The 288,358-nt window shown below is 42.2% G+C and overlaps 6 protein-coding genes and 1 non-coding gene across 12 annotated transcripts; 3 read left to right on the top strand and 4 right to left on the bottom strand.

Annotated features, from left to right (window-relative positions):
- Positions 1 to 3,383: 3,383 nt before the first annotated feature.
- LOC128059917 (olfactory receptor 2AT4) lies at positions 3,384 to 4,355 on the top strand. Its single transcript, XM_052652170.1, has one exon. It carries the CDS (start codon positions 3,384 to 3,386, stop codon positions 4,353 to 4,355), a length of 972 nt encoding a protein of 323 aa, XP_052508130.1.
- Positions 4,356 to 14,013: 9,658 nt separating this feature from the next.
- On the top strand, positions 14,014 to 14,979 carry LOC128060878 (olfactory receptor 2AT4-like). The gene is given in 1 exon segment (XM_052653238.1): positions 14,014 to 14,979. A coding segment is annotated over 1 exon segment (966 nt).
- Positions 14,980 to 57,489: 42,510 nt separating this feature from the next.
- Positions 57,490 to 72,059, bottom strand: NEU3 (neuraminidase 3). Its single transcript, XM_052652784.1, has 3 exons — positions 71,786 to 72,059; positions 67,343 to 67,554; positions 57,490 to 60,487 (listed from the first exon to the last, which is right to left on the bottom strand). The coding sequence occupies exons 1-3, from the start codon at positions 71,808 to 71,810 to the stop codon at positions 59,408 to 59,410; spliced, it is 1,317 nt and encodes a 438-aa protein (XP_052508744.1). The 5' UTR covers positions 71,811 to 72,059; the 3' UTR covers positions 57,490 to 59,407.
- A 15,374-nt stretch (positions 72,060 to 87,433) lies between these two features.
- On the bottom strand, positions 87,434 to 113,893 carry SPCS2 (signal peptidase complex subunit 2). Its single transcript, XM_052652825.1, has 5 exons — positions 113,763 to 113,893; positions 99,436 to 99,519; positions 98,678 to 98,838; positions 97,057 to 97,191; positions 87,434 to 88,203 (listed from the first exon to the last, which is right to left on the bottom strand). Exons 1-5 carry the CDS (start codon positions 113,874 to 113,876, stop codon positions 88,017 to 88,019), a joined length of 681 nt encoding a protein of 226 aa, XP_052508785.1. The 5' UTR covers positions 113,877 to 113,893; the 3' UTR covers positions 87,434 to 88,016.
- Positions 113,894 to 114,089: 196 nt separating this feature from the next.
- XRRA1 (X-ray radiation resistance associated 1) lies at positions 114,090 to 182,954 on the top strand. 6 transcript variants are annotated; one of them, XM_052652303.1, is made up of 20 exons: positions 114,130 to 114,242; positions 114,918 to 114,939; positions 121,232 to 121,299; positions 123,230 to 123,327; positions 129,220 to 129,404; positions 133,802 to 133,873; positions 135,143 to 135,215; positions 138,503 to 138,600; positions 144,914 to 145,047; positions 155,257 to 155,385; positions 156,140 to 156,357; positions 162,833 to 162,873; positions 165,851 to 165,976; positions 175,555 to 175,648; positions 176,423 to 176,538; positions 179,248 to 179,589; positions 180,148 to 180,346; positions 181,099 to 181,214; positions 181,416 to 181,521; positions 181,902 to 182,954. In XM_052652303.1, the coding sequence occupies exons 4-20, from the start codon at positions 123,234 to 123,236 to the stop codon at positions 182,153 to 182,155; spliced, it is 2,397 nt and encodes a 798-aa protein (XP_052508263.1). In that variant the 5' UTR covers positions 114,130 to 114,242; positions 114,918 to 114,939; positions 121,232 to 121,299; positions 123,230 to 123,233; the 3' UTR covers positions 182,156 to 182,954. The 6 variants fall into 6 exon arrangements, with proteins under 6 accessions (XP_052508258.1, XP_052508259.1, XP_052508261.1 ...); XM_052652298.1 differs by lacking the exon at positions 114,918 to 114,939 and having other exon boundaries at positions 114,090 to 114,242; XM_052652299.1 differs by having other exon boundaries at positions 114,090 to 114,939; positions 129,223 to 129,404.
- A 3,378-nt stretch (positions 182,955 to 186,332) lies between these two features.
- On the bottom strand, positions 186,333 to 279,279 carry RNF169 (ring finger protein 169). The gene is made up of 6 exons (XM_052652324.1): positions 278,778 to 279,279; positions 246,410 to 246,483; positions 220,457 to 220,603; positions 214,304 to 214,422; positions 191,506 to 191,605; positions 186,333 to 191,057 (listed from the first exon to the last, which is right to left on the bottom strand). Exons 1-6 carry the CDS (start codon positions 279,277 to 279,279, stop codon positions 189,873 to 189,875), a joined length of 2,127 nt encoding a protein of 708 aa, XP_052508284.1. The 3' UTR covers positions 186,333 to 189,872.
- LOC128061074 (small nucleolar RNA SNORA57) lies at positions 230,159 to 230,296 on the bottom strand. The gene has a single exon (XR_008200689.1). It is a non-coding gene; the product is annotated as a small nucleolar RNA SNORA57 (small nucleolar RNA).
- Positions 279,280 to 288,358: the final 9,079 nt, after the last annotated feature.

The following is a 288,358-nucleotide window of genomic DNA, read 5'->3' as shown; positions in this document are numbered from 1 at the left end:
GTGAGTCACAGAGGAGAGAACTGCAGTTCAGAGTGGGAAAGTGAAAGAGGCAGAGCGGGAATGGAAACCCAGGTCTTTCTAATTCCAGGTAATAAACCCAAACTCTATAATTCACACCTATTCTCCTTTTCTGTGGGAATAGCACCCGGTAGGGGAAATATGAGAGAATGGCATGGATTTTGGAGTTGTAGAGATGTACAATGACCCAATGACTATAAAGAATGAGGCATGCACCAGGAGCTTAATAAATGGGAGAACCTTACTCTCTCTTCTAGAGTCTTAGGCCAGGAGGCATTCAGCTCCTGCCAAATCCAGAGGGGACACTAAAAAGTGTGTATTGAGTTGAAGGAAATTATCTCTCCCCAGGTGTTCATTTTGCAGATGGGAAGGCTGAGGCCTCGAGGCCCAAAGTCACAGCAAGCAAGGGGCCAGGACTCTGGGCTTCCAGGCAGGGCTCAGTCTTTTGCCAGCAGGCTGGCTCCAGAACAACCTCTGCTCTCACCCCTCACCAGCCTTGAACAAATATCTGTTCTTCTTCAACCCTCAGTTTCTCCTTTGTTGAAGGGGCATAGCCACTCCCTGGCAAGATTTCATGATGGGAAGAGAAATGCATGGTGTGGGGTTGGACATTCAGTGATTGGGTTTTCTGTTCTCTGTCCCCTCCAGCACTGTAACTGGCTCAGAGATAATCTTGACCAAAGAAATGGTCTTCTAACAATGTTTAGTGTCCTTAAGTCCTGAAAACAACCCCCTGAAATATGTATTCAGAATAAAATTATTTAAACCACAAAATAAATGTAAAGGAGTCCAAAATTTTTCCAATTTTTGCTGTTTTTACATCAAATGATGCTTTTTAAAAATATCGAACACTGATATTTTTTCCTGTTGTCATCTAGCTGGCACCCTAAACACATGTTTTGTTGGTTTGTTGCATAGGCCCACTCTGCCAAGCAGAAGTTTAGGGAAGGAAAGTGTGTCAGTGCCTTTAGGATGAGCAAATAAACATCAACTTGTTGATCTGTCTTGTGGCCCCAAGTCAATGAGGCAGCCTGGGCTCATTGCTTAGTTATCCTGGACTCAAAGTGATAGTCCAGCCCTGTTAATGGTCTAATTCTGATTCTGTCATTCACTTACTGTGTGACCATGGGCAAATGACAGCCTGCTTCTAAGCCCCCCACCTTTTGTGTTCCCTGCTATATAAGAAAAAGTTAGACTAAGACTGTTTATTGCTAATGATCCTTTCATTCTAATTCTATGAGTGAGTAGCAAAACAAAGCCAGTTGGGAAACTGCATTCTGGCCCCTGCCTCTGGAACCCCAAGTTCCTAAGAAGGGTGATGGTGCTTCATTAAATAGAAAATCAGGCCTCGTTACAACCCTGGGCTCCCAGTCTGATGGAGCCACAAACACATAAAGAGACAGAGAAGACACAATCCAAGGTAATCATAGCGATGACCAAAAAAAGCACATAACAGTGAGAGCCAGGAAAGAGACCTCCAAGCCAGCTGAGATCAACAAAGACCTCTTGGAGGAGGGAATAGTGGAGCTTAGTTTGGAAAAAGAATGAAGCAAGAGCAAGGAGTTGCCATTTGATGATAGTCAGGAGAAATAAGGCTATAAGAAGATAAGCTTTAAATGGAGGCTAAGGGATCATCTCTCATGAAAAATCCTTAATGAATACTGGATGGGAGCTTGGACACTGGGTTTAAGCCCTACCTCTACAATGAATTGTCAGTTGACCTTAAGAAAACAGTTTCTGGACTTCAGACTCAGTATCTGTCTCCCCCACTTAATAGAAATGAGCCAGAGAAGGGAGAAGGAGTTGGACTTAATAGCTCTGAATTTTTGCCCCTCAAACCCCAACTCAGTTTAACGCGGTGACATTCAATCCAAAATTGACTTCTCTGAGCTCTTACAACGTGCAAGAAAATAAAGGTGATTTGCATCAACTTGTGTTTGAGAGAAAGCTGGTGATTGGCTTTGGGAGACTGGATCTGGTCAGCTGAGGGTTCACTCTTTTAAGGCACGGTGCAGGAGTTTTGCTTTTCTGCTTGGCTAATGGGGGATCAACATCTAGAACATTTTTTTTTTCTTTCAAGGAAGGCTTCACAACAGAGTGGCCTATTTCAGGTGTCTTTTACAAAGACATTTTACCAAATCATGTCGCCCTCCACACTTAAGAAACTTAAGAACAATTTGGAATTTAGGGGTGTTGTTGACTGTATCATCTTAGAAAAGGAGGCAGAAAGAGAAAATCATTGCCCAATTTCTCTCCACATGAAAACTTAAGTTCTAGATTCTCCAGAAGACATAACCTAGAATAAATAGATTTAGTCTGGCAGTCAGGGATCTGGGTTCTGGTCCTAGCTTTGCTGTGTAATCTTGGGCAAGCTCTTGCCCCTTCTGTCTACAAAGAAAAAAAAAAGAACACCTGGCTGGACATGTCTAGATTTGGGATTTTTATAATTCAGTGGCATGAAAGATATTTTATTAGAAGCAATATCAGGGATGGAGTAATCTCAGAGTCATATTCCCAGAGAAGAAAAGAGCTGGTGATTGTCAGTTCACTTTGAAGGTCCCTCCTCCCTGGAAATCCAGCTCATTGCATCCTTCTTGCACCTGTGTTTCTCCAGATTACTGAAAAATATGATATTTGCAATTCACCCCATTTTGCCTAATTGCTGCAGTGGAAGTGCTGGGCTAGCATGATCTATTATATTCTACACAGAAATGGAAGTACTGACACCTAGCTTAGAAGGAGGCAGGAAGAACCACCATTTGAGGCTTACAAGAGAAGAATAAGCTTGATAACTATGTGAGCAATAGCATGTTGCAAAGAACCTTGGAGAAAGCAGTCCTTCCAAAGCAACATGGTGGAACTTTGAGTGCAAAAGAGGCATGAGTTCAATGACTTGATTTAAGAGACCTGGCATCCCAAACTAGACACATAAAACCTAACATGAAGACTAGCAGAAATCTTTCCAGAGAGTTTTTCACAATCATAATTCAACAATCAAATGTTTGGATCTGACTATCCTAGTAAATGTAAAGTCCAAGAAGATAGGGACTTTGCCTGCCTTCTCCATTTTCATCACTGTGTCAGCTGAACATAGCATGTCTTTCATTTGGCAGGTTATTAGTTAATTAATAATTAGTTTGGCAAAAGAAAGAAGGTAGAAGTTTTGGGTTCATATGGTAGGAGTTAACACCACAACCTACTAGTCAGTCCTCAAGAGCTGGTTGTGATATTACCTTTATATTTTGACTAGAGTGTAAATATTGTAGATTTCCCATTCCATAATCCTTTGATTCTATTGTTTCCAGATATTCCAGTGTGCGGATGTTCCAGCTGCTCATCTCCCAGAAATCCAGCTCTGGCTCATTATGGAGGCCACAACCTGTAATGGATCAGTGGGTGGCTCACCAGTCTTCTACCTGGTGGGCATCCCCTCTCTGCCAGAGTCTCTCTTCCTCCCTGTGTTTTTTATTTTTCTCCTTTTCTACCTTCTCATCCTCACAGGTAATGCCCTGATCCTGGTGGCTGTGGTGATAGAGCCCAGCCTTCACAAGCCCATGTACTTCTTCCTGATCAACCTCTCAGCCCTGGACATCCTCTTCACCACAACCACTGTCCCCAAGATGCTGTCCCTATTCCTGTTTGGGGACCATTTTCTCAGCTTTTCTTCCTGCTTATTGCAGATGTACCTCTTCCAAAGCTTTACCTGCTCTGAAGCCTTCATCCTGGTTGTCATGGCCTATGACCGCTATGTGGCCATCTGCCGCCCATTGCATTACCCTGCGCTCATGACCCCGCAGACCAATGCTGCCCTGGCATCCAGTGCCTGGCTCACTGCCCTCCTTCTGCCCATCCCAGCAGTAGTGAAGACCTCCCAGATGGCATATGACAACATTGCTAGAATCTACCACTGCTTCTGTGATCATCTGGCTCTAGTTCAAGCCTCCTGCTCTGACACCAGCCCCCAGACCCTCATGGGCTTCTGCATCGCCATGGTGGTGTCCTTCCTGCCCCTTCTCCTGGTGCTTCTCTCCTATGCCCACATCCTGGCCTCAGTGCTTCGCATCAACTCCCAAGAAGGACGCTCCAAAGCCTTCTCCACCTGCAGCTCCCACCTCTTGGTGGTTGGCACCTACTACTCATCCATTGCCATAGCCTATGTGGCCTACAGGGCTGACCTGCCCCTCGACTTCCACATCATGGGCAACGTAGCATATGCTATTCTCACACCAATCCTCAATCCCCTCATTTACACTCTAAGAAACAAGGATGTCAAGGCAGCCATTACCAAAATCACACATCTTAAGACTCAGGCTGGAATAGGAGCCCTTGACCTTTAGATGCAGCTAATTCTGCTCTCTGGAGAAGGAAACGGCAACCCACTCCAGTGCTTTTGCCTGGAGAATCCACGGATGGAGGAGCCTGGTAGGCTACAGTCCATGGGGTTGCAAAGAGTCAGACACGACTGAGCGACTTTTTCAATTCTGCTCTCAGGATACCTAATAACAGTGCCCAGCACAGATTGTTGTTTAATTGCTAAGTCGTGTCCGACTCTTTGCAACACTATGGACTGTAGCCTGCCAGGCTCCTCTGTCCATGGGGTTTCCCTGGCAAGAATACTGAAGTGGGTTGCCATTTCCTTCTCTGAGGGATCTTCCCAACCCAGGGATCGAATCTGCATCTCCTGCATTGGCAGGCAAATTCTTTACTTCCGAGCCACCAGGGAAGACCCCAACACAGATAAGGAACTCAATAAATATTTTTGAGTAAATAAATCAGTAGATATAGAATGGCAAAAGAAAATTCTGTTGAGCAGTCAACTTCAACAGTGGTTGTCATATTTTGGTCCAGGGCTTTCCCCCGAGTGCAATGGAATAATGTTCATCTTTATATGATATCTTGCACTGTATAAGAATTTCACTTCTTCATAAGAAGCTTTTTCTTTAAAAAAAAAAAAAACCTGCATGGCAAAAAAATCTTTAAAAGCAAAGTCAAAAAACAAAAGACTTACATCACAGGGAAAGGGCAAATATACAAAATAGATAAAGAGTTCTGGAGAAGGAACTGGCAATCCACTCTAGTACCCTTGCCTGGAGAATCCCATGGACAGAGGAGCCTGGTGAGCTACAGTCCATGGAGGGTCACAAACAGTCAGTCATGACTGAGTGATAACATGTGTACATACTTCCTGAACTTATAGAAGAAAAATCTAACATACAAATATAAAAATGGGCAAAATATATGAAAAGATAGGTTACCAGAAAAATGCAGTGGTCTTTAAACAATGAAAAAGTATTTAGTCGACTGTATTAAAATAGTGTATAAAAAGAATACAAATTAAAACTACAGTGTGAATTTCCCTAGTGGTCCAGTGGTTAGGAATCTGCCTGCCAGTGCAGGGGATGTGGGTTTGAACCCTGGTCTGGGAAGATTTCAGATACTGCAGGGCAACTAAACCCATGTGCCACAACTACTGAGTCCACGTGCTGCCACAACTGAAGCCCGTGAGTTCTAGAGTCCACACTTCGCAACAAGAAAGCCACTGCAATAAGAAATTTCTGCACTGCAACCAGAGAGTATCTCCTCACTGCTCACCATGATTAGAGAAAGCCTGGCACAGCCAAAACAAAACAGTAAATAAAAAAATGTAAAACTACACTGAAATGCCATTTTCCACATAATCAGATTAGCAAAACAATATTTTGGCAATATGCATGTAGAAAATCAGAACCCTTGTAAATTACTTGTGAGAATGCAAATTGATAGAGCATTACTGTGATACCCACCAGAAGTATATATGCATTTACCCTTTGACCCAGAAATCTCATTTCTAGGAATCAATCTCAAAGATACGCTGGCAATAATTCATTAGGCTACTCATTCATCATTAGGGAACAGGTTGAAAAAAATTTTTTTAAGTATAATGCATCTATAAAAAGGAAGTGATAAGGCTGTATACTGATCTAGAATATGCTAATGGACTTTCCTGGTGGCTCAAATGGTAAAGAATCTGCCTGGAAAGCAGAAGACCCTGGGTTGGGAAGATCCCCTGGAGAAGGGCATGATAACCCACTGCAGTATTCATGCCTAGCAAATCCCATCGACGGAGGAGCCTGGCGGGCTATGGTCCCTATGGTCGCACCAAGTTGGACACAACTGGAGTGACTTTGCACACACGCACACAGAAGGATGAAACTTCTGAATTAATAAAGATGGTTACCTACAAGGAGAGAGAGGGAACAGAGTGGAGGGGACAGGAACGGAAACAAGACAAATGTACAATCTGACTTTAGATGTATATATAATTTTTATATAATTAAAAGAAATAAAAAAGAAAAAACACAATTCCCTCCTTTTTAAAACAAACAGAAACACTTGACCTTAGATGTCTATCAAATCAATGGCATGATCATTAGGAAAATTACTCCAAGAGTCATCGAAACAGTGCTTTGACTGTACATCCTAAGAGGGATATAAGAAAAATCATAATAGTTTAAATTACATTGAGATGTCTTTTAAAAAATATGTTACAGTTTTACTTAAGAGATTAGATTGAAATTAAATCATTCTATAATCATTTAAAACATTTCATTTTGAAATTATTTTATACTTACAAAAAGTTGCAAAGACAGTATAGAATTTCTAGTTAACCTTTCATCCAGCTTCCTCTAATTTTAACATCTTGTGAAACCATTCTGCATTCATCAGAACTAAGAAACTAACATGAATCTATATAACACATTATCACTCAAAGTCCATCTTTTACATTAGGGCCCACTCTTGGTATTATATATTATTTTTTGTATAGACATCCAGTTGTTCCAGCACCATTTTTTAAAGCCTATTCTTCATCATTAAATTGTCTTTGAACTTTTGTCAAATACCGAACTATAGTTGTGTCTATTTCTGGGCTCTGTTCTGTTCCATTGGTACATTTCTCTGTCTTTTTACTAACACCACGTCATCTTGATTACTGTAGCTTTACACTTAGTGTTGAAATTGGGTAGTGTGAATCCCCCAACTTTGTTTTTCTCTTTTAGAATTGTTTTGACTACTTTAGTTCCTTTGCTTTTTGATATAAATTTTGGAACTAACTTGCTGGGTTTTGATTGGGATTGTGCTGAATCTATGTGTTAAATTTGGGATACTTGACATTTTACCAATATTGAGTTCCAATTTAACAACATGGATATCTCTTCATTTAGCTAGATTTTCTTTGATTTTATTCATCAGTGTTTTGTAGTTTTTAGCCTATGGATTGTGCACATATTTTGTGGAAGAAAGAAAGTGAAAGTCGCTCAATCGTGTCCAACTCTTTGTGATCCAATGAACTATACAGTTCATGGAATTCTCTAGGCCAGAATACTGAAAGGGTAGCCTTTCCCTTCTCCAGGGGATTTTCCCTACCCAGGGATCCAACCCAGGTCTCCCGCATTGCAGGCGGATTCTTTACCAGCTGAGCTACCAGGAAGTCCAAGAATACTGGAGTGGGTAGCCTATCCCTTCTCCAGCGGATCTTCCCGATCCACTGCAGGCAGATTCTTTACCAACTGAGCTATGAGGGAAGCCCCACATATCTTGTTAGGTTTATATTTAAGTGCACTTTTTGTTAGTCTATTAATATGGTGGGCTTTTCATTGATTGGTTTTGAATGTTGAACAGATTCTTTATTCCTGGAATGAACTCCACTTGGTTATGATATATTGTCCTCTATAAATATTGCTAAGTTTGATTTTTTTTAATATTTTGTTTAGGATTTCTGCATGAGGGATACTGATCTGCAGTTTTCTATTAATTTCTTTGCCTAGTTTGATATTAGGTTAATATTGGCTGGCCTTATAAAATGAGTTGGAAAGTTCTCTCTCCTCTTCTATAATCTGGAAAACATTATGTAGAATTGGTATTTTTTTTCCTTAAATATTTAGTAGTATTTTCTTATGAAATGACCTGTGTCTGGAATTTCCTTTTAGGGAATTCTTTTTTCTACAAAATTAATTTCTTTACTAGATATAGAAGTGTGGGGTTCTTTGTATTTATTTTTGGCTGAATCTTTGTTGCTTTGCATGAGCTTTCTCTAATTGTGGAGCATGGGTTTCTCATTGTAGTGGCTTCTCTTGTTGCAGAGCACAGGCTCCAGGCACTCAGGCTTAATTGTTCAAGGCGTGTGGAATCTTCCCAAACCAGGGGTAGAATCATGTTCCCTGCCTTGGCAGGCGGATTCTTATCCACTGCACCACCAGGGAAGTCCTAGATAAAGAAGTTTTAAAATTATGCATTTATTCTTGAATGGGTTTTGGTAGTTTGTACCTCTCGAGGAATTTGTCCCTTTCATCCACATTATAAAATTTATAGACATAGCGTTGTTTGTAGCAGTCTTTCATTATCCTTTTAAAGTCTGTGATGTCTCTTCTTCCATTTTGAATGTTGCTAATTTGTGTCTTCAATTCTTCTTCTTGGTCAATCTGGCTATAGATGTATCAATTTTATCAACTTTTCAAAGAGTCAGATTTTAAACCTAAATGTCCCTCATGAAATAGCTAGAGGGAAGCTCAGGGAACTCAGTGCTGTATGATGACCTAGAGGAGTGGGTTGGAGGTGTGGGAGGGAGGCTCAAGAGGGAGGTGATAGATGTATAAATATAGCCGATTCACTTTGTGGTAGAGCAGAAACTAACACAACATTGTAAAGCAATTATACTCCAATTAAAAAAAAGAATCAGCCTTTAGTTTTATTGATTTTGCTCAGCAGTTTTTCTGTTTTCAGTTGTATTGATTCTTGCTATAATATTTATAATTTTCTTTAAGTACTTTGGGTTTAATTTTATATCCTTTTTCTAGTTTCTTAAAGTGAAAGATTAGATTGTTGATATGAGCCTTTTATTCTTTTCCAATATAAGTATTAAACTCTATAAATTTCCCTCTAGCTACTGCTTTCATAATTCCCTACAATTTTGAAATATTGTACTTCTCTCTCTTTTTTTTCAACTCAGAATGTGTTTTTTAATTTCCCTTGAGACTTCTTAAATTCTGGAGCACTTCCTCAGGCCCATCCACTTGAATAGGGCTTGATTCCGACCTCTGCCTCACCAGCATCACGTGGCTGCTAAGATCTTTCTGCAGCTCTGTAACCTCCCAGCTGCTATCTTCTTCTGGTTTCTCAAAGTCTTTTCCTATACGTGCACACCTGAGGAGCTGGTCCCTGACTTGAAGGGAATTTGTATAGATTTTGAAGTTCCTTCCCTGTAGTACTATCCTCCCCAGTATTTTGCCTTTTAATTTCCAGCCTTTTTGGTAATCCAAATTCCAATTTGTATCTCCTGTTTATTAGGACTTTATTTTTCTAATTGAGCTCTATTCTTCAGTCCTGTAAATTGGGAAATGCCCTCAGGTAAAAATCTGGGATCATGTGGAAATTACTTCATGAGCTTTCCTATTCTCAAGGATCACAATCCTTCAAGGTCTCTGAAGCCTTCAAACAATTGTTTTACATATTTTATCCAGCTTTTACAGTTGTTTTTGGCATGAGGTTTAGTTCCAAAGAAGGTACTCTGTCATAGGCAATACTTAGAAGTCCTCTTTGAGTTTTTGCACTATTGGTAGGAGAAACGCAGTGCAGACCCTAGGATTTTAGAGTGAACATTGTGGATAACTATTCTCCTTTTGAGAAACAGTTCCTAGCCCTAGTGCAGCTGAAAGCCTGACAAGAAACACTGAAGGACTATGGGTCCCAAGCTGACCCTTACAAACTGGGTATTAATTTGAACAAATGAAATATAAAACTGGATATGTACAAAAACATCCCACTGTCAAGTGGGAAGTCAGGTAATAAATATCATATTAGCTCAAGCAGATCTTGAAGGCACAAGACAGTTGTATGAGTGGGTGGCTCAGACTTCCAAGATGTACCATCTTGCAATATTGATACCTTCCCATCAGTTCTGACATGGGGCCTCATGGGAAATTCCCTGTAATCAACTCTCCCAAGAAGAAAGAAATCAGGCTTGATTTCACAAACAGTTCTTCACAGTATTCTGAGACTACTCAAACATGGACTGCTGCTACATTACAGCCCATTCAGGAAGGCCCCGAAGGATCAACAGGAAGATAAATCCTGTCAGTGGGCAGAACCTTTGCCATTGCCTCTTATCTTTCACCTGGTAGGTTCCTCTCACCTGGAAGGTAAAATGGAAAGAGGTTTGGATCTATACAAGTTTATAAGCAATGGCTACGTCTTTGCTGGTATATGAAGTAACTTAGAGCAAAGTAACAGGTTTGGTGAAGAGAAGATCTGGAGAGATTTAAGGCAATAGACTTCTGAGAAAGGCCTCAAACTGTGAAGATATTCTTGGCCCATGTGACAATTTACCAAAGGGAACTCATGGTGAAAAAACTCTCTGAAACCAGCAAAAATAGGTAAAATCAAATACACAAGATGACCCATTCATGAATATCAGTCAGACTCATAATGAGAACGAAGGTTACACCATTGGCATAAAGTTTGAGGCCCCTGAGAGCTGTTAATAATGTTCTAATCATTACCAGCAAAGCCTAGGGACAAATCCTACCTCACTCTTCATGTATGCTGTAGGTGATGCCAGGGAGTTTATTCCTGAGGGATGATGGGTCCTCAAGGGAGCACCATCTGGAAGAAAATAACCCCAGGAGGCCTACCTGAAAGCAGGGAACTGAGGGTTTAATAGGTCATGGATCAGCCTCTAACAAGTCTTCACATGGAGACACAATAGGATACACCAGTATGGACCGGCTTAATAGGTAAGCAGAACCAGGGATGGAGCATCCAGAGACAGGCAGGGAAAACCGGGGCAAGGAGACAGGGGCAGAGAAGCCAGGATGTATGAACTTGGGGCAGTGGTCAGGGAGACTGGTTGGGTGAGAACAAGAGGCAGGAGCACAGAATCCAGGTTGGCTGTGCGCACGTGGGTTGTGAGACCTTGAGCCACACGTTCTGACAGGGCCAGGCAAAGGAGGACTCTTACATGTGGGATTCAAACCACATCCTCATCAAATCATTTCCTCCCACAGGAAATCAAGGCTGACGGAGCAGTGACCATTGGAAACATGAGGGCACGCTGAGTGCTTACCTGTCCCAGGCTCTTGTGTAGTGTTGTCTAAACATTCCCTTTGCATTCTCTCCACAAGGGCACAACAATCCCGGAAGGTCACAAATGAGGGAAACGAGTTCAGACAGAGGAAAGTGACTTGCCCAAGGTCACACAACTGCAGGTATGAGCTGGGATGGGACTCCAGTCCTTTCTGACTCATAAGTGCATACTCTTGACCACTAAGGCCCGCAGGACAGAATGAAGGTAAAGCCCCTGGCTGGTCGCAGGTGCGCAGGAGAGGTGGGAGAGCCCTCACCCTCTTGCTTTGGGGTGTGGACCATGTGACATGACTCTGCCAGACATGGAATGAACACTCAGGAAAGGATTTTGAATTCCAATTGGATTGGAAACCCTTCAGAGATCTTCTCCTCTAAACCTCTCACTATACAGATGAGAAAACCAAGTCTCAGGGACCCAGAGTCACAGCAAGCAAGTAGCAGAGCTGGTCCAGGAGCCAAGACTCTTGGTTGCAAGGTGGAGTTCTTTAACAGCAGTCTGCTTCCTAACCACCTCTGCTCTCGCCGCTCGCTAATTGTGACCTTGAACAAGGGCCTGTCCTTCTCCAGTCCTTGGTCTCCCATTTGCTGAGGGGCGTAAACACTCCCTGAAAGGGCTGGATGAAAGAGGAGATGATGTCTATCAAGTGCAGCATCAGGTTGGACACTCAGTGACTGGGCTTTCTGTCCTTCCCTGTCCCCACCTGCACGTTGACTCTCTCGTAGACAGTCCCACCAGGGAGGACTTTCTGGGGCAAATTCTGTGCCCTGGGAAAGAGTACCCATTAGTCCCTAAAGCACACGATGGCATCACTCAGATGTAGTGTGTAATCTAAATAAAAATAAGAGCCCTAACCTGTAAAATAAATTTAAGAAATTTCAACCAAATTTGGATATTCCCTATGATGGGCTAGTTGAATGGTGCTTTGAAAGATAAAATGCAAAAGTACTTCATAAAGTACTTTTGGTGTCCCTGTTTGGCTGGTGTCCCACATGCCTATTGGATGGTCCAGTACCACCTGGCAATAAAAAGCCATGTCCCACCCCTCCACTGAGGTCTCAGCATCCCTCCTTCATCGTCTAAGCAGTGGGACAGAGGCGGGATGAGATGGGTAGCCAAGCTGATGGCCTTTTAGGGTCCCACTGGCCTCCCCTCTCAGCCTTTCTGTCCCTCAAATCCCCTGCTCTGCCTCACCCAGGACTGCAGACACGACTGCCTGTCTGAGAGTAAAAATGTCTGTGGCAGTGCAAAGCAGTTTCACTTTTTTTGCTAGGTCCTGGGGTCTGATTTTTGGAATATTATTTTAAAGGAAGATTTCCATTGCCAGATACTAGTTCTTAGTGCTTATCCTATAGCAACTCAAGATAAAAACTTGAATTATAAATTTGTCTGATATTATCAATGAAAAAGTGGAAAGGGAAACAGAAAACCTTGGTCTTAATATGTTCTCCTCTGTAAAGCTGAACTTCTGGATTCCCCAGGAGACATGGAGAGTAGAAGAGAGAGTCCTGTCCCAGGAATCAAAGACCTGAGTTCTGGGGATGACTCTGCATCCAGTGCCATTGGTACCTGGAAAAGTTCTCACCGTTTTTGTGCTCAGCCTCTTGCCTTCAGGAGGAAAACTGGTTAGATCTGAAAATTAAAAGTTTTTTCCAGCGTTTACATTGATGGTTTTATGCATAAGAGGTGTTTCGAGAGAGAGAGAAATTAGAGGTGACTCTAGGAAAAGTGTGGGGCCCTGCTCACAGAATCATCAGGATCAACATGGAATTGCCTGCAATGGGAACAGGGATTGCTTAGCCCAAGGGGTGAGTATCGAGTAGATGGCAAATCAGTATTTCTCTTAATTCAATCCCCCTAGATCTATGAACACACTTCCTCCTGATTCCTTCTTGGTCGGGGAAGGGGGGAGTTCTTTGGCCTTGGAGCAGCTATTACAGGCAAACCTCCAGTTCCTCTCCATCTAAAATGCTTCTCAAGCAATGATCAGGGACAGAGAAGCCCGGTGGAGAGAGGGTGTGCCAAACAGGAGTTTGAGCTGAGCTGCATGCCAGCAGAGGCAAGTTCAAGAGTAACACAGATATACTCCCTGGATTCCCTGTTGCTGCCCATTTGCAGGAGAATCCATGCTCAGTTCTGACTCCAGTCAGGAATGACTCTTTCCGCCAAAGGCATTTTCAGTATCACTCCCGTCACTGCAATGGGACAGAGCCCCACACCCAGAGACAGAAAAGGGAGTACTCACCTTAGAGACAGGCAAAACCGCTGCGCCAAGCAAACAAAGGAGAGGGAGCCATTCCTGGTCAATAATTGTGATGAGAAGATAGCATGTTGCTGTAACTGTTAGAGAAATCAGGCCTCCCTAGCAGTGTGGTGACAAAGATGTCACTTTTTTAAAATCTTAAAGCAATGCCAAATGAGAAAGGAGCTCAAGGACATGGTTTAAGAGACCCGATATCCCTGAAAGGATCATATGGGACATGGACAAGGGGACCAAAAGAGTTCTTTCACAACACTTGGCACAACTGAAATTAAATCATTATGTGATTCTTTGCTTAATGTCTTTCTCTACCGCTGAAATTTCTGCTCCATTATGTTAGAGACCTTCTTTGTTTTGTTCAACTTGTTATATATGCAGCATGTAACACTTGGTTTGGTATATTGTAGATAATTTTGCCACATTATTTTTTTAAAAGGAAAAGGGGAATTCTGAGAGAGGATGAAGACAGAGCCCATCATGTCTGTTCTAGTGTTGGTTGTAAATAAATGCGGTTACAGTATACAGTGTTCGCTCTGTAATTCATATTCCAGAATCACCGATTGTTCTGGTTTCCAAGTCCTCCCACCGCTCACTTCCTGGGCATCCAGCTTAAACCATCATGGAGACTATAGCCTGCAATGAATCAGAGGAGTCATGGACCATCTTCTACCTTATGGGCATCCCTTCTCTGCCAAAATCCCTCTTCCTTCCTATCTTCTTCATCTTTCTCCTTCTCTACCTACTCATCCTGGTGGGAAGCGCCCTGATCCTGGTGGCCGTGGTGATAGAGCCCAGCCTTCACAAGCCCATGTACTTCTTCCTGATCAACCTCTCAGCCCTGGACATCCTCTTCACCACAACCACTGTCCCCAAGATGCTGTCCTTATTCTTGCGTGGGGACCGCTGCCTCAGCTCCCCTGCCTGCTTCCTGCAGATGTACCTCTTCCACAGCTTCTCCTGCTCTGAAGCCTTCATCCTGGTGGTCATGGCCTATGACCGCTATGTGGCCATCTGCCGCCCGCTGCATTACCCTGCGCTCATGACCCCGCAGACCAGTGCTGCCCTGGCAGCCAGTGCCTGGCTCACCGCCCTCCTTCTGCCCATCCCAGCAGTGGTGCAGACCTCCCACATGGCTTTTGAAAACACCGCTCACATCTACCACTGCTTCTGTGACCACTTAGCTGTGGTCCAGGCCTCCTGCTCTGACACCAGCCCCCAGACCCTCATGGGCTTCTGCATCGCCATGGTGGTGTCCTTCCTGCCCCTTCTCCTGGTGCTTCTCTCCTATGCCCACATCCTGGCCTCAGTGCTTCGCATCAACTCCTGAGAAGGACGCTCCAAAGTCTTCTCCACCTGCAGCTCCCACCTCCTGGTGGTTGGCACCTACTACTCATCCATTGCCATAGCCTATGTGGCCTACAGGGCTGACCTGCCCCTTGACTTCCACATCATGGGCAACGTGGTGTATGCTATTCTCACACCTGTCCTCAACCCTCTCATCTATACGCTGAGGAACAAGGATGTCAAAGCAGCCATCACCAAAATGGCATGTCCCTGGAACCCAAATAATTCTGCAAAACCCTGATTGATAGTGAAATTTATTTTCTCACGAACACCAGTAACAATAGAGGTAAAATTGGATAATTCAGATAGCCAAAGAGTCAGAACAATAATTCTTAAAATACAGTCCTAGGTATTGTTCCATTGTAACAAAATAATGATTTTCTTGCCTTAATTCACAGACAAAACTGGTTGGGCTTTTCAATTTTTAAGCTGTGACTCCCAAATTTCACAAGATTTGTGTTCACATTTCCACTAATTCAAACAATTTTGATTCTCAGAGACTTAAATATTTGACTAGAAAGAAATTCAGTTTTTTCCCTGGTAGAGCTTCTAATATTTCTAAATGCCCCCAGGATGGCTGACACATAGTTATGAATCAGCCTTGCCCTTTTTGCTGGAGTAGTAACTTAGAAATCCTCTTCAATGAAAACGTCTGAAACTGCTACCATCTCAATTCTTGTTACCTGAAAATACACTGCCACTACCAATGTGTCAATACCAGTCATGCAGGAGATTTACCACTGGTGTCTAGGCCTTCATAGTGTCCTGAAAGTAGAGCATACCCTTCCTTGAGGTTACGCTTAGGCAAGAAGTATTCCTTAGCAAACCTGTACAGGCAAAGCATTGCAATTCTTTTAATTTTAAGCCATGCAACAGTTTTTCCATCCATAACAAGGAGAGCTGTTTTTTTCTCTTACTAGTAGCCTGTGGTGTCCAGGACCTGCACTCTTGCTCACAATACAAACGTAGGTATTCCTCTTAGCTCTAGAAGCCAGCCCTATCTCTTGATTCCCTTTCCCTATGCCAAATTTCCTCTTGAAGAATATTTTCCACCTATCACCTCACCTGCTAATTGGCACAGTCTCTCTTATCTCCCATTTTAAAAAAAGCTATTTTCAACTTTTGTGCATCAAATGACACCATCAGGAGAATAAAAAGACAATCCACAATGGGGAAAAATATTCATAAATTAAGGAATTAATATCCAAAATATATTAAGAACTCCTACCACTCAAAACAACAACAGCAACACCCAATTTAGAAAATGGGCAAAAGTTTTGAATAGACATTTCTCTGAAGGAGACATACAAATGTCAAATTAGCCCATGAAAAGATGTTTGACATTACCATCCGTCTGGCAAGTCAAAACCATAATGAGATAGCACTTCCTACCCATTAGGATGGATATTATCCAAAAATGGAAAATACCAAGTGTTAGAGAGAATGAGGAGCAATTGGAAAGCTTGAAAAAAAAAAAATGATGCAGCCACTGTGGAAAACAATATGATGGTTCCTCAAGAAGTTAAATATAGAATTAATGAATGATCCATCATCTCCACTTCTGGGTATATACCCAAAAGAATTGAAAGCAGAGTACTAAGAGACATTTGTTCACCTGTGTTCATAGCAACATTATTCACAGTAGCCAAAAGATGGAAACAACGCCAATGTCCATCAGCAGGTGAACAGATAAACATATACACCCTGTGGAATATAATTCAGCCTTAAAATGAATGAAATGCTGATACGTGCAACAACATGGACAAACCTTAATGAAGCTGTAAGTGAAATAAGCCAAGTACAAAGGGGTAAATATTGTGAGATTCCATTTACATGAGGCGCTTGTCATAGTCAAATCATGGAAACAGAAAGTGAAACAGTGGTTCCCGGGAGCTAGGGGTGAGTGGGGAAGGGAGAGTTACTGTTTTCTGCATGTGGAGTTCTGTCTGGGATGACGAAAGAGTTCTGGAAATGTACACTGGTGATGGTTGCACAACGTTGTGAATGGACTCAATACTACTTCACATACATTTAAAGATGGTTCAGATGGTAAGTTTTATGTTACATATGTGCACCACAATAAAAGATATTTTAACAAATAGTTTCAAATCAGACCACAGGTCACAAGTCCTTGAGTAGCCCAGGGGCTGGCTGCCATTTTGTCAGATCTCCACCTCTAGACCCACTGATCAGCTGTGGTCAGAGGAAGATATATGGAGTTCATCACATGGTTTGACATGAACACAAGAATTCATGGAGCAGTTTGCCTTAAAAAGTGGGGTGGGAAGGCATTTGTAACCTGGTACATTTAGGGGAATCATTGCCCTATCGGTGTCAGGCGGGTGTTGGGAGGTTGTGGAGATTTGGGTGAGACTGGGAAATTTCATCTCTCAAATATCTCTAGCCTGCCTCTACTCCTCTCCATCCCACTTCATTCACTCCGGTGCAGGTGTTACCACCGTCTCTCTCCTGAAGGAGCGCAATCATCTCTCCAACCGTCTCTCTGCCTCTGTGCCCACCCTCCACTTCATACCAGACCAGAATGGGCTTTCTGGCAGACAAATCTGGTCACCTTACCACCCTCAATAGAACTTAAAGGCTCTCTCTGCTCTGGCTCCTCCTAAATGACTTCTTTGACCTCACATCTCACCATTGCCTCTCTAAAAGGAGAGGCAATTCTGAATTTTTTTTCAGTTTGTCAAACACACCAACTCATTCTCATTCTCACCAATCAGTCACCCTTCTCTCTTCCTCTTTGTCTATTTCAACTGAAATCTTAGTCAGGCTTCTCCTGTAACATCACATTCTCGGAGGAGCCTGCCCGGGCACCTTGCCCTGAAAAGTGAGGTAGATGCCCTTTGTGTGTGCCCCCTTAGCACTCTATTACTCCCCCATCATAGTGTCAATGCTAGTTGCTCAGCTGTGTCTGACTCTTTGCGATCCCGTGGACTGTGGCTCACCAGACCCTACTGTCCATGGAATTCTCCAGGCAAGAATACTGGAGTGAGTTGCCATTTCCTTCTCCAGGGGAGCTTCCCAACCCAGGGATCAAACCCAGGTCTTCTGCATTGCAGGCAGATTTTTTACCACCTGAGCCACCAGGGAAGCCTCATCATGGCACTTTTAAATTTTTAACTTCTGAACCTTAGGAGAAAAGAGCTCTGAGCTCATGATACCTTTTAGTCTTTGTAGGCTCCTTGCTTGTTTTATCTTCCCCTTTACCTCCAAGCCCCCAGTTCCCACTCCACTCCCCTTTCTCACAATAAGTATGTCCATAAATATAAGCATATCTTTGAAAAGTAGGTAGTGTTGCTTATGTGCATGTATGTACAAGTTGAATTCACATAAAAAGAATTATGTTACACATCTCCATTTATTTCTTACGTTTTCATTTAGTGTCTCTGTTGCTATTTATAGATCTAGTTTCATTGGTTCTTACTGACATTCCATGATATGATTTCATCACATTTTACTTTTCTAGTGGAGGCCACCTAAATTACCTCTAACTCTTTGCTATCAGTGTGTCTTGATAAATGCCCTTGTGTATGTCCTTGTATGAATCCATGGAAGATTCTCCCTGAAAGACAGAACAAACACATTAGTCATGGTGTGCACAAACTTTAGCTAAACATAGTCCCTCTTCATTATTTGTAGATTCTGTGTTTGTAAATTCATTTACCTACTGAACCTAAAACCAGTACTGATGGCAGTTTCAGGGTCACTCAGGGACACACCCAGAGCAGCAAAATATCTGAGCCATCATGTGCATGTTTCAGTTGAGGTCTAATAAGAAAATACTCTACCCTCTTGTTTCAGCTCATATCATGATCAAGTGTCCTTCCCATGGTCTATTTTTGCCATGCTTTTAGCATTTTTGTGCTCTTTTGGTAATTTCCCTGTTTAAATTGGTACCCAAGCATGGTGCTCAAGTGGTGTCTAAGACTTCTAAGCATAAAAGTCTGTGATGTGCCTTATGGAGAAAACACATGTGTTATTAAGCTTCATTCAGGCATGGGTTATAGTGCTGTTGGCCATGAGTTCAAGGTTAATAAATCAATAGCGTATATACTAAATGGGGATTTTTAAATTAATTTTTACTGGAGTATAGTTGACTTACAATATTGTGTTAGTTTCCACTGTACAGCAAAATGAATCAGTTATACGTATACATGTTGTTGCTGTTGTTCAGTTGGTAAGTTGTATCCAACTCTCTTTGCAATCCCATGCCAGGCTTCCCTGTCCTTCACTATCTCCTGGAGTTTGCTCCAACTCATGTCTATTGAGTTAGTGTTGCTGTCTAATCATCTCATCCTCTGCCACCCTCTTCTCTTTTTGCCTTCCATCTTTCCCAGCATCAGGGTCTTTGCATCAGATGGCTAAAGTTATTGGAGCTTCAGCTTCAGCATAAGTCCTTCCAGTGAATATTCAGGGTTGATCTCCTTTAGGATTGACTGGTTTGATCTTTTTGCAGTCCAGTGGTCTCTCAAGAGTCTTCTCCAGCACCATAATTCGAGAGCATCAATTCTTCAGCATTCAGCCCTCTTTATGGTCCAATTCTCTTTGGTCCAACCCTCTTTATGGTGACTACTGGAAAAACCATAGCTTTGACTATACAGACCTTTGTGGGCAAAGTGATGTCTCTACTTTTTAATATGCTGTCTAGCTTTGTCATAGCTTTGCTTCCAAGGAGCAAGCATCTTTTAATTTTGTGGCTGCAGTCACACCATCTGCAGTGATTTTGGAGCCAAAGAAAATAAAATCTGTCACCGATTCCACTTTTTCCCCCTTTTATTTGCCAGGAAGTGATAGGACCGGATGCCCACATATACACACACGTATATCCACTCTTTTTAAGGTTATTCTCCCATATAGGTAATTACAGAGAGTATTGAGTCGAGCTCCCTGTGCCACACAGTAGAACCTTATTAGTTACCTATTATATGTATAATAGTGTGTATATGTCAATCAGAAATACCCATAAAACAAGTTACATATTTGATCACATCAGTTGGCAAAAATGTTGTGACCAGAGGCTCACAGGAAACTAATCTTGTACTCCTCCTAGAAGAATGACTACGTGTATTTGCAGCAACTCAATAGAACACAGCTACCACAAATGATGAGAACTGACTGTACTGAACGTACTTCAATATTGTTTCCTTGAATGGCTATGCCTTTTATACTCCCAGCAGTAATGGACTATAGATTATAGCTCCCATCTCCCCCACATCCTCACCAACATCCTCTTCCAACTCTCTAATTTTTTCCTTCTTTATCAGGCTAAAATGGTACCTCATTCTATTTCATTTGCATCTCTCTGATTACTAATGAAGCATCTCCTTGGTAGCAACTAGCATTTTCCCATATTGCTTATGAAAAAACTGCTTATTTTATTTAGATTTCCTGTATTATTTCATTGCTTTCAAGACTTTTGTATGTTTGCTCCTTGTCAACTTTAATATTACTGTCAACTTTAAATATTACAAGTATGTTTTTCAAGTTTGTAATCTACCCTGCCTGCATTGAGCAGAAATTCTTCATTTTGATATACTTCAATCCATCACATTTTTACCTTTTAATATGTGGAGTTTTAGCCTTTCCTTACCACAATATCACAGCTATTCCTCAATATTTTCTTTTACTAGCTTCCTAGTCTTTTTTTTTTATACTTTTACCTTGAATTCATGTGGAATTCTTCTTTAAGTTGTAAGGTAGGAATTCTGCTTTATTTTTCTTCATATTTGAAATCATATTTTCCATCAATCTCTTCCTCTCTCTCTCTTTTTTGGCCACGCCTTGGGGTGGGATCTTAGTTCCCCAACCAGGGATGAAACTTTTGCCCCCTGCAGTGGAACCACAAAGTCTTAATCACTAGACTGCCAGGGAAGTCCCACCAATTGCTCTTAAAAATCTTGTCTCTCCTCATTCTTTTATAGCCCTATATTTATCAAGTTCCCATACACTTTGTGTACTTCTGAGTTATTTATTTTGTTCTGTTGTCTACTTGCCTATTGGAATGTCAGTACCATGTTATGATACTATTATAGCTTTGTAGTATGTCTTTTTACATATCTGATTCAGGAAGCCCCTTCTCACCTTTCATATTTTTTTAAGTTGACTTACCTGTTTGAAGTTGACTTACCTGTAAATTTTGAAAGGTTTGTAAACTCCCTCAAAAATGCAGTGAAAATTTTTTGAGACTTCATTAGGCTACCACTCCCACTTATTTGATACAGCTCCCCATTTATTAAAATCTTTTTTGTCTTTATTTTAAACTTTTCAACAATCATGGTTATAATTTTTGACAGTATAAACTTCATCATTTGTGTTACTATTGTAAAAATCATTAAAAATTTTTTTTCTAGTTATTGCAGCCTGGATGGGAGGGGAGTTTGGGATAGAATGGATACAGTATATGGCTGAGTCCCTTTGCTGTCCACTTGAAACTATCACAACATTGTTAACTGGCTATACTCTAAAATAAAAAGTTTAAAAATTTTTTCTAGTTGTTATGCTAGAAAAAGACCTATTTATAGCTAATATAGAGTTCCCCAGTCACAACCCTTATCACACTGAATTATAATTCCCTTCCTATTGCCTGTATTTAGTCTCCATTAGATGCCAAGCTATGTGAGGACAGGCACTGCCTCTGCCTTTTCCATCTCTATATGCCTGGCATCTTTCGTAGGGCCTGGCACATAGTAGTCGCTTAATAAAGAACTCAGTCCTTGGCACATGGGGTCATTTGATGATCGTTTCCTCCCACTCTCTGAACAAAATCATGTTCGACCCCGCATTTTATAGATGGATATACTCACATCCAAAGAAAGAGAAGATGTGTTTCCCATGGAGTCAGCATAAATTAAAGAAAAAGCTGGAGTCAAAGCCCAGGTCTCCTGGCTGAGAGCCATTTCATTTCCTTTAAGTTGTCCCTGCTGATTAAATGCCGCTTGTCTTAATCATCTCATGGGAAGAAGAGATGGCAGATTCTCTAGTCAAGGTGGAAAACCAGAGGCAGAGGTCAGTTTTCCTTGAGAGAGTCAAAGGACCTGAAGGATGATTCCTGGTGACACAGAATCCCGAGCTGCTCCTTCCATTGTTCTCATCTCCATACCAGTAGGTCCCAGACTTTTGTGTGGGTTGAAATCACAGTGAGGGCTTGTTCAAACATAGGTTGTTTGGCCTCCTGCTCAGATTTTTAAAATTCAGTTTGTTCTAAATGGGGCTCAAGAACCTGCATTTCCAACACAAGCAGGCACACAGAAGGCACTCAATAAGCATGAGGTTTTAAAATACCGTCTTGCAAAACCAACAAGTTGATAACAGTGTCCATTACAACACTCAGCACTGCCCTATAACTTTCTCCTTAAATGCAGTGTGAGAAAAAAATGCTTCATTAAAAGTCAACTATTTCCTTTTCTTTTACCAGGCAATGAAATCCTACCTACCCAGATTCTTTTTTGCCTTGCCAGACAGGAACTCAGAGCCTCTTTCTCATCTTCTGTCCCTCTCTTGTTCAAGTGCCTGAAAATATCTGTTGCTCTTCTCCCTCCCTCTAGATTATTTTTTGTATTTTGTCCTATTTTACGTTGTCTTCAATTTCTAAAGCTGTCTCAAACCCTTCTTTTACATAGAATATAAATAACATATATGTATTATATACAAATGCATAGGTATCATTAAGAAGACATCTGCTTAAAACAAAATAATGACCACCAGAAAAGTTAAGGGCTAGGTACTTTTTTGTTTTATTCTCAGTAGATTTTCTTGGATAATCTCTAGTTTCAGGGGATTTTCCAACCCCCAAACTGCTTAATTTATGTGAAAAGTGGAGAAATGGCAATCAGAAACCTGAATAAAATGAAGAAAGTATTAGGGTAATAAAGGGTAATACAATCAGGCCCTAGATGGGCTTCCCAGGTGGTGCTAGTGGTAAAGAACTCGCCTGCCAATGCAGGAGACATAAGAGATGAGGGTTCAAATCTTGGGTTGGGAAAGATCCCCTAGAGGAGGGCATGGCAACCCATTCCAGTATTCTCGCCTGGAGAATCCCATGGACAGAGGAGCCTGGCGGGCCACAGTCCATGGGATCGCAAAGAGTCGGACACAACTAAAGAGACTTAGCACACATACACGCATCAGGCCCTAGACAGCGGTTGCTGTCATGGCATGTTCCAAGAGCCTGGTGCGATTCACTGGTATTTCCATATCTTACAGGAGGCCCCTTCCAGGGCTGGGATCTCCATTCCAGTTGCCAGTGGACTAGTATTCAGAGAAGACTTCATTGCCTCCAGAAGGCTCACAGGACTCCTGGGAAAAGGTCTGGCAAGGCGCTTGTTGCCCTCTTCTACTGGCTCACCTGCCCAGCTATTGGATCCGATTCATGTGAGTAGTCACCACTGGAAGCTTGTGCACACTGGCCCCAAGAAGAAGAGAAGCTGTCCCAAGAAGATGGGGTGGTAAGTGCTCAGGGTGCTGCAGGTACGTGTTCAAGGATGTGCAAGCGAGTGTGAGGTCACTGGGCAGGGTGCAGGGTAGGTTTAGGATCGGACATCCAGGACAGAAACTGAACTGCGGACTCTGAATCTAATGCTCACTGCCTGTCCCGGTGCCTCCTCATAAAGGCCTCAGACACCAGAGAAGGTTCTTCCCTGACTTTAATTCCTGACAGTTCAGAAGTCTTAGGGTCAAGTGACCTGTAGTCTGAACTCAGGCTTCCCTGATTCTGAAGACTTATGATTACACAGCCAATATTCTAACAGTAAGATTCAAATATCCTAATATTCTATTATCTTAAACCATTCTTTGAGTATAAGATGCTAACATTCTCAGATTCAGGGTCTATGGTTTTAGATTGTTAAATTTTAAAACAGAAACAAAGATTCCAAGGAAAACAGGATTAAAAATAGAAAATTCCATGATTTTAGAGATTGTAGATTCTTAGAGTCTGAAATGCCAAGATCTTTAGAATCTAATTCCCATTGACTTCAATTTCTTAAAAATTTTGAATTGAAAAGTGTAGAAATCTAGAATCTTAAGTTATGACTTTACACCCAACTACTGGTGGTACCTGAACAAATAAGTCAACTTTCCAGGCAACCTGCCAGGAGAAGCTTTGCACCTTCTGACATACTTTGTACCTTTTGCTCAAGGGCAAACCTAAACCAATGTCAAAGCTGCTGATCTGCTCAGTCACTTACTGGTAAGGCCAGATCGTGTATAGACTAAAAGTCTTCTCTGCCTTCAATTTCATCACTATGTTGCTGGAATGGACACCAATTACTTTTTATGTGCCCAGCATCTCTTCTTCTTAGAAACCGCAACTCCCAACTGCATGCAGTTCTGACAGAGTCATCAACCACACACAGCATAACCTTCCCCTCCTCATGGGCACATGACCCAGTCTGGCTAGAAAATTCCCATATCCCGAACACAGCAATCCTTCTACACATGAGCAGAAGCAACAACATATATTAATACAAGGAGAAAAAGAGTGCTGTGAGTGCTCATAAACCCCAGGTTATAAGCAGTAAGGACGGTGTATACACTGTGAGTGAAGTTTTGCTCCTGCGTGAATGAACCTAGAGTCTATTATACAGAGTGAAGTAAGTCAGAAACAGAAAAACCAGTATGGTATATTAACTCATGTATGTGGAATCTAGAAAACTGTTACAGATGAACCCATTTGCTGGGCAGAAATAGAGATGCAGATGTAGGGAACAGATGTGTGGACACAGGGTGGAATGAATCTGGAGACTGAGGTTGTTTTTTGTGTACTTCCATGTGTAAAACAGATCCAGATCCAGATTCTGCCATATCTAAAACAGTGGAAACCTACCTTCTAGTGCAGGGAGCCCAGCTTGGTGCTCTGTGGTGACCTAAATGGGTCACCACAAAGCTGATTCACTTCACTGTACAGCAGAAACGAACACAACATGGTAAAGCAACTTTATCACAATTATTTTTTAAAAATTTGCTCCTGACCAACTTTTCCATGAGGTGGAAAGAGTCGGGGTTGGCTTATTCATAGACACAGTAGCTACAGTGTTCAAGACCTGCCATATTTTTTGGAAGCCATGAAAATGTTTTAACTTCTTTTAAAATTAGAAGGAGAAAAGGAATATAATACAACCTGTATTATTTTCATCTTTATAATAATATAATTGCTAAATAAAATCTTTTATGTTTTGATGTAAAGGAACGAACTCAAAAAGCAAAAAAACCTGAGGATCCATTAAAGTTGTATGTGACTTTGGAAAGAATCTGTCTGAGAATGAAACCAGCATGGGAAAAATATCTCTGAGAGATGGAGCAAGGAGAGCAAAGTTATCACGTGAACCTCTGGATCAGCCATATCAGAAACACAACCATCCCCTTGGATCCCCAGTTAGGTGAACAATGGATTCTGCATTTTACTAAAGCTGATGAGTTGGATGCTTGTTATTTTGTTGGCTTCCCAGAAGCTTCCTATGTCTGTGGAATTCCCCAACTTCTCCCACTAGAAATGCCTTTACTTGCTTGCCAGCTTTCCTTGCAAGTAGAGCCCAGGCATGTGAACTAAATTCTCTGGCCCAACAGAGATTTTTGCGAGCTACCTATATCCATTAGTAAAATTATTTGCTGATTAAGCCAGCCACAGTTGGTTTCTGCTGTTTGCAAGTCTCTACAGGTACAGCTAGTTCAAGCTGGGCTTCTGTCCCTTGCAACAAAAGTGTTCGAACACACAGCAGAGCCCTCTCCTGCCCTTGCCTCTTCCTCAGGGGATTAAGTTGATCACTGGTGGTACTTTCCCAGCAGTCAAAGCTTACTCATTCCTGGAGAAAGAATGTGTCAGACTGAGCTCTAGTCAGGGAGGGACCACAGGGACCAGGAAAGCTATAGAGTGCAGTTTGAAAAGTCAGTGTGATTTCAGGACTCTCCCTTTTCTCCCGACTCCAGCCTCTTGGTTACCCAGGACCTTCCCTCTGATACCATTTTTAGGAGGTGGGGTATAAGAAAAAGCACTCTGTTACTTTCTCCCACCCCCAAGCACCACAAACACTGTCCCACAGAGAAGTGTAAGAGAGGTGCCTCTCCCTCTTTCCAATGCCTAAATGGAGAGAAAATAATGAATAGGGAAGGAAAAAAATTTTTTTTATCATATGGCAAGGCATGTGGGATGTTACTTCCTCAAACAGGGATTGAACCCATGACCCCTGAAGTAGAATCACAGTGTCTTAACTACTGGACCTCCAGGGAAGTCCCAGGAAGATAAAATTTTAATCTATTTAGTGTCCTTGGAGTAGAGAACCCAATGACTGGGACAGAAAGAGTATCCCAAGGACAACAGGAAAGTTCAATGAAATAAAGAACTAATTCTGAAGCACTAAACTGTCCAGCATATTTCAAGAAAACTTGGTGCAGGAAGATTGATACCTACATGTATCTTGATTAAGTTACAAAACTCTAAGGATAAAGGAAATATATTTTGAGCACTTAGGGAGAAAACATAATTCTTATATTTCTCCTCAGCATCATGCAATGTCCCAAGTAGTGGAAGGATGTTTCTGAAGTCATTCAAGCCCAAAGGCAACAGGCAAATATTTTGAGACATGAAGGAATTCAGGAAGTATGGTGTCTATGAGCTCTTCATTAAAAACCTACTTCATAAGGAAATCCAGACAACCAAGAGATGAGTCAAGTAAAGAATTCTGGAATAGAGAAGCGTGATAAAATGATAGCAGAGAGTACTAAATAATCCACTTAAACTAAGCAGAACTAAGACTCAAGAACTCTGGGGATTATAACTGCAAAATAGAAATTAATGTTATAAACCTTGGCAAACTAAAATTAATTACTGCCATTTCTGAGGATCCAAAGGAAGTACAAACAAGCGTTCAAAGTTGATTTCTTCTAAAACTGGAATGAGAAATTAAAAATGACTCCAATCTCTTAATGTTTTTTATAACCTTTTTGTTTTTTAATCATTGTGTTGTTTTTAGAAACTAATATCTCTTGATATAATATACATTTATCTGACCTTCATTGGTTTCTTCGGTTTCATTTCAGTTCCTTTTTCTTCTATCAAATTAAACTAAAATTTAACTATTTATTTATATGTGTATATATATATATTCAGATTATTTTCTACTATAGGTTATTATAAGATATTGAATATGAGAAGGAATAAATTAGGAGTATGGGATTAACAGATACAAACTACTATACATAAAAATAGATAAACAACAAGAATTTACTATATAGCACAGGGAATTATTTTTATTTTTAATGGGACTTGTATAATAATAAAAAATAAAAGAAGCTTCATTTTGAAAATTAATAAAGAGGTTCTGTCCCAGTTATTGAACTAGTAAAACTGCTGGCTTCCTCCCACAATCTCAAGGAACCAAAGAGGAAAAACATCAGGATGCTGAAAAAACTGTGATGTGATGGGGCCTTTTTAGAACTGGTATATTGGAGGCCAGAAGTTTTAGTTTGGGGCAGGAGGCAGCCTTGAAAGGTTGGAGGAGGAGAAAACAAAAGGGGAACTATTGGAGTTCTGCTTTGACTGCTTCCCCTTGTTGTCTTGGACAGAAAGTGCTTGCTCCCCATACCAGAAACAACTCAGAAGTCTGTTCCAAGTAGCCTCAGCAAAATCAGGGCAGTATAGAAGCACTTGTGAGGAACTGAGAAACAGAGGTGTGAATAACTGACTCAGGCATTTGCCTGGTCATTGTTCCTCTCCTCAAACACAAAACTAAGTAATTATAGTCTAATTACAATCTGACCTTAATACTGCTTCTGCCTGTGGGGAAAGGGGGTTACTTGACCTCCTGAGGACTGTCTTGTTGGGGAGGGAGGGATCGATCATGGTTTTCTGGAGGCTCAGCTGCTCTGTATATCCTAAGCTAGTTGGGACTGACCGACTTTGGGTCTGGCCTTCCTGATAGTGCTAAACCAATACCAACAGGGAAAAATGAAGTAGACTAAAATAACAAGGCATTTGAAGTGCACAACCTTTGAAAGGAAAAACAATATCCTGGGTAACATATTTCAACAATATCAGAAATATTGAAGAAGAAAGACCAGGAATTATAGTTAGCTTATTAAATATATGTATAATGACACAGTAAGAGGTTAGCAATGTATAACACAATCAAAGAAATAGAAAAGATCCATACAGAAATAGTAAAGATGATAAGTATAACAGTGGAAATAAAGAACACTATCTATGAAATTGGGTTTTCCTGGTGGCTCATTGGTAAAGAATCCATGTTCCCAAGAGGAGACACAGGTTCAGTTCCTGGGTTGGGAAGATCCCCTGGGGGAGGAAATGCCAACCCACTCCAATATTCTTGCCTGGGAAATCCCATGGGCGAAAGAGCCTGGCAGGCTACAGTCCATGGGGTGGCAAAAGTCAGACATGACTTAGCAACTAAAACAACAATCTATGAAGTTAACAAAAGAATAGATATAACTGAGAAACCATTAGGAAATTGGAGGACTACTTTGAAAAAATTGTCCAGAATTAGGAAGGAAAGAAAAAAGAGGAAAAAATATTCAATATTAGATATTTTTCCAAACCCACTTAGAGATATGGAGAATTTCAATAGGAAACTATGATAAAAAGCAGATAATAATTCTAAAATTGAAAAATACTGAAAAATATAACTGAAATTAAAATTCAATGGATAAGTTTTACAGCAAATTAGACTGCTGAATCAAAAAAAAAAAAAATGACCTGGAACATGTTGGAATAAAATATCCAGAATTAGGCATGAGGCAACAAAAGCATGATAAATACAGAAGAGTATAAGGGATTTATGGAAAGAAGAAAGAAAGTCTAACAGGGACCCCCAGAGGCAATGGAGGGAGATAATGAGGAAGAAGCAATATATGAAGATCTAATGACAAAGAATTTTTTAAAACTGACTGAAACCTACAAACCCTGACTGGGATAAACAAGTTTATCATAGTAAAGTTGTTAGAAACCAAAGTGAAAACTAAAGTGTCAGTTGCTCAGTTGTGTCTGACTCTGCAACCCCATGGACTGTAACCCAACAAGCTCCTCTGTCTAGGAATTCTCCAGAAAAGAATACTGAAGTAGGAAGCCATTCCCTTCTCCAGGGGAGCTTTCTGACCCATGATCAAACTTGGGTCTTCTGCATTGCAGGCAAATTCTTTACCATCTGAGCCACTATCAAAGACCAATACAAATTCTTAAAGCAGCCAGAGAAAAAAGACAAATTCCCTTCAAGGAAAGACCTTTATACACTGAGAATAGATTTTTCAACAGAAGCAATGGAAATAGAAGACAATGTAATAATATTTTCAAAGTGATGATAGAAAATAATTGTCAACCAAGAATTCTATACCCTAAAGTGAAAGTCTTCTTTAAAAATGAAAGACGTTTTCTGACAAACAAAAGCTAAAAGAATTCATCATCATCAAGTTCATAAAAAAGGATGTTTCATGAAAAAGGAAACCAAAGATGGGAAGAAACAGACAGAGTGAGATTACAGACCCACCCACTCTCACACACACACAATGTTACTTTAGCAACAACTGACTAACTTCATGGTCCTTATAACGACCATCTCAAATGCTAGAGATATTAAGCGAGTGCTAATTCAATATCCTATCCCAACTCACTACATGTGTTAAGACCTCTGCACGGGAAGTTCAATACACTATTAGGAGAAATTTAAAAGACCTAAATAAATAGAGGGATATGCTTAATGTTGTAAAAATGTCAAATTTTCCCAAACTGGTATATATGTACAATGAAATTTTAAGAAAAATCCAAGCAGAGTTTTGTGCATGTATGTGTGGAAATTAACAAACTGATTCTAAAATTTAAATGTAAGTGCAGAGAACCAAGAATAGAAGGGATAATCTTGAGCAGAAGGTGGAGAGGAGGATGAGGAGGAAAGAGAAAGAAGGACGTGGAAGAGAAATAGAAGAAGAATTCGAAGAAAGTGGAGGAGGATGTGGGGAGTGGGAGGAGAAGGGAAGTGGGCAAGGAGAAGTAGTTCATCCCTACTGTCTCAAATGAGGGAGATTTGAGTTGAGGAGAGTGAAGATTTGAAGTAGCAAATAGTGGAGTAGAGAATGGGAGTGTGAGCTGACACTAAGATTTCTGGGTGATGCTGAAGATCAGTTAAGATGGGTGAGGACTTGGGGTTAAAGAGACTCAAGTCCCCAACATCACAGAGTTTTCTGAAGAATTTTCTGGACATGTTGTTTCATCTGATTTCCACAACATGCCTGTGTGAGAGAGATTCTCTCCATTGTGTAAGTGAACCAAGCAGGGGGATGACCAACTTGCGTCTCACTGTGAGTGGTTGGGGGATCCCTCACCATAGAGCCTGTGGCCATGCTGGGTAACCAGGGTAGAGGGCCAGGATCATTTCACCTGGGAGTCCTCTGCAGAAGGCTGGACAGCTGAGCCAGTACATGGAGCTCGCTTGTATGATCAAGTCCCTGGCCCCGTCTTGGCCTCAACATCCCTATCTGGACAGATGGAGGGTGGGGTTCTATGGAATGAGTCTGTTGCTCTGGAACCTTATCTTCTGTCTATCCCCTCTCCATTCTGGGAGGGTGGCACAGAGCTCGGCCTGCATTTGGGGCTACGGAAAGGCCTCCTCAGAGAGGCAGCTCAGAACACGGGGCGGGGGATGGGTGGGTGGGGGGCGGGGGGGGGGGCGGGGGGGGGCGAGGAACTGGGGAGGGAAACACGCCTAGGCTTGGCTGGAGACCAGGGTTCCAGTTAGACTTTGTCCCAACTTTGCAATGTGTCCTAACCAAGTCCTTACCCTTCTCTGAGCCTCAGGACTCTGGAAGATGAGAGACTTGGACCAAGATGCCTTTAAAGACATCTGAATCTGACCCTCTGGGATGTTAAAAGTTGCTTATAGATTCAGGGATCTCAATATTCTTAAAAAGGGCTGCCTTCAATGGACTTTCTGAACCTTTCAATTCAATCAAATTCATAACATTTGTTCGTTCAATGAGCATTTAGGAAGAAAACACTATAAGCTAGGCACAGGAAACAGAGAGACAAACTAGACAGAATTCTGATCCTCACGGAGCCTGTATTCAAGTGAGAACACAGACAACAAAAAACAATTATAGTTTATATAGTGCTATTAATGAATAATAATAGCACTATAAATAAACAATCCCCAAAATACATAAATAAATAAAACATCAGATACAGGAGTGGCAGACCCAGCTACTAACGGTGACTTTAAGTAAGTCACTTTCTCATTATGGGCCTCATTTCTTTCTGTAGAAGAATAACAGCCCTGGGCTGGGGGAGGGGAAGAGTGCAGGGGGATTTTCTTGCTGCACGGACTGCCATGAGACTGAGAGAACCTGAGTCCCAGGAGGGCGCCACACCCATGACCCAGGTGAGAAGAGCGGACTCACCCTTGGGTCACGGGGGAAGGGGAGAGTGGATGGGGGAAGGGAGGAGGGACAGGAGAGAGAACCCTCAATCAATATCACCGAGCACTTGCTCTGGGCTGTGCACTGTGTCAGGGGATTTAGGTCTTATTTTTAAGTCTCACAACAAACCAGCCATGTGGGCATCTCTGCCCCCCTTTATAAAAGAGAAAAGTTTTGAGAGAGATGATATGACTTTATACAGTAGCAGAAAGAGGATTCAAGTTCAGTTTTCTCTGACTCCAAGTCCGATGCTGACTCAGGTATTAGAAAGATTTTAATGGGATACAAAGAAGTATAATCTTGAGCCGTATAATAGTGAGCCTTTGCATTCTTTGGAAATGGAAGGGAAGAGATATGTGAGGGCTGAGAGGTTAGGAGAATCTTCCTGGAGTCGGTGGGTTGTCAGCTAGGCCTTTTAATTGTAAGTAGGTTTGAGGCAAAGAGAGAACACGGGGCATTGGACTGAGACCTACTCACTGGCTCAAGGGAGGGGCACCTAAATTAGGTGGCTGGGGAGAGATGAGGCTGGAAATGGGGACTAGCCCCGTAGAGTCCAGGATGCCTCACTGTGGATTATGGTCTTGATTTCTTGGCATTCAGGAGCTGTAGGACGTGTACAAACAAGGGAGGGACATAGCACAGGAGTATAGAGTTGAAGACATGGGACCTAAGTGGTCACAGTTGCCACACTTACTCGTCATGTGACTCTAGACAGTTTACTTCATTTCTTTGAAGCTCCAGCACCTTGTCTATCACATACCTGACTTAAGAGTTGTGTTGTTCATTGCATCCTCAAGCACTTGGTCAAGGGTCCATCAAGTAGTGAGTATTCAATAGTTGCTCACTAAATTAATTAAGATTAAAAACTGCCTATCCCAAAGACCTAAATGTAAGAGCTAAAAGTATAAAACTCTTAGAACAAAACATAAAGGAAAAGTCCACGACACTGGATTTGGCAATGATTTTTGAATATGGCAACAGAAGAAAAAATTGGGCTATATCCAAATGAAAATCTTTTCTTCATCAGAGGGTACTATCCAAAGAAGTAAAGAGACAACCCCCAAAATGGGAGAAAAATATTTGCAAAGCTCGACTGTAACAACAACAACAAAAAAACTTCAAACAACCCAATTTAAAAATGGATATATTAAAATTTTTTATATTTAAAATCCAATTTAAATTAAAAAAATTTTTTTAAATTTAAAAAAGATTTGACAGACATCTCTCCAAAGAAGATATAAAATTGGCCTAAAGCCCATGAAACAATGCTCAATGTCACTAATTATTGTGTGCGTGCATGTGCACATGTGTACACATACTCAGGGAAATACAAATCAAAGAAGTACCAGTTCACCCATCAGAAAGCTACTATCAAAACAAACAAACAAAAACAAGTGTTGGCAAGGGTGTGGGAAAACTGGAACCCTTGTGCATTGCTGGTAGATCATGAACGAACCTAGGCTAGCCTAGGGCCTGGCCCCGAATGAGTGCTCGGTACAGGACAATGTTACGGAGGTGGGGGAAATACTATACTTCATATAGTACAACACTGAAGTTCTGTTCTTAGATGATGAAAACAGTTCTGCGATTATCTTCACACTTGCACTTCTCTTGTAAGTGATCAGGGTACCCCTGAGGTCTACTCTGCCCTCAGATCTCAGGACACAGGATGGATGGGCCTGCCTCAAGCACACATATACTCCTACCTCCCTTCTCCCCACCTCCCAAGCTTCCAGATGCTCTAATTGGCCTCCAGAGGGGGAACCAAATCTCACTGAAGGGCACTAATTAATTCCTCGAAATCCAGGTCCCCACATCCTCCTCTCACTCCACCCCAACTCCCCTGCTACTTGTTCCAGACAGGAAAGGAACTCTGCAGACTCCCCGAGGAAGGAGAGGCCTTGGGAGGGCGTCATGTGTGTGCTCTGTGCTGACTGTTGTAATGAGGTCCCAGGAGACCCTGCTGCACCAAGGCAGACCTGGAACTTGGAAAATGACTGCTGAGTACCTTCTCTGCCTCACCTGTTCTGGCTGACACCCATCCCCATCTTTGCCCACATTATGGGCACTTGTGTTCTCACCTGGCTTCCCCGTGGGCAGTTAATTTTGGTGTCTCTGTTCAAATTGCTCTAGCTGTCCCATGGTTCCGGAGGCATGGTCTGTGCCACTGCCCTGGCAGGGTGTCACTGCCGAAGTCTTGCCCTCACAGAGGCATTTCCATCACACACTTCTGCTCATCCTTCAAGCCCTGGGGCAAACAGTCCTCTGTAAATATTAGCCAAATGTCAGACAGGCCACCTCACCCTCCCTGGGGCACCCATGGTTTGTGGCTCCTGGCAGAGCTCTTAGAACTGCAGGCCTGGAAGCAGAGCTGGTCACTTGCATCTCACTCCTCCTGGCCAGACCCTAGGTCCACAGACAAGTAGAAGCCGAGGCAAGGAGGCCTCTGTCTCATTTCTGCTCTGCCATCTCCTTTACTCCAAAGTGATGCTCTGCATTGCATTCTTAGAAGTTTTTTTCAACAGATTCTATAGTGAAATGGAAAATAATATATAAAAATTTCCTGACTGCAGGACTCCTCTGAGCCTCCACTGTGTTCATGACCTTTGTGAATCTCTAAGATTACAATTCACATGTACCCAGTCCAATTGGGGGAAAGATCATTTTAGAGCTTTATCTTATACCTTATGCCCAAATAAACCCTAAGGGAGTTAAAGAAGGAAATATGAAAACTATAAAAACTAAAGGGAAATTAGTTCCAGACCATGGATTCTCCAAACCTGGGACTGAGACTAATTCACAGTGTTCTGTCATTAAATAATGAATAGAATGAACACAGGGTTTATGATATCACTGACAGACAAGCTATGCATGTACCTTGATTCTGCATCTTGAGTAGGCTGCTTCAGCTGTTAGATTGACACGCTTCCATTTTGACCATGTTCCTCCTATGAAATTACCCAGGAAACTAGTAACCTGACAATTGGAAAAGCTCCTGAATAGTGCCATCTAATTTGACATCACTTTGAGCCTGCATAAAATGGCCTTTTGTCCAAAGCAGTGACTTACCTATGGTGCTCTTTCTGGACTCTGTGCTCCTGCAGGGCAGTCTATGTCCATCCCTCTTCACTGAGTACAAGCCCTACTCAGCAGATGCTCCTCTCTGTCTCTGCAAAACTTTTTTGCAAGTCCCCGGCTCATCACCCCATGTCATGGCGTGGAATGTGGTATGCTGGGCAGGCTCCTGGCTGAGGATCTGGGGCCTTGAATTCCTAACATTCTGGGGCAACTGGGCAAATCCTACCCCACCCTGTACCTCAGTCAGGTAAAGTTCAGAGAACTGCACACCCTGACCAAACCAAACCAGCCATGAGGGTGTAAGCTCAACCAGTAGAAGCAACTGCCCCTCCATGAGTCCATTCTGCTAGGCTCTCTTACCCTGAGAGGTGGGATAAGCTGGCTGCCCCTCCTGCCCATGCCTCTGGAGTGGACTGTCCCTTTCACAGTCCTCCTCCAGCCCATGCCCTCACCCCGGACAGGAGGTGCAGGAGGAGCCCCAGCCCTGGCTCCACCCTGACTCGCCAGGCAGCCACCGTCCCCTCTGGACCTCGGTTTCTCCATCTATAAAGTGAGGGATTATAGGAGATCACCTCTGGGCCCCCTGTGGCTCAGACATTCTCTGGTTGTCAGCAGCAAGAGAAAGAACAGGCAGCATCATTCCCACCTGAGACTGTGGGGGCTCCACAGAGCAGGTATCCCAGGCAGTTTGGATCTCCAGAAGCTTCTAGAAGGGCTGGAGAAGGGGCCTGGGCACAACACTGACCCCACCCAGTGCTGCCTTCAGGGGCCCAGGGTCTCTGAGCAGCCAGTTTGGGAAGGTCCAGGCCTGGGGTTAGAGTTGACGAGAGGGTAGGGGGAAGGCCTTGGAGAACAGCTTGAGTAAAGGCATGGAAGAGGGGAGCGAGGCGTGCAGCTTGGGAGAGCAGACCACTGCAGGGCAGGAGGGCAAGGCGGGGCCCACTCACAGCAAGTCTTCCGTGCCAAGCCGAGGAGCTCAACTGAGCACAGCTGGGAGCTGAGGGAGGGTTCACCACAGGGAGGGGCAGGCATGGCCAGACTTACGCTTTAGGATGGTCACTGTGACTGGAGCGTGGGGAGGGGGTAGCAGAGGCTGGGAAACCAGTGAAGAGGCCACCTCACTGGTCTTGGAGGAAAAGATGGGCATCAAGATGAAAGCAGTGGACCTAATGGAGTGGGGGATGGATGGATGGGGACACTTGGAAGGGGGGCTGATGGAATGGCTCTGACTGGCTCTGGGCTTGGGGCCCCAAATTCCTCCCAAAGCATGAACAGAAATCTTCCCGGTGGGGAATCTGAAACCTGGAGACATCAAAGCCCTGGCCCAGGTCACAAGCAGCAGGAGGGTGGGGACATCGTTCCAGAACCCAGGTGTCTGGCAGCCAGCCCCAGGCCCTCTCCCACAGCAACACAAATTACAGAGGTGAAACCGGACTCTGCAGTCTCCTCGGGCCTCAGACACCAAGCCAGCCCCAGGCATGCGGAGCATCAGGGGCCAGAGCAGCTTCTTCATATTGGGCAGCATTTCAGCTTTTTTTTTTTTTTTTTGCCTTCCTACAACAGGGAGTCTTCCAGGGCTGATGCTTGAAGGCTGCCTATAGTCCCACTCGGTCTTTTACAAGGAGAAAGCACATAGCCCAGAGGCAAAGAGAACCACCTAAAGCCACACAGCAAGGTAGTAGCCCAGATCTTCCCAAATCCCAGAATAGCTCTCACATACCCTGGTAATAAAACCCAGAAGCCTGAAAGCCTGGGCCTGGAGAAGGAAGAATCTGACCCAAGATCATCAGAAGTGGATGGCAGAAGCAAGACCTCAGGCCCGGGTCAGATCCCTGGGGCCAGGGCGGCAGCCAACTAGCTGCTTGCCCCCGCTATGTGCTGCCTCCACGTCCTGTGAGGAAGTCTTTGCCCTGACTCCATCCCCAGCCGTCACGGTGCCCCCATCTGTCTTGCTGGGGCCGGTGTGGGGACGTCTCCAGGCTGCCTTCAATTATGAGCCAATAAATATGAAATGTGCTTGGCGAGGAGGGGCTGCTGGGGCTGCCAGTCCCACCCCTGCCGCTCTCCTGCCAACCTCTGCACTGAGGAAGATTGGATTTTGTGTTGTTCATTTTTTATCTCCAGTCCATGTCGGATGGGGATAGAGGGCATGGGCAGTGGATAATTTTTTCCTTCCCCCACAGTCGGGTGCAGCACTGAGATAGGGTGTGTGGTGGCCTTGGATAGCCTGCTGTCTTCCCAGGGGGAGATCCCCCATCCCAAGTGGTCAGCCCTGGGCTATTCTCTCTGCTGAGGCAAAATGACGTGCCTAGAAGAGCGAGCCCTGGGTAGGAAGACAAGGGACCTAGGTTCAAGCCTTGGCCTTGCTGCTGACCCATTCTGGGGCCTTGGGAAAGTCGCTGCAGATATTCTGTTTCTTCCTTCTCTACACCAAGCCCTGTGCTGGCAGACAGGGGCCACAAAGAAACCTCAGAACTGCTCCCTGCCCTCAAGGAGCTGGTAGTTGAACTCCAAATAAACAGACATCCATGGAGGGGTGGCAGACACTGGCAATGGTGTGAAGGATGAGGATCTGCCAGAAAGGAGGGAAGGGGGAGAAACAAGATGTTCAGGCAGAGGCAGAGGTGCCTGCTTGAATGAAACCCAGCAGAACACAGTGCTACTTAGAGACCCGTGAGAGTGGGTGAAGCAAAAGGTAGGTGGAACAGGGAAGAGATGAGTTTTAAGTAGGTAAGATCAGATTTGCATTTTAGAAAAAATCTCCCCAACAACTGTGAAAAGCAGATTTCAGAGGGGTGGTGATGGAGAATGAAGGCAGAGAGTTCAGTGAGGAGGCTGATGCAATGGTCCAGGAGAGAGAAGATGATGTCCTAGATTAGAGCAATAACAGAGAAGCCAGAAAAAATAATTACCATCATTATGATGAATACTGCCATTAAGTGTTACCATGGGACAAGCACAGCGCTAGGTATTCACATCATTGTTTCTAATCCTCACAATTCTCCAAAGTAGGCTATTATTCCCATTTTGTAGATAAGGAAATTAAGCCTTGGGTAAACTAAAAGAGAGTTGCCCGAAGTCACATAGCCGATAAGTAACAAAGACAGGATTTTGATCCAGGTCTGCCCAGCCCTAAAGGCCATGCTCTTTCTACTGTGTTCTACTTCCTAAAAAGGAAGGCACAGCTTCCAGAGAGGCTAAGAGTGCATAGAATCCATCTGATTTTTTGATTGTTTAGATGTGGAAAACTAAGGACAGAGAGATTTGAGAAAGATGTGCAGGTTTCTGGCCAAGGAAGCTGGGTGGATAGAGGGAGCGTGGGAGGAGCTGGTTTGGGCACAGTGGATGGGGTTTTAGCTCAGTTCAGTTCAGTCACTCAGTCGTGTCCGACTCTTTGTGACCCCATGGACCACAGCACACCAGGCCTCCCTGCCCATCACCAACCCCCAGAGTTTACCCAAACTCATGTCCATTGAGTCAGTGATGCCATTCAACCATCTCATCCTCTGTCATTGCCTTCTCCTTCTGCCTTCAATCTACCCCAGCATCAGGGTCTTTTCTAGTGAGTCAGTTCTTCACATCAGGTGGCCAAAGTACTGGAATTTCAGCTTCAGCATCAGTCCTTTCAATGAATATTCAGGACTGATCTCCTTTAGCACTGACTGGTTTGATCTCCTTGCAGTCCAACGAACTCTCAAGAGTATTCTCCAACACCACAGTTCAAAAGCATCAATTCCTCGGTGCTCAGCTTTCTTTATGGTCCAACTCTCACATCCATACATGACCACTGAAAAAACCATAGCCTTGACTAGATGGACCTTTGTTGACAAAGTAATGTCTCTGTTTTTTAATATGCTGTCTAGGTTGGTCATAACTCTTCTTTCAAGGAGTAAGCTTCTTTTAATTTCATGGCTGCAGTCACCATCTGCAGTGATTTTGGAGCCCAAAAATATTAAGTCAGCCACTGTATCCCCATCTTTTTGCCATGAAGTGATGGGACCGGATGCCATGATGTTAGTTTTCTGAAAGTTGAGCTTTAAGCTAACTTTTTCACTTTCCTCTTTCACTTTCATCAAGAGGCTCTTTTCTTCTTCTTCTTTTTCTGCCATAAGGGATGGGGTTTGGTGGTTGGATTAGAGGTCAGCTGGATATCTGGATGTGGAGTCAAGTTCTACCCAGGGGACAGAGATTTGGGAATTGTCGGCAAATAGATGGTCAGTTGTTTGAGTACGCTAGGTCATTATAGGGAATTGTATAGCAAACGGAAGATTGAGACTGGAACTTTGGAGAATTCCAACCCCTAGAGGATGAGCAGCAGGAGGACATATAGGGAATCAAAGTGGTACAATATGAGGTCAGCCCAGGAGCAACAGAATTACTTCAGGAAGGCAAAGAGTAAGTGACTCCTGATGTTGCCAACTAGTTAGTAAGGTGAAAGCTAAAACTGGGTTTAGGGAGCAACAGAGAGCAGACATTTTGAACCTTGCAAAGTAGTCTTCATGGGCACAGTGTTACCAAATGATAGGAGGGGCCTGTGCACATCTACCCTTGGTCCTGAGAGCATTTATTGACCCCTGGTACACTAGAGCATCCTAACCAACCTCTCCCAGAAATCCTGAGTCAGATGAGGAAAGTAGTGTTGTTAGGAAGGGAGACAGAGGAGATATGTGAACAGAAGAAAATAGAAGAATGAAGGAGTGAGAGAGAAAGGTTGAGAAATGCATGAAAACTGTTAGAGAAGTATGATAAATGAGAACCCCCCAAGAAGAAAAGGAGACTTTATTTTGATCCCACTTTCTAATAAAATCGTAGTTATTAAGGAAGAAGCCATAGCCCACTGTAGCTGAATGTTACATGAGGAAAGAGGAGAACTATGTGCTGCAAGGAAACTAGAAGAGTACAGATGTCAGTTGTTGCTGTTAAAGACATTTGGGCTGTTGCTTTACACCTGAGTGACATGTTGACTGGGTATAACATTATAGGGCATATGGACAGAAAAGCAAAACTCCAGCCGGATAGAACAGATTTTGACTCAAGGGTCATCATCAACTGGCTTGTACCAAAGTACTCAGTATTTACCTTTGCTCTTCTAATTTCGATGAAAAATTTGTTGGGGAACTATTACAACTGTAACATGTTTTGCCATTTATGTAGCTGATTTCATGTTTGACTGATAGGGTTTTTTAGGCTGTTGCTAGGGATAGTATTTTTTTTCCCCCTCTGGAAAAGTAGGGGTAAAATCTCCACATGCTTAGGGCAGTTTGATGGAGTGGGAGAGGTGGAAGCTAGTGTGACGAGGGATGAGGAAGTACAGACAGCAAGTGGAGAAACTCTTTCAAGAAAATGGGTTATGCCACTGTAATGAAGAAAGAAATAGGAGTAGCTATAGAGCAACATAGAATGGAAGATCTTTTTGAGACGGGAAAGTCACAAACACATTGAATGCTAAGGAGTCAGTGGAGAGAGAGCTTAAAGAGGGGAGGAGTGATTTATGGAATCAGTTCTTAGAGGAAGCGGGCAGAAAATGGGCTCCAGGACCTTGAACCAGAGGACGGACAGCTCTGTGGCCACTCTGCTATATAGCACAGTGGTTAAGCTCGAGGCCTATAGAGAGATGGTCTCGTTTGGAAGCATGCATCATCAGGATGGCTTGACTTTTTTCAAGTTATTTAACCTAAGGCAGAAGTGTCAGTTCCTTGTTTCCAGAATGGGGATACTAACAATTCCTGTCTGACAAAGTTACTGTGAAGATCAAGTGAGTTGCTACATGCCAAGTGCTTAGGACAATGCCGGGCACATATTACGAGCTTCACGAAAGAGAGCTGTTAGTGGTCAACACAAATTAGCTATTAGCTAACTCATTTTGTAAGATAGAGAGAAGTGGGGAGAGATGGGTGTGGCCTGTGGCAACTCTGCTTGGAAGGAAGGAAAGATGATAGAGCTCACAGCAGCAGCTCTGCTCTTGGGCTAAGGATTTGGAGTTAGACAGACTGGGTGTACCTCATCATACCAGCCAAACCTTGGTGTTTTCACCTGGATGGGGCTCCAACTCAAGAGGGATTGTGACGAATTCATAAGCACAGGGCCAGGCATTTGGAGGTGTTCAGGGAATGGTAACAGCTTACAGTGATCACCCTCCACCTTCCCAAGGCATAGACCTGGACAGGAGATCTGCTGAGAGGGAGAACAGAGTTGGGGTTGGAGCTTTATGTGCAAGGCTTGCTGGGGTGCAGGATGAGGAGTGCTGAATGCTGCAGAGGGTCTGGATCAAACAATCGCTTCATCCCAGGTCCAGCCTAACCAGCAGAGGAAGAGAGGCCAAGGAGGGCTGCAGGGGCCAGGGGGTCTGAGGCTAGAGGTCTCCAGGAAAGTGAAAGCAAAAGGAAGGGGCCAGGAGAAAGGTCTGTGGTGTGACAGGAGGATTTCTGAGTGTCATTCAGTCAAACTTCTGAGCACTTTCAGTACACCAGGTGCCAGGTGCAATACTTTAGACACCTGAGTGCATCAGACCGCCAGTGCTCATCCATTGGAAGCCTGTTGGCCCAGGCACCCATCCCTCCCACAGATCTAGGAGGGCCACATGACCTCAGATCACGTGCAGACCGTGGACAGTTCTGCAGTCATTGGCAAGGTTGGGCAGGACAGATGAGCAGGGACAGTCAGATCCCCTCTGTCATGCACATGAATTGTGAAGGGTAGGGAGAATCCAGTGGTAAGTGAAGATGGCAATGGAGCCCAGCGGGAGGGAACATGGAGTTGACTCTTAGCCTTGAGAGGTCACGTGGAAACAAAGGTCATGGGAAAGCAGGACCTCTGAGGAAGGAGAAGCTGTGGGCAGAGAGAGGGGTGGACTTAGCCTTAGGAGTAGTGGAGGGAAGGGAGGTGGGGAGAGGCATGATCCCCTAGGGGCTCTGTCCCTCCCAAGGTCTGGGTCTGATTCCAGGCCCCAGGGCTTTCTTCTCCAACTCCCCTTTTTCTGAATATGTTCAAGCATTTTTCTGTTCTTTGCAGCTAAAGAAATCCAAGTATCAATATACCCCCATTTTACAGATGGGAATACTAAAGTTGAGGTGGGAAATGACATTTGAAAGTCCATAATTGGCTGGCTAGGTGGCAGAGCTGGAATTAGGATCCAAGCAACTTCCTTCTCCAGAGCCCACTCCTTCTCCTTTCTTAGCCCCCAGGAAGCAGGGACCCATTCTCTTCATCCCTAGCTCTTATCCTCAGACCCTGTTGCTCCTTAAAGTCCAGAGTCCTGCTGAGCAGAGTCAGATGCCAGCAAGAGGCCTTCCTGGCTGAGAGGGATGGCTGCACTCAGGACTGATTGGCTCCCCAGTCTGCCTTCCCCTCAGGGCCTCTTCTTAGACTCCCTCAACCCCTCATCCCTTTCGAGGCTCCCCATCCCACTGGGGATCTTGGCATTCATGCAGAGAGCACCCGCAGTGACTGGGCATCAAACTTTAGGGCTCTAGGGAGAAGATGAAGGGGCTTGCAGGATACAGGCCGGGGGATAAGGGCCAGATCTGAGCAGTGGGATGAGAATAAGTTCCCCCAGAGTGGGTGCCAAGTCTATATAAGGCCCAGGAATCTCCTTAGAGCTTCACAATTTCCTAGCAAAGTCAACATCATTGTCCCCCTTTCACAGCTGGAGAAACTGAGGCTCAGAGATACGAAGTCCTTCCCAAGGCTACATAACCAAGTAAGAGACCAAGCTGGGATTTGCTCTCTGGCCTCCTGAGTCCAGGTCCAGGCACCTCCTGCATAGCTGCCTGTTTTCCCCAGAATCAGCTTCACCCAGGAAAGAGCTTTCCCCCTGCTCTGCTCTGGAACAGCTGTGGCTCTGGGTCTCAGTTGAGTGGGGAGGGGGCCACTGGATTTCTGAAGTTCCCCCGCCTGCTCTTTCAGTGGGCTACAGGCTCCACAGCCAGGCATCATCCAGGCCACTCCCCCTCCTCCCTAATAATTAATCTCCAGCCAACAGTCCCAGCTGCAGTGATTTCATCATCCAATTACTGGAGTTGCTGGCACAATAAATCTTGGTCACACAAATGCAGGCAAATCTGCAGCTATTTTCATGGCCATTACTGTGCATAGGACATTGGGACTCAGGTCATTTGCCTTTCTGACGCAGAGAGCTGCTCCCTCCCCTCCGCCCGCCCCCCCCCCCCCCCATCTTTCCTGTCAGCTTTCATTTCTCATTAGCGGCTACCCCTCCTCCTCCCCATCCCCTTCTAACCATCATCCCCCTAAGCATGCAATCTTCCTTCCCCTCTCCTATCCACAGTCAGTGGGGCCAAGTTTAGAAGACTGAGGGCATCCATCCTAGCCAGCAGTGATGAAAGGAACACAGAGCCGAATTCCAGGAAGGACTCAAAGGACTCCCTCCCAGTTCTTCTTGGCCACAGACAGGCATGGAAGGAGACCACAGCAATTCCCAAGCTCCACACAAAGAACACACAGGTTACAACAGGGGAGGAGGGGTCCATGGACCGCTCAGATGGCCTCAGATCACACAAGGGTGACACCATCCATAGAAGAGGTCATGCGTGGGGCCTCTGACAGAGTCAAAGGAAAACTCAACCATCATCTATGAATGAAGTCTTAGCAACAGAAGGGGCAGAGGGGAAAGAAAGCTGTTCCAAGAAAACCACACCCATCATCTCTCAACTGATGACAGTTGTGTAGGCCCACCAGTCTCAGACAGGAGTGAAGCAGATCTTTTGCTCATGTACACCCCAAACTCCCTCCTCTGGAAAGCCACCGCCCTTCTCAGGGCATGTGTTTTTCCCTGGGGAAACAGAGTTAATGAGTGATGCCTCAGGACAGTTTTGAAAGACTGGCCGAGACTGCTGCTGGGTCACCACCACCAGGCAGTGCTGTTTGAGTCCAGGTTGGCTGTGCTCAGCGGGGAGTTGGGGGAGATTGCCACCTGCTGGTCAGTGTTGGCAATGCCATGGAGCAACAGTCAAAATTCTGGTCTGGGCGTCCCAGGAGGAGATCCAGGCTTGACTTTAACTGTATGACCTTGGGCAAGTCACTGCCACCCTTTGAATCTCACTTGTTCTCATCTAAAATGTGGCATAATGATGCCAGCCTTGCAAGGTCATGGTGAGCATCAAACTAAGATGCGCTAATGTACTGACTTGGGCAGGCCACTCAGTAAAGGTTTGATATACCTGGATCTTGTCCTAACCAGACTCAGAGCAAGGGTCAGCCCCAGGAGACAGAATAGGAGGTGAGTGCCCCATATTCAGATGCAAGGCAAGCATATCCCAGGCCCAGTTCAACCTTTCTCAGGCATGGCAAGGAGGAGAGCCAGCTCTTGGCCCCAACATCCACCAGAGGAGCCAGGCATGGATTCCCCAGCCCAGAGCTCTCAGGCAGCCATGCTCAGGCCAGTCTCAGACACCCAAACCCAGGATTTCCCAGGACCACCTGTACTAATTAGAAACTGTTGTACCCTCTGGGCAGTGGCAGCCTGACGGGTCCATGGACTGGATTGCAGGCCCCATTTGCTTCTCAGAGAAGCACTTTTGTATGATACACCAAAAGCAGCAAGACTGCCCAGAGACAGCGTTTACTTGGGCTCCTGACCCTAAAACCCATCTGCCCCTAGCTGACAGGACCAGCCTCAGCTCCCCAGCAGGTATTGTAAGTATGTCTGCAGCTGCGGACCCTTTGTCAGGCCCCATCTGGCTCAGAGAGGTCTGATGAGGCTTCTGCCTTCCATCTCCAACTCCTGAAGCACTGGGCTACTCACTGGCCTGGAAGCAAACATGGAACCCTACCCCAAACCCTATCGTACCCTCCTGAGAGTTTGTCTTGCCGCTCACACTGTTCACTGAACCCAGCGTAGGTAAGGCGTGACTGGGGAAGCTGGAAAAAAACTCAAGAAGCTGTGGGGACTACAGACATCTTTATTCTCTCCAGGCAGCAGCAGCAGCTGCAGGGAGTCTTAAAACACTACTGATATACTAAGACAGACAAAAGTGGTCCATGGACAAGTGGGTGCACAGGCCCAGTTCTACCAAGGTCAGCAATTTCGTTGTTTACAGAACATAAGGTATGAGGCCGTGAGAGAGTGGGGCAAGAGAGCCTGACTGACGCCTGTTGTCAGTTAATTTCCTGACAATCCACCCCCGTCAGGGTCTTCTGTGCCACTGTTTACAAAGGCTCGGCCCTCTGCGGCTTTTTTCTGGCACACATCGCCGCCGCTTGCATCCACATTCCACAACAACAGTGAGGGCTACAACAAACCACTAGAGTGCAGGCTACACACCCAATACAGAGCAAAACCCAACGCCAGGCACTGGCCAGGCTGCCCACCACTCCTGCAGTCAGTCTCCAGTAAGGCATTGCAGGTCATGGGTTTCTCACATCCTGTGGCTCCACACAGAGCAGAACTGGGAACTCACGATAGACCACAGGGAGTGTACAAATGCACCTTTCAACACTGAAGCAGCTCCCTGTGGTCCTGGCCAGGTGACATGCACACGAGGGGACTATGTGCTTGTCACCCAGGGTACAACCGGAAAGTCCTGTTGCAGCCCCTGCCCCCATGGGGCTAGGAGAATTACCCACCGCATGTGGGGTGCCTTTATCTTCCATAGCCAAGTCCAGTCCACCGTCTGTCCTTGTGCAATCTCCGTTGGGACTGACAACAGGATATAACCATGGGTTCTGTAGCCAGGCTTTAGGAGAATATCTGTTGTTGCCGCCTGCAGTTGTATCGGTGCAGCAGCACGATGCAGAAGAGCCTCCACAGGGGCGACTCCACTCTTGCATGATTTTTCATTGAGAACCCATAAAGGCCCCCCATAGGCGTCAGGTCCACTCCTTCAATGAGTCAGGATCAATAGAGAAGTGTAAGCCTTGTTTTAACAAACCATTATATCACTCAGTCATACCCGCTGCCTCTGGGGGATCATCAGTCAGTCAGTTCAGTTCAGTCACTCAGTCGTGTCTGACTCTTTGCGACCCCATGGACTGCAGCACGCCAGGTTTCCCTGTCCATCACCAACTCCCGGAGCTTGCTCAAACTCATGTCCATCAAGTTGGTGATGCTATCCAACCATTTCATCCTCTGTCATCCCCTTCTCTTCCTGCTTTCAATCTTTCCCAGCATCAGTTCTTTTCCAGTGAGTCAGTTCTTCATATCAGGTGGCCAAAGTATTGCAGCTTTAGCTTCAGCATCAGTCCTTCCAATGAATATTCAGGACTGATTTCCTTTAGAATTGACTGGCTTGATCTCCTTTCAGTGCAAGGAACTCTCAGTCTTCTCCAACACAACAGCTCAAAAACATCAATTCTTCAGTCCTTAGCTTTCTTTATAGTCCGACTTTCACATCCATATAGGACTACTGGGAAAACCATGGCTTTGACTAGACGGACCTTTGCTTGTGGGTGATACGGGACATGAAATACCCCTTGAATTCCCAGCCTCTGTACCCAGACCTGGACTTCCTTTCTGGTGAAATGGGTACCCTGGCCACTCTCTATAATCAGAAGATGGCCATAGATGGCTTTCAGGTAGTCAAGTGCCTTAAGTGTACAGTGTTGGTACTTGTACAACAGCCTTGCATGGCCAGACAAACAGAAAACCTGTAGCTGTATCTATAGTTGTTAAAGTGAAGCTGGCATTCTCTGATAATGGCAGAGGCCCTACAAAGTCCATTTGCCATTGAGTCAAAGGAACTTTCCTGCTCACCACCTGTCCAGTGGTGGCTGCCAGCCTGTGGGGGTGAAGAGCTTCCAGGGCACATGTGGGACAATCATGGCAGGCACTTGCTATTTCTCTCCAAGAAATAGGAAGATCCCGCCCTTTGGCAATTGCTCACATGGTTTTTGTCCCTGCATGATGTAGGCATCAGTGTAGCCAAGCTGTTACCTCATTAGGTTGCACTTTTTAAAATCTGAGGATACAACCTTTACAGTACACTGTCTACATCATAGGACACAGCTCTTTACATCTGCAAAAGAATCAGAGATTAGTAGCACATCATCAATATAATGAAACAGTTTCACTGAGGCAGGGCAGTTCCATGCTTCTAAATCTCTTGCAACGAGCCCACGACAGATTGTTGGGCTATGCAGATATCCTTAGGGAAGGACCTGGAACGTCCAATGACACCCTTCCCAGGTGAATGCAAACTGGTCTTGACTCTCAGCAGCTATAGCTATTGGAGAAAAAAGCATTAGCTAAGCCCACCACATAGCGATAAGTGCCCAGCACTGTAGTTAACTGGTCCATCAAGTCGTGGATCAACGGCACAGCAGTATGCATAGGCGGTACCACTGTATTCAGGTCTCTGTAGACCACAGTCATCCACCAAGAGCCACCAGGCTTCCCTACAAGCCACACAGGGAGTTGAATGAGCTCTGTGCAGGACGTACAATGTCCACTTTTGCCAGCTCAGCAATGTGGCGCCTATTTCTTTGTGGCCACCTGATAGACAATATTGTCTGCCAACCACTGCCCTCCAGGGTTTCAGCAACACCTATGGGGGATGCTTTGCATATCCCCTCATGACTGGCTTCACAACACGCACTTGGAGATGGAATTCTTCCACAGATATCCACAACACAAGACCTTTCAAGACATCTATCCTCAAAATATATTCCAGAACTGGGGACATGTACACAGTGTACACTTACACAGGAAGTCACCCAATTTCCAATGGCAAGGACAGAGCCTTTACTTCAATGTTTTGGCCACCATAGCCCTCGATATATGCAATGTGGCCATTGAACTGTTCTCGTTTGCCATGTACCAGGCTGCATTCAGCACCAATGTCAACCATTACTCTCTGTACACTGGTCAGTGAAAAGTGAATTGTAAGTTCCACATGGGGTCTTTGGTCCCCACTTGGGCTCTCTGGGTGGGTACCTTGGCTTGAGCCCTATTCAGAACAGAACAGGGCATCAGCAGAGACATCTCCAGTTGGCATAAAGTCCTCTATCTGAACTCCCCGTACCTCTTGCTGTGGGTGCTTTTCACATTTAGTAAACTGCTGCTCCAGTTTCAGTTGCTTCCATAGCTCTAGGAATACACCATTAGGTTGCTTATCAATTTTATTTCTGTCAAGTCCTGCTGCTAGAGAATCAGCCCACATTTGCACCTGTGTCACCCAGGTGGGGCCTTTGCCAGCTCGGCTGCCCTTCGGGGTTTTCACAGTCCTAACCCCTTTAGCCTGCCAGTGCCCCTTTGTGTTTCTCAAACTAGCCAGATGGGGCACCCCACATAGGGTGTAAGTATAGCAGGCAGGGATCCAAAGGAGGTGGGCGAAGCATTGGTTAAACCAGCGTCTCACATACAGCCGGTAAAATGCTCATCATCCGGGCTCTGGGCATTTAGGTTAAACATCACCTGTCTCATGCCCCATTCTCTCACCACTTGGGTTAACTTTGCGTAAGTATGCTATTTACTCACGATATCCAGGAACTCTCCCGCTTTCATCCACACCGTGTAGATGGCAGCATTGATCCATTTCATCAGACTGTGTTAGATGAGGTGCACCCTGTATGAGTTGCCTGACATTCTGTAATCTCATAGTCTGAGACATCATAGTCCCCAAGGTCGTGCAGCTCTTGTTCTAGCATCAGTACCTGTTGCTCTAGTTCCTCTGCGCATCTCTGCAGTTTGCACACTTGCGCAGCATCACAGAGAGCCAAACACAGGCAATAAAATCCACCCCATAGTGTCAGCGGTAGTGTGCACCGCTTTATCCAGCAAGCAAAAGTTTGCCACTTGTAATGCCTTTACAATACTCTTTGTGCACTCGCGCAGCATCACAGAAAGCATTCTCCATGTTCACCTTCAAGGCAGTCAACAAAATCCACCCCATGGTGTCAGTGGCCATGCATGCTGCTTTATCCTGCAAGCGAGAGCTCACCACTTGTAAGGCTTTTTCAATACTCTGTGCGCTCACACAGCATCAGGAAGAGCATTCTCTATGTTTGCCTTCAGAGCAGTCAATAAAATCCACCTCACTATGTTAGCACCAGTGCACATATACTTTTTTACCTGGAAAGGGAGAGCTCACCGCCCAAATGTCTTTTCAATATTATCCGGGGACCCATTCACCGCCTCCCAGTCTTCCATCGAAGCCCACGCAAAGAGGACAATGGCCACCAGGTACCACATGCTCTGTGGTGGCCACTGGCTTCCTCCTTCCATTGGAGCCTCAGGCTCCCCTACTTGCTGGGTGAAGATATCTTTATTCTCTCCAGGCAGCAGCAGCAGCAGCTGCAGGGAGTCTTCAAAAACTACTGATATACTAAGACAGACAAGAGTGGTCCATGGCCAAGTGGGTGTGCAGGCCCAGTGCTATCAAGGTCAGCAATATCATTGTTTACAGAACATAAGGTATGAGGCCGTGAGAGAGTGGGGCAAGAGAGCCTGACTGACGCTGTGTTGTCAGTTAATTTCTCCACAGAGTTGTAAGAAAGTCATTACTCTTCTGCATAAGAGAATCTTCACATAAGGGATGGAAAGCGACTGAAGCCCAAGATTCAGCTTCCCTTTTAAGTCTTCTCACTGATTCCTGTTGCCACCACTGCCAGCTTTTGGGAGCCTGGCTTTCCACTTTCAAGGCTTCAGGTCAAATGTCTTAAACCAACAATTCTTCAGTATCAACAACCCAGTGAAAGCGAGGATGCAATGTTAGATCAGGCTTTAGGGAAGTAACAGCACAAAACATGGCATGAACCTGGCTTGCTGGAATGGCAAAGAAGGTGTTCCTCAGCTCTAGCCTGAGAGCCGCTTAATGGCACCTCCCTGAATCCAGGGTTCACTTTAATTTGAGCTACCAGGGATCATCCTCTGGATCACTTGGATGCCATGACATCTCAACCAAAGGCATGAGGTCAGGAAAGGCATGAGTGTCTTATCCTGCCTAAGCTCCCTCTTTGAGATCCCAATTTTGGAGAATCTCTATTTCTCTAAGTAATTGAAACTGGAATCGTCATTAATTCATTCAGTGAGTATTTATTGAGTACCTACTATGCTGGGGATAGAATCATATAAGGAATAAATGAGCATGGTACCTTCCACTCAAAGCTCATATCTGTCCATAGGACTTGGCCTTTACATGAAGTCAATGGCCTAGAACCACCATTCAGCTTCAGTAATACGAATGTGAGCTTTTAAGCCAGGCACGTAGAGTAGCAGATGGGTGCTGCTGCTTCCTGACCATTTTCCAATGTCTTGACCTCAAAGAAATCTGGATCTGAGGCCCCTGAGGAGAGGGAGTTAGCGAGTGGTTAACGGGAAAGACTAAGGAGGACATTTGCCTTATGGCCACAAACAGCGGGACCAGCAATGGCAGAACATGACAGTTCAGACCGATACAGGGTCGGATTGCTGTCTGGCTGATGGGTACTACGTGATCAGTAGCACTCAGTTCAGTTCAGTCCAGTGAAGTCACTCAGTCGTGTCCGACTCTTTGCGACCCCATGGACTGCAGCACACCAAGCTTCCCTATCACCAACACCCGGAGCTTGCTCAAACTCATGTCCACCAAGTTGGTGATTCCATGCAACCATCTCATCCTCTGTCCTCCCCTTCTCCTCCTGCCTTCAGTCTTTCCAACCATCAGGGTCTTTTCCAATGAATCAGATCTTTGCATCAAGTGGCCAAAGTATTGGAGTTTCAGCTTCAGCATCAGTTCTTCCAATGAATATTTAGGACTGATTTCCTTTAGGATTGACTGGTTGGATCTCCTTGCAGTCCAACGGCCTCTCAAGAGTCTTCTCCAACACCACAGTTCAAAAACATCAATTCTTTGACACTCAACTTTCTTTATAGTCCAAATCTCACATCCATACATGACTGCTCGAAAAACCATAGCTTTGACTAGATGGACCTTTGTTGGCAAAGTAATGTCTCTGCTTTTGAATATGCTGTTTAGGTTGGACATAGCTTTTCTTCTAAGGAGCAAGCGTCTTTTAATTTCATGGCTACAGTCACATATGCAGTGATTTTGGAGCCCCAAAAATTAGTCTGTCACTGTTTCCATTGTTTCCCCATCTATTTACCATAAAGTGATAGAACTGGATGACATGATCTTAGTTTTCTGAATGTTGAGCTTTAAGGCAACTTTTTCACTCTTCTCTTTCACTTTCATTAAGAGGCTCTTCAATTCTTTGCTTTCTGCCATAAGGGTGGTGTCATCTGCATATCTGAGGTTATTGATACATCTCCTGGCAATCTTGATTCCAGCTTGTGCTTCACCCAGACTGGCATTTCGCATGATGTACTCTACATATAAGTTAAATAAGCAGGGTGACAATATACAGCCTTGATGTACTCCTTGCCCAATTTGGAACCAGTCTGTTATTCCATGTCCAGTTCTAACTGTTGCTTCTTGACCTGCATACAGATTTCTCAGGAGGCAGGTCAGGTCTCCTGGTATTCCCATCTCTTAAAGAACTTTCCACAGTTTGTTGTGATCCACGCAGTCAAAGGCTTTGGTGTAGTCAATAAAGCAGATGTTTTTCTGGTACTCTCTTGCTTTTTCTATGATCCAGCAGATGTTGGCACTCTGATCTCTGGTTCCTCTGCCTTTTCTAAATACAGGTTGAACATGTGGAAGTTCATGGTTCATGTACTCTTGAAGCCTGGCTTGGAGAATTTTGAGCATTATTTGCTAGTGTGTGAGATGAGTGCAATCGTGCAGTGACACTGATAGTCTCAGTTTCCCACACCCATGGAGCTGGTGAGAGTGCGAGTATGAGATAGATAAGTAATAGATGAAGAGCTAAGTACTATAACACGGTGCTACTCGGGTGAAGAAATTATACTTAAGCTAACTGCCCAGGTTATTCAATGTTTACAAGGCTCAGTTTCCCTGCCTGTGGGTAGGAGACAATGTCTTGCCTCCCTGGTTGTTGTGAGGATGAGAGACCATGTATGGAGGTCCAACCACATTGTGCAATAAACTCACACCTGGCACTGTACAGCCCCAGGGACTGGTCTACAGCAGGGAAAGGCAGAGGCAGTATTGCTATCTCCAACTTTTGGTTCAATCAGAGACCTGCCCATAGGCCCCTGACTGCACTTGGCACTAAGTCAGCTTCACCTGCTATCAAGTTCTATGTTTAGTCATCAAGGGAACATATGCTCTCATTTCTGATTCTATTCCTAGTTGATGACAACAAAATCTATGTTTAGGATGACTCTGGGTCTTGGAAGGCAGCTGCTCTGAAAGTTGAGTGTACTGGAAAGTAATTTCCAGTTAGACCCAGGCTCCCAAGGAGAGAAACAAATGCACTTCTCCTGGTTGAAACAGAATACCTTTGGTTTGAGAGGCCACTCTAGACATCTTGTTACTACAGAGATCATCACCACCAGGCTCTCACTAGCTGCTTAATGCTCACCGTGTTCCAGGGACTTAAGAGGCACCATCTCTGCCTCACATTAACCTACAAGGTTAGCATCACCCACTGTTCTGCCTCTTATTTGCCATATGACAGCAATATAGGTTTAGAATCAGGTCTGACTTCATCACTTACAGGTGTGAGACACTGGACTGCATCATGTCATTGCTGAATTAAATGAAAACGTATATGTAACTAAAGGCACATAGCAGGTACTTTGTGTAACTCCCCTCACATCTTTCCTCTACTGTGCTATGCCTAATCCTATGGTGGGCACAGAGACCAGCAATGACTCAGACCAAGTCCCTTCCTACTTGAGGCTGAGATTTCCCTCTTCTCTATACAGACCGGGACATTCCTAAGTAAGGGAGCAAAAGTTTAGGGCAAAGTCAGAAAGAAGGGCAAAATTATGAGGCCTGTGGTTTGCTAAGGATGTGATGGTGATGAGGCAAGTTGGCCATCCAGCCTTAGAGTACCCTCCTCAGTGGGCCTCCCTTCCCCTCCCTTCCATCCATCACCCTCATTTTCAGCATTCTACTGTCCAGTGTTGCCAATGAAGAACAATGGAAAAAAGATTATCTCTTATTTACAGGAAATTGCACCATTTCCCAAACCCTTTTGAGGATTCACTACCTCATCACAGATCCACACAACTCTTAAGTGAGTGGCTGGGCTAGGAGTATGCTCCTGCTGCAGCTGAATAAAAGTGTCCCAGAGAGAGCCTGTGGCTGACACCAAAACACCCATCAAGTCGGTGTCAACTCAAAGACCCTGAACTCCAGACTCCTCCTAGTCAAGTTTTTTCTCCACTTATTCCAAAGTCTGAGTAAGGTACCCTTTCAGTAATACTGTTGATCAAACTTTGGCAGACTATATTGAAAGTTAATTTCTCATGGCTTGTTGTTCTGCTCCAGGGAAGGACTAACAGATTGTGGTACCAATTAATCAAATTCTCTGTGAGTATGGGTAGGCAGTCTTTCGGTTGCAAGCTGTATACATCTAACCCTAACTAGCTTAAAAAATAAAATAAAAATCAAACAACTTTTGGGGGTTATAGGTTCCTGTAACAGGAAGGACCCTAGTGGATATCATCAGGACTATTGCTGCCTGGCTCCGATTCTTTTAGTCTTCTGCCACACTGTCCACTGGCCAAGAAGGGGAAGGTGGCTGTCTATTTCCAAGCCTCCAACCTCCCAGTTCAGTGCTTCCAGTAGAAAGAGCTTATCTGAAATAGTATTTGTTTTCCTTTGGATCTGCTTTTTATTACTAAATCCCTAGGCAGGTAGGGGGAAAAAAATCTTATAGTAACTAAAACTCTAGAGAGGTTTGAAAGTTAGAATTCCCAAAAGGTGTAATAACAATATGGAACAAAATTAAAACCATGGCATCAGCTCTTTTGTGCTGTTTTGGTATAAGGATATGTTTTATACTGTTTGGATTTATGCTTTATCTACTATTTGAAATATCCAAAAAGGATCAGCCGTACTAAATTTGTAACTGGCATTTATGTTTAAGCCAGTTTAATCAAATTTGCCATTGTTTAAATATTCAAGAGGTTTTCAATGTGTTACTGAATAGGGTTTAATAAATTGAACACTAAAGTTTATACAGTAATGCATGTTCCTCTCAAGTCCAGAGGTCCTTCAGACATTAAGCAATCTAACAGAACACACAAAAATAAAACAGATCACCAGATTTTTCAAATGATTATATAAACAATTTTTATAATTCAATTTTAAGAAGTAAATTAGAAGTTCTCTGAACTTCATTTATTCTTTCATCTTTACATGACTATATGATGAAAGGCCCATTTTAAAGTTTTCCAACTATCAATTTAAGAAAGCAGATTGACACATAGAAATATCTGGTGAAATTCAGCCAGTGCAATGACCATTTCAATGAAACAAACAGTCAAGTAAAAATCATAAGTTAAAGCTGTTACCCCACTTCACAATATTTGTGGCCTCTCCAGCAGCAATTTGAGAATAACCTCAAGGTTACTTTCAAAATAGAAAAAGATGTGTAATTGCAGCATGGGGCTGGTATCAGACAGGGCTGGTTTGGTACACCCCAGTTCCTACACTTAATAGCTGGCATGTAATACACAAACAAACAGTTATATTAATCTCTGCCCTGCTTTCCTCAGCAGGTAACTATGTTCAAAGGACAATGTGTAAAAGTGCAAAGGATTATTATTAGTAAGGATTTCTGAAAGTAAAAGTTCTTACAGAACACAAGAAAGTGCCTCAAAATCCAGTTTTTGAGAGAAGTTGGCTACAAACTAGATAGATGTATTAGGATGATAATCACCTCAATACAACAAAAGTCAAAAACAGTAGCCCTCAGAATTAAGCTCTTTATTCATCTTCCTTGTTTCAAAGAGTCATGGCAGTTCTTACAGTACAGAGAGCATTCCTGGCAGGTGGTAACACGGAGCAAGGCACACTGGAAAACACTGAGCCCCAGAGTCTCCCTGGAGGAGTGACAGTTATAGAAAAGCCAATCGGGACAAAGGGGAAATGCCAGTGAAATAAGAACCCCAAGTCAAGGCTTGGCTTTAGACGGGCTGCGACATCCAGGTAGGAACATGCTCAAGCCAGAGAGCAGCTCATTCCAAGGAAGGGCTGACTGGCCTGGGTGCAGTCCCTACAGAGAAGATCCACTTAGGGAACGTGTTCAGCAAGCTGAGCACATCAGCCACAGAGGGACACAACATGCTCCTCCTGTGGGGAAACGTGCCCTAGCCTCTCAGTTAGCTCCAGAAGGCCAAGAGTCTTTGACTCCTTTATTCATTCAGCACAACTTTACTGCTGCCTACTCTGTGCCAGGCCCTGTGCTGGGTGCAGAGGACAAAGCAAGGTATCAGACACAGTCCTTACCATCAGGGAATTCAGAATATGCTAGCAATATCACAAAAATAAGTCATGACTCAAGGTAAAAAGGACGCAGAAAGGAAGCAGACAAACTTGGTTCTCAAGGCATTCACAGCCTGGCGGAGGCCTATGGGCAGCCTGTGCTAAGGACCAAAGAGAGGCACATGCCATGTGCTCTGGCAGTGCAGGAAGGATGACATGATAGCTGCTGGATGACACAGTGGGGAAAACTCACAGCTTCTTAGAAAAGACTGAACAGCCTGTTGGCCAAAGTGGAAGGAATGCGACCTACTGCCTTGGGCAGGAGGCTGTGCAGCTGTGGGCCGCCCTGCATGCGTCCCTCGGGCTACCCAACAGGAAGGGTGCAAGGTCGCTTATCTGTGGATGTGGCTGCATGATATCCTGTGGATATATGAGGGGAGACTGGTGACCAGGAGAAACAGGTCCAAATAACAAGGGCCCAAGGTAAAGGTTAGGGCTTCCCTTGTAGCTGAGATAGTCAACAATCTGCTTGCAAGGCAGGAGACCTGGGTTAGATCCCTGGGTCGGAAAGATCCCCTAGAGAAGGGAATGGCAAACCACTCCAGTATTCCTGCCTGGAGAATTCCATGGACAGAGGAGCCTTGTAGGTTATAGCCTATGGGGTCACAAAGAGTCAAACATGACTGAGCGACTAACACACACACACACAAAAGGTAAAGGTTAGGAGCCTAGAGTGAATAAACCAGGAGGCAGGGAGCATGAGCAGGACTGGCAGGCTGAGCAAGTGGGAGGCTGGTTTGGGTGTACACCAGAAGACAGAGGGGCCTTCTGCGCCTTCCTGCAGTCCCAGGGTGGGTCATCTGTGCGCGACGGGTCAATCCCGAGGGGCCAAGGATGGGGGAGGGCCTCTCAGGGCAAAGACCACAGCCTAGCCAGTCCTCTTCATGGCACCTAGTCTGCTTTTCTCTTTTCTTCACAGCTGCCTTCACCTGCTCTATCTTTCCCATTCTCCCAACCCAACTGTGGCTGAAATGGGTTCAGTTAGGAGACAGGTATCATGGTATAGGTCCCAGGGCCCTCAAGACCTTGGGTAACTGACACTACAGCTGTTTTGGATGGTCACCTGGCACAGAGACAAGCTTCAAGTTACAGGGTTGGGTTGGAACTTGCCTGCAGCTCAACCTGTGCAGGCCTCTTTCCTTCCCACACATTTTGTGCAACAGCTCTGGCCTGTTGTCATTTCTTCTTCACAGCAGCCACCACCTACACCATCTCTCCAGCCTGGGCTTCCTGTGGGTAGCCCTTTCTCCCCTTCCTAAAGGTGTCAGGACTCCTCCCTGCTGTGCTTTTCCCTCACAGCTGCCATCACCCCTCTGTTCTGCTCTCTAATCCTCATTGTGGATTACCTCTGTGCCCGACCCTCTCTTCCTGCTATTACTGAAATATGCTCAGACCCCCTTCACCTATTAAAGAGTGTCACTGCTAGTCGCCGAGGAGAAGCAAACCTGAAGCCAAGGGGAAGGAGAAAGGGGAGGGCACTTTAAAGATGGAGGAGACTTCCCATGAGGTCTGGGCATCTGGGGTCCACCCTGGCATGTGGCTGAGCTCCCTTCCTTGACTCCCTTCTTGGATGGTCCCAAAGAACCTCGTATTCTCATTTTCTCCATCCTTTAACTCTGGTTTTAGAACCTAGCCATCTTCTCTATTCCTATCAACTTGGGGGTATGGTGCTCAGGAAAGCTTTGGTGAACAAGGAGTTTCTACAGTCAGGAGGCGCTGCCCTTTCAATCCTCCCCTCCCCAGTTCCTCCCTGTACCGCTGACACTGCCCATTCTGAAATCGCAGCCCCTGCCACTTGCCAAAGCGACCGAGGTTTTCTCTGACAGCAGCTTCATATAGAGAAGAGAGGAGTGTTCATTATTTCAACCAACAACTGAAGGTCATACAGGCCAGGCTAAATGTAAACACCCTTTAGTAGGCAATGAGGAGCCACAAGCACTTTTCAAGCAGGGACTGGCAATTAGAAAGTACCTCGCATTATGCACAGGTACTCAATTATGGAAACATTTAGATAAATGTATAACTGAGTGAGTGAATGATCATAACTATGTATTAACTTCAGCAAATGTATGAGAGGTTAAGGGGATTTTTAAAAGCCCCTCTAAGCCCTGGGCTTAAGCCATATGCTAAAGTAGGTGAAGTTAATCTCTACTTTCATCCTATAGGACTCTGTCATCTGACTGGTACAACTGCATCCCCCAACTTTCTAGGCTGTGTTCCATGATGACAACTTACTCTCCAGGGTCATTACTCAGCACCAAATATATTTACCTGCTGCCTGTTTAAGGTATTATACTCCCAAAATAGGGACAAAAAAGGTATCTCTCATGATAGAGTATCTGTCACAGTAACAGGCTTATGGGGGAAATGATCTATAAAATAAGAGCAACCATCTGCTATCATCTGAGAACCAACAATGTCAAAGTTTGTCCCAAATCTATTAGATAAAGAAGCATCTCTACTTCACTAATAGTAGAGATGGTCCAAATGTCAGTAGGTCCGAACAAATACGTTTGATTCAGAGGTTTGTGAGTCCAGAGACCTTCTGAATGGTGACGACCATCTCCGTTAAAGAAGGCTGAGTGAAGACAACTTCCTGAGAAAAACAAACAGCAGCTTGGATAAGAGGGTCCAGCCCCGGTGGATCCAGGGTAATTCAAAGCAGGGACAGAGTCGGCGACTGATTTAGAGAGAGATAAGGAAAGAATGTTGTAGATAAGAAAATAGAGGAGAGAAAGAGGCTGATATTCCTTGGTTTACATAGAAAGCCAATAAAACCCCCAGACAAGGAGTTTACCCTGTTCACAGAGGCCACAGGTGCCCTCCTGGTCTCCAGAGGGAGTGAAGACGCAGAACGTCTTCCCGTTCAGGTCTTAGAAACCCAAGCAGATAAGTGATCGCAGGGAGCCTCTATGTTCCAAGGGATCAGCCTGAAAAAGAGAGGGAGAGGGAGAGAGAGAATGATTGACACGGGGAGACCAAGCTGCTTCGGTGAGCAAGGCCCCATAGCTTTATTTTCAAAAAGGACTTTTATACCTTTCCCACAAATGATGTTGTGTACATTATCTTCTGGCCTTGGAGGCCTGTGAAACATTTTAAGACCCTCTTTTGATAAAGGCTGCTCAACCAGAAAACTTATTTTCCCTTGAAGTGTTTTTTTCTTTATATTTCTAATCTATGTCAGCCTCAGAAAGTATCAAACAAAGTTACATTTCTCACTGAGCAAAGGTGCAGTAAGTTACAACGAAGAAAGAACCAATTAGCTCAAAAGTCTGATGTGGTTAGTTTCAAGGCTACTAGTTTGTTTTCTTACACTCCAACTATGTTAACTAACGCACTCCCAGGTGCACAGTGGATAAGAGATATGGGAACTTAGCAACAAGCATTGGCCCAATAATGAAATAATACACCAGCACTACTCTAATAACTTTTAACTCTTTGAAAGGCTTTATGTTTTAGGCTTCCCGTGCCTCTCACAGTTGGGGGCCTGTAAACAATCACATGCATAGTTGTAAAAGTCTGGGTAAGGCAAGTTAGAGAGCCATCAGAGGGGTTTGAGCTGAAACACTCTTTTTATATGCAGGAGACTGTTAACTGGAGCTCTAAATTAACTTTTTCCAGAGAAAGGTGGTCAGGGATAGCCCCTCTGTAATGCCAGAAAAATAGGTGGAAAGCATAATGCAATAAGGCAGGCAGACTCTGGTTTTGGGGGTAGATGCTCGAGAAAGCCCAGAGGGGGTTTCCTCAAGGCCTGATCTCGCCTTTGCGTTTTGTCAGGCCCCTTTCCTCATGACCTTTGCCACGGGCGGGATTCCCCACGCTAGCTCCCAGCACTTGGACAAGTTCTGGGGCAGATGACTCCAGGCACAATTAAAATACAATTAAAATAATGTCATCGGCAGCTACTATTACTCCCACTTAGAGCCCAACATCTATCAACTATCCCCCAGCTACATTTATTTTCTTGAATTTTATCCCTCTTCTAGCCCCCTAAACTGTGAACTCTGAGAGCAGCAATAGCGGGAAGTTTTGTCTGATGCTTTGAAGTCCTAAACCATGTTCATTTCTCATCAAGAACTATCCTAATAAGTGAACTTCATCTCTCATAGGAGTCATGCCATCAGAAACATTAAGTACCATTATTGAAGATCACTGACATTGAGCACCTCATTTTCTCCTTCAGACGTAATGCTTTCTGGACAAGGAAAGAAAGGTTGAGCAGAGCTCCAAAGCTGGAGAAGGTAAGTGACCTATAATTCTGCTGCTTGGCCCGATTCCTCTAGAACAATGAGTCTGTAGAGCTTCGTGCATGATCAGAAGGATGTAAGTGCTTTTGTTATTAAAAATAAAACAGTCCACCTACATCTTCCTTTGTGCTATGATACCTGCTTGTAACCTTATACTTGGATGAGTGGCAAGTCATTTGAAAAGCTGAGCCTGCCGACTTTTACTCTGAGATAAGAGTCCTACATACAGCCAGGACTTGCTTATCAGGGAGCATGCAGGCACACTGCCTTTCCTAGGGATGGGAAGAAGAGATATCACAGACCCAACCCTCTCATTTTACAGATGGAGACCTGAGGCCCAGAGAGTACAGATGACGTGTCCAAGGTCCCAAAGCAAGCCAGTGGAAGAGCCAAGATGACATCATAGTCTCTCAACTCACTGTTCAATGCTCTTTCGAATGCAGTAGCTATGGCAAGAGGTTCATTTTGCTCTTTGGAGAATGAGAAGTGAAAACAGGTAGGGAGCAGAATATTAGGTGTTTTGTTTCTCTGCAGACTTCAGTAACCTCTGTTATCCTGGCCTCCACTGTCCTGGCTGTGATTGCCTTCTACGGTAGCCTTCTATGCAAAGTTGGGTCCTAAGTGATTACTTTTTACTTGGCTCAGAGTTCATACCAGGGGTGGAGCAGTCCCCTTGCACATGGCTCAGGATCTCTCGGTCTGTAAACAGGCGGAAGGCAATCTGCTCACACTCCTGCTTGGTCCCACATTCAAACAAACACCCAAACAAGCCCTCATTCTCCAGAGCAGCCAAATCAGAGTACCCACAGGGCCCACAGTGCAAGATCCAGGGGCGGGACCAGCAGGCAGCCTCCAAGGGGCTCTGGTTGAGGTAGATGCCTAGGTCGACCCTCCGTTTCTTATTGGTTGGGTGTGAGTACAAGAGCCATGATTCTGACAGGGTTCCAGCTTCCGGCTCTGGCCTCACTGAGCTGCACAGCAGAGAACTCTGCTGAATGGCAGGGGCATCTTTGCCAGCAAGATCCTGGCATCCACCTGGGATCTCCAGGGGCCGGAAACTCACCACACTGCCTTGGCAGCCATGAGGGGGCTCACAGAGCTGATGGCTCAGGACTGGTTTCTGAAAGCATTCACCATGGTCAGTGCTGAGGGCCTCTGCCCGGCACCTATTTGGTGTCCGGGCACTGCAATACAGCACGGGGTGGCCGGCCTTCCCGATCACCTCTGCCACTTCACATTCCACTGTCACCATGGGCTTGATAAGCCTGCCATGGTGCCATGTGGCTCCTAGGTCATCGCTATAGATCATCAGGGAATGAGCCCTAGCTTTATATGGCAGCTGAAAGCAAAAGAACCAGAATGGGATGTAGTAGGCATACGCAGGGATGATGAGCCTCCCCGACTGCAGCTGGATGCCATGACCTGGCCCCACAGCAAAAGTGGCCCAGTGTGTCACCTCTGGGCCAATGACCTCCTCAGTCAGGTCCCTCACATCACTCCATGAATAGCCAGCATCCTGGCTGCATATGAAGCAGAGGCGTGCAGCATTCCTGCCTGACATAATCTGTTGACGCTCGGTGACATGGCCTCGCACACAGATGAAGAAAAGGTACACATAGCCACTCTTCCGCTCCCACACAGGACAGGGGTTCATGGTCCGGTGTCCAGGTAATGTGGCTTCCATCAGGGACTTCAGGGGTTCCCACTAGATGAGGGGAAGGGAGAAAGCAGGAGTGAAAGACTCATAGGAAGACATGAGGCTCATTAAAAGCATTAGTGCTTCTCAGTTCAGTTCAGTTCAGTCACTCAGTCATATCCAACTCTTTGCAATCCCATGGACTGTAGCATGCCAGGCTTCCCTGTCCATTACCAACTCACAGACCTTGCTCAAACTCATCTATTGAGTCAGTGATGCCATCCAACCATCCCATCCTCTGTTGCCCCCTCCTCCTGTCTTCCAAAATCTTTCCCAGCATCAGGGTCTTTTCCAGTGAGTCAGATCTTCATATCAGGTGGCCAAAGTTTTGAGTTTCAGCTTCAGCATCAGTCCTCCCAATGAATATTCAGGACTGATTTCCTCTAGAATTGACTAATCTGATCTCCTTGCAGTCCAAGAGACTCTCAAGAGTCTTCTCTAACACCACAGTTCAAAAGCATCAATTCTTCACTGCTCAGCCTTCTTTATGGTCCAGCTCTCACATCCATACAGTGACTACTAGAAAAACCATAACTGACAAGATGAACTTTTGTTGGCAAAGTAATGTCTCTGCTTTTTAATAGGCTGTCTTGGTTTGTCATAGCTTTTCTTCTATGCTCCTCTATGCAAGGAGCAGACATCTCTTAATTTCAATGCTTCAGTCACCATCTGTAGTGATTCCAAAAAAATAAAGTCTGTCACTGTTTCCATTGTTTCCCATCTATTTGCCATGAAGTGATGGGAGGACAAGATGCCATGATCTTAGTTTTTTGAATGCAGAACTTGAAGCCAGCTTTTTTCACTCTCCTCTCATTTTCATCAAGAGGCTCTTTAGGTCCTCTTCACTTTCTGCCATAAGGGTGGTATCATCTGCGTATCTGAAACTGATATTTCTCCCGGCAATCCTGATTCCAGCTTGTGCTTCACCCAGCCTGGCACTTCACATGATGTACTCTGAATATAAGTTAAATGAGCAGGGCAACAATATACACCCGTGACCTACTCCTTTACCAATCTGAAACCAGTCCTTCCATGTCCAGTTCTAACTGTTGCTTCTTGACCCACAGGAAGCAGGTAAGGTGGTCTGGTATTCCCATCTCTTGAAGAATTTTCCACAGCCTGCTGTGATGTACAGACAAAGGCTTTGGTGTAATCAATAAAGCAGAAGTAGATGTTTTTCTGGCATTCTCTTGATTTTCTGACGATCCAACGGATGTTGGCAATTTGATCTCTGGTTCCTCTGCCTTTTCTAGATACAGCTTGAACATCTGGAAGTTCATGGTTCATGTATTGTTGATGCCTGGCTTGGAGAATTTTGAGCATTACTTTGCTAGAGTGTGAGATGAGTGCAATTTGCGGTAGTTTGAACATTCCTTTCTTTGGGATTGGAATGAAAACTGACCATTTCCAGTCCTGTGGCCACTGCTGAGTTTTCCAAGTTTTCTGACATATTGAGTGCAGCACTTTCACAGCATCATCTTTTAGAATTTGAAATACCTCAGCTGGAATTCTATCACCTCCACTAGCTTTGTAGTGATGCTTTGTAAGGCCCACTTGACTTCGCATTCCAAGTTGTCTAGCTCTAGGTGAGTTATCACACCATCATGGTTATCTGGGTCATGAAGATCTTTTTTGTATAGTTCTTCTGTGTATTCTTGCCACCTCTTCTTAACATCTTCTGCTTCTGTTAGGTCCATACTATTTCTGTCCTTTATTGTGCCCATCTTTGCATGAAATGTTCCCTTGGTATCTCGAATTTTCTTGAAGAGATCTGTAGTCTTTCCCATTCTATTGTTTTCCTCTATTTCTTTGCACTGATCACTGAGGAAGGCTTTCTTCTCTCTCCTTATTATTGTTTGGAACTCTGCATTCAAAGGGTATATCTTTCCTTTTCTCCTTTGTCTTTCGTTTCTCCTTTCTAAGCTATTTGTAAGGCCTCCTCAGACAACCATTTTGCCTTTTTGCATTTCTTTTTCTTGGGGATGGTCTTGATCACTGCCTCCTGTACAATGTCACAAACTCCATCCATAGTTCTTCAAGCACTTTATTACATTTAATCCCTTGAATCTATTTGTCACTTCCACTGTATAATCATAAGGGATTTGATTTAGGTCATACCTTAATGATCTACTGAATTTCCCTACTTTCTTTAAGTCTAAATTTGGCAATAAGGAGTTCATGATCTGTGCCACAGTCAGTCCCATTCTTGTTTTTGCTGACTGTATACAGCTTATCCATCTTTGGCTGCAAAGAATATAATCAATCTGATTTCAGTATTGACCATCTGGTGATGTCCATGTGTAGAGTCATCTCTTATGTTGTTGGAAGAGGGTGTTTGCTATGACCAGTGCGTTCTCTTGGCAAAACTCTGTTAGCCTTTGCCCTGCTTCATCTTGTACTCCAAGGCCAAACTTGCCTGTTACTCCAGGTATCTCTTGATTGTATCTCTGCTTTTGCATTCCAGTCCCCTATGATGGAGAGGGCATCTTTTTTGGGTGTTAGTTCTAGAAGGTCTTGTAGGTCTTCATAGTACCATTCAACTTCACCTTCTTCGGCATTAGCGGTGAGGCCACAGGCTTGGATTATTGTGATATTGAATGGTTTGCCTTGGAAACAGAGATCATTCTGTCATTTTTGAGACTGCACCCAAGTAATGCATTTCGGACTCTTTTGTGACTCTGAGGGCTACTCCATTACCTCGAAGGGATTCTTGCCCACAGTAGTAGATATAATGGTCATCTGAGTTAAATTTGCCCATTCCAGTCCATTTTAGTTTGCTGATTTCTAAAATGTCAATGTTCATTCTTGTTATCTCCTATCTGACCGCTTCCAATTTACCTTGATTAATGGGCCTAACATTCCAGGTTCCTATGCAATACTGTTCTTTACAGCATTGGACTTTATTTCCATCACCAGTCACATCCACAATTGGGCATTGCTTTTGCTTTGGCTCAGCTTCTTCATTCTTTCTGGAGTTATTTCTCCACTCTTCTCCAATAGTATATTGGGCACCTACTGACCTGGGGAGTTCATCTTTCAGTGTCATATCTTTTTGCCTTTTCATACTGTTCATAGGGTTCTCAAGGCAAGAATACTGAAGTGGTTTGCCATTTCCTTCTCCAGTGGACCACGTTTTGTCAGAACTCTCCACCATGACCCATCTTGGGTGGCCCTCCATGGCATGGCTCATAGTTTCATTGAGTTAGACAAGGCTGTGATTCATGTGATCAGTTTGATTAGTTTTCTATGACTGTGGTTTTCATTCTGTCTGCCCTCTGATGTATAAGGATTGTCTGTTTAGTCAAAGCTATGGTTTTTCCAATAGTCATATATGGATGTCAGAGTTGGACCATAGAGAAGGCTGAGCACCAAGGAATTGATGCTTTTGAACTGTGGTATTGGAGAAGACACTTGAGAGTCCCTTGGGTAGCAAGGAGATCAAACCAGTCAATCTTAAAGGAAATAAACCCTAAATATTCATTGGAAGGACTGATGCTGAAGCTCCAGTACTTTGCCCACCTGATGCAAACAGCCAACTCACTGGAAAAGACCCTGATGCTGAGAAAGACTGAAGGCTGGAGGAGAAGGGGGTGACAGAGGATGAGATGAATGGAAGGCATTATCAACTCAATGGACATAAGTTTGAGCAAACTCTAGGAGACAGTGAAGGACAGAGAAGCCTGGCATGCAGCAGTCCATGGGGTCACAAAGAGTTGTACACGACTGAGTGACTGAATAACAACAACAACCACATAACTCAGCAATTCAACTTTTAGGTCTGTACAAAAAATAATTGAAAGAACAGTTCTGAAGAGACATTTACATGCACCTCCTTGTTCCACAGCAGCATTATTCACAATAACCAAAAGGTGGGAGCAACTCAAATGTCCACCAGCTGATGAGTGGATAAGATAAAAGGGATAAATGGCTAAACAAACTGGATAAATGAAATAACAGATTAACATACAATAGATTATTACTCAGCCTTTAAAAAGAAATCCTGACATATTCTACAACATGGATGAACCATGTTCAGGATATTATTCTGTGAAATAAGCCAATCACAGAAAGACAAAATATTGCATGATTCCACTTACATGAAACATCTAAAGTAAACAAACTCAGAAACAAAGTACAGTATTAATCTCTAGGGGACTGAGGAAGGGAAATTATTTGTTGTTCAGTGAGTATAAAGTTACAGTTATGTACTAATGAATACATTCTAGAGACCTTTTACACAACAATGTAATACAGTTAACAATACTGCAATGTATACTTAAAATGGTTAGGATGGAGGGATTTCCCTGGTGGTCCTGTGGCCAAGACTCCTAGCTTCCAATGCAGGGGTCCTGATCCCTGGTCAGGGAACTAGATCCCATGTGCCACAACTAGTAGTTTGCATGTTGCAACTAAAGATGCCACCTGCCACAACCAAGACCCTGCATGGCCAAATAAAAAATGATTACGATGGAAAATATTACATTAGGTGCATATTACCATAATTAAAAATGTTTTTAAAAGAACAAAAAAATCTGAAAAGGTCTTGAAGGTTTTAGCTGACCATCTATTTAACATTTAAGCAGCTATCAAAAAATAAATGCTACTTCACTGTAGACTGCATTGAAAGGATACCAGATGGGATAGCCACCTCACTGCTGAGCTGGCCAATCTATCCTTGGGGTCATAAGTTCAGTTATGAGTACCATACTTTGCAAAAAGACAGTGATCTTCCATGCCAGGTCCCAAGGACTGTAATCACAGTTTTCAAAGGACCAGAAATCAAACCAAGACTGTGGCCTATGGAGCTGCTAAAAGATAAAAGACCTGGAGGGTGTGGATACTGCTTTCAGATACATCAAAGAGCAGTTCTCCACACTAGGGACTTTATAATGTACAGATGGACTTCCCCATAAGGCATAACAAGAACAACAGGTAATTACAGACAAGTACAGAGGATTTCATTTCAAAAAATAATTTAACAGTTGCCACAGAATTAAGTTTCTCATTTGAGGAGCTGTATATGTAGATCCTTAATAGAAGATGACTAATGTTGAGTTCCTACTATGGAACTGCTACTATTAATTATATTTCACAGACGATGAAACAGAAGAGTCAAATATTCACAGTCACAGTCAATAAATGATAGGTCTTGCCTGATTCCAAAGCCATGCTCTTAACCACTAAGCTATTAGTAGCAACCAATGGAATACAGAAGATTTCTATATTGGGAAAGAAGCTGGACTGATAATTCTTCCAATTTTAAGATTCTACAATTAAGTAAACAAGAGAATGAGTGTGAATAAAATAAAGTGAAGAGAGAATGAGTTAAAGTGGACACATTTGTGACTGGATGTGACTACTGGATAGTGAGGTTATGTAACAGGTATGGTCTGATAAAAAAAAACTTAACTGCCCAACTGTCTGTGGCAAAAAACAGAGCAACATAACCATAGGTACTGCCTGTCCGGGAGGAAACAAAAGAGCTAGAACTCCAAGTTGGGCTGAAGGACACCAGTGATATAAGCAGAGGTTCAACCTTGGGAGGTCATAAGACAGACACATGATAAGGTGTAAGAGCAGGGAATGGAAATTCCCTAAAGTAAAAAACTTCCCCAAGGGGAAATGTGAGTAAGGCATCAAAAGCAGCCAGGGCTTGCTTGTAAGGCCCACCTTCAGCAGAAGAGCATTTGCACTGTAACAGCAAAGCATCCCTAAGGACATGATGTTTTAAAGGTGAGATTTCTGAGAGTAGAAAAAGCAGGGCAGGTTAAGCAGATTAAAATAACTCATAAAAAAGTATGTATGTATGATTATGTGTGTATTTATTCAAATTCACTGTCTCACTTGATCCTCACTTCAGCCATCTCTGAGAGATAAAAGTCAACAATAACAAAAATGGGTTCTAAACTAACCCTGTAGTTCACAGCCCCAAGGGCAGTAACTATTCTCTCCCCCATTAAAAACAGTAAAAATGTGCTACCTAGGGACAAGGGCACCAATCCCAGTTCTCCATTTATTAAGTATGTGCCTAAGGCAAGTCACTTTACTTCTTATAAAATGGGGATAATAATATGTACCTCACATAAAGCATGGAGGAAGACAAGCAGAGGGAAGAGGGGGGAGAATATGGATGTTGTTTTCCTCCCCTGTGTCTTTCGCTGAACAAGCTACCTACCTGTTGGAGCACCAGGATCCCTCATCAGCAAAACTGGACTAACAATGCTTACTGCTTTCAGTGACTTATGAGAATAAAAGAGAATGTGAATGAAAAGCACACCACATGTTGGTTGAACTGAATACACAAATCATGGAGGCCTCTATTCAGAGACTGGGTTTGAAGCTTGCTTTTACTGCTTTTTTATAGTTGTTTGACCCTGAGCAGCCTCAGTATCCTCATCTGTAAAATGTGACTGACAACAGTTCCTATGTCACAGAGTGGCTGTGAATTTCAATGTGCCCCTAGTAAACAGTAATTATTCTATAAGGGAAAGCACAGCTTTTACTGCTTTTTTTTCCCCCTCCTCAGCTCAGACTTCCCTGGTGGCTCAGATGGTAAAGCGTCTAGCTACAATGTGAGAGACCTGGGTTCAATCCCTGGATTAAGAAGATCCCCCAGAGAAGGAAGTGGCAACCCACTCCAGTACTCTTGCCTTGAAAATCCCATGGACAGAGGAGCTTGGGGCAGGCTACTATCCATGGGGTCGCAAAGAGTCAGGCATGACTGAGCGACTTCACTTTCACTTTCTTTCACTTTCAGCTCAGATACAAGGCTTTTCCTGCACTGATAAAAAAGGCACAGACTCTGACATGCTCTGAACAATGCAGAAAATGAGACCCAGGCTCAGATCTGGGATAAGGAGTCACCTGTACTGATTGCCCAGTCCTCAACCCTCGCCTCAGCACCAGGTGGAGAGCATCCTCATCCTTGCTCGAGGAGCGCTTCTCTGCAAAGGCCAGGAAGGTGTGGGCAGGGGGCACGTAGACCAGGGCTGGGATCCGGTAGGTGACCCCTCGCTTATCCTCCTGCTGGAACAGAGTGCTGCTGAAGGAGCACGATGTCACTTCTTCCATGACCTCTGCAAGGACAGGAGGGAGCTCAGTGTGTGTCCACATCCAAAGACTCACTCAGACACAAGTTCTGCTCTATCATTTCACTTCTGGAGGTCACTGGGGGGCAAAGATGTACTTAAACATTTATTTTTTTTATACAAAAGTAACATCGTGATCTCAATAGCCCAAAGCAAGTAATATGCATTCTCATATAACAAGTCTATATTCCAGGCTCTGTGGGAATCCTGTGTAGCCTGCGTCAAGTGTCTCTCCAGAGAGATTCTGTATGTACTTCTGCCGAGTATTCAGAGGTATTACCAGCCCAGGTGGTTCCAATAGTCAACTTCCTGGCTTGGAGTTTTTAGGCAATTCCGGCAATATAAATATAAACCCAAATCCATATGAGAGAATGCCTCTGGTTCAGAATTCTCCGGGCAAACTTTTCCCTTCTCTTGGAGCCTAGAATAAGAAGCAATCTTCTTTGTCATCTCTGTCAGTAGTAAGATTTCTTTTTCCTACTCCACTTGATCAGAGGATATAGATTTTCAAGGTATCTGGCTTCATGCAAGGATGTCAGTTCCAACCAGAGTCTAACACAGGTGGGCCTATAGTTTCATTCACTGTAATAGCAGGTATATTAAAGCCCAAGCTTTGAGGTAAGCAAGACCAGCAAACATCTAGGGCAGCTGAGGTCACGTAAAGGGGCTAACTTCTCCAGTTTTCAGTTTACTCTTGGTTTTTAGGCCCCTGGGGATTTCTCTTACTTTCTTGGAAATTCAACTATAAAAGGCTTTGTTATACTTATCCATCATTTTACAGGTTAGCTGGCTTGCTATGATGCTGAAAATGGAAATCTCTAGGTACATTTCTCAGGTATTCAAACTTCTCAGAGGCCCAAAAAGGGAAGCCAGACAGATAGAATCAAGCTTAGAATTATTATTTTTTCTCTCACCATTTGTTGTCCAAGTCTTGTCTTCCAAATCATTTGTAAAAATAATCAGGCTGTAAGAATGAGACCCACAAGGCCTTCTTCATTTATTTAATAAATATTTCTGAGTGCCCACTGGAAGTCAGGCTATAAGGTAAGTGCTGAGGACACAGAAAGGGATCAGAGGTCCCTGCCCACATCCAGGTGAGGGCAGACATATATACACTGACAATTACATTGTCATGTAGTAATTGCTACTTTAAGAGGTCAACATGAGAGCATGCAGGAAAACAGAAAAAAAGCAACTGTTCAGATCAAGGCAGCAGTGGAGTTTTGAAAAGCTAATAAGTCAAGTGATCCCGTTTCATATCCTTATGCTCTGGGCCTGGGGCATTCAGATAGGCACACACCTTACTTCCTCACCTTCTTCAGCTCTACTCAGACATCATCCAATCAGTGAGGCCTTCCCTGACAACTCCCTTGTCCCTCTCTATCCCCCTTCCCTGCTCTGTTCTCCATGCCACCTATCATCACCCATATGTTATACTTATTTAATATGCTTTACAGAATAGAAGTTCCATAAAGGGCATGTACATGTCTGTTTTATTCACTGCTATGCTTCTACACCTAAAATCCTGCCTGGCAATTCATAGGCTTGACAAATATTCATTGAATGTTTGAATGAATGGGTGAGTTGGATCTTAAAGGCTGAACAGTGGGTTAGCCAACTGAAGGGTACAAAGAAGAGGGGAGGGAGTGGATATGAAAAGCCTAGAGATCACAGAAGCACACTGTGAGCTGTGAGGACTCAGAGTAATCCAGTATGACTACAGTGGAGTGCAAAAGCTGTGAATGAAGATGGCATTGAAGGGGTTGGGGGAGGGCAAATCCTGGGAGGCTTCCATACCTTATTAAGCTGTTTATCCCATGGGTAGGGAGCCACTCAACAGGTTTTGGCAGATGAATGCCAAGATCAAGTACATATTTCAGACCACTCTCTAAGGTAGCCTTCTGGACAATGAACTTTGGGCTACAGGTTCCTAGTATCAGTGAAGACAAGTTTGTCATTCACAGCATATGAGTGATTTATTTAGCATGTGAATTCACTCAGCATGTGAATAACTCATTTCACTGATTTCTAACCTCAAGCGAGAAGAATCACAGCTCACTATCCAAAAGGATGGGGAGGTGGCCTCCTAAGTCCAGAAGAAAAACCTCCCCTCACTCCAATTCTGGATTCTCAACTGTCTTCCTCACACCATATTTGAGCACACGTCTCTCTTAATTCAGGCTCTCCTGCCAGAGGGTCAGGCTGTGTAATGGTTTAGAAAATAAGATTTGGGCCAAGCCAGGACTACATGAACTTGGGCATGTAATTTAACTGCTGGACCCTCGTTTATAAAATTCAGTAGAATGGATGAAAGAATTGAGGTAAAAAGTGTAAACAGCTGTTACAGGGCCCATGACACAGTATGAGCTCAATATATGACAGCTGTTATTTTTGGACTGTCAATCACTACATATTCTAGCGTTACTCCTTGAAACCTGTGGAGGAGGAGGATGAAGACAACAACCACAATTACAACTACCCTTCTTTAAAGTATTTAGACCCCTCTGCCCCTCTGGGAGAGGTCATATTTTAAATTCTTATAAGGATATGAGTTAATATCAACACTATTAATCATCAGCCAACACAAGATTATTGGTCAACATCAAAACAGAATGTTTCTGGGTCATAAGAATAAAGCACAGAACAAGCATAGGAATGGGCAGGGAGGACCAGGAAAAAAGAAAGGGACAGGGAGTTGACAGAACACGTAAGGAGAAGCACAAGTTATTACTGTGTGACCTTGCACTAGTCACTTAATCCAGGTCTTGGATTCCTTGCTTATAAAATGTGGATGACAATAATACTTACCTAAGATGACTGAATGAAGAACCACTCAAAAGTGCTTCATAAACTTTAAGGCATTATGTAAGCAAAAGTATAAATTCAGAAGTGTTCACAATTTCTTTTATGGTTTTGCTATCACTGCAACGATTAGTTAGTTAACGATTTACTAACTATGCTGAGCATGTTGATGGCAATGGTAACACACGTGGTGGCTGTGGCATCAATACCCAAACTATTTCACACAAACCATGTGCCAGGAGTTAGGGACAGAGGAAAATCAGATATAGTTCTTTTGCTTTTGAACTGTGCTTTGAACTGTGTGTGGGAGAAGACTCTTGAGAGTCCCTTGGACTGCAAGGAGATCCAACCAGTCAATCCTAAAGGACATCAGTCCTGAATATTCATTGGAAGGACTAATGCTGAAGCTGAAATTCCAATACTTTGGCCACCGGATGTGAAGAACTGACTCATTGGAAAAGAACCTGATGCTGGGAAAGACTGAAGGCGGGAGGAGAAGAGGACAACAGAGGATGAGATGGTTGGATGGCGTCACCGACTTGATGGACATGAGTTTGACCAAACTCCAGGGGTTGGTGATGGACAGGAAAGCCTTGCCTGCTGCAGTCCATGGGGTCGCAAAGAGTGGGACACAACTGAACTGACTAGAGTTGTTCATTTCAGCAGAGAACTCAATATTATTAACTATTGCTCCATATAATCACCTTTCAATCAAGATTTCCCTGCTCTCTTATTGGGAAGTATAGTGCAACATGGACTTTAAGACTGACTTGGCTTTGACACTTACTAGCAAATCCAATTTACCACTGAGCCTCAGTTTCCTCACTTGCAAGGGAGATAATGCCACCTATTTCTCAAGCCTGAAGAACAATGTAATTCCACAGACTCCAATTAATCTAGTGCAGCAAGCAGCCTCCAGTGAACCCCAAGGAAGACCTCCCTATTTTATTCATGCCTAACAACTAATACTTAGGGAGCAATCATCATATGTTAGGTCTTTGAAGATCCTATGGTCCAAACTCCTTTCATGGTATACAATGGGATTCTCAGACCCACAGAGGGGAATAAACTCCTCTAAGGCCACTCAATGAGTCAGTAACAAAACCTGGACCAAGGCCCAGGACTCATGTAAGTTTTAGTTCTGGGCTATATGAAGCCTGTAGTCCCTCTCCAGTAAGAAGAGTTTTCCCAGTCTCAGTTCCCTTCCATCTCAAAACAAGTTAGGCTTCAGTCGAAGGAAAACAAAAACAGAGCTAGCCAAGAATACCTTCTGGCTGTGTCTGAGAGATTAGCCCACTGGGGTGTCTCTGACCCAATAGACTGGATTTCCTAAACCCAAAGAGTGCTGCCGAACCTGTTAGCACAGTCACTTCGCCTCACGTTTTGGGAGGCCCTCCAGTCTTCCAGCCACACTCACCTGCGCGGAACCCCGGCTCCTCCATTTCTCTCGGGCCGATTTGGGAGCTGGGTCAAGCACTCACGTCTCGGACACTGAAGCCCTGGGAAATGATCAAGCCCGGGGAGACAGGGGCAGGAGAGAAACTGCGGACACGGACACAAACCACGAAAAGTGAAGAAACACGGCGACAGAGACTTCGAGAGGCTGGCGGCGGGGCTGACACATTCGGGAAGCCGAGAAGAGCTGGTGGAAGTCCAGGAAGCTCGGAAGCTGCAACCCGCCGGCGGTTGGGACCGGCGGTTGGGGCCGGCGGTTGGGGCCGGCGGTTCCCTGCGGCCTAGAGTCAGCCCCGCCCCCTCGGGGGCCGGCGCAGGCGAGGCCCCGCCCCCTCCCCGCCCAGTCCCTTAGCGGCCCAATCTGGTTCATTCCTCCTCTTTCTGGCCCCCTGTTCCGCCCCAGCGGTGGCTTGGAACTTGCCCCTCCCTCTCTCAGCACCCGACACCACCCGCTCCAGCTCAGGCCCAAGTTCAGTCTCCAACTGCCACAAAGCTCCCCGGCTGCGACCCTCACCCTTCCACTCCGCCCACCTCCGTCTTCAGGCCCTTTTCCCCACGCCCTCCCCTATTGGTTGCCGGTCTGTTGATAGACATCACCGCCTAAAACTTCCCTAGACAACTTGGGAGTCGAGCGAGAAAGTTCCGGATCTCAAAGGGGACGCCACTAAAACGTCCAGCGGTCCAAAGCATTGGGCAACCGACCCTTAGGAAAATATAAATTATATTTATATGTATTATATATATATGTGTGTCTGTGTGTGCATGTACATATATTTTGAGTAACTGATAGTAGATTACAACCGCTGAACAAGTTAAAAGCCCATGTGTCCTTGTAGATGTGCACAATTGAATAAATAGGGAAGAAAGGACAGCCCTTCCTATGGTAAGATTCTAATTAATGAATGTAGACCATGCACAAAATGTTTGAACGCAGTATGGTTTATGCTACATACCTGCTTTCCTTCTGAGAGTCTGGAATTTTGAAACATGCCAGGCAGAGTGCCCAGGTAACCTGCCCCAGTAAAAACTGTGAGTGCTGAGTTTCTAATGGGTAGGTTGTCTAGACAGAGACTAGGCTCGCATGCTGCTTTTGTGATGCTGGGGAAAGCGTGCCTAGTGTGATCCTTCATGACGGAGTGGGCATAAGAAAGCATATGCAAGGATTTTTTCAGACTCAGCCGTGAGTCTTCTCATGATCCGGTGTGTGTCCTTATTACGTTGCTGTAATCAATGTTAGCCCTGAGTACACCTCTACGCCTAGTCCTCTGAGTACTTCTGATGCTGAGCAGGGCCCTATGCGGCTTCTAGGCATGGAGGTCTTTTTGTCCCCCATTTCTTATAAATAAGACTCCAGCCTCCATGGCCTGAGTTCCAAACGGCAGCACTGTTATTAATTAAAGGTGGAACAGCCAGGAAACCATCTGAAGCAAGAATAAAGGGACCAAAGAGACTCATCAAGATTAGGAGATTGGACCACCTAAGACCCTGATAAAGAAAGCTGAGCGCTGAAGAATTGATGCTCTTGAACTGTGGTGTTGGAGAAGACTCTTGAGAATCCCTTGGACTGCAAGGAGATCCAACCAGTCCATCCTAAAGGAGATAAGTCCTGAGTGTTCATTGGAAGGACTGATGTTGAAGCTGAAATTCCAATACTTTGGCCACCTGATGCAAAAAGCTGACTCATTGGAAAAGTCAATGATGCTGGGAAAGATTGAGGGTAGGAGGTGAAGGGGACGACAGAGGATGAGATGGTTGGATGGCATCACTGACTCAATGGAAATGGGTTTGGGCAGACTCAAGGAGTTGATGATGGACAGAGAGGCCTGGCGTGCTGTGGTTCATGGGGTCACAGAGAGTAGGACATGACTGAGTGACTGAACTGAACTGAACTGAAGACCCTGAAAGTGAAAGTGTAGTCCCTCAGTTGTCACCACCTTTGCGAACATGTGGACGGTAGCTGGCCAGGCTCCCCCAACCATGGGACTTTCCAGGCAAGAATAGTGGAGTGGGTTGCCATTTCTTCCAGGGTATCTTCTGGACTCAGTGATCAAACTCAGGCCTCCTCCACTGGGGGCCTAGCTAGGAAATCAAGAGATACTTGGGGTAACAGGTAAATTTGGCCTTGGAGTACAAAGTGAAGCAGGGCAAAGGCTAACAGAGTTTTGCCAAGAGAACGCACTGGTCATGGCAACACCATCTTCCAACAACACAAGAGAAGACTCTACACATGGAAATCACCAGATGGTCAATACTGAAATCAGATCAATTATATTCTTTGCAGCCAAAGATGGAGAAGTTGTATACAGTCAGCAAAAACAAGACCGGGAGTTGACTGTGGCTCAGATCATGAACTTCTTATTGCCAAATTCAGACTTAAAAAAGTAGGGAAAGTCACTAGATCATTAAGGTATGACCTAAATCAAATCCCTTATGATTATACAGTGGAAGTGACAAATAGATTCAAAGGATTAGATCTGATAGACAGAATGCCTGAAGAACTATGGACAGAGGTTCATGACATTCTACAGGAGGCAGTGATCAAGACTATCCCCAAGAAAAAGAAATGCAAAAAGGCAAAATGGTTGTCTGAGAAGGCCTTAAAAAAAGCTGAGAAAAGAAGCTAAAGGTAAAGGAGAAAAGGAAAGATATACCCATTGAATGCAGAGTTCCAAACAGTAACAAGGAGAGATAAGAAAGACTTCCTCAGTCATCAATGCAAAGAAATAGAGAAAAATAATAGAATGGGAAAGACTACAGATCTCTTCAAGAAAATTCGAGATACCAAGGGAACATTTCATGCAAAGATGGGCACAATAAAGGACAGAAATGGTACGGACCTAACAGAAGCAGAAGATGTTAAGAAGAGGTGGCAAGAATACACAGAACTACACAAAAAAGATCTTCATGACCCAGATAACCATGATGGTGTGATAACTCACCTAGAGCTAGACAACTTGGAATGGAAAATCAAGTGGGCCTTACAAAGCATCACTACAAAGCTAGTGGAGGTGATGGAATTCCAGCTGAGGTATTTCAAATCCTAAAAGATGATGCTGTGAAAGTGCTGCACTCAATATGCCAGCAAATTTGGAAAACTCAGCAGTGGCCACAGGACTGGAAATGGTGTTTTCATTCCAATCCCAAAGAAAGGCAATGTTACGGAAGGTTCAAACTACGGCAAATTGCACTCTTCTCACACACTAGCAAAGTAATGCTCAAAATTCTCCAAGCCAGGTGTCAATAGTATATGAACATGAACTTCCAGATGTTCAAGCTGGATCTAGAAAAGGCAGAGGAACCAGAGACCAAATGGCCAACATCTGTCGGATCATTGAAAAGGCAAGGGAATACCAGAATAACATCTATTTCTACTTTATTGATTACTCCAGTCTTTGGCTGTGTAGATCACAGCAAACTGTGGAAAATTCTTTGAGATAGGAATATCAGACCACCTTACCTGCCTCCTGATAAATCTGTAAGTAGGTCAAGAAGCAACAGCTAGAACCGACATGGAACAACAGACTGGTTTCAAATTGGGAAATGAGCACATCAAGGCTGTATATTGTCATGCTTATTTAACTTATATGCAGAGTACTTCATGCGAATTGCTGGGCTGGATGAAGCACAAGCTGGAATCAAGATTTCTGGGAGAAATATCAATAACTTCAGATATGCAAATGACACCACTCTTATTGCAGAAAGTGAAGAGGAACTAAAGAGGGTCTTGATGAAAGTGAGAGGAGAGTGAAAAAGCTGGCTTAAAACTCAACATTCAGAAAATGAAAATCATGGCATCCAGTTCCATCACTTCATGGCAAATAGGTGGGAAACAATGGAAACAGTGAGAGACTTTATTTGGGGGGGCTCCAAAATCAATGCAGATGGTGACTGCAGCCATGAAATTAAAAGACACTTGTTCCTTGGAAGAAAAGCTATGACCAACCTAGACCATATATTAGAAAGCAGAGACATTACTTTGCCAACAAAGGTCCGTATAGTCAAAGCTAATGTTTTTCCCATAGGCATGTATAGATGTGAGAGTTGGACTATAATGAAAGCTGAGCACTGAAGAATTGATGCTTTTGAACTGTGGTATTGGAGACTTTTGAGAGTACCTTGGACAGCAAGGAGATCCAACCAGTCCGTCCTAAAGGAGATTGTTCCTGACTGTTCACTGGAAGGACTGATTTTGAAGCTGAAACTCCAATACTTTGGCCACTTGATGCCAAGATCTGACTCATGGGAAAAGACCCTGATGCTGGGAAAGATTGAAGGCGATAGGAGAAGGGGACAACAGAGGATGAGATGGTTGGATGGCGCTACCAACTCAATGGACAAGAGTTTGACCAAACTCTGGGGGTTGGTGATAGACAGGGAAGCCTTGCCTGCTGTAGTCCATGGGATCACAAAGAGTCAGACACGACCAAGTGACTTAACTGAACTGAACTCACCAGGGAGGGGGTTAGAATTCTTGAGGTGATAGCCGCTTTTGCTTGGCAAAATAATAAAGCCACTCTTTCTTTCTCCTCCCTAACTCTTGTCTCCATATTTCTGTTTGGCATTAGTGTACAGAGAGCAAAGATTTTGGCAATACTTCTAACTATCTCTGGATGAATCTGAATCTTGGGAACCCTCAACCAAATGCCATATATGAAGTTTAAAAACATGTAAAATAATACTATCATATATTGTTAATGGATGCATGTGTGAAGAAAATGCACAGAAGAGTAAATAGCAAATTCAGGATTAAAGGGTATGATTAAGTTTCCAAGAGACTTCAGTTATGTCGGTGATACATATTTTTTAAGGTGGAAGTGGGTTCATGGTTATCCATTTTATTATTCTTTAAACCTTATTATTTATCTGAAATATTTCATTTTTAAAGACTGGCTCATACAAAGTCCGAGGGTTTTTCACCAGATACCTCTAAACACATAATCACCAACTCTGGATCATTATGTCAACTTTAGAAAAATATCTAAAGCTAATGCCAAATCTCTCTCAATTCTTCTTTAGTGGTCTCAGTTTAATGCCTGAAGCAGTGAAGTTTAGTAGCAATCTTTGTATTTGGAGGTGACTTGACTCCAATCCTGACTTTTCACTTCCTAGCTGAGTAAGCTTGGCAAGTTATTTAACCTTTTTTAAAAATCTTCGCTCTACAGGCTCTTTGTTGTGGCATATGGGCTCTCTGTTCTGGTGCATGGGCTTCTCATTTGCCATGGTTCTCTTGTTGCAGAGCATGGGCTCTAGGGTATGCAGTCTTCAGGAGCTGCAGCAAGCAGGCTCAGTAGCTTCAGCTTATGGTCTCTAGAGTGCTGGCTCAGTAGTCGTGGCTCACAGGCTTAGTTGCTCTGCAGGATGTGGGATCTTCCTGGACCAAGGATCAAACCCATATCCCCTGCATTGCCAGGCGGATTCTTGACCACTGGACTACCAGGGAAGTCCCAAGTTATTCAACTTCTGTGCCTCAGGTCCCTCATCTGTAAAATAGGCACACTTGGTCCGACTCTTCATTCATAGCTCAGGTCAAAATGAAATCTTCTGTATGAAGACCTCCCAGGCCTCCATGCTAAACAGTTATTTCTCTTTCAAACTCTATTATACTTTGTACAGATGGTTTCTGATGAATTTTGTGAGTTTGCCAATCTCATCAGTCACTCTAGTTAATCCGATAGAGATGGAACCAAATCTATTTTAACGGTCTTATACAGCATTTAATTAAGGATACTATCTGAGTATACATCCAAGCAACAGGATGAGACCAATCTGCAGAAATGGCCTCAACCACACCCAAGGGCCTGGACCCAACAAGCTGGAAAAACAACAACCAAAACAACCATCATAAGCCATTAGGATCTACCTTGGAGACCAAGTGGTATGCTCCAGTTTCTGTTATTGACCTTTGTCCCTTGCCTGTGGCATTCAACCAAGTACAGTAGGTTATATTAGCCATGGCAGACTCTATCTTGGCCTACAAAGAGCAATTCTATAATTCATAACCACAGTGGCCAGTGAGTTGAGGTTCACTTGAACACTTTCCAGGGCTGAGGTGTATTACTGATGACTTCAGCTGAAGTTGGGAATGAATTTCATATCAACATTTCCAATAGGATGACTCTCATGATAGAGATAATCTCCTGCTGCTGCTGCTGCTACTGCTGCTGCTAAGTCGCTTCAGTCATGTCCGACTCTGTGCGACCCCATAGATGGCACACACCAGGCTCCCTGGTCCCTGGGATTCTCCAGGCAAGAACACTGGAGTGGGTTGCCATTTCCTTCTCTAATGCATGAAAGTGAAAAGTGAAAGTGAAGTTGCTCAGTCGTGTCCAACTCTTCACTACCCCATGGACTGCAGCCCACCAGTCTCCTCTGTCCATGGGATTTTCAAGCAAGAGTACTGGAGTGGGGTGCCAGTGCCTTAACCTCCTGCAGAAGTGCATAAATGAGTAGGGCACCCCTCCAGGAAGTTCCCCTGTGTAACCAAGGGAAGCCTCATTTTGGAGCCATATCTACAGGCACCTGAAGGTTACCTGATCTGCTGGTGGTGTGTCCTTAAACACTTGAAGGTTGTTCATGATCCTATGGTTAAAGACACCATGTTTTCAGGAAGGAAGGCAAGTTCATGCCTGGCTCCCACATAGGAAGTACAGTCCTGGGGACATATATGATGTCTTTAATTGTTGGGGCCTCCCAAGTGGGACCTACATCATTCAGGAGACACAGATTGACAGTGTCTGTAATGTAACCTCCTGGCACCTGGTAGGCCTCTGGGTTCCCAGTTCATTTATTTTAATCTTTAAAAATTTTGTTTTTGGTTGCGCTGGATCTTTGTTGCTGCGAATGATGCTAAAGCTGAAATTCCAGTACTTTGGCCACCTCATGCGAAGAGTTGACTCATTGGAAAAGACTCTGATGCTGGGAGGGACTGGGGGCAGGAGGAAAAGGGGACGACAGAGGATGAGATGGCTGGATGGCATCACCGACTCGATGGACATGAGTTTGAGTGAACTCCGGGAGTTGGTAATGGACAGGGAAGCCTGGCGTTCTGCAATTCATGGGGTCACAGAGTCGGACACGACTGAGCGAATGAACTGAAGTGAACTGAAGCTTTCTCTAGTTGCTGCAAGTGGGGGCTATTCTCTAGTTGTGGTGCACGGACTTCTCATTATGGTAGCTCCTCTTGTTGTGAAGCATGGGCTCTAGGGCGCTCCAGCTTCGGTAGTTTGGCATGGCCTTAGTCACCCTGCAGCATGTGGAATCTTTCCAGACCAGGGATCGAACTTGTGTTCCCTGAATTAGAAGGCAGATTCTTAACCACTGGACCACCAGGAAGTCCCCAGTTCATTTAGAATCATTGAAAACAGTTCTTATTTTTGGAAAGACTGCCTGATGACAGTTAGTCCAACCTGTTCCATTTGTCCATATCACCAGTCAGGTGACATCTGTCCATTCCACAGAATGATGAGCTACAAGAATGAGGGTGAGGGACACATGTCCAGAGACTGTGATGTGTTTTGCCTGAGACTACTGGAGTTGAAAGTACACCTGATGTTTCTGATAAGATTTCTCAGCAGGTTAAAGAAGAATTGAACTGTGGTCAGAGCCACCTGGCTCAGTTCAGTTCAGTCACTCAGTCGTGTCAACTCTGCGACCCCACAGATTGCAACATACCAGGCTTCCCTGTCCATCACCAACTCCTGGAGCTTACTCAAACTCATGTTCATTGAGTCGGTGATGCCATCCAACCATCTCATCCTCTGTTGTCCCCTTCTCCTCTCATCTTTGATCTTTCTCAGCATCAGGGTCTTTTCCAGTGAGTCAGTTCTTTGCATCAGGTGGCCAAAGTATTGGAGTTTCAGCTTCAAAATCAGTCCTTCCAACGAACACTCAGGAATGATTCTCCTTTAAGACGGACTGGTTGGATCTCCTTGCTGCCCAAGGGACTCTGAAGAGTCTTCTCCAATACCACAGTTCAAAAGCATCAATTCTTCAGTGCCCAGCTTTCTTTATAGTCCAACTCTCACATCCATACATGACTACTGGAAAAACCAAAGCTTTGACTAGATGGACCTTTGTTGGCAAAGTAATGTCTCTGCTTTTTAACATGCTGTCTAGGTTGGTCATAACCCTTCTTCCAAGGAACAAGTGTCTTTTAATTTCATGGCTGCAGTCACCATCTACAGTGATTTTGGTGCCCCCCCCAAATAAAGTCTCTCACTGTTTCCATTGTTTCCGCATCTATTTGCCATGAAGTGATGGGACCAGATGCCATGATTTTCGTTTTCTGAATGTTGAGTTTTATGTCAACTTTTTCAATCTTCTCTTCCACTTTCATCAAGAGGCTCTTTAGTTCTTCTTCACTTTCTGCCATAAGGGTGGTGTCATCTGCATATCTGAGGTTATCGATATTTCTCCTGGCCATTTTGATTCCAGCTTGTGCTTCATCCAGTCCAGCATTTCTCATGATGTACTCTGCATATAAATTAAATAACCAGGGTGACAATATACAGCCTTGATGTACTCCTTTCCCGATTTGGAACCAGTCTGTTGTTCCATGTCCAGTTCTAACTGTTGCTTCTTGACCTACATGCAGATTTCTCAGGAGGCAGGTCAGGTGGTCTGGTATTCCCATCTCTTGAAGAATTTTCCACACTTTCTTGTGATCCACACAGTCAAAGGCTTTGGCACAGCTAATAAAGCATAAGTAGATGTGAAGAGGAACTAAAAAGCCTCTTGATGAAAGTGAAAATGGAGAGTGAAAAAGTTGGCTTAAAGCTCAACATTCAGAAAATGAAGATCATGGCTTCCGGTCCTATTACTTCATGGCAAATGATGGGGAAACAGTGGAAACAGTGCCAGACTTCATTTTTTTGGACTCCAAAATCACTGCAGATGGTGATTGCAGCTATGAAATTAAGACGCTTACTCCTTGGAAGAAAAGTTATGACCAACCTCGATAGTATATTCAAAAGCAGAGACATTACTTTGCCGACTAAGGTCCGTCTAGTCAAGATTATGGTTTTTCCTGTGGTCATGTATGGATGTGAGAGTTGGACTGTGAAGAAAGCTGAGCGCCAAAGAATTGATGTGTTTGAACTGGGGTGTTGGAGAAGACTCTTGAGAGTCCCTTGGACTGCAAGGAGATCCAACCAGTCCCTTCTGAAGGAGATCAGCCCTGGGATTTCTTTGGAAGGAATGATGCTAAAGCTGAAACCCCAGTACTTTGGCCACCTCATGCGAAGAGTTGACTCATTGGGAAAGACTTTGATGCTGGGAGGGATTGGGGGCAGGAGAAGGGGACGACACAGGATGAGATGGCTGGATGGCATCATTGACTTGACGGACGTGAGTCTGAGTGAACTCCAGGAGTTGGTGATGGACAGGGAGGCCTGGCGTGCTGCAATTCATGGGGTCGAAAAGAGTCGGACACAACTGAGCAACTGAATTGAACTGAACTGTTTTTCTGGAACTCTCTTGCTTTTTCAATGATAGCAAACCCAGCAGTTAGTGGGATTTAAGGAACCTACAACAGTTTGAGATAGTTATTCTGGGCCATTTTCCTTTGAGAGGAAGGCACCAGGGGTGACTCTTTTCCAAATGTCATGATCTAGGACTATGTCAAATCAACAAGAGAATCTAGGTAGCTGAATCAGAATTAAATGTGAATATTCTAGGCTTCCTTTCAGTTAAGCTGGCACCCAGAGGATGTGGCAACCAGGTTGGCCTGTAAATGCTGTTTAGACAAAGAAAACATGCCTGGCCAAGGTCATGGCATATACTAAATTTTCAAAATAAATCTATACAACAATCTTCAACCCCTCTCATTCTTATCATTACTCAGTAAGCTGCTATAATAGTTAATTGTAAGGTCAACTTGCCTTGGACAGATACTTGTGTCAACTTAACTGGACAGTCCCCAGATATTTAGTTAGACATTATTCTGGGTATGTCTGAGGGTGTTTCTGGATGAGATTTCTCTTTGAGTCAATAAAGCAGACTTTCCTCTCCAGTGTAGGTGGGCCTTATCCAATCTGTTGGAGGCCTGAATAGAATAAAAGTCAAGGTAAGGGAGAATTCACTGTCTCTGCCTGACTGCTTTCAAGCTAGGTAAGTCTTCTGCTTCTGGAATGGAACTCATACCACTGGTTCCCATTAAGGGCCCAATGAGTTAGTAGCTTTGCTTCAGGCAGCCAGTTGGGGAATACCTTTCCTCCGAAGGAGTAGCTGTCCCCCTTTTCATGTTAAGACTCAAATGTGGTGGGGCTGACTGCATCCGAGAACATGCCATTTCCTCTTGGCTAGGGGACTGCTGGGCTCCTTTTGTTAGTCGTCAAGTCTGAGTTAGTACGGCCCCAAATGGGATCTTAGACCAGAGATAAGAGGCTTCCATGGGTCAGATATTTAGTTTCAGCAACAGCTCTGTAGTAGCCTAACAGTTGTCCACCTTTTAAAAGATGTACTTGGCACCTGAAAAGTATACTATCATACTGGGAAATGGCCTGAGTACTCCGCCTGTTACCAAGTTTCCAACTGAAACTGTGGTTTTCCTTTCTTTCTTCTTAGGAGTCTCTATTTTTTTGTTAGACTACCCAAGAGGAGACAGGGGTCACTTCCCTCTATGCAGCGGTAGTCCTAGAATGGGAGACTTAAGAGCATTCACAGTTCAGTCAAACATACATTTGATCTCAATAACACTTTGAGGCAAAACTGATAAAATGTTAATACGTTGAATCTGTTTAGAGGCTTCCCCTAAAGCTCTTTTTAATTTTCCCTTCCCATTGCAAACTGTGTCCAAACCGGTCAGTGGATACGTGCTAAGTCGCTTCAGTCGTGTCTGACTCTTTGCGACCCTGTGGGCTCTAGCCCTCCAGGTTCCTCTGTCCATGGAATTTCCCAGGCAAGAATACTGGAGTGGGGTGTCATTCCCTCCTCCAGATGATCTTCCCAACTCAAGGATGAACCCGCATCTCTTACATCTCCTGCATTGGCTGACAAGTTCTTTACCACTAGCACCACCTGGGAAGTCCCAAACCTCACCAGCTGAATTCTGGTACTTTCCTCCCATCACAGGAACTCAAACCATGTAGTTTAAAATAGGTCACAGCCAACTGACAGACTATGCTTTCTCCCAGCCAGGAGTGTGGGGACATCACAGGAGTGGCAGAGGCTAACCTAGTGTTCAACTGGGTCAGTGAGGCCTTTTCTCCTGACTCCTGCTCCATGGTCCGTGCCACCTCTCCCCTTCTGTACCTCTTGGCTCCAACAAGCATCTGCAGTTCAGGGACCGCTGGTTTGGTTTTTTGCCACTCCGCTGCGCGCCGCCCCCCCCAGCTCCCCACCCGCCAGTTTCTCGGCACTTTTGACCATTCTGCACCGAAGGCTCCCTGTCCCCATGGGGTGAAGTAGGATGGTGACTTAGATGTTTATATTCAACAGAGCTATAAAAAGGGAATCCTTCTCCTCCTCAAAGATCCCCCAGTATACACAAAGTCTTTCCTTAAAGCAGGAGAGGGAGTGAGAGGGAATGAATCATGAATTTATTTTTGCTTCATGGTTACCTGCCTGGACTCAACAAACTCCTAATACTGAATATTTTGGGTCCACTTAAAAAGCTTTATATCCTTATTTCTGACACCACTTATTTCAGCTTTGGGGAAGCCATTACTCATCAGTCAGCCATACTGCCTTCAACTGGGGCCACAGACTTGCTTGCCTCATTGTCAAAACATCCTTTCATTCTCCTGCTCTGAAAATTGAGCTACAACCAGTCAGACAGTGTGTTTCAATCTCACCTCTTGTTGCTTAGCCTCAAAACATTAACATGTAGGACAACGAGAGGCCCTTACTCCCCTCCTCACATGGCAGCAGTGCTACCAGGCCCCTGGTTATCCTTTCATATCACGTGGCCCATGAGCTTCCTCTTCTGGAAAGCCTTGTCTGTCAAGATCCCATCCTTGTTACCAAGCTATCAACAGTAGCCCATGAAAGGTTTCAAATTTTATCCTCCTTGCAAACAAGTTAACTTACTTTTTTCATGAAGACTGGCAGATGACATGAGACTTCTGGATCAGAGACAGAGAACTTTATTACTTACAGTGCAGCAAACAGCAATGGACAGGTGTGTGCTAGTTCCCCATTCCCCTTCCCCAACAAAACTGGCACAAGTAGGCCTAGGTGGGTGCCTACATGTGCAGTAGGCTGTATCATAAGAAAAGAACCCACAGCTTAGGGGGAGTCAACACTTTAGAGAACAGTAAGCAAACCTGCTCCAGGAGAGATATTACCTCCTCTCCCAAGGCTGCTCACTACCAAGAGAACACTGAGATTTGGCCCAGAAGAATTGGCCAAGGTCTTTGCACTTACACGAAGAACTTGCAGGGATGTGCTCACGGCTTGTGGCAGATTGCCTTTCCCAACACTCATTCCCCAGGGGGTCACCTTTGACAGTATTATACACAAAATCCAGGGCACTAAGAGCCTGGATACTGAATACTATTAGATATTAATCAACTGTTTCCCAGAGCAGTTTGTCAGTCACAGGGAAATCTCCCCCAGAGAGCAAAGCTCCCTTACAGCAGCCAAGATCCACTGCAAAAAATTTGGGAGTTTTACTGCTGTCTCCGAATGGATCCACGAGTGGCATGATAAGCAGCAGGAGGGAGCTGGCTGCAAGACAATCCAACACCTGCCATCCCTCCTCACCCAAGCAAACCAAGGTTTCTAACAATTCACCTGGTTTTTGTTCACAGAAGTAGGGAATTTCCCTCTTTTCACTCCTGTGTAGATGTGTGTCTCTGTAACTGCTGTCTGAAAAGAAGAGAAATCTGCTGCCCACCGGGGATGAATGTTAGTGTCCGTGGTTACAATGTAGCAAATCTGAAGCTGATTGCCAGATTAGTCAGAAATCCTCCTGCTCAGAGGAAAGTGAGCGCCAAGGCACACCTTCTGAGCAACTGTCTTTAAACCTACTGCCCAGTACTAGGAGCTTACAACCACCTCCCCAATGTTCATTAGCAGGCAATAGTATATTCAAAACATTCTGAGAAGGGGGTCACAGAGAACACCAGACTGTCATAAAAGTTCTATGGCATATAAAAAAAAGCTAATTCTTGAAGTATCTGTGGATAGCAGAGGAGTCACCTGAGCAAATGTGCTTTCGGGATGGATTGTTAAGTAATAACATTAGAGGCTGTCTGTGGGGACAGGGCACATTTTATAAAAAAATATTGTGATATTATTAACAGAGCTTCCCTGGCAGCTCAGCTGGCAAAGCCACCTACAATGCAGGAGACCCTCTGCTGGAAAAGGCATAGGCTACCCACTCCAGTATTCCTGGGCTTCCCTGGTGGCTTTGCTGGTGAAGAATCCGCCTGCAATGTGAGACACCTGAGTTTGTTCCCTGGGTTGGGAAGATTCCCGGGAGAAGGGAACTGCTACCCACTCCAGTATTCTGGCCTGGAGAATTCTATACAGTCTGTGGGGTTGCGAAGAGTTGGACAAGACTGAGTCACTTTCACTTTTCATTATTAGTAGAAGCTTCCCCAGATATTGTAACTTTCATCAGGGAGAGAAGGTTTGGGTCAAGGGAAGCCAGGGGTGGCGATAAGATAAGAGAGTTGGTGTTAGCTCTAAATTGAGTAGGAACTTGGACCCAGAGAAAAATATAACTGTGGGTAGTCCAAGGAACCTTCGCATTTTCTTTCATTCCCTAAGGCTGTTCTGAAGCAAAAAGACTGTTTCTAAAGATATATGAAGTACCAATTGTCAAATACACGTTAGCAGCTCAAATTTGCAAATAATGAAAAACACAGCTGTCTCCCCACTCTTCTTAGCAGTCTTATCCTACAATACCACAACTGGATAGATGAGGGGTAGGGGTGCATGGCTAGGCTGCTAACCCACTTCTTTATTTATTAAATCAATACTGTCTCAACTGGTTTCGGAGTCAGGGGAACACCTTAAGACATCCACACAGCCTAAGAAATCTCAAAGTAGGGTTTAAGGGCAGATTTAAGGGATAACAGCATTCATATTCTTTGTATCCAGGCATCTCTAGGCAGTAAGGAACCTTCATAATCTCAAAGGGTACACTGTCTGAAAACTCTTTTGAAGGGTTCTTTTAGTCCTAGAGAAGAAGTGAGATTTTCCCAAGGTCACAAATTAAAATACAGCTGAAAGCCCAGGTCTCTTGTCTATCACTCAAGGATATCGCTTTTTCTCCCCTTCTCCCAAACTGACTTCTCCCTTGGGATAGTGAAAAACCAGAAGAAAACAAACATACCAATTAATAAAGAAATATCACAGTTAAATTAAAACCATTTCTACCATGGAATATTATGCAACTATTAAAAATGCATTTGACCCATGTATACTGACAGGGAAAGTACCTAAGAAATATCAAGTTAAAAAAAACACAATGTAATCCAATATTCGAAAAAAAGAAAGAAAGAAAGAAAGAAAATACATGTTAATATATGGAAAGAAAATGGTACAGCTGGTATGGAAGAATTCCAAGGAATCATCACGGAGAGGGTTATTCCCTAATAGTAATTCCTTCCTTATAAAAATATGATTATCTGATTATACTTTCAAAAGCTTCAAGTGGCTGACAGAACAGAATTACCACTTGGGGGGTGGGGAGAAGAAACTAGGAGAGAATTACAAGGCCTACCCAAGGTTCATGGAAATACAGAATCCAAGGCTTCAACTTCCTATCTAGTGATACCCACAATCTTCTACTGAAGTGAAGTGAAGTGAAGTCACTCAGTCATGTCCTACCGGGCTCCTCCGTCCATGGGATTTTCCAGGCAAGAGTACTGGAGTGAGGTGCCATTTCCTTCTCCAGAGGATCTTCCCGACCCAGGAATTGAACCTGGGTCTCCCACATTGTAGGCAGACGCTTTACCGTCTGAGCCACATGTTCTACTGTGTGAGCTAAATAGGGCAACATTCCCAAGTCAAAGAGGAAGATGTGATAACTGGGGTTTCTTATAAACTGATTATAGTATTAGGTACTAGGCTCAGCTGGAACTGTACTTACAAGGTGAGAAGGACAATATTCCTATAGGACACAGGATCTGGGCAACTCCCAGTTCTTCTCTGACCCTCGTGTGAAAATACTAGAAAAGATGCTGCTCACAACTCTGGAGCCAGACACAACAGGTTTAAATCCCAGCTCTATTGTTAGCTGTGTGGACACAAACTAACCAATTTTTGTGTCTCAGTTTCCTCTCCTATAAAATGGGGATAATAAAGAGTACCTACTTTCTTAGGGCAGCTGGGAGCACTAGTGAGTTAATACACATACAGAACTTGGAATGCTACCTGGCACAAAGTAAGTACTGAGTGTCATTACTGTCATCACTGGAAAGCGAGCAGTTCCTCACCTCCAGGTTCTCAGGGGCCTCTGGCTGAACAGAAACAAAGGAAACTTATGTAGTAACACTGCCAACAGGCACTGCTCTGTTCCTTCCATCAAGACCATGACTCCATGTTTCAGATCTTCTTTCCTTTTATTGAAAAAAATTTTAGAAAATGGCAGTTAATAAAGGACACAAACAAATCAACAGGGATATACCAGTGGAAAACATAGACAACATAAAACTAAAAATGCCATTGGCTTCTTTAATTAGTTAAAAGCACAAAACGTAACAGGCAGAAAGTCTCTTAAACAAATTAAAAAGCTATGTTTTTTCCCCCAATTCTCCCCAAGTCAGATATATACACACCCACAAAAATGGTGTGTGAAAGGAAACTGTCATACATAAGAAGTTGTATCCTGAATTAAGGGAAACAGCTGTTTAAACAGGAATTAACATAAAAAGGTCAGCAAGAGGTTAACAATTTTAAAAACTGAGTCTTCAAATGCTGCATGGCACAAAGCTATACTCTATAAAGTACTGCTAGGTATGAAGGAGGAAGTCTGTATGGTTTTTAGCAAAAATGCTTTTCCAGAAGAGCAAATCAAAACAATGCAATCAGCAGACCAAAGAGGCTATAGCTAGATATCAGAGCTACAACTTCTCATATCTGAGCTAGAAGTTTCTACTTATCCAGAATGGACTAAAATTTCAAGACAAAACAGGGACATTTTTAACATTTCTTACTTTATCCATATTAAGTTCTCGGTTTCTTTCTCCTTCACCCCTTAATTTGGCAAGATCCAGCCAAAAGACAGCTGCTTTTAGAAGCAGCTATTTTATTTTTCTTTCTGTGGCAAGACTGTCATGGAGTCTTGATATCTCAGGCTCATATGCGTCCATGACCAGAGTCCCGCTGTGATCAAAAAACTTAGCAATGGACTTGGTGAACTCCGCTTCCCGTTGCTGCTTTGTTCTTCCACTGATGAAGGTCAGTTTCAGAGTGTATTTATCATCGAACCTGAGCAAAGATGACAAACCAAAAACCAAACACAGACATTCAGCCAGTAACAACATAGCACCAAGAGTTTTTGAAGAATAGCACTGAGCAGGCTACTGGTGATGTAGGGAACATACAGCGTTATCCTTTCCGAAAAAAAAAAATTAGGGGACGTTCAGGATAAAAAAATCTGATTTGTAGGTGCTGCTATGTCCCCCCTGATTTAAGTACTATGTGCCTCCTTTACCTTGTCATAGACTGCTAAATCACATGGACTATCTTCTTTCACTTCTGCCCTTTACTTCGCTGTTATGGTAGAAGGGTATTGCCAGTAGACACTACTCTCCAGTCTTACCTGATTAGGTCCCATTTCTTAATACTATACTTGGGCATAAACTTTTCTGGGAAAGTCTTCCCAAATTGAGTTAGATGTCTTGCCTTTGTCATACATACACCATCCATCAGTCACTCCAAACACTCGGTGCCCATCATCTGCTAGGTCTAATGATAGGCTCCTGTGCTGTCAATGAAATTATCTATTGAAACGATATTCATGTATTTGTGTTCTTTACTAGTTTCAGGGATTTTTGAGGGGAAAGATTTTGTCTTGTTTTCTATTCTTAGCCTGGCACTTGCTAGGTAATCAAATCATGATGAATAAATGAAGAACCTTTGCTTTCACAGATGTTCCCCAATTCCAGGCTGCTGGGTCCTTGCTCCGTGTAATCAACCTAGCTTCAGGTTCTGTCCTGATCCCAGGCCAGCAGTATCTTTTACTCCATGAATTCCAGAGATCACTTTAGCTACACCTTAAGGTATCCTGAAGGCCTTTACTATCTCCATTCATTCAAGAGGATTTATGACATCAACCCCTGGTAGGCCAATGTTCCTCCCCTGCCATCCCTACCTGTTTCTGTCTCCATTTAATTAGGGCATATTCAGTGGATTGTCAGGTTGATATTACCTTTAGAGGAAGCAGATGCTTGAGCCTCAGATTTTTTCCTGCATATTTAAAAGAGGGAAAGTCCCACCCACTTTACAGGATCATTGTTATAACAGTGCCTATCATTAACCAGTGCTCAAAAAAAAATCATTGCTCGATAAATTGTTGTCTAGCCAGTTACTTTCAACCTGGATAGATAGGAGAAAAGGTCCTTGAATACTTTCAACACCTCAAAAAATTTTTTCAAGCTCTGCTCAACTGCTTCTAACTGATATCACAGTAATTTTTGGACTTTTGAGCCCAGTTCCATGGCTCTGATGGCAGGACACAATCTAATCTAATCTAATAGCTACTGAATGATTCAACAAATATTTATTCAGGACCAACCAGTATTCAGGACTAGGCAGTATTGGATGCTAAGGATATACATCAATGAATACAACAGACAAATCTCTCTGTCTTTTGAGACTTTCAGTGTGTGTGAGGGAACCAGCAATAAAATAAAAATTATAATGTTCTTTTAAATATGCAAAGTCATCACTAAGCAGATGTTTGAGCATAGCCTAAAAGAAGGTGAGAGAACAAGCTATCTGGAAAAAGTATATTCCAGGCAGAATACAGTAAATGCAAAGGCAAGCACATACCCAGGATGTCTTAACAACAGAAAGGAGGCCAATGCAAACAAAACGGAGAGGGAGATGAGAGCCACAGGCTATGCTGTGTCTGCAAATGTGTGGAGGGTGCAGCTACATAAGTATGGACTTCTAAGCTATGCTTAGGATTTTAGCTTTTCTCTGTGTGAGAGGATTTTGAGCTGAGGATTGAGTTGATCTGCCTTATGTTTTAAAAGGATCATTCTGCCCACTGTATTGGAAATAGACTATGGACAGGGAGAACAGCTGCAGAGGTCCATTAGGACATTATTACAGTAACCTAATTGAGAGATGATGGTCAAGGTGGAGATATTAAGTGGTCAGAATGAATATAATTAGAAAGTAGAGCTGACAGAGTTCGCTGACAACCTATTCAAAGGACTGAGAGACAGAGGAGACAAAATGATTCCAGAGTTCTGACCTGAATAACTAGAAGGATGGAGTTGCCCTTTACTGAGATGAGGAAAACAAGGAAAAGCAGGCTTAGATGAGGGATAGCAGAGTTAGGTTTTAGATATGTTAATTCTGAGATGCTTATTAGGATCCAATGTCAAATAGAAAGCTGGGACAGTGGAGTTTGGAGAAGAGGTCTAGGATGAAACACAGATCTAGAAATCTTCACTATTACAAATGGTATTTAAAGTCCTGGAAGCCTGGCTAGGATTACACCTAGTGAGTGAATACAGACAGAAAAGAGATGCTAGGAATAGGCACTAGTGGCATTTCGAATTTAAGAGAAAGGGGATAAGGAATCACAGAGGACACCAAGGAACAGACACAAAAAGATAAGAATTATAAGATTATGGTATTCTAGAAGTCTAGTTTTTCAAAAAAGTGTAACAAGGAGAGAATTATTCACTGTGTCAAATGTAACAGGTCAAACACAATGAGGAAAGAGAACTGAAGAAAAGCAAATCCAAGAGATGAGAGACGACAACAAAAGGAATAGAGAAATGAGAAGACCATGTGAGGAGGATAAGGGAAAAGAAAAACAACTTTCTCACCTGGGACAAATTACAACTTACTTGTATGCCAGGAAAAAATGACCCAGCAGAGAGGGAAACACCAAGTAATCAGGGAGGGATAGAATCAAGTGGATGACTGGAGAGGAGGCTTCAGATAGGAACTGAGCAAGAAGGCAGAGTGTGAGGAGTGCTGCAGGTGGATAAAGCTGGCAGACTTCCGGCTGCTGCTCTCTCCCCAGAAACAGAAGCAGCTGACAGTGAAATCGGGGAGGAGAGCAAGAGGTTTGAGAACAGAGAAGGTAGCAAAGACCTTCAAGGACAGTGAGAGAGTAACTGGAATATAGAAATACCATGGAAGCTAAGCTAGGTAAGGAGTAAGTGAGACAATGAAGAGAAGAGGGCCAGGGAAAAGATGGTGGGCTCAAGGATTATGGATGCCACTGGGGCTGAAGAACTGTTGGGGCAAGAGAACAAGAAAGAGACAAACTAGAAAAATATAAAGCAGTGGTCAGAGAGTGAGATATTTAAAAAATGAAATTAATTATCAATAATACCAGATATGCAGATGACACCACTCTTATGGCAGAAAGTGAAGAGGAACTAAAAAGCCTCTTGATGAAAGTGAAAATGGAGAGTGACAACGTTGGCTTAAAGCTCAACATTCAGAAAACGAAGATCATGGCATCCGGTCCCATCATTTCATGGGAAATAGATGGGGAAACAGTGGAAACAGGGTCAGACTTTATTTTTCTGGGCTCCAAAATCACTGCAGATGGTGACTGCAGCCGTGAAATTAAAAGACGCTTACCCCTTGGAAGAAAAGTTGTGACCAACCTCAATAGTATATTCAAAACCAGAGACGTTACTTTGCCGACTAGGGTCCGTCTAGTCAAGGCTATGGTTTTTCCAGTGGTCATGTATGGATGTGAGAGTTGGACTGTGAAGAAGGCTGCGCGCCGAAGATTTGATGCTTTTGGACTGTGGTGTTGGAGAAGACTCTTGAGAGTCCCTTGGACTGCAAGGAGATCCAACCAGTCCATTCTGAAGGAGATCAACCCTGGGATTTCTTTGGAAGGAATGATGCTAAAGCTGAAGCTCCAGTACTTTGGCCACCTCATGCGAAGAATTGGCTCGTTGGAAGACTTTGATGCTGGGAGGGATTGGGGGCAGGAGGAGAAGGGGACGACAGAGGATGAGATGGCTGGATGGCATCACAGACTTGATGGACGTGAGTCTGAGTGAACTCCGGGAGTTGGTGATGGACAGGGAGGCCTGGCGTGCTGCGATTCATGGGGTCGCAAAGAGTTGGACACGACTGAGTGACTGAACTGAACTGAATACCAAGATCTAGGGTGTCTCTCAAAGGAAGTAAGTATTTAAGACACTGCAGAAAACAAGATAATCAGAGGAGAGAAAGTAAAGCTAAGAGGCCAGCATCCTAAAACAATCATCTACTGGGATACTGAAATCACTGATTAAGCCTTCTGAAAGGAGCTATGTTAAAGAGAGTGTCAATGAACCAGGAGCCATCTCCAAGCAGAGAGAAGTGAGTCTGTATTTAACTACAAGGAGAATGAACAAGGTGGCATACTTCCTCTCCAAAGGCACCAACAATGTGGCAGCTGGTAAAAGTCAGCAGTCAATGTGAAAAAAAATCAGAACCCTCATATACTGCTAGCGGGACTGTAAAATGGTACAGCTGTTTTGGAAAAGAGTCTGGCAGTTCCTCAAGCAAAGAGTTACCAGACGACACAGCAATTCTTCTCCTAGGTATATGAGAAATTAAAATGTTTGTCCACATAAAAACTTACACATAAATGTTTACAGCAGCATTATTCTTAACAGCCATAAGGTGGAAACAACTCAAATGGCCCTCAACTAGTAAGTGGATTAAGAAAAATGTAGTATATCCATGCAATGGAATATTATTTGGCACAAAAAGGAATAAAACATTGATAACATGTTTGAACCTTGAAAATATTATACTAAGTGAAAGAAGCCAATTACAAAAGATCACATATTGTGTGATTCCATCTGTATGAAATATCCCAAAGAGGGAAATATATAGAGACAGAGAGCAGATTAGTGGTTACTTAAGGTTTCAGAGAATGAGGGGATAGAGAAATAACTGTTATATAAAAGGTACAGAGTTTCTTTTGGCAAGGATAAAAATGTTTTAAAGTTGACTGTGGTGATGATTGCAAAATTTTTAAAAACATTAAGAAACCATTGAACTACTTTAAATATGGTGTGGAAACTGTATTTCAATAAGGCTGTTAAAAAATATTTAAGTCAGAATGTATACAATGAAATTAGGATGTTGCTTGGGTCTAGAATTCTGCAATTCTGCTTGAGTGCTCTGATACAGATTATAGATTTATGACAGCTGAGACCACAATGGCATCTATGAGTCCTGCCAGGAGATAAGAACTCTGGTGCAATATTAGAATGAAGCCCAGCTCCTCCTCACAGGCATCACCACAGGCTGGTAATGAGAGGCTGCATGGCATTGATGCTACACTTACCTTCATATAGGTGAGTAATTGGAGAGGCTACTACATGCTAGAACATTACCATGTGTTTTTAGGATAGTGACTGACAGCATGAGTTCCGGCATGGGCTAAATTCACTTCTGAGCTCTATAACCATGGAAAAATTAATTAAACCCTTTGAGTCTGTGTTCTTATCTTTAAAATGGGTTGTTCTAAGGTTTAAATGAGACAATGAGGTTGGCACAATACTCAGTACATAGTAAATGCTCAACAGATACTTGCTTTCATAATTCTTGGTGTACAGCTGAACAATGAGGGGGCAGTGTTAAGGTTGCTGACCCTCTGTGCAGTTGAAAATCCACATAGAACTTATAGTTACTCCTCTATATAGATGGTTCCTCTGTATCCACAGTTCCAAATATGTGGATTCAACCAATAATAGATCATGCAGTACTTCAGTATTTAACTGAAAGGAAAAAACTCCATATATAAGTGGACCCATGCAGTTCAAACTCCTATTGTTCAAAAGTAAACTATGTATACCAGCTGGCCAACCTAACAACAACTCTACAAGTCATTTTTACCCTCAGTTCAGTTCAGTCGCTCAGTCGTGTCCGACTCTTTGCGACCCCATGAATCGCAGCACGCCAGGCCTCCCTGTCCATCACCAACTCCCAGAGTTCACTCAGACTCATGTCCATCAAGTCCGTGATGCCATCCAGCCATCTCATCCTCTGTCGTCCCCTTCTCCTCCTGCCCTCAATCCCTCCCAGCATCAAAGTCTTCTCCAATGAGTCAACTCTTCGCATGAGGTGGCCAAAGTACTGGAGCTTCAGCTTTAGCATCATTCCTTCCAAAGAAATCCCAGGGCTGATCTCCTTCAGAATGGACTGGTTGGATCTCCCTGCAGTCCAAGGGACTCTAAAGAGTCTTCTCCAACACCACAGTTCAAAAGCATCAATTCTTCGGCGCGCAGCCTTCTTCACAGTCCAACTCTCACATCCATACATGACCACTGGAAAAACCATAGCCTTGACTAGACGGACCCTAGTCGGCAAAGTAATGTCTCTGCTTTTGAATATACTATCGAGGTTGGTCATAACTTTTCTTCCAAGGAGTAAGCGTTTTTTAATTTCATGGCTGCAGTCACCATCTGCAGTGATTTTGGAGCCCCCCAAAATAAAGTCTGACACTGGCTCAAAGTGAGAAATAGATTTAAGGGCCTAGATCTGATAGACAGAGTGCCTGATGAACTATGGAATGAGGTTCTGACATTGTACAGGAGACAGGGATCAAGACCATCCCCATAGAAAAGAAATGCAAAAAAGCAAAATGGCTGTCTGGGGAAGCCTTACAACTAGCTGTGAAAAGAAGCGAAGCGAAAAGCAAAGGAGCAAAGGAAAGATATAAGAATCTGAATGCAGAGTTCTAAAGAATAGCAAGAAGAGATAAGAAAGCCTTCTTCAGTGATCAATGCAAAGAAATAGAGGAAAAGAACAGAATGGGAAAGACTAGAGATCTCTTCAAGAAAATTAGAGGTATCAAGGGAACATTTCATGCAAAGATGGGCTTGATAAAGGATAGAAATGGTATCGACCTAACAGAAGCAGAAGATATTAAGAAGAGATGGAAAGAATGCACAGAAGAACTGTACAAAAAGGATCTTCACGACCTGGATAATCACGATGGTGTGATCACTCATCTAGAGCCAGACAACGTGGAATGTGAAGGCAAGTGGGCCTTAGAAAGCATCACTACGAACAAAGCTAGTGGAGGTGATGGAATTCCAGTAGAGCTATTTCAAATCCTGAAAGATGATGCTGTGAAAGTGCTGCACTCAATATGCCAGCAAATTTGGAAAACTCAGCAGTGGCCACAGGACTGGAAAAGGTCAGTTTTCATTCCAATCCCAAAGAAAGGCAATGCCAAAGAATGCTCAAACTACCGCACAATTGCACTCATCTCACACGCTAGTAAAGTAATGCTCAAAATTCTCCAAGCTAGGCTTCAGCAATACGTGAACCGTGAACTTCCTGATGTTCAAGCTGGTTTTAGAAAAGGCAGAGGAACCAGAGAACAAACTGCCAACATCCGCTGGATCACGGAAAAAGCAAGAGAGTTTCAGAAGAGCATCCATTTCTGCTTTATTGACTATGTCAAAGCCTTTGACTGTGTGGATCACAATAAACTGTGGAAAATTTTTCAAGAGATGGGAATACCAGACCACCTGACCTGCCTCTTGAGAAATCTGTATGCAGGCCAGAAAGCAACAGTTAGAACTGGACATGGAACAACAGACTGGTTCCAAATAGGAAAAGGAGTACATCAAGGCTGTATATTGTCACCCTGCTTATTTAACTTAAATGCAGAGTACATCATGAGAAACCCTGAACTGGAAGAAACACAAGCTGGAATCAAGATTGCCGGAAGAAATATCAATAACCTCAGATATGCAGATGACACCACCCTTATGGCAGAAAGTGAAGAGGAACTAAAAAGCCTCTTGATGAAAGTAAAAGAGGAGAGTGAATAGTTGGCTTAAAGTTCAACATTCAGAAAACGAAGATCATGGCATCCGGTCCCATCACTCCATGGGAAACAGACAGAGAAACAGTGGAAACAGTGTCAGACTTTATTTTGGGGGGCTCCAAAATCACTGCAGATGGTGATTGCAGCCATGAAATTAAAAGACGCTCACTCCTTGGAAGGAAAGTTATGACCAACCTAGATAGTATATTCAAAAGCAGAGACATTACTTTGCCGACTAAGGTCCGTCTAGTCAAGGCTATGGTTTTTCCAGCAGTCATGTATGGATGTGAGAGTTGGACTGTGAAGATGGACTGTGAAGAAGGCTGAGCACCGAACAATTGATGCTTTTGAACTGTGGTGTTGGAGAAGACTCTTGCGAGCCCCTTGGACTGCAAGGAGATCCAAGCAGTCCATTCTGAAGGAGATCAGCCCTGGGATTTTTTGGAAGGAATGATGCTAAAGCTGAAACTCCAATACTTTGGCCACCTCATGCAAAGAGTTGACTCACTGGAAAAGACTTTGATGCTGGGAGGGATTGAGGGCAGAAGAAGGGGACGACCGAGGATGAGATGGCTGGATGGCATCACTGACTCTATGGACGTGAGTCTGAGTGAACTCTGGGAGTTGGTGATGGACAGGGAGGCCTGGCGTGCTGCGATTCATGGGGTCACAAAGAGTCGGACACGACTGAGCGACTGAACTGAACTGAAAGGCTCAACTAGTTTACCCAATATACCAAAAGTCACACAGCTAGAGGTGAGCTGGAATTTGAACCCTGTTCTTAATACTTAGAAGACCTGAGGTGTCAGCTGCACAAAGTACACCTATCACTAGTCAGAAACAGACTGAATTGTGCTTCTCTGAGTTGCCCAGTTCATTGCTTCAAGATTTCTGATTGCACAGACTGCAGTCAGGATCACAGAAGACAAAGAAGCTAAGGTGGTTCTTCAAAGACAACTGACTTCATACCTCTGGCCTTTACAGTTTTATATATAGTTTATAGTTCGGCTCTCTAATGGCTCCATTTATTGGCCACAAGGAAACAGAATTGTTCTTCATTCTTCCACCAAAGTTACTTTCTCCCACAATTTATCCTCAGAGCACTTCTGTGATAATACAATCTCAGAAGTGTGACAGGAAAAATCTTCTATTTCATTCATAATACTTTCTTCACTTTATATGACTAGCACTCTGATCTGCAAAGAGTAGACATATAATAGTCTGTTGATAATGACTAAACACCCAGAGAAAATCCAACCTCAGGATTTAGGAATCTGTGAGGACAGTCATACCTTTTGAGACTGGACGACAGTTGCCAGATATCATCAGGATCCATGCCTGTAGGATCTTTCCTGTGTGCCACGAGAAAAATGCTCTTCTCCTTATACGAAGTATAAATGGTCAGGATCCCCATCATCACAAAATAGGTGCAGATAAAGTTAAGGGGAAAATACACAACATACACACAAAAGAGAAATAACACAAACTGACAGGCAAGGGCTACAAAAACTTCCATAATAGTTCTAAAGAACATAGTTTTGTCTTGCTGTAAAAACACTAAATTTTAATTACTTCGTATTCATGCTTATGTTTACTGCAAGAGACGCAAGGATCTCTCTGGTTAGTTCTGCAAAGAACATCTCAGGAAGAAAGGAAAAAGGTAGAGGGCATAAACCAGCTCTCTCTCTCCTGTTCAAGGACAACATATATAAGATCCTCTATTACCCGGTTTGTCAAGACTTGTGTTCATTTCTCCATACAATAAAAAACAAATAACCACAGTGGACTTGACCACATAACTAATTTCAAGGGTGATTAAAAGAAAGGGAAACTGACTTCAAAGCAGTTTACCGAAGAGTCTCATGCTCTACTAAGTAGGCTAGATGGGCGACTACAACAGTTTAGCTTACTATAAGAACAATTACTTCGTACATACATGTAGGCTTATTATTAAACTCAGTTTTTGACAGTACTAGCTACCGTGTTTGGGTTCTTGCATGCCAGAAACTGGCATAAGAACTCTGTGTACATATGTCATTTAAATAGGGCAAAGTGAATAAGCTTTGGAGTAAAGTGTCCTAAATTTGAATTCTAGTTTTTAACCAATGTAACCTCGATAAATTACTCCTTACTCCAAGGCTTAACACTGTTGCCTCTAAAATGGCAATTGAACAGACTTTTTAGAATTGTCATTAGATTTAGTGATGGTATATATACATTTTAGAGTATAGCACACAGAAGACATTTATAATGGTACTCATTACTATTGTGTATTAAAATGGTATGATTATTAAAATGGCAAGATCCTGTTTTGTTTTAAACAAGTATAACCAAACAAAAGAAATTCCATTAAAGCAGTTTCGTGGGAGGCCATATAATAAGGTTGCTGTCATTGTTCAAACCTCTTTGGAACTCCTTTGGGAACTGTCTCTAGAACCCAAGGCATATTCTTCTGAACTGCCTTAATTGTGAAAAAGGTCATAATGGATTGGTTTGTGTGATCCTGAAAAGAGTCAAGATGCAAATTCTGGGACTATGATTTGAGATCAGTTTGTACACAGACGATGAGATGGCTGGATGGCATCACCAACTCAACTGACATTAGTCTGAACAAACTCCAGGAGATAGTGAAGGTCAGGGAAGCCTGGCTAAGTGTTTTGCTACTAGGTGCTCATACTTAACCTCTACATTAATAACTGACAGAATTAAAAATAAAATAACCATACTGAATCTAAAATATCAATAATTATAACAAATTTACAGATGTTCACGTTTCATAATGTTACATCCTAACATCAGCAGGCCCCAAGGTGAAAGTCTGTTGTTTTTTTTTTTGTAGGAAGCAGAGAAGAATATCAGTAGAGATTTTTTAAAAAACTGTCAGTAGAAAACAAACCTGAGCTTAAAGGATATGATATAACACACAAGGCCAGAACAGGTTTGGACTCTGGGAAGGGATGCATATAATCCCAAATCAAAGCCACGATGGCAAAGAAACAGGAGATGGTACAGATGATGAGGCGACCATCAATTAGACCAAAATTCTCCACATACTTGTACTTTTCCAGAAGTACCTAGTGAGAAGAACAAGGAACCAAGCTAGTAGGACTACTTCCCTCCTTGTACCTGCTTTTTTTCTTAATTTCCATGATGAAAGTTATGATAATCATTTAAATGACCAAGTAGTTCTCTCCAATCAGGATTTTGCCACTCAGAGCAAAAAAAAAAAAAAGACTAAATGTGTTTACAAAAATCGCAGAGAAAAAGCTCATCAACTTCTGACACATTTTAAATCCTTATCTTCTTTAGACTGAAGCTAAAATTTTCTTTTCCCTTTTAAAATAGATAATCAATCATGCATGCCCATCCTATATTCCCTCAACCCTCTTGCCTCTAGGCAATTAATCTCAAAAACAACAGACTACTAGTTTTCTGGAATTAAAAAATTAAAGAATTTGAAGAGAAATTTGAGGTAAGTAATAATCATATTTTAACACATGCTCCCCTATATATACTGCAAGGTTCAGAAAATGCTTTCTGTCTCAATTCCTAATACTGAAAACTAAAGTCATTCCAACGCACAGAAAAAAAAAAAGTCCTGCAAGAGATGTGCCATCAGCTGTACATGAACTAAAAGACACTCCCCCTCACCTCTGTCCCCAGTAAAGTACCTTTTTGGCAGAATCATCCAAAGAATTTTTCACAGCTGATCCATCCCATTTGTCAATTTTTACAGGCTTATCGTCAATCTTCCACTGTAAAACAAATTGATAACTTGTGCATTAAAAGACATGGCATCTTACTAAAAGTAAAGTGAACTACTTCTTTAAGAGCATCCTCAAGTATACATAACATTTATTCTCTCTCCTGATGTTGAACAGCTAAACAACAAAACACTTGAAGATGAATTTGAAGGAAACTAGGTCACTAGAATCAGCTGGTAATCATATGATGTTGCCAGTCTCCATGCTGAAAAGTCAAATCTACAAGGGTAGAACACTGGCATGGGTTGTAGAGACTGTAGTGTGAGCTCAAATATCCCATCCCCATTATACCCAAATGTGGGAACAGAAAGGAATTCCATTTGTTCATCCTCTCACTCTGCGACTACAAAACTTAGACAACATCCATCCAGACACTAACAAAAGGATGGTCTTCTTTAATACGTTTTTGTCTCCCGACATTTTACCAGCACATCTAAGTAAGAAAACAGCAGATTCAGTGTAGTCTTTTGGAAAGAACATTTTGAATTAAAAACTGAGTCCTATCACCAATTAGGTATGTGACTTTGGACAAAGCCTGCTTCAATTTCCCTCACCTGTATAGGTTTATAAAGGTTCCCAAATACTGTGCTAATTAAAGGCAAATGATTCTCTCACACACACTGCTGGTAGAAGTTCAAAAAGGTGTAACACCTACAGAAGATAACTTAGTATCTTGGATTCAACTTCCCACTTCTGGGAATTTTTCCTTGTATGCACAGACATTAAATAATATACAAGGTTATTCACTGCAGCACATTTGCAACTGTAAAAACATAATTCAAGTGCTCACTTACACCAGACTGGTTAAACAAACTATGGTTCACCCAGATATCCTGAAAAGGCTAAGGGACATGGGTGGGAAGGAGACTTTTCAATGTGTACCTCTTTCATTGTTAACCATGTGAATAGATTCTGTAAATTTTTTTTTTCTCAAATGCAAGTGATTATGTGAATGTAGGTTAAGTGAAACAGGGTACAGAAATAATCTGATAAACCTGTCTTTTTTATAGATCATATGCCCAACTCAATTTTTTCAGGTCAAGTGAACAAATATCGAGTGTCATAAAAATTACAAACAAGCAGACAATCCAAAATTCATTTGACTTTAGTATAGATTTTACTGAAGGACAGAGAAGAAATCTTAATATTATTTAACTCTCTGAGCACAAGTTCAGAGATACTGCGGACGAGAAATAAAGAGATGGAATAAATATCTGTAAAACGTGAGATTTTAAAGGAACACAAAAATATAATTCATCAAACTTAATTTTGTAATTCTACATGCTATTACATAGAAAAGAAAAACTACTCTGTGAAGTCTGTTGGGAGAAAATGCATGAGCTAAAACAGTCATACTTCAAGTGATTAAAACCCAAATCAAGGCTTCTCTCCTTTGTGTCTCATAAAAACAAGAATTTTCTTTGAGAAATTACTACCGGCAGCATGCTGTAATAAGATTCTAACAGCCTGCCAGCCTACAAATCAAACATGACACCTAATTTTAAAAACACAAATCGAACCAAGAAGAAATTAACAGGCTATCTAGCTAAATAGCTTGCTTATACTTACTTTTGTAAATCCCATTTTGGTAACAGCGAGCAAAAGAAGGAAACCTGTACAGCCAGAATCCATGACAGAATTTGAATTATTTATGAATGAAAGTCATTAAGCCTTTTTCGGCTCATTCCAAAAAAATGATGTTCTTATAGAAACTCAACCCCATGTCACTACTTGCAGTGCATTACAGAAAAGAAACTTGCTTCCACAATTCAGCGTATAATTTCTTGGCAATTTGGGGGGATAAAATGCATTAGAAGCCATCACAATCTGTTCTAATATAGCCTCAGTTCTAATTCCACTGGTACCTAGAAGGATCTTCAGTAAGTGGAACAAGAACATTTCCAGTCAATTACATGACCAAGAAAATTTATAACTGATTTCTGAAGAGATGGGAGCATCATTCATTCGGTGTACATGAAAAACCTTAGCCTATGTCAAAGCAAATAGCATCTCTGCTGTAGCACAGAGACACATCTGGAAAAGGGGCAGGAGGGTGGACATTTTCCATCATTCTCAAAAACTGTCCATCAACTAAAATGTATGATATTCATCATGTTCTCTCCACTGCTATTCAAGGTATTTTAGAAACCATTTTCTTACCCTCACTTCTCTTCCTCAACTCTAAGAGTGAATTATCTTCCTTTGTAGTTAATAAATAAGACAAAGCAAAGGTTGGTTTCTTTTATGTTGAACCTCCCAGGATAAATCACAAGAAAATTCTGTGCAGAAAAGAAATATAGATCTTAGACTGCCATCCTTAGAAAAACCTGTGTAAAAGGATGGCTCTTGGCTGGCAAGTGGGAGGTTGGCTGGTAAATGGATTCCTACACTGATATTAAAACTTTCCCCAAGTGATAAAGAGTAGGTCACTATGCCTAAACTGCTTGTATAAACAACGTGGTTTATGCTAAATACCTGTTTTTCTTCTAGGAGTCTGGAATTTTGGCACGGACCAGGGAGATGGTGCCTATTTAATCAGCCCCTTAATAAAAACTTGGGCACCGAGTCTCTAGTGAGATCCCCTGGCAGACAACACTTCACACACATCATATCACATTGTTGTTAAAGGAATTAAGCACAACCCGTGGGAATTTAGTGGGAGAAGACTCTCGACTCCTGCCCTTGATTTCCTCTGGACTTCATGCTATTCACCTTTGCCCTTTGCTGATTTTGCTTTGTGTTCATCTGCTGTAATAAATCTTACCCAAGAGTATGGCCCTGCGGGTACTTCTAGTGACTAACAGAGCAGGGCGATCCCTGAGAGCTTTGATACACAGGCAGTATTGCCAACTGAGATATAGCAGATGTGGTAACCTGGCACACAATTCCTCTTCCCCTCATTCCCTATGTATTAGAGATACATGTATATTGGGCACAATCAACAATCAGTGTTGACTAAGCTAATATTTGCACTAAGGTCATATACACACATGGTTTAAAGAGTTCTGTTAAGTTATTAAAATTAAAAAAAAAAAAAAAAAGAATTACCAGTCCTGCTTTCCCTCCCTTGAGACACTCCTGACCATTGTCCATTTCCTATTCCCCACAGACACTAACTTCAATTCCTTAGGCTTTTTGGGGTATCCACCTCCCAAATCTTAGGGAAAAGTTTATAGTATTATCTTCAGTGTTCAGCATTAAGTCTTCTGACTTTTTTCACCACCATGAAAGATGAGATTTAACCAATTCATCCCCTACCACTTTCACATTTACTTTTCCTGCTCCTCCTTCACCATCTTTTGAATATACTTACAGTAGACCAATATTGATTTGTTACTACATAATACCTTAATTTTTGCTAGATCATTATTTGCAGTTTACAATATGATCATAAATGCTGTTCACAGATTAAGTCATGTAATAGATTAGGATTCCTTTTCTGCATAGCTTTTTGCTTTCCTTGGAGCTACTACTGTTTTCATGGTCAGACAGTGTATTTCTCACCAATATATTCTCAAATTCTTCCCCAGTTCTTAAATCTCCTCTCAATATCTGCAATCACATGGAGCATTTTGTGAATTTCATCTTCCTAGAGAAACCTCTCTGGAAGCCTTCTGACCTGCTTCAGTCCAGGTGGCCTTCTTTCTAGGCCCACTGTGTAACTGTCATCCTGAAGCCTCCCTTTACCATCTCCGAGGGGTCCCTTAACCTCCTCTTGAGCTGATCCCCCTTTCCTTAGATGCCATGTCTTACTCTTTGCCTGGTTTACTATTCCAGCCTCCGTCCATTATCCCCATCCCTCTCCTGCTATCCAAATTCATAGATTGAAATCCTAAACCAGAATGTGACGGTTTTAGGAGGTGGTACCTTTGAGAAGTAATTAGGTCATGAGGGGCTTCACGAAAGGGATTAATGCCTTGATAAAAAGACATGAGAGTTTGCTTCTATTGTTTTCCACTATGTGAGGATACAAGAAGGTTGTCTGCAAGTAGTTAAGAAGGCTGTCACCAGATGCAACCATGCTGGCACTGGATCTCAGACTTCCCAGCCTCAAAACTGTGAGAAATAAATTTATGATATTTTTATTAGAGCAGCCCAAACTGACTAGCATCCTCTTTTTACAGATAACATTAATGGTCTAAGAAATTTGCCCAAAGTGAAAGCTAGAAAGTAGTAAAGCTGGGACCTAATCAAGTTCTCATGATTTCAAAACCTGTACTCTTTCATTACTTTACACTGCTTCCCACAAAATACAAGGAAAGGAATTATTAGCCATCAAAACCAAAAGGAAACACATCTCTGAAGTGACAGTCACATAAAGTATCTTGACTTTTATCTAATAAGTTATAGTTAATAACTTAAGAAAAGCTTAAAAAGATTTTAATCTTAATATGCCAACAAAACCTATAGGATATAAAATATTTGGAATTTTCCATTTTCCTCCATTTGAAACCAACTGCTATTTGGCTGAAAATATGGTTCAAAAAGTCCTATCTTAAATAAATCACTTCCCTGCCACTATCAACACAACACACTTTATCAAGCCAGCATATCTGATATCAAACCTTGATGATGAACCATTCACAAAATTTAGGCATTTGATGGCTTTTAGAGAACATTACAAAGATTCAACTTCAGTTATGATTCTCCACTGCAAATTTGAAATAAAAAATTTTAGTACAGTGAAAACTGAAGTTAAAGTTACGCAGTGATAAAGATCTCAGTGGATTTCTTTGTAAGTTCCTTAGCCTGACAACTGGGCAGTAAGACTTAAAGGATTCCTCAATTCACACTGAAGAGATGAGGATACCAGAGGTAAACTGTGTCAACAGAAGGACCCTGCTCTGATTTTAAAGGAGCTTGAAGAAATATTATTAAACCTTTTCTCTCCCTTCTTTGGCCTCTCTCAGATGAGACGGCGGCTGCAGGCTGCAAAGACAGAAGGTAGCAGGAGATGTGGCACGTGACAGGGGAAGCATATCCTAGATGACCTTCTCCACTGGGTTAAGGGACTTGAGACTTTATTCTGAAACAAGCAATGGAGAATATTTTAAGCAGATGAACAATACAACCAATCTGTGTTTTTTTTTTTTTTTAACGTCATTTTTAGAGGCAACTTAGCAAAAGGTCTGGAGGGGAGTAACACTGGAGATCAACTCATCAGATGGGGCCCGATTTAGATGCAGGCTTGAATTAGAGCAGCAGCAGGTGGATGAAAAGGGAATATTTATGAGGTACAACTGGCAGGACTTACTATCAGACTAGGTACATAAAATGTGAAAGAGAAAAGACAGAGGTGACCACTCGACTAGAATTTGGGCTTAGATAACTAAGTGGTCATGTTGTTTTCCAAGAGAAGGAACGCAGCAGGAAAGACGAGAAATACCCATTTGCATATGCTGAGTTTGAGATGTTTAAGCTCTACAGTTAATAGTGATTTCAGAATTTTCTAAACCAAAATAAGATTATGAAAACTTATGGCAGACTCAGAAGCTGATATACTATTTGAGTTGAAAATAACACACCCCTACCTCTCACATGTACACATTTGCGAAAAGATCACAAAGCAGTAAGTTCAAAATAAGAAAAACTTCAATTTGGGGAGGAAATGATGTTTGTCTTGAGGAAGCTTCAGTTCAGTCGCTCAGTAGTGTCTGACTCTTTGTGACCCCATGAATGTCAGCACGCCAGGCTTCCCTGTCCATCACCAACTCCCGGAGTTTACTCAAACTCATGTCCATAGAGTCAGTGATGCCATCCAGCCATCTCATCCTCTGTCGTCCCCTTCTCCTCCTGCCCTCAATCCCTGCCAGCATCAAGGTCTTTTCCAATGAGTCAAATCTTCGTGTAAGATGGCCAAAGTATCGGAGTTTCAGCTTCAGCATCAGCCCTTCCAATGAACACCCAGGACTGATCTCCTTTAGAATGGACTGGTTGGATTTCCTTGCGGTCCAAGGGACTCTCAAGAGTCTTCAACATCACAGTTCAAAAGCATCAATTCTTCGGTGCTCAGCTTTCTTCACAGTCCAACTCACATCCATACAGGACCACAGGAAAAACCATAGCCTTGACTAGACGGATCTTTGTTTACAAAGTAAAGTCTCTGCTTTTTAATATGCTGTCTAGGTTGGTCATAACTTTCTTTCCAAAGAGTAAGTGTCTTTTAATTTCATGGCTGCAATTACCATCTGCAGTGATTTTGGAGCCCAAAAATATAAAGTCTGACACTGTTTCCACTGTTTCCCCATCTATTTGCCATGAAGTGATGGGACCAGATGCCATGATCTTCGTTTTCTGAATGTTGAGCTTTAAGCCAACTTTTTCACTCTCCTCTTTCACTTTCATCAAGAGGCTTTTTAGTTCCTCTCCACTTTCTGCCATAAGAGTGGCGTCATCTGCATATCCGAGGTTATTGATATTTTTCCTGGCAATCTTGATTCCAGCTTGTGCTTCTTCCAGCCCAGCGTTTCTCATGATGTACTCTGCATTTAAGTTAAATAAGCAGGGTGACAATATACAGCCTTGACGTACTCCTTTTCCTATTTGGAACCAGTCTGTTGTTCCATGTCCAGTTCTAACTGTTGCTTCCTGACCTGCATATAGGTTTCTCAAGAGGCAGGTCAGGTAGTATTCCCATCTCTTTTAGAATTTTCCACAGTTTATTGTGATCCACATAGTCAAAGACTTTGGCATAGTCAATAAAGCAGATGTTTTTCTGGAACTCTCTTGCTTTTTCGATGATCCAGCAGAATTGGCAATTTGATCTCTGGTTCCTCTGCCTTTTCTAAAACCAGCTTGAACATCTGGAAGTTCATGGTTCATGTATTGCTGAAGCCTCTTACTATCATCTAATTTAGAGTACAATTCAGCAATACCAAGATATCTCAAAAAGAGATATTATAGCTCCTGGTAACATAATCTTCAATTTCCATCTTTTTTCTTTTTTTTTTAATAAAAATGGCCAATAAATACTGCAAAAAAATTACTTCTGAATAGTGGCTTATTACTGTCTATAGTTATCGCTAGAGTTAAGTTGTAGGTTAGAGATTACCATGTTAATTATGAGCATGAACATTAATGGCAACACCAGAGTAAATGGAGGTAAGTAAGTGGAGGTAAGTAAGTGGAGGTTAAGTAAGTGGAGCTAAGTAAGCGGAGGTAAGTAGACTGGCTCCAGCTATGGCAAGTAGGCACTGAGACATATAAATCTGGGGCTCAGAACAGAGGTCTATATTGAAAACATAAATGTGGAAGTAATTAACTTACATACAGTATTTAAGCCAGGACACTGTGTATCTCCTTGGGATGTGTACATAGACAGGGCCAGGGGCTTGCCAGTATTTCCAGGTCAGGAAAAAAAAATAACAGTAACAGAAAACATAGATCATGGCATCCGGTCCCATCACTCCATGGGAAATAGATGGGGAAACAGTGGAAACAGTGTCATACTTTATTTTGGGGGACTCCAAAATCACTGCAGATGGTGATTGCAGCCATGAAATTAAAAGACACTTACTCCTTGGAAGGAAAGTTATGAGCAACCTAGACAGCATATTCAAAAGCAGAGACATTACTTTGCCGACTAAGGTCTGTCTAGTCAAGGCTATGGTTTTTCCAGTGGTCATGTATGGATGTGAGAGTTGGACTGTGAAGAAGGCTGAGCGCCGAAGAATTGATGCTTTTGAACTGTGGTGTTGGAGAAGACTCTTGAGACTGCAAGAAGATCCAACCAGTCCATTCTGAAGGAGATCAATCCTGGGATTTCTTTGGAAGGAATGATGCTAAAGCTGAAACTCCAGTACTTTGGCCACCTCATGCGAAGAGTTGACTCATTGGAGAAGACTTTGATGCTGGGAGGGATTGAGGGCAGGAGGAGAAGGGGACGACAGAGGATGAGATGGCTGGATGGCATCATTGACTCGATGGACGCGAATCTGAGTGAACTCTGGGAGTTGGTGATGGACAGGAAGGCCTGGAGTGCTGCGATTCATGGGGTCGCAAAGAGTTGGACACGACTGAGCAACTGAACTGAACTGAACAATAAAGACAGATAAGTGGAGGAGGAAAACTAGGGCAAGTGGCATTCTAAAAGCCACACAAAGAAAATATTTCAAGAAAGAACTGATCAATGAATCATATACTCAAGATCAGGTAATAAGAAAAACCACTATTGAGATCTGACAAGATCGAGGTCAGAACAGAGAAACGGTGCAGGCAACAGCTAAAACAGGGAGCTGGGCTGTCAGAGGTTATTAACATCTGTGATACCACTGTGTTATACAGTGATGAGAAAGTAGTTAAAAAAAAATAACTTGATGCTTTAAAGATTACTCCATAAATGCTATAAAAAGAATGAGTTTTAAAAACAGATCTAATTCATGTATCAGAAAACTCATCATATAAAAATGTGCAGTGGTTTTTATTCTTTTCACAACATTATGCAACCATCAACATCTAATTCCAAAACACTGTCATCATCCCCAAAAGAAACTCTATACCCATAAACAGTTATTCCAATTACCACGACCCCACTCCCAGCCTTGGCAACCACTACTTTCTGTTTGCATGAATCTGCCTATTCCAGACATTTCTTGTCTATGGAATCATATAATATGTGGCCTATTGTGATTAGCTTTTCTCATTTAGTATATTTTCAAGGTTCATCTGTATTGCGTCATGTGTCAGTGTCTCATTCCTTTTTATGGCCAGATAATACTTCGCGCCATGGATATACCACACTTTTATAGCTTGCTTCCACCTTTTAGCTATTGTGAATAATGCTGCTATGATCAAGTTTTTGTGTAGACACATTTTCAATTCTCTTGAGTTCATAACTAGGAGTGGGACATGCTGAGTTATAACTTTTTCATCATTTTACATTTCCATCAGAAATGCAGGAGGGTCCCAGTATCTCCATATCCTCACCAAAAATGGTTATTTTTCTTTTTCTTATGATAGCCGTCCTAGTGGCTTCTCACTGCAGTTTTGATTTGCATTCTTTAGTAACTAATGGTGTTGAGATCTTTTCATGTGCTTACTGACCATTTGTATTAATATATCTTCTATGAAGAAAAGTCAATTCACAGCCTTTATTCTTTTCAAAATTGGTTTGTCTTTTTTATTATCAAGTTATAAGACACTTTATATAGTCTGGATCCTAGACCCTTATCAGATATATGACTTGCAAATATCTTCTCTCATGCTGTGGACTGCCTTTTCACTTTCGTGATAATGTCCTTTGATATGAAAAACTTTTTTGATGAATCAAAAATAATGAGTTTTGACATGTTTTTTAAGTTTGGTTTGCAAAATGCGATTAAAAGTCTGCATCTTTTAAACACAAACACAGGCATCACAGTAGTGCCACAGAACTGTTCACTCTGTCAGAGCTTGGTTAGGGTACAGGCATACTACCCTGCTCAAGTTTGGCAAGCAAAGATCCCACTGAACAGAGCAGAAGAGTATATATGACCTGTCTAAGGATGCATGGCTGGTGGGTGACAAAGCCATGGCTTCAGCCTAGGTCTTCCAACTTCAAATCAGATGCTCTTTCCACTACTATATTAGCTAGAACATGGTCTGCTCCAGCGTGAAAGGCAATGTGCTAAGTAAGGTAAGTGTACTGGATTAAGAGTTGGGCAGCCAGGTTCTGGAACTGTAACTGATTGTGTGGTCTTGGATAAATCACTTCATCTTCCCCTCTCCAACTGTATCAATGTCTGTCTGTATGTCTCTAAAATGAGGAGGCTGGAACAGATGAACTTCAAGGTCTCTTCAATACAAACACTTTAGAGAAATCACTACTGATTAAGCAGAATAGTTGAAAATCAAACAAGAAAAAAAAATCTTTAAATGTCCAAATCAGAAGGGATTTAAAAAGTCATCTAAGACAGACGTTCTCAACCTGGATGTAACTGTTAAAATGTAAAAGAAAAAAATAAATAAATAGCTATGTGTGAAACCATGCAGCTCTCCAGGCCCCACCCCCAGAGAACCTGATTCGGTTCTGGGATGAGGTCCAGAAGTTTGTATTTTTAACTGAAATCTCAAGAGGGTCTGATGCAAACAGTCTTCATTACACGTTACAAAAAATATTATCTAAGAAGTGAAATCCAGAGAAACTAGCTAGTTAGTGGCTGCTGTTTCGTTCAATGTTTACTATGTACTAGAAACCAAGGTAAAAATTATTATTATCCTCACTTTACAGATGAGGAAACTGAGATACAAAGAGATTTATTAATTTGCCCAAGAACACATTTCTGATAAGTGGCAGAGCAAGAATTCAAAGCCAGCCAGCCAGCCTGGCACCAGAACCTATATTCTCAACTACGAAGATATAAAAACTCTGCGTTAAGATCAGGTTGACAGTTCAGCCAGGAGCCAGAAATCCATATACGAAGTTAAAAGGGCTGGGTACAGCCTCTAAAAAGCATATTTTAATACCACACGTCAATTTTAATAGCCAAAAAATCCAGCCAGGAGACAGAAATCTGGCTATGAGATTAAAATCTGGATACAGTTCTAAAAAGCATGCTTTAATAGTGTAGTAGTGTCAGTCACTCAGTCAAGTCCAACTCTTTGCGACCCTATGGACTGTAGCCCACCAGGCTCCTCTGTGCATGGGATTTTCCAGGCAATACTGGAGCGTGTTGCCATTTCCTCCTCCAGGGGATCTTCCTGACCCAGGGATCAAACCCGGGTCTTCCACAGTGCAAGCCAGATTCTTTACTGTCTGAGCTACCATGGAAGCTCTGGTGCTTTAATACCACATGTCAATTTTAACAGCCAAAGCAAATTAAGTAAACAAATTTTTTTTATAGCCTGCTACACAGAACAAAATACTTTGATGCATTTTGGCGAAATAAGTTATCACAATGATCTAAGTTATTCTGTGATGGAAGCCAGAAAGTTATATTTGCGTATCTATTTTTAAGATCAGGAAGCTAGAATTGCTTTGTTCTCCAAGTCAGTTTCAAAGGACCAGAAACTCACATCTGTTTAGGGAAAACTAGAAACATATTTGCATTTCTTTATTACATTTCTTCACAGCAAATAAAACTACAGCTGCAAGAAATAAAAACCCTCCAAAAAAGAAATCGAATTAAAGAAATGTAAAGTAACAGCCCCTCATTTTCTCCATGTTCTCTTCCACAGTCCCTGGTTTTCAGACAGTTAGAAGCACCATCCTCTAAGGCAGTTTCTGAAGACTAGGGTGGCAAATATGAAGTTTTCTCTTTGCTAAATTCAATGCTTCAAGTACTTATTCTATGTTGATCACCACAGAGAACCTCTCATGGGAAACTGACATACTAATTGGGGGCAGGATACAAAACAATATGTCACATTAAGTGACAGCTAAATTCCCATTGCAATAAATGCTAAAGACTTCAGAGGAAGAACAAATCAATGTAAGGCTGAAATCAAGGTTTCCAAGTAAAAACACCTGAACAGCTCCTGATTTATTTTCTCTCTCCTCGGCACCTCACTTCTTGCTTAATTCTGCCAACGTTCTCTTTTGTGAAGCCTTTCATCTATCTCTGCTAGCAAGTTAGGGTTCTCCTCACCTTGTCATTCTGTTTTTATAGCCCTTTACAAAGACCATATAGCAATTTATTATATGACAATATTCACAGTAAGCCACAATTATGTATGGGCATCCACACTGTTTATATAAGGAAATTTAAGTTCAGTAATACCACATAACTTATCCAACATCATATAGTTTTCAACATGCTGCACTAGAATTCAAACATGTCTTCCTTTTTGTATTAAACCCCATACAGCAGTATGGTATGAGGCCTATAAGAAGACTTGTAAATTCTACCACTCCCAACTATCTGAATGATTCTTCCAAAACCACTTAATATATTAGACTCAAAAACCTTCAGCAGGCTCCCTACTCCTACTTCAGGCAATCCATCCATGCCATTCTCTATCTGATTCCAGTCAGTCAACGGAGTACCTAAGAAACAATAGGCATCAACCATACAGCTTTGTTCAAGGACATTTTTACCTGGTATGCCATCTGTCTCTCAAAATAAGGTCCCAGCTCCACGAGGGCTCCCACCCCTTTCCAAATGGATCTCAGGGATCATTCTCTCTCTCACGTTAACTTCGTAAAAAGTGCCTAAGTGAATGCCAAATTCTTTTATGTTCAGTATTTTGGACTTACACTCTGCTATACGGAGTATTTTCTGACAGCAGGATTTTTTTTTTTTTTCCTCTGCCATTACATGTCTGAATTAGATACTCTTAAGTTACAGAGGTCATTCATACGTATCATCTGGTTCTCCCCCAAACTCTAATATTTCAGGTGAAGAAAGGAAAACAGTGACGTTAAATGACTTGTTCATCTTCATGTTACTTTTCAGTAATCATTGCCTTAGCAGACTGTCCATGCTTAATATCTGCTTGAAGCGGAGGAAAAAGCAAGAGCACTCAATGGAACAGAATGAACACAGGTCATGAGGTGCTCACCCAGCAAGAAAACAATTCCCAATGACCATCAATCCTCAATACTTTCATAAAGCTTGGAGCAATTTCCCATCTCAACTGCTGGACAGGAACAGGACAGAACATGTTCCTATCTCTTAAAGGTTAACAGTGTGTGTATGTATGTGTGCTCAGTCACGTCTGACTCTTCGTGACCCCATGGATTGTAGCCTGCCAATGAGATTTAGCAGGAAACCCCATCTATCTATGGGATTTCCCAAGCAAAGAATACTAGAATAGTATTTCCTACTCCAGGGGACCTTCCTGACCCAGGGACTGAACCTGAGCCTCTTGTGTCTCCTGCACTGGCAAGAGGATTCTTTACCACTGTGCCACCTGGGAAGCCCTAAAAGGGTGCTGTACTTAGTCGCTAAGTCGTGTCCAACTTTTGCGACCCCATGGACTGTAGCCCGCCAGGCTCCTCTGTCCATGCGATTCTCCAGGTAAGAATACTGGAGTGGGTTGCCATGCCCTCCTCCAGGGGATCTTCCTGACCCAGGGATCAAACCCAGGTCTCCCGCATTGCAGGCAGATTCTTTACCGTCTGAGCCACCAGGGAAGCCCATGTAATTAAAAACCAATGACACCCAGAAAGAGAAGCAAAAAGATCTGGATAGGAACCTCTCAATATGATCACCTATTCATTTCTTAAGCACTCAGCAGGTGCTTAAAGACACATGAGTCTGAAAGCTGTTTTCAATGAAAAGTTAACAATCCTGACTATGTTAAAAACTCCAAGCTTATCATTTCTCATCAAACTGACCCAGGACCTTACAATGAGAAAACTGGAAGAAACCTTAGAATACATTCATTTTACAGATAAGGAAATAAGACACAGGGAGAACAAGCACATTTCAAGGTCACACAACTAATTAGAGGCAGAAGCAGTACTAGGATCCAGATCTCCACGCAATTGTTTCTTTCAAAATGCTATGTAAAGGGCAAGAAAGGCCAACTCAGGAAAATTTTTCTTTTATCCCAGTTGCTAGGTCCGCATTAAAAAGAAAGAAAGAAAAAAAAAAAAAAACTGGATGGAGAGAGGGAAAAAGAGGTCAGCGTGAACAGGTAGCAAGCTTATGCATTCTATTCACCCAGGACACATTCACCTGGCCCGGTAGCAGGCGAGAAGGAGGGGGAGGAGGTACGAGGTGGGGGGTGTAGAAGAAGAAAAACAAAAGAAGATAAATCTTAAAGACTTCCTGTTAGGCCGTAGGAGAAGTCGGTACTCGAAGTTCAGTATTCGGGTATCGGGATAAAACGCCTAGAAACTTCAGGAAGCAAAAACCCAAGAGCACTCTGGAATCTGTAGCAGCATGCTAGTGTGGCCGTCGTGGTGGGAGCTTGGAGACTATACTAACTTCCAAGAGTTGCTTTCATTCAGTCGAGACTCAATCTTCCCTGTCCGTGAAATGAGCAGATTCAACAGTGGCCCCCCAGCACCACCGAGGAAAAGCAATGGCCGCTCTGAAATGTGGGAATAATCAAATTATCTTAAGAAGCTATAGTGGCCGGCATTTAGGAGGAACACTTCCCAGAAGGAAAAAAGTCCTCAAGAGGAGAGAGCCCAGGTTTGAGGTATGTAGGGAGCTGGCTACAAGCACAAGTTAAGGTTCCCACGGTGGGCCAACGAGAGCTCCCTCTGAGAAGCCGCAGAAGAAAAGGGGGGCGAGGATGGGAAGAAGGACTCGCTGCCTCTCTGGCGCTCCCCAGGCCTCGACTGTCCCCAAGGATCGACTTCTCACCTTGTCCAGTAAACCGCTACGGCTACTGCCTGTCCCGCAGCCGGAGCCACCGCCAGCCCCACTACTGCCTCCGCCACCACCGGCTCTCCCGCCCTGAGAAGCCGCCGCCGCCATCTTGCTTGCCTCTGCGTTTCCCTCCTCTCCTAAACTTGTCCGAAGCCGATTGGCTGAAACTGACGGCGTGACGTACTGCGCGGAGTCCATCGGGATCCGTAGTTGGGGCTGGCTGACGCGAAGTTGCCAGCGGAAGTGGCCGCGAGGCTTGCCGGGACTTGTAGTAATTAGAAGCTCCAGCCATCGGTTGCCGCCTTCTCGGCCGGCCGCCGCGTCGCGGTTACTAAGTAAGGGGTGGAGAAGGTAGTGGCAGGCGCCACGGTGGAGCGGCTCCGAGATTCCCGGGAGGCTCGGAGGCGCTCATCCCGCCCGACCGGGACGTCGCCCCCGCGGACATCTCGGAGGCGGAAGCGACGCCGGAGGCAGGTGCGGCTGGAAACTTAGTTTGCGTGAGGGGTTAGAGTCTCCGCCGCTCCACATGTAGTGTTTCCCAAGGATGGGGTAGGAGCTCGTCCTTATCCTTTTTTAGCCTTGTTACTGCCCTTACTGGTTTTCTGGTGACTGTCATCTTAGCTGTGACTGTCATCTTATTTTCGTGATAAAGAGAACTCACAGTCACTGAGTGCCTGTTGCCTACCAGTCGCTGTTTTAAGTGCCTATATATCCATCCTCTTTTAGTCCCCTGACGAAACAGTTAGATGAGGAAACTTAGGAAATTAACCAAAGCCAGATAACATGTATCAGAACCTAGTTTAGCAGCCAGGTGTTTGTGTCATCGAACCCGTGCCATGCTCCCTTTGTTACCACCAGGGGTCCTTGGACTCTAATCAATAGGAATTGATAAGAGGCCAGGCAAGGAATTCAGGCAAGATTTTATTGGGACTCCACTTGCAGCAGGCTTCCCTGATAGCTCTGTTGGTAAAGAATCCGCCCGAGTTGCAGGAGACCCCTGTTCGATTCCTGGGTCGGGAATATCCCCTGGAGAAGGGAAAGGCTACCCACTCCAGTATTCTGGCCTGGAGAATTCCACGGACTGTGTAGTCCATGGGGTCGCAGAGAGTCGGACACGACTGAGCTACTTTCACTTTCCTCTTGGAGCAGCAGAGAGCAAAGCAAGAGACAGGTGTGTGTGTGGGGGGGGGGGGGGGGGTGGGGGAGAGGGAGGGAGGGTGGTGTGGCGAGTGAGCTCGTCCCTTAAATGGGGTGAGGGTAGGGAGCCAAATGGGTGAGGTGGGCGAGTGGCTTACTGTGGTCTGCCCACACCCTTTGTGGTGCTGTGTGCCGGAATCACGCACAGTATCCTACTTTTGCTCCTGGCACCTCAGAAGTGGCAGTTGGATTTTGGCCTTGTTATGTGTTATTGTTCATAATTTGGGCTTCCCTGGTGGCTCAGAGGTTAAAGCGTCTGCCTGGAATGCAGGAGACCCGAGTTTGATCCCTGCATCGGGAAGATCCCCTGGAGAAGGAAATGGCAACCCACTCCAGTACTCTTGCCTGGAGAATCCCAAGGAGGGAGGAGCCTGGTGGGCTACAGTCCATGGGGTCACAAAGAGTCAGACAAGACTGATCGACTTCACTTTCACTGGCCCCACCTGTGCATGCATGCAGTTATTTTTAGTCCCTTCTAGTTTATTTGTATTAGTATTTTTTTGCTGTACAAAGAGGTGTTTGTCCAGGTACTAGGTCCGTCTAGTCAAGGCTATGGTTTTTCCAGTGGTCATGTATGGATGTAAGCGTTGGACTGTGAAGAAAGCTGAGCGCTGAAGAATTAATGCTTTTGAACTGTGGTGTTGGAGAAGACTCTTGAGAGTCCCTTGGACTGCAAGGAGATCCAACCAATGCATTTTGAAGGAAATTAGCCCTGGGATTTCTTTGGAAGGAATAATGCTAAAGCTGAAACTCCAGTACATTGGCCACCTCATGCGAAGAGTTGACTCATTGGAAAAGACTCTGAGGCTGGGAGGGATTGGGGGCGGGAGGAGAAGGGGACGACAGAGGATGAGATGGTTGGATGGCATCACTGACTCAATGGACGTGAGTCTGAGTGAACTCCAGAAGTTGGTGATGGACAGGGACGCCTGGGGTGCTGCAATTCATGGGGTTGCAAAGAGTTGGACATGACTGAGCAACTGAGCTGAACTGAACTGAATGTAGATGAGAAGCATTAGTCTGTGTGTGTGTGTGTGTATTTTGGAGCTGGGAGACACTACCATCAGATTGAGATTAGCTGCTCACATTTGAGATAGAGACCAGAGGTGGCTGAAACTAACTAGGTAGGCAGCCTCTAAGTCTGGAACTTGGTCTTTCTTTTTTCCATCACACAGGTAAATGCCGTACTTTTCTTAGGGATTACTTCCTAGACAGTGTATCATGGGGGTTATGTGCCCTTCCTAACACATTAGTCATAAGTCCACACCTTCTCATCTGGTATTCCTCATAGGAAACTGTAGTTTCCAGGATACTTAGTGAATATCTTTTCCCAGATTGTGTCTTTAAGTTTTGTCTTTGCTGCTTTTGTTATGCATAAGTTTATTTTGTGTAAATGGTGGTATAAATGATCCTTTCCTTTCTAATTTGTGATTTGCACTTCCTATTTAAGCTCTCTGCTGCTAAGTCTGCTAAGTCACTTCAGTCGTGTCCAACTCTGTGCAACCCCAGAGACGGCAGCCCACCAGGCTCCGCCGTTGCTGGAATTCTCCAGGCAAGAACACTGGAGTGGGTTGCCATTTCCTTCTCCAATGCATGAAAGTGGAAAGTGAAGTCCCTCAGTTGTGTCCGACTCTTTGCGACCCCCTGGACTGCAACCTACCAGGCTCCTTCATCCATGGGATTTCCCAGGCAAGAGTACTGGAGTGGGGTGCCATTGCCTTCTCCATTTAAGCTCTCTAGCCCCAGAGAAAACAAACCAATTTGATCACATGGACCACAGCCTTGTGTAACTCAATGAAACTATGAGCCATGCCGTGTCGGGCCACCAAGACGGACGGATCATGGTGGAGAGTTCTGACAAAATGTGATCCATTAGAGAAGGGAATGGCAAACCACTTCAGTATTCTTGCCCCATGAACAGTATGAAAAGGCAAAAAGATGATACTGAGAGATGAACTTCACAGGTAGGTAGATACCCAATATGTTATTGGAGATCAGTGGAGAAATAACTCCACAAAGGATGAAGAGATGGAGCCAAAGCAAAAATAACACCCAGTTGTGGATGTGACTGGCAATGGAGTTAAAGTCTGATGCTGTAAAGAACAATATTGCATAGGAACCTGGAATGTTAGGTTCATGAATCAAGGCAAATTGGAAGTGGTCAAACAGGAGATGGCAAGAGTAAGCATTGACATTTTAGGAATCAGCGAACTAAAATGGACTGAAATGGGTGAATTTAACTCAGATGACGATTATACCTACTACTGTGGGCAAGAATCCTTTACAAGAAATGTAGTAGCCATTATAGTCAACAAAAGAGTCTGAAATGCAGTACTTGGATGCAATCTCAAAAATGACAGAATGATCTCTGTTCGTTTCCAAGGCAAACCATTCAGTATCACAGTGTTCCAAGCCTATGCCCTGACGAGTAATGCTGAAGAAGCTGAAGTTAAATGGTTCTTCTGAAGACCTACAAGACCTAGAACTAACACCCCCAAAAGATGTCCTTTTCATTATAGGGGACTGGATGCAAAAGTAGGAAGTCAAGAAACACCTGGAGTAACAGGCAAATTTGGCCTTGGAGTACAGAATGAAGCAGGGCAAAGGCTAATAGATTTTTGCCAAGAGAATGCACTGGTCATAGCAAACACCATCTTCCAACAACACAAGTGATGACTACACATGGACATCACCAGATAGTCAATACCAAAATCAGATTGATTATATTCTTTGCCACCAAAGATGGAGAAGCTCTATACAGTCAGCAAAAACAAGACTGGAAGCTGCTGTGGCTTAGATCATGAACTCCTTATTGCCAAATTCAGACTTAAATTGAAGAAAGGAGGAAAAACCACTAGACCATTCCGTTATGACCTAAATCAAATCCCTTATGATTATACAGTGGAAATGACAAATAGATTCCAGGGATTAGATCCGATAGAGTGCCTGAAGAACTATGGACAGAAGTTCGTGATATTGTACAGAAGGCAATGATCGAGACCATCTCCAAGATAAAGAAATGCAAAAAGGTAAAATGGTTGTCTGAGGAGGCCTTACAAATAGCTTAGAAAGGAGAAGCGAAAGGCAAAGGAGAAAAGGAAAGATATACCCATCTGAATGCAGAGTTCCAAAGAATAGCAAGGAAAGATAAGAAAGCCTTCCTCAGTGATCAATGCAAAGAAATAGAGGAATATAATAGAATGCGAAAGACAACAGATCTCTTCAAGAAAATTAGAGATACCAAGGAATATTTCATGCAAAGATGGGCTTGATAAAGGACAGAAATGGTATGGACCTAACAGAAGATATTAAGAGGTGACAAGAATACACAGAAGAACTGTACAAAAAGATGTTTCATGACCCAGATAACCACATTGGTGTCCTCACTCACCTGGAACCAGAAATCCTGGAATGCGAAGTCAAGTGGGTCTTGGCAAGCATCACTACGAACAAGCTAGTGGAGGTGATGGAATTCCAGCTGAGGTATTTCAAATCCTAAAAGATGATGCTGTGAAAGTGCTGTGCTCAATATGCCAGCAAACTTGGAAAACTCAGCAGTACCATAGGACTGGAAAAGGTCAGTTTTCATTCCAATCCCAAAGAAAGGCAATACCAAAGAATGCTCAAATCAAATTGCCAACATCCGCTGGATCATGGAAAAAGCAAGAGAGTTCCAGAAAAACATCTATTTCTGCTTTATTAACTATGCCAAAGCCTTTGACTGTGTGGATCACAATAAACTGTGGAAAATTCTGAAAGAGATGGGAATACCAGACCACCTGACCTGCCTCTTGAGAAACCTATACGCAGGTCAGGAAGCAACAGTTAGAACTGGACATGGAACAACAGACTGGTTCCAAATAGGAAAAGGAGTACGTCAAGGCTGTATATTGTCACCCTGCTTATCTAATTTATATGCAGAGTACATCATGAGAAACGCTGGACTGGAAGAAACACAAGCTGGAATCAAGATTGCTGGGAGAAATATCAATAACCTCAGATATGCAGATGACACCACCCTTATGGCAGAAAGTGAAGAGGAGCTAAAAAGCCTCTTTATGAAAGTGAAAGAGGAGAGTGAAAAAGTTGGCTTAAAGCTCAACATTCAGAAAATGAAGATCATGGTATCCGGTCCCATCACTTCACGGGAAATAGATGGGGAAACAGTAGAAACAGTGTCATACTTTATTTTGGGGGGCTCCAAAATCACTGCAGGTGGTGATTGCAGCCATGAAATTAAAAGACGCTTACTCCTTGGAAGGAAAGTTATGACCAACCTAGATAGTATATTCAAAAGCAGAGACATTACTTTGCTGACTAAGGTCCGTCTAGTCAAGGCTATGGTTTTTCCTGTGGTCATGTATGGATGTGACAGTTGGGACTGTGAAGAAGGCTGCGCGCCGAAGAATTGATGCTTTTGAACTGTGGTGTTGGAGAAGACTCTTGAGAGTCCCTTGGACTGCAAAGAGATCCAACCAGTCCATTCTGAAGGAGATCAACCCTGGGATTTCTTGGGAAGGAATGATGCTAAAGCTGAAGCTCCAGTACTTTGACCACCTCATGAGAAGAGTTGACTCATTGGAAAAGACTTTGATGCTGGGAGGGATTGGGGGCAGGAGGAGAAGGGGACGACCGAGGATGAGATGGCTGGGTGGCATCACCGACTCGATGGACATGAGTCTGAGTGAACTCCGGGAGATGGTGATGAACAGGGAGGCCTGGCGTGCTGCGATTCATGGGGTCACAAAGAGTCGGACACGACTGAGCGACTGAACTGAACCACACAATTGCACTCATCTCACACGCTAGTAAAGTAATGCTCAAAATTCTCCACGCCAGGCTTCAACAGTACATGAACTTCCATATGTTCAAGCTGGATCTATAAAAGGCAGAAGAACCAGAGATCAAATTGCCAAAATCCCCTGGATCATCAAAAAAGCAAGAGAATTCCAGTAAGACATCTACTTTTGCTTTATTGACTATGCCAAAGTCTTTGACTGTGTGGACCACAACAAATTGTGGGAAGTTCTTCAAGAGATGGGAATACCAGACCACCTTACCTGCCTCCTGAGAAATGTGTATGCAAGTCAGAAAGCAACAGTTAGAACTGGACATGGAACAACAGACTGGTTCCAAATAGGAAAAGGAGTACGTCAAAGCTGTATATTGTCACTGTGCTTATTTAACTTATATGCAGAGTACATCATGAGAAATGCTGGACTGGATGAAGCACAAGCTGGAATCAAGATTTCCAGGAGAAATATCAATAACCTCAGATATGCAGATGACACCACCTGTATTTATGGCAGACAGTGAAGAAGAACTAAAGAGCCTCTTGATGAAAGTGAAAGAGGAGTTGGCTTAATGCTCAACATTCAGAAAACTAAGATCATGGCATCTGGTCCCATCACTTCATGGCAAATAGATGGAGAAACAATGGAAACAGTGAGAGATTTTATTTTGAGGGGCTCCAAAATACTGCAAATAGTGACTGCAGCCATGAAATTAAAAGATGCTTGCTCTTTGGAAGAAATGTTATGACCAACCTAGACAGCATATTAAAAAGCAGAGACATCACTTTGCCAACAAAGGTCTGTTTAGTCAAAGCTATGGTTTTTCCAGTAGTCACGTATGGATGTGAGAGTTGGACTATAAAGAAAGCTGAGCGCCGAAGAATTGATGCTTTTGAACTGTGGTGTTGGAGAAGGCTCTTTAGAGTCCCTTGAACTGCAAGGAGATCCAACCAGTCCGTCTTAAAGGAAATCAGTCTTGAATATTCATTGGAAGGACTGATGTTGAAGCTGAAACTCGAATACTTTGGCCACCTGATGTGAAGAACTGACTCATTTGTAAAGACCCTGATGCTGGGAAAGATTGAAGGTGGGAGGAGTAGGGAACGACAGGATGAGATGGTTGCTTGGCATCACCGACTCAATGGACAGGAGTTAGAGTAAGCTCCGGGGGTTGGTGATGGACAGAGAAGTGTGGCGTGCTGCCGTCCATGGGATTGCAAAGAGTCGCACATGACTGAGCAACTGAACTGAACTGAGCCCCACCTCATTGTCATAAAATTATTTTCTTCTTACACCTTCCTGTCTATGTCTCTGTCTTCTTTTCTATTTCTGGAATCTTTAGTCCTGTGGCATTTTTCTAGGCCCCAGGCGAGACACATTTTGGAACAAAGTGTCACGGAAGGATATCATTAATGAGAAAGTTAAAGAGATCTAAATGACAGACTAAGAAGAAGTGCAATATCTATTTTATAGGTGAAGAAACAGGGGAAGAAACAGAATAAAAAAGAAGTCAAGAGGTCTCTTCCAAGATCAAAGATCAAGTAAGTACTATGCAGAACTAAAGTCATCATATTCTGTAAGTTATTGAAATGTTCTCCAACAGTCATCTCTGACCTTTCCCAGGTAACTGTGTACTCGTTCATTCATTCATTTACCCATCTAGCAGATTGTGGTTAGTCCCAAGAGGGATTTCCTGAAAGACAGATTGACTCTATGACTGTGTTTCCCCATCCAGTCATCCATTCATCCCTTCATCTTCCTAACACATTTTTAATGAGTTCTAGGCTCTATGCTAGGCTCTGGGGTTATATAGGTAAATAGATATTATAGGCCGCATAGCAGGTGGGAAGTTGGTAAGGGAATAAAAATTATAACAAAGTGATAAGTATTATACTAGGAGAAGTAGGGAGTATCGTGGAAATACATGGAAAGGATCTCCAACCTTTTTCAGGGTGGCAGGGATCAGGAAATTCACAGTGCCCTGTGTTGAACCAGAGGAGATAACAAGATCACTCATTCATTCCATGCTGCTGCTGCTGCTAAGTCGCTTCAGTAGTATCCGACTCTGTGCGACCCCAGAGACAGCAGCCCACCAGGCTCCCCGTCCCTGGGATTCTCCAGGCAAGAACACTGGAGTGGGTTGCCATTTCCTTCTCCATTGCATGAAAGTGAAAAGTGAAAGTGAAGTCACTCAGTTGTGTCCGACTCCTAGCGACCCCGTGGACTGCAGCCTACCACGCTCCTCCGTCCATGGGATTTTCCAGGCAACAGTACTGGAGTGTGATGCCATTGCCTTCTCCCATTCATTCCATAGGTGGAGTCTATTACGTGCCAGGTGTTAGATGCTGGGAGTGAAGAGATGAGCATCATAGATGCTGTCCTTCCTCAGAGCCTAATTAGGGAGATTAGAAATATGTATTAAAAAACTCTGGGCCTTGGGAGGACCACTGTATCCTTCATTTGACTCACACTTGTTTATTGAGTGTTTCCTGTGAGCTTTCCAAAAGTAGAAGAGAGACAGTGAATTGGATGTGTTTCGAGACTTTCAGGTTCAGAGACCATTAAAAGAGTCCCTTTATGATTGTTAGTAATCTCACGAGGTAGAAGGGGTTCCAACCACAAAAGATGTACAGAAGAAACATGCCAAAGTTTAGCTAAAGCAGCAGTTATTTACCTCTGGAAGTTTCAGTGAAGGTTTTATGGAAGGGATGGCATCTGGATTGAGTCTAGAAAGAAGCTTTTTTTTCTCTATTACCTCATTTAATTCTTAGAACAGTTCTCTGAGGCACAGGTTTAATCCTCATATTATGTTTGAGAAATCTGAGGCACAAAGAGGTAAAGTGATTTGCCCAGGGTCACTGAGCTCAGTGGTAGAAACTAGCCTCAAACTTAAGTCCCTGTCTGTAAAATTGTTACCCCTTCCTGTTGCACCCATCTCCTTGTCATATGTTTCTCTTCTGGGAAACATTTTCTCAGGACACCTGATCCCAGCTCTCTACTCTGCTCCTCCCATGAACTGAATCTTCCCAGACCCTCCATCTTAGGGTCCTACCTTCTTGCCAGGGTCTCCTTCCCCCGGCCCAGGGTCTTAAAGGTTCCTAAACCTCTGCTACCCCAAATTTTCTAAAGCTATCCCAAAGCAGGTTTAGGAATTACTGGATCCCTTTAAAGAAAAATCTCAGTCTCTAAGAGCTCAAGGTTTAAAGAATTTAGATCTTCGATTAGAAATTTCTTTTCCTAAAGGAAGTGGCATTGGAGCCTAATCTTAAAGCATGAGATCAGTGAGATGTACAAGATAGAAGAGCTGTTCTGGGCCAAAGGAACACTAAGAACAAAGACATGGATCTGTAGGGCCTCAGAGAGAGGGTGTGTGTTGGGGGTGGTCCTGGTGGGCTCATAGGCTATGTTGGGGTGAGAGCAGCCCTGCCTCTCCTCACTCCTCACTTCCTGTTTTCCGTGCTTGGCTTTTAGGGTCATGGCCTCCGCAGGACTCTACAAGCTGGATGATGGGAAGCCTCACCTGAGCAACTGCTTTCCAGCCAAAAGCCTGCTTCGGATGCCAGAGGAAGGTCAGGTGACTTCTCAAATCAGAACCTTTGCCTCACACCCAGCACCTGCTTCAGAATATCTCTAACACCCATGTCTTCCTCTTCAACCCATTCACTAATGTTCCCTGCCCCATCCTATTCCTTCCCTTCTAATCCATCTTCCCCCCAGCAGCCTCAGAGAGTCTAATTTTTTTTTGTCCTATTTATGTATGTATTTGGGCTTACCAGGTAGCTCAAACGGTAAAGAATCTGCCTGCAATGCGGGAGACCTGAGTTCGATCCCTGGGTTGGGAAGATCCCCTGGAGAAGGGCATGGCAACCCACTCTGGTATTCTTGCCTGGAGAATTCCATGGACAGAGGAGCCTGGTGGGTTACAGTCCATGGGCTCGCAAAGAGTCTGACATGACTGAGCAACTAACACGTATCTGTTTTAAACATGTATCTGTTTAAAATGTCTTATTTTTACACAATTTTTCAAGATTACTTTTCATTTACAGTTATTACAAGATATTGGCTATATTCCCCATGTTGTACAGTACATCCTTGAGCCTAACTTACACCCAGGAGTTTGTACCTCCCATCCCTACCTGGCCCCTCCATCCCTCTTCTCTGCTTGGAACCACTAGTTCTCTGTGTCTGTGAGTCTGCTTCTTCAATTTTTTTATTCACTAGTTTGTTGTGTTCTTTAGAATCTACCTATAAGCAATATGGGCAGTTTTTCTCTTTCTCTGTCTGACTTATTTCACTTAATATAATGCCCTCGGGCTCCATCCATGTTGTTGCAAATGGCAAAATTCCTTTTTAATGGTTAAGTAGTACCCCATTGTATATATGTCCCACAGATTTTATCTGTTCATCTGTTGATGGACGCTTAGGTTGTTTCCATGTCTTGGGCTGCTGCAAATAATGCTGCTTTGAACACTGGGGTATGTTTTTGAATTGGTAACTTTGATTTTTTAAATTTATTTTTTTAAATTATTTGTTTATTTTTGGCTGTGCTGGGTCTTTGTTGCTGCTCGGACTTTTCTGTAGTTGCAGTGCGTAGCAGCTGCTCTTTGTTGCAGTGTGTGAGCTTCTCATTGCAGCAGCTTCTCTTGTCATGGAGCACGAGTTCTAGGGCATGTGGGCTTCTGTAGCTGCGGCGCATGGGCTCAGTAGCTGTGGTTCCCAGGCTCTAGAGCACAGACTCAATAGTTACGGCACACAGGCTTAGTTGCCCCATGGCATGTGGGATCCTCCCAGACCAGGGATCGAACTGGTGTCTCCTGCACCAGGAGGTAGATTCTTTACCACTGAGCTACAAAGGACGCCCAGTGACTTTGTCTTTTGTGGATATACACCCAGGAGAGGAATTTCTGGATCATATGGTCGTGCTATTTTTAATTTTTTGAGGAACCTCCATAATGTTTTCCGCTGTGGCTGCACCAGTTTCCATGCCCACTAACAGTGTACAGAGGTTCTCAGGGAACCTTCTAATGTACACCACAGTGTTCTCATCTGTTCAGTGAATTCTCACTGCTGTTCCTTTACCTTTCTGTTCTACCCCATGCCTTGATTTATGCCCTGTTTCATAGTGTTCTATTTTGACGTAGCTTTTTTTTTAAATTGCTTATTTTTTAATTGAAGGATAATTGCTTTACAGAATTTTTTTGTTTTCTGTCCAACCTCAACATGAATCAGCCATAGGTATACATATATCCCCTCCCTCTTGAACCTCCCTCCCATCTCCCTCCCCATCCCACCCCTCTAGGTTGGTACAGAGCCCCTGTTTGAGTTTCCTGAGACATACAGCAAATTCCTGTTGGCTGTCTATTTTATATATGGTAATGTAAGTTTCCGTGTTACTCTCTCCATGCATCTCACCCTCTCCTCCCCTCTCCCCATGTCCATGAGTCTGTTCTCTATTCACATAGTTTTTAACCATTTGCCTGGAATGTTCCAGCTCTCATTCCAGTTGTCCAGACTCCTCCCATCCCACTGGCTCAGCTTGTCTCCCACATCTTCCAATAAGCCGTGTCCAGCTACTCCAGCCCTCAGTGCCCATCCTCTCTTGTGAGCCATCTTCCTTTCTGTGTTTCTTGTTTGATGTATAGTCATATTCTGCCTAGCTCCTAAATAAAGTGGCTTAAACTTGACTCTGCTAAATAGTTTTTCAACCATTTATCTAATTAAAGACTCCCCTGGGGCAGGGACCCCTCCTAATGCTGAGCAGAGTCCTGCACATGGAACACTGCTGAGAAGTGTGGTTTCACTGGAGTGGATTTATTGCTTTGAAAGTGTAGAGCAAGGGAAAAGTACCTCTAGCTTACCCTGGATGGAGTGGCTTGCTGCTCAGTCTGTACATGGAAGAACCATGTACAGTGGAAGAACCTTCTCCTTCAGCTTGTCCTCCCCACTTCTCTTGAGTGATTTTTCTTTTCACATAGGACCTTCTTTGGCCACCTAGTTGTTTAAAACCTTCCTGTGGAGCTGTCAGTAAGAACTCATGATTTCACGCCCACACTCCCTCACACACACATAGATGGACAGAGAAATAAATATAGCTGTATATATCTTCATGTGTTAGTATACATATGTATATTTCCTGGCCCATGGAGGGCAATAATACCTCAGTTGCAAAGGGATGCTTGGCACCTTAGTGTTGGTTTCTAAATACCATTCTCCAATAAAAGAAGCCAGGGCTTCTCAGGCAAAAAGTTGTTTCTAGGGCTGAGTCAGGAGAAAATACACTTTGAGCCAGAAAATAAAGCAGTGCTCAGAAAAACAATGGGGGCAATTTGAAAGGACATAGGTGCCAACCTGAGGGAATGCCCAGTGGGCAAAGCTGGAACAGTATGAGCAGCAAAATAAATAAAGGTAAAATTGGGTTGTAATCTGTAGAATAAGTTTTAATATACAGTCATGATCTCATACAATATAATTAAACTCTGATTACATAAATAAGTGGGGGGGAAGAGCAGCTCTTCCTTACAATAGAATTCTAGTTAATAAATGTAGAAGGAATGAAGGAAATAGAAAATCACTATCAAAATATCACAATAATAATTTTTACAGGCAAGAAGCTCTACAATGTTCTTTAGAGAAATAGAACCAGTAGAATATGTGTGTCTCTCTGTATGTATATCCTGCATGTTTTGTTTTCATATACATATATATATATATATATATATGTGGACAAACACAGATAAATTATATATTTCAAGGAATTGATTTATGAAATGTGGAGGCTGGCAAGTCTGAAATCTGTAGGACAGGCAGGCTGAAAACTCAGGTTTTCATGCTCATGCTGCAGTCTTAAGGCAAAATTTCTTCTTCCTTTGGGAAGCCTGTTTTTTTTGTTTTTAAGGTCTCAGGTGAATGGGTAGGCCCACACATTATCCATGGATTGTTTCAGGTACTTAAAGTCAACTGGTTGTCAGAAACACCTAGATTAGTATTTGATTGACTAACTGCTTACCATAGCCCAGCCAAGTTGACACATGAAATTAACCATCATAGACGCTAGAATTCATGGGTTAAAGTATGATGAAAAACAGGTTATTTGTATAGTCTTGAGCTGTCTTTATTAATTTCAAAGGGACTTCTTAGTAGAGTAACTAAGCTGACACCACCTTGGCTGAGTGATCAAAATTAACATCACCAGTAATAAGACATAACTGGCATCATGTGTGCTCTGATATGTTGTGCTGAGGAGGTCACAGCACCACTTCTTGCCAAACTGCAAGGTCTTTAGTCTAAATTATGGGGGGGAAAAATCAAACTCAAATTGCGAGACGTCTTATAAAGCAATTGACTGTTGATTAGTACTCTTCAAAAGTGTCAGGATCACACAAGAAAAATAAAAACTGCAAAACTGTCACGGATTAGGGGAGACGAAGGTGATGTGACAGCTAAATGAAATGTGAGTTCTTGGATAGGACCCTGGAACAGAAAGAGAGCATTAGTAAGGAAACTGATGAAAGTCAAATAAAGGCTGTAGATTAATTCCTAATATTATGCCATTGCTAATTGCTTGGCTTCAGCCATTGCACTATGATTATATACGATGTTGCCATTCAGGAAACTGGGTGAAGGCTGTACAGGAGCTCTGTGTTACTTTTACAGCTTTTCTGGAAGTCTAAAATTATCCCCAAATGAAATTTACAGGTGTGGGGAAACCTTCCTATGGACAGATACTCTTTCTGCTAAAAGCCTACCACATTAGAACCGACACTCCTTATTCTGACCCTCAAGACCTTTCAGATCTAACTCTGCTGACCTCCTCAGCCTCATCTCTTTTCCTTCATGTCCATCTCCCGACACATTCCTTCCTGGGTGTGCGGGCAGTTTTGGCACCAGCTCAGGCTGGAGCGTTCAAGAGTTTGGACTGCTGGGATAGGACAAAGGTCCATGTGCTAGATGAGGGCAGCCCTGGGAAATGAGTGCCTGGGCTGTCGGGCCCTGGGTGGGAATAGGGACTGGCTCACATCAGGCATAGGGCAGAAGCAGCATCCAAGAGCCAGGATTAGTAGCAGTACTCCGGTGAGCCAAGGCAAGCACCTGAGGCGGGGAATGGGCTATGTGGCAGGGAAACGGTGGTCAGAGGCACCAAGCTGGTCCCCACAGCTCTGTGCTGCTCTTCGCAGTCCCAATCTTTCATGCCTCTGAGTACTTTTTGTGCCCTTTTCTCTGCCCAGGCTACTTAGTTTTTCCCTCTTCACCTGGTCAACTTTCAACATACAAGACCCAGCTCATCCCCTAGGCTGGTAGCTCCCCACTCTAGGCTTCACAGCACTCTTTACATTTATTGAGCACCTTTGAATCCTCAGTCATATTCTCTATAGCCCCAACTCCTGCCACAAAGTCAGTGCTCAGAAAAGGTCTGAATGGATGATTGTGGGTAGGGGCTGTGGCTCAGGGTTCATTCAGCCACACTCAGTGCGGTAAGCTCTGTGTAGGCCTAGGGAACATTGAGATGAATGAATCAGAGCGTGTATTCTCATGGAGCTTTCATTCTAGACTGCAAGATAGGCAATAAACAAGTGAACAATGATAGATATTGAACAATGAAGAGTGAACAATGACCAGTATCTGTCCCTAGGAAGGTTTCCCCCCAACCTGTAAATTTTCATTTGGGGATAATTTTAGACTTAAAGCTGTAAAAATAAAACAGAGTTCCTATACAGTCTTCACCCAGTTTCCCTAATGTTAAATGAATAAATTACTGATGAAGGAGAGAACAGGTTCTAGAATGTTGTCACAGTTTTTATTGGATAGGCTTAGTAGTGAACCTCATATTCACTTTACTTGTGTACAATTTCTAGTTCTTTCTGCAGTGGACATGTATTATTGAGTCTTTTTAAAATGGCAGCTGTCCTTTGATTTTTTCTTATCCTGAGCTCCTAACATGACCTTTGCCTTGTAACGACAGAATTCAGGGTAAGGTCCAGGAAGATGGAACCCATTGAGTTGGTGTCACACAATGGACTTTACCCAAGAGATAACAAATGGTGCAGTAACTAGCTGGCCCAGGAAAAAAGGATCTGCTTAACTGAGGATAGTCAGGGAAGGCTTCACAGAATAGGAAATACTTTATCTGCAATCATGAATGAACCGTTAAGAGTTCAAAGGCAAAAATGTGGAGGAAAGAACTGGGCAAGTCATTCTACACTTTTGAGTCTTTGCCTTTTTGTCTGTAAAACAGGGGCAGTAGCATGTTTCATTGGGTTTGGAGTCCAATTAAATAAGACAGGTATATAGATGTTCCCCTGCCTCCCACAGTCCCAATTGTGGCACAGTATCTGGTGCATATTAGGTAAAGAGGAGCTAATTTTCATTTTTGCATTAAAGATAAACATTCTGGAAGGGCACTAGTTTTGGCTTTGAAGGAGTTTACTCCTGTTCTCATCTTTTCACTGTTCTCATCTTTTCAGCAGGCCGAGGACACTGGCTAGTGGCTCGGAAAGGTAGCCTCAAGAAGAAGCCCAAGAATGTGGCTGAGACAACAGCTGAAGGTCAGAAAGGCCAGAAGGTTTCTTTTGAGGTTGGAGGGAAGAAAGGGTCTCGACAGGAAAACCGGTCGGACGCTCCTGGACAGGCGCTGGACCTGGCTTTTCTGGTGAGAGTGAATGCATTCTGGAAGGGCTGGCAGCACCAGCTGACGACTCTCTTGGTTGGGGGGTGGGGGGCGGTGGCAAGGCCTTGCCCTGCTTTTCTCTGGTATGGTTACCTCCCATCCATCCCAAACTATTCTAATGGGCTTGGCAAATGGAATGTAGCCAAGATGCTGAAGGGACCCAGAGCTTTCTTTATATGTGAAGTTTTCTTTACATCCACTTTGTGAGTTAGGTGTGTATCATCCCTGTTATATTGTTGCCATTGTGCAAATGAGAAAACTGAGGCCCCCAGAAGTAATGTGCCTTGGCCGAAGTTCCTCAGCTAGTAATGAGGACTCTAGTTTACCCTGGATTAGAACTACTCAGAATTAAAACTCTGGTCTATTGACTGTAAAGCCTGTGCCTTTACATTTTATCAGGTAAAAAGTCTTCATTGAGCCAGAGAGACAAAGCAGTAGGTCAGGGTAAACAGTAAATTTAAAAATCCTATTCCAGCACCCTACTGGCTCAGTTGGTAAAGAAGCTGCCTGCAATACAGTAGGCCTGGATTCGATCCCTGGGTCAGGAAGATCCCCTGGAGAAAGAAATGGCAACCCACTCCAGTATTCTTGCCTGGGAAATCCCATGGAAAGAGGAGCCTGGCAGGCCACAGTCCATAGGGTCACAAGAGTCGGATGCAACTTAGCAACTAAACCACCACCACTATTCCAGCACATAGTAGGGTGTAAAGGCTTCTATTGTGCTCTGGGGAGACTAGGAGCAGGGGAACTAGGGAGCCTCACACACCACTACCTTTGTCCTTGGGGTTTAGTGTCTGGCTGAAAGCCAAGGATGCCAACTAGATATACCTAGTGTCTGGGTCAGGCTTTACAAAGAGGACTGAGATGGTAATTTTTATTTACTCTGTGCAATGCCTCAGTGGCTTTACACAGAAAGACCTATTTTGTAAACCAGTATTAATGTGCGGTCCAATGCTCATAGCTTCCCAAGAAGAACTCCCTGGCAGCTTACTTAGTTCCCAGACTCTGCTTATGGTTCCTGCACAGATCAAATGTTGAAAGAGAACTTTAAGGAGGCATCTCACCTCAAGATGGGTAGCATAGGCTTTTTGCAGAATACTGTGGCCTTTCTTTGATTATCAGGTCCACTTCTCATTAGGGATGAGGAACATTGAAGCAGTAGTACTGAGAAGGGGCAGAACCACTTCCCATAGTGCTCTTCTTTTCCCCTTTATTTTCAGCATTTCAACATATCCACATTGAGATCACTTGTTACAATTCTGAGATGACTGCGAAACTCTGGTCATCACATTTAAAGCATAACATCCAGAGGTGGAAAAGGGAACGTCACTGTCTTATATTGATTTTTAAATATAAGCAGCTTCCCAGAACTGGCCTCCTATCCCCAGCAGCCTGCGTCTCATTGGCCAAACATATATCACAAGTCCCAGCAGTCACTGGTTAGGGGACCGTGACCACCTTGCTTGGATTAGAGAAAGTCAAGACTTAGCCTGTAGAGCGGGGGTTGAAGGATACATCTAGTTAGAGAAATGTGAATGATATTGGGTTCTTTCACAGTGAAAAGTAGAGAAGTGGCTCTAGAGAAATGAGCTAACAATGTCTGGTATAATGGTTTCTCTCCACCCTTTTCTTTCTTCTCATTCTCTATGTGTGTCAGATACAGCAGTTTTTGTAAAATTGCCATCAGCCCTCTGCCAAAAAACCTCTTGACAGCTTTCCATTGACTGTGGGCTAAAATCCACAATCCTCTGCAGAGCCACCGTGAATCCACACGATCTAATGAGTGGGACACAGAGAGTAAGAACAGATCTGTGGTTGTCAGGGGGAGGGGGTTGGAAGAGGGATGGAGTGGGACCTTGGGGTTAGCAGAGATGGATACATCATATGACATCATATTATGTTATGTGATTAGTGATAACAATATGTCACTAGTTATATATTCACTATCCTATGATAAACCATAAAGGAAAAGGACATAAGAAAAAGAATGTATATATAACTGAATCACTTTGCTGTACAGCAGTAATTAACAACATTGTGAATCAACTATACTTCAATAAAACATTTTTTAAAAGATTTGAACTTCCAGTTATAAGATAAAGAGGTACTAGGAATGTAATATGCATGCTCAGTCACTGAGTCCTGTCTGACTCTTTGAGACCCCATGGACTGCAGACTGCCAGGCTCACTGTCCATGGGATTTCCCAGGCAAGAATAGTGGAGTGGGTTGCCATTTCTTCCCACAGAAGAATGTAATATACAAGATGATAAATATAATTAATGTTGCTCTATGTCATATATGAAAATTAAGAGTATAAAATCCTAAGAGTTCTCACCATAAGAAATTTTCTATTTCTTTAATTTTGTGTCTAAATAATGTGATGGATGTTTACTAAACCTACTGTGATTATCATTTCCTAATGGATGTAAGTCAAATCACAATGCTGTACACAAACTAATATCGTGCTACATGACAATTATATTTCAATAAAACTGGAAGAAAAACAAATTGTTAGAGGGACTTCCCTGGTGGTCCAGGGTTAAGAAACTGCCTTCCAGTGCAGGGGATGTGGGTTTGATCCCTGGTTGATGAACTATTCATTGCAAGGACTGATGCTGAAGCTGAAGCTCTGATACTTTGGCCACATGATTCGAAGAGCCGACTCATTGGAAAAGACCCTGATGCTGGGAAAGATTGAAGGCAAGAGGAAAAGGGGGCAACCGAGGACGAGATGGTTGGATGGCATCACCAACTCGATGGAAATGAGTTTGAGCAAGCTCCAGGCATTGGTGATGGACAGGGAAGCCTGACTGCAGTCCATGAGATCACAAAGAGTTGGACACAGCTGAGCGACTGAACTGAACTGACTTAGCCTGTAGAGCGGGGGTTGAAGGATACATCTAGTTAGAGAAATGTGAATGATATTGGGTTCTTTCACAATGAGAAGTAGAGAAGTGGCTCTAGAGAAATGAGCTAACAATGTCTGGTATAGTGGTTTCTCTCCACCCTTTTCTTTCTTCTCATCCTCTATGTATGTCAGATACAGCAGTTTTTGTAAAATTGCCATCAGCCCTCTGCCATAAAACCTCTTGACAGCTTTCCATTGACTGTGGGCTAAAATCCACAATCCTTTGCAGAGCCACCATGAATCCGCACGATCTAATGAGTGCGTCCATAACCTTACCTGCCTGTTTTTCATCCTCTCAGAAACACCTTGCTTTCATTTGCCTTAATAGCATTTACAAACCCTGCCACCCACTCTCATGGGACCAGCTCATACTTAGCACTTAAGGTATCGGCTGAACTATTCCTCAAATAGGTACTTCCTCACTTCTACAGTAAGATAAGGATCTCCCATTACTGTCTCCCAGTGGCTTCTTGAATTTCTCCTTTAAAATACTTACTGTATTTGTAAATACTTGCTTGCTCATTGGCTTCCATGCAGTTTTAAGCTTTATGAAGGCATGAAATACTTCTGCTTTTCTTTGTTGTCTTTTAAGTTCCCAGTTCCATGCCTAACCATAAAAGGCACCATAACTAAATGATTAACTGAAAGAAGGAATGAGGTTTGGTTAAATAGAAATAGCAACTTCAAAGTTGAGATTTTTCTTCTACCTTTTAATTGTGAAGGACAATATATGGTAGTCCTAAGAGCACAGTGTTTAGTAATTACAGATTTGGATTCAAATCATAGGTCCATCACTTATTGGCTGTGGAACCTTAGGGAAGTCATTTTCTCTCTCTTAGCCTTATTTTTCTCATTTATGAAGACATATATTCCCTTATGTCAAAGAGTTTAGTTAGGATTAGGAGAAAGTCCTTTTTTTTTTTGCCACACTGAGTGGCCTATAGGCTCTTTAGTTCCACAGCCAGGGATCAAACCTGTACCCTTTGCATTGGAAATACAGAGTCTTAATCAATGGACCACGAGAGAAGTCCCAGGAGAAAGTTTCTTGGTATATTTAGCGTGACACATGGCCCAAAGTACTGCTGGCCCAAAGTAGTATATAAATATTTGGCGAATAAATGAATGGATAAGCAAACACAAAAGTTATGACAAGTGTTTTGGTAATGCCCCAGAAATAAAGGTTTTATTCTAAGAACCAGTTAGAGGAAGTGGAGCCCTGAAAAGACAGAGAAGGAACAGAGAGGAATGCGGCCTCCTAAGAGCCCCATAAAGTCAATGTTTCCACCCCTATCTTACATACGAGAAACAGAGATGGGAGAGCCGAGGTGGCAGCTTGATTCTGAGCAGCTCCAAAGCCTGTTCTTCCACTGTACCAGGCTGCCCTCCTCACCAGGGAGTCATTTGTTGTCTTGGCCAATTATATGAGCTTTGCTGGGGCCTTGAGTGCTGATTCTTTGTATTGTGTTGCAGCTGAAGCACCACTGTGTGAAGGATCCATCAGACCTCTGCAACATTAACGTGAGCGGCCTGAAGTTCTCCAAGGTACGGCTAGCCACCAGAGGTGTAATTGTGGTGAGCTACACCTGAGGTGGCTCCTGTCTGATTGACCATCATAACTTCCAGAGTCTCTGGGAACTGGGAATCTGGGCATAGGAAGGAGGAGAGTCACACAGGGACTTGCTGGGTGGAAACAACATTCACAGACACTGTCTTTTGCTACAGATTTGGTATTGCCATTATCCCATGTGAGGTGAGTTAAAGAAAATAAATAACCTTATGGAAGTGGTTGAATGTGCATAGAATTTTATTGGGGTATGATTCATTGTGTGCAGAGAGTTCCCATCAGAAGAGCCTACAGGAGAAATTTCTCTCAGGTTTCAGTGCCAGGAATGGTATTGGTTCTCCCAAGATGCTGATAACTGGTGTTTTTTTTTTTTAACATGGCATGCTGGGTCTTTCCTGAGCAGCTATCAAACCCATGCCCCCTGCATTGGGAGGGTGGAGTTTTAATCACTCGACCTCCAGGGAAGTCTTGGTTTGTTCTTAACTCACAGACTCTGTGACTTACATAATGAGTCATGTTTCTTTCCTTGCACTGGCTAATGGGTAGCTTGGAGCTAGATTTGTGGCCTGTCATCCCCAGTATATATATTATAGCCCATATTTTTAATTTGTAGGCCTTCCATGGCATATAAAGAGAGATTGCTTGTAGAATGCCACACAGAAATTAAAATGTATTAATGTAAGTAAATCTCAAAAGATCTGTGTATCTCAACACAAGTGAATCTTAAACATGTGGTGTTGAGTGAAGAAAGCAGGTTGCAGAATGGTATCTACGGTATCATGGCACTTAATATAAAATTTTAAAACGTGTAAATAATAACTATATATGGCTTGTGGATACACATACATGTAATGCAAGTATTAAAGAGATGTGGGATGATCACCAATTCAGGATAGTTGTATTTTATGAGAGGGAGGGTAGGGATATGTTGCAGGGATATCAACTCTCTGTAGTGTTTTATTTCTTTAAAGAAATTTGAAGCAGAGACAGCATAATATTCAGACTTACTAAAGCTGGATAGTGGTCACACGGGCCTTCAGAGTAACACTTACCACACTTTGCTGACTATTTGAATTATTTCATAATAGGAAAATAAAAGAAGCAGAAAAGCCCTTCCTGCCTTCAGCAAGTAAATGCTCTTGTTCTTAACCCTGAAGTCTTTGCTCCTTCTGACAGCAGCCCTGGAGCTTCAGCAAGGCCTCCAAGCAGGGAACTAATATTGTGTTCTTTGAAATGCCCTTTCACAGGCTAAGGAAAAGGATTTCAAGCATTTTAATTCAGTGATTTACATCAATGCCTCAGAAAACCTGCTTCCTCTAGGTAAGTTTTCTTCCTGAAAACCACCTTCTGCTTCCTAGCTGCCAGTCTTTCATGTTAGAAGTTGCCGGTCTGTTCACCTGTAACACCATACATCTTTTTTTTGGAGTGCAACGAGCTAGGTGTGGGAGAACACACAGACCTGGATTCCAGCCCAGAGCCAGCACTACCTATGCAGAACACTTCTCTGTGAGCTGCTGCTTCTCTCTCTATAAATGGAGATGATCCCCTTCCTTTCTTCCTCCCTAAGGCAGGATACTTTGTAGACTCAGACAGGATCAGTACAGTCAGCCCTCCATGTCTGTGTTTTCCACATCTATGGATTCAACCAAACAAGGATATAAAAAATTTAGAAAAAATCCCAAGAAGTTCCAAAAAGTAAAATTTGAGTTTGCCATGCACTGGCAACTATTTACATAGCATTTATATTATATTTACAACTACTTACAGAACATGCTTCCTTGGAGGCTCAGTTGGTAGAGAATCAGCCTGCAATGCAGGAGACCTGGGTTCGATCCGTGGATTGAGAAGATGCCCTGGAGGAGGGCATGGCAACCCACTCCAGTATTCTTGCCTGGAGAACCCCCATGGACAGAGGAGCCTGGCGGGCTGTGGTCCATATGGAATCACAGAGTCGTACATGACTGAGCGACGCAGCACAGCACAGAGCATTTACTTTATGTTCAGTATTAGTAATCTAGAGATGATTTAACGTGTACAGGAGGCTGTGTGCAGGTTATATGCAAATACTACATCAATTTATACAAGGCCCTTGAGCTTCCACAGATTTCAGTGTCCTTGGTGGTGATGCAAGATGGAGGTGGAGGTTGGGGATTGGGGTAGGGGGTGTGTATGTAGGGGTGGGTGGTCCTGGAACCAGTCTCCTACCCATACCATGGGACTGTATGTAAAAAGTTTTTAAGTCCCTGAGAACTCCTATAGGAGTGTAAAGCCTTCTCGTTTATTCAGCAAATCCACAGCGACCCCTGCTGGGTGTCAGGACAGTATCCTGTTTGGCTTTTAGCAATCAGTGTGTCCAGTTTTCTGTTCTCCTGAGCTCAGTTATAGCAGGATACGGTAAGTGCAACAGTAGAGGGAATCAGAAAATCAACTGGGCCATCAACTGGGCCTCGAGTGTCAGAAGATACTTGTGAGAAAAGGAGTATGTAAGCTGAGACCTAAAGCACGAATAGGAGTGACTCAGAAGGTGAGAAGGCATTTCTGGCCAACAGAACAACAGATAGGGGCCAGCAGTGCCTGATCAGGGACCCTGAAGAAGCTTTGTACGTGTGCAAGAGGTATAGGCAGAGAGAATGGAGACTAGGAAGGTGGGCAAGGGGCCCCATATTATCAGGGGCACTAAGTGACGTGGACTTAACTCTGCAGGCAAAAGAGAACCTTGGAAGGCTTTGAAATAGAGACTCAGTAGTGGCTGTGAGGAGCATGGATTGTAAGATGGGAGCCAGGAAACCTGGGAGATGGTTGCATTTTTCCAGGAGAGGGGAGGTGAGGCCTCAGCTGGGGCTGTGGCCATAAGGGTAGAGGGGATTGAGAGAGACAGAGAGAGAGAGGAGGTAGAAATAAACCAGACATGGTAACTAAGGGACATGTAAAGAAAGAGAAGAACCAAGGGGATTTACTGAGACAGACAGCAGTATAGGAAAGGCAGGTTTAGGGATAAATAGGATGAATTCAGTTTTGAATGCATGGAGTTTGAAGGGTGTTTTTAAAGAAGTGTGTGACAAAGTCCCTGTCCTTGAGGAAACAGTGTGGTCTCTTAGGAGCCTGAGTTTGAAAACAAAGGCCAGCAGGCATATGGAAAGATGCTCAACCTCACTAATAAATAAAAGAGCATCCAAGAACTATTATATGCCTATCAAATATTGACAGAAATGAGGACTGATGACTGCCAGCATTGGTAAGGAAATGGGTACTCTCGTATTCAAGTGGAATAAATTGGTGCAACATCTTTGGAAGGTAGTTTGGCAGTATCTCTTAACATAGTCTAGTAGTTCCACTCCCCAAAATTTATTCTACAGAAACACACTTGAACAAGGATGTTCATTGGAAATACCCTGAAAGCACATGTTTCTATTTGACTCTCTAGAACATTCCAACTCACAAAACCAACATAGGCCACACTTGACACCAGGTTCACTTAGAAGGCTCTGGGTAATTCCCCACGTATGCCAGCAGCACAGCATCAGCACTTCATGTTCAGTGGAATCCTCACGGCAGTTCCTGAGCAGTTCATGTAGCTGTTCAGGTAGCCATCCGTGAGCCACTGGCTGCTCTCAATGGGTTGATGCCAGCACTCTGGCTTAGAAGCCTTTTTCACCACAGGAGCAAATAGCTGTTGTTATAATCCATAGACAAAGCCCCCAGAGTTCTGAAAAGGACATGGCCAATCATAGGAGTGCCCACACACAGAGAAGCCCAAAGTTATGGTGCCCCCTTCAGATAGGTATAGTTCTTTTTTAGTTTCTCCTAGTCCAGATGTGACTTACCAACCTGGGGTCATTTTTACCACAGCAGTTTTGCTTAATAACACAGTGACTGTAACATTTTTATTCCGGTTACCAATGGAAGAGGGCTAGAAAGTTAACACAAGGTCCAGTGCTCAAGCAGAAGGGGAAGTGTTCTTAACCTTTTATTCAGATAATCTAGCCACTATCCCTAGGGGTATGGTTAAATAAAATAGGGTATGTCTAGAACATAATTCAGACATTATGCATATCTGTATGTTTTGACTTAGAACATCTTTAAATCATATTGTTAAGGGGAAAAAAAAGCAAGTCATAGTACAATGTGTGTAGTATGAGTCCCATTTTGTAGAAAGAAGTGTGTATGTTTCTGTATACACATAAAAAGTCTAGAGTATTATATGTGAAACTTTGAATAGTTATCTCTAGGTATTGAGATTAAAAGGAACTTTTATTTTTCTATTTTTTTAAAAAACTTTGGTGGAAATGTTTACTTTTATAATCAGAAATAATAAGGGTCATTTTTTTAATTGGGCTTTGGAGTTAGATTCAGTTCTTGATCTTTCCATTTAGCAATTCTGTTTCTAGCAAATCACTTAGCCTGGTTGAGCCTTGGGTTCTTCAGCAGTGGAATGGAAGTAGTAATCACTCTTTTTCAGAGTTGTTAGAGAGTAAGAATCCCTGTAAGTAAAGCACTTTACACAATGCTGGGCCTAACCCAGTGGGAACCCAGTAAATGACCACTATTTTATCTTCCTGTTATGTCTTTTGCAAGTTACAGTTTCCCTCTTTCTCCTCCCTCTTTAGAGGCATTTCACACGTTTCCAGTCTTAAAGGAACTGGAGCTCGCATTTAACGGCATCAAAACAGTCTACGTGAAATACGGAGACTTTAAGTCCTTGGAAGTAAGTTGGAGGTAGGGAGTTTTTGGTGCCCACCTGTTTCCCCGTAAGGCATGGGTGTAAGGAGTCTACTGATCATAATTTTGGGGAAGGAGATCTCTGGGCCTTTATAGCTACCTTGCTTCAGGTGGTCCTCTGGGGAGGGTGGTGGAATTGGTGGTGATGATAAGGGAGTGGGTTGGTGGAGGTGAAGGCATTATACCTATGCCCATGGTCTTGGAAAACAAATGCCAAAGTAGTCTGTCTAGGAGAGTGAGTTTAAATAGAGTATTTTAGGAAAGAGAATTTGAGGGGTGATCTGGATCCATGGGGTTGGGGCATGGGGGTTAAGTGCTGGGCACAGCAGACTGGCCCAGCTGAATGAGAGGTGTTGTGAACTTATTCCTGAGACCCACCCTGGTATGAATCAGCCAGATTGGTTCTAATGAGCTTGGATAAGGTTATGGGCCATAGACTCAGGGATGAGTGTGAAATAAAACAGGGTCTCTCTAAGTTCTGTAGCAGACTCTTGACATCTATATATCCACAGCTGTTTTGTATTTGAAAATATTTTTTTAAATTACACTCTTCTTAGAAATCTTTCTCTTAGATTTCCCATAGTCATGCATCTTCTATACATGTTCTCATACTTCAAGTTAATCACCTATCAGCATCTATGAAAACTTTAGGGTAATTTTGTTTCACAAAAAAGCAAAGCTTTTGTCACCACTTGAGAATCTGCGTGCACAGAGAGTAGAGAACAGCAGAGCTGGATTGAGGTGTGGGGCAGGCATCTGGCCAGGCTCACTCACTAAGTAACAGGCTCTTCCTTACATGGTGGCCTTCTAGGAAAGCTTCAGAGTCACACCTCAGCAAAGTGTCTGCATGTCATGATCCTTGGGGTTTACCTCAAAGAACTGGTAACTTAAATTATTTAATGTACAAACATCAAGAGACAGCCATTCTTCATAAAAACCTCATTTAACCCAGTCTGACCAGAGAGAAACCTTCCACAAGAGTGCACTTTTAAGAGTTACGTGCCAAAGTTTTAAGGTGTTTTAACCACCTGGGATGGTGATCTTCCTGAAGTGGATTATACGTCCTTGTATTTTTAAAGCATGCTATACTGAATGTAATGGTACCTTTTCTCCACGGTTTCTAGTCATATTGAGGCTCACAGTGCTTTACTATGATTTCTGACAGGAGTGGTTCTCATACTTACCCAGGAAGTGAAGTTCTTGAAAATCCAATAAAACAAGGAGAGAGAGAGAGAGAAAATTTACAACAACTCATGCAGCTTTGTGCTAGGTTAAAAAACATGTTATACCAGAGTTTATTATAGACAGAGGGAAACAGGTTCCAGAAGCTCTAGAGATATAGGGAGCCACTTTTTTACCCACAGGCCTGGGAGCTTCTTACAGGTTTCCATTAATTTGTTATTTTGCTTTTAAAAAAGTAGTTATTGAGCTCCTGTGTGTTGTACATTGTTCAGAGACTCCTACATTCCTTACCCCAACCATTTCACACTCCTACTTCAAGTGCCTGTGGGCCCACAGGGAGGGGACGTGACTACAGGCACTGACCCTTCAGCTGACTTACTGGTTGATCATTAATTGACTTTTTGGAGGCCCTGCCTCATAGTGTGATTGCAACTGATGAAGATTATTTATCCAGCAGACCAATCCTATCCAACAGAATTTGTTTACAAATTCTGAGAACAAAGTCAAGATTCAGAATGTAAATGAGAAAAGGAAATCTCCTGCTCAGTCATTTATTCCCCCTCTCTCTATGGTTTGCGAGGGCTCTCTAAGAAAAAGGATAAACCTGTCAGATATCCTGAATTTGCAGCCAATAGCAGTGAATACTTTAATGTGTAATGAAACTTGATGTCACTCAGCAGATGCAACATCCAAGTTAGGAATCTTCTCTCCTTGTTTGCCAGAAGGGCTGTCACCCAGAGTAGAACTCTTCAGGAGTCAGTTTAGAAAAACAGCTTTGTCATGATTTGGTTCTCTGTACACAAGTCTGAAAAAGAGTCAGCTGGAGAACTGCCTTAAAAGTCAGGACACCTTGTTTGCAGTCTTGGTCCACCACTGCTTTTCCCTAACCTCCTTGGCCAAATAACTTACCCTCTCGGTGGAACTTATGTCTCCCCCTCTGTAAATTCTGGGCCAGCTGTGAAATTCTTTGCCCTGCAAGTTCTAAGACTGTTCATTTCTTTGAACTGTCCTTACTTCCGTAGAAAGCAGATTTGGATCCAACATTAAATAGCCCAAACAGCCAGAGCAAGGGTCAGCGAACTTTTTCTGTAAGAGGCCAGTGACTGTTTTAGGCTATGCAGCCCCTAGGGTTATAACTAGTCATAACTGTCATAACTGTCATAACTAGTCCACTCTGCTGTTGTAGAAGGAAAGCAGCTGTAGACAGTATGTAAGCAAATGGGCAGAGCTGTGTTCTCATAAAACTTTATGATGCTGAAATTTGAATTTTATTTAATTCTCATGCAATGTTATATTATTGTGTTTTTTTCCCCCAACCATTTAAAAACATACAAAGCGTTCTTAGCTCACAGACCATACAAAACAGACAGTAGGCTGGATATGGCTTACAGGCCTTCGTTTGCCAATTTCTGGGCTAGAACACTGATGGAACAGCTCAGTATGGTTGGAATGCAGTGAGACACAGTAGAATATGGTGATAGATAAGCCCAGGAGGAAACAGAAGAGACTGTAGAGAGCCTTGGAAGCCTTTTTAAGAACTCTGACCCTTATCCTATGGATAGTAGGGATCCACTGAAGTATTTGGAGCTGAAGAGTAATAGGGTCCAAACTATATTTTAGAAAAACCACTGTGGTGTGGCTGTTATATAAAGAATGGATCGGAAGGAACATATGTGAGAAGTATTAAGGAGATAGAATCCATAGGCTTTGTTGACTGTCCACATATGTGTATGGAGGAGAGAATTATCCCCGTCTTTATCTGTTTACCCAAGCCAGATTTCCAGGTGTTCCTTCTCGAAATCTTCTCTCTCTGCCCCTGCCAAGTGGGATAGCCCATTTGTGTGAATTCTCATTGGAATTTGCTGATGGTGGTATGAACTTGGCAGTGCTTTGGTGCTGGGCATCTTTCATGGCCTGTGCAGTCCAATCAAGCCCACTCTATACCATGGGCTCTAGTCATACCCAAACCATTTGCAGATCTCAGAATAAGCAAGGCTGCCTTCTGCCTCCTGACTTCTTTACATGCCACTTGCTGTGCTGTATGTCTTTCTGCCCTTAACAATTTCAGTTCAGTTCAGTCGCTCAGTCGTGTCCGGCTCTTTGCGACCCCATGGACTGCAGCATGCCAGGCCTCCCTGTCCATCACCAACTCCTGGAGCTTGCTCAAACTCATGTCCATTGAGTTGGCGATGCCATGCCACCATCTCATCCTCTGTTGTCCGCTTCTCCTCCTGCCTTCAATCTTTCCCAGCATCAGGGTCTTTCCCAGTGAGTCAGTTCTTTGCATCAGGTTAATACAGTCAATACTTTGCAAAGTATTGGAGTTTCAGCTTCAACATCAGTCCTTCCAATGAATATTCAGGACTGATTTCCCTTAGGATTGACTGGTTTGATCTCCTTGCAGTTCAAGGGATTCTCAGGAGTCTTCTCCAACACCACAGTTCAAAAGCATCAGTTCTTCGGCACTCAACTTTCTTTTTAGTCCAACTCTCACATCGATACATGACTATTGGAAGAACCATAGCTTTGACGAAACAGACCTTTGTTGGCAAAGTGATGTCTCTGCTTTTTAATATGCTGTCTAGGTTGGTCATAACTTTTCTTCCAAGGAGCAAGCGTCTTTTAATTTCATGGCTGCTGTCACCATCTGCAGTGATTTTGGAGCCCAAAAAAACAAAGTCTGTCACTGTTTCCATTGTGTTCCCATCTGTTTGCCATTAAGTGATGGAGCTGGATGCCATGACCTTAGTTTTTTGAATGTTGAGTTTTAAGCCAACTTTTTCACTCTCTGCTTTCACTTTCATCAAGAGGCTCTTTAGTTCTTTGCTTTCTGCTGTATGGGTGGTATAATCTGTGTATCTGAGGTTATTGATATTTCTCCCTGCAATCTTGATTCCAGCTTGTGCTTCATCCAGCCTGGCAACTTGCAACATGATGTACTCTGCATATAAGTTAAATTAGCAGGGTGACAATATACAGCCTTGATGTATTCCTTTCCCTATTTGGAACCAGTCCATTGTTCCATGTCCAGTTCTAACTGTTGCTTCTTGACCTGCATGCAGATTTTTCAGGAGGCAGGTCAGGTGGTCTGGTATTCCCATCTCTTGAAGAATTTTCCACAGTTTGTTGTGATCCACACAGTCAAAGTCTTTGATGTAGTCAATAAAGCAGAAGTAGATGTTTTTCTGGAACTCTCTTGCTTTTTTGATGATTCAACAATTTGGTGAGTACCAGCTAGTCTCTGAGGACAGCTTATGTGTTACCTGCTGTGTGAAGCCCGTCTGGAGCCCCTGGTAGAGGTCAAACATCTATGCTAGTAGCATTGCTACTTAACAGACACACATTATGTATGTAGCTGCCCGACTAGGCTGTGAGCTCACACAGGGCATGGATTGGTTCACAGTAAGCCTTCAATACATAGGCCTTGAATGAAGGGAGGTGATGACCATGACAGGCATCATTAAGCATTTACTGTGTTCCAAGCTCTATGCTACAGGCTTTACCTACACAATTTCTCATAAAAATCCATTGTTATTTCTACTTTATAGATAAGGAAACTCAGCTTAAGTAATTTGTCCAATATCACAGTTAGTTAGGACTTAAAGCCAGGTCTACAAGGGGTATCAGTTAATTTCTGCAGTGGACTCATACCAAACCCAGCCCTCCTCCAACAGTGACCTAGTCAGTTGTGTTTATGTGCGATTGACTGTGTTTCACTGAAGTGGTAAACTAGAAACCTTGCCCCTGCACCAGCTGTGTAAGATGCTGAAACTGGCCCCATTCAGTAGGGGTGTGTGTGGGTGGATGTGTTAGCAAGTACTGCTTGCCACACAACAGGCCAGTAAATCAAGAGACAAGTTGTTGGGGCACCAAATAGTGAATTTATTCAGAAAGCCAGCAAACCGAGAAGATGGTGAAGTAATGTCCCAAGAGCCATCTTGCCTGAGATAGAATTCAGGCTTCTTTTCTACTAAAAGAGGAAGGAGTAAAGTCAAACATTTCCTGGTTTAGTCAGCCTCCTGAGAGGAAGTGTTAATTTCTTCCTTCCTGCAGTCATTCAGAGGTGGGCCTGTTCAGGAGTTTTCCTGTGAGCTAAACAGAAGAATTTTAGCTTATGGCTCATTACCTGGGAGGCAGGATTCCCAGAGATGGGCCATTACATATAATTTAATTTTATAGGCAACATCCCTTTAGTGATTACCAGGTAATAAAATAAAAAAGGTTCATCCCTATTACAGAGAGGGAGGGAAGGGAGCAAAGAGCTAAAGTAGGTGTCTGGAGAGGCTCTTCTGGAAAGAAAGACTGGAGTGATACCAGGTATCATAATTGCCTTTGTGTTTGCATAGAGAAACTGTTTCCTGGCTGGCCCCCTAACCCAAGTCGACTATATCATGAATCTCAGTGGCTAGTTAGAATGCACTTTGTGTTGAGGTGACAGTTCGGGTCATTGTCCTCATAAGCCAGTTCATTTCAGCTGCTTATTTTATGTGCACCTACTGTGCCAGGGCCTATGCTAGATTACAGTGACAAGGCGCTTCACCTCAGAGTTTATAGCCTAGCCTACTGCTGTGCACCAGGACCTGCTCGCTTGGCACATCCATGTACCAAAATCTCTAGTCCTCAGCCTTATATCCCGTTATCACAGTTACCTGGCTGCCTATAAGAAATACCCTGGAAGCAGTCTAGATAAAGCACTCAAAGTCAAAGGAGGGAGAGAGTCCATCTGGCTGGGAATGAAAAAAGCTTTCAGAAGGAGGGAGCTTTTGAACTGGCCTTTTAGGGCTTGGATTTTGATACATAGAAAGAGGGCATTCCTGAGTGAAAAGCTCAAGCAAAGATCTCTGGATGGGGTGGGGCAAGGAATAGGGAAGAGTCACTTTGGCTAGCACCAGGGGATAAGCAAAAGCTTGCAGTATGGGAGCAAAGGCTGGCAAATTGGTTGGGAAGTAACTCTGGTAGACCTTGAATGTTAATCCAGAGAGTCAGGAGGGTTTTAGTCTGTGGTTGATGGGCCCCCTGGAAAGTTAAAAAAAAAGTAGCCACCTCCCACCTCATGTATGAGCATGATTATCACAAGGAGTGCTTCTGCTTCTCTGTCTTCTATCTTTGCACCATAGTTCCTGGACCTTTCCTTCAACAGCCTGACGGCGGAGGCCATCTGTGACCTGGGGATTCTGCCACACCTCCGTGTCCTGCTCCTCACAGGCAATGGCCTCACCTCTCTGCCACCCAGTTTGGCTGTTGCAGAGCAGTAAGTCCCAGAGTACAAGTATCCAAAGAAATAGTCCAAAGCAGTTCTAAAGGGCTGTAAGGACAGACTGTGAGTGTTCAAAGCCCGGAGAATGCCACCTACTAAAGCTCCTAGTAAAGGTACCAGTAAAAAGCAAAGCCCCAAGAGTTGGGGAGGCCTCAGCTAGGGAGTCCACACCCCTCCCCAATAGGGAGTGACACGGGTGTCTGCACGTCACTGTCGTTTCCTCTGATTGCTCATTCATAAGCTGTGGCTATTGCTCTTGCCAGATTATTTCCCTTCATGAACCCTCTAAATAAGCTTTGCGTATTTCCATTCTGCACATTTGCTGAAGCTGTGCCTTCTGGCCAGAATGTACTGGCCCTTTCTCTGTTAATAATAGTAATACATGTGTAATGGTTACTATGTGTCAGATACTGTTCTGACACTCTTCAGTTCAGTTGCTCAGTTGTGTCCGACTCTTTGCGACCCCATGAATCACAGCACGCCAGGCCTCCCTGTCCATCACCAACTCCCGGAGTTCACTTAGATTCATGTCCATCGAGTCAGTGATGCCATCCAGCCATCTCATCCTCTGTCGTCCCCTTCTCCTGCCCCCAATCCCTCCCAGCATCAGAGTCTTCTCCAATGAGTCAACTCTTCACATGAGGTGGCCAAAGTACTGGAGTTTCAGCTTCAGCATCATTCCTTCCAAAGAAATCCCAGGGTTGATCTCCTTCAGAATGGACTGGTTGGATCTTCTTGCAGTCCAAGGGACTCTCAAGAGTCTTCTCCAACACCACAGTTCAAAAGCATCAATTCTTTGGCGCTCAGCCTTCTTCACAGTCCAACTCTCACATCCATACATGACTACTGGAAAAACCATAGCCTTGACTAGACACTCTTAATATATACTAATTTAATCCTCACAGCCCTATGAGGTAAGTGCCCTATTATCATCACCCTCATTTTATAGATGAGGAAATTGAGGCACAGGTAAATTAAATAACTCAACCAGAGTTATAAAGCCAAGTCGCAGAGGCAGAATTTGAACCAAGTCCATCTGACTCCAGAGAGCAGGCTTATGACCATTACTTTCTTGTGTTGCTTCTGTACATATTCCAAGGGCTACCTCATACTGTCCTCTTTTCCTATCAGAAGCCTTTCTATCTTAAGGCTTAAGAGCTTTCTATCCTAAGGCTTTCTATCTTCAGGCAACATTAAGTACATTCACACTGTTGGGCAACTGTCACAATCATCCCACTCCAGAACTCTGTTCACCTTGCAGAAATTCCATCAACTTTGACTAATGGACATGACGCTTTTAAGAGGAATATCAGATAATACTTTGGATTCCAAAGATATTCCTTTTTGCCCTCAAGGTAGAACAGCAATCATACTTACTTCTGATAATTGGTATCAGTCACCTAGCCAATATAATAAACCCCTCTTTCCCTGCCTGTTGGTTCAGTGGAATAAAGAACCCAAGAGGCCAGCAGTAAACTTAACTTCCGGTTAAGTCGAACTATTTTTGTGTCCCCTGTAAAAGTATTCCTCCCAAGGAAGCTCAGAGCTCTAACTTAGGAACTCAGAGCTGCAGGAATTAGAAGCAAATTGTAAGAGGAGCTGCTTTCATTTTCATTCATTCATTCCTAGGCCCTTACAATCTGGTATGAGAAAAACAGAATCAGTTTTAGTTGCTAGTTTATGTGACACTCCATCCTGTAAGTCAGCATCCAACCTCACAGTGGGTAGTCTCCTAGCTAGTGGAATAAATAAGTTGTCAGAAGACTGTTTTACAATTCTGTTAGGTCAGCTATTCCTGTGTGATGGAGTACATGGCAAAAAATTAAACTCCATGTCCTTGAGTCCATTATTGTACTTCTTTGCAATGAAATGTGTTCCATGGTTAAAAACAATGTTATGTGTACTATTTAAATAATGAGTAAGACGTTCTGTAAATCCACAGACTGTGATGCTTGGCAGAACGCTGTGGTTAGGCAGGGAAAATCCATGTCTCAAATACATACATATTTCAGTAAGAAAAAAAAAATCACTGCTCCTTTTATGAAAGTAAACGTCCACTCTAGTCATCCTTCTACTGGACGGTTGGCTAATCCTCCTAGAAATGGTGCCATGTTAGCAACTCAGCATTAGCCTCTGTTATTGGCAGGTTGGGTGTTCAACAGGACTGGTAGCCAAATGAACTTTGTGGAGGGGAAGTATGTAGCCTTCTTCCCTGCTGCCAAGGCCATTTTGCAAGTAGCAGGGTATCTAACTGACATTCATGGAATGGGTCATCTTGTTCACCTGATCATCGAGAGTCTTCTCTGAAGTGGATAGTCTTTGTGAGAATTCACACGAGATACAAATAATTCTCATCCTATTCATTCTGAGAGGTCCATTCACATAATTCTCCCTCAGTCCTCCCTGTCAGCAGTTTTACATTATGGTTTCCAAGCTTTGACTCATCAGCTAAACCACTGCCCATGAATCAGCACAGACCTGCACTTTTGGCTATCTCACCAACCAAGGAAAATGAACCGTCAGATCTATTGTTCTGGGTTTTATCTCTTGGGAGGATTTCTCCTCCTCTGTCTTTCAGAGCCATCTTTGTATGGAGCTATAATCCTGCAACAGTCTGGTTTTGGTTAGTATCAGCATATCATGCAAAACCATTTGTAAATCCAGTTGCATATTGTTTTCCTGCACCCAGTGGTCATAGAACATTAGTTATGGGTTGACGGAGAAGAAACAGTACAGCAGGAGTAGGCATCATAGAAATCTAAGCAATGTTAATTCATTCAACTTTCCAGATTTGCTTGAGCTGATCTCCAGTGTTATTTTCATGTGCTGAGAAAGTTCTAAACATTCAGGTCATGATGCACAGCTTAGTAAATGTGGTCACCTTAGTGTCCCGTGGTCAGGTGTTCAGTCTCTACCAACATGCAGGAGTAAGCTAGAAGCTGTTTTTCAAAAGGAAAGTAGTTACATGAAGAATAGAGCGTAACTTTGCTCAAAATATGATTCTGTAATTGATGCCTTACAAAGGCTCTATTCATAGAATGAGTGACCATTCACTCTATTTTTCATCCAAACCAGGAACATCGTTGAGAGGGAAAAGCTTCACTATTAATTATATGGTGATAACAGGTAAAAATTTAAACTGTCCTTGAAAACCAGCATATATGGTAACCCTATCTATACAGCCTTAGACAGAACACAGTTGGACCTGCTAAGTCATAATACCCAATACCCTTGATAAATGACATAATGCCCAGAGAGCAACTTGCATGGCAGTTGGGCCTGTTGCAGAGCCTTGCCTTGCTCTTCCTACACAAAACTAGCAGCCTCAGTAAATGGATCAGAACAGCACAAATGTTTTATGTGTGGCTGCCCCCCCCCCCCAAAAAAAAGCCAACAAAGCTTTGTAACTTTTTCTTAGTAGAAGGCAGTGAAAGATGTCTTTCACATTGGAGGTATATTCCAACATGCTCCAGATACCTGGACATCAAGAACATTAATCACAGTGTCAGTTTCTTGAATTTTTGTAAGGTCTACTTCCATCCTGTGGCACAATCCATACTGATATATCTAAAGTATTTTATTTTCCTGCCCTTTAGCTCCAGTCAACATAGTGTTCTGTGGAATACCAAAATAATCAAGATTTTGAAGGATTAGGTTATGATAGAGCTAAAGAATTAGGGTAGCCCCCAGGGAAGAGAACAAAGGTATACTGCTGTCCCTGTCAGGTGAAAGCAGACTGCTTCTGGTGGTTCTTGTTCATTAATAAAGAGAAAGTAACATCTGGAACATCCTTAGCTATATCACAAGTTCTAGGGGCTGTGTTGATGTGCTACAGTAAGAAGAGTTCACATAGGGAACAGTGGCTGAAATTGGAGTCACCATGTGATTGAGTAATTTACAGTCATTCTTTGAGACCTGTCTTCTGCACAAGTCAAAGAAACAAGATAAACAGGGATGTTATAGGACTCATCATCCTTCTACCTTTGCAGTCTTTAGTGTTTGCAGTAATCTCTGCAGTTACCTCAGAGATGTAGAATTATCTTTGATTTACTGTTTTGGAAGCAAAATTTCTAGGGCTTCAGTTTGGCCCTTCCTATTATAATAGGCCTCATGTTATTGGTCAGTAAAAAAAGTGTGGTTATTTTGTCAGTGGCTTAGTGCATCTTTTCTAATAATGTAAGAACTGGGGTGATAACCACAAAGTAGGTTTGTGAGTTTACCAGGTCCCTTCACAGGCTAAATTTCCATTCTTCCTTTGAATCGGACCACCATGCCTTTCATACCCCAGACTTAGCACCAATTTGCAGATATTTTCTAGTTATGTTTGAAAGTGTTCATTAGCATTCTCTATATTGTTGGAAACATTCTATATCTTCATTGTCCAGTATGGTAGCCACTAGTCATATTGAGCACTTGAAATGTGGTTAGTGTGACTGAGGAGCTGAATATTTCATTTTATTAAAGTTTGATTAGTTTTAATTTAAATGTAGATAGTCAGGAACTGAATGAGAAACCATGACTCCCCCTGTGGGCAACTCAAATCACTTTTTTTCCTCACCAGATCTAGAGTTCTTTTGGCTATATAGGTCACCAATAACTCCAAATCAGCTTAATTCATTTACAGAAATTGAAGTTGTTTGAAGCTAGTCTTCGGTCCCTGCAAGGATCACAGTTTTCTAGTTCACACTTCCTTTTTGGATTTAGTCTTCCATTGCCCTAACTTAAAACAGGGGCAGTTGATTGGGGCTCCCTTTCTATGACATACTCTGGACCCCAGTTTTTGGCCTCCTGGACTAGCAAGGTTGTCAGAATCTCTGCTTAGCTTCTCAGCCACTTCTGGAGTCAGCAGAGAGCCCTAGGCGAAAAGTGGCCCCAAATGTTACATGATTCCCTTCAAGTTTTCTCCTTCTTCCAAATCTTGATGCCCTAAGTTTTCATAGCTTATTAGTTCCCAGATGCCCTAAAGAAGACTGTCTTTTATATATATATATATGTATGTTGTGTATATAGTCTGGATTTTATAGTTTATACTTGGGAGAGAGTTGGCTCATGGTATTTAGTCTGCAGGACCATAAGCCTTTCCATTTATTTTGGCCAGGTGCCTAGGTACCTGGTATGGAACCATTTTAAACTAAATAAACTAGCTGGCTATTTTATGAACCACTCCAATGATACAAATATCAGCTGGAGTTTTTCAGGAAGACAAGCTTGCCCTCCACCTTCCCCTTCTCTGTTCACTCCAAGGTAGTTTTCCCTTGGTTTGGGGATGAGAGGAATGGGCTTAGTTCTGGTTCTAAGGATACCTTTCTTTAGGATCCCAGACTCAAGTGAGGATCTCCAATTAATATGCCCCACCTTCTCTTTCAATAATATCAGCAAATATCCTTATGGCAAAAGTAGCTTTTTATGCCCAGTTTCTATCTCTGGAGTTTTATTTTTAATTTTTTTAAGTTTTTTTTTTTAACGTGGACCATTTTAAAACTCTTTATTGAACTTGTTACAGTATTGCTTCCGTTGTTTGTTTTGGTTTTCTGGCTAAAAGGCCTGTGCGATCTTAGCTCCCTAACCAGAGATGAGACCCTCACCCCCTACATTGGAAGGTGAAATCTTAACACTGGACCTCCAGGGAAATTCCTATCTCTGGAGTTTTAGATTTTGGCACAGTACTTTACTGTCTTTGCATCTCTTACATCTTTTTATTTGTTTTTTTAAAAAATTTTTATTGGAATATAGTTGATTTACAATTTTGTGTTCATTTCAGGTATACAGCAAAGTTAATCTGTTATACATATACATATACCTGCTCTTTCTTAGATTCTTTTCCCAGATAGGTCATTATAGAGTATTGAGTAGAGAGTTCCCTGTGCTATACTGTAGGTCCTTATTAGTTTATCTGTTTTATATATAATAGTGTGTATGTCAGTCCCAATCTCCCAGTTTATCCCTCCTTCCTCCTTTCCTCCCTGGTAACCATAAGTTTGTTTTCTCCATCTGTGACTCTTATTTCTGTTTCATAAATAAGTTCATTTGTACCATTTTTTTAGATTCCACATATAAGCAATATCACATAAGATTTATCGTTCTCTGACTTACTTCACTCATTATGACAATCTTTAGGTCCATCTATGTTGTTGCAAATGGCACTATTTCATTCTTTTTTATGGCTGAGTAATACTCTATTGTGGAGAAGGCAATGGCACCCCATTCCAGTATCTTGCCTCGAAAATCCCATGGACGGAGGAGCCTGGTGGGCTACAGTCGTGAAGAGTCAGACATCACTGAGCGACTTCACTTTCACATTTCACTTTCATGCATTGGAGAAGGAAATGGCAACCCACTCCAGTATTCTTGCCTGGAGAATCCCAGGGACGGGGGAGCCTGGTGGGCTGCCGTCTCTGGGGTCGCACAGAGTCGGACACGATTGATGGTGACTTAGCAGCAGCGGCAGCAATACTCTATTGTGTATGTATATGTATACCACATCTTCTTTATCCATTCCTCTTTGATGGACGTTTAGGTTGCTTCCTTGTCCTGACTGTTGTAAATAGTGCGGCAGTGAACACTGGGGTGCGTGTATCTTTTCAAAGTATGGTCCCTCTAGATATATGCCCAGGAGTGGGATTGCTGGATCATGCAGTAGGTCTAAGTGATAGGTTTTTTTAAAAAAATATATATATGTACTTTATTCATCATCCTAGTTGTTTCCAGTGGAAAGTCTATAAAGTAAGACAAGTCTTCACCACCCTGTACTTCCTATTTCTTTACATATAGGAAAGAGAGAATAAATATACTCGTGCTTACATCAGAGAATCAACTGAAATATTTATGCTTTGAAAGCAGTGCGGCTTCAGACAAGTATTATTGTCGTTTTCTTCCTACACATCTGTCCACACTCAGTATGCTCTGTTGAGTCTCCTTTTCTGCTAATCTCTTAAACCTTGGTCCCCCACTGTCCACTCTCAACCCACTGTTTTTCTTTATAGTCTTAGTGTTCTCATCCCTTCCCAAGTCTTAAGTTATTTCTCTACTTCACTTTTGTCATCTGAACTATACATCCATGTATCCTACCTACCGTATCAAACTCATCAGACACATGCCCATGCCAGCATCTCCTCCTCCTGTGTCCCTGGCCTCATTGATGGGCACTGCTCTTCATCTGCTGCGCAGTTGTCCAGGCTAGAAACATGGTCATCAGCCTGAATTCTTTTCTTCCTCACCTCTCACAACCAACTAGGCCCAGAGATGCTTGAGACCAACTAGAAACCACACAAGCAAAGCAGCAGCAACACCAGAACCAGAGCCCAGGGCTCCTGATCCCCATTCCCATGCTTTTTCTAATATGGTACTCGAATTCCCATTCCTGAATAGAACCCAACCACCAGGGCAGACTCTTAACCTTCTAAGCAATTCCATTAAAGCTACCAGATTTTAAATGGTATCACTTCCCTTTGCTGAGAGAAGGTATAATAAAAAGAGCACTACAGCTGGAAATCTTGGTTTCTTCATTACTGACGGACTCCTGCCACTTCAAAGAACTCTTCTCCCAAAACTGCTGTGGGAAGGGCTCAGCAAGAGAGTCTGATGCTTTCCTGTGAAGCTTTGCATTTTGTCTTCTCACCTACCTATTGATGGCCCCCGTATTTCAAGGCATGTGTTTTAGAGAGAAAATGAAACTCCTCTATATTATAATTGGAGCTGAACTTTGAAAAGGCAAAGTAGTGTGACTTTTCACAAGAGACAGGTCAGAGCTAGCTTTTTTATTATGGAGCTTAAGAGGAATTTTTTGAAATCTTACTTCTTAGCTGTTTCATATTTCACTGGAGTAAAATAAAGATTGGCCAATTAACTATAGATCAACAGAGCTTCTGTGCACCATCCTATAATTGCTTTCAGGTAGATTAAAAATTCACTGTGTGAAAGTTGGTCCTTTCAGGAAGAGGAAGAGAATGATCTGTGACCCTGAAAAATACCAGGAGCTAAAGGCTTCCTTCCTGCTCTGTTGAGTGTCTCTGGTCTTTGAATTTCAAGCCTCTTGCCCCTCGCCTTGCCAGGGCTCTTTTGGAAACAGTATCTGACCCCTTCCTCTTTTTATTCAGAATTATCATGGTTATAATCTACAGAAATCCATCACTATTAGAGTAACAAAAAAGGAAGAATTTACTCTAAAAACAACAAGGCGTCTAACACTCAGGCCTGGGGTCATGCTGAATATCAGTCCTGAGCGTTGTGGAGCACCCCAGAAGTTCTGTCAGCTCTCAGACCTACTCCTCTCAGTGACTCACCCCATTTGTCCACAGGTGCATGCCTGTGTTTCTCTGAGCCCCATGTTGAGGCACATGACCAGCCAGAGCTCCTAAAAATACTACAGCTGCAGCCACAAAACAATGATTTGTCTTCCTGTTCCTCTCCTTCTCTCACAGTTCTTAAGAAGATAGCAAATTCTCTCTCCCTTTTTTCCTTTGGCCATGCCTCATGGCTTGTGGGATTTTAGTTCCCCAACTAGGGATTGAACCCAGGCCCTCAGCAGTGAAAGCCAGTGGTCCTAACCACTGGACCAACAGGGAGTTCTCTCCTTCTCCGTCTTCATGGTTTAGTGTAAGCATTGCCTTCTCTGGGCTCGCCCCACCTGAGTGGGTGACTCCCATCAGGTTTTGTGCCTGCCTCTGCTCTAGTATTGGTCTCACTGTGTGCTGAGCATCTGTTTCCTCCATGAGACTATAAGAACTTTGAGAGGGGAATGTGTTCTTTTTCTCTTTGTATTCCATGTGCCTGGCTCCACAAATATGTGTAAAAAAATTGTTGAGTGTGAATGAATGAGTGCACAACTGGCTGTGTGCTGTCTTTAAATTCACCTTTAAAATATTGCTGCCTTTAGGTGAACTGTTCACAGTCCTTTTGGGCTTTTGATCTCACTGTCTGCCTTTGTCAGCCTCTCTCTCACCCAGCCAGCAGCTACCCTGCTACTTCCCCACCCTTTAATTCACATAGGGCTTGAAGATGTGATGTGAGAGGTGGGCACTGTAGTGGAAAGGGCCTGGGGTTTGGAATCGAATTGGAGCTCTACCACTTTCTGGCTATGAGATTTTGGGCAAGTGACTCTTAAGTTTGAATTTCTTCATCTGAAAAGGAGAGCGATCACCCCTGTCCTTCCCAGTGCTCCTCTGAGATGACATATATAAAACTACACAGTGTCAGGAATGCAGTAGGCTCAGAAGAAAGGCTACTTTCCAGTCCTCTTATTGTAGGCCTGTGATTCACATATGTGTATGTGTGTGTGTGACCAGGTATCCCTATGTGTTTGTTTTTGTGTATAGAGAGGATGAGGTTAGAGGGAGCCATGAAAGCACAATGTGAGTCATCTATCTCTCATGTGCTTAGAAATAATTACCTAAGCCTCATCCACATGGTGACACAAATGAGGTCATGTTGATGGTTGTACCTAAAATACCACCACTTCCTACCCCACGTGTGATTCAGGACCTCAGCCTGTTAAATCCCACTCTCAAGTGTTTCTGAAAATCCTCAGAATTAGAATTTAAGAAAAGACTTCTCAGTTCCATACTGATGTGTGCACTCTACAAAGGCGTTTAGAGGAGAGCCTCACCGCGGCCAGGAATGGTGCCCTTCATCTGTCTTACCTTACCCCACTTGGCCTCTGCCAGGGTCATTATCTCCAAGTGCTTCTGTGGTTACCAGTTGTTGGGGTGACACAACATACTTGGGAGTCTTCCCTGACCCCAAATTGTGCAGTGTTCTTCCTATAGAATTTTTCCCCTAATTTTGCCACCCTGGTATCTTCCATGAACATTACTAATGGCCTCTCCATCCTGCCCCAACTTGATCTCGCTGAGTCCATCAGTGGATATACGCAATCTTTCTCCATATGAAAGATTGGATGTGTGAGTGGAGTTTGGGGAAGGGGGTCAGTTGGAGAGGGGATTCCACTTTCTGGTACCTCTGTCTGCAAAAACCATTCTTGGGCACTAGAGAAATTTCCAAGGTGGTTAGGCTTCTTTTTTTTGGTGGGAGGAGACCACACCACACAGCATGTGGGATCTTGGTTCCGAACCAGGGATTTGAACCCATGTCCCCTTGCTTCAGAAGGCTGGAATCTTAACCATTAGACCATGAGAGAAATCCCCTGGTTAGGCCTCTTGATTGTCCCGTGCCCTTGATCATGACCCTAGGTCTTTGTGCACACAGGGAGGCGTCTGTCACGTCGCTGACCACCAAGAGGTACATCCTGAGGTTCCCAGCGCTGGAGACACTGATGCTGGATGACAACAAACTCTCCAACCCCAACTGTTTTGTCAGCCTGGCCGGGCTCAAGAGGTAAAGCTAAAAGCCTCTCTCTGCAGTGCCCTCTGTAACCCCCAAGCTTGCTCACACCTTGAGTACTGCTCTGGAAGCCAAAAGGCCTGGCTTTAAATCCCAGTTCCTCCACTTATCTCAGCTGTGTGGCCGTGGGTAAGTCATCTCCCCTCTGAGCTTTAGCTTGAGCCAAAAAAGTGGGGCATTAGTAAAGATATTTCTGATCACATGATTGGTTTAGAAGCAGCAAAGAGGAGATTAGGATGAGATGTTATCAGAAACGAGATCCTAACCCAAAGAGAGGAGATGGAATAAAAGAAAAAAGACTGAGAATCAGATAAGTTAAACTCTTGAGTTCCATCTATAGAAAGCCCTCTATACATCCAGAGATTCAACCAACATAGAACCCATAATTGTGGAGGCCTGACTATATTTGGTTAAAGCAATGAAATGCTGGCCTTTAAATGATTAAGTTTTGGATCTCTGGAAATTTTACTTGGGGTTCAAATGCTATTTACTGAACACTACTTCGTGCCACATTATTTACATATTTTGTCATTTAATCCTCACAAGAACCTCAAAAGGTTAATAAATGCTACCTCCATTTTAGAGGTAGGGATATTGAGACCCAGAGAGGGTAAGTCATTGGCTCAAGGTCACAGAGGAGGAGTAAGTGTCCAAGACTGATTCCATGTTCATTCCCTAAAGTTGCTTGGTAAATGTCCCTGAGGTATCATTACTGCTGTGATTCTGTATTCACTTTCCTTAATTGAAGACTGAAGAAGTTAAGCCTGGACCAAAACAAGATTTTCCGGATCCCGTACCTACAGCAGGTTCAGCTCCGAGATGGGTCTGGAGATTGGGTTGGAGGCAGGGGGAGTCCCCGGAAACAGCCCCAATCCATGCTGCAGCCCAAGTCATGGATATATGAGGCCTCAGATGACCAGCCGGATTATACTATACTGCCCATGAAAAAGGATGTTGACCGGACAGGTTAGTGATACCCCTTGTTAAAGAGACTCTTGACCCATGGTGTGAATAAGCTTCTAAGAATTGATTCTGAAAGTCTATGGCTCCCTGGGGAGCTCCTGCTTCTCAGCTGCTGGGTCTGGGGAGATTGTGGTCTCACATGAAATATTTTAGTAACTTCCTACCTGTTCTATCAGTCAAGATGTTTTTACAACCCAGGTATAAGTGGATTTTTTTTTTTTTAATCTCAAATAGTAAGAGGCTAGAAGTAAGGCTTTCCAGTGATTGTTAATTCTGGGGTGCATTGGCATTCTCAAGGGACTTGGGCTCCTTCCATCCTCTCTTCTCCATCCTGGGCCTGCTTGCTTGTCCTTCCTTGCTTGTCCATTTGCATGTCTTCTTTGGAAAAATATCTATTCATATCCTCTTGATTGTTTATTTTTTTGCTATTGAGTTTTGAGTTTTAAAAAAATTAATTTTTGGATAGGAATCCCTTGTCCAGATGCAGTAATTAAAAATATTTTCTCTCCTTCATTAGGTTGTATTTTCATTTTGTTCATGGTTCCCTTTGCTGTGCAGAAGCTTTTTAGTTTGAGGTGTGCAGCAGAGTGATTTAGTTATACATTTATATGTATATGTTTATATTTTTTTGATTCTTTTCCACCGTCATTTATTACAAGACTTTGAAAATAGTTCCCTGTACTATACAGTAAATCCTTGTTGTTTATCTGTTTTATATATAGTGGTATGCATCTGTTGATTCCATACTCTAATTATGCTTCCTCTTTCTTCCCCTTTGGTAACCATAAGTTTGTTTTCCATGTGAGTTTTTCTGTTTCATAAATAAGTTCATTTGTACTATTTTTTAAGTTCTACATATAAGTGATATCATATGATATCTGTCTTTCTCTGTATGACTTCACTTGGTGTGATATCTCGAGGTCCATGCACGTTGCCGCAAGTGGTATTATTTCACTCTTTTATATGGCTGAGTAATATTCCATTGTGTGTGTATCACATCTTCTTTATCCATTCGTCTATTGATTGACACTTAGGTTGCTTCCGTGTATTGGCTGTCATATATAGTGCTGCTCTGAACATTGTGGGGTTACATGTTTCATTTGAAATTAGTGTTTTCATCTTTTCTGGGTATATGCCCAGGAGTGGGGTTGCTGAATCATATGGTAACTCTATTTTTAGTTTTTTAAACAACCTCCATACTGTTTTCCATAGCAGCTTCATCAATTTACATTGCCACTAACAGTGTACAAGGGTTCCCTTTTCTCCACACCTGCTCCTACATTTATTATTTGTAGACTTTTAGTTGATGGTCCTTCTGATCTGTGTGAGATGATACTTCATTATAGTTTTGATTTGCATTTGTCCAATGATTAGCAATGTTGAGCATCTTTTCATGTGCCTGTTGGCCCATTTGTATATCTTCTTTGGAGAAACGAAGGAATGTTCTAGTTCTGTAAAAAATGTCACTGGTAAATTGATTGCATTAAACTGTAGATTACTTTGGATAGTGTAGCCATTTTAATAATATTAATTCTTCCAATCCAGTGTGTGGTATATCTTACTATTTCTTTAAATCATCTTCATTTCCTTTATCAGTGTTTTACAGTTCTCAATATATAAGTCTTTCACCTCCTTGGTCAGGTTTATTCCTAAGTATTTTATTCTTTTTGGTTTCAGTTTTGAAAGGAATTTTTTTTTACTTTCTCTTTCTTATATTTCTTTGTTAGTGTAAAGAACTACAAGTGGTTTCTGTATGTTAATTGTTTTTAAAATTTTATTTATTTATTTATGGCTGTGCTAGGTCTTCATTGCTGTGTGAGCTTTTCTCTAGTTTTGGCAAGCAGGGGCCATTCTCTAGTAGTGGTGCACAGGCTCTCACTGCAGGGACTTCTCTTGTTGCAGAACATGGGCTCTAGGGTGCTCAGGCTTCAGTAGTTGTGGCACCTGGGCTCAATAATTGAGGCTTCCAGACTCTAGAGCACAGGCTCAATAGCTGTGGTGAATGGGCTTAGTTGCTCTGCGGCACATGGGAGCTTCCCGGATCAGGATCAAACCTGTGTCTCCTGCATTGGCAGGTGGAATTTTTACCACTGAGCCACCAGGGAAGCCTTCTATGTGTTAAATCTTGTATCCTGCTACCTTGCCGAACTCATTTATCAACTCTAGTAGTTTTGTGTGGAGTCTTTAGGGTTTTATATATATATATATAGTATAATGTTATCTGCATATATGACAATTTTACCTCTTCCCTTTCAGTTTAGATACCTTGTATTTCTTTTTCTTGTCTGATTGCTGTGGCTAGGACTTCCAATACCATGTTGAATAAAAGTGGTAAGAGTGGGAGTCCTTGTCTTGTTCTAGATTTTAGCTGAAAAGCTTTCAGCTTTTCACAGTTGAGTATTATGTTGGCTGTAGTTGTCATAAATAGCTTTAATTATGTTGAGATATGTTCTCTCTGTACCCACTTTGGCAAGAGGTTTTTTTTTTTTTATCATGAATGAATGCTGAATTTTATCAAATTCTTTTTCTGCATCTATTGAGGTGATCTTGTGGTTATTGTCATTTCTTCATGTACCACATTGATCTGAGTCACCACATCTGTTCTCTTGTCTGCATTTCTATTACTGCCCTGCAAATAGAATCATCAGTAATACTTTTCTATACTTTATATATATATGTGTGTGTTAATATGTGATATTTGTTTTTCTCTTTCTGACTTACTTTATTCTGTGTAACAGGCTCTGTGTTCATCCACCTCACTAGAACTGAGTCAAATTTATTCCTTTTTATGGCTGAGTAATATTCCATTGTATATATGTACTGCAACTGTTTTATCCATTCCTCTGTTGATGGACCTGTAGGTTGCTTCTATGTCCTGGCTATTGTAAGTAGTGCAGAAGACATCAGGTATGTGTGTTTGTTTTAGTCGTTAAGTCATATCTGACTCTGGAACCCCATGGACTGTGGCTTGTCAGACTTCTTTGTCCATAGAATTTCCCAGGCAAAGCATACAGAAGTGGGTTGACATTTCCTTCTTCTGGGGATCTTCCCAACCCAGGGATTGAACCCGAATCTCCTTTGGTCCAATTCTTTAACACTGGCAGGTGGATTCTTTACCACTGAGCCAACTGGAAAGCCCCGAATGTTGGGATATATGTGTCTTTTTCAATTATGGTTTTCTCAGGGTCTTTGCTGGGTCTTCATGGGTGCATGTGGGCTCTTCTCCAGTTGTGGTATGTGGGCTTCTTACTGTGGTAGCTTCTTGTGTTGCAGAGTGAGGGCTCAGTAGTTGTGGCACACACGCTTAGTTGCTCCACAGCATGTGGGATCCTCCCAGACCAGGGACTGAACTGGTGTCCCCTGTGTTGCAAGGTGGATTCTCAACCACCAGACCACCAGAGAAGCCCAGCACTTTAATTGTTAGTCTTTATAAAGTTTCCCTTGCCCTATTTTATTTTTTCTCCTTCATTCTTAATCCCTCCTACCATTTCCCATTTTCATGTAAGTGTATGTTTTTGTGCTGAGTATATTTTCCTGGATATATGGATATATCTTTGTAAAATATATTAGTTTGTGTGTAATGTGTTTTTTTAGTTTACATAGTGGTAATATGCTGTTGAGCCCATTCTGTTAATTTTCTTTCCACTCAGCACTCTTTTTAAGGTCTTTCTTATTGCTATATGCCCATCCAGTTCTTCCTTTTATCTAATACACAGTATTCCACACTGTGCTCTAACTGCACTTCATTCATCTATTCTCTTGCTAATGGACACCTACGTCACCTAACCTTGTGTATGTCTCTTGCATATACCCCTGGCCAGAGTTTTTCTGGAATATTTACCTAGGAGTGAGTTTGTTGGATCAGAGTATATGCATACATAGTTTAAATAAATGGTGGCTCTGGTGTACACTCACACTTGAAGAACACCAGAGTTCCTGTTTCCTTACAACCTTGCCTGCACTTGGTATTTCCAAGCTTTTTAATTGCTCCAAGTTTTGTTAATTTGGTAGGTATAAAGTGATATTTCATTGTTTTAATTTCTATTTTATAAATATTGTTGATGTTAAGCATTTCTTCATTTACTTAATTTTCAGCTTTTATGAATTGCTATTTCATATCCCTTGATAGTTTTAATATTTTCTATTTCTTCTTTTATTTTGTAATCACCTGACTGTTTATTTCATCTGCAATGGTAGAGATGACATTTTGAAGAGAAATTCTTAAGTTTGATTCACCCAAGTATATTAGTTTGCTAAGACTGCCAGAATACCACACACTGTTTGGCTTAAACCACAGATATTTATTTTCTCATGGTTCTGGAGGCTAGAAGTCCAAGATCAAGGTGTTGGCAGATCTAGCTTCTTTTTCAGCCTCTCTTTCCCTTATAGAAGGCTGCCTTCTTCCTGTAACCTCATTTGGTCTTCTCTCTGAATTGTCTGTATCCTAATCTTCTCTTCTTACAAGGAGAACCTTCATATTGAATTAGGGTCTATCCTAATGAGCTTATTAATCTCAGTTACTTTTTTAAAGATGCTGTTTCCAAATACAGTCTCATTCTGAGGTACTAGGGGGTTAGGACTATAACATATGAATTAGGGAGGTGATGGGGGATAACACAGTTCAGTCCATCACATGAAACCGGTGCAGTTTTATCATATGGCTTATGCCTTTGGGTTCTTGTTTAAGTATCTCCGTTTCTCATAGTCACAAAGATAGTTTCCTATGCTGTATTGCTTTTCATTTTGCTGTTTGAGTTGATTCTTTCAAAGAGGGTTTGCATATAATAGATTTTTCTCAGCCCATAAAATATCCCAAATTACCTTTTTTTTGTTATGATGCTTGAATGCTAGCTCACTGAATAGAGAACTGTAGCCTTAAAATAATTTTTCCTGAGAACTTTGAAGATATTACTTGATTGCCTTCTAAATTCATTGTTACCATGAGAAGTCTGATACTAATCTGATTCCCATCCCTTTATAGGAGACCTATTTTTACTTCCTGGAATAAGATTTCCCTTTTTTCCTTTGGAAATTTGACTAAGGTGCTTCTGGGTATGCGGTTCTTTTTTGTTATTTTGTTAGGTACTTTGTTCTCTCCAAGATAGTTTCCTTTATCTCGGAAAATTTGTATTATCCTTCATCCCATTCTCTATTTTATGAATTAGCTCCTCAGATGGACCTTTTCTTCTGTACAAGACATTTATTAAATCTTTTGATTATCATACTTTAAAATTACAAAATTAGTAACAGTGTCTCTTCCATAATGACCTAATTTTGTCTTAAAGTGAAACAGTCTTTTGAATTCCTTAGAAGACATTAATCATTCTATTTAAAGTTTTTATTCTTTTGGTTAAATGACCTCTCTTTTGTTTCAGATGCTGGTTCTTCTTTTATATTTCATAACTTTCTTTCATGGTGCTAATTTTCCTCAAATATTAGGAAGTGCCTGACTGTACATCTTTTGAGTGGTTCCCAGTCTGAGCCTTAGAACCCAGGTTCTGGTTTCTGGAGTTCTTTCTTGTAACTGTGGGAAGGGCCAGGACCTGAGTTCAGATAGAGTGTACCTCAGTTCATCTTCCTAGATGTGGGGGCTCTCTATCTCCCCAGAAGATCACTGCTTAGCACCCACACTTATGACCATGGCTCATCCTTTAGCTAACTCCTACTTTTTTCCTTGCACAGACCTTTCACAGATTCCTTTCAGACCCTTGTCATCAGAGTTGTTCTTGCCACATGGTGTTCCACCCATATTATTGCTTGTTTCATTTTAATGTAACCTTCTCAATATAGTATCATTAACATGTGGAAGGGGTCCCATTAGTCAGGGCAAAGGTGAGTGGTCCCTGCATAGGATCCAGACCCAGCAGATGCTTTGCTTTATTAGGTTGAACTCAGCTCTTTATTGGCTCCTCTTTGATGATTTCGAGAATGATATCACTCTGCAGCCTCCTTCTCACTTGTCTCTCCTGAATTCACTGTCTTAATGCATTCTATTTTACTAATATAACAAATAGTATTTTCAAATCCTCTGACAGAATATCTTTTATGTCCATTTTTCTCTTCTAAAACGGGTGGTTTTCCTTCTGACCAATACTGACTGCCCTGTAGTTCTGAGGCTCCCAAGAGCTTGCATGGTACAAAGTCAGGAAGAAGATTAGTGTGGCTGATATATAGTGAGTGAGGGCCAGGGTAGCATGAGATAAGACTGGAGGAGTAGGCAGAGGCAATCAGAGTTCATCAGGCAGGATCTCCAAAGCCTAGCCAAGGAGTTTGAATTTTATTCCAAGCACAAAGGGCATATTACTCGATGCATGTCACAGCTGGCTCCTCTTCCTAGTTAGCACTGAAGCTTAGGACCAAGGAGTACCCCTTCCGGGAGATACTCTGCTGCACACAGTGGGTGGCAGACGCAGACCCTGGCCTCCTGGGGGTCAGTTAGTGCTCTCACCAATCTCCATTCTTTTCTCTTATATTTCAGAGGTCGTGTTCTCATCTTATCCTGGATTTTCAACCTCAGAGGTAGGAAATGCCTACTTTATATTTGTGTCCTTGCATTAGAACATTAGTTTTAGTAAACAAAAATAAGTTGACGGAGCCATGAGAGGCATTTGCATATATAACACTGAGGAAGCCCATTCACTGAACACATATTTCCTGAGTCCTGACCATGTGCCAGGTGCTATGCTGGCCTATGGAGATATAGCAGGGGACTCAACTGACAGGTCCCAGGCCTCGCACAACCCACAGACCAGCTTCCATTGTTCTTCAGTGGGGATGATTCCTGCCTCAAGTGATCAAGCTGGCATTGAACTGAGGCTGCCACTAGGATGAAGCCCAGTAGTTCCTTAACAAGAACCCTCACCACAAAGCTAGAGCGATCCTGGCCAAACACACTGCCATCTGGGATCTAATCCTTGGTGTTACAGGCTTAGACACTTGATTTTTGTCAGCACAGAAAATTGTCTTTTTTCTCAGGGTAGATACTCACTAAGCAAGTGCAAGAAGACTGACACACTAATATTTATCTATTTATTCATTTACTAATTTATAGTAAGAAGTACCATTATGCAGTTAGGCAACCGTCATCCTTGGGTCACAACTCAGTATACCCCCTCCCCACAGATGCAACTGGGTGAGAAATTATATCAATTGCTATATTATTGCCACTTAACAAGCCAACACAGTTGTTGACTTCAAACAATGGCAATTTATTATTTCTCACAATTATTTGGGTTGGTTAGGTGGTTCTACTGGTGTTTAGCTAGGGCACATTCCTGTAGCTGGCAGGTTATCTGGGAGCTGGACTCATAGACAGCTTGCAGGAGTTGTCATCTGTATGTTATCTTTTCATCCTGGACTTCTTTGCAGCATGGTGGCATTAGACTTCCAAGAGCAAGGTTCTGAAATTCAGGCAACAGCATTTTCTGTTGATCAAAGCAAGTCATAGGCCAGTATAATACTGCAGTGCAATTCTGATGCTAGCATGAGCCCACAAGAGCAGAGTCCCCAACAAGACTGCCCTCACTTTAGGCACTAGTTGCAAGTGGTGGGGTTTCCAGGCTATTTGTAATAGCAATAAATTCTACAGCTGCCACGATCCCCTCAGGTTCAGTAATTTGCTAGAATGACTCATAGAACTCAGGAGACCATTATACTTCTGATTACCAATTGACTATAAAGGGTGCAAATTAGGACCAGCCAAATGAAAAGATGCACAGTGAGGGCTGGGAGGGTTCGAAACATAGAGCCTCTTTGCCCTCTCACTGTGGAATGAATTTTTGACACACTCCCAGCACAGCTGATGGGTTCACCAGCCAGGTAGCTCACCAGAGCCTCAGTGGCCAGGACTTTCATTGGAGTTTCATTGCATGGCCATAATTGATAGAACCATTAGCTACATGATTGCACTCGATCTCTAGCCCCTCTCGCCTCCCCAGAGGTAAGGCTGGCTCAAACCCCAGTCCTCTGATCACGTATGGCCAGCCCCCATCCTAAGTCATCACATTAGTGTGAACTCAGGTATGATCCAAGGGGTTATTAATAACAAAGACATTCCTATCACTCTAGAGATTCCAAGGGTTTTAGAAGCTCACTGCCAAAATCCCAGGACAAAGACCAGATAAATTCTTTACTGTGCAGCAGCCAGTCTGGTTTCAAAGGATTAGAGATACAGACTCCAGGTCTGAATGGGAGGAGCAGCCAGGTCACTCTGCATAAAGTTGTGCCTAACGGATAGAAGGGCTTGTGGCCATAGAAGCCAGAGATTATTGGCAGGTTGCTTAGTGCTCAGGTCCCAGTTGTGTGCCATCTGAGAATACAGAGTAATTTGAATGGATGGAACTTTTAGTGGCCCCTCTATCAACATCAAATACATCCCCCTCCAAGACAGGGCCCTCTGTGACCCCAGCAGAGCCAGTCATGCCCTCAGGTCAGCACCTTCCTGGCCCCGGATAGGGCTAGATAACGCCCAAGCCTGGCTGGTTTTTTCTTCTCTGTGCTTCAGTCTGACTTACCCTCTTTGGCTCACCTGGCCTCCCTCCAGATCGGGAATGGCACAGCTGAGGAGATGCCTTAACAGACTGCCACGACCTTCCCCTCCAGCCTCTGGGAGACTGCATTCCGATTCCCCTGAGAGGAGAGTTCCCAAGCCCCATGACTGGTTTTCATTTTACTCTCACTCATGACTCATCCACTTGTGGCTGTACAAGGTGGAGCCCAGGAAGAAACAAAATACTTGGCCCAAAGTAGGTGCTCCACAAATAGTCATTGAATGAGCAGGTGAAATATAAGTGACTTGCTCAAGACTACACAGCAGTTAATGGCACCTAGATGAATCAAGTTCATCTGAAGCCACTCATTAGTCCAACATCTACCCTGTGATTTCCTTTGGCTCCATCTAACTCAAGGAATCAGCGAGTAAACTGAGTTTGGCATAGTTAATCCAGCAACTTCCATTTTCAACTTGATCATCATCCAGGACTTAGCTGCTGTTTTATCCTGGAATGAAGAACCCTCCACTGTAGGATTGGATGAGTGCATCAGAGCAGTAGTTCAAGGCTCAGCTCACTCCTGCTCTGTCTCCTCACTAGGAAGAGTCCCCTTAATGATGTGAGCATGCACCTGCCCTTTTGCTTTCTGGAGAAATCTTAACCCAACTGTACAGAAGGGCAAGTTCAGGATAAGCCACTATAGGGCAGAAAGTGGGAGGTGAGCAGGGAGCTTCTGCTGTCTGCACTGCTGCTATGTCATCCTTTGGCTTCAGAGAACTTGAGACTGGAACTTTGGGTACCAGAGAATGAACTAACTATGTGACATCAGAGAACTTGGAGCCAGAACTCTAGGCCCTTGGTGACATCCCCCCCTTATGACCCCAGTAGCCTCCTTTGGGCCAGCCCCTCTGGAATGGTCATTCTTTACACCACCTTCCCTAGGAAGGGTCTGTTGGTCCACTTCTTTATCACCAGGGCGCTTTGACTTTGACTCTTTTCCTTCTAAGACGACCAAGGTATGTGCACTTCCGCCCATATTCGAGATTCTTCCTGTGAAGTCACTGAAGGCAAGGAACCAGACGCTGGCCCCACCCTTCCCAGAGCTGAGATACCTTAGCCTGGCCTACAACAAGGTGACTCTTGGCTTCTCTACCTCTTTCCCCAGGAGCAGATGGGAGGGTGGGGTGTGAATTGCTCTGGCCTGAAAGCCAGCCCTTCTGTTCCCTGCATCGGCAGAATGCAGGTTCAGGAATTCTCAGGGTGGGGGTTCTCAGGGTTGAGGAAACAGAAGGCAAGCAGGCAGAGGCAGGAGTCCATTGATTCAGTCACAGGTATTGATTTACCACTCACCATGTGCCAGGCTCTGTGCTGGGCACTGAAGAGATTTGACCTCTGCCCTTGCAGAGCTCGTCACCTACAGGGAAGACTGAGAGTGAACAAATAATCACAGTATAAACACACCCGGTGTTGCAAAGACATTCACAGTGCTATGAAGTATATGAAGAGTAGGTCTCATCTCATATTTGGGACCAGGGAAGGTACTCTTGAGAGTGGTGTTTAAGCTGAGATGGAAATCAGGGAGCTTAGTGAGGTGAAGATTGAGGGTTGAGTGACTTGAGATATGTTTAAACCAAAGAGAACAGCAGATGTAAAGTCCATAGAACAGATTTAATATGTGTTTCATTGACAAGTTTTATGTTAACATGTTTTTCCATGTCCTATAAAACTTCCTGTAAGCCCCACTAATTGAGCCCTACTCAGGTGTGAAATGCCAGCAACTTTTAAGAAACCTGGCTTACATTGCTCCTGAGGCAAGCAGTTAGTACAGCCCAACTCCCCAGGTATTTTCCTCTAAGAGTTATAATTTTAGTCATAACATTTAGATCTTTGATCCATTTTGAGCTAATCTTTATATATGGTGTGAGGTAGGGGTCCAGTTTTATTCTTTTGTATGTGGATATGCAATTTTCTCAACACCTTTTATTGAAAAGACTGTTCTTTTGCCATTGAATGGTCTGCTCACCCTTGTCAAAAATCAGTGGACCATAGATGTATCAATATTATGGATTATCCTATTGTTCTTGAAACTGGTAATTTTCATCTTTTCTATTTATTGATCCAAAATAGAAGTTACCCTTTTATTGACTTAAAAAAATAATTAGCTACTGCTTTCTTTGGATCTCTCTATTGTCTGTCTACTATTTCATTGATTTTTGCTTATAATTTTCTTTCTCTCCTACTCACAATGAGTTTAATTGACTCTTCTTTTTCCTAGATTTCTAAGTAGTATAATTTTAGATATTGATGTAGACCTTTCTTCTTTTTAACATAAGCCACTATAAATATCTTCTTTAAGCACTGTTGGAGCTGCATTCAATAAATTTTGTGTTTTGATTTTCATTCAATTAAAACATTTTTAATTTTTTTGTGATTTCTTCTTTGACCTATGGTTTGTTTAGAAGTGAGTGGTTTAACTTCCAAATATATGGGGCTCTTCCAGATAACTTATACTTGTTGAGTTCTAATTTAATTCTGTTGTAGTCAGATAACGTAATCTGTAAGATTTCATCCTTCTGAAATGTATTTAAACTTATTTTATGGTCCACCCTATATTCTAGGTTGGTGAATGTTCTGTGTGCACTTAGGGAAAAAAATGTATATTCTGCATTTTGGGGGGATAGTGTTCTATAAAAAGTTATTGTGGTTGCTACAACAGCGAAGTTGAGTAGTTGCAATGGAGGTTGAATGGCCTGCAGAGCCTAAAACACTTATTATCTGGCCTTTGACAGAAAAAGTTTGCTGACCTCTGGTCTAGATGATCAAATTTCAGAATTCTTCAAGGTCTACTCTGAATCTCTTTCTCCTCTTCCTCTGTATTTTCTCCTGAGACTGGCTTCACATATCCATTGCCTTTGACCAGTGCCTCATAAACTTTTAACTCCTTATTGTACCCCAGACCTACGTGAATTTCTACTTGGAAGTCTAAAAGGCACCTCCAAGGTAGACATATCCAAAGTGAATTAATGATCTTACCAATTCAAATTTGAATATTCTTCCATTGTTCTGTATCTTAGTCAATAGCTGAGTTACTTGAGCTGTTGACTCCATTCAGCTACTTGAGCCAAACCCTGGTTGTCATCTTTGATACTTCTCTCTCCTGTACATCTCGCTTCCCCACACACATCTAATCCATTTCCTAGTCTTGTCCAATTTAGGTCTTCATATTTTTTTATGGAACTGAATTAAAATATTGTGTTAATTTTAGGTGTACAGCATAGTGATTCAGTATTTTTGCAGATCATATTCCATTATAGGTTATTACAAGATAATGAGTATAATTCCCTGTGCTACATAGTATATCCTTGTTGCCTATCTATTTTGTATATAATAGTTTATATCTCTTAGTCCCATAACCCTAGTTTTCCCTGCTTCCTTCTCCCCTTTGGTAACTAGAAGTTTGTTTTCTGTATCTGTGAGACTTTCTGTTTTGCATATACATTCACTTTCATTATTATTATTTTTTAGATTCCAATATAAGTGATATTATATAGTATTTTTCTTCCTCTGACTTACTTCACTAAGCATATTTCCTAGGTCCATCCATGTAGCTGCAAATGGCAGTATTTCTTTTTCTTTATGGCCAAGTAATACCACCAATTTACATTCCCTCCAACAGTATAAAAGGTTTCCCTTTCTCCACATCTTCTCCAACATTTGCTATTAGTAGACTTTTTGATGATAGCCACTCTGACAATGTGAGGTGATATTTCATTGTGGTTTTGATTTGCATTTCTCTAATAATTAGTGATGTTGAGCATATTTCATGTGACCTTTGGGCTTTTGTATATCTTTGGGAAAATGTCTATTAAAATCTTCTGCCCAAGTACTATTTACAGTAGCTAGAACATGGAAGCAACCTAGATGTCCTTCAACAGCTGAGTGGATAAAGAAACTGTGGTACATATGTTCAATGGAATACTACTCAGCCATAAAAAAAACACGTGTGAGTCAGTTCTAATGAGGCGGATGAACCTAGAGCCTGTTATGCAGAGTGAAGTAAGTCAGAAAGAGAAATATAAGTATCATATACTGATGCATATATATGGAGTCTAGAAAGATGCTACTGATGAATTTATTTTCAGGGCAGCAATGGAGAAACAGACTTAGAGAACAGACCTATGGACATGGCAGAAGGAGAGGAGGGAGAGGGTGAGATGTATGGAGAGAGTAAAATGGAAATATACAATACCATATTAAAATAGATAGCCAGTGGGAATTTGCTGTATGACTCAGGGAACTCAAAACAGGGGCTCTGTGATAAAGTATAAGGGTGGGATGGGGAGGGAGGTTCTGGAGGGAGGGGACATGGGTGGGGTGTACCTATAGCTGATTCTTGTATGACAGAAAACCACAAAATTCTGTAAAGCAATCATCCTTTAATTAAAAAAATAAAGTGGCAGAAAGCAAGACAAAAACCTTCTGCCCACTTTTCAATTGGATTATTTGGTTTTATTTTTGATAATGAGTTGTATGAGCTGTTTGTTTTAGATATTAACCCCTTATCAGTTGCATCATCTGCAAATATTTTCTTCCATTCCACAGATTGCCTTTTTGTTTTATCAGTGGTTTCCTTTGCTGTGAAGCTTTTAGGTTTAATTAGACTTTGTCTGTTTATTTTTGCTCTTTGTTTGGCCTTAGAAAATGCAAAAAAATATTACTGTAATTTATGTCAAAGAGTGTTCTATCTGTGTTCTTGTAGGACTTTAATGATTTCAGGTCTTAAATTTAGGGGATGAAACTGTTTTGAGTTTTATTTTTGTATATGTTGTAAGAGAATGTTCTTTTTTTTTTTTTTTTTTTTGGTTATGGCATGCAGTTTGTGGGATCATAATTTTCCAACCAGGGTCTAAGTAACCTGGGCCCTTGGCAGTAAAAGCATGGAGTCCTAAACACTACACAGCCAGGGAATTCCCAAGAAAATGTTCTAATTTTTTTTTTTAACATGAAGCTGTCCAGTTTTCCCAGCATCACTTATTAAGGAGACCGTCTTTCTTCCAGTGTATATTCTTGCCTTCTTTGTCACGGATTGACTGTAGGTGTGTGGCTTTATTTCACAGCTCTTTATTCTGTTCCGTTGATGTCCATGTTTTTGTGTCAGCACCACACAGTTTTTATGACCATAGCTTTATAGTATAGTCTGAAGTATGAGAGGATTATACCTCCAGCTTTGTTCTTTTTCCTCAGGATTGCTTCGGCAATTCTGGGTCTTTTTTGATTCCATATAAATTTTAGTATTATTTCTTCTAGTCTTCAGAAAAAAGTAATAGGCATTTTAATAGAGATTGCATTAAATTTGTAGATTGTTTAGGGTAGTATGTCCAATTTAATAATAATAAGATATCATGTGATATCTTTTCATTTCACTGAATCATCTTTAAATTCCTTCATCAAAGTTTTATAATTTTCCAAATACAAGTCTTTCATATCCTTGGTTAAGTTTATTCCTAGGTATTTCTGGGGTGTGATTTAAAAAATTTTTTTAATTGAAGTATGCTTACTGCACAATGTTATATAAGTTCAGTTCAGTTCAGTCGCTCAGTCGTGTCCGACTCTTTGTGACCCCGTGAATCGCAGCACGCCAGGCCTCCCTGTCCATCACCAACTCCCGGAGTTTACTCACACTCATGTCCATCGAGTCAGTGATGCCATCCAGCCATCTCATCCTCTGTCGTCCCCTTCTCCTCCTGCCCCCAATCCCTCCCAGCATCAAAGTCTTTTCCAATGAGTCAACTCTTTGCATGAGGTGGCCAAAGTATTGGAGTTTCAGCTTTAGCATCAGTCCTTCCAATGAACACCCAGGACTGATCTCCTTTAGAATGGACTGGTTGGATCTCCTTGCAGTCCCAGGGACTCTCAAGAGTCTTCTCCAACACCACAGTTCAAAAGCATCAATTCTTTGGCACTCAGCTTTCTTCACAGTTCAATTCTCACATCCATACATGACCACAGGAAAAACCATAGCCTTGACTAGATGGACCTTTGTTGGCAAAGTAATGTCTCTGCTTTTGAATATGCTATCTAGGTTGGTCATAACTTTCCTTCCAAGGAGTAAGCGTCTTTTAATTTCATGGCTGCAATCACCATCTGCAGTGATTTTGGAGCCCCCCAAAATAAAGTCTGACACTGTTTCTACTGTTTCCCCATCTATTTCCCGTGAAGTGATGGGACCAGATGCCATGAGCTTCATATTCTGAATGTTGAGCTTTAAGCCAACTTTTTCACTCTCCTCTTTCACTTTCATCAAGAGGCTTTTTAGTTCCTCTTCTCTTTCTGCCATAAGGGTAGTGTCATCTGCATATCTGAGGTTATTGATATTTCTCCTGGCAATCTTGATTCCAGCTCGTGCTTTTTCCAGCCCATTATATAAGTTACAGGTGTACAATGTAGTGATTCATAGTTTTTAAAGGTTGTACTTCATTTGAACTACTATAAAATAATGCCTATATTCCCTGTGTTGCACAGTATATCCTTGTAACTTATTTCATACTTAAGGGTTTATACATCATTCTTCTCTACACCTATATTTCTCCCTTCCCTCTCCCTACTGGTCGCTGCTAGTTTGTTCTCTGTATCTATAAGTGTGCTTCTTTCTTATTCACTCATTTCCTGTATTTTTTAGATTGCACATATAAGAGATATCATACAGTATTTTCTTTTTCCATCGCACTTATTTCACTTAGAATAATACTCCCCAACTCCATCTGTGTTGCTGCAAATGGCAAGATTTTCTTTTTATGGCTGAGTATTAGTCCATTGTATATATCTATGATTCATGTCTTCTTTGTCCATTCATCTGTTGATAGCCACTTAGGTTGCTTCCATATCTTGGCTGTGGTAAATAATACTGCTGTGAACATTGGGATGAATGTACCTTTTCAAATTACTGTGTTTTTTTTTTTTTTTTCTCAGATACTTATCCAGGAGTAGAGTTGCTGGGTTAATGGTAGTAAATGGTTCCTTCTAGTGTATTTCTCATTTCAGTTATTGCATTCTCTCTAATTCTTTGTTTAAAAACTTCCGCCTTTTCCTCCAGATCCATTCTTTGTCCGAGTTCTCTGGTCATCCTGTTGATTGTTACCCTGAACTCTTTCTCAGGTAGATCGCCTATATCCACTTAGTTTTTCTTCTGAGGTTTTACCTTGTTCCTTCATCTGGAACATGTTCCTATTTCACCTCATTTTGCCTAAATTACTGTTTCTATTTTAATAGATTTGGCAGGCTGATTCTGTTTCTTTTCTGGTAGGTTCTGGTCCATGTCGTCAATGGTCGTTCTGTAAATAGTTGTGATTTTGATGTGCCTGTGAGAAGAGGTGAGCTCAGGGTCTTTCTGCTCCACCATCTTGGCCAATCCCTGGTCTGGAACGGATCTTTTTTGTGTGGGAGTACCATATGTTGGCTGGGTGTCCCCAGTGTCTTCGAGGTGAGGGCTGGATCTGAGGTGGACAGCAGCCCGGTCTTTGCTCAGGGAGTGCTGGCCTCTATGATAGAGGGTGTGGCTGGTGTTGGATTAGCTGGCACTCCCAGCAGAGACAGAGGCTACTCTATCAAGGGCCAGGGTCTGCTGCTTAGTTGTGGCAGTGGAAACCTTGAGGGTCTGACTCAGGCTGACTCTATTCCCTTTAAGTGTGTGTGGTTTTCTTTCTCCCACACTGGGGCCTTTGGCCTAAAGGAGGGGCGTGCACAAGTAAGTGGGGCTCCTGTGCTTTACAGAGGTCCAGCGCTGTGCCTGTGTAGGTGTCTGCAGTTCTACTCAGCTGCAGTCCAAGTTGCATCTTTCCCCCCATTATGGTTGGCCCAGATCTAGTGCACAGTTGTAGCACAGAGTGGGCAGGGCTGGCGCCTTCACTAGGCTGGGACTGGGAATCTCGGCATTGTGCTTGTGGGAACTGAAGCGCTGCTCAAGCTGTAGGAAGTTGGGCTGCTTCTGTGTAAGTGCCAGCAGTGGCCACCATTGCCCACCAGGCCCCCCGCACCACCTCTGCATCCCTAAATGGATTCTTTTCCTAGAACCTGACTGTCCTAGATCCACTGCTGGCCTGGGGTGTTCACTCAGCTCAGATTGAGTGTGGCAAGGCGGCAGCTGCTAGGGTAGACCACCCCCTGCCCTGTCTGGGGGTGAGCCAGCACCCACCCTCTCCTCCCCAATGCAGTCTAGGCTTCAGCCTTTCTCCAGCCCATCTCAGCATTTCTCCAAACAGCCACAGGGTTTGCGCTTTCTCTGTAGGACCCCAGGACTGGACACCCTGTCTGTGTCCTGACCCACTCACTCCCTGGGATAGTATCTGCCACACCATCTCCCTCTTCCTCTTAGTCCCCTCCCAGGACACAGGTCCTGACCAAGTGCCTTTCTTCTCACCCTGCCTGATTATGTGGGAGTCTCTCTTGTAGCCTTGGTGGTTTAGGAGCTCGTCTGCCAGATTCCATAACATTTTCCATGAAAATTGTTCCATGTGTCGATATAGTTTTGATGTGTTTGGGGGGTGGGGGGAGGTGAGCTCCATGTCCTCTTTACTCTGTCATCTGGATCCCCCTCCTGAAGCAATAGCCTAGGTCTTCATATTTCTAAAAATTCATCAAATAGTTTCTCTATGGACCAACATCTTTAATAAACTTTGGTCTGGTCCATACTTGCATCTCCAGTCTCATTTTGCACCAACCACCCTTTCTCTTTGCTTTTAGTCACACTAGTCTATGGGGTCACACAGTCGGACACAACTGAAGTGAGTTGGCAGCAGCAGCAGCCTTCTTTAAGTCCATCCAACAGGGTTTCTCCTCTTTGCTGTAGTATCTTTCACACATTCTTCTTTGTATGAAATGTTTCTTCTCTGCATTAGAGGAAGTAATGCTACCTGCTGTGACAAACTTAAAATGTCAATGAACGCAAAAGTGTATTTCTTGCTTTTACAAAACCCACTGTGGCTATTCCTGGCTGGTAGGTGGCCTTTCACGTGATTCTTCAGAGACCCAGATCTCTTCTGGCCATAGCTCTGTCATCCCATAGGACCTTAAGAGAACTTTACTGAATCCTGTGCAACTGGTCAGGTGGCTCAGTGGTAAAGAATCCACCTGCTGATGCAGGAGACGTAGGTTCAATCCCTGGGTCAGGAAGATCCCCTGGAGCAGGAAATGGCAACCCACTCCAGTACTCTTGCCTGGAAAATCCCATGGACAGAGGAGCCTGGTGGGCTACAGTCCATGGGGTCGCAAAGAGTCAGACACGACTTGGCAACTGAGCATGCATGCACACAACTGGTGGGAAGATAGTTGAGTGAGGAGAGGATCCTGCAGGAGGTTTTGAATGGACTGCGCCTGGAAATGGTGTTGCCCATTTATCACTTCCACGCCGGTGGCATTGGCTAGAACTGAGTCATAGGCCCACGTCTAGCTGCCTAGGAGGCAAGAAGAAACAGTCTAGCTGTATGCCCAGAAACTAGAGGGAATGTTTCGACTAATACAGAGGTTTCTTTGACACGTACTGCATCCCCCACTGCATTCACTCATTGCCTCCTGCCATCCTTCGGATCTCAGGGACACCCCCTCTTAGCTCTGTGACTAGGTCAGACCACCCTGGTGCTTCCTGTGCCTCTCTTCTGCGGCACTAGTCACTGTTGTAAATGTATGCTTCTCTGTGTTACTCTTCTTCAGTGCTTATTTCGCACCAGGTACTATTCCTCCAGGATAGGAACTGTATCTCTCTCTCAGTCCCAGCCCAGAGCTTGGTACATAAAGTCATTCAGTAAATATTTGTTGACTGAAGGAACCAAAATGAAAGGCACTGAATAGGTAATTGCCCCAGGGCCATCTGGCACTACCCATTGAGGCTCCAGAGGAAGTCAGACTGAGCTACCACCCACTCCCGGCACTTGGTGCTCTCTGTGGGCCCCAAATCTGACTAAACACCTTCCAGTGTGTCGAGGCATCTGAGAGGCCACTGCCCTGCTCCCAACCGCTCTGACTCTATTTCACTGCTAACAGACACCCGGCCCAAGGTTGTCCCCAGATGTTCTCACCATTCTTCTCAACAAGGAGTGTTTTTTGCCCTTCAGAGGCTGGCCTCATGGGGTAGAGTGGCCTCCGTGCCCCGGACACTGGCTGAGCTAATCGTTTTGATGCACGTGTCCCCCCGACCCCCTGTCCCCCAGCCCTCCCTTGATCAGTGCCCAGACAGGCTACAGTGAAAGAACTGTCACTGCTGTTGACAGACTGACGCATGTGTAGAGGTCACACTGAGCAAGGGGAAGTATCAGACAAATTGTATGCTGGAGTCAAAGTCAGTGCCTTGCCAAATTTCCAGGCTTCTTGTGAGACAAGTACTACATATATTTGTTCTTATTTTTGTCACCAACATCCTCAATACTTGGTATAAGCTACATATCCAATATGGAGAAGGGGAAAAATTCTTAGGTTTCAATGTGAAACAGTGATGGTGAGATTTGGGCCAGGAGAGGCACAGGTATTCTGGGTGCAAACAGGTGAAATTGCAGAGACAAGACAGTCCCAGCAGTATGTCCTGTCCCCAGCAGCCTCACTCCCCCAGCCCCACTCCCACCCCAGACCTTGCAGGCATGCAGCCCTGCATTGTAGGGCCTGGAAGCAGTTGGGGAGAGGTGCGGGGTGGTGTCCATTTGATGCTCTCCTGCATTCCTTACAGATTGCAAAGGAAGATGCCATCCTACCGGTAGCTCTCTTCCCATCCCTCTGTGAGCTCATCTTTCACAACAACCCTCTGGTGACCCACACACGAGGTATGGTACCTGCAAACCTGCCCCCTGAACCCAATCCCCAAGAAGCAATGTGGAGAGCCTCATCCGTACCTCAGTGCCAAGCCCTGCTCTGCTCTGTGTCACAGGTGGACAAGCTTCATAGTGCACTGGGGGCTGTAGAAAACAGCAGACACTGCTGAGCACATGCTCTGCACTGACTCATCCCAACAGCAACCCTGTGAAGCAGGCATTATTGTCCTTATGCACAGAAGATGAAACTGAGGATCAGAGAATCACAGTCTACCCAAAGTCACACAGCAAAAAAAAAAGGCAGCACTGGGAATGCAATACAGAATTATCTAGATCCTGCGTGAGCTCCGTAATGACACTCTGCTCTGTGGGATGAGTCTGCTGTGACCCCACTCCCCACTTCCCAGCTGGGGAGGCGCATGAAGCCGAACTGCAGAGCCCTCCCCCTCCCAGAACACACTGAATACACTAGATGCCATGTCAGTAGTGGAGCCTCCGTCCAAGACGCAGCAGCTGGAGGCATTTTAGAATCCTGGGTCTCTGGAGTGACACTAGGGTATTCTAATCTCTGCTCTACACTGTCTTCATTGCCTCGGGAAAATTCCTTAACCTCTCTGTGCCTCAGTTTCCTCATCTGTCAAATAGGCATAACATAGGTTTCTACCTCCTAGGGCTGGTGTGAGAATTAAGTAAGGTTATACATGTACATGAACAGTGCCTGGCACATAGAAGCCCCCAGTAAATGTTAGCTAACAAAATAATCTTATTTTCCCATCATGGCTCCAGGGGTCCCACCACTGCTAAAAAGCTTCCTCCAGGAGCGGCTGGGAATCCGCTTAATTCGAAGGAAGATCGTAAAGGCTAAGCATCATATATTGATGCCTCGGAAGGACTCTCGGAAGGTAAGGCTTCATAGGCAGGACCCCCAAGCCCAGAGGGAGTGGAGCCTATTCTAATGCTGCAGATCAGCCTGGCAGCAGAGCCACTCCCACCCACAATGCCTGGGATCCTTGTTAGGTTTGTAGTAGCAGTTTTGTCTTCTCCTTCCCTCCCTGTATGACATACAGATATACCCAGGAGAGATAAGACAGACAGAGACCCAAAAATCAGAGTAGGGAGGAGGATGGGAGGGCATTGAGTCTGATCCCCTAATTTTCCAGAGGAACTGAGGTCCAAAAAAGACACTGTGGAGAAGTGGGGGGAAATCAGTCAGAAGACCCACATGTCAGTCTGGTGCCATCATTTCTCATAGCTGCCTAAACTTGGACAAAATTTCCACTGAGTATCAGCTTCTCAACTCTAAAACCTCTGACTTGCTGAGAAGACTGGATGAAATTGATACATTAACTCCCCAAACCCCCTACCAGTGCAAGTTACGGTCACCCCTGGTATCATCAATGGCTGTGCCAGCCCTAGAATACACATCTCCTGCCTGACTCTTGGGAAGCATTTCCTGGTGTGGAGAGCAGTCCGCCCTCTCGGTACCTCCCCTTAGCTAGTGGTCCAGACTTAACTTCTGGGATGCCATAAAGTAAGATCCCTCTTTCATCCAAAGGATTTCAGAAATTTCTGTGAAATGCTTCTCCCTCCTGAACTTTGTCTTCCTACAGCCAAAAGCTGGACCAGGCATTGTTGACCCCAGAAGTTAAATAAAGATATTCCCTAGGCCCCTCCCTCTAGAGTCTGCCTGTGTACAGCCAGGCTCTTGTCTTGAGCCTTCAGGGGACCAGAGCAGCATTTAAAACCAGCAGTAGAAATCCAGAGGGTTTCCATAATCTTTGCCCCTGTCTGCTGCCTTATCTAAGGGTCCTACTACCTCCCTTCCCGTCAGGCAGCTGGGGAGGGGCGGAATTGGGGTGAGCCAGATGCTCAGTACATAATCCTCTCTCCCGTGTACAGGGCACCCATGCTGAGAACGTGCACACGCGCTCCCCCGTAATCCTCACCACAGACAAGGAAGCAGGCTCAGAGCGGTGAAATAACTTACTTGTTAAAAGGGAGTGTTGGGGTCCAGGGGCACCACCATCATTCCAACTAATGGAAGATAAACACACATACCAGTGGCCAAATGAGAAACGAATCAGTGCTCTGTAAATCCTGTCTGACCTCCAGCATGGGCTACGTGGAGAGTGTGGTGTGGGCTGCAGGCAGGTTGGAGATGCCTGCATGTCCCCAGTGTGCTCCCAGAGGTGGGTTTGGATGTACAGCCTTTTACTCAGTTATATAGACCAAGGTTGCTGGCACTCCTTCCTACGAGACTTGGACAGAATAGGGAGAAAATGGAGAACCTGCCAGAGCAGGCCTGGACCCACGCAACGTGGAACCAGAAAGCAGTGTGAGGCTTCTGTGTGAGAACACAGATGGAGGATAACATGGCCTGCTCTGGATGCTCAGCAGTCCAGCATACAGGACCCAGTGACTCTCAACCTCTGGCCAGTCAGATTATCCAGTCTTTGCTCAGGAGATGAAGTGGTGGGATAAAGGAAGAACATCCCCAGCACTCCTCCAGCACAAACCTGTGAGAGGGAGGAATCAATGTGGCCCCTTCCCCACCAGCTGGCAAATAATGGCACTTGTTTTGGCCACTGTGAGGCATGGGTTCTGAAAAAAGACTGGGTCCCTCAGGCTTCAAATCTAAACACGGAGATTTTATGTATTTCAAAAAGGAAATACTTTCTTAAAAAGAACCTTATTTTATAAAATAGTCATCCTTCCCACTCCCTAGCTCACCAGGCATATTTGAGCACACCATTGAGATCTCACTTGGGAAAACTCTGCAAGATAGGCAGGCAGGGACTGTTTTCCCCTTGTGTGAGCTCAAAAGGTAGACTGTGCTTGAGACCTTTCCACTGCACTGCATGGCCTGTCAAAGTACAGATATAAGTAGACGAAAGACTTCTGACAAAAAATAAGCAATCCACCAGGTAACTAGGGAGGGGAAGCAGAACTAAGCCCAGCTGAGGGAAGCTGGGCACATGGCTCTCTCCTGGCAGATGAGCAGAGGCATAGAGGGGAGGTGACAGGCTTTTGCTAATTAAGAAAGCTGAGCAATTCAGTGGGAAAGAAATTATTTCCTTGGGTCTAAACCCTGAGAGAGATTTGCCTTATAGGTCTTTGTATAAGGTGCAGAGACTGGCACCCTGATAGGGGCCTGGTGCTGCTATCTTCCAGAAAATGTGGGGCCATCTCCCCCAGGCCCTCCTAGGAGTCCCTGAGGAAAGTCATGGGCACTGCAGAACGCCTTGATCAGAGGAATGAAGGTACTGAAGGGCAGAGTGATAGAGTCAGGGATCCAGAATGAGGCCCGGAGCCTCTGCCACTGAATAACTCTGTGACCTTGGACAAGTCATTTTACCTCTCTGAGCCTCCGTTTTCTTATTTATAAAATGAGGACATTTATTCACTGGGTAGTTTGAGGTGTAAATAAAATGTAACATATCATGTACCAGGCACATCGTAGATGCCCCCTAAGTGTGATTTTTGTCCCTTCCCTCCCCATGAGACCTACCCCAGTGCTTTGACCACTATACTGGTTGGCCTTAGGCTGCTTATGTCCAGGAGGAGAGATTCTGACTAGGAAGCAGACCAATTCAGCCCTTCTCCCGTGACAGGTCAAAACTCAAGTTCCCAAGGTGCCAAAGCAGCCTATGATTCTCCCTCACCCATCCATGATGACCAAGTCTTCCTCAAAGGAAATGCTGGAGTCAGAGGCAGAGCTGACTAAGGAACCGTCTGCCACCAAAACCATTTCTGTGGAGCGAGAGATGCCTATCGAGGGCCTGGGGGGCCCTCCCATGCCCCACCGGACCTTTGTGCCACTGCCGCCCATTTGCTCCAACTCCACTGTGCATAGTGAGGAGACATCCCACCGGAGCGATGCTGCTGGCCGCCTCAGCCCAGACCACCTGTCAGATGAGGACAGCAAGAGCACAGAGTCCGTCTTCTTGACCCAGGTGCCTGGACCCCACCTGCTCCCGCCCACTTGTTCCCAGCTCCCATGGGTTCCTGTCCATCCTTAGATGGCTGAACTGTGATAAGGCAACTAGAACTAAGCACAGGGCAGATCTGGAAACCAGAAAGCAGCACCCTTGGCAGAGACTGCCAGCCCCTTCTGGGAGTTTGCAGCCCCCCACTGATCCAAGGTTACTGGTAGGGATGCCCATGGGGACAAATCATGGTCCTCCTTTCTCATCACTTGCAGACCATTCCCCAACCCCAGCCTGGGAATGGCTCTCCTGGTTCTTCAAGACTTAGCTCAGGCTAAGGTAGCAATCCCTCCAGGCAGCTTCCTGGCCTCCTTGGCTGTTTTAGAGCTTTCTGTGGGCTCACCCAGCACCCTTGTGCTCCCCTCTGTTACAGCATTTACCTCAGTGTACGGTCAGTGTCTGTTTCCGTGTCTGCCGCCTCTCACCCCAGACTTGCTTCTTGCCCTTAACAGGATCCAGCATGGGGACCCACACAGAGCTCAGAGGTGTTCATGGAATGCATTTTCTTTTCCTTCTTGGGCACAGGTCAGTGGGTTATCTTCCTCCATCTTCCGGAGGGATGATTCAGAGACAAAGGAGAAAGAACAAAGACCACCATCCACAGCACCCGGAGAGGCAAAGAGGACTCAGAAGAAGCCCCCATCTGCCTCTTTCCCCAGGAAGTACCATGGCTATGAGGAGCTGCTGACAGCCAAGCCTGACCCCACCTTCGTTGAGCCAAAAGGTATGTGAGGAGAATGTCTCTAGGGCAGGGAGCCCTCTCCATGACCCAGAGTAAGTCAGGGCAAAGCCAAGGCTGGTGCCAACACTCTTTTCTAGGCCAGGGTGCTATTTTCCATCTGAATGTCTGTCAAAGGGCCCCTGGGAGTGTCCTGGTCTAGAGCCCTACTTGTCAGGACCCCTGGCCTGGACCTTCACTGGCTTTGAGGGAGTCACAGCTGTTCAGAGATTCCAGCCATTCTGGACCTAACTGCTTTGGTTGGAAGTCTCTCCAGGAAGGGTTTAATGAATAAACACCCAGACTAGTCAGATTCCCCAGGTCCTCCCCCAGCCCAGTTAATCCCTAAAATGAACATTCAGAATCCTCCCTGTTTGGTTTGAGACAAGGGAGGCAGCATCTGCTCCCACCCCTTATTTTGGATGATGTGTTTTGTATTGGTGCCCAGCTGTGCTCCTGTGGGTATCAGTCTCTGCAGTGTAACCCTCCGAGGTTAATGGGTTACCTTTCCCCACTCTTGTGCTGTTTTTCCATTAGGACTTGTTCTGTGATACAAGTATTCACTGAATGATGGCACCTCTGGCACCACAACAGATCAGGCCAGGATATGGGAACAGTTTCTTCTTGGCTAGAAAGGGTCTTCTTGGCGCCCCCATCCTTTTACCCAGGGCTGCTATGAAATGGGGAATGAAGAAGTCAGGGGAGGCATCCAGGAGAAGGGGAATGTGCCTTGACTCGACCTTGTCCTTTTGACCTAGGAATCCAGAAGAATGCACAGGCCTTGCAGCACATGTTGAAACACCCGCTTGTATACCGCTCCAGCAAGCCCAGGCTGGATACTCTGCAGAAACACTATGTTCCCAAGGAGAAGCGGGTAAGCCTCCACCTCACTGTGCATGTGAACTGCCCCTGCGGACCCTAAGGGACATAAATGGCTGTCACTTGGAACCTCCAAGAGCCACACTTTTCCCTAGTGCCCCCAGTTCTCCCTTGCCTGTTGTTGTGTCTGTATGAGGAGGTGAGGCCACGGAAGTCTGTGCCTGTGCTAACGCTCTGCTCTCTCACCTCCTGTCAGACCCGGAGGATCCCTGTTCCGCCCCAACGGAAGACTCGAGCCCAGCTGCTGGATGACATCCTCATTCGCATGCGGGCCACCCAGAACATTACAGAGGCGCCACTAGGTATGGCTCAGGGCCCCCCGTCCTCACCAGCCAGGCTCTGAGGTCTAGATGTTTACTCCTCTGCTGGGATAAGGCAGAGGGCTTGTGTCGGAGCAGGAAGAGCCCTTTAGAGCATCTGCCCGACCTTGCTGTGTGCAGATGGAGGGACTGAGCTGAGTGAAGCGGAGAGCTGCTTGAAGTCACAGCATGTTTCCAACGGCTTGAGACAGACTCAGAAGGCGATCCCTCTGGCCTTCTAGTGCCCAAGCTGGAGGGACCATCAACATCCTCTTCCCACTCCATCCCACTTTATGGGGGAGCTCTGGACCCAGTCCCTGCTGCTCTGGGATAGGTGGGACCCCAGGTGACCTGGGTGTCCCTTCTGGCTTTTCTCCCTATAGGAGCCGTCCTGCGCCAGCGGACAGAGCAGCGGCTGGTGAACCAGAAACAGTTCCTGGAGGCCAAAAAGCTGCTGAAGGAGTTCCGTGCACGCTACCGGCGGCTGGTGCGCTGCTCACTGCGGTCAGTGTTTGGGACCACAGCACCGCCCCAGGCCCGCCCGGCACTGAGCGGGAGCCAGCCTCAGTTGGGCCGCTTCCTCGAATTCATGGATGAATTCTACCAGGAGCCCACAGCCAGTGACTTGAAAGGCTAGGGCTGTGCACAGGGCCATGGGTGCCAACTAGCCTGTGCCCTGCACCCTTCACAAGGGTGCCACACCCTTGACCGCTCCTTGGGACAGGTTCAGGTCTCAAAGCTCTGCTCAGCCTTGCTTGCTGGCCACAGAGAGTGGGGAGCTGGTCAGGACCTCCCCTTCCTGGGCCAAGCAGGAATCAGCACCTTGTCCAACAGCAATAAAGAGTGAGTGCATAGAGCAAGGTAGCCCTCATTCGTTTCTGGAGCCTGGGCCAGGTTGTTCTATTGTGGGAAAGAAACCCCAGCTGATACACATCCTTAAGAGTCCCATGGGAGACCTGCCCAAGTCACACAGGTGATAACAGTGTAATCCCACAGAGCTGGGGTAAGCACTAAGACACAAAATGGTTGACGAAACAGAAAAGCAGCACAGAATCTTAAGGCTCAGAGAGGTTAACTTGCCCACAGCCAAGTGTGTGTGTGTGTGAGAGGCGGGGGACAGGTCCAATAGTGTGTGTCTGTGTTGGGAGCAGGGCTCAGGTGCAAAACTGAGGTCTCTAGGACCTTGAAATCCTTGAGGCTCTCTCTGTTGGGTAGCCTCTTCCACTGTGATGGCAAATGGAAGGGAGAAGAGGATTGGGGATTTCCTTGTTAGATGGATATCACCACAAAGTTGGGACAAGTTGAGGGAAGGGCTTACATGGAGTTTCCCAAGGTCTTCTAATCCAGGATATAAACCAAAGTCCCATGTGCAAGTACAGGGGGACATGACTCTAAAACTGGATTGTGGACTGTGGAGTGTGCAGGGTCAGCCTGGATGCAGGGTAAGCAAGCTGGTCAAAGCAGCCTAAAGGGTTGCTCCATTCTTGTGCGTGCAGTCCTCCGCACCTGCTGCAGAGGAGAAGGCCACTGGGGCTGAATTCTGGAGAGAGCACTTCGGGATGGACACCAGGTGTGACCTAGTCACCTGGCCAATGATTGCTCCTTAGACTGCTCTCCTAGAGGTGCCTACAAGTCAGACCTGGCCTATAGTTCCTGGGATCCAGGAAGCAGTGGCATAGAAATGAAGGATCCATGGCAAGGCACAAAGTCTCACAACCTAAGGTGTAATTAAGGCGATTACAGAAGTAGTCTGGTCACCACAGGTCTGTGGTGCAGTGTCTGCTGTATCTCGAGTGTGAGACTATTAGGACACAAGTGTTCGCATGCCATCATACTCAACCACAGCCACAAACGGGGCCAGACACATATTTTCACCAAGCTGTGTCATACCAGACATAACACATTCAAGTTCAGACAGTCTCACGCACGATCACACGCACTCATAGACATGCCAAGTTCCGAAGTCAGTTCCGTCTCACTCACACAGGCACTGGGACCGATTAAGGTAATACCTATAGTGCTACCCTCCATGGCACTCCTGTGCTGGGGCCTGTTGCTGAATTGCCACGTTGGATCACCTAGGCCCAAAACCACCCTTCTGCTAATGTTAGGAAAGAGAATCCACCCCAACATTCACGTAAACCTCACTAGGTTCGAATTCAGATCTGGGATGCTCCCTTCAGCCAGAAACACCTATCAAAAACCATAAGCTCATAGGCCTGAAAGGCTCCTGAGAACATGCTCGCCCAGCTTCAAGGCAGGAAGTCTCTTGCCGTCTCCCCAGCAGATCACTCAGTTTGTGCTTGCACATCTAGTGACAGGGAGCTCATTCCTTCTGAAGGCTGTCCCTTCCTTTGTTGGGAAAACTAGTGGATGGCTCAAGTCATCGGCCTAAGCATCTGCTCAAGTCCCTCAGTAATCCTAACTCTGCTTTTTGGCCCAGAGCATATCTGCTCTCTCTGCCCAGTCAGGCCAGTCCTTTACCTGTATGACTATCCTGAAGAGGCTATACCTATCTAGATTAGATGCTCTTACCTTTCTGTTATTCCACATGGGTACCATCTGAATAAACTGGTTTTCCTATCATTTTGAATGCTGAAGCAAGACATTCCAATATGGGGCATCTTCTAAAGCAAAAATGGCACCAGAACTCATATACAGTCCACACTTAGCTCAGATTTGCCTGAGATTGCTCTCCAGAGATAAGACTTGGACTAGAAACAGAACATTCATGAGTTTGCTTTACTGTATTCTCAACTTGGGCCTCTCCTCAGCCTGGCAAACCTGCATTGAGGAATGCACTTTAGTACTGTTCAAATAACACATCATCTCATTTGGTCCTGTGTGGGCAGAAGCATTCCTGATAGGCATGCCCTGTTCTGAGTCCTCTTTGTCAAAACACTCTTTCTGAAGAGTTGGAGAGGAGGCATCTAGCAGCGGCACTGCCAAGGATCCAGGCCCCTTCTGTACTCTACTGCAGACAGCAGGTTGAATAAAACCAAAATCCAAGCTATTTTTTTCCTGGGTGTAAGGGCCTAAGGCCTTAAGGATAACTGTACGGAGAAGGTACATCAGTCACACACAGACAAGAAAATCCATTAGTTGGCACTTGAGACAATCATATTTCCCTTACATAATTATCCATTCTCACTGGAACTTTTAAGGTTCTGTTGGAGGTTAAGGGTTGAACCACTGAGCAAAATCCCCTGCCCCTGGTGGCACAGCGTGGGGAGAAGGCAGGGCCAATAAGGGAGAATCTGCCACCATCTGGAGCCAGGGCCCAAAAGCTGCTCTTGAGCTCTCACGGCTTGATCTTTGAGGAGTACACTCTCTATTTTTACCCTTTATTAAATGAGAGGAAAGGAAGAACAAGCTTGGCCTTGCCTTGGCTTTGTCCAACTAGTTGTTAAGACCCCAGAAAAGGTAGAAAGGGAGGCACCCCAGTCTGAGGTTGCCTTCTGCAACTGCTGAGACAAGGCATTAAGGAAGCAATTACTCACAAAGCAAAGTGTGTAAATATTTTTCTTAGGGAAAAAATACTGATAATACATAGAACAATGTGCACATTCAGTCTTGGCACGTTTCCTTCATCCAATATAACCCGTTTCTAAACTGAAGACTTCTGCATATTTATCTTAACTGTGATGACATGTGTCAAGATGCATTTCTGGATCATATTTGGAAGAAAGCCTATTCAAGCAGCCTCTTTTCCTAGTATTCCACCCCTCAGAAAATAAAAAGCAGACCTGCTTCCTCACTGACACAAGAATAAGTCATTCTCGTTGAGTCACAACATAAGTAGCTATATTTACTTCTAAAAGCCAAGCCAAATGACCAATCTGTGGGTTGTTAAAAAATGGCTGGCCGAGAAAAATTAAGTCCCTATGGAGTTTTTGATTTTCAAAGAAAAGTGAAGAGCTGACTGTGTTCTAATCCCTGGTAGTTAAAAATGACAGGCTGTTCAGTCAAAATGTATCACTTCCCAAGATTTCATGTTCACATGACTCTCACTATGGGGCGGGGCGGGGGGGCGGGGGGTGGGTGGTTCCCTGTGTATTCAAGGGATCTGGGTACATTTTAATTCTATCTGAAGAAAAGCAGTAAGAAAAACCTGTTAAAATAATCATTTGGCTATCTCCTTCATGAGCAAATTGTGTGTGTGTGCAGCTTCGAGGACTTAGAGGACTATTGATTCAGACCTTAGATAACTGTAGTACAAAATATGACACAGGGCACTGAACCCCGAGTTCCTTGTTTCTTAAAGAGAAGGAGGGCATCAGGCGGGATAGTGTGGCTTGGGTAATTCCCATGCCAATTCCAGCTATATAACATTTTGTGATTATGATCCAGCCTTCATTTTTCTTCCCCTCCTCACCAGCTGGCCTTCCATCTCAATGGAAACCATGCAAGAAAAAGGAAAAGAATCCCAAGTTGCTGCCAGCTTTGGTGACAGGTCTGGTTCATGGAGAGGTTGGTAGGTTGCTAAGTTGAGATTTGAACCACCTCTGACCATGTCAGTGATCCACAGTCTTCCTCATTTCTTGGGGCTTTATGCTAAAAGCAGCTCCTGGAGAACTATAATTGTCCTATAATCATGGGAGGAGAAAGATCATTCTCCTCTGGTAAAAGTACTTCAGAACAGAAAGCAATATTGCAGTCAAGTTCACAGAACTGATGGGGGTATCTAAAATGTCCAAGGGTGCTGGATGGTACCTTGAATGGGCCATCCAAGATCATCACTATGGCCCTTTATGAAACCGTTAACGAACTCTCCAGCCACACATGCATTCAAATACATTCCAGGAGACACTGAGTTTAAGAGCATGGACTGTCCTTTCCTTCTTTATATCCATGACCCAGCACAGGGCTGGCAAAAGTTCGAAACTCAGGAAATACCTGTCAAATGGAACAAAAAGGATGAGCAACACAGCCTTCGGTCATCAGCTTCACCAGTCAAGCCAGTGGCAGCTTTCCATCTTAGTTAGTTTGTAATCACATAGCAATTAATTAAGCAGCTTTAATCTCTTAAGGGCATTTTTAAGAGAAAATGAACAACAACAAAAAAACACAGAAGGCATTCATCACTAGTGCTTCCTCCAGGCAAAAATTTAAAGATTCCATTTAAAAAAATAAATGAAGCCATTTACAAAAGGTTTTCTTGGGAAGCTTCAGCCAGAAAGAATCAACCTTCTAAAAAGAGGCAATTATATGAAAGGGGCCCAGGGCTGGATACATAATCCCCAAACTTGACATCAACCCAACAGGCCCAGGTAACTTCTTCCAGCGGATACAATCAATGGGTCATGAACATGTTCCCAAAGTATCTTTCCCACTTGTTTAAAAAAAGGGCTTTGAGCCCCGTTCTCAGGAACCATGTTTCTTGGATTTCCCATTAGGATGACCTCCATCCTCCAACCTCTCATAACTTCGCCTTTAATAAGAAAAAACACAATGCATGTACACAAGGAACAGAGTAAACAGAATGTGGGAAATTTCTATGGTGAAGCAGATTCCAATGATCTGTGAGAAATGTTTGTTTTGGGAGATAGCGTATCTTTCATTCTAGCTCACAAACCCTCCCCATCATTCTGTTTTCCTTCCGTGTCTTTTGCTCTAAAGAATTCATGTCAACAACTCCATTTGTGACCAACTTCACAATTAAGCAACAGGGGAGGGGAATTCTTTCAGAATTGTTCAGGTTTTAGTAGTTAAGTATGGGAAGCCTGTTAAAATACAGATAATATCTTAGTGGTTTTACCCTCCTCCAAAGCCAGGGAGATGAAAGATTAACCCTCCTCCTTCCTTAGCCTAAACTACTTTGCCTATGTTTGAAGGACTGCTGCTCAGCTGGAAGTGTGGAAACAACTGTCAGTACCATTCAAGGCTCCACAGTAGGGGGTCACTAAACTGGATTCAGCTTTTGGAATATTCACGTAACAGATTTTCACTCTGCAACCTGATGCTGAAACTTGTTGCTACTACTAAGCAATTTCTTAAAATGAATGTATTACTTTGGGGAAATATTTAAAATATATATCTTTTCTATTAAAAATATTCATCTTTTTTTTCCAAAAACTAAAATTAGCTCCAACTGAAAAGTTTTTCAAATTATTGGAGATACAGAAAAAGGTGACAAGTGGAAAAATAAGTGTCTTTGCTACTACCAGTGAGACTAGCCTTCCAATAACATTTACTAAGATCGAAAAGGAACTCCATGAAATGGCAGTAACTGACATCTCTGAGGGTATTTAGTAAGTCACCCTCCCTGTCCTCTACAGACTACTGCCAGCTTTTCTATCCTGGGCACCAATATGCCCTCCAGCAGCTTTTGGAGGGCCCATGTTGCTGGGAGGACCTAAAACTGAAGTGGTGTGAAGATGAAGTAATGAGATTGGTGTATATCTTCTAAACACACATCTGCACGTGTGCACGCACAGACACACAGAACGCACATATTCAGGTGAGTGACATTCCCCACCAAAGCAGCCACTGAGGAAGTCCCACATATCTCAGTGATTACCCAGGTACTTCAGACAGCTCTGGAACTCCTCTGGGAATTGTGTATGAGTTGCCCAAGAAAACGACTCTGACTGCTTTACAGCTGCACCTTGTTTCTGACTCCAAACCCTCTTGATAACCTACTTTCTGTTCCAAAGGTTTCCAATGGCTTCTGACTAGTTTCAAATTAAAATTCTCTTTCCTATAACCCAAAGATTAAAGAGAAGTAGGGAGGCAAATCTTCTAAGAATCAAAAGTAGGAGATACAGTAAATCCTTTGTGATGTGGATAAGCGAGTTATTGTTCTGGACCTTAGCTTCTGCCTTAGTAAGAGGAAGAAGCTGGAACAGACAACCATTAACGTCCTTTCCAGTTTGAATATTAGATGTCTAGATGTCTCCAGACTATGAGGACAGTTCCAGAAATGTTTTCACCAAAGACATCATTGGAAAAACTGTGCAGCATCCAGCTGAGGCCACCTGAGGGGGACAGTGTACACTGGGATATGTAAGATCTGAAAGGCTTGTTAAAATGCTAGTCACATGACTTTATAGTAACAGCTCATACATGCACAGGGAATGCCAGCCCACCAGAGATTCCCTAAAATTCTATCTTAATCCCTACTCTCAATAAGCCCAGATGGGCAGAAGCACCAAGCACCACCAGAGATGCAAAAGACACACGGTGTCACCTGCTAAGGAAAATAAACCCCAAAGGTCCATGGGACTGAATTGACCAGCTGCATCCAGCTAGACACCGTGTTTCCACAGTAGGGAGTCTCAGTGCTGTTCTTGCCTGACTTCTGGGCAAATTTTTTGGATTTTAGAACAACACTGCAGATAACGCTTGTCCAAAAGGAGAGTAATAATGAGGTCCAATCATAGTTTATCTAACAGAGTGGAACCCCAGGAAAACAGAAGGCTGTAAACTGGAGGGATGTGGATAACTATACAGTATATGTTTGCACTTCCAGTCAGTCTCAATTATCTGCACGTGGATTTTGCACAATCAATATTCAAAGCCCAGCCAGCTTTCTCTAGGCTCCCCTGGTATGTCCTTGGATTGCTGTCCATTATGGCAACCTCTTAAGTGTGGAAAAAATCCATGGGATTTGTTGTCGGGAGACCCAGCAATCAGTCTGGGCTGTGTATGCCCTTAGTAGTTGGAGAGAACCTGAACATCCAATGCAGTTTCATCATCAAAAACTGGGGCTAATACCACTTACACGTGAGGTCTCCTGAAAAGACCAAATTAAACAATGACTATGAATGTGGTCTGTCGACTATATAGTATTGTTATTTTTTTAAAGAAGGAATGTAAATTAACTTTTGTAGAAGCATAAAAACTGATTTCATTAGGTATGTTTACTTGAAGCAAAGGTAAGAAGGGGGAACACAATCTTTTTGGATTTGCCAGAGAACTACACTGTTGCACTTCTTTGGAAAAAAAAAAAAGATGGAACTAATTTTTATCTGCAAGGCTGATTTGAAACACCACCTGCTGAAAGAAGTCAGGAGGTCTATCAATGTAAGAAGGCATCCCCTTTCTCCTCTGCCATCTAACCCTGGCCACTCTGCTCCTGAATCTCATGCCAAGCAGGTGCTGCCAGATTTGGCCCAGATACCCTAAGGGGTGGGCCACCCTAGGGAGTGAGGAGTGCTTCTGGCCTGGGTCACAGGGAGGCAGAGACAGAGTTCCCTTGGATATAGTCTACAAAGGCCCCAAAACCTCTCAGAATCATATTCGACAGTGTTTTGCCATTAAAAGAAACCCAAAGTGAGAACACTCATTTCTTCAGGGTAAATGATCAAGCTCAAAGACCTCTGAGAAAAACAGGTAACACTGTCCATCAGGTGCTACTTGGCCCCCGCCATGCTGCTGGACCGCAGGAGATACTGATCCACGCTTCCTTTTCGCCGACTCACAGTCCGCCTTTCGTTGTCAAACATGCGCTGCAACTGCAGAGCCAGCTGCCGGTCCTCTTCCTCTTGCTGCAATTTCTGCTCCATCTCTCGCAGCACTGGGTCTGTGGGGACCAGACCCACCTCGCCACTGCTTTGTCGCAGTTTCTTAAGGGAGCCATTCTGTTCCAAGTGCTTGGTCTTACAGCGTCTTTTCCTGCCCCGACGCAAGGAAGGAAGTGGCTCATCACCTAGGTTGTCTGCCAGAACACCATTAGGCAGATCAAAATGATTCACTGTCTTCAACTGTTTCTTTGTTTTGAGGACCCCACCCAAAACACTGTTTTTAGGTAGCACTGAGTTAACTGCTGAGATTTTCATAGTTGCTGTTATACAGGTTTTATCTAACTTGGCATCTGGGGGTGACCCTGACCTTTCCAACTGCTCTCTCTCCAAAGAAGTCCCACTGGCCCCCACTGGGAGTTCTGAAGAGCAGCAGGTTTCCAATGGGATCTCAGTGCTCTTTTTATGGTCACTGCCCTGTTCTGCTTTTGTCTGGCTAACAGAGGAAAAATAATCAAGGTCAGGGGCGGTAGGTCCTGTACACTCAGAGGGAACTTCCCCACTGGACAGTCTCGTATTTAAAGCCAGAAGAGGCTTCTCCTTGCTAGACTGCGTAACTTCAGAGACCAGTAAGTCATCCCCTGTTTCTGGAGCCAGGGAGGTGAGGGTGGCTTTTGAAAGAGTCTTTTTGATCTGCCGCTCCTGAAAGATCTGCTCCCACTTTTTGAGGATCCGGGGACTAGCCTCATAAGAAGTCTGCTTCTGCAGGCTTCTGTTTAGGTTGCGGGGTGTTGACTTGATGATGAGGGGACTCAGCACGCGGCCATCAGGGAGCCTCTTGGGAGGAGTACACGGTGAGCAGACAATGGGCTTGAAATGGTTTAGCTCTTCTGAGATGCTGTCGTTACTCTCCGGGCTGACAGAGCGCTCTGGCTTATGCAAGGAAGCCAAGGCTGACAGCGAGCTGAAGGGCAGGCGCTTCTCAACAGTCAGGTCAGGAGCTGAGAGGCAGCGGTGGTTCCGGGTGGATAGCAGGACGCCGATGATGGGGTTGGAGGTGGGGGTCATGGCTGTGGCCTGAAAGAGATGAAAAGACTATGTATACATACATATATAACCTTTTTCTTCATCATTCCTTCGTGATGGTAGAGGGGTAGAGAAGGGTAAGAAAAGAGATAAAGGGTGATAACAAGTCTAAGAAATGTAGAAAATCCCTCATTTAGAGTGCACCCACCATTTAGAGAAATTCCTACACATGAAACAAATAATGAGATTAAAAACCTTTATGAAAAAACCTCATCTAGAATTTTGAAGAAGGTTTTTCTAGGAGGCCTCATTCTACTTATCTTGCTACTAATTCAAACTCTCTTCCTTCACATCTGCTTTGTAAAATTCTCCAACATAATGAGTTTGCCTAGGATCCACTGTGCCTCTTCTCATCTGAAATCGTTCTCTTGTGGCCACATGCAGGAGGCTATGGGACGGGACGAGAGAGCCCAAGAAGAAGCCTGTGTCTGAGGTCTACCTTGGCTCTGCTGGCTGGGGCTGCTCGGAGTCTGCTCTTTGCTCTGTCCTGACTGGTGTCACTGCAGCTCTGACTCCTTTCCATCTTGGAATTTAGGTTCCTAAAAGAGAATGAAGATAAAGCGTCAACCGTAGCCTATGACTGCTAAGGAAAAGAAAGATGGCAATCTCGTCTGTGCTTTCAAAGCTATGCAGCTATAACAGAAAATGCGTTAATTAACAAAATAAGTCTAAGACCAAATCCTGTCCAAAGAGAGAGTTCTCCAGAGAGGACATCTGGTTTAAGTCTTTGTTTCCAAACTTAGATCCTGCCTAAATAACACAAGACCAATGAGAGCAGGCATTATTACTATCCCCATCTTACAGACAGTGGAAACTGAGTCTTGAAGAGACTAACTAAACAACTTGCCCAGAGGCTCACAGCTGACAAGAAGAGGGGACTGGGCATGGACTCACCTCTGACCCCAGGCCTTGCTTATGACCTCTGACCCATACAGTGTGCTGCTGAGTTGGGCATCCAGGCCTTCCAGAGTTGGAACCAAGGCTCAGAGGTTAAAGTGTCTGCCTCCAATGCGGGAGACCCGGGTTCAATCCCTGGGTTGGGAAGATCCCCTGGAGAAGGAAATGGCAATCCACTCCAGTATTCTTGCCTGGAGAATCCCATGGATGGAGGAGTTTGGTGCAGGCTACTATCCATGGGGTCGCAAAGAGTCGGACACGACTGAGCGACTTCACCTTCACCTTCAATGGCTATTTCACTCATGCTTAGAGAAATGTAGGGACACCTCACCTTCCTTCATAGAATGGATGGAGGTCCAGTGGATAAGAATCTGCCTTCCAGTCTAGGGGATGCAGGTTTGATCCCCCTTCAGGGAACTAAGATCTCACATGCCTCAGGGCAACTAAGCCCATGTACTGCAACAAGAAGTCCATGCTCCCCAAGAGAAGCCCCTGTGTGCTGCAACTAGAGAAAGCCCACACATTGCAAGGAAGAGCCAGTGCAGCCAAAAAAGAACTTTTAAAAATAATAGTGATTTTAAAAATAGGATGGATGCAATATTAAATCACCTTTAGAAACATTTTTTTTTTCCTTTGCTTAGGCCCAGACCTCTTCTCAAGCAATCTAAATCATCCATGAAACAAATATTTAAGTACTTATAAAACACCTAGCAATGCACTAGATTCCCATGTAGGGAGTAAAAATTAAATATGCTCTCTCCCTTAATCTACTACATTTTAAGCTTCCAAAGGCCTACATCCTGGTGATTAAGCATTTTCAAGATCACAAGATTTATCTTGTGCATTATATTATGATTTTAAAATGCAAACCAAAAACCAAAGTAGCTGTATTATAACACTGATCTTACTGGGTAACAGCTCTACTCAACAAGCATTTAACATACACTTACTATATGCCAGTCACCTATGAACATTATCTGGGCACTGGAAATACAGAAAAGAATGAGGTACAGTCTAGGTCGTCAAGGAATCAGAGTCCAGTGGAGCAGACAAATAATTCAATATAACACAGTTAAATGGTACAGTGAAAAATTATGCCTAATAATTTTGCCTAATAATGGCATAAAAGTTATTAATTAATTACATGGGATGGAGTGAGAACAGGGTTGGAAAAGCCTTCAGGGGCATATGTATTTTGAAGGCTAAATAAGAATTTACCAGAAGACAAGGTGGACACATAGCCATGCAGATGATCCCAAACAGAAATTATTTCCTTGAGTGATTTTACTTAGCTCTGGAATGGGATAGTCATATCTACTCTTTTGAGCAAAAGATTTAAAATTTTATGACAGCAGATTAGTTAAGAGAAAACTTATAAAGGAGGTAATGAGGTACATGTCCTCGCCCAATTTGGGACCAGTCTGTTGTTCCATGTTTAGTTCTAACGGTTGCTTCTTGAGCTGCATACAGATTTCTCAGGAGGCAGGTAAGGTGGTCTGATATTTCATGTCTTGAAGAATTTTCCACGGTTTGTTATGATCCACACAGTCAAAGGCTTTGGCTTTGGCATAGTCAATAAAAAAGTAGATGTTTTTCTGGAACTCTCTTGCTTTTACGATGATCCAATGGATGTTAGCAATTTGATCTCTGATTCCTCTGCCTTTTCTAAATCCAGCTTGGACATCCGAAGTTCTTGGTTCATGTACTGTTAAAGCCTTGGCTTTGAGTATTGCTTTGCTAGCATGTGAGGTGAGAACAGTTGTGCAGTAGTCTGAGCATTCTTTGGCATTGCCTTTCTTAGAGACTGGAATGAAAACTGACTTTTTCCAGTCCTGTGGCCACTACTTTCCAAATTTGCTGGTGTATTGAATGCAGCACTTTCACAGCATTAGGATTTTCACAGCATTATCTTTTAGGATTTGAAGTAGCTCAACTGGAATTCCATCACCTCCACTAGCTTTGTTCGTAGTGATGCTTCCTATGGCCCACTTGACTTCACATTCCAGAATGTCTGGCTCCAAGTGGGTGATCACACCATTGTGGGTGTCTGGGTCATGATCTTTTTTGTATAGTTCTTTGTATTCTTGCCACCTCTTCTTAATATCTTCTGTTTCTGTTAGGTCCATACCATTTCTGTCCTTTATCGTTACCATCTTTGCATGAAATGTTCCCTTAGTATCTCAAATTTTCTTGAAGAGATCTGTAGTCTTTCCCATTCTGTTGTTTTCCTCTATTTCTTTGCATTGATCACTTAGGAAGCCTTTCTTATCTCTCCTTGCTATTCTTTGGAACTCTGCATTCAGATGTATGTATCTTTCCTTTTCTCCTTTGACTTTTGCTTCTTTTCTGAGCTATTTGCAACGCCTCCTCAGACAACCATTTTGCCTTTTTGCATTTCTTTTTCTTGGGGATGGTCTTGATCACTGCCTCCTATACAATGTCACAAACCTCCGTCCATAGTTCTTCAGGCACTCTATCAGATCTAATTCCTTGAGTCTATTTGTCACCCACTTTATAACTGTAAGGGATTTGATTTAGGTCATACCTGAATGGTCTAGTGGTTTTCCCTACTTTCCTTAATTTAAGCCTGAATTTTGCAATAAGGAGTTCATGATCTGAGCCACAGTCAGCTCCCAGTCTTGTTTGTGCTGATTGTATAGAGCTTCTCCATCTTCGGCTGCAAAGAACAGAATCAATCTGATTTTGGTATTGACCATTTGGTGATGTCCATGTGTAGAGTCTTCTCTTGTGTTGTTGGAAGAGGGTGTTTGCTATGACCAGTACGTTCTCTTTGTAAAACTGTTAAGCCTTTGCCCTGCTTCATTTTGTACTCCAAGGCCAAACTTGCCTGTTACTCCAGGTATCTCCTGACTTCCTACTTTTGCATTCCAGTCCCCTATGATGAAAAGGACATCTTCAGGGAGGCCTGGTGTGCTGCAGTCCATGGGGTTGCAAAGAGTCGAACACAAACAAACGACTGAACTGAACTGAACTAGAAGGTCTTATAGGTCTTCATAGAACCATTCAACTTCAGCTTCTTTGCATTAGTGGTGGGGCATAGACTTGCATTACTGTGATATTGAATGGTTTGCCTTGGAAACAAACAGAGATCATTCTGTCGTTTTTGAGATTGCACCCAAGTACTGCATTTCGGACTCTTCTGTGGACTGTGAGGACCACTCCATTTCTTCTAAGGGATTCTTGCCCACAGTAGTAGATATAATGGTTACCTGAATTAAATTCACCCCTTCTGGTCCGTTTTAGTGCACTGATTCCTAAAACGCCGGTGTTCACTCTTGCCATCTCCTGTTTGACCACTTCCAATTTACCTTGTTTCAGGGACCTAACATTTCGGGTCCCTATGCAATATTGTTCTTTACAGCACTGGACTTTACTTCCATCACCAGTCACATCCACAATTGGCTGCTGTTTTTGTTTTGGCTCAGCGTCTTCATTCTTTCTGGAGCTATTTATGGGGCACCTACTGACCTGTGGAGTTCATCTTTCAGTGTCACATCTTTTTGCCTTTTCATACTGTTTATGGGGTTCTCAAGGCAAGAATACTGAGGTGATTTGCCATTCCCTTCTCCTGTTTAATTTAATTATAACTATTCTGTTTTTTTGTGTGTTTGTGCTACTGCAAATAAAATTGCTCTAATTATATTTTCACAGTGTTCACTGCTAATATAAAAAACGCAACTGATTTTTGTGTGGTGATCTTGCATCCTGCAACTTTCCTAAATTTGTTTATTAGCTCTAATAGTTTTTTCATGAATTCCTTAGGATTTTCTATGAATAATACCATAACATCTGTGAACAAGGATGTGAAAGGAAGAATACTTGCTCCTCTGCAATCAGGATGCTTTTCTATTCTTTCACAGTTTTACTGAGCTATGTTTGACATATATTGTATAAGTTTAAGGTGTACAAAGTGTTGGCATTTGATACACACATATTGTGAAAGGATTCCATAGTGAGGTTAGTTAACACCTCCATCACCTTACGTAATTACCATTTATTTTGAAGGGTGAAGAACATTTAAGACCCGCTCTCTTAGCAACTTTCAAACACATAAATACAGTATTGTTAAGTATAATCACCACGCTGTACATTAGATGCCTAGAACCTATTCACCTTAGAATTGGACATTTATACCCTGTGACCAACATTTCCCCATTTACTCTGCCTTTTGCCAACCACCATTATACTCTGTTTTTATGAGTTTGGCTTTTAAAGATTCCATATGTAATTGACATACAATATTGTCTTTCTCTCTGACATAACTTTGCTTAGTGCAATGCCCTCAAGGTCCATCCACACTGTTGAAAATGGCAGAATTTTCTTATTTCTAGTATCTGAGTAATATTATATACACATATACGTATCTCACATTTTCTTTACCCATTCTTCCATGGACGGACACTTAAAGATTGTTTCCATGTCTTGGCTATTATGAATAATGATGCAATGAATGTGGGAGTGCAGATAGCTCTTGGAGATTCTGATTTCATTTCTTTGTGTATATACCCAGAAGTGGACTTGCTGGATCATACGATAGTTGGAATGTTTGCTTTTGAATTATGTATGTACCTTATTTTGGATATTAATCCCTTCTCAAATATGATTTGCAAATATTTTCTCCCATCTATAGGTCGCCTTTTCGTTTTGTTGACTGTTTCTTTTGCTGTGCAGAGCTTTCAAGTTTGATGCAGTCCCACTGACATTTGCTTTTGTCGCTCAGTGTCATCTCCAAAAATGACTGCCAGACAATGTCGAGGAGCTTTCTCTCTAGGCTTTCTTTTAGGAGTTTTACACATTCAGGTCTTATTGGTTAAAAGTTTAATCTATTTGAAGTTAATTTTTATGAGTGATATAAAATAGGGGCCCAATTTCATTTTTTTGCCTGAAATTTTCCAGTTTTCTCCAGCACCATTTACTGAAGAGACCATCCTTTCTTCACTGAGTGTTTTTAGGCTCTCTTGTCTCATATTAAGTTCGGTCGCTCAGTTGTGTCTGACTCTTTGCGACCCCATGAATCGTATCACGCCAGGCCTCCCTGTCCATCACCAACTCCCGGAGTTCACTCAGACTCACGTTCATCGAGTCAGTAATGCCATCCAGCCATCTCATCCTCTGTCGTCCCCTTCTCCTCCTGCCCTCAATCTCTCCCAGCATCAGAGTCTTTTCCAATGAGTCAACTCTTCTCATGCGGTGGCCAAAGTACTGGAGCTTCAGCTTTAGCATCATTCCTTCCAAAGAAATCCCAGGGCTGATCTCCTTCAGAACGGACTAGCTGGATCTCCTTGCAGTCCAAGGGACTCTCAAGAGTCTTCTCCAACACCACAGTTCAAAAGCATCAATTCTTCAGCACTCAGCTTTCTTCACAGTCCAACTCTCACATCCATACATGACTACTGGAAAAACCACAGCCTTGACTAGATGGACCTTAGTTGGCAAAGTAATATCTCTGCTTTTGAATATGCTATCTAGGTTGGTCATAACTTTTCTTCCAAGGAGTGTCTTTTAATTTAATGGCTGCAGTCACCATCTGCAGTGATTCTGGAGCCCCCCAAAATAAAATCTGACACTGCTTCCACTGTTTCCTCATCTATTTCCCATGAAGTGATGGGACCAGATGCCATGATCTTCGTTTTCTGAATGTTGAGCTTTACACCAACTTTTTCACTCTCCACTTTCACTTTCATCGAGAGGCTTTTTAGTTCCTCTTCACTTTCTGCCATAAGGGTGGTGTCATCTGCATATCTGAGGTTATTGATATTTCTCCCAGCAATCTTGATTCCAGCTTGTGCTTCTTCCAGCCCAGCATTTCTCATGATGTACTCTGCATATAAGTTAAATAAGCAGGGTGACAATATACAGCCTTGACGTACTCCTTTCCCTATTTGGAACCAGTCTGTTGTTCCATGTCCAGTTCTAATTGTTGCTTCCTAACCTGCATACAGGTTTCTCAAGAGGTAGGTCAGGTGGTCTGGTATTCCCATCTCTTGAAGAATTTTCCAGTTTATTGTGATCCACACAGTCAGAGGCTTTGGCATAGTCAATAAAGCAGAAATAGATGTTTTTCTGGAATTCTCTTGCTTTTTCCATGATCCAGGAGATGTTGGCAATTTGATCTCTGGTTCCTCTGCCTTTTCTAAAACCAACTTGAACATCAGGAAGTTCACAGTTCACGTATTGCTGAAGCCTGGCTTGGAGAATTTTGAGCATTACTTTACTAGCGTGTGAGATGACTGCAATTGTGCAGTAGTTTGAGCATTCTTCAGCATTGCTTTTCTTTGGGATTGGAATGAAAACTGACCTTTTCCAGTCCTGTGGCCACTGCTGAGTTCTCCAAATTTGCTCGCATATTGAGTGCAGCAGTTTCACATCATCATCTTTCAGGATTTGAAATAGCTCAACTGGAATTCCATCACCTCCACTAGCTTTGCTCATAGTGATGCTTTCTAAGGCCCACTTGACTTCACATTCCAGGATGTCTGGCTCTAGGTGAGTGATCACACCATCGTGATTATCTTGGTCTTGAAGATCTTTTTTGTACAGTTCTTCTGTGTATTCTTGCCACCTCTTCTTAATATCTTCTGCTTCTGTTAGGTCCATGCCATTTCTGTCCTTTATCAACCCCATCTTTGCATGAAATGTTCCCTTGGTATCTCTAATTTTCTTGAAGAGATCTCTAGTCTTTCCCATTCTGTTCTTTTCCTCTATTTCTTTGCACTGACCGCTGAGGAAGGCTTTCTTATCTCTTCTTGCTATTCTTTGGAACTCTGCATTAAGATGCTTATATCTTTCCTTTTCTCCTTTGCTTTTCACTTCTCTTCTTTTCACAGCTATTTGTAAGGCCTCCCCGGACAGCCATTTTGCTTTTTTGCATTTCTTTTCCATGGGGATGGTCTTGATCCCTGTCTCCTATACAGTGTCATGAACCTCATTCCATAGTTCATCAGGCACTCTATCTATCAGATCTAGGCCCTTAAATCTATTTCTCACTTCCACTGTATAATCATAAGGGATTTGATTTAGGTCATACCTGAATGGTCTAGTGGTTTTCCCTACTTCAATTTCAGCCTGAATTTGGCAATAAGGAGCTCATGATCTGAGCCACAGTCAGCTCCTGGTCTTGTTTTTGTTGACTGTATAGAGCCTCTCCATCTTTGGCTGCAAAGAATATAATCAGTCTGATTTCAGTATTGACCGTCTGGTGATGTCCATGTGTAGAGTCTTCTCCTGTGTTGTTGGAAGAGGGTGTTTGCCATGACCAGTGCATTTTCTTGGCAAAACTCTATTAGTCTTTGCCCTGCTTCATTCCGTATTCCAAGGCCAAATCTGTCTGTTACTCTAGGTGTTTCTTGACTTCCTACTTTTGCATTCCAGTCTCCTATAATGAAAAGGACATATTTTTTGAGTGTTAGTTCTAAAAGGTCTTGTAGGTCTTCATAGAACCGTTCAACTTCCGCTTCTTCAGCGTTACTGGTTGGGGCATAGACTTGGATTACTGTGATACTGAATGGTTTGCCTTGGAGACGAACAGAGATCATTCTGTTGTTTTTGAGACTGCATCCAAGTACCGCATTTCGGACTCTTTTGTTGACCATGATGGCTACTCCATTTCTTCTGAGGGATTCCTACCCGCTCATCTGAGTTAAATTCACCCATTCCAGTCCATTTTAGTTCGCTGATTCCTAGAATGTCGATGTTCACTCTTGCCATCTCTTGTGTGACCACTTTCAATTTGCCTTGATTCATGGACCTGACATTCCAGGTTCCTATGCAATACTGCTCTTTACAGCATCAAACCTTGCTTCTATCACCAGTCATGTCCACAACTGGGTATTGTTTTTGCTTTGGCCCCATCCCTTCATTCTTTCTGGAGTTATTTCTCCACTGATCTCCAGTAGCATGTTGGGCACCTACTGATCTGGGGAGTTCCTCTTTCAGTATCCTATCATTTTGCCTTTTCATACTGTTCATGGTGTTCTCAAGGCAAGAATACTGAGGTGGTTTGCCATTCCCATCTCCAGTGGACCATATTCTGTCAGACCTTTTCACCATGACCCACCCGTCTTGGGTGGCCCCACGGGTATGGCTTAGTTTCATTGAGTTAGACAAGGTTGTGGTCCTAGTGTGATTAGACTGACTAGTTTTCTGTGATTATGGTTTCAGTGTGTCTGCCCTCTGATGCCCTCTTGCAACACCTACCGTCTTACTTGGGTTTCTCTTACCTTGGATGTGGGGTATCTCTTCACGGCTGCTCCAGCAAAGTGCAGCCACTGCTCCTTACCTTGGACGAGGGGTATCTCCTCACCGCCACCCCTCCTGACCTTGAATGTGGAATAGCTCCTCTAGGCCCTCCTGCACCCGCGCAGCCACCGCTCCTTGGACGTGGGGTCTCATATTAGTTGACTGTATATGCACGGGCTTATTACTGAACTCATTAGTTAGCTCTAATAAGTTTTTTGGTGGAATCTTTAGGATTTTCTCTTCTTTAGGATGATATAAGATGATATCATCATAAACAAGGACAATTTTACTTCTTCCTTTCCAATTTGGATGCCTTTTATTTGTTTTTCTTCCTTGACTGCTACAGTTGTGACTTTCAGTACTATACTGAATAGGAGGGGTGAGAGTGGGCACCCTTGTTTTGCTCCTGATCTTAGAGGAAAATCTTTCAACCTTTCATTCATGAGTATGATGTTAGCTGTGGGCTTGTCATATATGGCCTGTATTAGTATGTTCCTTCTATGCCCAATTTGTCGAGAGTTTTTATCATGAAAGGATGTTTGTATTTTGTTGAACACCTTTTCTGCATTAAGATCTTACAATTTTCATCTTTCATTCTGTCAATGTGGTATATCACATTTATTGATTTACCTGAGCTGAACCACCCTTGTGATCCAAGGGTAAAACCAGTTGATCATGGTGTGTGATTCTTACAATTTGTTGCTGAATTCAGTTTGCTAATAGTTTGTTTGGAATATTTAATCAAGGATATTGACCTCTAGTCTTCTTTTCTTATAGTATCTTTATTTGGCTTTGGTATCAGGGTAATGCTGGGTTCGTAAAATGAGTTAGAGAGTGTTCCCTCCCCTACGGTTTTTTGAAAAAGTTAGAGAAGGGTCAGCATATTAATTCTTCTTTAAATGTTTGGTAGAATTCACCAGGGAAACCATCTGGTCCTGAGTTTTTCTTTGTTGGGAGGTATTTTACTACTGATTCAATTTCATTACTCATCATTTGTCTATTCAGATTTCCAATTTCTTCATAATTCAATCTTGGTAGGTTGCATGTTTTTAAGAATTCATCCATTTCTTCTAGGTAATCTAATTTGTTGGCATATAACTGTTCACAGTAGTTTTTTGGGATCCTTTGTGCTACTGTGGTATCGAGTGTGATGTCTCCTCTCACATTTCTGATTTTTTTTTTTTTTTTTTTTTGTCTTTTTCCCCTTAGTTAGCCTAACTAAAAGTTTAGTAATTTTTTTCTCTTCAAAATATCAGCTCTCGGTTTCACTGGTCTTTTCAATTTTTTTCCTGGTCTCCATTTATTTCTGCTCTGGTCTTTGTTATTTCCTTTCTTCTGCAATCTTAGGCTTAAGTTGCTCTTCTTTTTCCAGTTCCTAGAGGTATGAAGTTAGATTGTTTATTTGAGCTCTTTCTTTTTCTTAATAGGTCTTCCCTGGAGACTCTAATGGTAAAGAGTCAGCCTGCAATGTGGGAGACTAGGGTTTAGTGCCTGGGTTGGGAAGATCCCCTGGAGAAGGAAATGGCAGTCCACCCCAGTATTCTTGCCTGGAGAATTCCATGAACAGAAGAGCCTGGTGGGTTACAGTCCACAGACTCACAAAGAGTTGGACACAACTGAGTGACTAACGCTTTCACACTATCTACTTCCCTCTCAGAACTGCTTTTGGTGCATCCCATGCGTTTTGGTATGCTGTGTTTCCACTTTTGCTTCTTTCAAGGTATTTTTTATTTCGCTTTTAATTTCTTCTTTGGCTACCAGGCTGTTAAGGAGCATGAATTTTCCAGTTTTCCTCCTCTTATTCATTTTGAGTTTCATACCATTCTGGTCAGAAAAGATACTACGTATGATTTCGACCTTCTTAAATTTGCTGACCTGCTTTGTGACTTGTATCATCTATCCTACAGAATGTTCCATATGCAGTTGAGAAGAATGTGTATTCTACTGTTGGGTGGAATGTTCTATATATGTCTGTTTGGCTCATTTGGTCTAAAATATAGTTCAGGTCCAATATTTCCTTATTGATTTTCTGTCTGGGTGAGCCATCCACTGTTGAAAGTGGAGTGCTAGAGTCCTCTACTAATATTTGTATTGTTGTCAGTTTCTCCCTTTGGATCTGTTAGTATTTGCTTAAAATATTTTGGTGCTCCAATTTTGGATGCATATATTATATATTTATGATTATTTTATCTTCTTGATGAATTGACCCCTTTTTCATTATATAATGCCTTTTTGTCTGCTCCTACCATTTTTGGCTTAAAGTCCATTCTCTTTTCCCACTTCGGTTTTCATTTGTATATAGTATCTTTTCCCATCCTTTTCATTTACAGCCTACCTGTATCAGCCTCTTGTAGGCAGTATATAGTTGAGTCTTGTTTCTTTATTCAACTTGCCACTATATGTCTTGTGATTGGGGAATATAATGCATTTACAGTTAAGAGTAATTATTGATAGGTAAAGATTTACAGTGCCATCTTAGTCAGTTCCCAGTAGTTCTGTACTTCTCCTCCTTTAGCCTTCTCTTGTGGCCTGCCTTTGTGAACTGATAATTTTCTATAAAAGTATGCTTTGATGTCTTTGTATTTTTTGTGAATTTACTGTAGGTTTTTGCTTTGTGGTTATCATGAGGCCTACATAAAACATAGATATGAGAGTCTATTTTATGCTTGATAACAACTTATCTTCGATCACATACAAAACTTTATGCTTTTACTCTCCTCCATTTTGTTTCTGATGTCACAAAACACTTTCTGTCTTTTTATATTGTGTATTCATCAACAAATTAGTTTAGCCATAGTTATTTTTCAACACTCTTGTCCTTTTAACATTTATACTAGAATTAAGTGGTTAACTGAGAACTTCCCAGGTGACTCAGTGGTAAGTGATTAATGAGGACAGCCCGCCTGCCAACACAGGAGATGCAGGTTTGATCCCTGGGTCAGGAAGATCCCCTGGAAAAGGAAATGGCAACCCACTCCAGTATTCTTGCCTGGAGAATCCCATGGACAGAGGAGCCTGGCGAGCTGCAGTCCACGGGGTCACAAAGCATCAGACACAACTTAGTGGCTAAACAATAACAATAAATGTTAACACATCCCCATGTTACATTATTATTCTTAACCCTAACCCCTCCTAGCTAGTGACTGTTCTAATGTTTAGATCAGAACATCTCTACAATGATAGTTCTATCAAAGGGGCAGTGAGGGGTGTTCCCTTGGTAACTAATGAGCCAACCTGACATCAGTTTTCTTTATAATTAATAACCTCCCTCTCTCTCTGGTTGTGAAGATCACTGCCGTGTCCTGCCCGCTGTCTGCTGCACACAGTGGGACGTCACTCGAGTACCTTGCTTCAGACATGGAAGGTCCCTCTTTAATCCCATTAAACTACTGATGTCTATATTACTGCCTCTGGGCTCTTTCTTTAGTCTTGAGGCAGGGCAAATACAGGCTTGCAGACCTACAGGGTACAGCTCAACAGACACGGGGAGCATGCACATGGAGCTGGCCACAGGGTCAGAGCATTTGTGAATGAGGCATGTGGAACGATGGGAGTGCCCACTGGCCAGTGGGGAGGAGGCACAGGAGAGGTATCCCCAGTGGCTTGTGGGTGATGTCTGTAATGCAATTAGTAAGAGCTTCATCTCTTTGAAACCCTCTGGAGTACTATCTACTGCTTTCCTAACCTCTTTCTTTTGCTCAGTCACAGAGCTCAAGATTCAGTACCCTGGTTGAGGCAGAAGAGAAATGGGCTTCATCTACAGTTGGAGCCTTTTAATTAGAGAGTTTATTTACATTTAATGTAATTACCGATAAGGAAGGACTTCTGCCACTTTTCTATTTGTTTTCTACATGTCTTACACCATTTTTATTCATAATGCCTCCAATAATGCCTTCTTTTGTGTTAGATATCTCCTACTATAACCATTTTGATTTTCCTCTTATTTCTTTACCCATATGTGTTATTTTCTTAGTGGTTGTCCCAGGGATTACAGTTAATATCTTATTTGAAAACAATATTTCAAATTAATGCCAACTCATTTTCAGTAGCATATATACACTTTTTTCCTATATAACTCTACTCCCCCAATGTTGTTATTATCACATGAAGGTCACAAAAATCATGAGTGTGAAAATATTGTGGAAACCATCAACATAATATATACATATTATTATTGCAGTATTTGGTCAGGTTAAGAGGCTTCAATGCTGGCTGAGAACAGTCAGCAGTGAACTTGATAATGTTCCTAAGATTTAAGAGCTCAAACAATACCTTTGCTAAAAAAAACCAGAGAAGTAATTACACCTCCCACCTTTGTGCACATCCATTTCTATATTCCCAAGCCCTAACACGTACCTGAAACACAATGGATATATTTAATAAATTTCTTATAAGTAAATAAAAATATGCACAGAAATACCTATGACCTCCTTAAGAAAGGAGAGAAAACCTCAATATTTATTAGGAATCTATTATCTCTCAGGTATTGTATGTTTTAAATATATTACATCTCATTTAAACCATACAGAAACCCTGTAAATCAGCATCCCCAATTTTATAGACAAAGAACTGGAGGAAGTGATTTTTTTTCCCAGGTCACACATGAATCTCCAAACTTCTAAGGCATGTGCTCTTTCTCCCTCAGCATACTGATCTCGCAGTCTGCTCTATTCTGCCACAGAACAGATCCAGCACATCTAGGGAAGTTCTCTTTTCCAAACACACAATGAAGTCATAAACAAGAGAAAGCAGCATTGTTTCTGAAAGGTTTCTAGCTTAAAATTTCCACTGCCAAGGGACCAGATGGTTTCTGGGATGTCTCGTTAAGCTAAAAATACCCACAACCACAATGAGTCTGACTTACAAACAAAGAAGAGGAGGAGCAGCCAGTGTCAACATGCAGCTGGAAAGCTAGAAGACTTAATGCTTATGAAACACTGCTTAAAGGGTTTTCAAATGGTAATACATGATATAAAACATGAGATAGCTCATGTTATTAATTGCTTACTCATCACTCTCCCTCACATACCTATACCACATTAGTTCCCCCCGCCCCGCCACACTATTTTCTTAATCAGACGCTCAGGCCTGGCAGAGCTGAGTCCCACCAAGAAGCTGAAGGCAAGAGAGGATCCTGCTCCCGGCCCCTAACCTAGGTATGTGAGGCCCCTCACCCCAACACATACATACTTAGGTAAAAGCAGAAGCAGCTTCCTAGGGCCCAACTGTAGCTGCCATGCACCCAGAAATGGATAAGATTTTGTTACAACCCTTCCCTTGAATATTTATTATTGGGTTATCTGCCTTGTGTACACTAGCATTCTTTTTTTTTTTTAAGTGTACAATTTAATGGTTTAAGTATATTCACAGAGTTATTTAACCATTACCACAATTTTAGAACATTTCCATCACCTCATAAAGAAACCTCATACCCTTTAGCTATCACTCCTAAAACCCCACTTCTCCTCCAGCACTAAGCAACCACTGATCCACTTTCTGTCTATATGTATTTGCCTACTATGGACATACACTAGTATTTGTTTGCTGATGGATGGAACCATTGTTTCCACAGCTATATTTCAAAAGTAATGCAAAAGGATTTGAATTCACTCAAACAACAGGATAACTGGGCAGCTTCTTACCTAGCTCTATACAACTTTGTGGTTTTTTAGAAGAAAGTGAAAGTGAAGTCGTGCCCGACTCTTTGCGACCCCACGGATAGTAGCCTGCACCAAGCTCCTCCGTCCATGGGATTTTCAAGGCAAGAGTTCTGGAGTGGGTTGCCACTTCCTTCTCCAGGGAATCTTCCCAACCCAGGGATCGAACCCAGGTCTCTCACACTGTAGACAGATACTTTACCATCTGAGCCACCAGGGAAGTCCTGTTTAGAACAAGACAATGTATAAATTATTTAAACTAACAGAAAGAAGGAAGCTCTCTGTTACAAAGGTAGATCATTTCAAGACAAAGCTCTAAGTGCAGAGTCTTTTGTCACAGGATTCTGACGACGGTTTGCTAGAAAGAGCACAGGTTTGTGGAGTCAAGAGAGACCTGAGTTCCAATTTCATCTCTGTCACTTTATTGAGGTGAGAAGTTCTAGGGTGAATTGCTTAATCTCTTTGAACTGCATTTACCTTAGCTGAAAAATAAGAATGTTAGAAATCTTACAGGATTAATGTAGAAGCTAAAGGAAATGAGGTATGTAAAGTACTGAATACGGTAGGGAGACCTGGGAGAAAGCTAGTTCCCTGATGCTACTTGTCACCATCCTGCCATATCCCTCTGAAAACCACCAGTATATTCCTATTGCAGTATAACAGAGAGATTCAATTCAGTTCAGTCTTTGCTACTCCTTGCACTGCAGCACGCCAGGCTTCCCTGTCCATCACCAACTCCCAGCGCTTACTCAAACTCATGTCTACTGAGTTGGTGATGCCATCCAATCATCTCATCCTCTGTCGTCCCCTTCTCCCACCTTCAATCTTTCCCACCATCAGGGTCTTTTCCAAGGAGTCAGTTCTTTGCATCAGGTGGCCAAAGTATTGGAGTTTCAGCTTCAGCATCAGTCCTTCCAATGAATATTCAGGACTTATTTCCTTTAGGATGGACTCACTGGAGCTCCTTGAAGTCCAAGGGACTCTCAAGAGTCTTCTCCAACACCACAGTTCAAAAGCATCAATTCTTCAGCATTCAATTTTCTTTATAGTCCAGCTCTTGCATCCATATATGACTACTGGAAAAATGATAGCTTTGACTAGACCGACCTTTGTTGGCAAAGTAATGTCTCTGCTTTTTAATATGCTATCTAGGTTGATCATAACTCTTCTTCCAAGGAGTAAGTGTCTTTTAATTTCATGGCTGCAGTCACCATCTGCAGTGATTTTGAAGCCCAAAAAAATAAAGTCTGTCACTATTTCCACTGTTTCCCCATCTATTTGCCATGAAGTGATGGAACTGGATGCCATGATCTTCGTTTTCTGAATGTTGAGCTTTAAGCCAACTTTTTCACTCTCCTCTTTCACTTTCATCAAAAGGCTATTTAGTTCTTTGCTTTCTGCCATAAGTGTGGTATCATCTGCATATCTGAGGTTATTGATATTTCTTCTGGATAGAGAGATTACGGACACCTCTAAAACCTACTACTTAAGTTCCACATCACTTCTCCTTAGGATATCTTTCTTTTCCAACTGTAGCTGCCATGCCTACATGAAATCCACACTTTTAGCAAGATTTGTCCTCTAAACCAGTTCATCTACTTGATTTCTGTTCTTTTATCCCTCCCCCAACAATATGCAGATGACACCACCCTTATGGCAGAAAGTAAAGAGGAGCTAAAAAGCCTCTTGATGAAAGTGAAAGTGGAGAGTGAAAAAGTTGGCTTAAAGCTCAACATTCAGAAAACAAAGATCATGGCATCCAGTTCCATCACTTCATGGCAAATAGATGGGGAAACAGTAGAAACAGTGTCAGACTTCATTTTGGGGGGCTCCAAAATCACTGCAGATGGTGACTGCAGCCATGAAATTAAAAGACGCTTACTCCCTGGAAGAAAAGTTATGACCAACCTAGACAGCATATTCAAAAGCAGAGACATCACTTTGCCAACTAAGGTCTGTCTAGTCAAGGCTATGGTTTCTCCTGTGGTCATGTATGGATGTGAGAGTTGGACTGTGAGGAAGGCTGAGCACCAAAGAATTGATGCTTTTGAACTGTGGGATTGGAGAAGAAGACTCTTGAGAGTCCCTTGGACTGCAAGGAGATCCAACCAGTCCATTCTGAAGGAGATTAGTCCTGGGATTTCCTTGGAAGGAATGATGCTAAAGCTGAAACTCCAGTACTTTGGCCACCTCATGTGAAGAGTTGACTCACTGGAGAAGATTCTGATGCTGGGAGGGATTGGGGGCAGGAGAAGAAGGGGACGACAGAGGATGAGATGGCTGCATGGCATCACTGACTCGATGGACGTGAGCCTGAGCAAACTCCAGGAGTTGGTGATGGACAGGGAGGCCTGGCGTGCTGCGATTCATGGGGTCGCAAAGAGTTGGACACAACTGAGCGACTGAACTAAACTGAACAACACACACACACGCGTGCGCACACGCACACATACACACGCGATCTGCCCTAGACCATCATTAAGTCTTGTGGTTTCTCTTAAATCACTGCCTCAGTTTTTCTTCATAGTCTCCTTTCCCTGACAGTTATTGTTTGGACTATTCCCCACATATAACTTGCTAAATGCTATCCTGAGATTTTTACAGAACCCACCAACTGCCCTTACCCCTTCCATTTCATGTCCTGGCCACATTTCTTCCACCCTTTAAAACCCTACTTTAAACTACTTCTAGATACTTCAATCTTAGAGGTGAAAAGAATCAAATCATTCAGTGAAATCCCCTGCCCAGCAAGCAAAAAGTAGGGTCTAACAACCTGTATTTTACATAAATGATATAGAATGAGGTCAACTGATTTTACTCAAGCTCACACTACTGTTTCCCTAAAACCTCCCAAGACTGACTTCTCCATCCTCACACCTCTCTGGCTTGTCTCTTTTCATCAGTTCTAAAGTTAGTCCTCCAGTATCACATCATTTATGGGTCTGGTATCTGTCAGCTCAAAGAGTTCATATTTTCATGTGTTTGCTTTAAAAATGAGGAACAAGTCAGGATAGTTTAATTCATCCCAACACTAACTGGGCATGCAGTTATTATGACTGAGTCAGGAGTCACTCTCTGTCTCCCTCTCTTCTTACACACACACCTTACAGGAAGCAAAGACACTGCAAGGCTCTTTTGCTGAGCCCCACTCTGAACCACAAACTCAGGCTTAAAGTATAGGAACATTAGCAAACAAAATAATGCAGTTAATTTCTACTTAATTAAGGTTTAATTATGACTTGGTGCAATACAGACTTTTCTCTTACAGAATCTATAAAAGGATCCCCACAAGCTACTGCTAATGCATTAAAGGGAGAAGCTAACTATATAGTATAAAGGCTTTATCAGTGTGGTCACTAGATCCCCCCCACCCAAATCCCATATTAATCTTATAGAAGCTACTCTAAACAACCACCACCAGTCAACCTGTTTCCTCCACAACTCCCAGAGTCCTTTTTCCTAGAGACCCTGCAAGTTTGACAATTCTGACAAAAAGCCTCCTTTAACCCACCCACGGGCACAAAGACCTATATCATTAAGCATTTCACAAGTATTTACTGAGCCTCTCCTGTGTGCCAGGTACTGTACTAAATATTGTGAATATAATGGCAAACAAGATTTTTGTCACAGCTTGCAAAGGATTTAAAGTCTAGTGGGGAAGAGACTTTAGAAGGGATTTTATAGAAATCGGGATCTAAAAGAAGGTCAAGGGGGACAAAAGAGTACAGTGGAAAGAGAGAAGAAATCTAACTCATCGTCCTTCTATTCCAGCAGTCTAAGATTTGACAAGCCATGTTTTCTTCCTGGCCTTTAGTCTTTTCACTCCGAAACAAAGGAATTAGATAAGACAATATTCATGATCCTTTTCAGCTCTGGATTCTAAAATAAAATACAAAATAGTGGCGGCAATACTCACTGAAGACTTAACATATGCCAGAAATCTCACTAGGCACCATTTGCTTAACCTACAGTTTTGTACAGCAGTACTGGCAATACTGCCTCACTTTCCTTTTTTCATTTTTTACACTGGAAGGAGGATAGACGGTTTGACTATATATTTTTTAATGGTTATACCCTATTTCCCAAGTAGAAGTTTAAGTGATTTACAGTAAAAATATGTAAAAACTGAGACTTAATCAGTTCAGTTCAGTTCAGTTCAGTCGCTCAGTTGTGTCCGACTCTTTGCGACCCCATGAATCACAGCACGCCAGGCCTCCCTGTCCATCACCATCTCCTGGAGTTCACTCAGACTCACATCCATCGAGTCCGTGATGCCATCCAGCCATCTCATCCTCGGTCGTCCCCTTATCCTCCTGCGCCCAATCCCTCCCAGCATCAGAGTCTTTTCCAATGAGTCAACTCTTCACATGAGGTGGCCAAAGTACTGGAGCTTCAGCTTTAGCATCATTCCTTCCAAAGAAATCCCAGGGTTGATCTCCTTCAGAATGGACTGGTTGGATCTCCTTGCAGTCCAAGGGACTCTTAAGAGTCTTCTCCAAAACCACCGTTCAAAAGCGTCAATTCTTCAGCACTCAGCATTCTTCACAGTCCAACTCTCACATCCATACATGACCACAGGAAAAACCATAGCCTTGACTAGACAGACCTTAGTTGGCAAAGTAATGTCTCTGCTTTTGAATATGCTATCTAGGTTGGTCATAACTTTTCTTCCAGGGAGTAAGCGTCTTTTAATTTCATGGCTGCAGTCACCATCTGCAGTGATTTTGGAGCCCAAAAAATAAAGTCTGACACTGTTTCCACTGTTTCCCCATCTATTTCCCAGAAGTGATGGGACCAGATGCCATAATCTTTGTTTTCTGAATGTTGAGCTTTAAGCCAACTTTTTCACTCTCCTCTTTTACTTTCATCAAGAGGCTTTTTAGTTCCTCTTCACTTTCTGCCATAAGGGTGGTGTCATCTGCATATCTGAGGTTATTGATATTTCTCCCGGCAATCTTGATTTCAGCTTGTGTTTCTTCCAACCCAGCGTTTCCCATGATGTACTCTGCATATAAGTTAAATAAGCAGGGTGACAATATACAGCCTTGACATACTCCTTTTCCTATTTGGAACCAGTCTGTTGTTCCATGTCCAGAGCCTTAATAAAGACCACATTAAGTAATTAATATGAGAAGAGTATACCAAATGTTATTTTTAAAAATTATATGCCATGTTGTAAGGCCATGATGACCGAACTAAAAACTCTGCCATAATCCTAAACTTCTTGACAGTCAAAGCACAGAGGAAAATGGAACTGGACATGTAGCTCTTAGAAAAGACACTGGCTCAACAGAGAAAGTTTTTCCAGATTGAACTTTTAGTATAACTTGCAATCAGGTTTTTTTTTTTTGATTCTTCAAGTGGTAAAGAGGATATGAGGAATGAAAGGAAATAAATTTAAATGAACAACAAACCAGTTTTTCAGATATCTAAAATAAGACCTTAACCTTATAATTTATATCTTATGGTTCAAGTTATTAAATCTTTTCAATTCACATATATTTGATAATTAACTTAGAGATGACCTTGAGTTAACTATTCCTCTATCTGCCTATTTGAAAGAAGCTTCATTTTCAAAGAGCTATAGGACTTTATTAATAGTGTAGCAAAACATTCTTTGTTTTGAACTTTTCAAATGCAAATAGTCTGAGCTGCTCTCGCAAGATTCAGCCAGAATCTACTGATGAACTTCTTCCAAAATAACCATCCTACCAGGCCTACTTGCTCTTACCTCCATGCTTCTGGGCTTAAGAAAGAAAAGTTTACAGAGTAGATAAGTAAAATAAATGCAGATTAATTTGATTTAAATACAGATGTTTAAAAAAAACGTTAAAACTTGTACAAATGAATTCTCGTTAGGAAACACATTTGCAGAGAAAACCTGTTCTTTAGCTGTTGCTTACCAGATCGAAAAAAATGTATCTGAAATCCTCCCAAACTATTACCAATGTTAATTCCTTTTTACTTGTGCCAAAACATATAACATACAAGTTACCATTTTAGCCATTTTAAGTTCGGAGGCACACTGTGATGCAACCATCACCATGCTAATTCTTTTTTAATATATCCATAAACCTCATCTCAGTGTCAGCACTAACAACTCCACACTATTTTCCTAAATATCATCTAAAATTGAAACAATATTTTCTTAACTAAGAAATAAAGCATGTTGACTAAATAAGAGATGCAGTTCACAGTATTACCATAATAGATTTTCCAACCTAAAGTTTCCATGACATCAACAAATTATTTCCTAAAAAGATAACTGTACCAACCAAATCCAATTAATTTTTTTTCAATTGTACTAGTGATTGAACTCAGCCCACAACCTTGTATATTTGGAGGAAAATGCTGAAATTCATAAATGTAGACTATGACTGTAAACATCTCTTAACAATAAAATGTTAAATGAATATTTTCCTATAAATTAAGCCCATTGTGACTCAATGTTACAAACTACGAGAAAAGATGAGCCAAGGAGCAGGAAAAGAAGATGTCCTACAGATATTCCAGAGCCACACATAATCAGAAGCACTCCCCTTGGTATATATAGATTTTACATTTTCCCCTTCAGAGAAGAATTTTCAAAGTTCCTTGCTAGGCATTTCTAAGTAACAACATATTAACCTTCTAATCACTTTAAATGAATGAATTACAAAGGCAGAGATCAGAATTGGTAATAAGTAGTTCACCTATACAACGTCTACTCCAATTAATTGGGGCAGTTTGGCCTTGACATCATATTTGGGTTTAATAAAATTTCCTTTTTTTTCCAAGTAATTTCAAATGAAGAGATATTGACTAATTGCAGACTGCCAAGAGCAACATTATTTTGTTTCAGGGGATATTTATTGTAACTTGATTCAAATTAATGATATGATCTTTTTCTCTTTTTCAGTAGATCTCTCTAAAAACCATTAAGATATATCTGCTATAAATGGGAAAAAGTTCTATATATACGTTCTGCAGCTGACAATTCTTAGTCAAGCAATCTTGAATTTTTTAACTTTACAGAGCATTTATATTTCAAGCACATATGCACAAAGCAAGAGTTTCATCATCATCATAAATGGTGAAGTACTCTGGCTTACACATTATATACTGGGTCCTTATTACATCAGTCAAACTTCAGTGGCTGTAATAGCGTGGCCATTCAACAAATGTCAAATGAATGAATAAATAGTTTAGGAAACAGCCTTCCTGGAAGGAGTCACCATCACCCAGAGAAAGGAAGGCATTTAAGGGAAGGAGAAGTTTAGTGAATTTTACTCACAAAAATACTCAACATTCTGCAATAACCTATATGGGAAAAGAATCTGAAAAAGAATGAATGTATGTATAACTGAATCACTTTGCTGTATACTTGAAATGAACACAACATTAAATCAACTATACTCCAATAAATTTTTTTAAAAAAGAACAGGAAAATCAGAACATATACAAAAAGGATTCAGATATAAAAACATCAGGGATCACAACAGTATGAACTTTTTGACATTCTTAAACTTGGTAGATTTTTTTGGTTTTATTTATTAGTGACTAACAATAAAGAGCATTCAGATAAAAAGGATCCAGGTGTATGTCCACAAGTAAACAAGAAAGGCCACTTCATAATGCTGTGTTAAGGAAGAGAAGAACCCTAGAAGTAAGAGTGAGCAACATCAGCTAAACCAAAACAGACAACAAATGGGGTAAAGATCGTGTGTTTTCATATTAAAACAGAGTATGGCATGTGGTAGCTGTCCCCAGAATGTCCACTGAATAAATGATTCCTTCCAGCCTTCCTCCCTTCTTTCATTTTTCCTTCCCTTCCTTTCCCTCCTATCTATCTATCCATCCTTCCTTCCACTGAGGCCTTCATTATTCTTCCATCACCCAACATCCATCCACTTCCTCCTTCCTTTCCTTCCCAGGGCCTGCAAAGTGCAAAGTATCAAGAGATTCCTTGACAAGGGTCTTAAAAACTTTTCAGTTTGCCCTCTTGAAACCTATCAAGATATATTTTACTTCCAGGCACTGAAAAAAAAAAATCAAGTTTGGCCTCAAGTTCCTACTAAGAGAAAAAAGTTCACAAAGAAAATCCATGGCTACCGTCTTCAGTATCAATGGATACTGAATAAGGCTTTATTGTTTCCTCCCAGAATAGAAAGTTCAACTCTTCTGTCCAGCAGAGCAATTAGTACAATCCTATCCTGACGATACCAGAAAAGGATAATGTTTACTTTTCTTTAAAAATTCAGTTCAGTCCCTTATTTCTTTCTAATCCATATTTGAAAACCAGTTTCCCCCTTCCCCGACTCCCACCTCCCCCAAAGTAACTACAGTAAATCCTTTTGCTCCCCCGCCCCACCCGCAACCCCGACCCTTTTGCCTCATACCCCAGAATGAAAAGAACCCTGACTGAGTTCATTATCAGTCTCTTACCCTGCCAGGAAAGCTAAGGAGTAGGAGCTGCTCTTGGAAACAAATGCCGAGCGGTGTGTCTGTATCATCTTGCCTCGGGAAGGCTCTTCATTCTCTGAATCTGAGAGGCGTGCAGGACACTGGCAGGAAACAAGGGAGACAACACTGTCTATGCGGGTTCCCACGGACCCCCCCACAGCTAGAGCCCAAACCTCTCTAATACATGCCCCTTCCCTCAGTCCAAGCGATGATGCCAGCTGCCTCCTGGGATCCCAATCTGGAAAGCCCAATACAGCTCAAACTGAATATATCCAAAATCAAGCTCGCTTTTTCTCTTAGAGCTCTAAGTCCCACTATGAACCCAGTTAGCAGCCTCGATGTCATCCATGACTCCTTCCCTTTTTTCGAAGTCATAATAACATTGCATAGAGCTCTTGAGTACCCCAACACACCCAAATATTTTATTTCATTCACTCTTTAACCAGTTCAACTAAGAAAGGCCTATTATCTTTTACAGATGGCAAACTGAGGCTCAGAGCAGTTAATTTGCCTAGGATTTTAGAGTTAACAGGTAGCTAATGCTGGTCCTTCGATCCAGAACATGTTTTCAAACTGCCTCCGCGCCATTCCTCCTTTGCTCCACTGTACTCAGACGTCTCTCGGATCTAACACCCTACTCTGTCTCTCACACTCTACTTGTGTACACTTGTCATCACTGCCTTTCCTTACATTCGCCTCATCTCCTGCCTTGACTACGGCAACAATCGACTTGCAGGTCTTGCTCTTTCCAGCCTTTCTTCCCTCTAATCCTCTCCACCCTATTAAGCACACAGAGCCCATCACTCCCCTGCTTAACTGTTGGTGACTTTAGGATCAAGTCTAAATACCTCAGCATGATCCAATAACCTTCAAAACCTGGATCCAACCTTCTTTAAAGTTTTTCTCCCAGCAGTTCCAACACAGGTAACTCCTTGAGCTCTACAGCAATCAAACTATTCTCAACTCTCCACATGTACCATCATAGTCTTTCAACACTTCTATTCTTTCGGACATGCTGTTAGTCCCTTTCCCTAAGATTCTCCTTCTACATTTTCTGCCTATAAACTATTCACTAGCCTTTCAGAGGCATCCTAAATGCTACTTTCTCCTGACAGGTTTTTCCATCAGCTTTTTCCATCTTGCTGATACTATTTCATTTACCTTCACTTTATTTTCGAGTTTCAAGTCTTTAAATTTATATTCAATGTTTCTTTTACATGTGCCTTTTACATACAACATATGAGAATTTGCTCATGATTTAATATAAGTTTCTTCTTTATAGTGGAGAAGGCAATGGCACCCCACTCCAGTACTCTTGCCTGGAAAATCCCATGGACGGGAGGAGCCTGGTAGGCTGCAGTCCATGGGGTTGCTAAGAGTCGGGCAAGACTGAGCGACTTCACTTTCGCTTTTCACTTTCATGCATTGGAGAAGGAAATGGCAACCCACTGCAGTATTCTTGCCTGGAGAATCCCAGAGACAGAGGAGCCTGGTGGGCTGCTGTCTATGGGGTCGCACAGAGTCGGACACGACTGAAGCGACTTAGCAGCAGCAGCAGCCGCCGCCTTGGGGCTTGGAGAAGGCAATGGCAACCCACTCCAGTACTCTTGCCTGGAAAATCCCATGGATGGAGGAGCTTGGTAGGCTGCAGTCCATGGGGTCACGAAGAGTCGGACATGACTGAGTGACTTCACTTTTCTTCTTTATAGTGTGTATGTGTGGGCTAAATCACTTAAGTCATGTCTGACTCTGTACAACCCTATAGACTGTAGCCTGCCAGGCTCCTCTGTCCCTGGGATTCTCCAGGCAAGAATACTGGAATGGGTTGCTATTTCCTTCTCCAGCAGATCTCTCCAACCCAGGGACTGAACCCGTGTCTGCTGTGCCTCCTGCATTGGCAGGCAGGGGGAGCAACTATCACACTGAACTGTAGCTTCTTATTTAGCAGTCTGACTTCTGTTTTAGACAACTGACTTGGACAGTAAATGATTACCTTTTCTCTAAAACTTCTGATACTACTATACAGTAGGTAAACAAAAAAAATGTCTAATCATCTAATGATTAACCAGTTTTCTAATGATTAAGTTAATATCAAAGTTAGAGTTATGGACAGAGGCATGCAAGGCATCTTACGGCTCAGAGTACATTGTATTCCTTAAATGTTTTGCTATTCTCTAGGCTGACAGGCACATTCATACAATAGGCTAGGTTTCCAACAGCCTGCAAGAAAGAATTGAAGGATTACAATTTACAGAGAAGCTCTTCAGTTTTGTAGGGTATCTATCACTCCTTAAAACCCTGTTGTACAAACTATTCACTGGAGAGATGTTAATAGCACTAACTCATTATCAAATATTGTGGGAAGCAAGAAAAACCTTTGACATCAATAGACTCAACAGGGGAGGGTAAATAACGGCAATTCTTCTTTATTTAGGATTTTCTACACAATCAATTCAGTACCGAATAAAAGAATATTCAAATTCCAGCTCTACTATTAGCTACCACTGTTACTAGAGGTTAGTTGCTTTACCTTTCTGAGTCTCAGTTTCTCATCTATAAAATTAAGAATTATCTCTCTACTATTAATACACCTATTGTGATAAACCAATAAAAACACAAGGTGCATTAGCTCACAAGTAGTAAATGGTCAACAAAAGATAGATTTTGTTTACATCAACTTAAGTACTATTAATCTTTTAAGAAAACACTTTAGTGTTATAATACAAATATGCCAGGTTTCTTTTAATTGTTGAAAATAAATTTACATTATTATAAATAATTATATAAAGAGAAAGTACTCCAAACCCCAACTCCTCTCTATTTCTACTCCCACAAAAACCTAAAACCATAAGATAGGAAAATATTTACCTCTCATCTTTAACACTGCATAAAAATAAACCTATAGCATAGATCCCCTGGAATAAAATATGGCAAACCACTCCAGTATTCTTGCCTGGACAATTTCATGAACAGAGGAGCCTGGTGGGCTAGAGTCCATGAGGTCTCAAAGCGCTGGACATGACTGAAAGACTAAGCATGCACACAGGCAATGAGACACATGGATATCATCACAGTGGTGGTTTAAGACACAAAATATCAACAGGAGATTAATTAGGTAAATCCTACAGTAAAGAATAACTAGCAGACCTCTAAATAATGATGCGGGATTCTTTATTTACATGGCAAGACATCCATGATTTATAATTTATTAAAATAGATTACAAAACAGTATGTATACTAGGTTGCATTTTCTGAAAAGAAAAACAAAATATGTTATACACACACACACACACACACACACACACACTTAGAAATCTGCAAGGATATTCACCAAAATGTTTATAGCAGTTATCTCTAGGTTGTGGGATGACAAGCAGTTTTCCACTTTCAGCTTTATAATCTTTGGTATGGCTATAATTGTTACACCAAATTGTTTTCCAACAATTTGAACTATTATTGGTATTAACTGTCATAACAGATCATAATAAACACTGTGCCTATTTTATTTCCATTCTAAACAAATAACAGATAACTGCTTCCACAATCAGCCCTTGCCTTCCTCTATTTGAATTCAACTTGATAAACATGAATCAAACTCTTGTGATGTGCAAGGTACCATGAGAGATTTTTAAAAATGGTTAAGACATATTTCCTATAGTCAACAAACTTACAAATCAAATAGAGAAACACAAACACACAAATAACCATAACATAAGGAAGAATTAAATAAGTCATATAAAAGTTACAAACTGAGGAAAGGAAAGTTGAGGGGGAAGAGAATGGATAATAGAAGTGGAGAAACAAGAAATTCCTACCAGTTCCAGGAAGGCAACAGCTTTTGAACTGGCCATATAGAGAGATTAATAGCGTTTCATCAGGTAAGGTTAACGGTGTATCAATGAGATAAATGCAAGAGCAAGGATCCTCAGAAGAGAAAGCATGGGTTATATGTTTGGGAGAAAGCAAACAGTTCAGTTCCCTACAGTTCTGGGATATAAGCAAGGATAGAAAGAGAAACTAGACTAATACTAAAGACTTAAACATGAAGAGTTCTCATTTAGTTCACAGGAAATGGGGAGCCACTGAGCTTTTTGATTCAGGAGGGTAAAATGATCAATCCAGCTCTAATCCAAAATTAAAAATAATCCTTTAGCTGACCTTCCACTGAGACCACTTGAACATCTCTTCAGTCCCAATGAATGTATCGTTGGCTAAACTAAATGAAATTACTTGTCCTACACCAAAATTTCTTAAGAAATATTTTATGGTAAAAGTCTCAAAAATATGAAATATAAATACAGGCAGAAAAAAGGTAAAATCACAAAATCTAAAACTTGAAGTGTTCATAGATCCAATTTTATTCAATGTATAGGCAATTTTGCAAAACTGGCCACGACCAATCAGAATTGGTATTAATACTTCCTGATTCCTTTTAAGATTAAATTTTAGGTTGATGTAATTAATTCCTATTTCAAAGATTGAAGTGGCAAAACAAAAAATAATTAGAGCAAATTTCCATCTTTGTTATGAGTGGATATTCGAGATACTTCCTCGAGGAAAACTGGGTCTGGCAAGGTCAACAACAACAGGTTCTTTCTATCAAAGGGCCATAGTAAAGAGTAAGCTCTCTACCAAAATTGGTTTGTTCTGAAAAGAAATCTCTTTCCGGGCAGTTTCCGATGAGAACAATAATGGATAGTCCTGTTGGGGTGAAGAGGCAGAGTTTGCAGTTTTTAGAGACCACAGACAACTAGTAGTTCGGGGCTATTAGTCAGAAGAACTACTATACGCACAAAACTATCATGTATTTTATTCTTGCCTTCCTAGATGAACCATATTCTCTCCAAAAGCAGTCTTTTTCCTTTTGTAGTTCCCGGTGAACAGAGTTTTAAGAGTACATAAGCATTTCATATTTTTTAAACTGAATCTTTTCAGAAGGTTGGAATACAAATGGTTATTTTTAACAATCAAATAATAGCAATTATTATAACTGTGATCAAATAGCCCCACATACACATTGACAGTCAGCAAATACTATCAATTCAAGAAAGCTTATGTAATCTCAGTTTCTAAAGTTCAGGGAAAACACCTTTGCAAAGAGTAAACCAAAAGCACTGAGAAATTATGTAACATGGCCAAAGTTGTACAATCTGTTATAATGCTGGGACCTGTTTAACAGGCAGACTTCTGGTCTAGAGATTTTTTTCCCTCTATTCTGTTATGCTGTCCTTATATATAATAAAACTTTATTAATCCACCTAATTAAAAATATAACCTGAAATATGAACAAGACAGAATCATAAAACATTTCAACAGGTATGACTCTAAAGGTATTCAGCTAAGTACATACAGCAAGTAATAGAAGATGTCCGATCCAATATAAATTGCTAAAGAAAAAGAAAACCAATTGTAATCATACATTTGAGCCATAATCAGTGGATCCTCCAAAGGGCTTTCTTGTATTAGTTAAATATACCATTTACAACCTTTCACAGTAATTTGCTTGGTAAATTAGTAATGAAAAGAATTCAGGCACAATTTGGCCCAATTAGAAGTTTAATTAAGTTTAAACAAAGTATCTCATCTAATATTGAGGACTGAGCCTGTAAGCCTGGTGGACTACATACAGTTCATGGGGTTGCAAAGAGTCGGACATAACTGAGCACACACACAGACACACACACACATACACACACACACACACCTTATAACTAGAGAACTATGCTGTTTGGGTTATTATAAAGAGTAAAGGGAAATAAAATACAACCTTTAAGGAAAGTTCATCCTCCTAGTTGAGGATATAACACATACAGAACTCCATCAAATAACACCACCTAAGTCAAAATGACAATGTATGTATAAAGCTTACCCAAAGCAGCATATACCACACTAGGTTTTCCTTCTCACTCACCATTTTTCCCCACTGCTCTCCCTTAATCTTTTCACACAAGTCTCATTGTCCTGTTCACAAATCATTTTCTCCAGCTCTCCATCTGGATGCTAAGGTCTTCAATACTCCTAAGTTGCATAGTCAATGACTGTTACTGATCATCAAGACAGGTTTTTCAGATCCATGTCACCTGGGCTAATGGCTGATTTTGAGACAAGTGTCCATCAAAAAAGTGATCTACTTACATGCTCTAGATTTGTCTTCAGTACTAATGGCTCATCTCTTTTTTTCTGTTCATCGATTTTCCTTTTTCCTATTTCTGTGTCCTCTGGTAACAACTTGTGGATTTGATCTTCAGAGGTTTTCTCCTCTTGTAACTTTTCTTCTCGCAGCTAAAAATACAAATCACATCGAGACAGTAGTTTTAGGCAACAAAAGACTTAAAAATACCATTTATTCAGTAGTCTATTAGAACAAACAGGAAAGTTCTGAGACTATTTCCTTATTGGATATAAAGTCCTCTTATTTTTTAAGTATGTCAGCTTCTACTTGACTCTTACCAAACACCCACTTCATGGCTTAAGATTTAACTGCTCTGCATTCTTGAGCAATATGAAATCACAAAAGCTAAGATAATACACATAATCAAGAACTAAGGTTTATTCACTTAGCTAAAAAACTTTATTTCCATAATCCAGATATAACTGCACTAGGCCAGGAGAATAGCAAAGATGTATACCACAGAGGGTCAGGGAAGTTGGACTAAGCAAGAAAGGGCTTTGGTACTATTGGCAACAGAAAAAATGGCTTATAATAGTCCCAATGTCCTACAGTTTATGCTGTTATCTTGTTACCTACAGAACAGGTCAAGTACATGGTCTACAAAGAAAGTTAACGCAGACTAATATGCTCCTCATTTGAGGGAGGTAGCCTGGCATTATGAAAATAAGATGGCTTTTGGAATTAAGTAGTATCTTGCTATATACTTATGGTATATCAAGAGTTCCTTTCCTAACCTCCCTTTATTCTCTTTTCATTGCCTGGGACTTTAATAAAATTTAAATGGCATAATGTATATGAAAGCAATTTTAGGCTACTAATATTTTTAATCATACTTATAAAAAATAAAACTAGAGAACAAATTTTTTCATTGGCTGTCAACTCAGAGTTATAAAACAACAATAACAATAAACAACAATATTCAGTTTTTAAAATTAATATTTCTTTTCTTTTTTTAAGTTATGAAAGTATAACTCATTTAAAGAAGACCTGGAAAACACAAAGTTACATATAGTCCCACTATACATTACTATTATTTTTTAAGTAGGCAAATTAAAATTTTTAGTTGGAATTTCAATATCAAACTGAAAAATTAATAGAATGAATAGACAGAAGAGTAGAAGAATACAGTAGACTCGAGGGCTTCCCAGGTGGCGCGAGTGGTAAAGAACCTGCCTGCCAGTGCAGGCTCTCTTGGTCAGGAAGATCCCCTGGAGGAGGACATGGCAACCCACTCCAGTATTCTTACCTAGAGAATCCCATGGAGAGGAGCCCGGCAGGCTACAGTCCATAGGGTCGCAAAGAGTCAGACATGAAGTGACTTAGCACACACGTGCTCACACACATGAACCAATTGGTACCATGAACCAATTCCAGATAGATTAAGATTTATACAATTTTCACACAACAGAAGGATACAAATTCTATTCAAGTTCCTATAGACTATATAACCTAGAAGACACTGGAACATTTCCAGGGACATAAAACAAGGTGCAAAAATTTCATGGTCTAAAGGCATTAAAATCATACAGAGCCTGTTCTCTTATCATTGTGGAATTATGTTAGAAATCAGTATCAAGAGATATTTGAAAATAACCCACATATTTTTAAGTGCAATATGACATCTACCAAGAGTTCATTGACTTAAAGTCATTTAAAGCTTCAATAAAGTTAGACTGAAAAAAACACAGACGGTGATTGCAGAGAAGAAAGCATTTAAATGAGAAATTAATATCCAAGACACTTTAAAAACCCCATGCATCTGGAAATTAAATGTCCATTTTAAAATAATGGATGTATCTAAGAAGCCATAACAAGGAAAATTAGAATATTTTTGTAACAGAATAAAAATGAAAAGAGAATTTATCAGCATTTGTTGCATGCAGCTGAAAATGCTCAGTGTAACTTAAATACAATGTGGAATCTTGAAAAAGGTATGAAAACAAATAATGGACACTGGCATAAGATTTTATGAAATTTGAACAAAATCTGTACTTTAGTTAATAATACCATATCACATGTTAATTTCTTGTTTTGATTAAGATTTAGCCTTATATTTCCAATTTCCATAGGTATGATTCCAATAAGCCAGAACTAGTCTTAACACACTGAGTCTAACTAAAGAGGTTATGAATATGTAAAGAACACAAAATACAATGTTATATAAGAAGGAGATTCAAATGAAATAATGTACTCCCAACTTCTCAAGTCAAACAAGAACACAAGAGGATGAAAGCTGATCCATAGCTAGAGAGAAAGCAAACCTGAATTCTGTGCTAACTGCCTACATGAAAGATCAAAGCCTTTTAACAATCTTAGATGAGAAATTCTCATTCAACAACATGAACACAGGCTTCACTAAGGGGCATTGCACTTGAAGAGAATAGAAAGGCAGAGTGGCAAAAAGAAAACAAGTTTCAGCATCACCTTATCACATACTGAACTGTGTGTGTCAGATGTGGCCCTCAAAAAACAACAACTAAGGCTTACAACTTAGGTTCAGTTCAGTTTAGTCGCTCAGTCGTGTACGACTCTTTGTGACCCCATGGACTGCAGGACACCAGGGTTCCCTGTCCATCACCAACTCCCAGAGCTTGCTCAAACTCATGTCCATCGTTGTCAGTGATGCCATCCAACCATCTCATCCTCTGTCGTCCCCTTCTCCTCCTGCCTCAATCTTTCCCAGCATCAGGGTCTTTTCCAATGAGTAGACTCTTCGCATCTGGTCACCAAAGTATTGCAGCTTTAGCTTCAGCATCAATCCTTCCAATGAATATTCAGGATTGATTTTGTTTAAGATGGACTGCTTGGATCTCCTTGCTGTCCAAGGGACTCTCAAGAGTCTTCTCCAATCAGTTAAGTTCAGTCGCTCAGTCGTGTCCGACTCTTTGTGACCCCATGAGCTGTAGCACGCCAGGCCTCCATGTCCAACACCAACTCCTGGAGCCTACCCAAACTCATGTCCATTGAATTGATGATGCCATCCAACCATCTCATGCTCTGTTGTCCCCTTCTCCTCATGCCCTCAATCTTTCCCAGCATCACAGTCTTTCAAATGAGTCAGCTCTTCGCATCAGGTGGCCAAAGTATTGGAGTTTCCAGCTTTAACATCAGACCTTCCAATGAACACCTAGGACTGATCTCCTTGAGGATGGACTGGCTGGATCTCCTTGCAGTCCAAGGGACTCTCAAGAGTCTTCTCCAACACCACAGTTCAAAAGCATCAATTCTTCGGCGCTCAACTTTCTTCACAGTCCAACTCTCACATCCATACATGACTACTGGAAAATACAGGACCTTTGTTGGCAAAGTAATGTCTCTGCTTTTTAATATGCTGTCTAGATTGTTCATAACTTTTCCAAGGAGTAAGTGTCTTTTAATTTCATGGCTGCAATCACCATCTACAGTGATTCTGGAGCCCAGAAAAATAAAGTCTCTCACTGTTTCCACTGTCTCCCCATCTATTTGCCAAGAAGTGATAGGACCAGATGCCATGATCTTAGTTTTCTGAATGTTGAGCTTTAAGCCAACTTTTTCATTCTCCTCTTTCACTTTCATCAAGAGGTTCTTTAGTTCTTCTTTGCCTTCTGCCATAAATAAGGGTGGTGTCATCTTCATATCTGAGGTTATTGATATTTCTCCCGGCCATCTTGATTCCAGCTTGGGCTTCCTCCAGCCCAGCATTTCTCACGATGGACTCTGCATATAAGTTAAATAAGCAGGGTGACAATATACAGCCTTGACGTACTCCTTTTCCTATTTGGAACCAGTCTGTTGTTCCATGTCCAGTTCTAACTGTTGCTTCTTAACCTGCATACAGGTTTCTCAAGAAGCAGCTCAGGTGGTCTGGTATTCCCATCTCTTTCAGAATTTTCCACAGTTTATCGTGATCCACACAGTCAGAGGCTTTAGCATAGTCAATAAAGCAGAAACAGATGTTTTTCTGGAACTCTCTTCCAATACCATGGTTCAAACACATCAGCTCTTCGGTGCTCAGCTTTCTTTATAGTCCAACTCTCACATCCATACATGACCACTGAAAAAACCATAGCTTTGAATAGATGGACCTTTGTTGGCAAAGTAATGTCTCTGCTTTTTAATATGCTGTCTAGGTTTTTCATAGCTTTTCTTCCAAGGAGCAAGCATCTTTTAATTTCACAGCTGCAGTCACCATCTGCTGTGATTTTGGAGCCCAAAAAAATAAAGTCTCTCACTATTTCCAGTGTTTCCCCATATTTTTGCCATGAAGTGATCAGACCGGATGCCATAATCTTAGTTTTGCCAAATTCAGGCTTAAATTGAAGAAAGTAGGGAAATATTGAGTTTTAAGCCAACTTTTTCACTCTCCTCTTTCACTTTCATCAAGAGGCTCTTTAGTTCTTCTTCACTTTCTGCCATAAGGGTGGTATCATCTGCATACCTGAGGTTACTTATATTTCTCCTGGCAATCTTGATTCCAGCTTGAGTTTCATCCAGCCCAGCATTTCGCATGAAATACTCTGCATATAAGTTAAATAAGCAGAGTGACAATATACAGCCTTGTCATACTCCTTTCCTGATTTGGAACCAGTTGGCTGTTTCACGTCCAGTTCTAACGGTTGCTTCTTGACCTGCATAGAGATTTCTCAGGAGGCAGGTCAGGTGGTCTGGTATGCCCATCTCTTGAAGAATTTTCCAGTTTGTTGTGATCTACACAGTCAAAAGCTTTAGAGGAGTCAGTAAAGCAGTAGTAGATGTTTTTCTGGAACTCTCTTGCTTACAATAATCCAACAGATGGTGGCAATTTGATCTCTGGTTCCGCTGCCTTTTCTAAAACCAGCTGAACATGCGGAAGTTCATGATTCATGTACTGTTGAAGCCTGGCTTGGAGAATTCGGAGCATTACTTTACTATCGTGTGAAATGAGTGCAATTGTGCAGTAGTTTGAGCCTTCTTTGGCATTGCCCTTCTTTGGGATTGGAATGAAAACTGACCTTTTCCAGTCCTGTGGCCACTGCTGTTTTCCAAATTTGCTGGCATACTGAGTGCAACACTTTCACAGCATCATCTTTTAGGATTTGAAATAGCTCAACTGGAATTCTATCACCGCCACTAGCTTTGTACGTAGTGATGCTTCCTATGGCCCACTTGACTTCCCATTCCAGGATGTCTGGCTCTAGGTGAGTGATCACATCATCGTAGTTATCTGGGTCATGAAGATCTTTTTTGTACAGTTCTTCTGTGTATTCTCACCACTTCTTCTTAGTATCTTCTGCTTCCATTAGATCCATACCATCTCTGTCCTTTATTGTGCTCATCTTTGCATGAAATGTTCCTTTGGTATCTCAAATTTTCTTGAAGAGATCTCTAGTCTTTCCCATTATTTTTATTATTTTCTTTTTTTTTTAAATTTCTCATTCTTTATTATTTTCCTTTATTTCTTTGCATTGATCACTAAGGAAGGCTTTCTTATCTCTCCTTGCTATTGTTTGGAACTCTGCATTCGAATGGGTTTATCTTTCCTTTTCTCCTTTGGCTTTCACTTCTCCTTTCTCAGCTATTTGTAAGGCCTTCTCAGACAACCATTTTGCCTTTGTGCATTTCTTTTTCTTGGGGATGGTCTTGATCACTGCCTCCTGTACAATGTCACGAACCTCCATCCACAGTTCTTCAGGCTCTCTATCAGATCTAATCCCTTGAATCTATTTGTCACTTCCACTGTATAAGCATAAGGGATTTGATTTAGGTTATACCTGAAGGATCTAGTAGTTTTCCCTACTTTCTTCAATTTAAGCCTGAATTTGGCAATAAGGGGTTCATGATCTGAGCCACAGTAAGCTTCCAGTCGTTTTTCCTAATTGTATAGAGCTTCTCCATCTTCGGCTGCATAAAACAGAATCAATCTGATTTCAGTATTGACCATCTGGTGAGAGTCCATGTGTAGAGTCTTCTCTTATGTTGTTGGAAAAGGGTGTTTGTTATGACCAGTGCTTTCTCTTGGCTAAACTCTGTTAACCTTTGCCCTGTTTCATTTTGTACTCCAAGGCCAAACTTGCCTGTTACTCCAGGTATCTCTTGACTTCCTACTTTTGCATTCCAGTCCCCTATAGTGAAAAGGACATCTTTTGGGGGTGTTAGTTCTAGAAGGTCTTGTAGGTCTTCACAGAACCATTCAACTTCAGTTTCTTCAGCATTAATGGTAGGGGCACAGACTTGGATTACTGTGATACTGAATGGTTTGCCTTGTAAAAGAGCAGAGATCATTCTGTCATTTTTGAGACTGCACCCAAGAACTGCATTTTGGACTCTTTTTTTGACTTTGAGGGCTACTCCATTTCTTCTAAGGGATTCTTGTCCACAGTAGTAGATATAATGTTCATCTGAGTTAAATTCACCCATTCCAGAATTAGGTAATGTGTTCAAATTCAGAGCCATAACCTTTGAACTGGAATTCAAATCTACATTTACCTTGGTGGTTCTCAGCCAAGGATGATTTTATACCTGGCAATGTCTGGAGACACTTCTGGCTATCATGACTGAGGGGACAGGTGTATGTTGCTACTGGTATCTAGTGGGTAGAGGCCAGGAACTGCTACTAAACATCCTAAATGCATAAAATAGCCTCCAATAATATATACATACACAGATGTTGCCATTTAAAAAAAAAACTAAAAAATTTCCTGTTTTATGTATTTTAGCGTTACTTTGTTCAGTGATTAATTGTGTTTACATACTATGGTCTCTGGCTTTTTAAGTGTTTCAGAATGCATCCTTTGCTTCCAAATAATGTTTATGGCTGCTCTCAAAGTTTTTGACAGTGAACTTGTGCTATTGGCAGAACAACTTTTCATTGCAATGTTGAATCTCTGTGAACACAGCATCAACTTGAAGTTAAAAATTTACAAAATTGAAAACCCCATATATCTGTTTAAATCTTCATATGAATCATGTTGGTATTTTCTCTATACTGGATTCTGTAGATGCTAGTTTTTGGTCCCTTTTGATGGTTATTTATAAGGACTTGAGAACTTGGTCTCTAGGAAAGAGTTTTTATACTCAGGGAAAATGGCTCAGATAGTGTCAGACAATAGCATATAACCCTGAATAAGAAGTATTGATAGGAGAAGGCAATGGCACCCCACTCCAGTACTCTTGCCTGGAAAATCCCAGGGATGGAGGAGCCTGGTGGGCTGCCGTCTATGGGGTCGCACAGAGTCAGACACGACTGAAGCGACTTAGCTGTAGCAGCATCAGTGCCACAAAGTGAAAATATAGGTCACTAACTACAAACCACCAAAGGGTTCCATTCCCACTTAAACCAAGGTCATATACTTTATGTCTGAACTTTTTTTACTTTTCATCTTCATTCATATCTTGGTAGTTTCCCCTGCTTTCCAATAAAGTTTTTCTATGAGGGGTAAAAAAAAAAAAAGAAGTATTGATAGCTGCTGTTCATTGAACTCTTCCATGTTTCAGACATGAAGTTTATAGAGCTTACCTTATTTAATCCTCAAGGGCTTTGTTTGTACCTATCATCACCATTTTATAGACACAAAAATTAACACTCAGTGGTTATTTCCTAAAGTCTGTGTTTGAATACTGAAGAGCTTAGATTTTAAAGCAAACCACTGGCTTCAAATACTAGGGTTTCCCAATCTCAGTACTATTAACATTTTGGGCCAGATAGTTCTTTGTTAAGGTGAGCAGGTCAGAGTCTGAGCAGAAGGCTTTTTCAGGAATACTTTGCTGGGGAGCAGGAGTTAAGGATGGAATGGTACAACAAGAGACAGCAAGCCAATAAAAGTGGTTGGCCTAATGGTTGTCCTACAGAGGACAGTGTGAGAAACTGTAGGAAATGCAGCTCAAGACTCAAATCTGAAGTGAGAAACGGGTAAGCAAATACTATATACATATATATGTACGTGTGAGTGTGTCTGCATAAATAGACTCCCACCTCCTGCTGACCAAAGTTTGCTCCACTGGATGTTAAATATCCCTCACACTGGCTTGTACAACTCCAGTAAGTTCCCATGGTAATCGCTGTACAGCAACCATAGCCCTAGAGCTAAAAGCAAGAAACAAGCAGTGTGAGCCAAAACAAGAGATCTCAGACTGTACCAAGTGAAGCTGCCCACCTCTGTAAAGTGGAATGCTTTTTACTGCCTCCATTTTTTTTAATGTTTATTTATTTACTGGCCATGCTGGGCAGCTCATGGGATCTTAGCTCCCTGACCAAGGATGGAACCTGTGCCCCCTGCAGTGGAAGGGGTGAGTCCTAATCACTGGACCACGAGGGAATTCCCTGCCTCTATCTTTAGATACTATTACTGACAGCTATTGACTTCCGTATAGCAATCTCATTCTCAGCCACACTCCAAGAATACCATGTAATATTTTCCCTCAAACTATCTTTACTTTGTCATTAATTTTTTAAAATAAACTTTTCTTTAAGGCTGTGCTGTGCATGTGGGATCTTAGTTCCCCGACCAGGCATCAAAGCCATGCGCCCTACAGTGGAAGCACGGGGTCTTGACCACTGGACCATCAGGGAAGTCCCCAAAATAAACTTTTAAAAATCATATCACTATACACACAGTGTACTAATGATAAATGTAAAACATGAAAAATTCTACAAAATAAGCACATCCAGGTGACTATCACCCAGATCAGGAACCCCTTGTGCCTACTCCTCACCCCAAAATATCCATGATCCCAGCTTACAACACCAAAAACAGCCCTTCACCTGTTTTTGAGTTTTTATATAAATGGAATTCTATGTATGTATTGAATCTCTCTTCCTTCAGTCAACATTTCATTTGTGATCCAAGAGGGGATATATGCACACATATAGCTGATTCACTTTTTTGTATAGCAGAAACTAACACAACATTGTAAAGCAACTACTCTCCAATTTAAAAATAAACATTCCGTTTATGAGATTCGTCCATGTAGGTGTATTTAGTAGTTTGTTCTTTCTCATTGTTTTATAGTATTCCAATGTTTGACTACAAAATAACTCAATGATTTTATTGTTATAGATACTTGTGTAACTATTAATTTTTTTATTCACAAATAAACTACTATGACCATTCTTAAAAATGTATCCTGACACATATACTATTCTGTGGGATATATTCTAGAAGAGAAGCTGTTTAGTCATAAAGTAGGGGTACACTGCCATAGCTTCCCCAAATTAATTGTACAAATTATACTCTCACCCCAATCTGCAATGTAGCAGGAATGACAGTTGCTCTCAACCTTGTTAACACTCGGAATTGTCTATTTTAGCCATTTCAGTGCGTACATATTGATACTGCATTATGACTGCAATTTGTATTTCTCTGATGACCAAAGATCTAGAGCAGTTTTTCACATGCTTATCGATTATTTGGAAATTCTTTTTTATGACATGCCTATTCACATTGTTGCCGTTTCTCCCCTCAAATATTTGGAATTTCCCCTAATAATTTATAGGAGTTATACTTTTTGGATATGCAGCAATTTTCAAGAAAAAATACATACCTCTAAGAAACACACACACACACACACTTTTCCCCCCTCTCATACTAGCTCGCCTTTTTCATTCTCTTGGTAGTGCCTTTTGAAGGCAAGAAGCTCCAGGTTTTAATGCAGTTTAACATTAGTGATTATTTTTAAAGAAATTGTCTCATAGTATCTATTTTTTGGCTCTGTGTCCTGGCGCTTGAGGATAGAACCAGAGGACTGGAAGCTGCTGGTACTGAAGACATGATGCCAAGGAGGCCAGAGCCCATTCCTTCTACCTCCATAAATTATACAGATCGGGAATCCCTGCCAAGAAAAGGAGGGTCCAGAGGCACCACCCCACTTCCCCAAGATCCCCAGCACGAACCCCATGTCTACAAAGTCACACTCACTCAGTCATCGCCCTCATAGTATCTTTAAGGAATTATTTTTTGACATTTCACATACAGATCTACAATCCACCTTGAGCTGTTGTTTTTTCTTTTTTAAATCAACTATGTTAAGGAATAACCTACATATTGATAAAATGATCTCATATGGAATGCATAGCTCAACGAATTTCAACGAATGTATATATCCAAGTAACCATATCCCTAATCAAGATACAGAACATTTTTACCACCAAGAAAGTCACCTCAAACCCAATAGTGGGAATTCCCTGGCAGTACAGTGCTTAGACTCTATACTTTTACTGCCAAGGGCCCGAGTTTGATCCCTGGTCAGGGAACTAAGAATCCACAAATGGAATGCAGCATGGCCAAAAACAAAAACAATTAAAAAAAACCACTAGTAATCAATCTCCCACCCTACTCAGCTCAGTTCAGTTCAGTTCAGTCACTCAGTCGTGTCCGACTCTTTGCGACCCCATGAATTGTAGCACGCCAGGCCTCCCTGACACTTAATTTTATAACTATGACTACAGATTAGTGTTGCCTACTATAAAATCATACAGCATATATTCCTTTATGTCAAGATTCATTCACAGCACATTTTTTATATTCATCCATGCTACTAAGTTCATTATAATACTATATTCCTTATATTCTTTTTATGGATAAGTTATATTCCATTGCATGAATATACCACAGTATGTTTATCCATTCAAGTATTATACATGTGGGTTGTATTTAGTTTGGAGCTGTTATGAATAAAGCTGCTATGAACATTCATGTCTTTTTCTGAACAGATGTTTTTATTTTGCTTGTCTGAACAGCTACAAGTAGAATTGCTCCGTCAAATAGTTGCCGCTGCTGCTGCTAAGTCACGTCAGTCGTGTCTGACTCTGTGTGACGCCATAGATGCCAGCCAACCAGGCTCCCCCGTCCCTGGGATTCTCCAGGTAAGAACACTGGAGCGGGTTGCCATTTCCTTCTCCAGTGCATGAAAGTGAAAAGTGAAAGTGAAGTCACTCAGTCATGTCTGACTCTGTGACCCCATGGACTGCAGCCTAGCAGGCTCCTCCGTCCATGGGATTTTCCAGACAAGAGTCCTGGAGTGGGTCGCCAGTGCCTTTTCCATCAAGTAGCTAAGTGTATGTTTAAACTTATACACTGCCAAAATGTTTCCCATGGAGATATACCATTTTATACAATCAGTCCTCCATATCCATGGGTTCCACATCAGTAGATCTAACCAACCACAGATCAAAAATCAAAAATCAATCTGCCAGATTCCCTGGTAGTGCAGTGGATAAGAATCCTCCTGCCAATGCAGGGGATATGGGTTCAGTCCCTGGTCCAGGAAGATTCCATGTGCTGCAGGGCAACTAAGTCCGTGCACCACAACTTCTGAGCTCGCACTCTAGAGCCTGTGAGCCTCAGTTAATGAGTGCCTGTGCCGCAACTACTGAGCCCATGTGCTGCAACTACTGAAGCCTATGCATCTAGAGCCCGTGCTCCGCAACAAGAGAAGCCACTGCAATGAGGAGCCCACGCACTGCAATGAAGAGCAGCCCCAGCTCTCTGCAACTAGAGAAAGCCTGCATGCAGTGATGAAAAGCTGGTGCAACCAAAAATAAAATAAGTGTTTTAAAAACATCAATCTGCCTTTGGTGGAACCTGTGTACACTGAACCTGCAGATGCCAAAGGCCAACTGTACTCTGCTTTTCATAAGGGACTTGAACATCCACGGATTTTGGTATCCACATGGTTTCTGGAACCATTACCCTGTAGATATGGAGGGAGGATCTACTCCCACTAACAATTCATGAGAAATCTAGCTTATTCTCACACTCATTTGGACACATGGAATTCTTAGCCTTTTAATTTTAGCTATTCCAGAGAAAGTAGGGGATATCCCATATGTGATTTTAGTGAGTATCTCCCTGCTGGTTAACTATGTTGAACATCTTTTCACATTTTCGGTAGCATGTCTTCTTTTGTGAAGTGTCTGTTTTCAATCAAGTTTCTTTTTTAAAAAAATTCTAAATAAAAGTGGGCTGTTAGATATTTTGAGAATATCTTCTCCCAGTATTTGCTTTGCTTATTTTCTAAATGCATAGAAGATTTTAACTTTAATAAAATTCAACATATCATTTTTTTCTTCTGTGATTAGGATTTTTGGGGCTGTTGTCTAGTAAATCTTTGCCTACCCTAAGAGCAGTATTTTTTTCTTCTAGGTCTTCTTCTGCATAATTTTAGCTCTTATGTTTAGTCTATGATCCATGGTATACAGATCAAGACTGATTTATTCACAGGATAAGTCTGTTCCAACATCACTGTTGAAAAGACTGTTCTTTTGCCACTGAATTACTTCTGTGCCCTTAGGAATATCAATTGACTATTTATGAGGGGGTCTATTCCAGGACTATATTCTATTCCATTGATCTGTGTCTTTTCCCTATGCCAGTACCATATTCTCTTGATGACTATCATTTAAAAATCAGGTAGTAAAAGTCCTTCAATAAAAACAGTCATTATTCACAGACATGATCCTCCATGTAGAAAATTCACTAGAATCTACAAAAAAAGCTACTACAACTACTAAATGAGTTTAGCACAGTTGTAGGATAAAGTATCAAAATGTAAAAACCAATAGTATTTTTATATACTTGCAAGAATTGCAATACCACTTACAGCAATATCCAAAAATGTGAAATATTTAAGATAAATCTGATAAAACAGCTGGAAAGTGAAAACCACAAACCACTGCTGAGAGAAATTAATGAAGAACTAAATAAATAGAAGGATATCATGTTTATGAGTTTGAAGACTCAATTACTGAGATATCAATTCTCCCCGAATTGATCGATAGACTCTAGGCAATCCGAATCAGAATGCCAGCAAGTGTTTTTGTAGAAACTGGCAAGCCAATACTAAAATTCAGATGGATATACAGTGACCCAAGAAGCCAAAATAACTTCTTACTAGAAAGCTACAATAATCAAAACAGCATGGTATTGGTGTAATAATAAACAAATAGATCAATGATACAGATACAATATAGAGTTTAGAAACAAATCCACAATATACAGGTAACTAATATTTGACAAAGGTGCAGAAAGCAATCCAATGGAGAAGGACAGTCTATTCAGCAAATGTGCCAGAATAATTGGGACATCCATATGCACAACATATATAAAAATTAACTCAAAATGGATCACAGACCTAAATGTAAAGCCTAAAACTATAAAACTTCCAGAAGAAACCACAGGAGAAAATCTTTGTTAACTTTGGAAAAAGAATTCTTGGATATAACATCAAAAGCAAAATCTACAAAAGGGAAAAAAAAAAAAACAAAGTGTACTTTTGGAAAGTTAAAAACTTCTACCATTCAAAGGGCTCTAAGAAAATGAAAAGACTGATACAGGGAGAAAAATATTTACAAAGCATATACCTGATAAGACTTGTATTCAAAAATCTTTCCAAATTCAACAGTAAGAAAATACAAATAAACACATGAAAAGATGCTCAACATTACTAGTCACTAGTTAAGTTCAGTCACTCAGTCGTGTCCGACTCTTTGCGACCCCATGAACCACAGCACGCCAGGCCTCCCTGTCCATCACCAACTCCTAGAGTTCACCCAAACCCATGTCCATCGAGTCAGTGATGCCATCCAACCATCTCATTCTCTGTCGTCCCCTTCTCCTCATGCTCTCAATCTCTCCCAGCATCAGAGTCTTTTCCAATGAGGCAGCTCTTCGCATCAGGTGGCCAAAGCATTGGAGTTTCAGCTTCAACATCAGTCCTTCCAATGAACACTCAGGACTGATCTCCTTTAGCATGGACTGGCTGGATCTCCTTGCAGTCCAAGGGACTCTCAACAGTCTTCTCCAACACCACAGTTCAAAAGCATCAATTCTTTGGCGCTCAGCTTTCTTCACAGTCCAACTCTCACATCCATACATGACCACTGGAAAAACCAGTGGTTTTGACTAGACGGACCTTTGTTAGCAAAGTAATGTCTCTGCTTTTTAATATGCTGTCTAGGTTGGTCATAATTTTCCTTCCAAGGAGTAGCGTCATTTAATTTCATGGCTGCATTCACCATCTGCTGTGATTTTGGAGCCCAAAAAACTAAAGTCAGCCACTGTTTCCACTGTTTCCCCATCTATTTCCCATGAAGTGATGGGACCAGATGCCATGATCTTAGTTTTCTGAATGTTGAGCTTTAAGCCAACTTTTCCACTCTCTTCTTTCACTTTTTCAAGAGGCTCTTTAGTTCTTCACTTTCTGCCATAAGGGTGGTGTCATCTTCATATCTGAGGTTATTGATATTTCTCCCGGCCATCTTGATTCCAGCTTGTGCTTCCTCCAGCCCAGCATTTCTCATGATGTACTCTGCATAGACTTTAAATAAGCAGGGTGACGATACACAGCCTTGACGTACTCCTTTTCCTATTTGGAACCACTCTGTTGTTCCATATCTAATTCTAACTGTTGCTTCCTGACCTGCATACAGGTTTCTCAAGAGGCAGGTCAGGTGGTCTGGTATTCCCATCTCTTTCAGAATTTTCTACAGTTTATCATGATCCACACAGTCAAAGGCTTTGGCATAGTCAATAAAGCAGAAATAGACGCTTTTCTGGAACTCTCTTGCTTTTTCCATGATCCAGCAGATGTTGACAATTTGATCTCTGGTTCCTCTGCCTTTTCTAAAACCAGCTTGAACATCTGGAAGTCACGGTTCACGTATTGCTGAAGCATGGCTTGGAGAATTTTAAGCATTACTTTACTAGCATGTGAGATGAGTGCAATTTTGCGGTAGTTTGAGCATTCCTTGGCACTGCCTTTCTTCAGTTCAGTTGCTCAGTCGTGTCCAACTCTTTGCGACCCCATGAATCGCAGCATGCCAGGCTTCCCTGTCCATCACCAACTCCCGGAGTTCACTCAGACTCACACCCATCAAGCCAGTGATGCCATCCAGCCATCTCATCCTCTGTCGTCCCCTTGTCCTCCTGCCCCCAACCCCTCCCAGCATCAGAGTCTTTTCCAATGAGTCAACTCTTCTCATGAGGTGGCCAAAGTACTGGAGTTTCAGCTTTAGCATCAGTCCTTCCAAAGAAATCCCAGGGCTGATCTCCTTCAGAATGGATTGGTTGGATCTCCTTGCAGTCCAAGGGACTCTCAAGAGTCTTCTCCAACACCACAGTTCAAAAGGGAAATACAAATCAAAACCACAATGAGATACCACTACATAACAACTAGAATTGCAAATATTAAAAAGACTATCACTACCAAATGTTGGCAAAGACTGAGAGAAACCAGAACATTCATACACTACTGGTAAGAATTAAAATGGGAAAACCACTTTGGAAAAATTTGGCAGTTTCTTAGAAAAGGAAGCATACATACCATATGATCCAGCCATCTCATTCAAGTATTTACTTAAGAGAAAAAAAAATTATTTTGTACAAAGACTTGCAAGTGAACAGTCACAGTAGCTTTATTTGTAATAGCTAAGAACTGAAAATAACCCAAATGTCTATTAAGAGGCAAACAGATAAACAAACTGTGACATGTACAATGAAATACTACTCTACAATAAGAAATAATAAATTATTGATACATGTAACTAGCTGAATGAATCTCCGAATTACTATGCTGACTGAAAAAGTGAAACAGAAAAGCATTAAGCAATTTAGACCAAAAATAAAAAGCATTAATTGGACTTCATCATAACTAAAAACTTTTGTGCAAAGGATACTAACAAAAAAGTGAAAAGACAACCTATACAGTGAGACAAAATATTTACAAATCATGTATCTAACAAGGATTTAATATTCAGAATTCATTTAAAAAAAAACTTACAACTCAACAACAAAAACGCAACTCAAAATTGAGCAGAAAGACCTGAACAAACATTTCTCCAAAGAAGAAACACAAAGTTATCAATAAGGACATGAAAAAAGGCTCAACATCATATTCATTAGGGAAATGCAAATCAAAACCTAATGAGATACCCACTAGAATGGTTATTTTTTAAAAAATCAGAAAATAACAAGTACTAACAAGAATGTGAGTAATTGGGGCCCTCACACATTGTCGGTAAGAATGCAAAATTGTACAGCTGCTGTAGAACACAGTTTAATGATTCCCTTGACCTGGCAATTCCACTCCTAATTATATACCCAAAGTAAAAGAGGGAGTCAAACAGACACTTGTATTCCAATGCTTATGAAGCATTATTCACAACAGCCAAAAAATGAGAACTCAAGAGTCCATCAGGAGACCAAAGGATTAACTAAATGAAACGTTGTTGTTGTTCAGTTGCCCAGTCATGTCCGACTCTCTGGAACCCCATGGACTGCAGGACGCCCGGCCTCCCTGTCCCTCACCATCTTCCAAAGTTTGCCCAAGTTCATGTCCATTGCATCGATGATACAGCCATCTGATCCTCTGATGCCCTCTTCTCATTCTGCCCTCAATCTTTCCCAGCATCAAGGACTTTTCCAATGAGTCATCTGTACACATCAGATGAGCAAAACACTGGAGCTTCAGCTTCAATATCAGTCCTTCCAATGAGTACTCAGGGTTGATTTCCCTTAAGATTGACTGGTTTGATCTCCACGCTCCCCAAGAGTTTCAGGGGTCTTGTCTAGCACCACAGTTCAAAGGTACCAACTCTTTGGTGCTCTATCTTCTTTACAGTCCAGCTCTCAGAACTATACGTGACCACTGGGAAGACCATAGCCTTGACAAAACGGAATATCCAGCCATAAAAAGGAATGAACTACTAGAACATGCTACGATGTGAATGAACCTTGAAAACATGCTGCGTGAAGTAAGCCAGGTCACGAAAGCACAAATATGATATGATTCCACTTACATATCTAGAATCGGCAAATTTGTAGAAAGACAAAGTAGGTTAGAGGTTAACGGGGGTTAGGGGGTATGATGGAATGAAGCGGTATCGATTAATGGGTACAGAGTTCCTGTTTGGAGTGATAAAAATATTTTGGAGAAAGAACAGCGATGATTGCACAACACTATGAATGTATACTCAAGGCCAATGAATTGTATACTTAAATTGGTTAAAATGACAAATTTTATGTCAGATATATCTCACAGCACTTAAAAGTTTCTTGTGTGTGTCATATAACTTACTATGTAAGTATCATTAAGTTCCAGCTAGTGCTGTATCCTTTTAGATACAAATAAATAACCTGTATGACAGGTTCACTCAAGGCAATCATCTAGCAGGAGGCTTCAACTAACCTTCAGGTTAGCATCAAATAATTGAGTTGTCTGACAGCTAAACACAAAAGCAGATGGAACTCCTAGCCACAGGGCAAGCCTCCACTGAAGGAACAGGCTGTGGCGCTCACTAGATTCTTCAGTCCTGTGCATTCAAGGGTGGAGATGCCTACAGAATATTTGTAGCTAATCATGTCATGAATAATGCCCATTTTACCATGAAAAATTATTTATCTTCATAATTACAAAATATGAGTGATGGGTATACAGGTATTCATTTTATGGACCTTTTTATATTTGTTTAAACATTACAAAAATTAAAAATTTAGAAAACATTTATAATATTCATTATGCTAGTCAACAAACCTCAGGCACTGGATGATTGCAGAAATAACTAAAGGGCTTTATAGGAGCCTCTATAGAGAAAGTTCTGATTACTGTTTTTCAAATGCTAAGTAACTACCCCAGAGTATTTATTCCCTATTATTAATAGTACTTCAAATGTTAACTAGCCATACTTAAGAGTTTAGAATAAAACAAATATGAACTTCTTTCGGTTTGGAACCGTGTCCTATTCATCCTTGATATCTCCTCTCCCACTTTAGTACTAGACATAAGGCCTGTATGCACTAAGTTTAATTCCACAAACATTTACAGCACATGAGAATCTATGTGTTAAGAACTGCTTTGAGCTAAGGATATAGCCCTGACCAAAAATGACCAAGTTTTTTGTATGAGGCTTATACTCTGTTAGAATGTGATTGAAATGAAAGATGTGATTGGACTAATCAATTTTTAAGAGGTCTCCCAACAAATATCCCCTGCAATACAAACTATACCTATTTTGGTGACCACAGCAGTCCCCACGTTTTGGGGGAGCTTCTCTCAATTCCACAGTAAAAGATAATCAATGCAGTGGTGTCATGAACACAGGGCTTGTTGGAAGAGTGCTGTTCAATGGCACTTAAAAAAAAAAATCTCGATGTAACTGCTCTCATTAAAGTTACAGGCTTATCAAAATTCCCTCAACCAAAGGTAATGTTCCATACATCTGTCTCAGGCTAGAGAAGAATTTACTACTCATGTGATACAGTCACACATAGAGTGTGCCCTTCCAGTAATGGCAAGGATGACAGTGAGAGTTCTCGTCTAAATGGACTAATAATGATGGGATTTTTCTAAAATATATCAGACCTTTCAAAGATTAAAATACACGGATCTTTACCACCCCAGCCTCTCTAGCTGTGCAGGAAACAACCAAATTATGAGAGCATTTATCACATAATGCATGCATTAGGCCTCACAAGTGTTGAAACAGGAAACACTAATGCTTGTTACACATGATGTCTTCAGTTAACCTGAAGCCTTGTTTTATTTTGTGAAGCAAACCATTCATCATTTTCATCTTCTGCCATGGCATCATCCAATAATCTGCTTCTCTCTGGATCCATCTTTTAGAGTTTTCAAAATGCTTTATCTTCCACAAAGCAAATTTCATGTCCATCAGGGCCAGGCAGAATGATCACTTGCACTGTTGCTTTCCCTAGAGTGTCCAGACTCACGAGGGGAGTCAGAATCCCCCGGTTCTCCCATTTTATCAAGTCTTCTGACAACTCTTTCTAGGGGCAAGAAAAGGCAATTTGCCCAAAAGCTGCTGCAAGACCACTGCCTCCTAGATGTTCTATAGCTCCAGCTTACACTGGTTATCAGCAGAGCCCAACAAAGTCCTCTGCTTCTTTTCATCTTTTTCATAAACTTTCATTCCTACTAAATTATACCAGTAGCCAAAGGACTTCTCAAGATCAGACTCTGGAAGAGTTACTTTTAATATAGGATCTGTCTGAGGTGGACTGCAGTTCTGCAAACAGAATTTATATCCTCCAGGGGCTTTGGTTTCAAAAACACCTTCTGCAACCTCATTGAATGGCCACTCCAGCTTCCTGGCATTGTTGACGGCCTGGCTAGCAGAGTGAAAAAGTTGGCTTAAAACTCAACATTCAGAAAACTAAGATCATGGAATCCAGTCCCATCACTTCATGGCAAATAGAGGGGGAAACAATTCAAACAGTGACAGACTATTTTCTTAGGCTCCAAAATCACTGCAGATGGTGATTGCAGCCATGAAATTAAAAGACACTTGCTCCTTGAAAGGAAAGTTATGACCAACCTACACAGCATATTAAAAAGCAGACATTACTTTGCCAACTATAGTCAAAGCTATGGTTTTTCCAGTCGTCATGAATGGATGTGAGAGTTGGACTATACAGAAAGCTGAGCACCGAAGAACTGATGCTTTTGAACTGTGGTGTTGGAGAAGACTCTTGAGAGTCCCTTGGACTGCAAGGAGATCCAACCAGTCCATCCTAAAGGAAATCAGTGGTGAATATTCACTGGAAGGACTGATGCTGAAGCTGAAACTCCCAATATTTTGGCCACCTGATGTGAAGAACTGACTCATCGGGAAAGACCCTGACAGTGGGAAAGACTGAAGGAGGGAGAAGGGGACGACAGAGGATGAGATGGTTGGATGGCATCACCGATTCAATGGATGTGAGTTTGAGGAGTTGGTGATGGACAGGGAGGCCTGGGATGCTGCAGTTCACGGGGTTGCAAAGAGTCATACACGGCTGAGCGACTGAACTGAACTGGCTAGAAGCGAGTGTGATAATCACGAAGTCATTGTCAAGTTTTTAGTCTCTGATGCCCTAATTGTAAGTCAGTTCTACAACAAAATGATCAGCCTCAGGTCCAAATCCATCCATCGTTTTACTTCATTTCCCATCATTAAGGCCTTCATTCCCAGGACATCACGATAGAAATGCTGTTAGGAAATGGTTTTCCACTTTGAACATGAAGTGCAGAACCCTGCAAGTCACCATGACCTCCTACAGTACCCACCCCTCACACGTACAGTGCCACACCACCCACAGATGATCCCAGCACAGTAGTCCCAGTGGCACTTTAAAAATTAGAAGCTTGTGCATCCATAATTGTCTCATTTTTTAATCTAAATTGGTAAAATGGTATACTACCCAATGATAGTAGACTACAGAAATAATTTGTGAGAGTTGTAGGACCTCTGGCCTCTGGGTGCTTCCTTAATCTTTCCCCTGTGCTCATTCACTTTAGTAGGATCACACTCTTTGCAATCAGGACTGTAACCTGCCAGGCTCCTCTGTCCATGGGATTCTCCACATAAGAATACTGGAGTGGGTTGCCATGCCCTCCTCCAGGGGAAGCTCCCAATACAGGGATAACAAAATTCTTTCCCCAATCAATGCAACAAGATGGAGGGCTGAGCACATTTTAATATTCTCCTTCTGCTTAAAACAACATGAAATGTCAGGAAACTTCTCTTTAATGGAACATATCTATAAAAGTACAGAAAAAAATAGCATGCCATTAGCAAACAAGATCACAAATATGCAGAAGATGGAACTAGTTTTCGCACTTAAAGGTGTGAAATTGCTAAATAAGCAATTCACACACACAAAAAAAGAAATGGCCAGTAAGCAAAAGATGCTCCTCCTCTCTAGTAATTCAGGAAATGTAAATGAAAACAATGAGATATTTCATTCAGGAGACAGCAAAATATTAAAAATAATGAAAAGGGACTCTTTTTTACTGTTGATGAGTTAGGTTGAAAAAGTCTTTTTAATATCCACCAAAATACAAAGTGTATATACCACTTGACCCACACTTTCACTTCTAGGAATCTAACTTAACATTTGCTCAGATATATTCATACATGTTTAGTGCAACATCTCTTCAAAATTGGGGAAAATGGGAAACAATTTAAATGATTAGTGGTTAAATGAATTATGTACGCCTCATCCACACCATGAAGTATCATTCGGTATGAAAAAAAGTACCTATAGGAAAGCACTTGCTTCCCATCCACACATACAAAAAAAATATACCATCAGATAAAAAAAAAACTGGCTACAGAATAGATCACATCTTTCCTCAAAACTCCTAGGTTCTTTGAAGTCTTTACCATTAGACTGTAATACTCACAACCCTTCTCTGTGGTAGTCACCTACTTTGCCTGTCAACTTCCCTTATTCACAGAAAACCTCAGCACCCAAGTTTCTGCCCAGCTGCTCCAGTGATCATTCCTGAAGATTTCAATAGCAGTATTTTCTCTCAGGTTCTTCACTTCCTTCTAGATAAATCTTTTCTTCCATCCTATTTCAGTTACCTCCTCCCATAATCATACCCCAAACTGTCATGTTCAATAACTAAAACTACGTCTCAGCATCCCATTTAAGCCTCTCACATTTAGACTACCACTTCTAGGTTTCCAGCTTCACTAATATGCTAGTCACCCTACTTTCATAATTCTTCATCACCATCAAAACTTCCAGCCCACCAACTCTACCACTCTCACTGTCCACCATGCCCTTCATGTTCTCAATTCCTTCCTCAACCAACCTTTTTAAAGTAACCACAGTCCAAAATTACAACTTCCTCGTATACACCTTCAGGTCCACTGCTTCACTCCCTCTGTCATACTTCTTAGCATACTTACGAATCCTGGCTAAACCCAACCCATTGCTTACTCCGTGTTCTAACTGGTCTTATTTCCATTTTTGTCCCATGAGGCAGAGACAGCTAGCTACCTACCCAGTATTCATTTTTTCATTTCTTACTAAAAGAATCCTAATTTTACTGAGGAAGCTAACGTACCCAGCTAAAACACTATGTTTCCCAGCTTTCCCGACAGCCACAGGGAGTCTGTGACACTGAACTACAAAATATAGGCGAAGTCACTGGGTGGGGCTTTGGAGAAAGCTCTTTAAAAGACCAAACTTAGCTGACATATGCCCTTCTGCCTTACCTTCTGTCTAGATGGAGTTCTAGAGAAGGATCAACTATCTCACACCACAAGGAGACAGGCACACTAAAAGATGTCTAAACAGAAAAACAAAAGGACCCTGAACCTCTGATGTCCTAGAGCTGCCTATCAGTCCTGGACAGTTTACCTCCAGCTTTTTTGTTACTTGAAAAAATAAAACTCCTAATTTATTTGAGTCATTATGTTGGGGTCTCTACTGCTCTGCTTAGTTGCTCAGTCGTGTCTTACTCTTTGTGACCCCATGGACTGCAGCCTGCCAGCCTTCTCAGTCCATGGGATTCTCCAGACAAGAATACTGGAGTGGGTTGCCATTTCTTCCTCCAGGGAATCTTCCCGACCCAAGGATCGAACCCAGGTCTCCTGCACTGCAGGTGAATTCTTTACCATCTGAGCCACCAGGAAAGCCCAAGAATACTGGAGTCTCTACTATTGATAGTAAGTACAATTCCTAATTCCTAGGCCCATTACAGTTTATTCCCCACAAGGCAAATAGAGACCGTTTAAAAGTATGAAAGTGAAAGTCACTCAGGCATGTCCGACTCTTTGTGACCCCATGGACTGGTCCACAGGATTCTCCAGGCCAGAATACTGGAATGGGTAGCCTTTCCCTTCTCCAGGGTATCTTCCCAACTGAGGGATAGAACCCAGGTCTCCATCATTGCAGGCGGCTTATTTACCAGCTGAGCCACAAGGGAAGGCCAAGAATACTGGAGTGGGTAGCCTATCCCTTCTCCAGTGGATCTCTCTGACCCAGGAATCGAACTGGGGTCTCCTGCATTGCAGGCAGATATAAGTCAGATCATATTACTGGCTTCCCATCACACTTGAAATAAACTTAGGGTCCTTACCAGGCAACTAGGTGGTCTCTGATATGGCCCTCCTCTCTCTCGCAACTCACATCATACCAAATCCCCATACCACACTTCCATCCACAACTTGTACACTCAGTTCCAGCCAAGTGAAGAAGTCGCTCAGTCGTGTCTGACTCTTGGCAACCCCATGGACTGTAGCCTATCAGGCTCCTCTGTCCATGGATTTTCCAGGCAAGAGTGCTGGAGTGGACTGCCATTTCCTTCTCCAGGGGATCTTCCCAACCCAGGAATCGAACCCGGGTCTCCCGCATTGTAGACAGATGCTTTACCGTTCCAGCCAAGGTGTTCCTTTAACAAGGAAAACCTGTTTCCATCTCAGGGCCTGTGTGTTTGCTGTTTCCTTTGCCGGGAATGCTCTTTCCTCACAACTTTACTTGGCTTGCTCCCTCACCTCTTCCAGGCAGCAACTCAAATGTTGCCTTCTCTGACATTTTCCCTGATCCCTGTATTAAAAACAGTCGTTTTGTGTCTCAAGTTTCCCTTCCACTCCCCTGTAACTCTTCCTACCTTGCTTTATTAATATATATTAAATACTTTTTTGCTTATTTACTGTTCATCTTTCCCACTAGAATGGAATCTCCCTGACAGCAAGAACCTTGGGTGTCTTTTTCAGCATCATATCCCTAGTACCTGGCACACAGTAAGGACATAATAAATATTTGCTGAATAAATGAATATACATCATGATCTCATTTATACTGAAAAAGACTAAAGCATATGTGAGTGTGTGTGTGTAAGTACATTAAAAATCTAGGATATACACTAAACAGTTGATGCTAGTTATCTCTGGGGAAGAGAGTGGAAAATAAAAAAAGAACTTTCACAGTTCGCTCTGCATATTTTTGCATGAAAAAGACAAAATTAGCTATAACACATAACAGGAAGAAAATTCTAAACATATTTAGAAATATAAACCTATTTATAGAATCATAAAATTTAGACACTCATATTAACCTCAGTAAGCATAACACTACACCATGGGTAGAAGGATCTATGATTAGCAAGCAAACATCTTTTAAAAGACCTAGAATCAGGGGAATAAAACTTCCTGATAACTTTTTTATAGCCTTTATAAAGGTTTTTACTGTCATTTAAACAAAATAATAAAGTATACTAAGCAAAGTGTATTGTACATCAAATTAGTAATGAGTTGTGTAGAATTAATTTCCATCACTTGCTCAGTAAAAACTTAAATATCTCCCTTTCCTAGGGATTCATCTAGATAATTATATATTTGTTTTGTTTCATAAAATAAGCATTCTAAAAGACATTTTTATCAAGTTCTCCATCCAAATGTCTAGTATCTTAATTTTTTTACTTTATGGAGGCATATTTTTACATGTTATATAATTCATCCATTTCAAATATATAATTCAATGATCTTTAGTAAATTTACCAAGTTGTGGAACATACCATAAATCAGTTTTAGAAACCTTTATCACTGCAATAAAATCTTCATGCCCATTTACTGTTAACCCCCATTCCCACCTCTACTCAATCAACATTAATCTACTGTCTCTATACTTTTGTCTATTCTATACATTTTCTATAAATAGAAACATACAATATGTGGTTTCTTTCATCTGATTTCTTTCACTGAGCATCTCTCCCAGGTTCATCTATTTGGTAGCACGTGTCAATGTTCCATTCCTTCTTGTTGCTGAATAGTATTCCACTGTATGGCTATGCCACAATGGTGGCATATCCGCTATAATTTGGTTCTACAACTTGGATTTCCATTTTCCAGATAATACAATGGGTGAAGGATAACTTGGGTACTTGGGGAAGGGGGGCAGGGAGACTCATGGCTAAATTTATTCAACACAATGACATAGGTGAGTGTTTTTCAATTCCAATCCAGTTTATACAGAATGAGATTGTCATGGCTTCACTCAATAACATTATGCTATCAGTCACTTTTAAAACTATTTTTTCTGTCCCTCCCTCCTAACAGGAACAAAAGGATAGTTCTCCCAGGTTTCTTTCTCTCTACTAAGGTTTATAAAAAATCTCTACACTTACTATGCCTTCTGCTTTACTTCTTTTTTCTACCTCTGAGTCCTTATTTTCTCATTATATTCAAGCTGATAGCTTTAAAATTTCCATATTCTCCAAATTTCTAAAAAGTTGCATTAAAACTAAATATCTGCATATTCTGGAATCCTATTTAAAAGAAATCTGTGGTTCTCTTCATGTAGCCCCTGAGAACAATTACTTTCTATGTAGAAAAAAGCTTTGTAACTGATTTAAAATGAAAAACAAAAAACTCACAGCTCTAATATAAAAGGAGCAAGTGGGTCCATGTCAACATTTGACACTCTCATTTAAAAGAAAAGATCAAATATATAGTAATTAAGCAGTCTTTTTTCTCTTCTCTTCTCTTTAACACGACCTTTCATTCAGCCTAAAATGCCACAATAATGTTATTGTCTTGCCTCTGCTTTATGATGATGTCCGATTCAGATTAAGTGGGTTATTTGTCTTTATAAAATATTAAACATTTACATGTAGAGTGATTATCTAACCATTATGATCTTAGGTAAGGGATGGTGGTTCAGGGAAAGGCTGGGGAAGGATAATACAAATCTTATACTTCTTATAACCAGACTTTTTGAAGTCTTAATTTTCCAAATGATTCCCAGACTATTAGCTTGAAAACATCAAAAATAAGATGATGTGGACACAGCTAAAAGCTTTCCCGATGGTAAATGTTCTCTAACTAGAAAATTATTCCACTACCCCTTTATCAGTCTAAGTTACAGTTCTTACAGAACACATGTAATTAGAGTAACCTTATAAGATAATGAAAAACAATACAAGCTATTATTATTAAAGGTTAAATGTTAGCTTTAATGCCAAGAACTCCTCTCCTGGTGGCCAGTTACCGTGGCAGGTGTATGATACGCTCTGTGAGCTACATTATCATCTGTTTGCTATAATGCAGACAGGTTCTATGTTATCAATTTTAAAATTCCCTATTAAATCTAAACTTCCACTAAGTACTCTCTATTGTCATTATTCCAATTTACTTTAAGAAAATAAATGGCATAATAATATGTATACTATACCTTTCTCAGGCTTTCATATTCCTCACGAAATTCCCCAGGCTTGCTTAATTTGATTGGTGCTCTGAATATAAACTCTGGAGAAATGAGAAAAGAAAACACATTTTAACAGAACTTTCTAGGAAGGAACCAAGATCTTGTCCTACATCATAAACCACAGAAAAATTGTGGTCATCTTCCCACAATTTGAAAGTTCAATCGTTCATTTAACCAATACTCATTAAAGGGTATAAACCAGGCACAGTCCTAAGCACTGGGGAGAAGCACTGAAAAAATAAAGTCCTTGCTATCGTGGAGCTTACAAAATTGTGGAGGGAAACAGACAAGTGTGTGTGTATAATACCGCTGATGGTACTCAGGGCTATGAAGGAAAACAACATGAGATGGAAGGAAAAAACAGTACGCAGAGTGGTCTGAAGGGTCTCACTGATAAAAGTAACATGGTAAAAGACCTCAAGGAAAACTATATTTAAAGCTCTTAGTTCGGGACTTCCCTGTCAGTCCAGTGAGTAAGACTCTGTGCTTCCACTGAAGGAGGTGCAGGTTTGACTCCTGACCCAGAAACTAAGATCCCGCACACTGTGCCACTGGCACGGCAAAAAGTTATTTACTTAATTTTTTTTTTAAGTTCTCAGTTAAATATTACCAACTGACATTTTTAAGCTAACGTTTTACTCATACTGTTTCTACTTCTTTTTCAACACTGCCAACCGATAAATATTTTCAGTAAATACCCTAGTTTTTTTTATCCTCAAAGCCTTCAGCAGTTTTGATCAGCCTATAGAATAAAGTCAAAACTCATCAATGTCTCTGAAGGTCTTCCAGAGACTGGTCACAACTTCATCTTTCTAAAGCACTGTCTCTCTCAACTCTTGACTACCTAATTACAATATATATGCCACATATTTCTAAACCTTTTATGTTGCTTTCTCGGCTGAAATTCTGTGTTCTTCTCTTCTCTATATATAGTTTTAAATCCGAGATTCCAGACCCACAAGAGGCACACAATACACATTGGTTATATAAAAAATAAAAATCCAACTCAGGAACAAATAAACGATAAGTCCTAAATGCTATAAAAAGGAAGGAGAAAACACACACTTCAGCCTTCTTACATGTACATGACACTTCTATACACCCCCATGTACATATTTAGTGACTTAAACATGGTATTTAAGACTTACTAATAACTCTACATCCATTCAGGTTGATAATATCTGTTGTAGAAAAGTGGGCTCCTCAAAAAGGTGACTTTCGTCCTTTTTCAGTTGTCTCAACTACTTTAGAAAGACTCATTTACACCAGAGAAATGTGGAAGATTCTTAGACAGAAACACTGGACCTAATGCAGATACGGAAAACAGGAACTTAAAGCTGTACCAAACAGGAGAGAATTATTAGACCCAGGGCTTGGGAGGAAAACATTCCATCACCTTCATCCACTTAAAAAATAAACTCCTGATGACTATCTTAATCATATCGCTTAAGAACATTTCTAATTATAGGCAAATAGTATTCAAAAGCAGGTGCTCTAAAAGAGCAGTGGAAAGGGAAGAGAAAAGCAAAACCCTTAAGACAAAAAAAAGGAAAATATTTTTAATCCATTTATGAAGAACTTATTCCTGAACAATATTTCATATACATTTTCTCAGTGAATCTTCACAGAAACTTTGCAAAGCAGGTATTAAAACCATTTTGCAAAAGGAAAATGAGGGGTTAATGACTTCCCCAAGACCACAGAACTAGTACATGGCAAAATTAAGAGAAAAAGAATTAAGGTATAAAGACGGAAACTATATATGATGAAAAAATGAACTCATCAAGAAGATACAATTATGAACTTGTATGAACCTACCACAGAACAAAACAATAAGACTATAAGAGAAACTAATAAATCCAAAATTATAGTAAAAAATTTTAACATATCCCAATTCAAAATAGATCAGGCAGAGCAAAGGTAATAAAAATACAGAAAAATTGAACAATAAAGTTAACAAACTTGATTATATATTTATGAATTCAATGAACAAAATATATATTCCTTAAAGCAACAAGGAACAATTAAACACACACTAGGTCTCAAAGAAGTTATAAAAATTTTCAAAGAATTCATATTATATAGACTTTGCTCTTGGATTTAACTGCCATTTTCCAAGCCAAGTTCTGTAGCTACCTGTCTGATAACTTTAGCTTACCCAATATTCTTTCTCAATAAATTCCTTTTCTGCCAGAGTAGACGTCTACTGATAACAACCACTGGGAGGGGAGTTTGGGAGAGAATGGATTCATGTATACGTATGGCTGTCCACCTGAAACTACCACAACATTGTTAATTAGCTCCAATATAAGTGGTTTAGTCGCTATGTCATGCCCAACTCTAGCGACCCCATGAACTATAGCCCACCAGGCTCCTCCATTCACGGGATTTTTTTCCAGGCAAGAATGCTGGAGTGAGTTGCCGTTTCCTTCTCCAAGGGATCTTCCCGACTCAGGAATCAAACTCTTGTCTCCTGCACTGCAGGAAGATTCTTTACCAACTGAGCTACCAGGGAAGCCAATATAAAATAAAAAGTTAAAAAAAAAACAAACTAACAACTACTGGCTGACTCTATTTTTCACATGGTACTATGAGATGATTCAGAAGCAAAACTCAAAACTGGTTAAGGAAAAAAAAGAGAGAGAAGACAAATCACTCCTAAGGATAAAAATGAGGACCAAATTAGAGGTATGAAGTGACTTTAAATCTCCAGTAACTATTAAAACAATATTACAATGAGTGATCTTACATATGAATTGTTTTGCATATCTACAAGTATATCCATAGATTAAGCTGCTGGAATCAGAACTGCTCTAAATCAAAGAATATGTGCTTCTGTAATTCTGGCAGACAATACCAAATCCCCCTTCATAAAGCCTGTACACACTTATAGTCCCCCCAGTGATGCATGAGACTGCAATTTCCTCACACCTTTGCCAGCACAATGAGTGCTGAAATTGTTTAGCTTTTCCAATCTAATTGGTGAAATTCTGCACCTTATGTGCTTAATGAATGAAACTGAGTACTTTTCATATATTTGAGTAATTTACATTTCCTTTGATATGAAAAGTATATACATTTCCTTTACTCTTGTTGGAGTTAACTTCTTCCAGATTTGTTAAAACTGTATGTAAGAAAAATTACCCTTGTGTCACATGAAGAGCAATACTTCTCTCAGTCTATCATCTGTCTTGACTTTGCTTACGGTGGTGATTTTTGTGCAGTTAAATTAATCAAACTTCTCCTTTATGACTTCTGCATTTTGCACCATATTTGGAAAGACCTTCCTCTGGCCAAAATATAGTAACAAATTCTATCACAGTTTCTTCTGGTACTAAGTGTAAGCCTTCTCATATCTACTTTTAAAAATTCTAAATCTATATTTTTACTTGGAAGCAACATAAGGAGCATACTCTTATTCAGGCTTTTAATAAGTCTACTATCCAACACAAGGGACCAAAAATACTTCAGTGATAGACTAATAAAAATGATTATAATTTTTACTTACTGTTAGGGAATTTGTTTTCTTTAAAACAATTCTTGATGGCATTTTGAAGAAAATGTCCAGAGAGCCTAACATCTTTATTATATAGTGTAAATAATACAAAATTAAAAGCCTGATCCCAAACTTAGAAGCTTCCAGAGTCTCAGATAAGTCAGTCTTAACTTCCTCTTCTAAAAATCAGAAAAATACCTACTACGACAGCCAAGTATGAGGATCAAATGAATATAATGAAAGTGAAAACACTTTGTGAACTATTTTCAGACAGTAGAGTGGCATGCAGTAGAATCTAATAACTATAAAACTGCCTCTGGTATTGACGAGATTAAGAAATGGTAGTTTGGTCTTGTTTATTTGCAAGTACAACTTAAGAGAAACGAAGATAATTACCCAACAGCTTTGATACATTTATTATATGAAAAGTTAAATTCACTTTGGGATACTTACTAAGAAATCTCAAAGTTCATATATAAGGCCAAGTAAGCACTCAGCATACTGACAAAATATTACTATGCCTTGACTTGACTCATTTGAGGGTAAACGGTAATGACAAGGGTAGGATTAATTTCTACTCACCAAGATTAGTACTGATATAGATTATCTTACTGTTGGATTAAGATTAATGAATCGATGCTTTATAAAGATAAAAAATGCTAAACAGTCACTTTTTGCAACTTCTCCCAACAGAACTGTGCTTCATTAACTGGCATCATGCCCAAAAGTTCAAAAAATTACACAGTCAACAAAGTAATTCTTGAATACAAAAACAGTTAAGCATAAAAGGTCATGAACTGGTCCAATGTGACATTAACTTAAATATTTAAGCCTTTTCCTATTTTAAAAATGCCCTCTAGAAATGTCAACAAGGCAAAAATAATTTTTTTCTTCCCTACTGGCTTGCAACAAGAACATATTAGGTTCTGACACCTGCTCTGTCAGTTAAGTGAGAGTATCTAGATATATCAAAGATTCTCTTTGCCTTGGTCTCATCTATCAAATGGAAATTAAAATACTGGCCAAATCTACTTCACAGGAATGCAGAGGATCACATTTAGTAGTAGCAGTAATCAATGAAGAATCCCTATAATAGAAGCAGCTAACATTTAATAAGAGCATCACATGCTAAATGCTACATACATATACACACACACAATGCAGAAAAGACAACAATAGCAGGCCTAACTGCCTATCTTAAGGCTTGAGTACAGGGTTAGCCCTTAACTGGTGGCTAGGAAGATTTTCGGAGAGTTCTCAGGCACCCCGATTAGGTACAGGCTCACTGTTACCTAACTGTCTGCATAAACTATGTAGTTATGCTGAATACCTTTTTTCCTGATGGGATTCTGGAATTCTGAAACATGTTAGGCAGACAGTCCCTATATGATCAGCCCCTAATAAAAACTTTGGGCAATAAGCCTCTAAGAAGCTTCCCTGGTTCGCACCATTTAACACGTGCAGACACAACTTGTTGCTGGGGGAAATAAGCATGTCCTGTGAGACTCAACTGAGAGAGAACTCTAGAAGCTTAAGCCTAGTTTCCCCTGGACTCTGTCCAATGTTCCTTTTCCCTTTGCTGATTTTAATCTGTATCCTTTCACTGCAATGAATCACAGCCACAACTGGGACTATATGCTGGGTCCTGGGGGCACTGCTAGTGAATCATCAAGCCTGCGGGGGGCGAGGGGGCAGTGTCTTGGAGCCCTCCTGAGACACATACACACAAGGCATGGATTAAAATCAGATCTCAGTTTCTGCTGGAGAAATGAGATTAACTTCTAGAGTGAATGATTCAGCACAGGCTTATCTGGCTTTATGGTGCTTCACTTTCTTACACTTGACAGGTATCGTGGTTTTTACAAATTGAAGGTTTATGACCACCTTGTTATGGTCAGATGATGATGAGTATTTTTAAATTAAGGTATGTACATTGTTTTTTAAACCATGATGCTACCGCCCACTTAACAGACTACAGTGTAGTATAAAATGAACTTTTATGTGCACTGGAAAACCAAAAACTTTGGTTTTATTGCTTTATTGCAGTATTCACTTTATTATGGTGGTCTGGAACCAAATTCTCAGCATCTCCAAGGTATGCCTGTAATAATATTCTTATCTCATTTTCATTTACTACTCAATAGGTTTCTCTAAATTCTGAAACACTCTATTATATAATGGGTAAAAGTGCTATTAGGATTTAAACTTACATAAGTGTAGCTATAATATCAAAATAATTTCTTAGAAGCCTTATGAAATATGGTTTCAATCCACCTGGACTGTTATGAGAAATGAAGCAGGAAAAAAGGTCAGAGAAATGAAAATCTCCTCTTTTAAATCAAAGTCATTTACAATGCCTCTTAAAGGTTACTGGAGAACATGTATACACTTAACATTTTAATTATACTAAGATATTTATCAATCATGATTAAACTTTCAGGTTCCCTGAATTTTAGTACAGAAAGAACACTAATTTAACAACAAAAAAATAGTTCCTATCTGCTGATGTGGGACTTAACTTTTCTTAATTTTCTCTTTACTTCCCTCTACCTTTCTAGAGTCGTATGAACTCCCTCCACTCCAAAAGCTGAAACTGTGGTTGCAATGCCTGCAATACTATCAAAAAAGGAGAGCAACAGGAGAAAATCTACATGATTTGGTAAGGTGATGCCTTTTTCGATAAAATATAAAAGACATGATTCATAAGATAAGTAATTCATAAGACAGACTTCATTAAAATTAAAAATTTCTGCTCTGCGAAAGACAATGAGAAGAAAAGCCACAGACTTGAAGAAAACATTTGCAACAGACGTATTTGATATAAGACTGTTATCCAAAATAAACAAAGAACATCAAAACTTAATCAGAAAACCACCTGATTTTTTTTTAATGGGCAAAGACCTTAACAGACACCTCATCAAAGGTTTAATGTAAAGAAGATGTATCAAACAAGCAAATGAAAAAAAAAAAAAAAAGCCCAACATCACATCATTAGAGAATTACAAATTAAAACAAGATGCTGCTACACAATGTTATGCCTCAGCAGGTAAAAAATCCACCTGCAATGCTGGAGACACAGGAGATGCAGGTTCAGTCCCTAGGTCAGGATAATTCCTTGGGTCAGGAAGATCTCCTGGAGGAGGGAATGGCAACCCACTCCAGTATTCTTGCCTGCAGAATCCCATGGACTGAGGAGCCTGACGGACACAGTCCAAAGGGTCACAAAGAGTCTAAGCACGCATACACACACTACATCCCTAATTAGAAGCGCTAAAATCCAAATCTCTGACAATACCAAATGTTGGTGAGGATGTGGAGCAACAAGAATTCTCATTCATTGCTGGTAGGAATTCAAAATGAAAGAGTCACTTTGGAAGGCAATCTGGCAATTTCTTACAAAACTAAACATACTTTTACCGTGTGTGTGTTTTTGTGTGTGTGTGTGTAGGTTACTTCAGTCATGTCCGTTTTGTGACCCTATGGACTTATAACCCATCTGGCTCCTCCGCCCATGGAGTTCTCCAAGTAAGAATACTGGAGTGGGTTGCAATACAATCCAGCAATTGCACGCCTTGATATCTACCTAAATGAGTTAAAAACTTACATCCACACAAAAACCTGTGAATAACTGTTGATAGTACTTTTGTCATAACTGCCAAACCTTGGAAGCAACCAAAATATCCTTCAGTAAGTAAATGGATAAATAAACTGAGGTGCATACTGTGAAATTATTAATAATCAAAGAAAACTCAGCCAAAATTAGAGTAGGGTCAGGCCTGTAGGGGGAGTGCTCATATCCCTCTGTATCTGTCAGTTACTCCAAATAGGAAGAGCTATAAGGAGTACGTCAAGGCTGTATATTGTCACCCTGCTTATTTAACTTAAATGCAGAGTACATCATGAGAAATGCTGGACTGGAAGAAACACAAGCTGGAATCAAGATTGCCGGGAGAAATATCAATAACCTCAGATATGCAGATGACACCACCCTTATGACAGAAAGTGAAGAGGAACTAAAAAGCCTCTTGATGAAAGTGATAGAGAAGAGTGAAAAAGTTGGCTTAAAGCTCAACATTCAGAAATGAAGATCAAGGCATCTGGTCCCATCACTTCATGGCAAATAGATAGGGAAACAGTGGAAACAGTGTCAGACTTTTTATTTTGGGGGGCTCCAAAATCACTGCAGATGGTGACTGCAGCCATGAAATTAAAAGACGCTTACTCCTTGGAAGGAAAGTTATGACCAACCTAAATAGCATATTCAAAAGCAGAGACATTACTTTGCCGAATAAGATCCATCTAGTCAAGGCTATGGTTTTTCCTGTGGTCATGTATGGATGTGAGAGTTGGACTGTGAAGAAGGCTGAGCGCCGAAGAATTGATGCTTTTGAACTGTGGTGTTGGAGAAGACTTGAGAGTCCCTTGGACTGCAAGGAGATCCAACCAGTCCATTCTGAAGGAGATCAACCCTGGGATTTCTTTGGAAGGAATGATGCTAAAGCTGAAACTCCAGTACTTTGGCCACCTCATGCGAAGAGTTGACTCATTGGAAAAGACTCTGATGCTGGGAGGGATTGGGGGCAGGAGGACAAGAGGACGACCCAGGATGAGATGGCTGGATGGCATCACAGACTTGATGGACGTGAGTCTGAGTGAACTCCGGGAGTTGGTGATGGACAGGGAGGCCTGGCGTGCTGTGATTCATGGGGCTGCAAAGAGTCAGACACGACTGAGCGACTGAACTGATACACCTGTATCTGTGACAGAAAGGTGTTGCTTACTTTACTATCTAGCAAGAAGAAAACTTCCTTCCACCGAAGATCAACTCTACCAATCAGACATGCAGCAGCTCAACCGATGAGAAGCCTCCATACTTTGTACTCCCAGCTTCCTCCATGGACTCTTTGGCTATTACAGCCCTTCCCAACATTCCTCTTTTCCCTGTAAAAGCAAATTCCCCTTCCTTGTTCTCTGGATTTGCCTCCAGTCTGCCATAGTTTGCATATCTTGAATTTCAATTTTTCTGGCTATTCCCAAATAAACTCACTTTTGCTGGTAAAATAACTGTCTATTATATTTGAAAGCTGATAATCCAGACAATGGAATATTATTCAGTGCTTGAAAAAAAATGAACTTTAGACACTCATGAAAGAAATTCGAGATGACCCTAACAGATGGAAGGATATACCAGGTTCTTGGATTGGTAGAAATCAATACTCTCAAAATAATATACTACTGAAGGCAATTTACAGATTCAGTGCAATCCCTATCAAATTACCAATGGCATTTTTTCACAGAATTAGAACAAAAAATTCTAAAATTTATATGGAAACACAAAAGACCCCAAATAATCCAAGCAATCCTGAGAAATAAAACAGAGCTGGAGGAATCTGACTCCCTGACCTCAGACTATACTACAAAGCTACAGTAATCAAAACGGTCTGGTACAGCTGCAAAAACAGAAATACAGATCAACAGAACAGGACAGAAAGCCCAGAAACAAACTCACACACCCAGCTAATCTATGACAAAGAAGGTAAGACTATACAACAGAGAAAACAGTCTCTTCAGTAAGTAGTGCTGGGAAAACTATAAAGCTCTATGTTAAAAAAAATGAAATTAGAACACTAACACCATATAAAAAATAAACTAAAAATGTATTAAAGACCTAAATATAAGGCTGGACACTATGAAACTCTCAGAGGAACATACAGACAGAACGCTCCTTGACATAAATCACAGCAATATCTTTTTTGATCCACTTCCTTGAGTAAGTTAAACTAAGGAATTTGAGGGATTTATGAGGTGTTACTGTACATCCATCCTTGGTAACAAAGCTACCATTCTGGTGAGTGATAGTGATAATGGGGGTAGCTATGTATGTGTGGGGGCAGGGATCATGTGGGATAGCTCTGCACGTTCCTCTCACTTTTGCTGTAAAACTAAAACTGCTCTAAGAAATAAATTTGAGGGCAGGGGAAGCACAGCAACAAGATGTCAAAAGAACCAGAAAAGGCAACATCACCCTCCTTAATCCAGAGAAATTAGTCCCAAATCCCACCAATCCCTCCACCAGAACCTACTGGGATTTTCCAAGTGTTTCAGTAGCACAGAAACAACCACTCACCCTTCCTTCATCTCACAGAAAAGAAATACTAGAAACTATTTCAGGTGTCACTGAATGTTGAGTATCTTAGTATTTATGAATCCAGTGGTGGAAATACTTTTTAATGCCTGTCCTCTGACAATCACAGTTGACCCTGGAACAACACACGCTTGAACTGCACAGGTCCACTTATACACAGATTTTTTTTTTTTTTTCAATAAATACCTACTACAGAATCATATGATCTGAGGTTGAATCCAAGGTTGGCTGAATCCACTTATCCATCATAAAGCTACATATAGATTTTCAACTGTGCAGGGGGGTCGGTGACTCTAATCCTCGCAAAGTTCAAGGGCCAACTGCACCATGCATAAAAGGAAGAGAAACTCTGTAAGGCTATAATACCCTAAGAATGCCAAACACCTATAGTCAATGACCAAAGCTGAGTACTGCTTTCAGTCTAATGTGAACTGTAGGAGCAGCTGTACTTCCTTGATGGTCCTTCCTGAAAAGGATCTTCTCTAGGGTGGTGTGACTGGTTATTAATAAAGGCAAACAAACAAAACAAACTGTAAGACTGGTATCTTGCTAACTGTACCAAACCCTCAGGAATAAAGTGTCATTGTCAAAGCATCCACACTCAATACAAAATCAGAAAAAGAACCTCTCTGAACTATACTCAGAAGACACTACCCCAATAACTCTCAAGTCCAAAGATACCTATGCTTGAGTTTTTATCCCTGTAGGTTCAGTTTCTTATCGATGCAGCAAAATGAAAAAGAATAAAAAGAACTCTAGCCTTAAAGAGTCCCAAAATCTAGATCCTAATCTGGACACTCCCACTTACTGGTTATTTGTCCTTGGGCAAATAAAAAAATCTCTTTGCTAATTTCCATCTCTGTCTCCACCACCAGCATCATTCTGATGACTGGCAGTTATGTAGTATTTTCACTATGCCAGGTCCATTTCTAAGCACTCTATGTATTTTTAACTCATCTAATCTTCATAATGACCCAATGGGGAGATGCTATTATCCCTATTCTACAGACAGAGAAACTGAAGCACAGAGCATATAATTTGCCCAAAGCCTCACTGCTGTAAGTGAAAGAGCTATGATTTAAACTCAGGCAATCTAGCTCCAGTATCAGTGATTTTATCCATTATTCTTCATTACCTCTTAAACATTAAAAAAAAAAGAAAATGGGGGAAAAAAGCTGAACAATCCTATATAACAATGGGCAAAAGGACATGTACAGGCAGTAGATGTATTTTTATAGAAAAAAATAAATTCAGATGACATATTAAAATATGCTCAATTTCACTCAAGATATTAAAAACTTTTAATTTTTACTATTTTATTATGCATTTTTGGCTGCACTGGGTCTTGGCTGCTGCACGTGGGGGCTACTCTCCAATTGCTATGTGTGGACTTCTTATTCTGGTAGCTTCTCCTGTTGCAGAGCACGGGCTCTAAGGTGCTCGAGCTTCAGTAGCTGCAGCCCATGGGCTCTAGAGTGTGTGGGCTTCAGTAGGTGCGGTCCTTAGGTTTAGCTGCCCCAGGGCACATGGAATCTTCCTAGACCGGGAATCAAACCCAAGACCCCTGCGTTGGCAGGTGGATTCTTAACCATTGGACCGCCAGAGAAGTCCTATTAAAAACTTCTGAAACAAAATACTTTTATGTATTAGATTCACATATATAAAAAAATTTGATAAAGACCAGAGTTAGCATGGGTATTCATTATCTTAATGATAATACATATGTACAAAGATATAGAACAAGAATATCCCCTGCAGATCAATCACAATGCTACAGAGTGGAGACAACCTAAATGTCCTTCCATTTCAGACTAACTGAATAAGTTATCAGTGTCTGGCATACAGTGGATCCTTCTCTGTACTGTCTGATTTTATTCCCGGTCTGGTCTCTTGGTTTACATAGTAATTTTTTTTAGAATGTCATCTACTGTGCAATGAAAAACTATAAAGGCTGTGGATGATATTATACTCCTATAAAAGATTCACCATGTTCTGTGACTGGCAGTCAGACTCAGAGTAAATCACTCCACAATCCAATCAGGACATGAGCTGATTCAAGGCTGGCTGCAGGCTTTGTAAAGCTTGAAAACATCTATCCTAGTTGGTAGCCCTCCCAGTCTAGGTTATTTACCAAGACTGCCTTCCTGGAAGGGTCCTGAACTCTTTTCTCCTCAACGATGAAGAAATGCTGAGACCACTTTGCTTTTCGTTAGCCTTCTGTGGAGCTTTTTAGCCTTTTACCCTGTACCAAGACTTTGCCTCAACAGAAAAAAGGCAGGTGGAGAGGCTGTGGAGGTGGGGAGATGCACCCCCCTTCTCTCTGGGATTTCGGCCTCTCAAGTTCTGGTTAACTTGGCAGCCCTGAACTATAATTTTTGTATCCCTAGCCCCATGAAGAAAGCTCTGCTGGATTTTTTGCTTCTTAATAGCAACTCTCCCTTTGCCAAGAATCCACAAAAGTCTGAAGTCCTGGCTGCCTTGGCAACTTACCAATGCCTTCATATAGATCTTTTCTTTTTTTTTAAGTCAGGCTTTTCTAGTTATTCTCAGCAGGAGTTTTGGTCTGCGACAGTCTGCTCCATCATAGCCAGAAGCAAAATCTACACTCTTTATAAGCAGTGGAGAAGACAAAGTTTTTATCATGAAACCACAAACCATTACTAAAGAGGGAATAAGCGATGAGGGAGAAGACAAAAGGAGAGAATATTCTTTAGAGAAAGTCAAGAAAGGAATCCAAAAAAGGTAGGAATACATATGGGCAAGTCCTAGAGAAACTTACAATCTTACAAGGGAATAAAAAAACATATGTGAGTGAAACTACTACAGAATGTCTGAGAGTTATAAAACTGGACAGCTAAGTGCTGCATGAGGTAAAGGTGCACAACAGCAAAAGGAGGCAATGCATCAACATCCATCTTCTACAACAAAATTGACATAAGTGCAGAGATGCACAGGAAACAAGAGGCCATTATCCATATTAATCTCAAGGTTACCTGCTTATACTACCCACCAAACTTCTGAATTACCCTCAATAAGGAGAAACTTTAATGTTAAGTTAAGCATTCCATTTAGAAGTAGGAAGGTGGAAACAAGGGGAGTGAACCACAAACATGTTCTAAAACAAAACTAAAGTGCTTTCCATTTTATCTGAATTTTCAGTTTACCCCTTCTAACTCTCCAAGAATGCAGATGACAGTCAAGTGGCAACTGTCTTAAACTAATGCCACTGCTTGTTTACCTACTTGCCCAAGACAGTAACAATTTACAGTAGGCAATATGAAGTGTTTACCTGGAAAGAAGAGGAAGTACAGAGAGAAAGAATTAAAAGCTAATAAAATGTTCATGCCAGATTTTAAGGCTGCTTACCTAAGTACCATAATTAACACTACAGAGCACTACTCTAATAACTTAAAGCCATGTTTTAAAACTATCCTTGGCAAAGAATTAATAAGATCAAAGGTCACTGCTCACACACCAAGAAGTTAAAAGATGTTTATAATTTTTGACCTAATAATTTCATTTTGTCAACAAAGGTCTGTCTAGTCAAGGCTATGGTTTTTCCAATAGTCATGTATGGATGTGAGAGTTGGACTATAAGGAAAGCTGAGCTTTGAAGAACTGATGCTTTTGAACAGTGGTATTGGAGAAGTTCTTGAGAGTCCCTTGGACTACAAGGAGATCCAACCAGTCCATCCTAAAGGAGACCAGTCCTGGGTGTTCCCTGGAAGGACTGATGCTGAAGCTGAAAAACTCCAATACTTTGGCCACCTGATGCAAAGAGCTGACTCATTTGAAAAGACCCTGATGCTGGGAAAGATTGAGGGCAGGAGGAGAAGGGGATGACAGAGGATGAGATGGCTGGATGGCATCACAGACGCAATGGACTTGGGTCTGGTTAGACTCCGGCAGTTGGTGATGGACAGGGAGGCCTGGCGTGCTGCGATTCATGGGGTCGCAAAGAGTCAGACACGACTGAGCAACTGAACTGAACTGAATAATTTCTAAGAATCTAAGAAAATAATCTAAAGTATAGAAAAACTTTACATAAGAAGATTTTCATTGCAACATTGTTCACAATTACAAAACAAAGACTGATTATAACCTAAATATCGAATACTGAAGGACTGACTAGGCTAATTATGCAAGTCGCTAGACTGAGTATGCCTTATAATTTCAAACAGGAACATTAAATATGGAAACAGCAATAACAAATGGAAAAGAAACAGCAATATAATTATAGAAGTCACAAAGGGAGAAGAAAATATTAGCGATAACATATCAAGTTATCATATGTTAAGTGTGTAAGAATAATGGAAACCATAATCAGAGATCAGGAAGTTAAAAAGGGAAGTGAGCAGTGAGGAAGAGGGAGGTCCCGTAGGAAGAGAAAATACACCAAAAAAAGGCACGAGACTCTTTCCCCAAAGCCCTTATTAATAGAGCTTATTAGCTAAGACAAAGTCATAAAAAGTTGTAAGAGATTTAAATAATTATAGAGACAATGACAGGTGCAAAGTCACAAAATGGAACAACTGCCAAACGCATCTTACAAGCAAACGCTGCAACAGCTATCTGTAGGAGCAAGAGACCAAAGCCTGGGAAGGAGAGGCAAGGCTTTGGGAAGGTGGAATGAAGCTGAGTCTAACTGGTAAAACTCAGATCAGTTAGAAGATGGAGGAAGAGCAATTCATGTGAACAACAAAGCATGACCAAGAGTGTGATAACACTATTGAATTGCACACTTGAAAGGTTAAGATGGTAAGTTTCAAGTTATGTGTTTATTAACACAATTTTAATTTTTTTAAGCATGAAAGCTGGATAGTAAATAAATATGTTCTACTCGAGCAGAAAGTTTATATAGGAGAGTGGTATAGGCCAGAAAGGGTAGGTTGAGGCCAAATTAGGTTAAGAAATCTAAACTCATCCTGTCAACAACAAGGATCATACTACCATGTTTAATATTATTAATATAGTAAAACTATTAATAAACAAGAAAACCTCAGTTATCCAGCATGCTTGGGGAACACAATGTTCCTTAAGTTTATGGGGTAACAATGCCAAATTTGGGCAGGATCTTCCCCATACACAGTTACAGCACTTCACCATCCACACATGTCTGCCTGGTAACTTCCATAAGTAGAAAGATCCCAGGCTGTGGAGACCTACCAGACTCCACACTTACCAATGTGCACTCAGCACAACACAACTTGTCTAGCCCTCAGTTTCCCCAATCCTCAAATAAATTGTTATAAATGATTAAATGACATGATTTAAAGTAATGCTTTGTACAATGTTGGATATACAACTGATAATTATTAAATGTTAGATACTTCCTTAAAAGGAAAAATTCTACTTAATCTTTTCAGGGATAGCAATTTCTCAGAATTGTAGGAAAGTATAACGAATTTATGAAAAAAACGGCATCAGAGATTTTTTTCCTCTATATATGCTCATTAACTTTTAATGAAAATTAACAATAAATTTTCAAATTCCAAGTTGTATCTTGCTTCCTTAGTTTAAAAAATTAACATGATTTGTAACTCAGTCTGGAAGGAATAATAAAGGAGTCTTAGCAGCCTAAGGCTTTGTAGACTCATGGCCAGATAGTAAATACCCAGTTTTGCAGACCAAGACACCTGCTCAATTCTACCAGTGCACCATGAAAGCCGTCATAGGCAATATAAACAAGTATGGCTGTGTTACAATAAAAATTTACAAAATAAGCAGGAGGCTGGATCTTGCCTGCTGAATGTAATTTCCTAACCCTGGTGCTATAGATTCAATGCTGTGTCCCCCACAAAATTCACACATTGAAACCGAATCCCCAACATGATGGTGTTTGGTGATAAGGTCTTGGAAAGTGAATAGGTCATGAGGGCAAAAAGCTCTCATGAAAGGTTAGGGTGCTTTTACAAGAGACCCCAGTGAGCTCCTCTGCCCCTTCCACCAAGTAAGGACACAGCAAGAAGACAGCCCTCTATGAACCAGGGGGCAGGCCCTCAAGAGACACTGAGTCTACCAGTCTTGATTTTTGACTGCCACACTCTAGAACGAAGAAATAAATTTCTGTTGTTTATAAGCCACCTAGTCCATGGTATTCTGTTGTCACAACCCACATAGATCAACACATCTGGACTAGAGAAAGACAAAGTAAGAGAGTAGAATTTGCAAAAGCAGGTATTAAGTAACAGTAGAGTCGAAGTGTGAAGGGCGGAGTCAAAACGTAAAATCCCTTGTTGAATCCAGCAGCGGCCCAAACAGTAACGCAGAGCAAGGCAGCCCACACTGGGTCAGCACAGTCAGAGCACAAGGCACACAATACAAGGGGCCACAAAAGCAGACGTAGGTACAGGAATGCTGCAGAGACGAAGGTCCTGCAGATCAAGACCATGTGGCCGTCTCCATCACTATATCCACAACCACACTGGTAAACATGCCTTTGGGCTTAATTTCCACTCTTAGAGTGTAGGATGTGGAACCATATCAACCTGCATTCAAATCTACCATCCACTGGATTTGTATCTACCAGTATTTACCCTTGTGAAGCCTGTTTCTTCATCCATAAAATGGGAGTAATACCTACCTAACAGTAATACCTGCCTTATCATCTAATCTTCCAGTACTTTCTTGGTACAGACTCTAACTGACCTGTCTTTAAGACTCTTTCTATCTATCTCCAATACTGCTTTCCTAGTTCTTTACAGAGATCTGACCCTATCATCCTCCTACTTAATAACTTTCATTGGCTTCCCTCTGCCTCCAAGATTTATAAACAAGACCAAGACTATCACTCCCGCCACATTTCCACATCCCAATAGTCTCCCCTTCCCAGTCTTCACACAATCACTGCTCCCAGATATGCCAGACCCAGTCTCTCTCTGACTGTACATATGACACTTTCTCTTCCCACAGTGTTTTTTCTCTTTTTCACTATAATTAGTTCAAAGCCCTGTTTATTGATCTCTCTTCTGTAGGCCCTCGCAACATTCTGCACTTAACTAAGTACTGGCAGGATTTATTATCTGTGTTATAATTACTTGTTTCTGCCTCTGATTCCTCAAACTAGGAGATTTTCTTGAACCCATGGGGATGATCTCTAGGTATAGTACATATAAAATAGCAATTTAAATTTTTTTGTTGTTGACTGAACCAGTGATAAAGTGCTTTAATGCCAGGACCACTTTGTACGAAGTTCTTTTAAAGAATTTGTTGTCTGAAAGATCAATTTGTAAAGTTTTTCTTTATAATGAAGGCAAAGGTAAACTTTTGAACCTGCGTCTCATATGTCTCCTGCTTTGGCAGGTGGATTTTTACCACCAGCGCGACCTGGGAAGCCCAGGTAAACTTCAGTAAAGTTAAAGTCAACTTCAAATTAACAGAGCTCAGTCTTTTGAGGTTTTACCATAATAGTTTTACAGAAACAAACACTAGATGGAACATAAGAAAAATGGCAAGACGTCAGTAAAGGGAAAATAGTTCCACTGCTATTTAGAAAAATAAAAACCAAAACTGGATAAAAGTTGTCTTGAAGCTGAAAATTTTAATTGTACACACCTCTGATGAGGAAGACTGGCTTAATAGCAATTCATGAAAAAAAAAAAAAAAAAAGAAGTTCTATTGCCTACAATTTCAGGATATGCAAGGCCAATGCAACTTTTGGCAGTATTAATAAGAATTTAGCATCCTAGAGCTTCCCTGGTGGCTCAATGGTAAAGATTCTGTCTGCCAACGTAGGAGATACAGGTTTGATCCTTGGTCTGCGAAGATCCCACATGTTGCAGAGCAACTAAGACCGCACGTCACAACTACTGAACCTGTGCCCTAGAGCTCAGGCACCGCAATTACTGAGCCCATGTGCCCTCAAGCCTAGAGCCCGTGCTCCACAAAAGAAGCCACGGCAACAAGAAGCCCAGGCACCACAACTAGAGAGTAGCCTCCACTTGCCACAACTAGAGAAAGGCTCATGCAGCAACGAAGACCAAAAACAGCCAAAAATATAATAAGTAAAATTATTTTAAAAATAAAAAATAGAACCAGTTGTTATATGATTTTTTTAAAAAAAGAATTTAATGGAGTATTACTCAGCCATTAAAAAGAATACATTTAAATCAGTTCTAATGAGATGGATGAAACTGGAGCCTATTATACAGAGTGAAGTAAGCCAGAAAGAAAAACACCAATACAGTATACTAACGCATATATATGGAATTTAGAAAGATGGTAATGATAACCCTGTATACGAGACAGCAAGAGACACAGATGTACAGAACAGTCTTTTGGACTCTGTGGGAGAGGGACAGGGTGGAATGATTTGGGAGAATGGCATTGAAACATGTATAATATCATATATGAAATGAATCGCCAGTCCAGTTTCGATGCATGATACTGGATGCTTGGGGCTGGTGCACTGGGACGACCCAGAGGGATGGTACAGGGAGGGAGTAGGGAGGGGGGTTCAGGATGGGGAACACGTGTATATCTGTGGCGGATTCATGTCAATGTATGGCAAAACCAATACAATATTGTAAAGTAATTAACCTCCAATTAAAATAAATAAATTTATATTAAAAAAAACAAACAAAAATAAATAAACAAAATCAATTCTGATTCCTCCCCAAAAAAAGAATTTAGCATCCAGATGGAGAAACAGTAAACCCCACTACTTTTTTTCTTTTGCACTGGTCAGGCATTATTTAAAGCATGAGGGTCAATTCTAAGTGGCATTTTTAAAGATGAGCAGAAGGGTAAAGGAATCATGATATATAATCAAAAATATTTTAAAGGATTTTTTAAGAACTTTTTAATGTATTAAACGTTTACTGAGTATCTAACACAGTCTAGGTACCATGTTAAGTGCCGAATACACAAAAGACATAGTCCCTGACCTCAAAGAATTCAGTGTAATGCCAGAGACAGACACACAAACAAGGAACTGAAATCCAGTGACATGACCAATACACATACTTGCATGGTGGCACAAAGGAAGGTAATCAACTCCTTTATGAGAAAAAATTCAGAGTACTTGTTTCACCTGAGTATAACCTGACAGAAGGAAGGAAGAATACTCAAGGCAGACAAAAGGTCAAAAAGGTTTCAAAAAGCATTCTATATTACAAGAACTCTAAGTAATGTAGTGAAAGTGAAGTTGCTCAGTCGTGTTCGACTCTCTGCGACCCCGTGGACTGTACCCCACCAGGCTCCTCTGTCCATGGGATTCTTCAGGCAAGAATACTGGAGTGGGTTGCCATTTCCTTCTCCAGGGGATCTTCCCGAACCAGGGACTGAACCCAGCTCTCCTGCATTGCAGGCAGACACTTTAACCTCTGAGCCACCAGGGAAGACAAGTAATGTAGTATGACCAGAATATGGGAAAGGAAGATAGAAGACTAGAGGGATGAATTTGAGAAATTTAACCTAAAAATTTAGATGGACACAATCCTGGCCTTTAAATATCTGAATACCGAAACTAAAGAAGAATGTCTTGATTCACTGGAAACTTAACTTTCAAACACTGGAGAGTAATGAGTACAGAGTCACTGGTTTGGAGGAAATATCCCGATACATGTATAAGGTCTATCTGCCCCTGGTATTCTAGAACTCATCCCTAATTACTGATAGCAAACATCATTCCAGATGTTTTATTGGTCTTTCAGATTCCCTTTTTTGTGAAATGTCTATTCAAATTCTCTCACCATTTATCTAATGAGGTTTTTGTCATAATGATTTGTAGTTCTTCATATATTTTGGACATTAATCTTTGGTTGGTTATTACGTTGGAAATATCTTCTCCCATGCTGTGGTTCATCTCCCTACTTTATCTTTTATCACACGAAGTTTTTAATGTGACCAAATTATTAATCTTTTCCTTTATTCTGCATTTCTTATTTGTATAAAGAATTTTTCCTATCCCATTATAGATACTCTTAGTATATTCTAAGTTTTATAGCTTGACCTTTTGCTCTCCATTTGCTATTAACTTTTTGTGTATGGTGTGAGGTAAAGATTTTTTCTTATTCTCTATAAGCTAACCATCCACAACTGAAAATAACTTTGCCCCACTGATTTGTAATGCCACCTGTCATGTATCAAATTCAAATATATGAGGACATATTACTAGACTCTTCAATTACTTTTTTGGGCCTGTTAACTACTTTTTTGGGCCTGTTCAGTGTTCTTGGCCACTAATCATTTGTATTGACAAATTCCACTAAAAAAATTTTAAAAAACCCACTTATTCCAAGTGTTCTAGCTTTTACAGTTAATAAATGAACAATAAATACTATCAAATGCTGTTACGGTAAAGCGTCTGCCCACAATATGGGAGACCCGGGTTCAACCCCTGGGTTGGGAAGATCTCCTGGAGAAGGAAATGGCAACCCACTCCAGTACTCTTGCCTGGAAAATCCTATGGACGGAGGAGCTTGTTAGGCTACTGTCCACGGGGTCGCAAAGAGTCGGACATGACTGAGCAACTTCACCTCACTTCAAGCATCTACTGAAATGATCATATGGTTTCACTCTTAATTTATCAACATGGTAAATTACATTAGTCTTAATATTAAGCTGAACTCTCATTCCCAGAATACTACTACTTGATTGTGATTGTGACTGAAAATTAGACCACTAGCCTAGTGCAGATTTCACTTGGACTGGCCTCTTTTATTCCTTTCTATATTGTCTTTGTGTAATTTTGATATCACACTGTAAAAGCCCCCTGAAATGAGTCTAGAAACATTTTTTATTCTCTGGAATAGTCTGTACAAGGATCATCCATCTGTCTATATCTGAATAACCCATAAAACCACCTGTGCCTTGTGTTCCTTTAATAGACAGAATCTTTTCCTGCTTTTTACTATAAAAATGTCTCAAATATTAGAGAGACCAGTACAATGAGCCCCAACATATTCATCACCCAGCTTCAACAGTCAATCCACTGTCAATCTTATTTCATCTATTTCCCTAATTGTGCTTGTCCTCTCTCCCCTCGAATGAATTATTCTGAAGAAATCCCAGATACCATATCATCTAACTTCTAAACTTAGCATCTCTTAAAAATAATGACTCTTTAAAATATGTAACCTGAAAACTGCCACATTAAAAATCTGGTAACTTATAATACCAACATCCAGTCAGTATTCGAAATCCAACAAATATTTTTATAGTTTTTCAAATAAGAATCCAAATTAGTCCATACACTTAAATTGGTGGCATCTTTTAATCGGCAGGTTTTCCTTTTTCAGTTTTGGCTGCACTGGCTTTTCGTTGGTGCGCTCGGGCTTTCTCTAGTTGCGATGATCAGGAGCTACTCTGTTGCAGTGTGTGGGTTTTCATTGCGGTGGCTTCTGTTGCAAAACATGGGTTTTAAAAAATCCTGATATTTACAGTCATATTTCCTGCTTCATTTCTAATATTATTTATGCTCTTTTCTTTTTCCTTGATCAATCTTGCCTGAGATTTGTCTATAATACAGAACCTATATTAATATTTTCAGTGAATTAGATGTGGGGTTTATTAATCCTCTTCAAAAAAGCAAAGAGATTCAAAAAAAACATCTACTTCTGCTTTGTTGACTACGCCAAAGCCTTTGACTGTGTGGATTACAACAAACTGTGGAAAATTCTTCAAGAGATGGGAATACCAGACCACCTGACCTGCCTCCTGAGAAATCTGTATGTAGGTCAAGAAGCAACAGTTAGAACTGGACATGGAACAACGGACTGGTTCCAAATCAGGAAAGGAGTATATCAAGGCTGTATATTGTCACCCTGCTTATTTAACTGATATGCAGAGTACATCATGAGAAATGCTGGACTGGATGAAGCACAAGCACAAGATGGCCAGGAGAAATATCAATAACTTCAGATATGCTGATGACACCACCCTTATGGCAGAAAATGAAAAAGAACTAAAGAGCCTCTTGATGAAAATGAAAGAGGAGAGTGAAATTTGACTTAAAACTCAACATTCAAAAAACTAAGATCATGGCATCTGGTCCCATAACTTCATGGTAAATAGTTGGGTAAACAATAGAAACAGTGAGAGACTTTATTTTGGGGGCTCCAAAATCACTGCAGAAGGTGATTGCAGCCATGAAATTAAAACACGCTTGCTCCTTGGAAGAAAAGTTATGACCAACCTAGGCAGCATATTAAAAAGCAGAGACATTACTTTGCCAACAAAGGTCTGTCTAGTTAAAGCTATGGATTTTCCAGTCATCATGTATGGATGTAAGAGCTGCACTATAAAGCTGAGCACCGAAGAATTGATGCTTTTGAACTGTGGTGTTGGAGAAGACTCTTGAGAGTCCCTTGGATTACAAGGAGATCCCACCAGTCCATCCTAAAGGAAATCAGTTGTGAATATTCATTGGAAGGTCTGATGTTGAAGCTGAAACTCCAATACTTTGGCCACCTGATGTGAAGAGCTGACTCATTGGAAAAGACTCTGATGCTGGGAAAGATTGAAGGCAGGAGGAGAAGGGGACGACAGAGGATGAGATGGTTGGATGGCATCACCGACTCAATGGACATGAGTGTGAGTGAACTCCGGGGGTTGGTGATGGACAGGGAGGCCTGGGATGCTGCAGTCCACGGGGTTGCAAAGAGTCAGACACAACTGAGCTGAATCCCCTTCACTCTTTTCTACTCTATTAATTTCTATTCTTATCTTTATTCTTTCCCATCTTCTACTTCCTTTGGGTTTAATCTGTGACTTTTCTAGCTTCTTCAGTTGGCCACTTAACTAAGTAATTGTCAGCTTTTCTTCTATTCAAAAACCTGGGACATCAATTTTTTCATAGTAATATTGCTGAAATTGGGATATTTCTTACAATTAGCCTTACAATCACTGTCAGGAAACAGTGATGGTGCCACTGTCACTGCTTATGTATGTACTAACATAAACAATAAGCTCACAAAAGTAGCAGTTATTGGGTAGTTCTCTCCGGTGGCACGACCAGACTTGTAATTTCTCAATGTTAGTCAACAAACCTTTACAGACCATCTAGAAAGAACTATGAGTCTCACCTGAAAACGTTCTGCTGACACCTTCTGGCCAGTTCAAGAAAATAGCAGAATCAAAACTGGATGGGTGTCAGCGGCTTGAAGAAAATGCTGGGGATCGCTTAAGAAATGTTCTTCACCAATGCTTTCAATGACACAGTGAGCAATACTATATAGGAAAACACAAACCTCTGTGACTCCACCAGTGATTTAGAAAATCAGACTGTGAATATGAAGTCACAGGAATATTCTAATTTATTACATCACGTCCTTCTATAAATATGTGTATGAGTGATATGCTAAATCTATCTCTAAGTAAACCTAAGAGTTCTTTCAGTAAGTATAAAGTTTAAAAGTCTAAGTGATAGAAAAGCACTGTATTTGGAAAGCAACAGTCCATCTGCTGATGATGACATCTTAAGATTTAATGAAATATGATATAGGCACTTAAATTTATCCCAGACCAGGGATAGAACCCATGTTACCCTGCATTCACAGACAGATTCTTATCCACTGTACCATCAGGGAAGTCCAATCCATACATTTTTTATTCTTGCTTTTAATTTTTAAAATAACAAGTTAGGAGGTGAGGGGAATCAGTCATATCAATATTTGTCATTAGTTTCTAATTTTATTGTATTAGGGTCAGAAAACATGGATTATATATTAAGCTCTGGCATTTGATGAAATGTTTTGTGCCTCGTTACATAAATATTTTACATTTGATTAAAGAGAATGTATAGTCTCTAATTTGGGAAGTGTATGGTTCTATATATGTATAGTAGATCAAGTCATACATTGTATTTCTTTTAGTGGTTATGCCTAAATTTTTAATATGCATTTGACTGAAAGCCTAAAGTTAATCAATATCTCTATCCTCCTCCTGAACTATATATAACTCTTTAATGCTGACCACTTTCCCTCCCAGCTTATACTTTTATCATCTGGTATTTTAGTTCCACTCTAGTTTTAGCCCCCACAAATCAACCATAATTATTTTTGTCTTATACAGTCAATGCTTAGTTTACCTATCAATTTCTTTGTTCATCATGATTTCTTGTATCCTATTCTCTCCTCTAAGTTACATTTCTTTCTTCCAGAAGTGCGTACTTTCACATAATAGTTGTTTCAGAAACAGTACGGTAAATTCTCCGTATTTTTGTTCATCTGAAAATACTTTTGATTTCACTCTTGAATGATAACTCAGCTGAGTATGAAATTCAGATCTCTCTCAGTACTTGGAAGATATTAGTCAGTCTTCTTCTGGTTTCTCTTATAAAGAGACATCTGCTCTCAGTCTGGTTCTTGGTCCTCTGGCTTTCCTTTTTGGTTGCTTTTTAAAGTGTCTCTGGTGTTCTGCAGTTTCATTGCAATGTATTTAGTTGTGGGAGTTGTTTTGGTTTGCTTGTTTAATCCTTGCTAGGTTCTCATGGATGAGATGATTGGATGGCATCACCAACTCAATGGATATGGGTTTGGGTGAACTCCGGGAGTTGGTGATGGACAGGGAGGCCTGGCGTGCTGCCGTTCATGAGGTCGCAGAGTCGAACATGACTGATGAACTGAGGTTCTCATGAACCTTAAACTTAAAACTTCACTGTCTTTTATTAATGCCAAAAAATTCTCATCTCTTTTAATTCCATGTCTCCCTCATTTTTCTCCTTCTGAAATTGCTGTTAGATGTTAGGTTTTGCTCCGTTTTTCATTTCCCTACCTCTTTCATATTTTCCTTCATCGTACTATTCTGCATTCTCAGGATTTCCTCATACCTAACTCCAGGCTTACTATTTTCTCTTCATCTGTGTAAACCACTGCTTATTTGTTGTTGTTCAGTCAGTAAGTCGTGTCTGATTCTTTGCAACCCATGGACTGCAGCACGCCAGGCTTTCCTGTCCTTCACTATCTCCCAGAGTTTTGCTCAGATTCATGTCCATTGAGTTGGTGCTGCTATCTATACATCTATCCTCTGCCATACTCCTCTTTTGTCTTCAGTCTCTCCCAGCATCAGGGTCTTTCTGAATGAGTCAGCTCTTTGCATCAGGTGGCCAAAGTATTGGAGCTACAGCATCAATTCTTCCAATGAATATTCAGGGTTTTTTTTTTAACCTCTCTGATTGTATTTTTTTATTGTTTCTTTTCAAAGATATGTTTCATGTCTTATTCATTTATTGGGCTGCAATTTTTAATGTCTTTCATCAATTAAAATAGGCTAATTTAAATTACCTTTCAAACTGCTATTCTACTATTCCAGTTCTTAGAGCTACCATCCTGCTTGTTTTATCTACTGATTCTCATTTGTGGTAGAAAATGGTTTTCTTGTGTGTCACTTTTAATTATAAATTTATCTTCTTCTGGGTTTATTTCTTCTGTGAGAATTCCTTGTGGCCCAGGATATGGGAATACTCCTTCAAGTCTTTCCTTTCTCCAGATGATCCAGGGGTATCACTAGCTTGAAGCTAGCTTTTATATTAATTTCTCAGCATGGAGATACCTGAACCGTATAATATAAACTCAGGTCCCAAACATGAACAAGGCATAGGTCTTGTACTTCAATTCCTCAGAGAAGCTTTTTTCCATTTTCTCTTTGTATACAGTCCAGGCAAACCAAGACAAGATTTCTTATCAACAATATTTGTGTCAGTGGGAAGATTTTTCTTTATCTCACCTTTCACCTAGGATGCAGCACATCAAGAATCCCAGCTTGATGAAAAAGTCTTGGTTTTGGTTCCTTCTTCCACACAGTTAAAACTCAGTTACTAGAAATAAAAAGCCAGAAATAACCCTTCACTCCATTCCTTCATCCTTGTCCAGGGCAACACAGCATGAGCTCAAAGGCTTAATGAAGTTCTGGGTTTTAGTTCCTTTTTTGGGGGCGGCGGGGGGGTGGGGGGGGGGGAACGTAGATATCTTTCTGTCTTTCCTGCAAACTCAGAAATGCATTTAATTTAAAAGAACTGTTGTTTACCACCCAGCTTTTCTGGATACCTGTAGCAACAGAGTCACAGAATCTCAGTGACTCATCTTGCTAAAAGAAATTCGGGATCTCCAATCCATTTGCTACATTATTCCCTATAGGAGTGATCTCTCTAAAATGCAAAGATGTGCTCCTCTTTCAAACTCTTCCTAGCATGGCATTCAGAGTCCACTATTATCCAGTAACTGCTTACTTCTGCAATTCTGCCTCCCTCCACTCTCCCACACATACTCTGTGCTCAAAAACTATCCATATTTGCAATCCCCACAACTCTCCTTTTGTTTCATATTATGCTTTTTTTATTAGGGCTTCCCTAGTGGCTCAGAGAGAAGGCGATGGCACCCCACACCAGTATTCTTGCCTGGAAAATCCCATGGGCGGAGGAGCCTGATAGGCTGCAGTCCATGGGGTCCCTAAGAGTCAGACACGACTGAGTGACTTCACTTTCACTTTTCACTTTCACGCATTGGAGAAGGAAATGGCAACCCACTCCAGTGTTCTTGCATGGAGAATCCCAAGGATGGGGGAGCCTGGTGGGCTGCCGTCTATGGGGTCGCACAGAGTCGGACACGACTGAAGCGACTTAGCAGCAGCAGCAGTGGCTCATATGGTAAAGCATCTGCCTGCAATGTGGGAGACCTGGGTTCGATCCCTGGGTTGAGAAGATCCCCTGGAGACAGAAAAGGCAAGCCATTCCAGTACTCTTGCCTGGAAAATCCCATGGAAGGAGGAGCCTGGTAGGCTACAGTCCACGTGGTCGCAAACAGTCGGACACGACTGGGTGACTTCAATGCTTTTAAATGTATTGGTTTCCCTCACTTTTATCCTGCCTTCATCCACCTACTAAATACCCATGGTCAAGTGTCTGCCTTTCACTGAAGCCACTGGTGACCCATCTAAGCTAGGTTCTCTTTTTTTGTGAAAAGAGCTAACATTTGTTGAGCTCTTTAAATGTTAATGATCCACTGAAATAATTCAGTTAGTCTTAACAACAACCTTACAATTTTGTTACCATTACTATCTCCATTTTCAAAATGAGGAAACCAAGGTACAGAGAAGTTAAGCAAGTGCCCAAAGACAAACAGCTATAAATGGCAGACCTGGAATTTGAACACAGTGTCTCCAGATCCTGCTCCATTAACTTGCCCTATTAACATATACTATACTGCCTTCTACAATTATATCTTGCATTACAGTCACTGCATTTATTACCCCACATTCCAGCTGCATGCTTATATATCAATCTTCTTAACTACACTGACCTTAAGAGGCAGAATTACGTTTTATTTCTGTTTGCAGCCTCAGTGCCTAGTACACAGAAGGCCCACCTGAAATCGTTACAAAATTAATGAATAACTGAAGGAAACATCTCCAGAGTCACTTTTTTAGTCTAGCCCTTATTCATCTATTGTCTGAACTACTAAAATAGTCCCTAACTCCCTTCCTCCAATTTCTATTCACATTTCCTCCACACTCCAACCAACAATGTCTTTCTAAAGCATGTTATGACAATGTCATGCCATTACTTAAATATTTTCAAGGGCTCCACACTGTCTACAGGATAAAGTCCCAAATTCCTTCAGCATGACATACCATGACCTTCATGAACCAACTTCTGTAGTCTCTTCTCTGCTCCTTCCCCACTGCAGCGCCACATTCCATCTATATTTAACTTCTTGTCATCTCTGAATATGCCAGGTGCCTTCGTGCCTTTGCACATGCAGGTTCTTCTGCCAGGAATGGACATCCTCTCCTCCTTCACCTGGTGAATTCCTGCACTTTTTCCAATACACAGCGCAAGTGCCTTCCTCAAGTTTCCTCAAAAGATTGTCAGTTACCCCACTGCTCTACTCTTCCTGGCATTATCCATTTACCTACCACTTGGTATTATTATTTGATAAGGTATGCTGCCCCAACCAGACTCTAGTCTTAAAGGACATGAACTATGTCTTATTCATCTTTTTTATTGTATTATCTTACACAAGTGTGTGCCCTAAATGCTCACTAAATTAGTGAAATGAAATTTGGCGATTTTTTCCTGCATCCTACACTAAAGCAAACTACTCAAATACAAATGAATTCAAGACAGTCAAGTCTTCTAAGATTAAATGGAAGTTAGAAAGTGGAAATATGAATGAAAAACAAATACCACCTAAATTCCTGCTCCTCAATCTTGAAGCCTATAGCATGGAGCTATTCTATTAATGGTGATTAAGGCTTAGTTTACAAGGCAATCTCATCCTGAGTTTTAAAAAACACAAAGAATATATTTCCACATTAGTAAGACACATAAGGACACTCCAATTCTGGAATATGTGTTAGTATGGATTAAAAAGTTGAGTCATTTTATACATTTTAAGACAAATCCCTTCAGACAAGGGAAATTCCTGTCCTTTTACACTACAATCACATGATTTCATTATTCACTAGTCCTAAATGCAATTTAGGTTGCACACATAGCAAACACTGTCTGCCAACTGAGTAATAAACCAGAACTACTTGCTTTTCACAGAAAGAGGAAATTTTTTAAATGCATAAATATTAACCCTAAGTGAACGGGGAGGTTGGATGGGATAAAGGGAAGGAATAAATGGGGCACTATTCAATATTTTTTTATTTATTCAATTTATGAAATGCATTTTAACACTACCAAGAGAAAAAAAATAAACTGTCAGTCTGAAAGATTCATCAGCCTTTGTCTACATTTTCTCTTCAATTATTACTCACAGCAAAAAGAAAAAGAACTGTCCTAAAAGATCTTGGTTTCAAGTACAAAGGCAGCATAATTTAGAATGATCATCCTTGATCTCAAATCAAGACTAAATAAATTCTTAAAATTAATTATTATCAACAAGGCATAAATGTTCTAATACTTGCAAATCTACCTATGTACCATGTGGTAAATTTTCTTTAAACAACAAAAAAAAAATCAATGGCTCAGGGACCCCTGCTGGTGGTCTAGAGGTTAAGAATCTACCTTGCAATGCAGGGGACACAGGTTTGATCCCTGGTGGGGCAACTAAGATCCCACATGCCACAGAGCAACTAAGCCCGAGTACCAGCACTACTGAGCCCAAGTGATCCAGAGCCCACATGCCACAACTAATGCAGCCAAAGAAATAAACATTAAAAACAAAATCAATGGAGCAGGACTGTTTCTATATTTAGAACATAAGTTGTAAGAGGGAAGGATTTCTGAATATTTCATTCACTGATGTCACCCAAGGCTCTAGAACAGTGTCTGGCACAGAGCAGACACTCATTACGTATTTGCTGCCTATTGCTCAAGATGGTCCAAATACTTTACATGTCAAGACAAACAATGAGCTGCAGATCCTCAAAGAACAGAAAGTTGAAGTCTAGGTTCATCTTGAAATGATCATTGACTTAGCCCTCAACACACAGGGCTGCACAAATTAACTGATATAGTATCCAAAAGCAAATTGACAATGTATACAAGAATAAAGTAAAATATTTTATACAGAAGTCCTTAAGGTTCTGAACTGTAAAGACTGCCAAAAAGCTGACAAAAACAAATATATTACCAGCACAACGAAAATTTTCAACACATACAAACTCTTGCACTTTTTTTCGGAAAAAAAATTCAATTTGATTCAATTCCAAAAGAGCCACAGGGCTTCAAGAAATTTAAAAAAAAAAAAAAAAAAAAAAACCCACTAATAATTTCACTTAAATAGCAGTGATTTTACTACAAAATTTCATTTCCAGTTTTACAAAGCAGGACTGCCCCTGCTTTTATCAACAGACCTAACTATGCCAAAAGAATACTGCTAAGCAATATACTTCAGAATATACTGAAGTATAACGATATTGCTAATTCTGTTGTTTCCCACTCAAAAAAGTGTCATGTAAATATGAAGCTGGTGTTTTTACTTTTTAAATTAAAAGCCATCATGGGACTTCCCTGGTAGTACAGTGGATAAGAATCCGCCTAACAATGCAGAAGACACAGGTTCTACCCCTGGCCCAGGAATATTCCACATGCCACAGGGCAACTAAATCCCTGTATCACAACTGCTGAGCCCAAGCACCACAATTACTGAAGTCTGAGTGCCTAGGCCCTGTGCTCTGCAACAAGAGAAGCCACCACAATGAGAACCCCCACACCAAACCAAGAGCGGTCCCTGCCTGATGCAGTAAGAGAAAGCCCACTCGCAGCAACAATGATCGAAGGCAACTAAAAACAAATAAATAAAATAAAAGCCATCATGAATATTTAACTGTGAGTTAGGCTATGTTTTAGCCCTTATGTAAAGTTTAGCCTTTCAGCCCTTGTTATCGGCTACTAACCAACAATGACCTGGTCACTCTGTTCTGGGCTTCAGTTCTCTCTTCTGTAGAATGAGGGGCCTGGGTTAAAACAACAATTCTTAATCTTTTTCTCTGCAACCCTTTGAGAATCTGATGAAAGCTACAGGTGAACTCTTCATAAAACTGTACATAAACATTGTATAACAATTTTATAAACAACTGATAATGGCAGAACATTGGAAACAGTCTAAATATCCCCCAGTGGATGATTAAGTAAATTATATTACATCCACTCAATGAAATTCTTTGTAACTCTAAGTAGAAAGGAAAAAACCTTCTATGCACTGATATGAAAAGATACCCATTATGTATTGTTTTATGAAAAAAAAGCAAGTTACAGAATAGTAGTTATAATACATAACCTTTTGTGTAAAAAGACCAAAAAAAAAAAAATAAATATATTTGAATTTCCATGTATAAGCATAAAGAAATTGGAAGAATAAACATGAATCTCTGGTGAAAATGAAGAAAGGGATAGGAACCTTTTCATTGTATACTTTCTTTTATTCTTGTTTGAATTGTGTGAATTGTCTATTAAAGTCTAAAATTTTAAAATACTGCACATAAACTCAAGAGACCTAGACAACCTGCTAAAGCTAGACTATTATTCCCAAACTCTGTTCAGCAATATTCTTCTACAATGTTTTGCCTTAACAAGTGTATAACTATATACACTCAATGATCCAACAGTAAGAACATTTAAGGGAAAATATTTTTCATAATGGTCCTTATACAAACATACAAAGTAATCGGTGGACACTCAGTGCCTCAAAACAGCCTAATTTGGAATCTCATTTTCTATCATTTTTCTTAATCACTGATACACAAATTTCTTCAAGGAAAAAGTTCGCACCAATGATCAAGTCATGTGTCCGCTTACGGTTCAAATCTCAGACCTGTTATTTCACAAGGAAGCCCAGGTTTTGGAAACAAATTTCTTTTTTACTTGACTATATAAATCTATAGCATGAGTAGGAAGACCAGAGAAATATTCTCTTATTTTTTTTACCATAATCTCAGAATTTGAGGCAAATTAAACAGCATACGAGATCATCACACGCATTCACAAATTAGATGATGTTCGGGAAGTCCTTCATCTTATCTGAGCAGCAATCAGATGGAACTGGGTTTTCATCCTTGGGCAAGTTACTCAACCTCTCTTGGCCTCAGTTCCAGGTGTAAAATGGCAATAAAAGTACCTCATAAGGATGTTATTAAGCTTAAAAGGAATAGGAAGGTACACAGAAAGTAAGACATAGAAAATAAAAGGTATCCTAGGATAGCGGCAGGTGTCTGACTGCCTGAATCAAAACAGACTGCATTCTGGAACCTGTAGTTTTCAGGGACTGCACTTTCATATACAAGCAATGCCTCTTTTTCCCTACTGAAAATAACACATGGCAGAATTCCCGACCCCAAAGATGCAAATATCTGGCTTTTCCTAATTATGTTTCTCGAAAAATCTCTTCCTGGGTAAGCTTTTATCAAAGAACTCTAGCTGTTGTGTTGACTGGATATGTCTGAGTCCTAAGTTATAACATAATTTTGTTTTGTGTTTTCAACAGGGCATTTCCTATGTCAAGCTCAGCACCAGACTGGCAGGCTGCTGGGGGGTGGGGAGGGGAGGCAAAACCGTCGAAGGCAACAACAGTCCTTCAACAGACCTGTAACTGGCAGGAAAATAGTAGGAAACTTACACTGCCATGGAGACAGAAGCAGCCACAGCCAACCAATCTCGACTTTCAAAACTTTTAAACCCCATCCGTCTTTTTTTGCAGAGCACTACTGGAGCTTATTATTAGTATTATTATAAATATAAATAGCAGTTACTTATTATTTCTCTACATGCCAAGCTCTTGCTAAGCATATGTTTTTCAAGATTCTGTGAAAACTGCACATATGAGCTCATACTCTCAACCCACTCTACCCTCAAGTCTGAAAAGCTCCCTTCACATCCTCAAAATCAATCTGCCCCCTAAACTTCGTATACTCCACACCTCTCACAGACCCACTCAGGCCCAGGAGTCACATCTTCACAAGCCCACGCTCTTCACCCAACATTAAACCAAGCACTTCTCGGAACCTCCACAGCCCCTGCGAAGTTTGGTACCCTACTCCACTCACCAATTCCAATCCGGCCCTAACTTGTTCCAAGAAATGCTACGACTCCCTCCAAACTTCTGACTCCAAACCTATCGTGCCTGTACTTCATTCCGAAGTTCAAAATTCAGAAACACAAACTGAATCTGGGCAGAGCCCGGTTCCAACCCCACCAGAACTCTTTACACCCGCTCGAGCAGGGCCTGGGACCCTCCACCCTCTAAGCAGGCCAGGCCGGGGCGCGGCGGCCTCGCTCCGGACCCCAACGGGAGGAGGGAAAGCTCCACCTGGCTCCGCGGGCGCGGCGCGCGACTCCAGCTCCGGCCTGGGCCCCGCGGCGGCCGCGCCCCCGTCCCGACGCGGGCGGCAGCGCTCCGGTGGGCCGCGGCGGGCGCGCTCGCCCAGCACCTCCGCGTCGGCCTGCCAGTCGTCGCGGGCCCGACGGCGGGCCCAGCCCGCTCCGCGGGCGCGGCAGCGCGGGCAACGCGGGCCCGCCGCGTCGGCAGCGCGTTGGGCGCAGCCTCGGCACAGCGAGTGGCCGCACGGCAGGGCCGCCGCCTCCCCCGGGGTCTCTAGGCACCCGGCGCAGTCCGACTCCTCCGGCCGCGGCGGTGACGGCGGCTGCAGCAACGGTGGCGGCAACACCAGCAGCGCGGGGCCAGCGGCAGGGCCCGAGGTCCCCGTTTTGGCTGCCGCCATCTCGTCACAGCGTCCCCGCCGACCCCGCCGACTCAGAGCTGCCGCCGCCGCCGCGGAAGAAGCCCGAGTACTCGGACCTGCCGCCGCCATCTTGTTTCCCGTTTGTAGGGAGAGTCCGTTGCGAGGGAGAAGAGTAGAGGGCGGGGCAGTGGGCGGTGGGCAGCCCAGTATGCATATTCATGAGGGGCGGGGCCCCGGGCGCGTTCTCCCCGGGTCGGGTTGGCGGGAGGTGAAACATCATTAATATTTATTAGTCACCCTTTATATGGGGCTCCCCTGGTGGCTCAGAGGTTAAAGGGTCTGCCTGCAAGGCGGGAGATATGGGTTCAGTCCATGGGTCGGGAAGATCCCCTGGAGAAGGAAATGGCAACCCGCTCCAGTATTCTTGCCTGGAGAATTCCATGGACAGAGGAGCCCAGTAGGTTACAGTCCACGGGGTCGCAGAGTCGGACACGACTGAGCAAGTTCACTTTCACTACCGTTTGTATATCTGGTCCTCGGCCTTGCTTTTCAGTCTTTGCCACTTCCTCTTAGTTGAGCCAAATCATGTTGAGAACTGAAAGGATTTATTTGGAAACTCTGAGCGATATTAAACTTTATGAAGCTGTTACACTCATTTATCCGGCAGTATCCTGATAACTAAGGCTACAGAGAGTGAGGACTATGTGAATTACCCAGACCCCTGCCTCAGTGCTTCATTTATTGTGAGGTTAGCTGTTGTGACTTGAATCTAGCCCTACTAGCAGCTTCTTGTCAGTTCACACCTCAGTATGCACTCTCTTCAGATTCCTTCCTGAAACTCCCCTCCCTTGGCTGGGAAAAAACACAGTTTCCTTGATTTTTTTTTTTTTTTCTGCCCTCAGCTCTTTTTCAGACTCTTTCTTGAGTCCTCCCGCTTGTTTTAGGGGCTTAAGTGGGGTTATTCCTCGAGGCTCAGACCTCAGTCCTCTTCTCACTCCTTTCCGTGTATTGCCCCCCGCCCCCAGCCCCTACCCTATGTCACATTTTCTTCCAGCTGAAACTCCTGAATTGATACTTGCGGTCCAGACCTCCTGAGTCCAGCCCTGCATAGTCGACTGTCTGATGGAAACATAGTTTTGGATGTCTGCATCCCTCATGTACCAAACTAAAGTCACTGTCTTCCACCCTCCTTTCAACAGCTTTTCTGATTTGCCTCATTCTAGTTCAGTTCAGTCGCTCAGTCCTGTCCGACTCTTTGCGACCCCATGAACCACAGCACGCCAGGCCTCCCTGTCCATCACCAACTCCTGGAGTCCACCCAAACCCATGTCCATCGAGTCAGTGATGCCATCCAACCATCTCATCCTCTGTCGTCCCCGTCTCCTCCTGCCCTCAATCTTCACCAGCCATCAGGGTCTTTTCCAGTGAGGCAGCTCTTCGCATCAGGTGGCCAAAGTATTGGAGTTTCAGCTTTAACATCAGTCCTTCCAATGAACACCCAAGACTGATCTCCTTTAGGATGGACTGGTTGGATCTCCTTGCAGTCCAAGGGACTCTCAGGAGTCTTCTCCAACACCACAGTTCAAAAGCATCAATTCTTCGGCACTCAGCTTTCTTTATGGTCCAACTCTCACATCCATACATGACTACTGGAAAAACCATAGCCTTGACTAGATGGACCTTAGTCGGCAAAGTAATGTCTCTGCTTTTGAATATACTATCTAGGTTGGTCATAACTTTTCTTCCAAGGAGTAAGCGTCTTTTAATTTCATGGCTGCAGTCACCATCTGCAGTGATTTTGGAGTCCAAAAAAATAAAGTCAGCCACTGTTTCCCCAACTATTTGCCATGAAGTGATGAGACCGGATATTTCTAGTAAAGGTGCTATTCTTCCAGTCCCTCAAGCTCCAAACCTGGTAATCTTTACTCTTTACTTCTCCCTCACTCCCCACATCTGTCAGTTTCTTAGTCCTGTTAATTCTTCCACCAAAATGAACATTTTCCTACCTATCCTCTCCTGTTCATCCCATTCCCCTGCCCAATTCAGTCTCATCATTCTCTCATCTACGTTATTGCAATAGCTTCTATCAATTGTCTCGCTACCCACAGACGCTCTTCCTCCAATCCATCCTCCATAGCTCTAGATTTACTTCCTGAAGAACAGCTCTGACCACACCATTCCTTCTTGGCTTAGTCACTGAATGAGGTGCTCAGACTTTGATGCCAGGGCCCTTTCTGGATGCAGAGGGTGTGGGAGAAACAATGGCTTCCCTCTGACAGAGAGATGGTCCTGCTACAGCAATTCTCCCACCCTTTGCTCTTTTTTTTTTTTTTTTTTTCAATTTAAGTAGATTTGGAGCAGGAAGGCATTAAGCAAATGGCATTTCCTGTTGGGAATCTTTATAGGAAAGCACAAGTTTCGTAAGGAGAGCAAAATAAAAAAAAGTACATAATGTAATGGAAGGGATCAGAGGCCCTGGGTTTTCATGAGATTGCCTGGAAACAGTGTCTGAGCTGATAGTAAACCAGTCCAAGGCAGAGTGATTGGTGGAAGTCAGACAGCAGAGAAAAGAAAGACGTGGATTCCCAAAATGAGAACCAGATGGCTACAGGACAGTGAAGAATTGAAGAAGGGTCAATGAGTAACTGAAACAAGGGCTTGTGTGCACGGAGGCCCAGACAGTCAGAATCCTGCCAAACACAGAAGTATGGGCTTAGCCAGGCTGTCCTTCATCCAGAGGTCCTCTTTATTACACTTCCCACTTTAGGTTCCTGAGGACGCTTTAGCCAGATTGTGACAAGGGGAGGGGTGGGGGGCTGTGGTCCAGAGATCAAGCCTATTACCGTTAGAGATGCAGCCCTTGGTGTGGGTTGTTCACTCTTGACAGTAGGGGGCTCTTAAGCTGAAGTCTGTTTACTACTGAAGAAGCTGAACCAAAGAAGTGTAGCATGCCTTCTTAGATATGAATAAAGACAAGAAATTTCTTTTTGCAGTGGGAGAAAGCAAGAGTTCAGAGTAGTACTAGATCAAAAGTCAGGAGATCTAGAATTGGTCATGACCACTTTCTCCCTTTCACTGGGCTTCCCTGGTAGCTCAAATGGTAAAGAATCTGCCTGTAATGCAGGAGACCTGGGTTCAATCCCTGGGTTGGGAAGATCCCCTGGAAAAGGAAATGGCAACCCACTCCAGTATTCCTGCCTGGAGAGTTCCATGGAGAGAGGAGCCTGGTGAGCTATGGTCCATGGAGTCACAAAGGGTCAAAACATTACTTATTTATTTTTGGCTGTACTGGGGTCTTTGCTGCTTCGAGGGCTTTCTCTTGCTGGGGAGAGCAGAGGCTACTTTCTAGTTGTGGGGCATGGGCTTCTCATTGCCGTGGCTTCTCTTGTGGAGAACAGGCTCCAGGATGTGTGAGTTTCAGTAGCTGTGGCACATGGGCTTACCTGTTGTGGTGCTTGGGCTTAGCTGCTCCATGGCGTGTGGGATCTTTCCAGATTAGGGATTGAACATGTGTCTCCTGCATTGGCAGGAGGATTCTTTACCACTGAGCCACCAGGGAAGCCCCTAACTTATATAATTTCTAACAGATAAACTCTCTCTGGACTTTAGTCACCTCATCTTTAAAACAAGAGTGCTCAAGTTCATCAGTTCTCAACCTGGGGAGCATTTCAGAAAGACACACACACACACATATGCCAAAGTCCCTTCTCAGATCTACTGAACCAAAAAAACTGAGGATGGGATGCCAGCATGTAAATTTTTTATAACGCCACAGGAATTCGAATGAATACTCCTAGATCAGGCCACTACAATAGAGTGGTCTATTCAAAGACCAATTCAAATGTCCTGTCTAGCTCTAACAGTCAAGAAGCTTCTGTTTGGGGGAACGCCGCATTTTATGCAGTTTCGCTGAGACTGGGGGAGCTGAACCACAGAGGTAGTCTTCTCCCTGCCCCAGGGCAGACAGAACATGATGTATGACCTAGGCTCAGCCACGTGGCCACTCCTCTCTGAACTTCAAATCTTCAGGGGATGACACAAAAAGATATTGACAAGTTTAGAATTATTCACAGGAACGGATGGACTTCCCAGGTGGTACAGTGGTAAAGATCACGCTTGCCCATGCAGGAGACAAAGCAGACACAGGTTTGATCCCTGGGCCGGGAAGATCCCCAGGAATAACAGTAATGGACAGAGGAGCTGGCAGGCTACAGTCCATGGGGTCGCAGAGTCAGACACAACTGAGCACACACAACAGGCATGGACACAGTAGGTGTCCAACCACAGTGGGTCCCTTGGGCGTTGCGGTAGAGGGGGGAGTGTCCTACCATGGTGACGGTGGTCATGCCAGAGTGCTCCTGAGGCATAAGCTTGGCTGTAGTGCCTGCTGCCTGGCCTTCCTAGGTTACAACCTATTTTTCCACATGCAGGTTACCAGCCTTCCTGCCAACTCTATACCCTTTGAGTAAATTCCTTTTTTTCCCCATTAAATTGCTCACAGTGTATGTTGTTTGTAACAAAGTACTCCAACTTAGAAACAGGTTGTTTCTAAAGTGGCACCTGATCATAGTTGTCAGGGCTGCTTCCTACATTATGAAACCATCTGAAAAGCTGAGCCCAATAGCCTGGAGCAGAAGAAGCTGGGGTGCAGGTGATATTTTTCCCCTACGCTCCCACCTGTGACACAGTTAATGCACTCATCGAGGATGCCAGCTGGAACAGGTTGTGGCGCAGCCACACCTACCAGGGCTTCCTCTCCAGCTACCTTTGCTCTGCCACTCGTGCCATACTTCGTGAGGGTTGCATCACTGCCATCCTTCTCATAGTGGTCCATACCACTGCTCTGGCTTTAGCCCTCCTCATCCTCATCACCCTATGGATGGAGGGGCCTGGTAGGCTGCAGTCCATGGGGCCGCTAAGAGTCGGACACGACTGAGCGACTTCACTTTGACTTTTCACTTTCATGCATTGGAGAAGGAAATGGCAACCCACTCCAGTATTCTTGCCTGGAGAGTTCCAGGGATGGGGAGCCTGGTGGGCTGCCGTCTAAGGGGTCGCACAGAGTCGGACACGACTGAAGCAACTTAGCAGCAGCAACAGCAGCAACATCCTCATCACAGCAAACCTTCCCTCTTCAGGCCAGGTGGAGGCTCCAGCTACTTCCTGCTAGACTAAAGGCTATTGGTTTGGTTCCAGGTGGAGACAGGCTGTTCTTCCCTGCAGCCCCCAAACCCCTTCTTGCCAGCCCAGGCACTGAGTCCCTCCTACAGGCCTCACACACCTAGGAAGGCTCAGGCCCTCAGACCCTTCCAGCCCCACCCCTCCCTCACCTTCCTTATCTCTCCTGGTGGCCTTCTCTTCTCTTCCTCCCTCAAACCAGATTTCCCCTTGTGATTTGCCCCCTTCCCTTTTGCTTTAAAGATTTTTTGCTGCATTCCTAAGGGGAAGAAGCAGTTTTTGCAAAACTAATCCTTCTACCTGTCATCTTCCCAGCCTCCTCCAGATTCTTTCCAAATACTCCACAAACATGGAAAAGACTTGGTCCCTGCCCCACTCAAGGTCACAGCCTAAACAGAGAGACAAAATTATACATAAATAATTATCGGGGGGGCGGGGGTGGTGAAAAAGACAATTAGAACTACAAACTCTAAAGCTGAGACACATACAAGGTGCTTTGGAAGCAGAAAGCTAAGTTGGGGTGGGGAGGGAGAGAAGGTTTCACAGAGGGGGAGACCTGTGAACTCTGATTGGAGGGTGAGGAAGAGTTCACTAGGTAGACGCAGGGAAGGCATTCCAGGCAGAGGGAAAAGAGGAGCAGAGGTGCAAATGTATGAAAGTTCAAAATCTGTGTGGGACTGGTAAAGAATCTGATGTGCCTAGAACAGTGGGTGGACATGAGCCTAGGACACTGGGAAGCAAACGAACTAGAATTTATTAAGTAACTACCTACCACATAATAAGCACATGCCCAGCAGTAATCCATCTATCTCATTTAAACCTAAGAAACCAGATAATCACGATGGTGTGATCACTCACCTAGAGCCAGACATCCTAGAATGTGAAGTCAAGTGGGCCTTAGGGAGCATCACTACCAACAAAGCTAGTGGAGGTGATGGAATTCCAGTTGAGCTATTTCAAATCCTAAAAGATGATGCTGTGAAAGTGCTGCACTCAATATGTCAGCAAATTTGGAAAACTCAGCAGTGGCCAAAGGACTGGAAAAGGTCAGTTTTCATTCCAATCCCAAAGAAAGGCAATGCCAAAGAATGCTCAAACTACCACACAATTGCACTCCTCTCACAAGCTAGTAAAGTAATGCTTAAAATTCTCCAAGCCATGCTTCAGCAATACGTGAACGAACCATAAACTTCCAGATGTTCAAGCTGGTTTTAGAAAATGCAGAGGAACCAGAGATCAAATTGCCAACATCTGCTGGATTGTGGAAAAAGAGAGTTCCAGAAAAACATCTATTTCTGCTTTATTGACTATGCCAAAGCCTTTGACTGTGTGGATCACAATAAACTGTGGAAAATTCTGAAAGAGATAGGAATACCAGACCACCTGACCTGCCTCTTGAGAAACCTGTATGCAGGTCAGCAAATAACAGTTAGAAGTGGACATGGAACAACAGACTGGTTCCAAATAGGAAAAGGAGTACATCAAGGCTGTATATTGTCACCCTGCTTATTTAACTTATATGCAGAATACATCATGAGAAACACTGGGTTGGATGAAGCACAAGCTGGAATCAAGATTGCCAAGAGAAATATCAATAACCTCAGATATGCAGATGACACCATCCTTATGGCAGAAAGTGAAGAAGAACTAAAGAGCCTGTTGATGAAAGTGAGAGAGGAGAGTGAAAAAAAGTTGGCTTAAAGCTCAACATTCAGAAAACGAAAATCATGGCATCTGGTCCCATCACTTCATGGCAAATAGATGGGGAAACAGTGGCTGACTTTGTTTTTCTGGGCTCCAAAATCACAGCAGATGATGATTGCAGCCATGAAATTAAAAGACGCTTACTCCTTGGAAGGAAAGTTCTGACCAACCTAGACAGCATATTAAAAAGCAGAGACATTACTTTGCCAACAAAGGTCCATCTAGTCAAGGCTATGGTTTTTCCAGTGGTCATGTATGCATATGAGAGTTGGACTCTAATGAAAGCTGAGCACTGAAGAACTGATGCTTTTAAACTGTGGTGTTGGAAAAGACTCTTGAGAGTCCTTTGGACTGCAAGGGGATCCAACCAGTCCATCCTAAAGGAGATCAGACCTGGGTGTTCATTGGAAGGACTGATGTTGAAGATGAAACTCCAATACTTCGGCCACTGGATGCGAAGAGCTGCCTCATTGGAAGATGCTGAGAAAGATTGAGGGCAGGAGGAGAAGGGGACGACAGAGGATGAGATGGTTGGATGGCATCACTGACTCGATGGACATGGGTTTGGGTGGACTTGGGAGTTGGTGATGGACAGGGAGGCCTGGTGTGCTGTGGTTCATGGGGTCGCAAAGAGTCAGACACGACTGAGCGACTGAACTGAACTGAACCCTGTGAGCTGAGTATATTATTGTCTCCATTTTACAGAGAAATAAAATCAGGCTATTGTGTGATCATTGGAAGGTTTAATATTTGAAACAAGGGAGTGATGGGTATAGATTTGTATTTTATACGGATGCCTCTTGATCCTATAATTATCCGTGAAAAATAAAAACAATCTAAGTAGACTTCATCCCACTCACATGAAGTTGAGATATCACTGGAGTAAGCACGTAACATTCATATATTCAACAAATATCTAACAAATACCTACTATGTGGTAGGATAATACAGGATGCAATTCCAATTGAGGTATTTCAAATCCTGAAAGATGATGCTGTGAAAGTGCTGCATTCAATATGCCAGCAAATTTGGAAACCTCAGCAGTGGCCACAGGACCGGAAAAGGTCAGTTTTCATTCCAAATCCAAAGAAAGGCAATGCCAAAGAATCCTCAAACTACCACACAATTGCACTCATCTCACACGCTAATAAATAATGCTTGAAATTCTCCAAGCCAATCTTCAGCAATACATGAACTGTGAACTTCCAGATGTTCAAGCTGGTTTTAGAAAATGCAGAGGAACCAGAGATCAAATTGCCAACATCCACTGGATCATAGAAAACGGAAGAGAGTTCCAGAAAGACATCTATTTCTTTTTTACTGACTATGCCAAAGCCTTTGACTGTGTGGATCACAATAAACTGTGGAAAATTCTGAAAGAGAAGGGAATACCAGACCACCTGATCTGCCTCTTGAGAAACCTGTATGCAGGTCAGGAAGCAACAGTTAAAACAGGACATCAAACAACAGACTGGTTCCAAATAGGAAAAGGAGTACATCAAGACTGTATATTGTCACCCTAATTAATTAACTTATATGCGGAGTATATCATGAGAAATGCTGGGCTGGATGAAGCACAAGCTGGAATCAAGATTGCCGGGAGAAGTATCAATAACCTCAGATATGTAGAAGATGCCACCCTTATTTATGGCCGAAGGCAAAGAAGAACTAAAGAACCTCTTGATGAAAGTGAAAGAGGAGAGTGAAAAGTTGGCTTAAAGCTCAACATTCAGAAATCTAGGATCATGGCATCTGGTCCCATCACTTCATGGCAAACAAGTGGGGAAACAGTGGCTGACTTTATTTTTCTGGGCTCCAAAATCACAGCAGATGGTGACTGCAGCCATGAAATTAAAAGGCGCTTATGCCTTGGAAGGAAAATTATGACCAACCTAGACAGTATATTAAAAAGCAGAGACATTACTTTGCCAACAAAGGTCCGTCTAGTCAAGGGTATGGTTTTTCCAGTGGTCCTGTATGCATATAAGAGATGGACTGTGAAGAAAGCTGAGCACTGAAGAATTGATGCTTTTGAACTGTGGTGTTGGAGAAGATTCTTGAGCGTCCTTTGGACTGCAAGGAGATCCAAGCAGTCCATTCTAAAGATCAGTCCTGTGTGTTCTTTGGAAGGATTGATGCTAAAGCTGAAACTGCAATACTTTGGCCACCTCTTGCGAAGCGTTGACTCATTGGAAAAGACTGATGCTGGGAGGGATTGGGGGCAGGAGGAGAAGGGGAAGACAGAGGATGAGATGGTTGGATGGCATCACTGAGTCGATGGATGTGAGTTTGAGTGAACTCCGGGAGTTCGTGATGGACACGGAGG

The sequence above is a fragment of the Budorcas taxicolor genome, chromosome 15 (assembly GCF_023091745.1).
Source record: "Budorcas taxicolor isolate Tak-1 chromosome 15, Takin1.1, whole genome shotgun sequence".
Taxonomy (NCBI): domain Eukaryota; kingdom Metazoa; phylum Chordata; class Mammalia; order Artiodactyla; family Bovidae; genus Budorcas; species Budorcas taxicolor.
Note: the sequence above shows the minus strand (reverse complement) of the source record. Positions and strands in the feature narration are given on the sequence as shown.

Coding starts and splice junctions, on each gene's coding strand:
- LOC128059917 (XM_052652170.1), top strand. CDS start 3,384: ATGGAGGCCACAACCTGTAATGGATCAGTGGGTGGCTCACCAGTCTTC.
- NEU3 (XM_052652784.1), bottom strand. CDS start 71,810: ATGGAGGAGCCGGGGTTCCGCGCAG. Junction 67,555..71,785: donor GGAGCCGGGGTTCCGCGCAG/GTGAGTGTGGCT, acceptor CTGTCCTTGCAG/AGGTCATGGAAGAAGTGACA. Junction 60,488..67,342: donor GGACTGGGCAATCAGTACAG/GTGACTCCTTAT, acceptor CCCCTCATCTAG/TGGGAACCCCTGAAGTCCCT.
- SPCS2 (XM_052652825.1), bottom strand. CDS start 113,876: ATGGCGGCGGCGGCTTCTCAGGGCGGGAGAGCCGGTGGTGGCGGAGGC. Junction 98,839..99,435: donor TGGATGATTCTGCCAAAAAG/GTACTTTACTGG, acceptor TCTTCTCACTAG/GTACTTCTGGAAAAGTACAA. Junction 97,192..98,677: donor CTGGCCTTGTGTGTTATATC/ATATCCTTTAAG, acceptor CTTTATCTGCAC/CTATTTTGTGATGATGGGGA.
- XRRA1 (XM_052652298.1), top strand. CDS start 123,234: ATGGCCTCCGCAGGACTCTACAAGCTGGATGATGGGAAGCCTCACCTG. Junction 156,358..162,832: donor AAAGGATGTTGACCGGACAG/GTTAGTGATACC, acceptor CTTATATTTCAG/AGGTCGTGTTCTCATCTTAT. Junction 162,874..165,850: donor CTGGATTTTCAACCTCAGAG/GTAGGAAATGCC, acceptor TTTCCTTCTAAG/ACGACCAAGGTATGTGCACT.
- RNF169 (XM_052652324.1), bottom strand. CDS start 279,279: ATGGCGGCGGCAGGTCCGAGTACTCGGGCTTCTTCCGCGGCGGCGGCG. Junction 246,484..278,777: donor CGCCGCGCCCGCGGAGCCAG/GTGGAGCTTTCC, acceptor TCATTTCTCCAG/AGTTTATATTCAGAGCACCA. Junction 220,604..246,409: donor AATATGAAAGCCTGAGAAAG/GTATAGTATACA, acceptor TTGTATTTTTAG/CTGCGAGAAGAAAAGTTACA.